The following is a 288,358-nucleotide window of genomic DNA, read 5'->3' on the forward strand; positions in this document are numbered from 1 at the left end:
GTCCCAAGAAGCCCAGGGGAGGGTCTCCCAGGGCTTCAGAACTCAGAGTCTGGGCATAAGATGAGTTCTTAAAGGTCTCAGGTTTCTTCCTGCTCAATGGGAAGGCCAAAGGTGCCGTGTAGCTTTTGGGTTCACAAGAGTGAGAGGATGGCCCTGCTACTTCCACAAAGTTGGTGGATCTGGAAACAAGCAGGTGTTGGATTGGCAAACAGAGGGGAGGCCATATGGTGTGACTGCTTTGAAGCCGTAAGTCCTGGGAGCCCCTGCTTTCCTGCAGCTGGCAGAATTCCTTGCAGGCCTTATTTGTGAATTTCAGTGAAATCTTTTTCTTTGCTGCAAAATATTTCTGTTTTGGCAAACTAACAGATTATGCCCACAAAAATCCTGTTTTTCTACAAATGTTTTGTCCAGCTTTAAAGTACTGCAGAAATAATAGTCCAGTTGGATTTGGTTTTATATTCTGGATTAAGTTTGCAAATACTGGTTCCATATCTGATGCCTGACAAGGGACTCAGGCTTCTGCAGGTATTGAGATATGGACCCAGAGTATGCCAGTCCACTGGGAAATTAATGTGGATTTTAGGATGCTGACAAATAATGCATATCTATTAATCAGGTCTGAACACCAAATCCCATATGCATATCTGAGGCACTATAGTTCTGTATTCCTGTGTGGGTGAAGGTCCATTCCTTTTTACCCTAACTTACTCTATTAATAGAAAAGCCCTATTTCAAGCATAAATTCCACTGCTTAATATGTATGATCAAAACTGTTTGTGTTTCAGAACCATTCTAAATTTTCCATAATCACGTCAATGGTGACAGCCTCATGTATGGCCAGTTTTCAACCCACTATAGTATGTGGTGATAAATCCTGAAGTTTGACCGTGTGAATGAGGATATTTTGTCAATGGTGAATAACAGCACAGGAGACCAGACTGACATTGGAACCTTCTTAAAAACATCACTTGTCACTAACTTTTGTACTGGGAGCCAAATCTTTCAACACACAAAAGCCCTCAAATCTTGGAGCTGATGCTGCTCCAAGCAGCTTACTGGAGGCAAGTACAAAGCTACAGAATCAAACCCCTTGTTTTTGGAGAATGATCCTCTCACAGCAGCAACTGCTTAGCTGTATTCTTTAATCTATTCCACTGTATATCATTCAAAATATTCAAAAAAAGTCTGTCTTATGTCTTCTGTGAATGCCAGTAGCAATGTCAGATTGTATCTGTGCATTGCTATTAGTTAAAATGCAAAAAAGCATCTCTCTTTTCTCTAACTTCCATTTGGCACTTTACTGTCACCTTTTTAGATGTGCTGTGGTTTATATTCAATGGGTACAGTTCCCTGTGAAGCATTTTAGTATCTATCTCTCTGGTATAAGAAAGACCTGGGTTTTTTCCATATCATTTACAGACTGGGTTTCCTGTTAAAAGAACTGTGCATTGATGTAAAAAAGCAAAGTATAACACTAACCAATTGAATTTATTTATTATAATCCAGTGAAATTAAATCAGCTACGGAAACTAAGCAGCGCTTCTTCTCATTACAATGAAAATTCCACATATTAGATATTTTGATAAAGTTGAAAGTAGAAGTCCTGAGGTTTAGACTCTGATCTGATAATCAGAAAATCAAGTTGCACTTCTCTGCCGTTAAACCTTTTCATCGTATTACAATGGACAAAACAACCTTTTTTGGTCTCTAAAACGAAGACAATGCTTTCCCCCTCCCTCCCCCCAAATGCTAGTTATCTGGTTTGCAAAAGTTATAAACTTTTTGGGTCTGTTAATGAGTGCTTGACTATTTGTATAGAGCTTGGGACAGTGATCTGATTGAGACTTCAGGAAGTCACCAGAGTTCAAACAACAGCAGCAACATTATTGCATGAGTCAACTGCTGTAAAAAATGCTCCTGTAATGGACTAGGTAGTTAAAGATCTGCCATTATTGTGACTTTGTTCCATCATAACAACTGTTTAGTGCCTGCATCATGTGTTACACATAGCACACACTTATTAAATTAAATGTACTTTGCTCAAACAATTACAATTTTTGATACATGTTTGTTCCATTTTATCTGTTCTCAGAGCAGTTTCCCACTGATGTTTTTCTACTTCAAATCATAGTGAGGTAATTGTTGAGCTAAAATGGAAGGATTGGACACAAGAAGATAAAGAATTACTCTCTGTTCTAAAGTTGCACATGATTAAGAGCTCTTTTCAATATAATATCCTTCTATCTGTCATGCCTTTCACAGGTGTTTGACATAAAAAAAAAGAAAAAGCTAAAAGAAATAAAGATTAAGCCAGGGATCGTTTATATTTCAAAATAAATTAAAGAATCCAAATTATTATTAGTAATATACAGTGAGATGAACTTAGACTAGTTTGCTTTTAAATCTTTAAATTTTTACGTTCTCTGTGGTGACCAGTGACAGGACTTGAGGGAATGGCCTGAAGTTGTGTCAGGGGAGGTTTAGGTTGGATATTAGAAAGATGTTCTTCACCCAGAGGGTGGCTGGGCACTGGAACAGGCTGCCCAGGGAAGTGATCACAGCACCAAGCCTGACAGAGTTCAAGAAGTGTTTGGACAATACTCTTGGGCACACAGTGTGACTTTTGGGGATGGTCCTGTATAGGGCTAAGGGTTGGACTCAGTGATGGGGGGAACTTGTGGGTCCCTTCCAGCTTGGTGTATTCTGTGATTCTGTGATTCTTTAGCCAGTACATATGAAGCTATGATTAACTTCCACTATTTTCCAAAACATGACTAAAACTGCTTAAGGAATCTATATAAATAAATAACATTTAAAAAAAATAACCAAATGTTTTGATATGTTACCTTGGATTTGAGAGCAGTAACTTCCTTTGCCCATATCCTGTTGTGACTACAGAAGGACGTTTTCAAAAGACACCAAAAAAAAAAAAAAAAAAAAAAGAAGAAAAAATCTGACCTTTTGATGATTTTATTAACTTAAGGACCCATGACAATTAGAAATATGAGCACAGAAGAAAAGCAATAAAGTTTACTCAGCTCCCATTTATTTCATAGTGTTTTTATTTTGAGTCTAAGGTGGCAGAATCTGATAAAAAAAAAAAAAATCACTGCTCATAATCATTCCAGATTCTGTTTTCTCAGAACATTGTTATAATGCTCTCTGTTACCTGCATCCTTTATCTTTATGAAGTCTCTCCCAGACAGGTGATTTTGCCAAAACCTAAGCTCCCAGTGGTGAGGCCTGAATTTCAGAATGAGTTGGAAGTGCACTCTGAAAAAACAGCCTCTTTTTCAAGTGTCACCAAATAAAGATCCAAAACCTGTAATCAGTTCTAAAGTCTATGCTCTCAGGTTTTGGTTATAGGTATAAACACGTGGTTTGTGAACTTGCAGCAGTGCCTTTGAAACCAAAAGTTATTCTGAAATACATGTATGAGAACAAAAGTAAAGATTTCATTGTCTGAGAGCCAGACACTCCTGGTTTCTCCCCCAGATTACAACATTGCCTTGAAACCAAAGGAAGAATTGTATTGATTTTTCTAGTTCTGATGGCACTCGGTATGTCCTTTGACATTCAGGATCATCTCTTAGGAGATATTTCCTTCACAACTGTCAAATCTAATCGGGCAAATCTAAGTTCACAATCAAGCAACTTCTGCTGCCAGACAACCCTTTGGAGTATAAAGCTCCTGAACTTTAGGTTCCTGTATGCCAGTTGACTTATCTGTTTAAGCAGCATGGACTTCCAAGTGTGGGGTTTAAAGTGGTAAGATTTATCTGGTGAAGATTACGTACACACATTACAGTGGTGACTAGCTGGCTTCATATTAACCAGCATTAGGTTTAAGATGAATCAAAATAAGTTTTTAAACTGATGAAAGTTTATTTAAATTACAGTTCAAATTATTGCTGGCACTTTTGCATATAGGCGAATCATTTCACTAAGTTAAAAGTAAGTTAAAAATGAGGACTGACATTTACTCTCCATGATCAGACTTGCAAATTAAGGTACCACCTTATTCTTGATTTTAGTGGGAGTTAGGAACATGATTGTGTAGAAAACCATACCATTGGATTGGTAGGGACTGAAATCTTCATTCCTATGAATCTGTGTCTGTTTGAATCCTGTGAACCCCTGTGGCTTTGGAAATCGAGACTAGGGTCTTTCAGCTGTTAAATTTTACCTGTTGGCTGTAAAATTTACCCTGTTACTCATGTGAGATGAATTCATCTATTAGCAGTGGGACATATCTTCGTAAAATTGGTGGAATTCTGTGTATGGGAATTTGTCTTCTTGCAACTTGCCCTTAATTTGAAATGAGAGAGGGCTTGTTTGCTTTCTTTGTTGTGTTGAGTCTGGCTTTTCTAGGTTTGGCTACTATTATGTGACCCTATCCTATTTTGTAGGGTATCTTTAGAAAATATTCAATATTGTGCTTTTTTTCCCCACTGCTTCCCTTGGGTATGAGCAGCACAGTAACATACTGAGCCACTCCTTCTTTTGCCTTGAAGATTTATGTTTAGCAGAGATGATCTTTCAGATTGCAAAATATGTGACCTTTGCACAATGCCATGGCTCATTTTTGTGGCCTGTAGAAAATTGCCCTGTTAATGCTGTCGTAGTAGAGTATTTTCTCTCAAAATATCTGGTCAAAAGGGTCCCACTAATTGGTAGGGATTAAAACAAACAGAAGTGATCTGGCAGGGAAAGTAAACTCAAAAGTGCCAGCCTGTTCATACCTGTATGAGTTGTAGTGTGGCATTCTGGCCAGGGGGTGACTGTTCTGTAATCCCCATAGTACCGTGCTATTATTGATACATAACAAATACATTTTCCTTCCCTACCAGGGGTCCCAGATAGCCATGGTGCCTACCTACTCCTTGATGGGACCTTTCAGAGGACACATGAGTCTCAAAAGTAGCCGTAAGTATTCAAATTATTACTTGAAAGGTGCCTAAGTGCTCCAATTTTGAACTAACAGCTTGACTATAAAGAGATTATTAAAAATATGTATTTTATTATTGAAACAGTATAAAGTAGATAAGTCTTTCTAATACCTGCTATTACAAAAATCTTAGCTCTCTAGTTTAGCCAAGCAGCTTTACTGGTCAGGATCTTTGTCAAGCACCCGTAGAAGAACTGCTAGAAAGCTGTTCTGCCTGAAACTTCCCTTTTCAGAAATGCTGTTCCACTATACCTTCTTCAGGTCCAGTATAGTTTCAGTCCTTAATTAAATGCTGGCAAACACACCACCACTACTACCTGGTACCACCGCCCACCATTTTTGTCCTTGTTGGCCGCCTTCTCTCCCTTGATGAAGCCCAGCTGCAATCAGAAGCATTTCACTCTCTTCAAATAGGCACCTCTGCATTTCAGAGCCTAGAGGGTATTGTCCTACCATCCTTCTCTTCCCACCTTTTCAATAGAACCCCAAAGGACCATGAGGAGGACACCTACTGCATCCTCACCTCAGCAGCCTGTCATTTTGGTTTCCTCTAGAAGTGATATATGTGTATTTTCCGAAGGGAACAGAAGCAGAGAAACCTCTGTTCGATGCTTAAAGCATAAGCCAGAGCTCAATGCCTGCCAGTTCTTCCTGTAGCTGAAAATAGGCAGAAATTCTTAGCCAGGAGGGGAGCAGCTTGAGATGACTATGCAACTGAACCGAAGAAAGAGGAGTTGCAAAACATTTGTCAGCCAGTCACTGGGTCACTTTGCTTTGAGACTTTCGCAGTGGTTACTCTGTTACCTGCATGATGGGCAGGTGTTCTACCTTGTTAAGCATGAGACAAACACTGAGCAAAGAGATGGCCCCTCTCCCCTCCAAATTTAGGGTCTAAATACAAGATGAGGAAGTAGCCAGACACAACAGATTGCAGGACCATAACTGTGAACTACTGCTAATGATAATTGCTAATGTCTTAGCTGTTAGCTAATTGCTAATATCTCAGTAATATACAAGATAGCTCTTTCCTTGCAGTGCCAGTTTACTACAGGCAAAGCCAAGGATGTTGCAGAGATGGTTCCCACTTCCAATACTGTGAAGGGTAGATAAGAATTGGATATTTCCATGCTTTTGAGGCTTCAGTATCCCTGAAGAGTTTTTTTATTTGGTTATAAGTCCATATTTTATTTGGTTATAAGTACATATGGCTTTGTCTCCATGTTGTAACACTTCCACTTGTAGGAATTAGCAATTTGGAATGTTATAAACTATTTACAGTATAACAGCACTGCAGTTACACTTGTCTTTAAAAGAGTAAAATAATTGGCATGTTAGTGAGAACAGGCTTTTACTCCTGTAAGGCAAAAAGTAGCGGCTTTGAATCAGCAGTCTGATGAGGAGCAAAGTCACCTCTTGTGTTTTTCAAAAGCATATTTTGTTTTTCAGGAAAAGATGTGTTTTATCACTGTCATTGTGTATCAGTAAAACTTTAATACTGCTACAACTAGATTTATGATATGATGTTGTACCTCTAGACATGATATATTTTCGGGACATGATTTGCAGAAGTAATCTCTTGCAATTCAATCAGTGGAAACTAGGTAAATTAGTCACCATACAACTACACATTCAGGACCATAATAAATTGCTAAGAAAGTAATTTCAAAGTAGGAAATAAAAAAGAGTCACTACTGAGAGAGTTGTCACTCTTCTTTATTGCTCACTCTTGGGTCTTGGTTTCCTGGAGATCTTTCCTCATACGTAGAAGCAAGATGTAAATATCTTGAATGGACAATAGTTGTCAGAGTTTGGAAAGATTTTCAGAAACAGGCAACTTTCTGTATGTAGAACTGTGCTTGTATATAGAAAATGCTGAAACTCTGAAATGTTGAAAGCTTAGATCAAGCATTTTGCTGAATGTTGCAGGTAAATGAGATCTTTGTAAGGCAGCAGAAAATACAAAACTTGGATTCTGTGCAAACATGGGCTTAAGAATATTACCTGTCATAACAGCACACAAAGGGCTGTTTCAATTCGACGTGATGTGTGTTTGCACCATCAACAGTGCCTTATAACAGGGCTACTTAAAATTCCCAGAAAATTTCTATTTCCCATTTCCCTCAATTTGAAGTTACTCAAAGAAAACATAAGAAAAATTTGTCTAAAAATATTACATTTCCAGCGAGTTCAAATAAGATCACCCTCTCTAACAGTCGGAGATACTTAATTGGGCACCCCTTAAGTTTCACCATTTCATTTTTTTTATCCTTAAAGCCTTTTCTTTTAGAAAGGGATGTATTTTTTCAGGTTCTCTTTTCAGAGAGATTAAGACATGAGAACACAAAATGACTTACTAAAGTTCAACAGAAAGTCTCTGGCAAAGAAAATAATTTGTTTTTTTTTTTTTTTTCCCTTACATAGGAATAACCACAATGCTGCTTATTGCACAATGTTAGTAATTTTCTGGACACAGGATAGAGTTAGATTTTATGAGAGACAAAAATTAGATTAAACTACTAGTGCCTTGTATATCTTTAGCATTTCAAATTTGGGGCGGTTATTCATTTTGAGAAGAATGTTCTTTTTATAAATGGATTTTCCATCCCTTTTTAATCTTTGGATATTGTTTAGATTATCACTTCGTTCTTCTGTCATGCTGTCTTTTTCACTGCATATATTTAAATCAGCTTGTCACTGCCAATCAGGGAAGGATTTGGGGCATTTACCAAAATCTGTTTTCTTTCCCTTAGTGACAAGAGCCTCTAGCTGCTGTGATTTAGGGCACTGCCATTCCTTGAAGTCAGGAGGGCTGCCCCACTTTCCACCAGCTAGGAATGGTGCTGTATATTAGTGAAGAGCTTGTTCCAGTTGCTTTTGCCAGCAGGAGGCTACAGAACAATTGGCAAAATTAATGAAAAAAAATTAAGTTTTAGAAGTTTTGGAGTGAACAACTACTGGTCTCAAGCACAAAAAACCTTTGAAACAGAATAGTACTGATTTTAACTATTTTATTTCTATAGCATAGTATGGACACCCACGAGTGGTTTCCCTGAATGAAATTGGACGTATGGTAAATGCTCATGATTAGAAAGTCTGTGAGCTTTGTATTTGTCTGCTTCAAGTATTGGATTCCATTGTGGCACCTGTACTACTCATGTTCAATTTAATTGAGACAAAAGGTAAATGCAGTTTGGTCATAATATTGCACCAAGTTCTCCATTGCTTTATAGCGAACGTAGAATCGTCATTTCTGTTGATGTCTCTGCACCTCCTTACATCACAATGTGAACGCTCTGGCTGTGCCAACATGTGTGATGAACAATCAAAGGGGTGGTCCTGGAGCTGAAGTAACAGTACCTTTCTGCAGCTGGTCATGTTGGGATGTCCTGCTGCTCCTGGACAAACTGCTGAAATCAAGTCTTTATGTCAGTGCCCTTCTGGCAGGCTTTGAGTTACTTGTAGGAGCATATGAAGAAGTAATACTAAATGAAGCAACAAACCTAGCATCAGGTGTTCTGTCCTGCTCTTTCTTAAAGTTCAGAAGATAACACAATAAATTGAATGCAGTCAAACTCCTTGGCAGTGAAAAACAGTTTGTAGCAATGGCTCACTTAGTAGGCAAGAGATTTAGGTAAGAGAAAGCAACACAGCAAGTATGCAGCCAAACTGAGATTAGAAGGATTGATTTCCAGACTCTCAACCCAAGGTCTCCTATTTTTTCAAAACACTTTAAAAACTATGAAACTAAGTTATTAACTGAAATGGTACATTGGGGACATGAACAATGAAACAAACAATTACTTTTTTGGTTCAGAGAACCAAATCTGAATAGGTTGGATGACCTGATTATCTCAAGTGTAAGGGTCATTCTGGGTCCATGGATGGAAAGCCAAAGGCACATTAGGTTTCTGATCTCCTGTATTCTGTTGATTTTTTAATATTATGTGCTAGCAACTTTCCATCTACAAATCCTATCTGTTTAGGAATTGAGAGGATTTGAGAAAGAAATAATATTTTTGTTTGGAAACAGATTGAAAGAAAATTCTCTATCTCAGCCACACTGCCACATTAAAATTTAAAACAAGTAAATGTTTATCTACTTCTTGACTTTTTTTCCTGGGTTAATGAACTTAGGTCAGACACAGAGACAAATTCTTCTGAGTCTGAGAAGTCTTGCGATTTAGAGATTCAGAGGAGTGTTATGGTCAGTCTGTGTGTAACACATTTCAGCTCCATGTTCTGGTTCCTTTTCTAGCCCAAATTCTGTATCTGTCTGTATCCAGTCCATTTGCCTAACTGTAGAGTGCCAGAGTTAGGTCTGGTATGACCAAGAGGTGAGACATTAATGTGCAGTTTTTTGCAGTACTTTGTAATATCCTCTAATATTACTATCTAGCATTAATAATAGCGTTAATGCTCTCCACTATTATTTAAGACTCTCTGGTATTAAATCTTTCAAAAAGAAAATGATTTATTATTTTTATTTATTTATATTTATATTTATTATATCAGATATTAAAATGTGAGATCCTCTGTTATTCTCTTGAGTTCAAAAATATCAAAGGCTCATACACTACTTATTGCAAACCATAATTCTCAGGTATTCAAAAACATGAACACTGAGAATAATTTACCATTTTTTCATGTTACATTCTGTGTTATTCTTACTTTTTGAAATATAAGAATGCATATTGACTTGATTTTATTGCAAGCAGGAGAGGATAAATATTATAATATTTTCAGATCCATTATTACCTGAAACATTGCTTGCCCCACTGAGTAAACTCAGTTTTTTCTGGCTCACAGCTTTTTCTCCTGGACCTTCCTGCAAACTCTCCAACCAGTACCTCATTCAAGATCACATGGCTGCTCATTTCAAGAAACTGATGTCTGCCAAAGGTGCGTCAAGTCTTTAATTACCACAGTATCTTTGTAAGTAAAAGATAAAATCACAGTCAAAGATATGTTAGTTGTCCCTATTTTTGGCTGGCTTCTGAATTTCTTCCCCTTTCTTTCCTCCCTCTCTCTGTTGCTAACTCAACAGGCATAGGAAAATTTAAAAGTGAGGTATAACATGATGTGCCTTAAGAGATATGTAGAACACTCAATTGAAATGTAACTTTGTCTGGGGACAAGCATCCCTAAATGTTTATAGATGTAAAGTTTATAGAGTCAAAATGACAGGTTTGTGTTAGGAAGGGAAATATTGCTTAATTTCCCCGTGTTATTTTATTCATAATTTCTGTTTAGATGTATATGGCCGATGACTAAAAGGAAAGGTAAAATGAGAACAGTAGGGCAGGTATTTGTTTAATTGGAAGAAACCATTGAAGAGTAACAGTGAGGTTACATCTTTTGATGTTTAGAAAATTATGGTATTAGTCCTAAGTAACCTAGATGGAAGTTCCATTAACCACATGTAGTTATGTTCTTGAGGCCTCTTCAAATAGCTGCAAATAGCTGCAAACCACTAGAAACAGAATTTGGATTTTAAAAAAAAATGTCCTTTGTCAGTTGTCTGGAGCTGTGTAAACTTCCTGGTGTTTCAGGTGCAGATGAAACAACTGGAATTGAATGGTCATAGCTGTAATTAGGTTACTGCAAGACTTCCAGCCCTTGGGCTCACAAGGCTTTCTAACCAAACAATTCACTGATCACACACAGTGAGCTTTATAATAACACATAGGTGTTGAACAATAAATGAGGTTGGTGCTGTGGGTTTTTTGCCAGAAGATCAATCCTTTTCATCAATTTGCAGTGCCAAATGCATCATCTTAAAATGACCTGACTCAAATATATCACATCTTTTTATCATGGTATCAGAACCACTCTTTGAAAGATTGATGACCTCAACCATGCTAAGGTTCATGACCATTCCACTCATACTGGGAGCTGGAGGCTGGATTGCTGCTCTGTACTTTTGTACTTAAGTGATTTTGCTTTTGCATGGCCAATATCACAGAAACAGAGAACTCCAGGGACTGCAGAATTCATCTTCTAGTGTATCGCTTATAAATATACAGAACCACCAGGACTAATTAAGAGCAGCAAAGACTGTCATATAGAATTGAAATTTATTTTATTCTCAACAGGTGATGTCTAAATGAGGGAGCAAAGATAAAAAATAAAATTAACAGAGATGTTTTGCAGTCTTTATGTCTATTACATTCCTAAAGCTCAGAAGAAGATACACACAAAAGATTCTTAGGATAAAAGGAGCCAAATGCTTTGTTCCAAAACAGGTTTCAATTTTCTTTTTCTCAAATGTCAGTCCTGCTTCTCTGCAGCAGAATTCAGTCAATCTGGAAGGAGTTTCTCACAGTAGGTGCTAATCAAAGTTTTCAGTGGCTAAAATTTCTAATTCTTAGGTGTTTCACAATCTGAACTTACAGTTCTCGGAAGTCAGATTTGGAGTGTATTACAGCAGGAACCTTTAATCTTAAAACACTTATTTTACTTATTATAGTGTCCATCATTCACACAGGTTTTCCTTGTAGAGCTAACTCCTGCATACATATAAAAAACTGCAATATTGCAAGAATGTCAAGGTTCTCTTCTGTACTTACCTGAGGCTCTGAAACGCTGATTTGCCACATGTTCTGTACATCTTTACAGGAGATTATAGAATTTCTTTCCTCTGAAAAATCTGGTCAGGGTTGTCTAAAGGCCTTCTCCAGTATCCTTCTAAATATTCTCCAATTTTTGGAATACAGCTGCTTTTTAAAATACAACCTATTTGGTCTCACTCTAGATGGTGGGGAGCCCTGCATGTTTGAAACTTTGGAGCACTTGTACAAACTCTGGTTTGCTGTGACATTTGACAGAAATCACAAAAGTGAAAGATGGAAATTCAGTCAGTGTCCTTCAAATGCAACTGGAATATTGAGCTTCTAGGTGATTGCTTTTCCCTCCAGAGTCAAAAATAGTATTTCCTCATGTACCTGAGTTATATACAGGGATATGCAATCTGACATAGAGTTCCATTAACATCCTTATCATCTTCTGTATGGACACATGACTTAATGAAGACTGTGCAGCAGTAGTGACAGGGCTTGATTCCTTGAAGCTTACTTCATTTAATCTTTTACAATGAAAACCAAATCACCAAATAACAGAAAACTTGGTGTTCAAAACTGCCTATGTAATTGTGTATTCAAATAACTCCTTTTGATAGAAAGATGATGACAAACTGATGACTTTGAGCCTCAGGACAATTTGAATCACACTCAGAGCATCAGTTGGCAGTTTCCCCTGCCTGATAGCAGCTGTACTACTCAATACCAACTTTCTGGGAAGCAGTAGGTGCCATTATGAAAAGCTTTTCTTAAATTGTAAATTAAAATTAAGTTTAATAAATGCAGCTGTACTGGGTCTAATTTCTATACCTAAGTAGAGATGGTCAAAAGCCACAAAATCCAGACCCAGATTTGATACTGAACCAGTAACAGCGCTGCTGAGGCACTTACCTTTTGCTTTTACACAGATCAAGACAAGGGGTCAATTCCTCATCTACTATCATTGCAACTATACTTGTAGTTGGTATAACTCAACTAACCTGACAACATTTAAGCTATGCTAGCTTTTGAGACCTGACCATTGGCAAAGATAATAGAAGAAAATAGGAAGAAAATGGTATACATCAAGAGGGAAACAATAGGATTTGGTCGTCTGTAGATGTATACTATTAATAATGCTAATATTATGCAGTTTAGTATCATATTCCCACAGGGAATTCAACACCTTAGGGATGATCAGTTTCACCTCTACACATTTTGATATAATTATTTATCATGCTAGTGTTTCATTGGACTTAACCTACTTTTTGTTAATACAGCTGCTGTTGATTCATCTGCACCAAAGAGTTTGCATACCAGTGTCAAATGTGAGTAGCTTCATTTTGTTTTGTTTTGAAAATAGGTCTGACTCCACCTGTTTGGTTTGGAAACACTTGTCTTCTTTTATGATGGTGTTCTGAAAAGGCATATACGTGCCAAAAATATGCATCATCGTGGTTAAGACAGTAGTACCTAGTATCTAATCTAACATCTAACTTAATAGCTGTATCTAGCACTTGGTTCCTGTTTGCACAGACACATTCTGACCTGCAGAGTTATCAGCTAACTCGCTGATATGCAAGGTTGTTGAAGGCATAAATCGCTTTAGTTTTCCAGTCTAAACTCAGACTGCTGGCCCTTTGAATTCCTTGATATTCCATACCGTATTTTTCATTTCCTTAGCTGATTCGTGTATCTCTGGGCATCAGGCATACTGCTGCTCAGACGGGTTTTGAGGAATAAATGGGGTTTTGGTAAGAGAACTGCGCCTTAACGCCACCTCTTGGCTGGAGCTTGCAGGACCCAATGTGTAGGCAGGGTCTCTCCTGCCCTTCCTTTCTTGAAAGGAAGAAAGGTTGATTAAAAGGAACCCGTTCAACACTTTCCCTGGAAACATAGCATTAACTTTGGAATGTATTTAGTTTTCTTCGTTCACCAGGTTGTGAGGCATATGCTACTTTTCTGTTTGATAGTTACATGCAAGGCAGCACACTTGCTGCACAGAAACCCCCATTTTAAAATGAAATTTAAAAAGGTAGAAAAATGAAAGCTTGTTTTGCCACAGTGTATGCATAGTGGGAACCACGTATCAGAGACCTGCAGTAGGCTATTGCTCTGAGCAGGGTGCAATGTACTTGGAAACAAAGATAGCTCAAAGGCAATGGTGAGATGCAGTTGCTCCAGCAAAATACACCCAAGTCAAGAAGGCAAACGTAACCCTTGCCCACAAAGATTTAGAAAAATGTATCACATGAGATCTTCATTAGACAAGAGCAAGAGAACAAGTTCAAGATCATAACACATTACAATCAAAACTCCCTTACCTTTGTCTTTTGACTCCTCATGCTCAACTGTTTTTCTTTTTTCAGTGCTCTTTTATACAATAATTTCAAAATCAGTATTTTGTATTAGTCACTTTATTAAAACAGTGCTCTAATAACAGAAAGAAAGGCCATGGGAAGTTTTCTAAGAACATTAATTTGACAGAGAGATGATACTGGTACAAATGTGCGTGAGGAGTAGAATCTCACCTCCTTGAAAATATCAAGAGGACATAGAATTAATTCAGCTGAGTTAGCCACAATAACAAGTTCCTAGACAATATATCAGAGGGAAACATTATCTGTGTTTCTAAAATGCTTTCTTAGGAAGGTATTTATCTTACAGAACTAAGCAGGACTGTATTGTTTTGTGCAGCTTCTGTTAATTTAGAAGCCCACGCTGAGTATGAGGTGCCTGGAGGTCATAGAAGTCATAACAGTCAGTTAGAAAGTGAGAGTCACTTTCTAACTCTCAGTCAGAGAAAATGAGGACCCAATACAATTTTTGTCAGTAGCCCACCAGGGAAATGCAAATCACCTTTGTCATTTAATGTTTATCTTCACTAAAAGGTTCTGTGTATGATCTAAGTCTTTTTTCTGACAGGTTAGCTCCAGAAATGTCTGTCTTGGCAAAAGAAGTTTTATCCCTTGAAGAAAAAAACTCAAAATTTAAATGCACAATGAAAATGTGCATCAGAACTTACGTCTTCTGAAGCATTAAGTAGGGCAGTAGCACAATGGAGGTACAATTGCTGCTGTTGGGGTTGATGTGCAAATTCATTTGAGCAGTATAATATGCCTACAAAAATAGGCCTCTGGTTATCATTTGCATAAACAAAATAAATTAAGGCTTTTTGCCAGCCTACGAGAATAATGGGAGGACAAATCTAATTTTCTGTCTAGTACAAGACCACAGTGTTTTCTTCTTTTCGTGTACAATTTTCTCCCACAACCATCTCCCACTATTGCTATTGCTAGTTACTAAATGTGGTGTTCTTTTAGAACCTTGACATTTATCAGAACTTTGACAGATACACATTCTGATGCCATATATTTTCTTACCTCTTCTCAATCCATACACTTAGAGAGGTGTAACTTTGTTTTCCAAATGTGTGATCTGTGTTGGATTTTTCCAAATGTGTGATCCGTGTTGGATACCACACGTTTCAGTGGTAGGCTAAAAAGAAAATTCAGGTCACTCGGTAGTGATGGAGATATTCAAAAATCTATAAAATTAAAGAGAAAAACTCAAATAGCTACAAGGATTAGTTCTGAAAAGGCAGAAGAAAATACAATGTGCAATGCTTTGTTTCATTTTAAGAATAAATGTACTGCAGATAAAACACTGTAAATAATTTGCTGTTATTTCCTATAAATTAAGTGCACCATTTCACAAGTATCTGTAGTGTTGCACTGCAGGTTAAGAACTGTAGAGACAAAGTGCAGATTAGGCAGAGATGTTTCAAGATCAGGCATATGGGTGATATAGTTCATCATCCTAAGTGTTCTTGTGGAGATAAAATTTAAGCAGAGATGCTTTAACAGTCATGGGAACTGCATGATTTATGAAACTACTGTGAAAACAAGGATTCCTTGGCTATCCCAAGTGTCTGCCTAGGAGGATGTTTACATTTCTTACTCTCAGCAGAAGCCACATTTCCTAGAAAGATCATCTAATGAGTCTGGAAAGAGCATAAGGTATGCTGCTGAACGTGCCAGTGACTAGGTTTCAGAAGAGTGTCCCAGCAATCAAAAAGAATTCCTGTTGCAATGGAAATGTGAAAGTTCTGGAGAAAAAAAAAATGTTACAAGCCATTGTTTCTATTTGAACAAAGGAGAAAAGTCAGTTTGTTTGAATTCAGGTATTTTATTAATACAGCATTGAGCTTGACACTTAAACTTAACCGTGGCATCCAGGAGTCCTCCAAATGTCTTAGTTATTAGGAATTAATAATTAACAAGTAATATTAAGCAGTTAAATTACATTTTTGGACCTTGGAAGCATAAGTCTCTTCTAACCATTATTCCCATGGTACTATGATACTCTGCCCCAGATTCACTGAGCCCGAGCTTGAGTCAGATCTCCTGAGGCTGATCAGCTCAGTAAGGGGAGCAGAAACCCAGGCTGATGCGTGTATGAAGCTGTCCCAAACGAGCTGGCAGAAAACGAGGAGAAAACACTCGTGAAACTACTAACAATGGCAAGATGAGCTATTCAGACCCCTGTATGTTTTACACAATTCCCTTGCACTTTTAGGAGTACAGGGTATACATTTACCCAAAAGGAATTACAAGTAATATTATACATGAGTACATGAGGCCATGTGACTGTTTCTCCTTCACCTTTTGAGGAGTGTTGATCATATAATTGCTTCATGTGCTGTGACTCATTTTTATAAATATGAAACCCAGACATGCAAACAAGTGTGTGCAGAAACACTTGCTTTAGTAATTGGAAAAAGGAATAGTAGCTTTCTTTAAGAGGAATTTCATTTTTCCATGTACCAGCAGAGTCCTTAAGTAGTTAGATATGGCACAAAGTGGACTTTTTATAACCTGTGTTTTTCTCTTTCTAATTCTCTGCATGAGACAGACATCAGTCAAAGCAATAATTTCCATTCAGATTTTAGCCAGTTTAAAATGAAGTTGCACTGTGATTTTCAAGACCGTAACACCTGTGAAAAAGAACAAGCTGTTTCTCCAAAGAGTTCAAAGACATAAAAAATTGCAGCATTTTCTCTACAGTTTCTGTGAATAATCTATACAGTCAATTATATAAACATAATTTTATCCTTACAAATGTAGAACCTTAGTTGTCACGAATCTTAGGCAATTGAATGGATCATTTAGCAATCAAGTGAAAATTAATATGTTTCTATAGGCCAACATCAATTTCCTATCATTGCAGGTTTATGGAGCATTAATGGGCTGGTTTTTAACAATAAGTTTTGCAGTCTGTAAAAAATATATGCTTATATCACTGTTAGAAGGGAGCTGCAGTGAAGGGAATATCGAATGCATGACTACACTGCGTCATTCAGCTATCGATGGTTAAACCACTGATCTAGTTCATAAATTCTTCTTCTCACACTTCAAATCCTACGCTGTGTGGGCAGCTTCATTTGGGATCTGAGTTCCTTCATAGTAGCCACTGCACATTTCAAGATATCTTCGGGGAGTATCTGTTCAAAATTATGCACCAGCTTGCCATCATCCCCTTTTACAGGGAGGAAATTAAGACACCAGAGATTAATTAACATACCTGTGATCACACTGGAACCTGTTGTAGAGCTCCGAATTAAATGATAGTTTTCCAAGTCCTACCACAGCGTTTTAATCACCAAACCATCCTTCCCATCCATTTTAGAATCAGTGCTGTTTAAGAGTATTTGTAAAAAGGGGGGAAGAGGGTAGTGGGAGCTACTGAAGGATGTAGAGAAAAGGAGTGTTGTCATAACCATTGTGCACTGACTGTTTTAACTTTGCATTCTGCTGTCAAAGGAAAAGTAGCATACATCAGCAATCAGTCAGTACTTTAAACAGGGGTGAAGCATCTTGACATTTCTTTTGTACACCAGCTTCTAGCATTCCTTACTTATATTCACTAAAACCTTAAGAAAAGCAGGCTATCTCCCTTACATAAGCAAAACAAATGTCAAATCTTGTCTTTGCTCAAATAAAAGAGAATGTGTCCTCTCCTTATTTTGGTGTGGTCTACAAAGAATTGTGTCAAGTGCTGTCAGCACCATTGACAACCATGAATTTGTTGGAAGGGCAGAACCAGTCAGAGCAGATGTAGGTTATGGCCAAAGGCTTCAAGCATTTAAAAAATGCTGGAATGGGTGGTCAGCTATGGAGAACTGATTACATCTTGCCTTCCTCCTGGGGAAATTCCTGTTAATGTCAGCATGAGCACTCACAGTTTCAAAGTGTGCAGAATTTGGCATGTGATTAGAAAACAACATGGCAAAGAACAACAGGCAGTGTCACTTAGTAATGTTTTCTGGCTTTATTTGGTGTTTCAGAGACTTTTCTTCCATTTTAAAATTGTTGTTATACACTCACTTCATAGCACTGCAGCATTAATATATTGATGAAAACAAATAATGCTGAATCAGAGCTTGAGGCTTAAAAAGCACCATGTGCTGTAGTTTAATGTGCCAACATAGGCTTTTCATAAGGACAGATAGCATGGTAAAGAGCATCTGAAATAAAATCTAAGGACTTGAGCCTCACTTACCACTGGTTTCTGATGAAATAATGGTCTTGTTTGCCCTGAAATGCCAAAATAAGCACTCCTCCCACCAGATAAACTATTACCAGTGCAGACTGCAGCCTGTGGCCCATAGATGTGAACATCACAAGTAACTGTCTTTGTATCCTTTGTATTGCATTGGCCAAAAAATCTGAAATTGTATCAGTTAACAATAGCAGCAAAAATTGAGAAAAAATAAAGTTTCAGAGAAGTTCATAGGTGATCTCTGATGACTGACATGTATCTCTGAGTTTCGTAGACACAGAAAGAATAAATTGCTGTGGTTATATAGCCTGTTTTTTCCTTAAGTCTTCTCTCCATTCATTGCTGTTTTAGAAAGTTGAGGGGGAAGGGTTCAGAACTATGTCCAAACCTTATTTAGTTACATCACAGTTTTCATTAGTGTTCCAAATGCTAACTTACCTTACCCAGAGGAACTAATATCTCTCCTTTAGGATGCATTTATTTTCTGTTTAATTTCTGTCCTGTCTTTAGGTGCTCATAAGCTGGAATAAAGTTACTTTTTAACCATCCTTTTGCAGAACTAAATACATTCACCTCCTTAAATCTGACTCTATGAAGAGTGTTTTCCAGAGTTCATCATTCTTATGGATCCTCTCTGCATCCTTCCCAATTTGTAAATGCTTCTTGAGCAGTAAAGTTTTAGAGCAGGATGTATAATTCTGGCAACAACCATCCACCTGTCAAAGGAAACAGCAGTAAAGGCTCCCTGTACTTACACTTGAGATTTCCAGCCTTGATAGGCAATGATACCACGCTAGTTTTGTCTCCACTGTCACTGTAGGAAAATACAGGCAGCTATATGTCTAGAAGAAGGTATGGATGTCTTTCAGCAACACTTATTCCCAAATAAGACTTGCCTTCTGTAAGTAAGGGCCTGCATTTTCACAACAGAGATGTTCCATTATCCCTGCTGAAAAATATATGCTTCCCTACATCTCCGTCATTAAGCAATGCACATCACTTTGTCAGAGTAAACCACCACTTTATTATTCATGAGTTCCCCAACTGTAGTTGTTTAAGCTTTATGAGAAATGATTATATGTTTTCTTTCAGATAACTGAAAGAAATAATTTAATATTATAATATCAAAAATTATTCTTGCATTAGAAACACCTGCCTTACTGCTAATTAGATTCACAGATCTGCCAGTTAGCCATTTTGTAAACAAGTGTAATTTTCTAGTGTTCTAATTTCTTAGTCAAAATGCCATGCAGAACAAAGCCAGGGAGTTTACAGAAGTTTTTTAAACCAACATATTTATCTCATTCAACCACAGTCAAAATCTCTCTTTTTTCTTACCAACTTAGCATGGTTATGTTTTTAACCTTTTTGAATGGTGTTTCTGACATTATTTACCTCAAATGAGTCTTGTTAACAGCCTTTCGGTTGTTATGCTCAGGGCTGATATCAGTCTGGAGTTCACCACTTTTGCTCTTCTTTTTTCCCCCCAGTCCTTCAAAAGTTCCCTGTTGTTTCAAAAGTCATCAGGAGTTAAACATCAGCCAACTTTTAAAACACTTGGTAGGAATTAAACCAGAACTCCCACTCTGAGCCAAAAATGAAGGCAAGAGCCAAGGTGTGGATTCTATTTCTAACTATAATCACTGAGTTTTGTAACATCTGGTAAACAACTTTGGGAAAGCCTGTTCCAGCTTTATATCCCATGTTCATACTTGGGCCATAATGTTCTGTCTTAGACCTGAAAATAGCCTTCTGTTTTAGGAGGCAGCTGTGGAAGCAGACTAAGGTGTTTGCTGATTGTTCTTCCTACTTAAGATAAAGACATGTTGAACTGAAAGGCACTAGAAAAAAAAAAAAAGTTTTTTAGTTTTTTGTTTGGGGTGGCCAATATAATCTGCTAAACTGCTTCTACGACGTCGAGTAAGTTTGTGTTTGCTCATTTTGTACACAAGACTTTGACACAGCAGCACAGGACAGACAAGATGTTTTATCAAATGTCAAGCAACAAGAACTGCCAGGAAAACAGAGTGAGGGCTATTGTATCTGATCTTCCTGTGTTTTACAGGGACCAGATTACAACGAAATCCCTTTTATTTTCTGTACTTCTGTCACATTGACAACTATCTGATACCAGTACAAGTACCAGTGAAATTGTACTATAGCACTGATAAATTAATTCCTGCCACAGTAGACAGGACGATAAATTAGCAAATAAACGAGTTTAACAGAAAGGCTCTTGAACACATTTGCCTACATAATTGCTGCACTGGCCACACCACATGATTCTATTCCCTGGGAAGCATCAAAAAGGTAGTCAAGAGATACTGGCTGCTGCAGGAATAAAAATAATCATGTCCTGAGAGGATTCAATTGACACTCTGAATCATTATATGCTTTTATAGGTCAAACCTTGCCACTTCCCCCCCCCCCCCAGGTAATTATTCCCAGCTATGGTTTTAACCGTAAACTACATCCAGTTTTAAACACTTCAGCTAAGACATGAGATTTAAAGGTAAGGGAGGGCTAGTTTTTGCTTTTCTAAAAGAAAAAGAAAAAAGCTCAGACAGCTATCATGCAAAGTTTGCATTTTATTTTCTATTTTGTCCCTTGGTCATTTCTGGTTGTTATTAAAAAGCGTTTGGACAATGACAGAATGGTCAGGTGATTTTTTCCTCCTTGTGTAGCTCTTGACAATGAGCAGTCCATGTGGCTGGGCCAGGTTGCTCTCTGTGGTGTGGTCACAGCTGCCCGTCAAACAGAACTGCAAGGAGTACGTGTGAGAGCCATGAATGTGACCTGAAAATTCAGGAATGACTTCCACTCTTAGCCCCTTCATTCATGCATGGGGAGCATGACAGGTGATTCTTGGGCAAGGCCACGTTAGGGAAAGAAGTGCAGGAGAGGAGAGGCCTTGGAAAGGAAGCAGCCAGAAGCACTACATGCTGTGAGTATTGGGAGCAGGTGAGAGTCAGGAGCCCTGGAATCATGAGAATGGGTATAGGAATAGGTACAATTTCAGAAAAATTTGTAATGGAAACTTAGGAACCCGGTTTTCTCTAGGAAGGCTTTCTGCCTAAGTGGTAACTCTTTCTTAAAGACAGTTTCAATGCTTTCCCCACCCCGCATGGCAAGAGAAGTTCTCAGCCTCTCCCTCTGATATGTGAGAGAGGGAGTCCTAACAGACACACACAGAGGTCTTGGGAAGACAGGAGAGAAACAGAGAGGATAAAGGGGCCCTGAGGGAGTGGGGCCTCACCTTTTGCCCCTGAAGTCCCAATGTGCTGTGCCACATCATAAAAAAGTGATCCTTGCATCTGAAATAAACCTTTTCTTTAATCCTTCCACTGCCTTGGCACGCTCGGGAAGAATACCTACCTATGTTTTATCTTACAAGGGGCATAGAGGAAAACATGAATGAGAAAAACAGTAGTGAGAAAAGAGAAACTGGAGAGAGCAGGGCTAGAAGATGGTGAGATAAATAAATCCCTTAGCAGACATGTCAGCAAACCAAGATGTGCTGCAAGCCCCTTCAGACAGTCTCACCTGGCTGTGGCACAGCAAAACCCAACAGTCAGTGAAACCAGGTATCTGTTAGGTAAGGGGAAGGAGAGTTGGTATGAGACATTCGACCCAGGAGCTTTTGCTAACTACTCAAAACATGAAACTATAATGGAGTGGAATAGTACTTATTTGAATAGGCTTACTGCCATGTGGCATGTTTATAACCCATATTTATAGTAAAAATATCAGTGAAATACTAGACAAAGGCTGTTTAAAACCTGTGGCTCTTTGACCTGGAACATTTTATTTTCTTGTCCTTGGCAAGGCTTGCTGAAGGCTCTGCCATGCCTTGGATAGACAGTTGTTGTCCTGCCTCACCTGTGCACAGAGAGAAGGGCAGAGAGGCATGGTTGTCACTTTTCCTCAGGGCTTCCCAAGTCACTGGCACTGTCATGAAAGAAGCCTGGTATCCTGACTTGGTGGCATTGTTGCACAGACACCGCATCAAGCTGCCTTGTCTGTTATTTTTCATATGACTGCAAAATGCAAAGTCTTTAATCAGAATGGGGGAGTACTTGGATTGGGCACCATGCAAACCTAGATAAATGGGGAAGGTATTAATCTCTGTATGAACACGATTGAGCAAGTACATTTTGTTATTTGTTCCAGTGAGTTGTATAATCCTGCTTCCCAGTCATCCAAATAGGATTTAGCATTGTCAACATGTTTTTCTTAATAGGATGATGCTATGAACTCATGTCTATGCAAGACTGGAAAGCCAGATTACATGCCTCAGGAGACTATATACTGGTTTTAGCTGTTAGTGAAATATGGTTTTTTCAATGAATAGGACACAGACTTGAGGCCACCTTAGAGGGGAATTATCAAGATGCAGCGTGCCCCATGCAAGACCCCTCGCAAACTTCAGAGACAACCATTAAGTACAGCAAATAAGCACCTTGGTTTCTTTAAAAAAAAAGTTTCAGCTGTTTCTTTTCCAAAAGAAATAGTATTTTAAGACTATCGAAAACTCTGTAACTCTCCTGTTAATTCAGAAATGTGCAATACTAAATACAGCTTAATGCATCTCCCCCTTCAAAAAAACCCCATCATTAGTAAATGCTGTTTTGCCAGGTTTCAAGCATTATTCTGAGATGTTACTAGTGTGACACCCTGCAACTACACCACTTCAGAGGAGGAGCTGTTGCTTCTTATTAGCAAAAAATTTGCAGCACATTGTAAATTCTAGTCTTATTCCAATAGCAGTGTAAGGGGGCCCTGGGCTAATCATGAACCAGTTGTGCATTTTGTCAGGAATAAGTCAGTATTAATCAAAGTATCAACACACTACCGGAAGTCATATTTTAACAGCCCTCCTGAAGCCTTTCCAGCCCTCTAGAATTACATATTTGAGGAGTCTCTGCAGCTGTACCAGCAGGGGAAGGAGGAGAGCACAGCTCTCTGCTGGCCTGCCTGGCAGTATTGACACGTGCTACCACATGTCAGACTTCCATAGGGCAAGGAAATTATGACAGAGCTGCATTTTCAACTCAAAAGAGCCATATGCAGTTGGCGGGACCTCAGTGGACCCCACTTTATGATATTTTGTGTGTGAGTCCTTAGTTTCAGCTAGAACTGCAGGGGCTATTATTTTTTAAACACTATCTACAAAGAGAAATGTGTTGTTGCACATAAAAATTCATATCCTTTTTCTCAGAGCTGTGTATGGAAGGAACGTGGCAGGTAAAAGAGTTGAAAATTTTGATCATGCATCATTCCTATTTGCATTGCTAAAAGTAAGGTTCTGTCAAAAGCTGGCAAATAATGAAATGCTTTGCATCATACATGAATATACCCCTGTGGGCTTCTGTGGTCTTGGGTAACTCATTTCCCCTTCTTATCTCCGTGTTTTCTTTTTATTATTTTACAATACGTAATATATAATATATTCCATATTAAATTATGTAATATCCTATATAGCAATAATGCTTAAAAGAATAGGCGTTCTTATTTCTTCTTTCACTTGCATATTTTCAGGAAGATCAGAAGATCATAGAATCACAAATGGGTTAGATTGGAGGAGACCTTAAAGATCATCTAGTTCCAACCCCCCTGTCATGGGCAGGGACACTTTCCAATAGACCAAGTTGCTCAGAGTCTCATCCAACTTGGCCTTGAACACTTTGGGGATGGGTCATCCACCACTTCTTTTGTCCCAGTCCCAAAAGACTAAGCCTGTTCTGTTCTTTTAGTGTGTGAGGGGCTAGCAGAAGTGTCACCCTACTCTTCTCAGCCTGAGTTTAACCAATACAGAAAGTAGACTTCCTTGACATTGCAGTCTGCACAGAACACAGTGGCAGCCTGACTTTGGTCATCCAAGTCTTTATATGTAGACTTGAATTCTCACTCGACTGCCTCAGCTCTTCTGTTTTACTTGCCTCAGCTTCTTTCTAGGATAAGGGAAAGAATGTGCAAGGGGCGGAAACAGAGCATTGCCGTGCTCTTTTATCCCTCCAATAGCTCATTACTTACTGTGTGAGTGATGGAATGGAGTCCTGGCTCACACTGATTTCAAATTCAGATGTGTGCTGAGCATGGAATCAGCAAGAGCCAAACGTAAAAAGTAGTATGATTGCATTCTCTGTCTGCTACTTGGTATTAAGAGGAGGAGACAGAATAGTTTTTACTGGTGAAAAGAAGAATGAAGAGTGATACTCTGTGACTTGATCATTGATTAAACTGGAAAGGGTTGTTTTTTTCATGTTTGCATGTACAGACAAGGATCAACAGAAAAGAGACAGACTAATTCAAACCCTTGAAAAATATAAGAGGGATCTTGTACGCAGTCTTCCTGCCACACCATTCAACTCCAGAAGTGTTTCTCCAAGCCAGCAGAAGGTATGTGATATTCTAACAGGTAGTGCTGAGTCACGTGAATAAGACCATTTTCCCCTTAATTAGCTGTACTCTGTGGTGCTGGGGAGTGCCTGTAACACAAGTTTCATGCAGGTTTATTCAATGTGGCTTTTTATAGTCTAGTGAAGCATAGATAATATTTGACTCTCGGTCTTGCCAAGTGGCAGCTGTCCTCCCATGGCACTGTTGCAATCCCTTCATGGCCTACAATGACAGATACTCATGCTATGACTGTGTACATGACTAAAATGTGTCCCTGCTCTGAAAGTGTCATGTGCGCATGACACTCACAAGGCCAGAGTATTATGTGGGAGCCCGGGAAAAAACCTACATTGAGTGAATTTACTGAAATGATTTGCTGTTTTGTGTGACAACATTCTTATTAGGATGATTTCTGTACACAATATTTTCAAAAGAATGAAATCCCAATAATTTTTTTTTCCTACTGAATGCAATGCAATAATTATACATTGTTTTACAGTATCCTCTGAATTTCAGAATGTTATTTACTGATAAAAGCAAGACCCTGAAGTAGTTATTCCTAATTCTATGTATTCTGCTAGATACCACAAACTGTACAACCTTATACTAGTGAGAGCAGACCTTTCTTCACCAAATTCTATCAGTGGACCTCATCTCACTATACAAATTCTTGCAAAACATTTCATTCTGCCGTAGTCCAGAGTCTCTCTGGGACAAAAATTCCTCAGCAGACTATATTTAGACTGGTTTACCACTGGATTACAAATTATACTGTTAATAAACAACGTCATCCAATTCAAATATGCATTATTTTGATTTGTAAAATCTTGCTCCCGGTGAAATAAGTAGCAAAATAGTAGGCCACAATTTCACCTAAGGTATTTGTGAGGAAAACAGTGGCTCTGTTTGACTTCAAACTCATGAGATGGAGCCATGCTCGCACCTGCACAGGCACACAGAGAGAGAGAATAGAAGGTACCATTGAAGAAGGACCGTGAGACTGACATTGAGTCATGAATTTCATAGATGGGAACACACAATGTGCAAGGCAGAAAAAAGTGTCCTATTCTCCCTCCGTGAGCCCTGGCAATCAAAACAGGATTTCTGTAATTTCATAAGACTATTTGTCATTAGAAATCTCAACCTTGTAAAGAGGAGGAAAGAAAAAGAAAAACTAGGAAGAGGACTGGTTAACTAGCTCAAGCACAGTGGCAGGTTTGCTTTACTCCTAACTGCAGTTTCCAAAACAAAATAAATCATTTAGACCAACTGACTCAGTTTGAAAACAGTTTCTTAAAATTCCTCCTGTGTGAATTAATTTGTAGGAGACACTGTCTTCAGTGAATTCTTTTGTGATTTTTTTCTGTCAGTTTTATTCTTTAACTTACAGATGAGGTGGTCACTGTTGGAAAATGGTCACCCATATTTGACATCTGGTTGGAACAACTCTTCCGGAACAAAGAGAGAGCAGCCCTCCTCTGTATCATTTCAGAAGTTCACTTCAAGGACTCTGATGCCAGCTCCTGCTGCAAGAAGGTCTATCCCAAATGGTGCTCCACGTGCTTTGTCTCAGACTCCTGTTCACAACTCCAGTACAGACAGATCATCTGCTTCACTGCTTCTGCGATCTCGCATGCATTTGGGCAGTCGCAACAAGAAGAAGGCATTTCAAAACTCTGTTCATAAAACATACTCTGGGGATCTCCTGGACAGACATTCAGCCTACTTTACAGAAAAGAAGCAATGTTTTAGCCCTCGGATCTTAAAGACATCACATCAATCTTTTCTTATGAAGTATAGGTATTATAATCCTCCTTCAAGAAAAAGGAGCTCCTCCCCTAGCAGACCACCATTTAAATCATCAGACATCAGTAATAAAAAGAAAAGCAAGTTGCACAGATACTTACATCAGTGCTTAAAGTTAAGTAATTCTGCTTTCAAACACCTCATTTGAATCATAACTGTTTCTCACCATGCTTTTAATCTTTCAGATTTTTAGAAGATTCACACGTGAGACCCCATTCTGTTCACTTCTCTCAACAACCAGTTGAGGTTGGTGTACTCAGTGTGTTACAAAGTAAAAAGAGTGAAGCATACTGTTCATACACAAAAGTGTCCTGGTTATGTGGAAATGAAATGGATAATGGATTCATTGGCTTTGCTGAATATATGTAAAGAGCAAAACCAAAAACTTAAATCATCTTATGAGAAGTGACTAAGATTGCAATTGAGAAACTTATCATGCAGGGCTAGATAGGGTCAACAGACACTGTAAATAAAATAGGAACAGCTAAAGTAACTGGTCTCTCTGAGAAACACAAATGAGGCATTATGCAATATGAAAAACACTGTATCCCAACACAAATCTTATATTCTGAAAGCAGAGCTCGTCCCTACTTGACTGACCTCTTACTTTTTGGCCCATACAAATAATAACTTGGAGCCCGTAAATGTCCAGATAAAGTGCTATTCTCTCAGTCTGTGGTCACTACTGTAGTATTTGTACAAGACTTTTTCTGGAAGTTGTACTCCATTAGTCATCTGGATTTTTGAGATGAATTGATTTCTTAGTGCTCTTAAAAATAAGGGCTGCTTAAGAGTAACTAAGGCAATAGCCGAAGATAGAGAAATTTTGTATGATTCCTTGGCCTGCACACCCCTTTACAGAATCCATGTTGAATTTCTACACAGCTCTGCCAAGGCACCACAGACATGATTTGTGATAGCCCTATGCTAGATAGTACCATTTGATTCCTTGCTCAAAACCACCAAAACCTTCATTTAACAATATTATCAAGAGAAGCTCCTATCCTCATTTGATGAGCCACAGCAAAAGATAATTTTGATATCAATCTGATTTTCTAAGTCCTCTTTCAAAGATACAAATGTATTTTGCATTTCCTTCTAACGAAAAAGTACGAAGTCCACAAAGATTTTCAATTTTGTCAGAATTTCTTATTTGCTTCATAGCATTTGTATCATTTCTCTAAGATTGTTCAAACTGGTTTCCATTTCTGGAAATGGACAAGTTCATTCTCACATGAATGAACCTAATAATAATACTTGTTCGTTATTTACGTGAGTGATTGACTCTCAAGACATTTATTTCACATGAGCTGCCATGTGATGTTGTTGTGATTTTGATATGTTGTGAAATCATATCATTTCCCAGGGTACTCTGAGTGGAAATACATAATGTTAATACAAAGATAATTAAACAAATTATTTACATTTACCTCCTTTTCCTTTTTGTGGCAGAACCGTGAATTGTGGATTCAAAATTCTGAAATGCCACTTTTTCCAGGATTACAATTTGAAGAAAAGTAAGATAAATATTTGTTAGTCACTTTTAACTGTTTCTAAGTTTCATATCAAAATATTAAAGTAGGAGTTTGGTGGAAAATTGAAAACAAGGCACAAGAGCCAATTACCAATAGCTGTATGCAGTGAGTAGAGGGACTCTGCTGGGAATGTGGGATTCAGTTACTTCCTTGGGAAATCAGAAAGTTGGAAGACCTTTTCTTAGTCATGCCACTCCTCTTACTGTAGGCAAAATAAATATGGTAAGGATAAATAATAAATAAATAATATTAATAGTAATTTATCTTCCAATACCTACACTTTGTTAATTGGAACTATTTTTAACTGTTTATTCACAAAAGGCATAGATATTCTTGTTTAATGAAATTAATGGATTAAAGTAACTGGGAGTTGACCAACAGAGCTGTCAAAATTTGTCATTTTAAAACTTATAAACCTGAATAGTAAAAAAATGCAGACTAGTTAAGAGATTCATCACTTTTGGATAGGTTGGCAAAACTCTTTATTTGAGCTAGTTTAATTACTCTAAAACTTCTGCTTCTTTGGATGGTATTGTAAACCTTACTTGCATTCAGTATATGTTAGAGAAAGATGCTGACAACTTCTGTATTTTTATAGAGAAGAAGAGTATCTTCGCTTTCTTCAAGATCTCACTAATGATATTTTGATTAGAAATTGTTATCACAGAGAGTAAGTGCTTTGCCTTTCATGTTTATTCCTTTGAGTAACAAAATTTTGACCAATTATTCAATCAGTGTAAAGAATTGGTGGTTTTAATGAGAGAAAAGTCTAAAGACTTAGGCCCCACCTTAAATACAGAGAACTACTACCCTGTGATGGAGAGCACCAATACTCTAACATTTTTATTAAATGTGGAAGAAGAAATTGGAATTATATACATGAAAGTCTGTCCCTAGCATAGTTCCTTCCAAACTGCATGCACTTGGAATGGCAATATCCAACAACCTTAAAATCCTTAATATTTTAGTTACTTACAAGTACAGTAGGGATAGGGAGGGGATGGAGCAAAAGTGAAAAGCTGGGATGCATTCTAAGTGATCTGAAAGACAGGCTGAGTAGTTATTTTCCATTTTAAAAGTTTACAGCCTTTGAACTGTTGGAGTTTTTGCACTGATGTTCCTCTTTTTTTTTCTTTTAAGGGCATTAGAAGATGTATTTCAAATGCACATTAAAAGTAAGAGGCATAACCTTGATGAGGTGAGCAAAAAATATCTAGTATTAAATCTTCTGTCACCTCCAGTAGAAATGTTGTATATCAATGCTGAGCAACAATTTATGGCAGATCGACTAGTGTGCAATTTAATAAAAGGCAAGAAGAAACTCCCTCTGCAAAAGCATCAGTAAGGTGGTTTTCCATGGAGCACTGGTAAAGAGAGATTTTTCTGTACATTTTTGTGTTTTACTCTAATAAGTTTTCTAAAAGACAGATAATGTAGTTAGCATGCAGAATGGCTTTCATTACACAAAACCTGTTCATGAAGAATGCTTGTTGCTGCATTTTTTTGCTATGATTGCCATTTTTTGGAGCAAGAAAGGCTTGTAGGCTGTGGCTAGATCAAGTAAGAAGACCTTGTATTTCAATAGCTTGTGTTTAGGAGTTTGGTCACCACTTAATACTCTAAGTCCAATATGAAGTCTCCCCATGTGGTGCCTGCTGAGAATTATACACCTCAAAATGCTTATCTGAACATCTCCCATGCTGAGAGGGAAGAGGCCTGTGAAGGGGCAATAGGAAATGCCAGGCACAAATATACAGCCACAGTCTGTCTCTCTCCTCTGCAAGTCTGGCATCTTATCTAGGATGAGTGGAAGCAACTTTGCCTGTTTTAATCCAGGGTTTAGAGCCCTCTCCTGAGAGCAGGGCTTATAACTGCTCTTTGAAAAATTGTAAGGAACACACTGTTTTCCTTTTAAAAGTCATTCACAGAGAAGGTGGCATTAGTGGTGTTGTCATTATCTTTATCTTTGCTGTTATCCCAGATTGGTTGAAGCATTTGGCCATGAAATGGGGTAGGCAGCTTCCAATGCCTTCCCCAGACTGAGGAAACCCAAATCCAACACTCTACCTCCTGAGCAGATAACTCAGCTGAGCTTTTGAACTAATTCCTCCAGGTTAGATAGCTGGAGCTAAGTGGGAGACACCAGCAGTGCAAACTGAGGTTGCAGCACTCATTTAAAAGGCACTGGGTTTTCCTCCTTCTCAATAACTGATAATATGAATTCCTTCTTCTTTAAAGTCTCTGTATTAAAGGAAAGAAAATGAAACAAAAACACTTTCCTAAGGGCCTGCAGCAGAACTGTGAGCTCCACAGAGAGTACGAGAGTTCAGTCACAGCCTTCCACTTGCATTGCCTGCCAGCTGCTTGTTGAGGGGTCCCTGCCCAGTGCACAGGGCTTGGGTCATGGGGCTCTTTCATCCAACGCTTCTCCTATCTCCCATAGGGAATAAGAGTGCTAATTCCAGCCTTGAGAGGGATTTGATGCTGCAGTCCTCCTCTAGATCTGACTTTAAAGGCCTCTATACAAAAAGGCATATCATCGAGTCTGATGACCCAAAGAATTCATGGTCAAGGGCTTGGACATGCACTCCAAAGCTCGTATAACTTCAGCAGATTCAGATGGGAACATTTCTGAGGGACTGGCATAGTGTGGCTTTTAAATGAGCTACCTTTGCCTATTTGTTCCTGCAAATTTGTAAGCATTTAATATTGTATTTTCTTTAACACTAGGTATGTGGGAGTTACACGCATGATTTGCACATTGAATAAATAACAATCAGAGGAATTATAAAATAATTAGAATGCAGAATGTTATTTTGTCTTTCGAAGTGCTACAATTAGGGGAGAGATGGTGTTTTGGTAACTGTTTAGTTGCTGGACTGAATGACAGTCAATAGGTGAAAAAGTGTTTGAGAAATGACCTGAGCTGCAATTTAAGTTGGTTTGTGGGGAAAAAAATCAGCAGCTGCACCTCAGTTTGAGAGGATATGTAGTTTACATCTGACTAGAGGATGCTGAGCAGATTTGTAAGGTCAACTGTTGCCTTAGAGATAGAGCTGAGAAACCTTTAATAGAAAATTGAAGGTATGTGGTTCCTTCCAGAAGGAGGAGTTTGTAAACAGTAGCAGATTTCTACTATGTCCTACTGGAAAATGTTTGATATCTAGGAATGCATTGTTCTGAACCTGAGTAGAGCTTAAGCCTGGTGTTTTCCCCTCTAAAAATACTGACTGAAGACTTTAAAGAAACTCAAAAAAGAGGAATAAAAGTAATTGGCCAATAATTGATTTAAAGATTTTTGCATGTTTAGCCATGCAATGAAGAAAGGAAAAAGAACCAAACTGCCTCTCTGTATTAGAACACAGCACACAGGAGAAAGAATTGTTTTTTGAAAAGATTAAATAAGAAGTGTAAACATAACTTACACAGGAGAAGCTTGTGAGCAGTGACATTTATTAGAACAGGCATAGTTCCCACAAGAGAAGTAATGGAAGCTGAATTGCTTTCAGGCTTTTAAAAGTGAATTGGCCAGTGGATGGAAATGAATTCCACAGAGAGTGGACTTTTGTCCTATAAAAATATTTTTTTGCCTTTTCATTTGTTGTCTTCAAACCAAACTCTTTTTGTTTACTATCACTGTTTTCTGGACCAGACAGACAAAATAACAAGATGGAAACATCTGTCAAGGTCTTTGCAGCGTCTTTTTTTACCCATCCTGGATACCTGCCAACTTGTTATTTGGGTACTTCCTTCTCTGGACTCTGCTCTTCTGTGTGCTTACTATCCAAAACCAACACACCCCTCTCCAAGTTCCTGCTGGCATTTGCTCCAGCACAGTGTCTGAGATCTGTTCCCTAAAACAACCTCCACTTTGGTCTACTGCCAGTTTGTACATCGTGAGGGTGCTTAAACCCATCCAAATGTATGGCTTGACCCACCATCCATGTTTGGCCCCACATCACAGCCGAGTAATCCTCACCACTTACCAGGGGATTCATGGCTTTAGTACCTGCAGCCTCTTCTCCAGCTTTTAGAAAGAGAATAGCACCATTGCTCTTCCAAGGAGAAGGTTACACACTCAATGGGATATTACATAGTGACTGAGGGAAAGAAGAATGCAATTAATTGCCTAATTCTGTTAGGGGAAAAAATAGATAACTGCATAGCGAAGAAGAAGAGAGTGAAGAAAGAATATAGGATGGAGGAAAGAAAGACAGTGCCTCAAAGATAAGAGCCTTTTTAAATGACTGGCATCTTCACCTTAGATCCTGTTCTCTACATACCTGCACGTTATAATTACTGGTGTAAAGTGGGGCACAGAGGGCAGTTCTATCACTGGACTCCAGCCTAAGGTAATTTTCAATCTGATTCATCAAGGTGTCAGAGGAGCAATTTTTAATTTTTTTTTTGCTTCAGAACATGCAACTTCAAATAGCATGTCCAGGAGAAAGCATGCGCCAGTCCTTCCACCAAGATTTATTTCTGCTGTTCACTCTGTTTCACTACCTCTCCAAGCTGCATTCAGTGGTCTACTTGGAAATCTTCAGCTTAGGCTTCTTTTCACCTGCCCAGCCCTGGATGTTCAAACATTCTTTTATGTTTTAGAACTACAATTAATTAGCACGCTAATTGAGGAACTGGAGAGTTTTTCTAACAAATTTTCACAGAGCAAAGAGGTTCCCCCCTTTTCTGTAGTACTGAAATGGTCTCCACTCAGGAAAGCTTGTGAAAGTTGGGGGATTTTTTTATCTAGCCACTTGCTCAAATCCAACATCAGGCCATTTTATACCTTAGAAGTGCAAGGAGGACATTTCTGCTACAGAAACTGATCCATACTCAGATACAGTTCGAGAAGTCATCAATTCAATGAAAAATATTTCCTTAAGAAGAAAAAAAAAATTGTTGGTTCTTACTAAGAGGTACAGGTAAAAGAGTAGCTCTTGTAATCCAGGAAAGTGGAAAAAGTGTCCCTCCTGGGCTTGAAATAGCCACTGAAATGGGTCTGTAAGTGAATAATTTCAGGAAATTGATGGGAAACTAAACAGTACTTGAAGGAATGAGGGATCCAGTGCCCATCAGTCTTCCAATGAGCAAACCGGTTCAACTAATTTATTTCCTGGAATTTTATCATGTAAAGCCAAAAGCTTCTGAAGACACAAAGTAGTATCTTACACTTGGTTTGTCTTTGTTTTAGGAGGATCATAAAGTGTTCATGCTTAAAACAGTACAGTGTAACGACACCAAAAGTTTTATCTAAGGTGAGGGGAAGATGGAAGACAGCTGATAAATGGCATCCAGCAGTGTTACCAAACATTTCAGGACAGGAACACAGAACACCACAGGCAGCTGAACACCATAGTGGTGTGGAAGCTGAAAGCCCATTTTATTTAACCAAACAAAATTATTTCCTTTGATTACTGTGTGAGTATAGCCTCAGCGATAAGACCTGGCAGGAAGTGTCATAGGGCCTTTCATAGCCCTTAGTCAAAAGGTCTATTTTAACATTTCTAAGGCCAAAAAGTCCTTTTTTGATGTGCCACACCCCAGCACTATCTTGAGTCACACTGAAGCAGACACAGGAGAAAGCAACCTCTGCTTAATCCCTGGCACTATCTTCTACATGTTCTTTGCCCTTCCCTTCTTCAAGCGCCATACCCTTTCTACTTAGCCCATCATATCTCGTGGGACTGCTTTAGGAGGAGACACATCAGAAACAAGTGTGGTTTGGGATGCTAATGCAATAATTAGTGGCTTAATCATCAAAGTGAATAAGCAACTTACCAACAGTCCCTTTCAGCTCTGTGCACTGCTACCATTTAAATACAGAATTTTGTAATGTACCATAATTAGATACTGCACATGGGAAAGTCTTAAAAGTAAACCAGTAAAAATGAAAATGACTGCTCTGAGATGAGCACAGGACCCAAGTTTATTCTTCTCACAACAGAAAAGGTCAGTGATCTGGTATGTGGAAACTTTCTTCCAAACCAATACTAACCCGTTGGCCCCATCACAGGCAGAAAGGGAAGTGTCCTGTGAAACAAGTTCTCTTCAGCATGGGACTTAAAGTAGGAATCTTCTGTTTTGGCAAAGCGACATGGCTAATATTTTTTAGAAATTCCAGCATGAATAGTTTAATTTCAGTTTCTTAAAATTCTTCTGATTTTCAATTGGATGTACTAATTTCACTGCCTGCTCTGGCCGTATATACTGTGTAGCTCTCCCCGTTTCATATGCACATTCAGAGGTGTGCTTGCAGTGGCAAATACTCATTTTTTCAAGTACACAGGTATCTGCCTATGGAAACCAGAGTTTCCATACATGGAGACAACCAGAAAATTGGATGAGTATCACATAAACATGGTCCATCTCAGTACCAGTGGACATGTGTACAGTAGACTCTTCACATCTGCATAGCTGACAGCTTTGATTACTTCAGCCGCTAAAACCAAGCCTAACCCCAAACTATGATTTAGTTATATGTCACCAAGCTTCAAAATGAGATCTAGAGGGGAAACTTTCATAGTTACAACACGGTTAACTGATAGTTACAACGCAGGATTGAATCTGCTGGCTCAGCACTGTGCAGGCCTGGCCACAAACTCTCACAGTCCTCACGGCCTTCCATAGCCTTGACTGCTGCACTAGATTTTTCTCTTTTGTTGAAGGTTCACTTTAGCAGTCAACTCAGCAAAACAGAACACAGAAGATAAAAAATTACCTTATAATATTTACAAAGAGTAGCCTTGAGAATAGATTTTAGTAACTTTTGTATTAGCCCAGAAATTATTGTAAGAATCCTTTTAGAGCCATAGAATAGGTTTTAAAGTTGCTCTTTTCATTATTCTTGGGTATTTCTTAATGTCTATCATGGCCATAAACTTCTCAAAATAATAAGATACTGAAGACTGCAAATCTTATCAGTCAGTTTGACACGTGTGTGTGGAGGAATCCATTGGATCCCTATCACAAGGAGTTCTTATTGCTCCGTATTTTCTGAACACCGATATGTTGAGCTACAAAAGTGATTTCTTTTGAAGCACTGGACATTATGTGTTTCCAGCTCATGGAGAGTGTACATTGTCTTTAATAAGTTTCAACAAGAGCAACTACTTTTCTGTTAAAGTGCTTAAGATTGAATGGCCATTGTAATGATCTTCAAATTGAACCAGAGTTTTAAAATTCTCCCAGTAAGTTCCTCAGAGTCTGCCCATCCTTTTTCCCTTTCTATATGACAGCTTCTAGACTCCATTCCATGTCATGAATACCCACAAGTCTTCTTCTACAGAACAAAAAGGCCGTCATGATTATCATCTCCTAATAAAGCAAAGTTGAGTGAGGATGCTCTAGCAATCCTAATTAAATAATCCATAATTCGTTTTCCATTTGATTCATTCTTACGGTAATATTAATAATTTTCTCAGTCTTGACTAAGTCAAGGCACTTGGTCAGGCACTCTCAGTGCATTCTGCAATCATCTGCCACTGAGAATCCAGTCATGTATTTTTCAAGATAGGTGAACTGTTTGCCTGCTTACTTAACTATCTGCAATCCCAACTATGGACTGCAAATTTCATCACCATTTTCCTTTCTCCCATTATGATTACACTGGATCACTCACGTATTTAGCTACAATTGTCTTGGCTCTTTTAAAGGCTGAAATACAAAAACACATAGGATCACAGAAGAACATGAAAAAAAGGCCTGTTTTGCTCCAATGAATTCTGGATGTTCAAGTTGGTGTCTTACCCCTGAGGAACCTGTGCACAAAGTAGGCATAACCTTGGACTACACGCAGTCCTAAGGTTTAATGTGGCAGCCTTCCACAATATTCTTACAAAGAGAAGGTAAATTTGCTGCTGCTTTATGTAGTGTGTTTTATGGAGCTCTGCTCCAGGGTAGTTTACTGGAGTCCACCTCTTCTGCAGTCTTGCCTCTGTGCTTCTTTCCAGAATGGGATTTTCCAGGAGGGTTTAGCTAAAAGAGAGGTAATCTGGACTGCAAAATTTCTTGCAAAGGAAAAAGAAAGTCTCTGAGACTACTTGAGTGAGTTAGAGGAAATAAATGAATGAGATAGTGGGGACAAAAGTGAAACACCTACTTAACTGAAACCTCATTTCAGTCGTTTTCTCCAGTTAATTAAGTATTGAGGAAAATGGATGCAGAAAGCACATTTTAAAGCAATCAAGTACTGCCAGAAATCAAACCAGCAATTTGAAAAGAGAACAACACTGCTCTCTGGCATCTGACAAAATAAGATATTTGACAGGGAACAATATGTGCAGTACTGGTTAATTGGGAGGCGAGGAGAAGAATAATCATAGCTGCATTACTGAATTTATAGAAGTATCTCCAGTGTACCACAGGGACAATGTGAATTTGTGGAATCCTCCTGCCTGCTACAGCAAGCCAGCAATCTCTTACATTCCCATCAACATTTTTTTCAATGTACCCTAGACAGCAATGCAGAAATAGCAACTGTGGTGGCTGAAACCAGAACTGCCTTTAAAATGACTGCAAAATCCCCCACTTTTCTCTGCTGATGAAGAGGTATGGGATAAGAAACAAGTGGGGAAAAAAATCTTCATTAATGCTTGCTCTCCTTTGCTAGCCTTCATCAGAGCAGGGAACAACCCTTTACCAGTTATCTGGCTATGGAATATGGCTATTCCAGCACCAGTCCTACAACAGGTTAGGTTGACTGTGTGTATCAGGATTAGAGCAAAGACAAGACTATTTTCCCCAGTTTTTAGTTCTAAGCTGTAGCCAAACACAACGTGAACTCAATCCGCCAACTAACCTACATTTTAGAAGCTCTGGCAGAGCATTTAAGGCTATATTGTCTTCCCTGCAGTTGGTTCACTGACCTTTCATTTTTTCCCATGTCATTTTAGCACATTAAAATGATGATTACAACACAAGCATGCTGCTTTGTCAAAGACGTTAGCAAAGGGGATTGAGACACCTGAACAAATAATTTAGTACCCTTCCTACACATACTGACAACACTGTGTAAGGGGATGTGCAGTTAATGGGACATTGTTATTTAGACTCTTTGATATAAACCAATACTTTCATGGGTAGCTGCCTGTCTCAGCAGTAGATTTGTTGATCTGAAGATAATATCAAAAGCCAGACAAAAAACATTCACATAAAAAGAGAGGTAGAAGAGCAGCTAACCAAGTTAAATAAGCAGTTGAGCAAGTAGAAGATTCAGGAATACAAAACAGATTCTTTCCCTCTGTAATTGCTCACAAGATATTGACAAGAAACAAAGAGGTCATCTCCTTTACTACTTTTAGCCTCTATGATTGGAATCCAAGTTAATTAAGTTAATCTAAAATTAATTTAATCCAAACTGTGCTCCCATCAGGAGAACTAAAATCTTCCATCCCTCAGTGCCAGACAGTGCCTAAAGCTATGCATATCTTTAAATACCAACAATAGTGCTGAAAACAGAGTGTTTTTCAACTTGGGGTCAAGAGAACACAGAACATTTCCCTTTCTCTATACTAAAAAAAAAAAAAAAAAAGGAAAGAAATTGAAGTCCCCAAGCATAATTAATAATTTCCCACTTCCCTGTTTTGCCTCTAAAACAGAAAAAATCAGTAGTCTGATGTGGGTACACAGTCTTGATGAAAAGTCAATCTTCTTTCACAAGATCAAGTGTATTTACACTGATTTTATGTGGTACTCAGCAGGCTGCCTAAATAAAGGAACCCTGAAACACTGCCTAGTACAGAGCAGACTCTCACTAAGCTTTCATCTGTCTAATTTATGAAGCACAGTAGCAGAAAAGCAAAATACAGAAAGCTGTTGATTTTTCTGTGTACCCATCTATCATCAGAGCTTTCACTGAAGTGTTTCAACAGCTGAATTGTCAATAGAGATCATGATTTTTCTGCTGTTAAAAAAGCTTCCAGGCAGACAAATAAAACCATGCAAAAAGCTAAGCAGATTTAGCTATTTTATAGCAATATCCTGTTTTTCTGAGTTCCATAGTTTCTGAACTCTACACTGAAATAAGTGCTTAGGTGTGCCTACAAGTGTGTCAAAGAACATGCACACGCACATATACATACAGAGATCATCTTCTGTCACAAGAAATATACACAGACCAGTCCATATATAAAGCAAATTCACATTGCTTTTGAGTACTGCTATTGCAGTCTGCTTTCACCATAGTCCACCTTGCATTCAGTTGTCAACATCGTTAAGAAGTTCAAACAGCTGTTTTCAATTGTTTTCTGCAAAAAATTACTGGCAGCCTTTTGTAATTTGTGGCTATTTAGGATAAGACAGCAAAAGCAGAGGGAGATGGAATCATTTTAAAGGTTAGACAGCTGAAATCTCAAATAGGAGGAACAAGGAAACTAGCTCTGGGACAAGTACGGAGTGTTCTCTGGCACCTGGGCCATGGAGTGGCACTGCTTTCCCTACTGTACAGTGTTCAGATTGTCCACCACTGTGGATTGTTCACCATATCAACTGTAGGGCACATCAACAAAATTAGTAAGTTGGATAGCCAGAGTGTGATTCTTCTTTCAGCTCCATCTCTCCCTCCCGCTGGCTGTTACTGGACTGTCAGACCCTTCTGAGTGGTCCTGCTGTGAGCCAGCAGACATTAGTGATGGCAGCACTGCACCCAAGGGTGGAACTGCAGTGCAGTGCAGAGCATCTGCTGGAAGCTGAGGCTTGAGAAAGTAGCACAGGACCATGTTCAATAAATGGCATTTGTCCTACAAATTTTTAAAAAATTTGTACAAACTCTACCCAAATGGTAGTTATTTAGATTGTGGCTATGCCACAGGAAGCACAGGGCTATCTGAGCCCTGCCACTGCTGTATTGTTTCTGCACTCAAGGTTTGGAGAACTCCTGATTATCCCTGAGCCAAGAGTCGGGGCAGGACATGACCTGGGAACATTTTGAATTCTGACACATGAGACAGCAGTTGGCCCTTAATAATAGTCATGGACAAGCAGCAGAAAAAACAAATCTCCTTTTGTGTTTTTTTTCATTACTAGGCAAAAATGACAAGAATAGTTCAAGGCCTGAAGAAAGAGCTGAACATCACAAACCAACCACACCTTTCCATCAGCTGTGAGGGCACGTGGCAAAAGGATGGCAACATTCCTGCGACGTGCTTTTAACTCACAATTTTGGGCATTTCAGAGAGCATTCAGAATCAGTTGGGACAGCGAACTAGTTTTTACACCAATTACAATGTAAACCTTGGGTAAACAGGAAAACGAAGAAGAGATCCACCTAATGCATCTGCCCATGATGTAACACAGTATCACTATGGCAACAACCAGGTTAGCATGCTGAGAACAATACCAGAGCACCAAAGACGTTTTTACAGGGGCTTTCACAATCAGAATAGAAAGCCAGATACAAGTGTCCTTTCATTCATTACAGATAGTTGACAATCCTATGAGAAATCCTGATAAAGCACTTGGATTTTTTTCCTCTGCATGCTTGATATAGAGATAGGTTGGAAATTAAGTTTTCAATACAGCTTCCCTATGTGAATTGCAACCTGGAATCTCATCAGTTTGCAAGAGGATGTAGAATATTAAGTCCCGCTTTCAAGAGATTTAGGCAATAATCTAAGATCTCTTTAAAATCTTAACCTATATTAGCTTATATGTGAAAAAGCTAAGACTAGCTAGTACCACAATACATACTAGTTACTGAAAAAAACCCAGGCATTACAATCTTTCAAAATGCAAACATTTCACACTTAATGAAATCTAAACACTTATAAAACACAAGTGCAGCCAAGTAGGAAAATATGTAGTGACTAAAGCCTCAATCCTTTCTTTTACTGATGATAGTCGCTTCTTTCATTATAACATAGTTGTTTAAATTTGTCTGGTTAAGATTAGACAGCTTTCTAAAGATAGATGTTTTTTCCACACTCTTCTCCAAGTGGGACACTTTTCAAGGCATCAGATTAAAATAGAAAAACAATGATTGGGATAAATAAAACATACTAGTTTTGTTTGGGTTTATTCTGCTGTCAGCTACCAGTGCCTTTTCACATACCGGCTTCTACCTTGAGACTTAATTTTTTTAAAAATTGCTAATTCCACAGATGATCCCTAAAGAAGTTCATCACATAAAACCTGTCTGAAATAATTTAATTTTTACAAGCAGCTTTGTCAGTATCCTGACAGAAGATGAGGCAATAAAATGCATCCTTTAAGATGGGCCCCTTTCAGTCTCTCTGGAAGATGCCTCTAGGCATAGTGCCACAAGGATTGTTTTAATTACCTAATACTTAAGTTAAAAACAATTTGAGATGTTTAAGAAAAAGCCACAAGGTTTACTGATCCTACACCAACCACAGATAACCTTAGTTAGTAAAGGATAGCTCATATAAGATTTTGTTCTTTTGAACCATACAAAGTATTTTTGTTTGTCTGACTTGTTACTCATTTGATACAAATGCTCAATTTCTTTAAAGTTTTTTTCAGTTAGACTGATGAGTAGATTATTTGTTCTCATAAACTGACTGTATTCTAACAGACAATGCTGCAAACAAAGCAGAATAATGGTGTGTATGTGTATGTAAAAAGAGAAAAACACTGCTTTGAGCATAAAATTAACTCACCTCAAGTAGAAGGTCTCATCACAGAAGCAATTGTTACACTTTGAAAGTTCAACTTAAAACAAAGGTATTATCTTTTATTTAAAGTTAAAGAATCCTTTTCAAGGAGTAGAAAACATTATTACCCACTTCTGTTGAAAGGAGAAATGTCTTTCTGACAGAATAACAACATGAAAATGCCTCTCTGCTGTGCATCTTGGAGTCTTAGGGCACTACTGCTCATGTAGAGGAGCTTGATTTTCCTAATACCTGGCCAGGGTAGGTGAGCATAAGAAACATGAATTATCAGAAAGTAATTTCTTGTTCAGTTGGATAATGACTGATGTAGTTGATGTCACTCTTTTCTATAGCATAAAATTGCTCTGTGCTACTGAGCAAGCCCAGTTAAACCTTTGAAATCCACAAGTAGAAGTTTGCTGGGGTGAGCATATTTGTAATGAATCATCCTAAATTCAAGTGCACTTTCATGAACTAGATGGAGTTATTTAAATGCTATTTCCAGGTAAGTTACTGTCTTTTGGTATCTCAAATATGATTTTTCTTAAATGTAAAGGAGCTAACTTAGGGCATTCTATGCAGATAGTTCGTGACAACTGACCATTTTTCCAACACATCCACTCTCATTAGATCAGGTACAAGCCTCCAGTGATTTTCATATAAAGTGACAGACTTGATGTTAAGCATTGTCAGGGTGACCTGCAGAGAAGGAGACAGCCGATGTTCATGGAACAAGCACAAATGTGTTGTTACAGTGTCCTTTCTGGCCAAGAACAAAGTACTCCCCCCCAGTTTGCAGAGGATTGCTGGCTGGCCAAGGGCCATTTTGCAGAAGTGAAGATTAATGTTGTAAGAACTTCAGCTACGGTCAAAGCCAGTACATACTGGGAAGTACAAAGAGATGGTTTGCCAGATGCTTGGTTTCAGGGAAAACAGACTTAGTTTCAAGGAATATTCTTTGGCTTTGTTTGGACCATGTCTCATCCCCCTTTGCATAATATTAATCCATCAGGAACAAGAGATACCAAGACACAGCACACTAGACCTGTGCACTGGATGCATCTTACATCTGTTTTTATATTTTGTCTTGCATTTAGAAATTATGTCACTGCTTCATTTTAAATCATCTAATGGTGTTTGTGTCATTTTTCCTGGAAGCTAATATTTTTAGAGATACTTAAATGAGTTTATTTTGCATTTGTAAATCAACCATTGGTACTCAGAAAGAATGACAACAATGGCAACATGTGGTCTGCTTTTTCCATGGTTTAATTTTTTAACAGATTTATAAAGAACTATTTACAGAAAATTCTACAATTATAATTCTACAATTATAGTTCATTACTATTTCACAAGTTTGATTGACTATTGGTATTAGTAAATATTCAAAAAAAAGCTTTACAGATCCCATATATCGTTAATCATTGGATAAGAGAAAATGGTGCCTTCCATATAGATCTGATATTTATTTTACAAACTGGTTTTTAATCATCAGTTATTCTCAGTTGTGATTAAGTCTACATAGATTTACTGCACCTTACAATTTTCTTTTTGCTCATCTTGCTCAGATAATCCTTGTTCATTTAGAGAATTTTTGGCTTTGTGCATCATATGACTCTCACTAGTATTATCAGAGAGAGGTTTTGTGGATTGTTTACACAGGCAAAGTGGTGACCTTGAAGTAGAATTCTTTGGTGGAAAAGCTGTTACTGCTTGGGACTGCTGCTCATCATTTTCCTGTAACACAAACAAAAATATCATTGTTTACTGCTAATGGAAAACCATATTAGCTTTCTGCAGTGGGTCAAAAGACTTGCTGCAAAAGCCCAAATATTGGGGATTTGGAAAAAAACACAGACATACTGAAAACAGAAAAAAACCCTTTAAGACATTTATCACTCTCAAGATACAATACAGTGAGACTTGTTAACAGTTGTTTTGGTGTGGTGCAAGGTGGAATATCTGTTACACAGCTAGAAAGCTATTTGCTAGAAGCAGAAAAAAAGCTACCCCAGGAACAGGCAGTACTTCTAATCTGTTTACTAAGGTACCTAGTATTTTGTACCAAGATCTATATTTCAATCTTCTGTACATACACTGCAAAAATAAAACATAGGCCTCACTTTTTTGCTGACATCTGGACAGAAACCACTGCTTTCACATTTTAACTGATGTGCAGTCAAACAGTCAATTCACAGAGAAAATTCACATAGAAAAGTGAATAAATTTGCGTATGAAAATGACAGGCACATTTTAAACACCTTGAGAAATTTGCAACAGTTTGAAACTGGATACTTAAAATGAGGTACATACAAGCACCTGTCAAAGAGAAGGAAACAAGGTTTATTTCACTTTTAAAATAAGAGACACCATTTACTGTATTAACATAAAGCATGAAACAGCATGTTTCAATAAATGAAATTATGAGCATTCCTCCAGAAATTCCCAGATGTACGTCATCTTGAAAGAAAATAAACACACGTGTCCAGCAACATCCAAGAGAGAAGGGCATAAATTCCTGGAACTGATGACTTTTTTGCATCCCTGACTTGAGGGAAATAAAAAACAACCCTGAAATCTTTATTTTTCCTATCTAGTTGAAGGTAAGGAGAAGTCTGTCCTTAGAGCTAGACAATACAAGCTTAGACAAAGAGGAGGACTGCCTGGGAAATTCCTCCCCCAGTTAAATTAGAAAAAAATTATTATGGATTGCTTGTTATTTGTTGTAACCTTGAATATGATCAGCAAGAGCCTAAAACAAGCTTACACCCTGCTGGCAGGTGATTACTACACAACTTTCTGTGACCAAGGCTTCCTTTCTTTTTGCACTACTGAGATTGTTTACAAGCAACATCATTTCTTTCTAACATTACAGGGAAACATACATAAATGAGTGTAAATAAAGGTTATTGGCATCACTTAATGAAACAGTAATAAAACACAGACCTCCAGGCAATGTCTGTAAGAAGTAGCAAATTTTGGCAAGTAGGGTAATTATCCCTTGAAACAACATACCCAAATTCGGTGGATTCACTCTCACTGCAAAATACAGATTTCATATGGCTATAGTTCCAAAAAAATTATGTCTCTGACCTGTCCTCCCAATGGTGCCTTCTGGCCTCAAAATCTATACATCCATCAAACTATGTGTTACTTGCCTTTAATTACTTTTGGTATCTTGCCAACACACTTTATGTGCTAATACAAAATAACTGCATTTAAAAAAAAAACCAAAACAAACAGGAATGAAAAAATCAAGAGAAAACCAAAAAGCTGTGCACCAGATTCCACTGATTGCCAAGAGAATGCTTTTGTGTAACCTGGCAAACTGGAAGAATTTTTATATACTGACATATTTCTGTGTAGCCCTCAGATAAAGAACTATCAATATCTAATAGCTATTCTCTTATTGCTCAGCTTGAGGCAGCATGCTTAAAAACTTTGGAGGAGATTTCGGACAACAAAAGTTTATTTCTGTCCTAAGGCTGGAACACTTTTCTATAATCTGCAAAGCGCTTGCATCAGCTTAGAAAGAATGCCTTATGTTCTATGAAACATTCAGCAGTGTGTCTGTTACTGAAAACACTTGAAAAGTTAATGTAAACTTTAGTTACTAACCTTTTTTTAATAAAAATCCGCTTTCAAAATCTGACTGTGTAGTATTTATCCATTTTGATAACATCAAAATCTGTAAGCATGAGCAAGCTGATCTAGTAGACTTCCCTGTCCATAGCAGGGAAGTTGGAACTACATGATCTTTAAGGTCCCTTCCAACGAAAAACATTCTATATGATAGTTTCTTTACTATCTAAATGTTCCCTATTTACATGTCTCAAATATCTGTAGTTATTTTACAGCACCTGTAACTTGGAATTCCAAGAAAACTGGTTTGCAGAAAACTTTAAACTCAAACTCCCAGAGGTTAATCCTTTTGGCATTTACTTTCTCTGAAACCTAAGAAACCACAGTATAAGGAATATCTGCTCTTTAGTATCCATTATAAGAAATTGAAAATATACCTGTATTGAATTTACATTTCTCAGTGGTTTCTCCCTTTGAGGTCACAAATAACACCACACAATCAATTTGCAGATTGCCAGCACGGACAAGACCTATGTCATGTTTTACTGATTCAGTATTTATGATCTTCACTGTATTGTTGAGAAACATAAAGAATGACGATAATATCCTCAAACTTACTTGGAAAGATGAATACATTTAGTGAATGCATTAAGTTTTCCCCACGACTTTCATAACCAGATAAAATTTTTCAAGTTACCTTTTGTGGTTTGCTGCCACCAGGTGTTGGAGAGGAGCGCTCACCAAGATGATCTGGTCTGCACCTCTGTAAGTCTTGTTTAGGCAAAGGCTGTTTCTCACCCGAAGTAAGATGGGGACTGGTTCTGAGGTGTAGCGTTGTTCTACGTAAGATGTAAGGGCTAGACTTGCCAGTGGGGATGTCAGCAAATCCTGAAAAATAAACAGCTTCTATTAAAACCAGCTAAATAAATTAAACTTTCTCAAACGGATTTCCTTTTTCACAACAGAGATGAAACCAGCTGATTAAAGTAAGTCATTTGTTCTACTGAAGAAAATGGATCAAAAAGATTGCTGAATAGATCTTGTGTATTCCAAAATTCATATGCAAAACTTGGAAACCATGGAATACAACCATAGAATTACAACAGAAAAAAATTTCAAGCAAGTGTTTGGTCTTTTTCTTTACAGGTACATTATTATGTGGAGAACAATTTCAGTCTGAAAACATGTACTTGTTAGTTCATGATACCATGACATGATACTCGTGGTTTTTAATATTTTTCTCTTGCAGAACTAGAGTGTTATAGATTGTCTGTTATCCCTCTGCCTAGCCTAAAAGTCAAACATTAACTCGTGCACATGTTCTCAGAACAGGTATATTGTAAGAAAAATAGTAATGCTGGTAAGAAAATGAAACACAATGTTTAGCCTTAGAAATCCTAACTTCTGAGAGTGATCACCAAAGCTGAGGTAATTCAGTATCCCTATGGCTTGTCCTTTAATGACTGCAATTACATTTATTATAAAGGGCTACTTACTAGGTAGTTGACTATACAATGTATTTTTCAAGCCCTGATTTGTACAATCTTCTCAACTACTTTCTGCTACAGTGAACCCTTATATGGCATATCAGTCTACCTAATTTCATTGCATTCAGAGCAGACTGAAAGTGAACTCTCATGAAGATGATAATATATTACTGCTGTGGGCAAGACGGTTTTGACTCAGGGAATTTTAATCGGTTTAATGTATTGCAAATTAACACAGAGTGAAACTAATTCAACAAACAAAGGAGAAAAGCACACCTGCTGTACTCAGAGAATGTTTGCCGTTATAAAACACTATAAATACCTTTTTGCACTACTTCTGGAAGCCCATCTAGCTTGCTGTCATTGTTCTCCTGATCCAGCAGATTTTGAGAGATGTCATACTTCCTTTTCTTTTTTGATGAAGTCTCTGGAGCAGGAGATCTTGGCTCTCTGTTGTCTTTCCTGTTGTCTTCGCACCTCTGCCTTTTATTTGAAAGCTTAGTAGTATCTTCATCTGACCTTATCTCTTTGACAGACTGATTGCTTACAGTTAATGAGTGATCAGAATTCAGCAAAGGAGTGCTGACAGCATCACTTGTTGGCTGTTTCAGCTGAGCACTCAGCAAATTCACTTGTGTTTTTAGCATCTCATTTTCTTCCTCTAGTTTATAATATTTAACAATTAGAGAGCAGTATTTCTCCAAGTTCTCATTTGCTTCTCTTGTCTTCACTTCTGTAGATTCCTGTAATTCTTCCAGTTTTAACTTAATTTCTTCTGCAACGGCATCATCAGCATCACCTTTCAAAGAAAACCATTATAATTCACATAACTAACAAAAAAAAGACGCATATGTAGGAATTTATGATGCAATGGTCACACATCTTTTAATTACACATGTTCTGTAACAGTGCGACTATAAAAAAATGATTGCATAACAAATTCAGTAATGATAGACATAATAATTTACCTGTTAAATAGAGAAAACATGCAAATTTTGAACAGAATCCTTGACCAGTGCATGGGCAAACATTTTCCCTGTCATTTTGTACCCTCTGAACACAAAAGTTTCTACCCCAAACTTTCTTTAAGTATCATTTACAATACAGTGCACCTCATGAGATGAGTCGGAATATAAAGAACAAAGCATGACAATCAGAGGGAAAAGCTCGCTGGAAAATGATGAAAGAACTCGCGTACAAACTTTAATTATTAAGAAAAGTACTCCTCACCTTCAGTAAATTACTTTTAACCACAAAACTGTAATACTTAGAATATTTATTGATAATCCAGATTTGTCTCTCTTACCTTAGAAAAAAAACATATTAACTAGATTTTGAAAATGTTTGACAAATTTGCAGTTGTACTTTTTTTATCCTACTTAAGAATCATGCTCTGTATTAGAGCTGCACATGCAAGTGGACCTTTTAGGGAACATGAAAGATTTACAAACAAATGCACTGCTAAGAAACACTAAGACCGAATCTAGATTCAGTTACCTTCTTTCTTATCCTTTGACATAGTAAAATTTTTCTTCTTCAGTAGTTCATCACGTTCAACTAGTTGTTTTTGCAACATTTCCTTTTCCTGTTCCATCTGCTTACAGGATTTCATCCACAGCTGCACTTCACTGTGGGCAGATTCATTTTCCTTCTTCAGTTGAACTAAGATGTTACTATTATCAGCCTAAAAAATAAGAAATTTAGTTATTTCACCAGAAACATAATTCTTCCATTTAAACATTACAATGTCAAATGGAATCATAGACTCATTAAGGTTGGAAAAGACCTCCAAGATCATAGAGTCCAACCTTTGACCACCCTATCAACTAACCATAGCACTATGTGCCTCGTCCAGTCATCTCCTGAACACCTCCGGGTATGGTGACTTCATCACATTCCTGGGCAGCTCATTCCAATGTCTGACAACCCTTTCAGTGAAGAAATTCTTTGCAATGTCAAACCCAAACCTCCCCTGGCACAGCTTGAGGCCATTTCCTCTTGTCCTGTTGCTATTTGCTTAGAAGAGGCTGACTCCCACCTTGCTACAACCTCCTTTCAGGTAGTTGTAGAGAGCAATAACTGATATCACCTCACTGACATGGTATAATAGAGGGCTGCTTTCCAGGTAACAGATTTCAAACCAATACTCCAAATATTAAAGTGCTCTCTCCTAAGTCCAAATCTCCTTCATTCTTCTTTTCATCCCAAATGCACCTTATTATCACAGAGGCAAGATAACTCAGACCTGCTTTGCACTTTACGTTCCAGCTCAAAAATACTATTCCCAGCAGCAGCAGATCGTTCATTTCCACTCTCTCCCACTCTCCTGGGCTGCTCCCAGCTTATCTGGTCTGGTACCAACCTGTGTGCAAACACCACACCTTGAGCACAGCTGGAAGCCTTCTATGCTACTTTTGCACAACCATGGGTACTGTTTTCTGTCACTGGCACACATCCTACAGTACTTTATCATTGCAAGGTTGTTATTAAACAAATTAACACCATAGTGGAGGGCCCTAAGAGTAAGGAACTGTTGAGCAAAATGAACGTATTGTAATATTGTAATTCAGTGTTTACTTGAAAGTAAATTGAATTGACTATGTTTCTTCAAGAGTGCCTTTAGAGAGATACTCATTCCTTAAGTGGGAGTACAGAACTGGAGCCAGATATCAATCACAGACTGAAGCACAACAAAAAAACCCCAACCCAGTAAATAAGAAAAATGCTGTATCAAAGTCAAGCCAAAGTTCTGCAGCACTCAAAAACCTATGTTTATTTTACTACACAGTAAAGTAATTTTACTACACAGCCTTGGATCTCATGTAATTGGCCATGCTTATGGATTTTTTCTTACCTTAATTTTTAGGAGTTCTCCTAAGGCTTGATTAGCTTCTTTAAGGGAATTATTTAGTTGCTCTTTATTTGACTTCAAATGTTCAATTTCCAGTTTTTGTGAGCTGATGAAGTGCTCCAGTGAACTAATCTTCTCGTGACAGGCCTCAATTTCTACTTCATTCTAGAGAAAAAAAACATGCTTAATTACTATGGTACTAGAAAGGACATTCAGTTGTATTTTAGAGATGCACCTAAGAGCATATCACAAACTCACAGGAATTCCACTGCAAATTTAATAGGTTTTGAGGAGTTTAAAACTGAAAAAGCAATTTATCTTAAGTATACATTTTGAATACTAGAATCTTGCCTCTAAGAACTCTGCCATTAAAATGTCCTTATATTTTACTGTAACTTGCTCTTACATCTACTTTATATTAACAAGTATGAAAATTATTAAGAAATAATTATAGTAAATTATTTTCCAGCGTCTTACTGGCCTCAAAGTTCATAGACATTTCTGCAGAAAAGTTGATGACTCTTTGCATATAGCATGGCTGAGAAATGCATTTCCAACAAATTTGCTCTTATATCCAGAAGTGGTCAAGCTTTCTTCCCATTCCTACCAAAACATTCTCAAGTTTATAGTCCCAGATAAATTTATATATAGACTAAATACTTGCTAAATTGTGATATAAATTCACCTTTCACTGCTTACTATATGGAAAAGAGTTATTTTAACACTTACTTAGTTCCAATATAAGCATATGTAGAGTTTGGAAATACTGTTACCAAAACAATTTCTTTTTAAATAGGATCAGCAAAATTTTGTAAAATACATAGAACTGAATCAAAATCTCACAGCATCCCACTTCCCATTTTCTGATTTACCTTTCGTTTTGCTTCTGTCAGACGATCTTGATGCTCTTTCTCTGCTTGAAGTAGTCTGTCTTTGTACTCTGATATTTCTCTTTTCATTTCACTTTCTTTTTCTTGCAGTTCATTCTGGACCATCTCCAAACTCTTAGTCAGCTCATTTTTTTCTGACATAGTTAGATGCAGCTGGATCTGTAAACATAACAGCACATTCCTTGGTATTTGGAATCATCTCAATGGAGAAACAGTTGACCCATTAAACTACGCGACTTTACATCTGAAGCGTTTTTCAATTGCCAAAAACAACTTGGTAAGAAAAAAGTATTTAACAGTGGCTAAACATAATGTAATCAAAGAATGGAACATCTGAACATAAAAGGTAGAACAGGAGGCAAAGGAAAGTTTTCTTAAAAGTAATCGAGTGCAAGTTCGCCAACGCTTAAATCAAGCAGCACTGCCTAAATTAGAGCTTAATCTCTCCAACCATTGTTCCCTCTAAAAGTGATTTGAGAGATTAAGGGTCACTTTCCTCACCCTCTTTAAGAAGACGAAACTTTCTAAGCATTTTCATTTTGATCCACTTTTATAACTGTACTTTTGGGACAGCTTGCTTGTATTTCCATATTGAATTTCCAGAATTTGCAGAAATCTCTTTTCTTTTCCCACTCAAAATCCTTAACACCACAACAGAAACAAGCCTCTGGTTATAAAATTTTGTAAAATAATGTTAGTAGGTGAGAAGACCACATAAACTGATTTAAAGAAATAATATTGTTCACAAATAAGACCTACAGTTGTCTAGATGATAAAACAGACTTCGAGAATTAAATATAAATTAATTAAAAATAAAGGCTCTAAAACTGTTTCTTTCTTGACTTTATCCTGAAAGTACTTTAGCCCTACTGAAACAGTGAAAGTAGTTTCGTGAAATGTTACATTTTTTTAATCTGACGTCCTCAGTCTGAGGATTGAATGGCTGTAGTAAAGATAATTTCTTGACATTGAAAAATTTCTAGATATTCACCTGTGGCCTTTACGCCAAGAAAACATGGTTTTCATAGAAGGAATAGGGGAAAAAACCTGTTAACTAACCATTCTATCTCAGAAGAGAACATTGGATTTTTTTAAATTTGGAAGCAAGAACCCCTAATACCATACATTATCAGAGCTTCCTTGGCCAGACTCCGCACAAATACTGTACTTGAGCATCTGGCCTCGAACACAGAAATACTAAAGACAGAGTAACTTACTTTGTTCTTTTCTGAATGTTGTTGAACACATCGTATTTCTTCAGCAAGCTTATTTCTTTCTTCCTGTAATTTGGAAATCATCTGTTCAGTATTACTTAGCTTGACTTGCAGCTCAGTATGACTTTCAGTCAGTTCATTTACCTGAAATTAAATTTTCCAGAATTATTTTTAATACATGCGTCATGACCTCCAAGGAATTTACTTATATGCAACAAGCAGTTTTAAAGATGGGTTATTTTATTCCCATGGTCAGTCCAGTTCCAAGCAAGAGTCACAACAAGGTAATGTTTTCACATGGCAAGTGTCCAATTGTTTTTTCGCTTTCTTTTGAGATCCCAAAATATTTATTCTTGATACAAAAACACAGTCACCCAATACCAATTTGTTTTAACTCTTTTGCTTCTACAGGAAAGAGGAAACTATCCTGCATTATTTCATTGCTTAAATTTGTACGCCTACTTTCAAGCCACCTTTTCATTCATCCCATGCAAAATAATGCTATGCTTTCCAGCTCTGTTAACTTCAATGAAAACCCATGATTGTATGGAAAATGTAATTTTAAAAATAGGATGTTTATTGTAAAAGTCTGAGGCTAAAATTATTTTAGGATGTAATTTATTGAGGAAATGGTAAACCCAGAGGACACTTTATCCTCACTCCTAAAAGGGGAACACTACCCTAATGGAAAGGGTATTACCTTTTCACATAAAGTGTTCTTTTCACAAAGTGTAGATTCCAGTTCCTTCTCAAGGTCCTTATAAGACATTTTTAGAACGTTCAGGATATCTGGAAAAGTTTTGTTATCAGAAAAATGTTGCTCCTTCAGCTTCAACTCAGCAATCAAATTCTGCAGCCCTTTTTTATTCTGGTGCCAACATTCAAGCTCATGGTGCATGTGTGTCAGCTGTAAAGACAGCTCTTCTGTTTCTTTCACCTGCTTTTGAAGAGCACCATTTTCCTGTACATTTTCATTGAGCTTTTGTTTACAGTCCATCAATTCTTGAACAAGTACTTCCTTCGTTTGATCCAATTTGATGTTTTCATCTTTTATTTCCTGACATTGCTGTAATAATATTGTTTTATCTTGCTCAAGACGAGCCACCTGCTTAACCAAGACTTGTTCTTTTGCTTTAGCATCTGCTTCCTCCTTGCATGAAAACTCTAATTTCTCAGTCATATCTTTGAGCTCAGATCTCAGCAATACCACAGTATTTTCAAACTCATCCTTGATTTGCATCTTTTCTTCCTCCTTTTCTTCTAACAGTTTTGCTGTAGTCAAATTCACAGACTCTAGTTCAAGGAATTTTTCTTGCATTTCTTTTAAATCTTTAGCCAGACATTGTTTCTGTGAGGTGAGGACATCAATTTGTAAGTTTGAACACTTCAGCTTTTCAGTTGTCTCTTCCATCTCCGTTGCTAATGTTTCTGCCTCTGCTTTAGCAGTCTCCACCTGAATAATTGCATCTTCTAGATTTTTCTCTGACATCTCCAATTCTCTTTCAAGCCTCTCTATTTTATCCAGAAGAGAGTCAGCTTTCTGTTCACTCTCTTTCAGCTTTTCAGCAATATGGTGTTTTTTCTTTTCATCAGATTCAATTTTTACTTTCAGCTTCTCAATTCCACATCGCAATTCATCTACTTCTTTCTGTGCTACACTGAATCTTGAAGCAAGTTCACCTTTTTCCCTTAACAAGCTTTCCAAAGATCTGGAAAGCTTTGAATTTTCTATTTCTGATGAACTTAATTTACTCTGCATCATTTCCAATTCTCTTGCCATCAGCTCTTTTTGCTTCTTCAAATCTGCTGCTTCATTTTGGAATTTTTCTTTTTCTAAGGCAAAAGACACAGCATCATTTTCTAAACTTTGCAGCTTCTGAAGAAGATGATATTTTTCATTTGATAATTGATTTACATCAGATTTTGCAGTCTCAAGCAGATTTGCTTGTGTTCCCACTTCACCCTCTAATCTTCTAATGAATTCAGTTGAATCCACCTTAGTTGACACTAGCCCTTTTAATTTCTTTTGGAGCTTTTGATACTTGTGATCCAGTTCCTTTTTATTTTCAGACAAAATACTCAGTTCTTGGCCAATATGGTTTCTTTCAGCTGTGACTGAAACAAGGTGCTCTTGAAAGCTAGAAATAGTTTTCAGATTAACCTCCCTCTCCCTTTCTAATTGCTGACATTTTGCCTGAAGCATTTCGATGTCATGCTCTATGAACAAGGCATGGCTCTCAGTATTAACTTGATCAGATTTTGGACTCCTACATTCGTTTTCAACTGCAAGAAATTGTTCATGACAATCTTTCTTTATCATTTCTACATCATCGAGCATGTCTGCTGCATTAGACAATCTAACTTTGTAGAGCTCCACCTCAGACTTTACATTCACAGGTTCTTTTTCTAACGAGACTACTTGAAGAGATAATTGCTGCTTATTGACAGAAACTGATTTGTGTTTTTCCTTTATGTCACAGTTTTCCTCCTTAACAACTGCAGTAGCTTCCTCCAGTTCTGCAAAAGCTGAGCTATTTGAAATTAATTGTGCATTCTGAAAGTTCAGCTCTGAGTTTAATTGCTCAACTTTTATTATTAAATCAACACGTTTGTGGCTTTCCTCTGTCTCATAGATCAGCTTCAAATTTTCTGCAGTCTGTTGGTTTGCCTCTTCCTGAAGCGTTTCAGTGGTTATTTGATTTTCGTAGAAATCCCCAGCACCCAAAAAACTACTGCTGGAAAATGACAATGCATTGCCATGGACTGAAGAGCTGTTTATTTTTCCTGACATATTTATACACTCTTGTTCTCCAGAAATTTTCTCAGTATAATCTTCCATTAATCTTACTTCAGTGGTCTTGGTTACATTTTCACACACAGAGGCATCTCCTGCAGCCATTTTCTCAATGGGTATTGTTTTAAGATTATTGCTTTTCAGAGATGAGTTTTCAACAGGCACTCTCAATCGATAAGAACTGTTGTTTTCTTGTTCTGCATTCTGCAAGGATTAAGAATCAATCCATTAAAACAAAAAAGGGAGGGAAAAAAGAATACATATAAGAAAAAAACAAGGTGACTTTAAAAAGTTTTCTTCAACTAGTAAAGCTCCTGCTCATGTGAAATAAATAGATAGCATTCTTCTCTACTTAACAATCTGTTTTCTTGTGGAAAGGATTTACACTTATTTACCACATGCATCTTTCACTAAAAGGCTTAAAGATACTGAGGGAGAAATTTCAGCCAAATTTACAAAAAGTTTAAGTGCAAAGGTACCACATATCTCTGTATTTTGGGACAATAGGTGTCTGCATGACAGTGTGAAAAACTGCTAGTGTCAATAAGGGGGGAAAATTTACTGCACACCTTCTACTGGACACCAGAGAATCTTCAAGGGACACAAATCCTCAAACAATACCTTTTCCAAATTACCACTGTCTGTCAGAGCTGGGTTTGTATTTGGCGCCACCTGATGCTCTCATTTGAAACAAAAACACGTAACTTCAAAACTTGGGGACTCCAGAAAAGAACTGTGTCTAAAGGCAGCATCTCAAAGATCTGAATTGCACACTCCATCTTTAGAAACTTCCAGCTATGGATGGTAAGGAAGAGTGTTTCTTCCTTCTAGTGTTTGTGTATCAGTGTGGGTGCTCCATGTGAATTGCAAGCAACACATATAATTAAAGATTTTCTTCTCTGCAAGGAACAGTTGCTCAGTTTTTCACAGTTGCCCAAAATGTAGAGATTCAAGATGTTCCATTTATATTTAAGGGGAATTAGTCTAATAACACTAGATTGCTTTATCACCATTCTGAATAAATTTTGATTCTGTCACTCCTTACAAGGAGCAGCAAAATCTAGCTCACTGGTTGCATGCCACCTACAGTACTAAAAAAAAAAAAAAAAAAAGACAGAGCTGACTCCCACATTTTTGTTCCCTTATGTGTTTTGAGGAAATTCAGGCTGAAATGAAATTAAACTGTTTTGCTACCAGCTCATTCTGTTCTACTGCTGACAACACTGAAAGAATTAGAGGTGTGGTTGCAGTCCTAGTCTGCTTGTTCCATGAAGGGACATGGGAAGTGTGTGTATCTTTAAATGACCATTAAAGTCATTTAAATGACTTTAAATGAAAAGTCTAAGTGTTTAAGCACAGTACAGGTACACACAGTACAGATACACACAGTGCATGACACCTACTAACACAGCCAGATCCATACTGACATAGACCTGAAGAAAAACCAAGAGAGTAATGCAAATTATTACACAACGTTAATACAATAAACTTGTTGGTTTTGTTGTAATTTTTTTTACCTCATGAGCCTGTGATGCATAAACAAGAACTCAAGGTATGGATTATTTTTGTTCTTTCTCTAAAGAATAGTACTGCTTCTGTGGGACACAACTTTAAACAGGTTTAACTGCAAAACTTAAATTCGGCTGACCATAAATCAAAAGACTTACATAAAACTGATTTGCATGACAGCAATTACTTACATTTTCAATATCTGCGCACAACAGTGAATGAGAACTTAAATCAAGAACTTGTAGTTGCATTCTTGCTGCTTCCAGCTCCAAAGACAGATTCTCAGTTTGTTTTCTTTCTGCTGCCAGTTTGCACTCCATCTCCATAGTCATATTATTCAGTTTCTGCTGCCATTCTTCCTTGTCAGATAGATTTTGCTGTTTGAGGTGATCTATCTCTTTCCTTTCAGAAAGTATGACTTCTTTCAGCTCTTGTATTTCCTCATTTTTCATGTTCTCTTGAACATGAAATTGATCTTCAAGCACCTTGATGGCCTTCTCGTATGTCTGACACAGCATCTTAAGTTCTTCAATTCTATTTTCAAGGTTAGATTTTCTAGGAGTAATACTCCTGAGCTCTGTAACAGAGTCCAATTTGTGATCATTATGACAATTTTCAACCAAAACTTTTGCTGTACCTTCTGAAATTACTTCTGCAGAACTCTCCAGCTGATTCATTTCCTCCGTCCATTTGCAGGCAGCACTGTTATGAGAATCAACAACCTTGGTGACTTCTATAAAATAGGGATTTACAGAAAGATCTGAGGAAGATGATGTGGACTTAGTTTCATCTAATTTAGACAGTGTATCATCTTGGCTAGAGGATAGTGACACTCTCACAGAATCTATATGAGCATTGCTCAGACTTGTCGACAATGCAGAATTTTCTGCCTTCAGTATTTCAATACAAGACTGTAGCTCGCATATCTTTGAGCTCATACTGCAGTGCTGTTCATATAATTTTATATGTTCATTCTGGAAAGTTGAGAGCCTCTCTCTTATTTCAGCAAAGCCTATCTTAACTGCTTTCCTGGACAACTTTAAATCTTTGTAGTCAGGAGTACTGCATTCTTTAAGTCTGAAGGATATTTCCTTATTATCAGAATACATTCTCAGATCACTCTGATCACTTTGATCCATAAGTTCATCAGGAAGAATAGCTTTCTCTGCTTTTAAATTTTTATCCATATTCATTATGTTCTCTTTCTCCTCTTCTACTTTATTAATACTTGTGATGCCATTGTTTTTTGTGTCTTTAAATCCAGAGGCTAAAGCAGTGGTCTCACTCTGCAACCTCTCACACATTTTCTCAAGCTCACTCAGATGGTTTATTGTTTCCTGCAAAGAGGATGCCAGCAAGACTGATGAATAACTTTCATCCATTCCTCTTTTGCCAGAATTCTGGGAAACATTATTATAATTATACCTCAATGAGTTGTCATCTTCCTCTAATACAGTAAGTGAAGAATCTGAAGGTTTCAGTTCTTTAACAGACAGTAGTTCTTGCTGCAGTCTCTCTTTCTCTCTCATGCTTTTCTCAAGTTCTACTTCCATGCCTTTTAAAGCAGTCTCCAGTTGCATCACTTCTAACCTGTAGTTCTCTAGGGAGAGTTCACTGTCCTCAAAATCCATTTGAAGAAGCTCAAGTTTAACTTGGTATTTATTCAGCTCAATGTCCTTTTCTTCCATGGACTTTCTCAACCGTTCTGAACAGAGTCTCTGTTCACAACTAACCTCACACATTAGAGGTTCATGTTTTGTTTGTAGTTCCTTCCCCAATTGCTCCTTGTCTTGAAATACAAGGCCACATTTCTCTTGCATTGTATTTTGTGTTGCCCTGGCATTTAACATTTCCTGACTTAAACAGTCAAGCTCCATAGAAGACACATGTTGGACATTGGAAAATTCTGACTGCAGTTGCTGAAGTTCTTGAACCAAATCCTTTTTTATTTCTTCTGAGGCTATTAGTTTACGTAAGATATCTTTATTCTCACTAAGTACCTCTTTCTCTTGTTCTAGTTTTGCTTTCTTTTGCTCAAATTCAGTTGCCTCCTCTCTCAGAACGCTCATAACATTTCGATTTTCTTCTTCTACCAATTTATACTTTGCCTGCAAAGCTTCAAGCTCTGTTTTGATTTCTTCAGTTCGTGATTCAATATGTTGCCTTTCCTTCTCGTGTTTTGCGGACATTTCAGAAATTATTTCTTCTCTTTCTTTTAAACTGTTATAAATATTTTTATTTGTCTCCAGCAAAGTTATTTGTTCTTGCTTTAAAGCACTGTTTAAATCCCTAAGGGTTGCATTTTCTTTAGTAAGTTCGTCAATTTTTTTGCTATATGAGTAAATCATTGAAGACATCTCCTTCTTCTCTGAATCCCATTTTCCAGACAAGAGCTCCAGCTGTCTTACTGAATCCTCAAGCAGTTTATTATTGATCTTTAAATCCTGAAGCTCAGCTTGTCTGTTTTCGAATCTTTCATTCAGAGTTTGCAGTTGCATGTCCTTTTCCTTAAGAATGTCTAAAGTTTTTTCAACTGATTTCTGACGTGCTGAAATATCCGCCTGCAAGTTACTGATGTGCTGTTCAGTGTCCATCACAAAGCTTCTGTGCATCTCTTCTACTGCAAGTAATCTTTGTTCTGTTTCACCCTTTATTTGCAGTAAGTCTTCATACTGCTGTTGCTGATTTGAATTCAGCTGCTTTTGAGCCACTAAGGAAATCTCAAGAGAAGAGATCTGCTCTCGTAAATTGGCCAGATCCTTAGCTTTTCCTGCTTCTAGAAGAGCTCCTGCACATCTGCGATCATCAGGGTTGGAGTTATTTGCTGCCAGTTGCGTATTGCCTGAAAGAGTCTTATCCTGACCACTTTGTAAATTAACTTGTCCATCTTCTGTCATCTCTGAAGTATCTTTTGCTTTTACAAGACAACAGATTTTTTCATATTCACCAAGCAGGTCATGATAACATTGCTCCCTTTGCAGTCCTTCACTTGCTGCTAACTGTAACTTCTCTTCTACTTCAGCAACTTGGTTGGTAAGTTGGAATATTTTACAGGACATATTTTCTATCTCTTTACAGTACTTTTTATCAGAACATTCTGCTTTCCACTCAAGTTCATTGAAAGCTTTTTTTTTTTCTTCTAATTCTGCACTTTTACATTCCAGCATATCCTTAAGTTCTTTAATCTCTGTGGTTTTCCTGTCACTTTCAGTTTGCATCATTCTGAATGCCTCACTATGCTCATGATTTTTGATTTGTTGACTTTGAAGGGAACTCTCCAAGTCATTAATTTGAGCCAGCATACCTTCCTTTTCAGACTTCAGTTTATTTAAAAGATGATCGGTTTCATTTTTCCACTGAGAAAAAGCAGCAGCCTCTTTTTGCAATTCGTCACATTCTCTCTGCTTGAACCCAATGATCCTCTGCAAAGCTTCTGCTTCTTCCTCCATTTTACGTATTTTACTGTCTTGTTCTTTAATATGATTATCTTTTTCCTTGAGTAGGTCCTGCATAGAATCACGTTGCTTTTCCATGTCAGCTAAAGCTATTTTCAGCTTCTCCAGTGAAAGGGAGCTCTCTTGCTTTTTAAATTTCTCTTCCAGTAACTTCAGCTCTGCTTCCTGAAAAGTGTTCTTATCTGTAAATGAAAACATCATCAAATCTTTGCCAGTCAATACTGGCAATTCTGCAGATAATTTTCTAGATTAAGTATTACTACTTACTTTAACTATTTTCAATTTTCATTCTACTGCAAAGCATTACTCTCAAGTTATATCACTAGATAAAGGATATTTATATCACCTTAGGCTATCAGACACTATGTACTCAGACATTGTTTCTGTGTCTCACTTTCAAATTTTTATAAAAAGTAGTACTCATTTTGTAGGTGGTTTTTGGTTTGTTTGTTTGTTTTGGTTTTTTTTAACAGGGCAGATCTCACTTCAATATGTGACATTCGTGTGGGTCTGCCTTATATTCCATTTATATTCCACTTCTGCCAAATAATGTCTAATTCTACCCAGAAAGAAAAGTTGGGTCAGTCATTAAGGGGAACAGAATCAAATACAAAAGCTTCATTTTGAAATCATACATGAAGTTTGACCAATGCACAGAAACAAGCAGGGAATCTATCCTCCTTTAAGTAGTTCCCTGGAACTACAAGGTGTATTTCAACAACTCCTGAAAAACTGTGTTCTCAACTAAAAATAAACACTGCAAGCAAGACTGAAAAATCAGTGGTTATGTAGCATTTCCCTAATTCTTTTCAACTCTGTGAAACACATAAAGGAATTACAAACCAGAATTTTTCTATTTTAAATAGATTTTATGAAATTCAAGCAGCTGATAAGTTCAGTACACTTTGATTATTTTCAAAATTTTGTATCTTCCGGAACTGTACATGTTGATAGACAATAAATTCCTTTCCATTTACAACAAACTCAATGTTCTTTAAAAACACTAATCATATCCCATAGCAGAAACTTTTCACTTAATTCACAATGTAACTTACACTATTGCAGGAAACATACAAAAAGAGTTCTGCAAATTTAAAATTGTAACTCACTTTTCATCTCTTCTGCAAAATTCTGGCTTTGCTTTAGAGACTGCTTGATTGTATTTAGTTCCTCTTCAAGCTGGTGGATCTCTTGCAATTTCTTTTCAAGTTGACAGTTAAGACGATTTTTCTCCTGCTTCACTTCCTAAACCAAAACCAAATAAGACCATATTTCATGTAAATTGCCAAGGAGATCAAAGAATTCAGTTCACTTAAATAAAGATATTCCATTAGATCCTAGTAAGTCTTTGGGCAGCTATGCCTGGGTTCTTAAGCATTGCTTGGGAACTTAAGCTGAACTTATTCTTAACTAATTGACAGCATCTAAGAGATGCTGCCAGTTGACATAGTCAGCATGCCCCTTGTTGGCATAGAACTAACAGGTGACCTGTCCCAAACAGATAGGTCAGGATAGATCCTACAAAATATGAGCTGATGAAGTTAGGCTACAGTCCTGAAGAAACTAAGTAAACAAATCCCTGCAACAGTATCAAAATTAGCACAAAATATTTTATTTAGAAGTGCTTACACTTTCAGATGGATGCTTTGCCATTAACAGCATTTTCTTTCAAATAACTTGATTTAAAAGAACCCAGCCAAACAATAACAAAATAACAAACAATAACAAAAAACTATGTAACTAAATTGTATCTAGGAAGCCAAATAAAAGTTCTTTTAAGGAAACTCATCCTTTTTCTCTAAGTTCATGTGCTCTGGACAACAGATGGGGTATGGAACTGGCATGGCCCAATTGGAAACATATCATCAATTATTCATCCATTTACTACTAGCAGATGGGCACCAATACAGAAAAACCAAGCTCAAGAAATGGAAAGATCTGGATGAAAAAATTTAAAAGCTTGGCAGGCTTGGTTTTGCAACAACATAAATAAATCACCCTCAGAACATGATTAAAATTGTCACTGTCACTAACAGTTACCTTCCCTTCTACTCATAGCCTTCCCTACTCACAGTTTAAAAAAGAAAAACCCAGTTACATATAAATGTTAATAATGTTTTCTACCAATTCTAATTTTTCAAAGAACTACAAGCATCCAAACTCCTTGTGTTCAAAGCACCATACACAGATGCAGTACGAGTGCATGAATTGAACAAGCCCATTCATCAGAAAATCTAGGGTGATCTATAGAAAGAAAAAAAAACAAGCTGAAGAAATTAAAATGGCTGAAATGTCCAATTATTTTGATTTGGTACAAACATTCCCAGTAATCATAGAATGGCTTGGATTGGAAAGGACCAGAAAGATCATCTAGTTCCAAACCCCCTGCCATGGGCAGGGACATGTCTCGCTAGACTAGATAAAGAATTTTTTCCTAATATCAAGTCTAAACCTACCCTCTTTCTGTTTGAAACCATTCCCCCTTATCCTGTCACTATATGCCCTTGCAAATAGTCCCTCTTTGTCTTGTTGTAGGCTCCCTTCAGGTACTAGAAGGCTGCAATTAAGTCACCCCACAGCTTTCTCTTCTCCAGGCAGAACAATCCCAGTTCTCCCAGTCTTTCCTCATAGCAGAGGTACACCATCCCTCTAATCAATTTGGTGGCCCTCCTCTGGATTCACTCCAACAAGTCAACGTCCTTCCTGTGCAGGGGACCCCAGAGCTGATATAGCATTCTAGATGGGGTCTCACCAATAAATAGCACTCAACATAACTTGGTGGACTAAGTATCTGAGAGCAACTAGCTGTTTACACTTTCCAAAGCTATTTCCAAAACAATTGATTTGCTTTCAATTCAGTTATCAATTCTACTTGTACATTGCATTTCTCAAGCTAGCCATTCTGCAATTGCCCCTTAAAAGGGCAAAACCCAAAGCAAATTCCAGAACCTATGCACAGGTAGTACTATTACTCTGGAGAAACTCTCCATGGAGCAGGCTTATGAGCAGTTCATGGACTGACTGACCAATTTTTCCGGGAATAGTTATGGGCTTGCTTGCACCATCAAAATGTAAACCATACACTGTGATGTCAGAAGGGATATCACCATTGCAAAGCTCAGTAGTCCTTAGACTGAGCATATCCTATATGCTCTCAAAAGAGTATCCTGTATATCTCTCACATGTACCTGCTTTGCAGCTCTTTTGGAACACCAGTCTTGTTATACAATAAGGACTAAACATGGCAGTGGATCAACCAGCAGAAAACAACGGTATTCTCCACTGGAGAGTTAGACAAGTAGTGTAAGACTGCAACAATTTCTCCTTTAATAAAGGGAAAAAGTACCAATCTCACTCTTGTTTTCTTCAGCTATAAAAAAGCCTACTCTCAACAAAACCTCCAAGACTTTGAAGCAATTCAATGTAATTTTTTGCAGTATACTTATTTATGAGAGTGAAGAAGACACATACTGTGCTTTTTCATGTGCAAATCTTAAGATAGAGAATGGTAGTGTTACTGATCTCTTAAATTATTACAATCTCCCCTGATTAAGCTTCTTTAGAAATTTATTGGTCATGTTCTAATACAACATCACTGTCACCAGCTGTTCAATTGTCTGACCAAGATAAACAAATACAAAGAAAAAAATGTAACTATAGTTACAGCCTAGTAAGATGGGTACAAGACTGGTAGATAAAATGAAGCACTCCTAAGAATTTGCAGCAAAGAAGATCTTTCCACAAATTAGATGCTCTCTGACAATAGGATCTCAAAGACCCACTATCAAATACAGAAAGGGTATAAGCCCACAATATTTGATATAAACTACCTTCTTTTTTTTTTGTTCATTTGTCTAAAAATATGAAAGATTATACTAAGAATGTACAGAAGCTTGACAAAGGCTTTCCTCCTCTGCACTGGAAGAACAAAATTGTCTTGATTAGCCTTACCACTGAAGGTACTGGTTAGATTTATTTACTAAATAGGTTTTAAGGACCTTTATCTGGCATCGAGGCCAAGTGGCATGGAACAGCCCATATCTGTACCATAAAGTCTTTTATCTCCCAAAACAGGTGGCTCTAATCAAACCACTTGCTGGGAAGATTCCCAAGCTCATGTGAACTCCTAAACTGTGCCTGGGAATTGTATGAAAGAGTGCTAGTGAACTGGGCCAAAGCCATGCAAAGTGCTGTTGTAACAATAGTCACATTCCAACAGCTGGGATTGCTCCCAGACATTGCAAACCACCAGCAAGAATGTACCTAAAATTTCACAGTATACTAAACCTCTACTAACATTTGTGATGATCTGAACAAATCCCACTATTTTACTTTATATTTTTGCAGAGAATTTTGACAGGTAAATTTTTGGCAGAAACTATGCCAGATTATATTGTATCTGCTGATGACAGCAGCCAACAAGAAAAATGAGAGTGTTTAAATAAAACAAACTGCGACATGGATTACGTAGGTATTGAGCTCTCTTTGCTATTTACTACTGATTCTCCAAATAAAGGATAAAATTTGCATTGAGAGGTCTCTAATGGCAAAACTGTAACAATTTCAAGTCTAGCTGCTCTAGCTGCCACCAAAACAAAACAATGTAACTGAGAAGAGAAAGACTTTAAAGTGAAAAAGTATCTGCATGTGTGAATATGAGCTGTGTGGCAGCATCCAGAAACCTGTCTGAATTTATCTTCATTTGCGGGAAAATTTTTTCCAGCACTATATATTTTTTAGACTGTTTCTCTTCTAAGAAAGATGCATTTTATTTTTTTTTTGAAGAGGATATAGTGAGTCTTTGTACAAAATCATCGAGTTTGGCAGTATGAATCAAAGCAGTACTCAATGATACTAGAATTTACTTTTAAAATCAAACAAGCATTGACAATTTTTTATTTAAGAACCAAAAGCAAGAATCTCTGGAAACACAACCTATACTTGGTAAAAGATAAGTCCAATGTAAATTAGAACCATATCAGCAGCATTACAGCAATGAATCCTAAGCATGCAGCCAATGCCAAAAACTGCACTGATTTCCACAAAGTTAGTGAAGGCCTCATTTTGTGTTACAATTAAGATACATTATTAAGATAATCCATAAAAGTGTTTAAAGATTGCTTATGGAAAAATATGCTATGAGAGTAAATGCTCAATAGTATTAAGTGTTTACAAATTGCCAATTCAATGCATTAATTCTGTCAAATACTCCTCTGCATTGGTTACCTCAAAGGTTTTTGTCAGATCAGTTTCCTTAGCCTGGGCTGCTAACAGAGCCTGCTCTGCTCTGCACAGCTTCTGGGTGAGATCACTGGTATCGTGTTCCAGGTGTTGTTTCACTGCCATTACCTGTAAGAATGTTGAAAATGGACACTGTATTCAGAGGCATATATAACTTTTTTCTTTAAACTCCCGTTCTTGAACTCCAACATTCTATTACAAAATGAAACTACATTTTATCCCAACATGAAACGAAGGTTGCTCTACTGTTGTTCAGAAAATAGTTGCTTATTGCCTTTCCACTCACTCCTTCGCCTCTGACCAAAAAAGGTGGTATGTCTCTAAAATACATGTATTTCTAAACTGTCTGAAATCAGATTAATACATCCAACTTGCAGCTACATCACCACATTGATATCTGCAGGATACAAATGAGAATGGCCTTTCTGATTCACACAGCATATTACAAAGTTAGGATCATAACTGCACTTATTGTTCCATTGACACAGATTTTATAAAAAATGAACAGGTTTTAGCTCTTTCAAAATAGTCCTATAATGCCCCAAATTAACAAGGTGGGAAATGCTGTTATTGGGTCAAAAAAGTAAAAAAAAAGTCTACTCTGAGGTCATTAGGTAATAAATTACCTTACTTGAAGAAAGAACTAGAAGGCACCTATTTTCCTCTCCATGAAATCATGCTTCCTTTGGTAAGCATATACAAAAGAATGTGCATATAAAGAAGCCTCCACTGAAAACATTTGACTGAATGTATTCCCATGGCTATATTTCTAAAATAAAACAAGCCTGCAAGAAAGCTGTAGGCAGTTTTGGAAATGCTGTTTCAGTTCAGGCTGTCTGTTAGTGGGGCTTCTCAATATAAATTTCAAGAACTTGTGGCCTCTTTTAGAAATTAATTTAGCTGTGCTGCTTGAGAGGTGCTCTTGAGTTTTTTGAAACACTCCTCTTTTCTGGTGACCCACTCTCATGGCTTGTGCTGCTTTCTAACTTCCTGCAATTTGTGAGTTTTTGACAACTAATGTGTTCTAATAGCTAGTTGCTGCCAAAGCTGTGGATGACCTCCTTCTTACTGACATTCCTCCTTACACAAGCCCTGACACTCCTCTAATTTTGTGGAGAACCAGTTCAAGTAGTTAAACTAATTGCAAACACTTGGGCTATCTATATGTATACACATGTGCTAATTTACATATAATATTTTCCTTGCTCTTTTATGTCTTCTATCAGCTCTCTGCAGGATCACATGAGGGGTGGCATTGCTAAAATAGAAGTACCAGGAGTGCATGGGCTGGAGTATATGAAAAGGGGTTGTTTTTCCAAAGGCAACAGACCTGTCGATCAGCAGCTCTATCATCAAGCTGCTCCTCTGCATGTTTTTTACATAAAGTTTGTCTTGTGATCAGCCTTAGCTGCTTCTCTCTCAAACAGATTTATTTTACCCGCACTGTCTGCATTCACATCTCCTTCCCTGTAAAAAGTGGACTAGACCCAAATTTTCAAAGCTATAATTCACATTTAATACATAATATTTCAGTGAGAAATGGTAAATACAAAACAGCTAATACAAACTGTAAAAACGTTAATACAGGACCGCACATTAATTACTTTTTCCTTTAGGTATAATTAAATGAAGGCAGTAGTGTTGAGACAACTAAATACCAACTCTAGTAGCAGATTTTAATATTAAAAAAAAAAATCCTACTTTGTCAAATTCTGCCTGCAGAATGTTGAAGTCATTTTTGGCTTGCTGTAGCTCCTGATTCAGTTTGCTTCTTATCTGGTTGCACTGCTGATCCAGTATTTGTAAGGAACGTTGCTGAGAAGAGAGTTCCTAGAAAACAGTGGTACAGTAGCAAAGAAATAAACACATGACCACAAAAAGTCTCTCTTTTTGTTACTGGAGCAATAACAACTGATTTTTATTAGGAGGTACTGCCTGCTCAGAGACACTTGTATTACGCAGCAAACAACAGTTAAAAGCAGCTGCAAATGTCACATAGGCAAGAATGGCCTTAACCCAACTTATGTCATCTGCTTAAGAACTTCATTATGCAACAGTCCTACCACAGAAAGGGAAAAAAAAAAACTAAAACCAGTGAAAGTAATAGCGTTAAAATTTTTCATATTAAAGATACATTTCTTATAAGAATTACATTACAATACATGTGGACAAGTTCATCTTCTGCTATTATGTACCATACTGGAAGGCTGATTTTTTTTTCTCATGAAAAGAAAATAGTCATATTACCTAGCATAGAACTGAGCAACAAGATAATCTTAGAAACAAGAAAATCTTACAAGGGCAGCCACAAAAGCTGCACAAAAATTAGCGTTCCCAAAACAGAATTTCTGAAATCTATAAAAGGATGATATAGTACATGTGGATCTTAAAACATGACAAGTAGACATCCATTAGGTTAAACAGCTGTACTTGCAATTTCTCATGAGGTCTGTTCCTATGCCTTTGGATCTTATAGTTTTGATGCTGCACAGATTTCAGAGGTTTATTAGGATGTAAAACAATAAGAGGTGTGAGGGTAATAAAAAGCAGTGAAGGAAAAATCCAAGCATATTTATCAGCAATAACAGCTATGCAAAATTTGCAATAGGCTCTACTAACAAATTCTAAGATCCTTGTGACAGGGAAGAGAGGCAACAAAGCTCTTGTACTTCTCTTTAATTAGAGTATAGCCACTTCATGCAGACAAGCTGCTTCACTAAAAGACACAATACCATACTGTTAGTAGTAAAAAAAATTAAAGAGGAAAACGAAAAAAAAAAAGGAAAAGAAACCTTCACAGTGAAGGAACTAGAACTGACATTTATTTGCAATGTGGCCCTGGGTCCCAGGTGCATGAACCCCCTGCACACAGGTCACTGTATTTTAGTCAGTCATATCTGTGAAATGATGCCAACACCCCTTACATTCTGCTCAAGAGCAAAAAACAGCACAAGAGGCACAAGCACTTCCTACACCAGTAAGACATCCAATGTTTATTAGGGAAAGTATGGATGAGTGTAGAACTATCATAAACAGAAAACAAAGAAAGATCAATGTCTAATATGTGTGTGTGTATATATATAAATATATATAAAATTTAGTATTTCTCAACCGAAAAGCAGATACACAAGATAAAACAAGTGATTTAGTCTCCTAGGGAAGTCAAAATTAAAAAGCTCTCCTTGCCTTACCTGTTGGTATTCCTTTTCCTTTGCCTTTATTTTCTGTTCTAAAGACTGACGAACACTCTCAGCATTTTGTCTTTGGCAGTTCAGTTCTTCTGACAATCTTTTCACCTTCTGCTCCATCATTTGGACCTATAATAATTTAGTTATCAGACAAAAGTGTTAAAGATGTAAGTTATGTTTCACTTAAATGTATAAGCACTCATATAAAAAAAGACTGCTTTCAGCTACTGAATGTTTTAGCATTCATATAACCAGCATAACTTTAGCTGGTACCATATTAATTCTTAGCAATCCAAAGTATTAAGCTCATATTTGCTTATGTTAGTGAGAAAAAAAAAATATATATATATATACAGATGGGATAATAAAAACACCTTCAGAAAAACACTGTCTTTGACAGTCTACGGAAATATACTGTATCTGGCACTAAAAATAGACTATATTTTCAGTATCTCAGTTTGCTGCCAAATAAAGAATGACTGCTAACTGCTAAGCAACTACATGTTTAGATGGAAAATAACTCGACATTCCACTGAATTTCAGAGTGATTCAGCATGTTGATTTGGATAGGGAAAAAAGAGGCAGCTATCTTAGTGTTCCACAACAACAAAAGAGTGTTTTTCAAAATTTAAACTTTAATTAAAAAAAATAAAAATCAGTAGCCTATCTTCTAGGCAACCTCCATGTTAAAAGTATGTCAGCTTCTTATCTAACTCACTTGATTATGTTAATATTATGTCACCCAACAGAGTGAAGCATTCCCCACCTAACTGCCTGAAAAGAAAAATTTATTTTTATTCCAAATTCAATCTGTTAAGGCAAAATATGTACTTTTTTCCCCCCAGAGAGTAAGAAAAATGGCAAAGGGTGAATGGGACTCTCTTTTTCCAGCCAGAAGAGCTGTTTAATGAGTTAGTGAAACAGCAGTCATAAGAAAATAAGAACCAGGTAGTAGTATTGGGATGTCAGGTTATTAGACACAGACTGCAGGGATCATGAGCTCCTGTAAGATAACATGGAAACTTGACTGCAGAAAGGCTGCAGACCTCAAAAGAAGTGAAAATACTTGATAACACAGAGGTGATGCTGTGGTCAAAGTCTGTGAACAGCACCAGTGTCAGACAAGTGCACAAGAGGCAAGCCAGTATTAAATTCAGGCTACAAGGCAGGAAACTAAAATCCAAAATCTCAGTGCAGTTCTACATCCAAAGTCCAGGGGATGCAGGCAGAGATCCAATTCCAATGCAAGAAAGAAGAAACAGAACAGTAAGGAGCCATCTTCAGATGGCAGGACCAAAGGAACCTTCTGGGGCAAGATGCTGCACTGCACCTTAGGGATGGACTGCATCTCAACTCAAATGGTGGCAATGCCACTCTTCCTTGTCCTTCTCCAGGCATGTTTGTAGCTCCATAACCCTGCCCCTTCCCTTTTGCTGGGTTTAATCTCCTTTGATTCCTTAGTAAAACAATTCAGCTCTCTTAAACCTGTAGAAAACGAACAAGGCAAAACTAAATACGTAATATCCTAATCCTTTAAGAAGTTGAATCAAGTCATCTGGGGAATTAAATAAATGAAAATAAAGACTTTTTCAGAGAAATTGAGATGTCAGATTGAGTCAGCTGTCTTCTCACAAGTTCACCATGATGACAGTGCCTTTATGAAGTCAATGGACTATGTCAGAACCCACTATCCACCCTGACCTTATCCTTCCCCCATGATCTCTTCCATGAGGATCAGCACGGACAAGTCAGATATGGCAACAGACATTCTGAGCCCTTTTTAATTAAGAATGGTGTGAAACAAGGCTGCGTTCTCGCTCCTACCCTATTCACCGTCTTCTTTAGCATGATGCTCCAAAGGGCCACAGTAGATCTTGAAGATCAGGACAGTATCTACATTCGATACTGTAACGATGGAAGTTTATTCAATCTAAGGCGACTGAAGGCCCACACCAAGACCTTAAACCATCTTGTCCAGGAGCTGCTTTATGCTGATGACGCCGCCCTTGTTGCCCACACAGAAGCAGCTCTGCAGCGTTTAACCTCCTGCTTTGCAGATGCTGCTGAGCTCTTTAGACTGCAAGTCAGCTTAAAGAAGATAGAGGTCCTCCATCAACCTGCACCTCAGGAAGTCCCCCATCATCCCCACATCACCATTGGCCAATCAGAGCTCAAATCAGTCCAACAGTTTAATTACCTAGGTAGCCTCATCTCCTCAGATGGTAAGATTGACGGAGAGATAAACAACAGGTTAGCAAAGGCATACAGTGCTTTTGGAAAACTCCACAAAAGAGTATGGCGTAATAAACACTTGAAGAAAAGCACCAAGATCAGGGTTTACAGAGCCATAGTGTTGTCGACTCTCTTATACGGTTCCGAATCATGGGTCATCTACCGCCACCAGCTGCGTCTCCTAGAACGCTTCCATCAACGCTGCCTCCGTACAATCCTAAACATCCACTGGTCAGACTATGTGACCAACACATCTGTTCTAGAGCAAGCAGCAGTCACAAGTATTGAGGCCATGTTGATGAGAACACAGCTGCGATGGGCAGGGCACGTCTCAAGGATGAAGGACCACCGCCTCCCTACCTGCTCTATGGTGAACTTGCCACTGGCTGCCGCATGAGAGAAGCCCCGAAGAAAAGATACAAGGACTCCCTGAAACAACATCTCAACCTTGGCCATATAGATCACCATAACTGGTCTACTCTGGCCTCCAATAGGGAGGCCTGGAGACACACCATCTATAATGCAGCTGTCTCCTTCGAGAACACACGCAGGATCACCCTCGAGGAAAAAAGGCAACGCAGAAAGAACCGTGTATTGCAGAACACACCATCTAAGGAGTCTTTCTGCTGTGCTTTTTGCAATCGGATATGTCTGTCACGTATTGGCCTCATAAGCCACCAGCGTGCCTGTAGCAAATGTGGATAGAGCCTTCCCAAATCTTCGTTCACGAAGCCTAGCCATGATGATGGACTATGTCAAGAGTATGATTTTATCTTACTCCCAGTCAAGACTTCCCATAAACCAGTTCCTCACAGAGCTAACAAATAGCCAAATGTTGATGTCTCTCTGAAAAGGCAGAGTGATCAAGGTTTACAAGGACCAATACAGGAGTTGTGTGAAGAAGAAGCTTACCAACATACTTTGGTAGCATGAAGAAACTTGCTGGCAAACATGGATAACAATTATTATACCCAGAGAAGATAGACACAGAAACATCTTTTTCCCTATCCTGTAGATGAACCAAACTAGTGGGAAAAAAAACCCAAAAAGATAGATGGAAATACGGAGATTCGGGGAATTATGACATCTGTGTACTAATTTCAGATTTGTCAAGTGCTGTGAAAGAGGACTTTAGGTAGGTAATGCAACTTGATTAATCAACAAAAAGAGAAAACTTCTTACTTGTTACCTTCTGCAGTTTGAATTAAATTATTTTAAGCACTGGCATTCTCCTCTTCTTTGCATGATTATGAGCAAAAACCTGAACCATATCAGATTTTTATACACAGATATCTTTTTATATATATATGCTCTGTAAATTTTTGACTTAGCAAATTGTACTATCCTATTGGTTTTTCACTATTAATCCAAACTGCTTAGAATTAAGTTGTGAAATTCCATTTAGAAACTGCATCTATTCTCAATCTTGCATTGCATTTTTACCTAGACTTTATTTAACACAAGCAATTTACAATACAAAGACTATGCCCCCACAACATCCTGTAGTAAAAGCAACAGATTCTGATTTTCACCGAAGTCGCATGACAGTTTCTTTCAGGCCAGAACTTGCCACCAGATGTCATTGTTGCTCTATGTAACTTGATCAGAAAATATTTTCAGAATTCAAGTCAGTCTTACCTGAGTATAAAAAATATTTCTTGAGGTCATGTAAGAACCTTCCAGAAAATGGGCGACTACTTACAAGTATTAATGTTTTTACAGGTAATTAATATCAAACGAGCATATATACTTCTCCAAACTTGATCCTCAGCAAATGCTCAAGAAACTTAAGTCTTGAGAACCTTGGTTCTTACTAAAATGGCTGAAAACTGACACACATGAATACTGGCAATGAATTGTAAGGACAATCAGATGTGTAATGCAGCATTTTACCTGTGTGGTAGCTTGATCCAGTTGTGTTCTCATTTGAGTCATTTTATCTCTGGTTTTGCTCAGAGCTTTATCCTTCTCTGTTAATTCTAACTTCATTCTGTCCAGCTCCAGTTCAGTCTCTTGATGTTTATTCACATGGGATCTGTTCACTTTTTCTTGAGCTTGCAGTTGTTGTTCAAGGTCTTTAATAGTGGAATTTAGCTCTGAATTTTAAAACAGTAAAAATTAAAGATACTTTCTGCTTTGGAAGGTATGTCTTCCACGTACTCAAATTTCCAAGCGTCTTACACCTTCTAAAATATTTAGTATATTTGATAAGTACCCAAGTTCCTGACACAAGCAGACGCCCTCTAAAATGTACAGCAAGTTAAAACAAAAGTTTAAACTGCCTTCTACTACTACATGGATGACTAAAACTATAAAGATTTAAAGACAGCTGACTCTAAATCAGTAATTCCCACTTTATGAGAACACAGTAACATGCAAGCTTAGGAACAACTGCTGCAAAGACAAAGACAATTTGTTCCTCTGCTGGTGTGGTTTTTTTTGGTTTTGTTCCTGGTTTTAAACATGCAGAAACATGTCATTTGACATAACTATTATATTTTTTATTATTTCTAAAAGGAAAGATATCCACTACAAACATTTGTTTGGGGCAACTGTGAGTCTTTGCTTCCAGAAAGCTTTTCAAATATCGGGCATCTGTAAATGCATCATTTCATATTTCAATCTTTTTCATGTCTCAAAGCTAAACCAAGTAGTCTTGTCACAATATATATCAGCAAGAGTTTATCTTATCTTCCAAAAGCCATAACATAATTTACAGTAGAAACCATAAGTCAGCTACATGGAGCGTTATACAGAATTATTTTCGTTTTTTTCATAATTAATTTTCCTTTGTTAAAAAAATTCCTGTCTTCCTGTTTCTGAGTTTATATAGCTTCCAAGTTGAAAATGTCACCTAAATTATTGTATGTGTAGGTATTTGAATGAACAGTTTGGAGAGTACAGAAACAGTTAGTGCAAAAGCTGTCCAAAGAGTCTAAATAGTAGGCTTAAGCAAATGTTCACCTAATCCACAAGAAAACAACTACTTTCTCTCTTACAACTATCAGATATCAGGAATGAGAATTCCTTCCTGTCTATATGTGCAATACAAGACCATATCTTGCTTTTTCGTTGTACTTTTTGCATCATACTTCATTTTGTGCTTCCAGTAGCATCCCTTATGAATCAACTCAGTTATGCATTAAGCATGTTCAAACACTGAATTTTTAATATAATTATTGCTTAGCCATAAATCTCAATAGTATACAAAATTAAGGAAGCAATGTGATAGAACTTAACAGCAAAATGTAATGATATTCTGAAAAGTGTTCTAAGTCTGTTTTAAGAGAATTGCTCCATGAGCGGTGGGATTAATGGAGAAGGATATTTTTCCTTTTAGATGATGTCCCCTACTAACCCCAAAAATACAAACTGCTCCCTTCTGGTTCTCACACCCCTTACGTAGAAGACACCACAGCTTGTAGATAAGCTCTGAGCACTGGCTGATCATTGACAATAAACACACCAGCAGCCAACAGGGCCAGCTGCCAAATGCAACAACAAGTATCTTTCTCTTTTCCTTGCTAAAGCACTCATTTCAATACCTCACTTCTATCCACACATCAGCTTTCATGAAACCATATGGGAGACTGCCACTGGGTCTTGAAGAAATAAATCAGATACCTTGGTTCTGTGCTTTTAGCTGAATCACGAGCGAAGAATTACAATTCTCAAAAAAGCTGTTGTCAAACTCATTCTTCTCTGATATTATACTAGAATTTGTTTCTTTTTCCCCCAGAAAAGAGGATGCTGCAGAACTTCCCCTTGCAGGTGTTTCTCGATTTCTAGATGGTGTCTTTTCTTGTTGCCATGAAAACACAGATGAGGAAGCCTGATGCCGAGCAATCTCTCTGTGACTCAGAGAGCTTTGAGAATGAGGCTGATTTATTTTCTGTGTCCAAAAAAGAAAAGGATGCACCTTTACATACATTTCTATATCTAACATATAACTAAATAACTAATTTATTATTAAGTAGCTAATAGGTCATCATCATTTCATGTTGTTGCACTGTCACATCATCCACCAATGCAAACTACTGATTCACATAATTATTTTTTATGCTATATAAATTAAATAACTTTAGCCCAAGTATCCAAGGATAGCTGATACTTGTAAACACAAACCAGGATCTCCAGAAAAGTAGTTTTAGCTGTATATCTTTATAAGTGAAGTACACAGATTTTTGTCTTTTTCAAGAGATATCCCATTGTTCACATCCTAAATTTTTCAAAATTGAAGCCTATGTTTTTGCAAGCAAGTACTGACACAAGTAAGATGCAAAAAAGTGAAGTCTGAACTAACATATCTGATATCTTACCCACATTTATTTCTTCTGGGCAAACACAGGTAAATTCAAAACAGAATCATTTATTTAAACTTATAAACACAGAGTACCCCAAAACTGCAAGAATAAAATATGCCAGGTACCAGCTTGCAACCTCTTCCCATAGAAAAATTAAACAGAGCCAAAATAGTAGGGTTTTTTCTCCTTCTTAAATGCAAAAAAAAAAAAAAAAGAACAAAAAAAAACACCAAACCAACAAAACCTCAAACAGTAAAGACCCTATTGAATTTTTACTGGATTTTCAAATGCCTCTCATTTGAATTACTTTTTTCTTAAACTAAATCCCTAAACCATGTAATACCCAGTGTGACTTCTCAGTGCAATGACAGAATATAGTGTTATCTAGGAAAAACTGTGCCAAGACCAGAAATCTTCATTATATTGTCCAGAATGCTGTGTCCAATCCTGTAAAGTAACTTATTAACAGATAAAGAGCATAAAAACCTAACCATGCATGCAGTAATCATTTCCCTTATATGCCATTTAAATTTATGGAGTTTCTGAGACAAAAGTTTGAATCCAGGAAATTAATGGGGAAATTGATACTCATTTTTACTGAAATACTTCATGTGTGCTTTCTTTTTTGGACCTATTTGTATTTTGGCCTTTTTACAATACTCTTTGACAAAGAGTTCTGCCATGTAACACAGTGTTATAAAATAGGATTTGTTCTGAGCATGCAGAGCAGGTACTTTATGCCTTATGAAAAGTAGGAAAATGACCATTCCCTGTTTCCTCTCTTGATCCTCACTCCTCTTTGTACCATCCATTTGTACCATGTGTTTGGAGATGAGAGGAACAAATTGGCAAGGAATATTCAAGATGTGAGGGCCATTTGGTTACATATGGACAAAGAATGTTTTCTCATTAGTTCTTAATGCTTTCCCTAAAAAAATTCTCTCTCACTATTGCTGAACACAATATTGAAGTATTCAGAGAACTGGCTACAATGACTACTGAAATGCTTCCGGGAATCATGTAGTTAGATTTGGAATCTGAATGTATCAAGTATTCATTTTTCAAATTATATTTTCCATATGCATTACTTTACTTTTTTTTTTAAGCCAAATTTTACTTGTCATCTTAATTATTGCAATTATTCAGTGTTGCAAAATACTGTGTGGTCTTTAACCATATTATTCGACTCTTTTTCAGAACGCTAATGAATATGTTGAGTAGCTCAGTTCTCTTTACCAAGCCTTTTCAGGCTCCTCTGTTGATCGTTCCACAGCTTTAAAAACTGACTATTTATTGCCACTGAGCTCAATCTTTAAATTTGCAAGATCTCCCCTTATCAAAATTTTTCTCTTTTATCAATGCTTTGTGGATATCCAACAATATTATACTGAATCACACTTAACTCATACATTCTCTGATTTATTCTTAAAAAAACTCAAAAGGCCTGAAAATATATGAGGCATGATTTCCCTTTACCAGTAAATGGTTGATCTTTCTCCATACACCACACCTACACAAGCACCAATAAACATATTGGTTCATATTTCTAACAATTTGTCCAGGACAAAATGTTGGCCTGACTAAACTACACTTCCAGGAATCAGCACTGTAAATTATTTTTGTTATTTTTTTCTAATATCATCATCCTTGCCGCCTTCCAGTGTGGAGAGAAGAATGAGATAACTTGCAAATCACAGGGATTCAGTAGTCCCACACTGCAGTGCCCTATCAATTAATGAGTAAATATTCCCTGTATCTGGTGATTTTTTTTAATTACTATTCATTTTATCAATCTAATTTAAAACTACTTCTGACTTTTCAATTTGAAGCTATGCCACAGATTTAACCCCAGTGAAGAAAGGCTCTGATACAGAAAAGTTTTTAAACCTTTACATAGTAAATGCCAAATAAAAAAATTATTTCCCATTTTCTGCAATGGCTTTTTTGTTGAGGGCTTTCACAACTTATTCATCTTGTTCTCGGAGATTAGCTAATACAGTTCCTCCTACCTATGTGTTTGAATGATTTATGTGTTTCTATTTTCTAGGTATGAATTATTTCTTTCAAGTTTTCAAGGCTATTTTATTACGCTATCGTATTTAACTTGGCATAAGTGACCCTGTTTTCTCTTGTCCTTGATTGCATGAGACTTCCAGTTTTTGAAGGATGAGTTCTCATTTTTAATGTCCTTCTTTACTATTCAAAGATGCTGGCTTTTCTGAATTCTCCAAGATTCCTTCCAAATGACAGTACACACAGATTAATTCTCTCTCTTTTTCTTTTTTTTTTTTTAATTATAGTTTAGGCCATATAGAATATATTTCACTAGTTTTCCACTTCATTTTCCAAGTTTACTCAGTAGTTACTTTCTTAGATATCACACATACCATTTGTAAGAGGTACTTACCTTAAGCTGGATGGTTCTCAGCTGTAATTCTAGCTCTTTATTTTCTTGTACTTTTTTCTTGTATTTTTCTTCTAGCTCTTCAAACTTAGCACCTACCAAGACATGATGTTTACTTCTCAAAAATCTGCTTTAGTACATAGGTAATCTTTTCTAGCCTACTGCTATCACAGGAATTATAAAAATGAACAGCTATCAGAAGTGTCAGATCATGAGGAAGAAATTAACTGTATATACATTACGTTCGGTAATTTAGGACCTCAAACTACACTGGTGGGATATCTGAAAGTTACTATTAGAATGAAAACACAACTGATAAAAGTAGGGGTCCAAGGTCAGAATTTCATTTTTTTTAATCCCTTTCTAAAAAATACAGACACACATTAAAAAAAAAGATTTATATAACAGAGGTGTTGTTATATATATAAACGCACATATAGATTTCTTCTTTTCTTCTGAAGTTTTCCTATCAGCAGCTCAAAAGCATCAATATTGCCAAGAAATTACAAGAAAATAAGGCTGTATCTTTTCCTTGAGATTCCAAATTGATTTCCTTGATTTTTCAAATATAAGGGGAATTGGACAAAGAATTTGTTTAGGACTGATCCTAAAAAGAGCTATAAGGTCACTCCCAAAGCCTCCTTTTCGCCAGGCTAAACACCCCCAGGTTCCTCAGCTGTTCCTTATCAGATTTGTGTTCCAGACCCTTCCCCAGCTCCATTGCCCTTCTCTGGACACACTCCAAAACCTCAATGTCTTGAAGTGAGAGGCCCAAAACTGAACATAGGATTTGAGGCGTGGCCTCACCAGTGGCCCCCAGTACCGGGGGACAATCCCTTCCCTAGTCCTGCTGGCCACAAGCCTTTGGTCTTCTTGGCCACCTGGGCACACTGCTGGCTCTGGTTCAGCTGTCAATCAGCACCACCAGGTCCTTTTCTGCCAGGCAGCTTTCCAGACACTCTTCCCTAGCCTGTAGTGCTGCCTGAGGTTGTTATGACCCAAGTTTAGGACCCGGCACTCGGTCTTGTTGAATTTTATCCAACTGGGCTCAGCCCATCGATCCAGCCTGTCCAGATCCCTCTGCAGGGCCTTCTTGCCCTCAAGCAGATCAGCACTCCTGTCCAACTCAGTGTCATCTGTAAACTTGCTGAGGGTGAATTCGATTCTCTCACCCAGGTCTTGATAAAGGTATTAAACAGAACTCACCTCAATACTGAACATTGGGGAACATCACTAGTGACCAGCTGGATTTAACTCCATTCACCTCTACTCTCTGGGCCTGGTCATCCAGCCAGTTTTTTAACCAATCCAGACAGGTTTTTTTACCCTTATGGGTCCCTTCCAACTTGAAATATTCTAGGATTCAATGGTCTTAATGAATTTAAAACTCCAGCTTTCAGAGGAAAAAAATCTCCCCAGGAATACAATTTTAAATACAATTATTTAAATAATTTTAATCTAATCCCCATTTCAAGAATGACATGCTTAGTGGAATACTTGACATTGCCACTAACTGCACTCCTTTTCAGGTATGTATAAAGAAAGTAAAAAGAGTAAGAATGGAGTCTTACTCCCCAATGGAGTAAGACCGAGATGCCAAACCCACAGAACGTTTGTTCACAGCCCAGAAAGAGGTAAACAGCATGTGCAATATTGAACACATCAAAGTTTCTCAGCATAGAAAGCATAAGGGTGTCTGGCTACAGAATACTTCTCCAGTTAAGGAAACTTCCTTTTGCTTTTCCAAGTATTCAAGTATTCATTCAAGTACTTTAAATCTACTTGATGTCACTAATTTTAAGATAGAGGTGATGCTTTGAAATGGATAGTGTATAAATTGTGCAGGTTATCATGCACAATAATAGCCTAAATAAAATATAAATTTACAAGGGAATAAGATATATGACTGTTGACTGCACTTTAGTTAAGTACTTGTGGTACATGAAGAAAGAAACTTGCTCCCCACTACATGAAGGGAAGAGCTGATGCTAGGAACAGGCATTCAAAAGATTGTTGCAGTCTATTGATGGATGTTCCTATTACTATTCCATGTCCATCAATGTAGCAGTGAAAAGATGTAATATTTGTGATGTGTTCAATCTTCACTAATAATTTTTAAAATTGAAACCTGTGGTGCTACAAATTAGACACTCTCATAATAACCTGTATAATAGAGCCTAGGCAACTCAGTACAAGTGTAATGTTCAAAATACTCCACCTTCCAAGAAAACTGACAGTTAACTATTTGTGCTAGATGAAGAAAGGAATCATTTACCATTATTACTTTGAACTGGTGTTAAAGGAGCAGTAAAACTTTGCTGTGGAGTGCCACCGAGTGATACATCTCCTGCAATCGATGTTTGCTGACTCCTCTCTAGCTCACATTTGTATCTGTTTAGGATAGAAGCAGAAGCACAAATTAATACTGGAAACTAAAAGGTCAATTGTCTTTTTTTTAAGAGCTTAAAATATACACTAATACATTATACAATTCTAAGAACTTAGTTTAAAGATCAAGTCAAAATACATCCACTGAAAATTTTTAGGTCGCGTAACACAGGAATATGAAGAATATATTTTATTTAGAGTTTCAACATATGTGATCAACTACATAGAAGTCAAAGCTAAAAAACAAAACCAAAGCCCAAGTAGATGAAAATCAGTTGGAATTGCTTCAGGTCTCACTGTATGAAGCTGCAGTCCAGCTAAACTAACCCTGACCCAAAGCACTGTAAACACTGAGAATATTAAAATGCTTACTCTTCAGTAAACATCTTTATGGTAGGAAACACACAACGTATATGCTTATATGCTATGTTCCAATACTAAGCACTGAGAAAACTATGCATACTCCATGAAAATGGAAGGCAATAACTCTCCACTTGACAGCACAGTTTTCATGTATTCCATTTACATCACCACCGTAAACACCACAGCAGACCATGCATTCGAGGGACTTTTGTGAGCATGAAGAGTTACAAGCCCACCCAGCGAAACCATATAACTATTTTAGAGGCTACATAGTAACTTTCGTCCTCCTCAGCGAGCAGAGGCCGATAAGACAATAGTTCTAGGCTGTAGCCCATTGCATTAGTGACTCCACAACTTGCCTTTCCATTTTCCCCTCTTTTACAGCACACCACCAAGAACTCCTCTCCCAGTAGACTGCCAGTCGGTATGAAGTGGTAAATTATCAGGTATCAGCCTAAAACAAATGCAGCCAAATACAAAACCAGAAACAACTGCCAATAACAAGCTACATGTAGTAACTGCTGATCTTTTGTAGTGGACAGCTCTGTAAAGTAATATAATAGGAAGGAGAGAACTCAGCAAACTGGACTTAATTTTGGGAATAGATAAGTGGAACCTGTATCTTTAACTCACAATCTCTTTGGCCCAACATTTGACAGGAGATACAGAAAACATTAGTGTGGTTCTAGCAACTCTGTTGAATCTCACTAGATTCTTCATTGATGGATCCAGCAACTCCTTGCACAAAGTTGGTGTTTCCATGTGACACAAATTATTTTGTTGTATTATTTCTCACAGCAGTCAAACGTTTCAACTATCCTTAGTTTTCCCAAAAAGGGGCAAAGAGAAAGAAGAAACCCAAACAGAAAGACCAACACAGTTTCCTCTTTATTTGCTTCTATTAGGACATGTATGAGGCATGCCATGCAAAAGTTAAAGGAAGCAGACATACTTCAGGCCCTGAAAAAAATGTAAACAAACCAGAAAACCAAAACCCACCAAACAGATATAAATACCCCAAGCCATCAAGAAAGCTGGTATCCCAGACTTATCCCTCTCTGTGGCAATAATTCTGCATTACTAGTACTAGGACAATGGTTTATTGCATAGGCAGGACACTCAGCCTTATGACACACACTGTTTAAGAAATCCTTTTATTCAAGAATGGAGGGTGCCTCCAGTATGAGAGCAAGTTTAACAGATGAGAGGACTCCCTTCACTGTGTGCAAGTGCAAGGGATGGTAGATGTGTCTGCATCACAGAAGAGTCTTTTGTTGTATGAATTGCATTCCACCTCTACAGACAGTACACAAGACACTACCTCAGCAATAGCAGTGTTTACAAGTTGAGGTGTTATAAATTAGGCACCACTTTACCAAAGCAACTGGATTCTGTGACTCAGGCACAGGCCCATTACTTTTGGCAGCTTCCTCTTAGACTCCAATAGATGTTCATGCCTCCTTCTTTCAGTGCTCATGTTTTATTGGTAGACTTCACCTTACAGAGTGAATTGTCCATGTACTTTCCTCACAACTCCAAGTTCTTTGCAGGTTATTTTTACCAAGTATCTCAGTTGTGCTAGCTTTTTTGTTTGTTAAAAAAAAAACCAAAAACAACAACAACAACAAAAAACCACAGAATGAATGGCTCTATTTTCACATGACACTGCAGAATTCTCTTGAATTAAACAGGAACTACAGGTACTAACTGCTTCAAGTGGTACAAAGGCTTGTGTAGAAGTCTGTATATGCATGTGTCTGTATAAAAAATATTTTGAGATTTCAGTCACAAAATCTGAATGAAGTATGATATAAAGGGAAATTAAAAGACCATGAAAGACATACTAAACAATCAAAACATGTCAAAATAACCACTGCACGTAGGTCCTCACCTTTTCAGTTCTTGTTCTAGCCTTTCAATGTCTTTCTTGCTGGAATTCAGCTGACCTGACTGAATGTTGACCTGAGATTCTTTTACTTGAAGATCATGTGAAATTTTCTGCTTTGCTTTCTCAAGATTATCACACAATTCCATCAAGCTCTGGTTTTCTCTTTTTAGTATTGCAGACTCATTTTTTTCATTTTCAACCTAGTTGGAATATAAAGACATCTTTGAGATTATAAAGTCCTCTCCATCCTTCTGTGCAATTACAATTAATTTAGTAACACAAAGTTTACATAGTGTTATTTTCTTCCTAACATTTCAAAATCCTGACAGTTCTAAAAACCTTCAGATACACACTTTGTTTAACTATTTTCAGGTATGAAAAAAAACCACATTTCCTAAAATTCAACTCAGTGACTTTAAAAATTTTTATTTATTGACTAGACACAAACTCATCAAAAAACCCATTAGTCTGTAAAAACTAATAATCATTGTACAGTCCTTGTATAGTGAGTCAAGAGTCACAGCTTTGAAGATGGAGCCTGGCAGTAAAGATGTCCTTCTCCTCTCTGGAGAAGCATGTGAGGGGCAGGCTTCATTTTTGGCACAATATTATTCTTTTGACTGAAAAATAGTGAGTATTAGGTGCTGCTTCTGAGAGTTTTAAAGCTTCTTTTTGTTTGGAGAACACAGCAGTTCCTTGGAATGGTTGAAGTAAGTACCTGGAAAGTCATGGGGAAGAAACTCAAAAGAAAACTACAATGTTTAAGACATTTGCTAGAAAGTTGTAGCAACCTAAACTAAATAAAAGGCAACCTTTCTAAATCGCCTCTGAGCTGTAGTCAAATATTACAAAACAAAAACTGAACCAAATGGGTCACACTTGTCTGAAGCATGGCAGAACCCTGACCAAGAGGGTCTCTGGTTTCCTGGTTAGAGGGCTGACAGAGTAGAGTCAGACGAGGTGTAAAATTATAGCCCTAAAAATGAAAAGTAACACCGAATTCCAAAACCCCAGTCTCTACAGGGAAAAAAACAGGGAATTACATAAACCAAGTAAAAGATTATAGGTGTCTGTGGTCAAGGTGAAACAGGAAGACACTGCCAACTCTGCAGGTCTGTTATCTAAAGCAGGCCAACTCATTATCAAGGTTTTTAATAGGCATAACAATAAAAAATTTATTTTCCCAGTCATAAAGAGCTGTAGGAAAACCTCAAAGTACACGTAAACACGTGGAGGTGGACAACCACGCCAGATAGGAAGAAGGAATTCTATTAACAATCAATGAGAACTAAGCAAAGGGGAGAATATAATGAGTATGAGGTAAAATGAAGATAAACAGTTAATATTTCTATGTTACCTTTCCCATCAGTCAGTGGGAAGAAACAAAACACTAACCCATCCCCTAACAACAACCAGCTAATAAATCTTTATAACTGCATTTGGCATGCAGAATAGCATTTTAGGTTACCTTTTGTTTCTGTTTTTGCAAAGCTGCCTCCAAAGTCTCTAACTGGTATTGTCTTTGCTGGCGCTCCTTTTTAAGTTTATCGACTTGACTTTCCAGCTCGTGGATCTTCTGAAGGACTCTGGGGGAGAGGCCTTCTTTCCATTCCTCCACAGCCCAGCTCATATTGACCAGATTCTTGTTTCCAAGAACTATGCCTGAAACACAAAGACAGCTACAACTAGACCTTCAAAAATATTAAATAAGCTTTGCTTTTAAATTAATTGAACTTTTAAGCTTAGCAGCGATTAGAATGCAGCATTCCATAATCGTGCAGGTTTCCTGATCTAAACTTTAAATATTAGTGCTTTAAATAAAGCACCAATTTATAAATATTAAGTCCTATTTTGACACACTTGTACGCAGGCGGGGGGGGATTTTGAAGCCTCGCTTTAATCAACCTCCAACCTGCAACAGCGGAGTTTATACCCTTATAGCTGCGTTCGACAGCTGTATTTCAGAGAGCTTCTCTCCACGTCTTATATCGATGCTGCAGAGCCAGCGCCGCTCACGCTGTACTTCGGTGGTATCTCAGCCTTGCGAAAACTCGCGGCTCTGTGAGAGGCGTCAGCGAAAGTTCTTTATTCCCAGAAGCCTTTCAAAGCAACGCAGATGAAACCGGGGCACCTCAGAGTAACTAAAACTAGAGACGACGACGGACAGGCGGACCGACCCCATCCAGGACCGGGGGGCTGCCTGTCACCCCCAGCCGTCCCCGAGCGCTCGCTCGCTCGCCCACTCACTCACTGTTAAATGCCGTCCGGAGCCTGGCGGCAGTGACCCAAGCTCCGGCGGCTCGTGTCGCCGTCCCTGTCGGTGTCGGTGTCCGTGTCCCTGTCGGTGTCCGTGTCCCTGTCAGCGTCCCCGGTCCCGGCTCCCGCCGCACCTCAAACCCGCCGCCACCGCCCCGCGGCCGTTTGTGCCCGCCCCCCCCACGCGGCCCGCAGAGCGCTGATTGGCCCGACTGCTACGCCGCTCGCCACGCCCCCTTCGCCATACCACCAATGAGAGCGCGCCGCTGGGCCGCTGCCCCTCACGACTGGCTGGTTCGGAAGCGTTCAAACTCCATTGGAGGCGGCGGCGCAGGGGCGGGGCGGCCCCGGAGGCTTTTTTGCCCGCAGTTGGGCGGGGCGGCCCCGAAGGGCGGTGCCCACAGTTGGGCGGAGCGAGCGGCGGGGCGGGAAGGATGGAGCGAGATTGGGATGGGGAGGAGGAAAGCGCAGCGGCTGTCGGGGTGTAACGGTAGCGTCAGGCCTTTATCCAAACCCACTTTCCCGATCCCACAGAGAACGAAACGTGTCCCTGTGCTGTCCCGGTTATCACCCGTTCACTGGGAAAGATCTGCGGAAGGATCCCGAAGTGTCTGCCCCAGCTGCTCCGGGGGATTGAGTTTGTTTTGGTTTTTAGTTTTTTGGGGCGGGGGAGGTAACTCAGCCCAATATTGCACATTTTCTACCCAGAAATATAAACATACAGAATTAGAACACTTTTTGTAAGTGTGTTCTAACACGGAGCATAGAATCGAAATGGCAACAGCGAAGGCTGAAGGATTCTAAGCCTCCTATGAACTTCCCTGGGTATCTGTGGCTTGTTTTCCAAAGCCTCTGGCATTCCTCTCCCTGCCCCCTGACCGCCTCTCAGGGGGGGCTCGAGAGGTCAGATTTTAAGCACGGTGATCCTTTCCATCAGAATCCGTGAATTGTGATTCTATGATCTGATTATCATTCCACCTAATTAAATGTCCTGCTTCTCGTAATTATTCTGAGACTATTTACTCAAGCACTGTTCTTTTAATCATATTTAGGAAACTGAGTTAAACAAATATTCCCTGATAAGTCAAACAGCTCACCAGTCGGCTGGTGAGAGCTCTGGTTATAAATAAATACGTTACAACAAACTCACTAGCACATTGTTATAAAATCTCCAAACTATCTCCAGAACAAAACAAGCCATCGGAATGATGGAACTGATCCATCATAAATACCTCTTCACAAACGACAATTAAAAAAAAAACCAAACCAAAACCAAACAAAAAAAAAGCCAAGCAAGCTAGAAAATTCCATGGTGAACTTTGTGCAGGCTGTTCACAGAACAGCAGTGGAGCAGGAACTAGTAGAAGAATGGAAATTCCTCACCAAGTACTGCCAAATTATTTGTGAAAGCTGAGGACCAGTCTGAACAGAAGGGGATCCCGCACTTGACAAACAGCAAATGTTCTGTAAGAATTAAATGCTCACATGTTATACTCAGTAAGTGTTTCTCATTTGACAGTAACAAATGTTACTTAATCAATTGTAGAAGCTGAAGAGTTTTCAGTTTCTACAGATGATATTGTACTGGGATCATTGACAGACAGGGAGCCCTAGCATTTAAACTAGTTCATCATGATTAATCTCTCAGAGGAGGCTTCAGTGAAACAGCTTCAACTTCCAAGATCAGTGTCATATTCTTCAGAAGGGGAAAAATTAGTAGAGACAGCCTTCAGAGTTCTTAAAAGGCATGAAAAATGGAAATCAGCTGGTGCATGCAGAGCTTTTTAAGATGCAGTCTGATTAATATCTAGATAACTGAGGCTAAAATAAAAGGAACCCGACCACTGTTGTAAACTTAAATATGAGAAAACATTTGTTCTAAAGATGATTTCTGAGAATTGTCAGGTTTGTAACAGGTTTCTGTAGGTAATGATTTACAAATTCATCCTTTCATATTTGGCAATTAACTATTGCAGCAATTAACTAATTATTATGAAAGATAAAAGAACTCATGAAGAATACAGAAACTTGTTTTTTCTTTTGCCATATCAACCTTATTTTGTACAATAGCTTCATAAGTATCAAGATGTAAATATAAGAATAAAAGTACTAGTAAATGTATGATTGAAGTATAAGATACAAAAATAAGGTCAAATATTCTGAAAAATTAATAGCAAGTTATAAAGGGTGCTAATAGCAACCTAATTTGCCTAACACTTGTAATTATTTTCATTGCTCTCTACTGGATAGAATCCTTGAGGTCTTTCCAAGAGGCTCTCACAACTCCCTGCTTTAGAGTTCCCCATGATTTTGAGCAGAGAAAACTACCTCAGTTTTGTGGTGGCTTTTCTCTGTCCTTGAAATTCCATTCAGTTTTTGACAAATGTTAAAAATCACCTGCGTTCCTTACTATAATTTTTGGTAAAGGGCCAGAACAGTAAGTAGAATACAAAAGCCACTAAAGGTTGAATTTGTATTACTACAGCTTATGGAACAAAACCAGAAGGGAAAGAAAGGAAAAGAATGTCCAATGAGAAAATCTCACCCTGCTTAGATACTACAAGAAGCAGAAACCAGATGGAGCTTTTCCCCCATATTCTTCCCTGCCAGACTCAGAATACATCAGGTAAAATCTATTTCATGTATGTGTATATATATAAATACGTATACACATGCACACACATCAAAGAGTTCCTAAGGAGCTGGAGCAATTCCTTTCACCCAGGGGAAAGATAAATAGGCCAGGCACTCTGTGTCTGATGGGGTTTTAGGTTCCCAGCTTCCCTGTCGAGGCACTAGAGACAGACACTCTGCCAGGCTGGGTGTGAAAGAGAAGAAAGATGGATCATTTTCCTTAGCCTCACCCAAACCCCACCCCGTACTAAGTGATGCCTCTTGCCTCTGGAATACAACATTCTCCACCTCTGCCAAGGTGGGTAGGTAACTAAGAAGATGGCAGTTTAGGTGTCAGTACTGGAGCTGCAAGGTTAAGTCTGCACAAATAAAGCCTAGTGAGCTACTGTTGTAAAACACTACATTTGATTGCTAATACACCCTTAGATTTCCTATTCTTCACGCAGTTTTTCACAGAACACATACCTTGTTTGGTGTACAAAATGAATGTAAAGGAGGGTGCCTTAGGGTGCATAGAGAACCTTACACCTTAGATTTCTTAACCGTCTTTTGCTGTTAAAAGAGGTTGAAGTTACCTCACAGTCTTTTTTTTTCATAGTTTATTAACCAAACCAGGGACCACAGCATATCACAAATTATAAACTATAACTTTGTTCCCAAAGGAAATGAGGTGTTGCTCTAGTCAGGATTACAGTATTTTGTACCTACTAATGGAAACTGCTACCGAAGTGCTAATGTTGACTCCAGCGCTACAGTCACCTGGACGAACATATTAGTGCATAAAATACCTACAGCTGCTCTATTGTTTGGGATTGCATTGGCTAGTCCAGCCTACAAACACCAGTGGGGAGGTGTCCTAGTATTGAGAAGGTGACTGAAGTTACCTGGCTTCTCTAAGGTGACACACCACATGCAGGTGCTGGACAGGAATGCACAGGTACAGTTCCTGGCAGTTTAAAACACCTCAAGGCAATTTTGCCACATTCCCAATTTCCCTCCTGTCTCCCACCTGTGTCCTGCCACTGCTCCCTTATGACAATTTTGGTGCTGATTTGAACTGCCAGGTGAGATGGTTAAACAGGCAAGGGGTATTATATCAAGCAATACCTTCCACGTAGCATCAGCAGGTATGCATATTTCATCTGCAAACTGCTGCATTGTGTGGTCAGATAAATGTCAGTCCCAGCTCAGCGGGTGGAAGGGGCATATGCAGGAGAGAGTGGAGGGGGCTGTGGCAGCACCAGCTTAGATGAATTAAAACATTATGCAACAAGACCCTAAATCCCTGAGCTCTAACCCCTAAAACCTATCTGTCATAAATGATGGTAAGAAACCTTCCCACAGTACATACATTCCTGTGTTTTATAACCAGTGTGTTTTACAAGTATAAAGCTATCTTACAGCGTCTGCTTTCCTTTACGCCTCTCACGTATTTAGGGCAATTACTCTGAATAATCCTCATCACAGGAAAACGTTCTCTGACTTTGCATACAGTGTAGCATTATTGTGATTATTTTAATAATCTACAAACTTCTGCAGAAGTGTTAACCTCTGAATTTAAAGCTCCTGAGCAGTTACACAGATAGACTCATTACAAGAAGTAATAGTAAAATTATTTAACAATATAGAGGACTGAAAACAAGGAGGCTTCTCAGGTGATGTTAGTAAATGTTGGTTTAAAATGTGAATGTTACTTGTTTAACACTTCTTAGTATATTGTAAAGGTGGAGGAAGAAAGCTTACATACAAAAAAAAATGTTTGTTATTTAAGTGCATGCATATTGTCTTGACCCAAAGAATGGTTTGCAGCTATAGCAACAGTTATAGTAATGAAAAAGTATTTATATTTTTCTTTCCTGTTCCTAAAGCTCTATTTTCAAACATTGTGAATACAGCCATTAGCATAATGCTTAAACAATTGATGTGCAGTGAAGAAAATAATAAATAATTATAGCAATTACATTATGATATGACACATCATGTCCATGTTGTCTAGGGCTTCAAATTACAAGTTACTGAACTGTAAATAAGATTGGAACATTTTCTTTTTTTTTTAATGGCAATTTCCCCCTCTTTATAGTTCTGCTGCCAACTAGAAATGGTGATACCAAGCAAATGTTTCACACTACATATGTTAGCACAAAAAAATACATTCATGATACTATCAAATATTGTTATATCTTGTGGGCAATGAGTTATCAGGTTTCAGGGGGCATTTGGTAACATGGGAACCTATTTCCTTTATGGCCCATTCCTCTCTGACTTTCATGAGTCCATAGCTTGCATCTCCTTTGGCCCCCATTTTTGCTAGGATTTGTACCCTTAACTACACACAAGTACATCTATTGTGACTATCAGTTTGTTCTAACTAGAGAGAAAAGCAGCTAACACACAAGTGTACTACATCTAAACTAAAAGGAATGTACCTTTTGTAGCCACCTCTGACTCTTTCCATCTTTACCGCCACTTTTTTAAAATGGGAAATGTAGAAAATGCCCACTGGTAAGTCAGGTTACCTCTATTTCTTGTCAGGGCTCTCTAGATTTGTTTTATTTTGGTTTACATTCAATGAATTTCTCCCTCTATCACCTTCAACTACTTTATTAACTACTTTTTTTTTTTTTAACTACTTTTCAATTTCTCTTTTCCTCACAGGACAACTCTCCCAGTGGTTCATTGCTGCCATCTGCATGATTGCCCTTCAGAAGTCTGAGTTTTGCTTCTTTGTTTGCCCCTCTATTCTAGGTTTTTGATCATTTATCATGGCTACTCTTGCTATGCCTATTCTGCAACTTGAACACCCCATTCCTTTGAACTACATATATTAAAGGTTTGAGATTGTACTTTGTTATGGTCTGGGATGCACATAAGAATGCAAGTTTGTTGTTTTCTAATCACTGGTCCCCGTTTCAGCTTTTTGCCATCGAAATTGATTTGCAATTTCCCTTCCAACCCAAACCATTCTGGGATTCCAAGTTTCCACAAGACTGTCTGATCCTTTGCTGTTGCTTCTGAACAAGTAACAAATAGTTTCAAAATTAAAATATTAAGGTACATAAAGACATATATTTGTATATTGAGATCCATGTGTATCCATATACATTTGTATATTGAGATCCAGGTGTATCCAGATATATTTGTATTTGAGATCCATGTGTATCCAGATATATTTGTATATTGAGATCCTTGTGTATCCATACATATTCGTATATTGAGCTCCTCGTGTATCCAGTATGAATTGGCTTTTCCCTTCTGTCAGCACTGACACAGTACAAGTTTAACTCATAATCCACATTCAAAGCTCATCAATGGGGCAGTTTTTCTCCTTTCACAGAATCACAGAATATCCTGAGCTGGAAGGGACCCACCAGGATCATCCAGTCCAAGCCCTGGCCCTGCACAGACACCCCGACAATCCCACCCTGTGCCTGAAATCGTTTTCCAAACATTCCTTGAGCTCTGGCAGTCCTGGGGCCATGACCATTCCCTGGGGAGCCTGTTCCAGGAGAACCGCCCACCAAGCACACCTTGCACTGCCATCCTGTCACGCAACAAAAATGGCCTTTCGTCTTGCATGCAGCAAGCTCCAGCAGAAACTCCGTGACATCCAGAACAAGTGGTGGATCGATCTAGCTGAAAAAACTCAATTATGTGCAGATACGGGTGATCACAAAGGATTCTATGAGGCCCTGAAAACAGCATACGGGCCTACATACCAAGTCCAAAGCCCCCTACTCAGCGCAGATGGTCAAACGCTTCTGACAGATAAAACCTCCATTCTGAATCGATGGGCTGAACACTTTCAGACTCTTTTCAGTACCAACCGTGTAGTCCAAGACTCAGCAATTCAGTCCATCACACAACAACCGGTGAAATATGAATTGGATACTGCCCCCACTTTAGGAGAAACCCTCAAGGCCATACAGCAGGTGAAAATCGGCAAGGCAGCTGGGGTTGATGGAATTCCACCAGAAGTCTGGAAACATGGGGGCCTTGCACTCCATGCTAAATTTCACGAGTTCATACTACGCTGTTGGGATCTAGGCGAACTACCATCAGACCTTCGTGATGCAGTCATCATCACTTTGTATAAGAAGAAAGGAATTAAATCAGATTGCTCAAATTACCGTGGTATCACTCTGCTCTCCATTGCTGGCAAAATCCTGGCAAGAATACTCTTGAACAGACTAATCCCCGCTATAGCAGAAGGAATTCTACCTGAAAGTCAGTGTGGTTTCAGAGCCAACAGGAGCACCACAGACATGGTATTTGTCCTCAGACAACTGCAAGAGAAGTGTAGGGAACAGAACAAAGGTCTCTATGTAACCTTTGTCAACCTCACCAAGGCTTTTGATACTGTGAGCAGAAAAGGTCTATGGCAGATTTTGGAACGTTTAGGTTGTCCCCCCAAGTTCCTTAAAATGATCATCTCACTTCATGAGGAACAGCACGGCCAAGTCAGATATGGCAATGCACTTTCTGAGCCCTTTCTAATAACTAATGGTGTTAAACAAGGCTGTGTTCTCACACCAACCCTATTCACAATCTTTTTCAGCATGATGCTCCAAAGGGCCACGGCAGACCTTGATGATCAGGATGGTATCTACATTTGATACCGTACTGACGGAAACCTATTCAACAAGGTGACTGAAGGCCCACACCAAGACCTTAAACCATCTTGTCCGGGAGCTGCTTTATGCTGATGACGCTGCCCTTGTTGCACACACAGAAGCAGCCCTGCAGCGTTTAACATCCTGCTTTGCAGATGCTGCTGAGCTCTTTGGGCTGGAAGTCAGTTTAAAGAAAACAGAAGTTCTCTATCAATCGGCACCTCAGGAAGTCTTCCTTCATCCCCATATCAGCATTGGCAAATCAGAGCTCAAATCAGTCCAGCAGTTTAATTACCTTGGTAGCCTCATCTCCTCGGATGGTAAGATTGACGGAGAGATAAACAACAGGTTAGCAAAGGCATATAGTGCTTTCGGAAAGCTTCATAAAAGAGTTTGGCGAAATAAACACCTGAAGAAAAGTACAAAGATCAGTGTTTACAGAGCCATAGTGCTGTCTACTCTCTTATACGGATCTGAATCATGGGTCATCTACCGCCACCAGCTGTGTCTCCTAGAACGCTTCCATCAACGCTGCCTCCATACAATCCTAAATATCTACTGGTAAGATTATGTGACTAATACCTCTGTTCGAGAACAAGCAGCAGTCACAAGTATTGAGGCCATGTTGCTGAGAACACAGCTGCGCTGGGCAGGGCACGTCTCCAGGATGAAGGACCATGGCCTCCCTAAGATCTTGCTTTATGGTGAACGTGCCACCGACTGCCGCAAGAGAGGAGCCCCAAAGAGAAGATACAAGGACTCCCTGAAACAACATCTCAGCCTTGGCCATACTGACCACCAGAACTGGTCTACTCTGGCCTCCAATCGGGAGGTCTGGAGACACACCATCTATAATGCTGCAGATGCTTTTGAGAAAGCACGTAGGATCACCCTTGAGGAGAAAAGACAACGCAGGAAGAATCGTGTCTTGCAGAATATACCACCTAAGGAGTCTTTCTGCTGTGCCTTTTGCAACCGGACATGCCTGTCTCATATTGGCCTTTTTAGCCACCAACGCGCTTGCAACAAACGTGGGTAGAGCCCTTCCCAAATCTTCGTTTGCGAAGCCTAGCCATGATGATTTGCAATTCTACTATTTTTTGAACATCCATATTGTCTAGGAAAGATACAAATCCATGCCCTTTGGAAACACCAGTTCTGTCAGTGATTGCTTTCACTTCTTTCACAGCACTGTATTGTTCAGAGAAACTCTGAATTTCTGTTTCATTCATCCTTCTATACATTTCACAAATGAAGACTGTGTTTGGCATGCTTTTTCCTTCTGGTAAAACATAACCTTGACTGAATGTTGACGAATGTGTACTACCTCCAAGGCACTTGCACACTAGGTCCCCATATTTGCAGGTATCATTCACAAAGCCCAAGTGTGTGGGCTGCACCCACACACTTAAAAATAAATAAGGCTTTTAAAACAAAATCAGTATGAACTTTTCTGAGAAAACAAACTGTGGACAATCGTTTGTGGGTTGGGAGGTTTTTTTGTTTGTATTGTTTTTTTGTTTCTTTGGTTTTTTTCCCCAGAGGTGGAGAAAGGCAGTTCCATTCAAACTTCCATCACATGGATTGTGTACACTGGACCTCATATGGATCTACAGGGGACTGTTCATTATTTGAATCCTTATAGATTACCTCCAGCACAGCTAATTCTCTCAGGTACCGGATACCTTTCCACATGGTGTTCCACCTGCTTGGGCACACTACTAGATCATCCTTGAGAGAATACCTTTCCCTCATGCTTGACAGGAGTCTCCAGACAAAACCAAAGGAGATGTTTGGCACTCTGAATTCTTTCATGTATCAGATAGCTTATCTGCAGGTATCTCCTGTTCAGCTTTCAATTCCATTCTCAGTGCAAGACTTAGACAAGCCTTTCCACTCATCATTGTTGCTGTTAAAAGGTTAAGTCTTTAGCCATATCAGCCCCTGATATACGACTGCTTGCCATCTGACTCAATGTGGCCACTTACATGGCTTTAAATACACAATGTGTCTGCAGCTGGCAACCCAGTGTTTAAGCTGACATATTGGTCTTCCAACAACTATGAATTCATTGGGAGGAAATTCCACTGTTATTTATTATACATGTATTTATTTATTATAGACATATATTTGTGATATGTACATATATTTATATGTGTATGTTACTTTTATGTAGGTATTATCTGAGAATCTATACTTGTTTTGTATTGTATTCACCTACTGGCCAATTTTTTATCAGTCAGTGAAACAATTAAGAATGTCCCCTATACTATTCATGACAAACTAAGCCAATCACTTATTAGCCTCTACCTATCTTTATGCTGTCTCAAAATCTTCCAGTGTTTCTCTGTGAAGTGTTTGACTAGATAAGACAAAAGTACACCTCCTTATCTTACACTCATCCTAACCACCTCAACATTACTTCTGTCATTTTTACAGGCAAGGTCTAGAGTGAGTTTTCAGTCACCCAACTAATTGTAGTGGGAAACCTGCCTCAAACAGCTATAGTTTATGAACAACTAACTGAAATGATCCAATAGACTAAATAAGTATAGAAGGAGAAAACAACTGCATTCTACATCTTAATGACTTTGGTTATCACTTGATCTCCTCACCTCTTCCAAGTTTAAATGCCAACAGTTTTATTGGTCTTTCCTATACAATTTTTTGTATTAATCCTTTTCAGGAAAAAGTTTGTATGTATTAAGTCTTTCCAGAGTATTTAGTGTATCATGTAAATGACAGTCAGAATAGAAAATAATATTTATATATATGCTCCTCAGCATTCCCGAATTGCTCTAACTAAGAGTAAGTTTCCCATTAATTTTGACCAAAAGTGAGAATGAGAATCAGAGCTCTTTTAGAAACGATATACAGATTCCAAAAAGCTGAGGTACATTTAGCTGAAGTTTTATTCTTTTACAGCAGATTTCACTATCAATTTCAGAAAACCTTGAAATCCAGAGTTTCAGAGTACTCTCATATCCAAGCATGGTCTTAGACCCATTTCACAGAGATAAGAAAACATTATCAATTCAAGTTACACAGGTTTGTGACAGTACCCAAAACACATTTTAGATTATGACATTAGCTCTTTGCTTTCTCAAGAAACCATTTATCTCTAAGTGGCAACAAAATATTTTCAACTGGGTGCCCGCAGTCGGACACGTAAATCTATGCTGAGATGCATAAAGATCATCAGAAGTAGGCAGCCACTAAAGCACCTACAAATCAGTGGTGTATACTGACTTCAAGGCATGCTGAACAATTAACTTATGCTAAAAGGTAGGGATTTGGTTCATTGGTCTCTCTTTTTTGTTTGTTTGTTTTGTTTTTTGTTTAGAAGACCGCTGTTTCCAGAAATCTGAAGACCTAATACCTAAATGGTACATTCAAAAGTATCCAAATTTGTAGTCCATGAAAACTGTAAAAATGTTATTCATTCTTTCATTGGACTACCCTAGCTTGGACAGCAGTAACACTTGCATAGTGAGCTACATTCCTCATCCAAAACCCATTCCGAGTACTTGGAACCATGGAATCAAAAGCTCACTACTTTACTCACAAATGCTAAAAAGTTTTTCATTTTAGAACCCTTACTGGAGAGCTGAAAAGAGACACAGGTATTAAATAAGTCCTCAGGCAGAATACAACTCTAAGCAAACTAGAATATTCAACACAGCGTAGTTTATTTGCACAGATAATCAACCAAGACTTTTTCTGGACTACAAAACTGGGTGCTGGCTTACTTGTGATAAGCCGTAGAGTACTATAACATGTTAGCTCATGCTGGTGGCAACAGGTTTGTTTTCCAAAATTGTGTAATCCAAATTCCTTTTCTAAGAGATGATTTTGAGAAGCACTATTAAACAGAATAATTAATGAGAGCACAGCATACTAGAGAAGTAAACTCTTTTTGTTTTTGGTAGTAAGCTTCAAACAATAAATGTATCTATTTGTAAAGAACTAATATGATTTTAGAAATGGGAATTTCTGCTAGTGCACTAAGTTTCTGCTTACATTACAATCAGGTCAGTGTATCCAGCTGTAGCACATGACAGAGATTTTAGGAACACAGTTAGGGTCACATTTACAATACAAATCGGGAATGTGTTGCAACTGCATTCTTTGATTTGATTGTAATGTAGATGACTGTAAGGCTAATTAAACATCATCTACTGTTCACAGGAGAAACCACCAGCTGTTGCTTAAGCACAGTTTAAAGACAGTTTTATACGAAACAGGTTATGACATGGTTTCACCAACCAACAAGGACTGAGATTTTTCCATGTTATAACAAGACTCTTAAGCACATTCAAAATATGTTTAATACAGGTTTTGCTAGCAAGGTGCCAGGACACTTTAAAATTCATTGCACAGCTTCATAATAAATGTCTTCTATATTTTGACACAGATAAAGTCAGTTTTCGTCTGCTGATAGTTAACCATTTGGTCAAGATGAATGGTGTTGGGCTTTATCTTCACAAGGGTTTGAGACAACATTCAGGCCTGTCAAACCCCCAGTTTGGGGAAAAAAAATTAAATAATGTCTCTCTCCCATACATTGCTTTCATCTGGAAATCAAACAGCACCTTCTTAAGATCACTATCATTATCTCAATTTTCAGTCAAGAAACTAAGACACAGAGATGTGCTGCTACATGCCCAAGATCAGAACAAGGACTGGTAGCTAAGGTAACTGAGGTACAATTCTATGTCAATAAGTTATTTCCCATTTGTACTTTAGATGTTTCTATTTTGTAGAGTACTAATTATAATAATTCTGGTGATGCTGTAGAAGGATCCAGTATAAAAATTAAATTATAACAGAGCAGAAGGAATATTACAGCAAGTCAATAAAGTCTCTAAATATAATTTAGAGGTGTCATCTTCTCAGAAAAAAAAATTGCTGTAAAGTGATTCCCTAGCAGCATAGAAAGACAATACATAATAATGCCTACATACAATTGACAAAGGATTAACCATCGAAGTTTTCTGGACAAATTAGAAACAGCGAAAGAGTTTGGAACCAAATCAATAACTTGTATCATTTTTACATCCAATCCTTGAAACAGTTTGAGTAACACCTAACCTAGTTTTAGTATTTTATTAAATCACTTCTCAAGTAGCAAGTATGTACTGTTAGTTTTAATCCTAAATTCATATACTCCTGACAGCTCTTGAGGAACAAAGATGTATGTAAAGATTGCAGGTTTCAATGGTCCTAGAAAGCTGCAGTAGTACCGACAAAACAGATTTGCTTATGGAAACCTCTTTGCAGGAACTGGCTATCTCTGGGAAGCTTGTTTTTTTAAAGCACCTACTGCTACAATCTCTGATAGTTTAATACAGACATTGAGCACTTCGTTAAGTAATCTCAAGAAAAGTAATGATCATTCCCAGTTTTGGGAGCTTCTCTTGTTTGGGTAAATTTGAAATGCATTTCATTTTGCAGAGTTTGTTGAGCCGACCTTGCTCTTGCTGGCAAGCAGTGTGATTTTATTTCTTCTAGTTCATTTTATTTCTTCTAGGAGACCCAATCCTGCAGGTAACCAATACACAAAATTTCCCCTCGAAATTTTCCCACCTGTCAGCATGTACACACTTCTTGCCACATTGCTTCCTTTGCAGTAAAGGTCCCTAAATAAAGTTACTTCAAATGCAGAGACTTAAGAAAGTGAAAGTAACCAGCTCCAAAGCAGGAATGTGACTAAAAGACTTTAGGTAGGGAGCACACCACCTTGAGGCACAGATGCAAAAGTCAGTATTTATTGTCTTAAAAAAATCATCCTTACACCTGGACTAACATGGGGAGAACAGGATAGAAATCAAATAATTTAAACCCTAGTTTTGATGTGTGCTACCCTCTTTTGCAACTTTCTACTCAGTACAGGTAATCTGTTTTCTGTTATCAAGTCAGAGCACAGTGGCTCTATGATGCATCTCATCATCTCATTCTGACACCTGATATTTCTTCCAGATTGTTACTCAAAGCTCTCTATCTACATGTGGTCAAGTACAATTCAAGTTTAAATCTTAAATCGTGTCACTTCTTAATGCCTCAGTGTAGCATATGTAAAATGCAGATAATTACTTCATTAAGGTGTGGTGTTTGTAAAATGTTTGAGAGTCTCAGATGAAAAGGATTGCTTCAAAATGTAATTATAATATTATGCCAGAGGTAAGGCATAGGCCTGTGATTCCATGTACAGTATTTAAATACAATTACTTATCTATCAAAATCAAGAATCTGTGCTATTTCTCCCTCTCTCAGCTCCTGATCCTTTTCCCATTAATAATCTGAATAATCCTGACTCCAATGGATCTGCTCACTTACTCCTTCAGTAAGGTGTACAAGTAACGAACAGTAACAGCAACACAAAAATTGTATCAATTCTCATTTAGCACTATTTTTCATAATTTTATGTGTTTATAAGAGTCCTTAAGTTCTGGTGTCACAGATGTTTTAGAGGGATACCTCCCTTTGGCATTTCTGTAGATGCCCACTGGTACCAGAGGTATTTGTATACACTTTCTGGAATGTGGATTATTTTTGGAATGTGGATAATTTTAAATAAATATAAATTAAGGCAAAAATAACTTTGCAAATTGCCCATCAGCTATGATGCACAAGAGCATAATTTCTAATATTCACATTTTTCTTAAATCTACTTGATTTGGTGTGTTATGTTCAACTGTCCTGACAGTACTCCTACAGCGTGGTGTGTTTCCTGCTCCTCTCTTTTACAGCAGACATTGGATGGGCTTTCTCACATCAGCCAAGCACCAAGTATCCCGGGTATTTCATGCAGTTATCAACTGCCACGTTTCAAGTCAACTTCAGGTCGGCACCACCATGGGTGTTTTTCCATCACGAGTGTTTTGCCCTCTGTGCAGCCAGAAGAGCAGGGATACCCACCCGTCTGGAAGCGAGGGTCACACAGTAAGAAGGACATCGAAAGGGGTGAAACGGGAAGAGGAGAAGCAAAGACAGGGAGGGATGGAGAAAAACGATGCTGTCGCGCAAGGCTGTAGGAGATGAAACAGGGGTTATGGAAGGGCAGAGGAGAGGCCACAGAGAAGCAGGGTGGCCCCGAGCCTTCATACAGGAGGTCTGGAAGGACGATCTCAGGAGATTCCAGGCCCACGCGTGCAGAGCCCGCCTCAGGTCCCTGCGTGTCCCTTCCCACCTCGGTCTGTCTGGGGGTGTTCCCGCTGCCGCTCGGGCCGGGACGACACGTGCCCAGAGCTCCACGGCGGGTCCCGGCAGGAGGGCGGGGAAGGGGCCGGGAAAGGGCTGGGAAAGGGGCCGGCTCCCCCCCGGCAGAGAGGCGGGAAGGGCCGGCACCCCGCACCTGGCAGCTCTGCCCTCCTCGGGAGGGCTGCCGCCGGCACCCGCTCGGATTGGCAGGAGCCTGCGCCCTCCTCTTCCTCCCTCCTTTTCCCTCCTCCGCGGGGTGGGTTTCAGCCCTCCTCCTTCCTTGGGGAGGGGGGAAGAGTTAAAAAAAAAGAAAGGGAAAAAAAAAATAAGAAGGAGAAAGAGAAAAGAAATCCCAAGTTGCGTCCCCGACGTCTCCGGGCCCCGCGGCCGCAGCGGCCGCCCCACATTCCTGGCATTCCTGGGCCGTGACTCCCCGCGCCGCCCCGGCCCCAGCCCGGCCCCGGCCCCGCCGCCTCCGGCTCGCCTGCCCGCCAGCCCCGCTCGCCCCCGCGGGACATCAGTCCCCTCCTCCTGCCCTGCCTCCCTCCTTCCCGCACCCCGCGGGCGGCAGCAGGAGCTCAGGGCGCCCCGGCCCTCCGCGCCGCCACCGGCGGCCGCACCTCCGGCCGCCCCGCACAAGTTCCCCGCGGTGGCCGGGCCGGGGCGGCGGGAGCCGGACTGGTCTCCCTTCCCAGCGCCCGCGTCGGGTCCCGCCGGCAGCCTCTGCCTTCCGGGCCGGGACAGCCGCCTCCCGCGGGAGGCACAAAGCCGGAGCCGCCGCTGCCCGGGCGGCCGCCAGCAGGTAAGGAGCCGCCGAGTTCGCTCCAGCTCGGGCGTCCCCGCGCCGACTTTAAAACAGCCCGAGCTGCGCCTTGTACTCGGCGTGTGCGATCGGCACGGCCGGCGTGGGGCTCGTTGAGCGCTGCAGGGAGCTATTGCAGCTCCGCCGAGTATGCACTGCTGTCCGCAAACTACGAAAATAGCTCAGCTTGGGTTGCGAGTACCAGCCGGTGACTTGAGATAAAGCGAGCCTCGGACTGTCCGTCCAGCCCGTGAATTTAATCTGTTAGACACCCAGATAATACGGCGTTTGTACACTCGAGAGATATTTGTAAATAGCGAGGAACGGGCAGGGCTCCGTGCTGGGCTGCCCGTATTTACATCGCGGCATGCCCGTGTTTGCCTTCCCCCTGCCCGGGGGTTTACCTTGCTCTTTGTTAGTTACAGTCAAGCCTAAACTGGCCGTTCGTCTTCAGCAAGTATGTAACTCTGACGAGTTCTGCAGAAAAGATCGCGGCGAGGCAGGGAAGAATGACATCTGCTCTCATTTCTGATGTGGCAAAGTGGATGGATTGTTAAGATCTCAAACTAGCTCACTTTATTGGGGTGTATTTGGGACAAGCGTTACGTAATGTATGTGTGGTATGTGGATATAATGCTTGCTGGAGCTTTCCTATCGAGAATGTTTTATCTCTGATTTACATAAAATAATCATATGTTTCCATTAGAAGCAACTCTTTGGCTGTTTGTAACTTTAAAAAGGTGGGACCAAACAGCGACCGGTAAAAGGCTCAGATAAAATATGCTTTTGCCCAAAAAAGTTTTCTGAGATCTTTGGCGTGTAGCCTGAAACCATAGCTGAAAGAAATGTTTTTACCAGAAGCCAGTTCTTTTTTCTTTAAACTTTATGCAGACAATTGCATTGGTTATTCTGAAAGCACTGTTACATGCTGCAGTTTCTCAGAGTTTGGAAAAATATAAAATGGCTCGCCCCAAATCACAAGTCACCACCTGCCAACCTCCATATTATGAGAGGAGATAGTCAGGTCTTTTGGGGGGAGAGATGTAAGGAGGGGCAGTCCCAGCAGGACTGCTCTGTGGTTATCCAGCTGAGAACGTCCTATCAAATATGAGTGACAAAATACAGATTAAGCAGCTTTTGGTCTTGCCCTCTGGGGAGTTAGTAGCTGACATCTAGTACTTGTTACATGGTGTAAAATAGAGCATGTGTTGATATTATAGTAATGTAAATAAGTTGTAGGCCCTGTTCTGTTATTGTCAGTACTTGAACTCTTTTTGGTGTCTTTAGAAGACTGTGCCAGAGTTGCTTACAGGCAGAGGGCACTTGTGTGTATCTCATGGGTCATGATACAAAAGTTGGGAGCTTTGCAAACTTGCTGTGTTGAAGCACAGTTCATCAGTGAAAAGGTAATCCCTACAATCTGTCACCGACCTTGTGGCCATCAATTCTGCAACTGCATTTGTGTGTGAGAAGCTTGAAAGCATGACTGTCTCAATGCATCCTCAGAGAATCTGGTGGTTCAGATCAAGGCCAGAGCAAGGGCTGCTAGACTCATCTCTGTATTGAGCAAACTGAGCTTTTATATGTATATACATGTTTTACACGTGCCTTTTAAATGTTTCTGGAAGAGCAGCAGAAGTAGCTTTGGTGCAGTGTTGTTCATGAGGGTTAATTAGCAACTAGTGTTAGCACTAGATTTTTCTCCTGGTCATTCTTGTCCAGCAGAAGCCTGTGAGTCAGTTATTGTGACTTAGGTATGTAATGGCTTTCTATGAAATACATATACTGTTGTGCACTTAGCAAATTGTTTTGGCTGCCAGGGCTCCTGCAATAATGGATAAAGTGTATATATATGTATATATATATATATATATATATACATATGCCTATATAGTTGTGTACATAGTGACTCTATATAGTTGTGTTCTAGTGACTCTATGGCTTCCTTTTTCTGTGTTTATTTGATACTGCTTCAGCCAAAGTACTGCTCTTCATTCTGTCTCTCTTCATATCCAGTGAGGCTGTGTTTGATTAAATGTCATTTAAGTAGCTCATTTTAATCGGGATTTAAATTTACTGTAGATATATGCAGTGTGAAAAGTGTACTTGAATTCCAGCTCCTCAGCTGGAAGCAAGTCCTTCTCTGTTGCAAGGGTTTGTCAGCTGAGGGGGGTTTATAAACTGCTGGTAGTATACAATAGGTAAAAAGTTTTCATCAGGCAGTGCTGCTCAGTACCATATAGGTCCTAGTCCTGCAAAGACACCCCCCCTACACGTGTTTAAACTCACATTCATGAATAGTGCTTTTGAAACCACGGCATTTCTTTTATATACATAATAATAAACATATATACAAGTCTTTGCAGGAACCAGGCTATGACACTTAGTATGCAATATATTTGTGCGTGTGTATCCAGCTCAATTACAGAAGATTTCAATAAAGGCTTAATTTTTATGCTGAGCAGATGCCATAAAAGTATTTTTTTATGTCTAAATCCACTGCAAAGTACAGCATGCCTTGGCCTATTATACTTTGTGGAGTTCCATTGGAACAGATCCTAATCTTTGAAAACAAACCATTACCGTGTAGATGTTCTTACTGTGAGGAGAGAGTATGCCTGTGCAGAAGATTCTCTGAAGTTTTATGTGAAAATGTCTGGTTCCATTTTTAAAATATATTGGTTTTCTATTCAGAGACTCTGTGAAACCTGGTACTTCCACCTATAAAACACTTAAAATATGTATATTAAAAAGTAATAATTAAAGATTAGTTCCTAAAGGAAATGAGGTAGACCTGAGCTGAAGCCCATCTTTGTGATAAAAGTATGATTTTGGTTCCACTGGCTAACCCCTATCTTTCTGTGCCTAGTACAGGGGACCTCAAGACTCAGTGGGCACACGGAGCTTCCTCTCCATGTCCAGAGCAAGTGTAGCCTGTCCCGTGAGGTGCCCATCTTCTGCTTAAAGCCTTTTGGTTTGCAGTGCGTGGGGAGCTGAGGAGGTGATCTATGAGAAGACATGTCACAAGCTCTGAAGCAATAGGGTTCCTCACAAATGTGGGGCAGTCCATGACTCTTCCCCTTTCCTCTGGGCTGTAGGAGGGAATGAGGAGAACTCTGGAGTGTGGAAGGAATTAAGGACACTAGACTACGGTACAGCACAAAGTATGTAAAAAGAACATGCATGTATGTTTTAAAATGTATTTACCAACCTATCATGTCTGCCCTAATAAGCAGTTGTAGCTGTTATAGTCAGCTATAGGTAAGCACCTTCTGAGAATACCTAAGGGACTATAAACTTAGCTCTAATTAGGCATGAATTTAGCCAACATTAAGAGGATTTTCTGACCAAAGGATTTTTCTGGAGGGTGTTGGGTGTATAACATGTTGGATGGGTGATGGCCTGGGAAGAAGAGAACACTGACCCCTCTGATGTCCTGCAGCTATTGTGACATTCTTATTTTCTGCTCATGTGAAGAGTTTAGGTACCGTGCTTTGCTCAACATCAAGCATGTCTTTTGGAAACTGAAACTCTCCTTTCTAATTCTCAATCAGTGTACCTGTCCTTATGACTAAGAATGCTTTTTTTTTGTCAGTAACAATGTAAACTTTAAATTACCATGTGATGTAGAAACAACTCTGAAAAGAGGGTGGTGAACATATATGTTGGTGATCTAATAAACTAGATGAATGATGGTGTGCCAAAACTTGCTAATGATGCAAAAGTATTTGGATTAGGCAAGATTGAAGAAGACTGAGAAATTGTAAAGGGAATCCAAGAAAGCTGGGTAAAAGGGAAGCGTAGCAGATGATGTTGATAAATTCAAGAATATGCATGTTAGAGGGAATAATCAAATTACTTGTTCATGTTACTGGATTGTAAATTACCTATATTTATTAAGGTGGGGAGGAAGATTTCAACAGTGTTTTATTTAAACTTGTGCACCTTCTTAATGCTTAGCGTTGAGCAGAAGAAAAATGCCACAGTTGTTTTGCAATGTGTTAATGACACAAAGGATATTATTAAACTGGTGCTCAAATTCACCTGGAATAATCAATTTGTGATCTCCTATCAAAGAAGAGAGATTGAAAAATATTCATATGAAGTAGAACTGAAAATTTTAGCATAGCTCTGTTTCAAGGCGGTCTGTTAGAGGAGGTAGGATGGACATGTGCAAAATAATGCTTGGCCATTACCCTTTTACACATACTTGTCACAAGGAGTAGTTTGAAAGACAATGTGTATAATACCCCTAAATCACCATTTTTGGTATATACCACCAAAGGCGATGATATAAATGAAGAGCCTGGCAGGATGAACAAGGTAAATGAACTGTTCTAGAGATGGGAGGAACAGTCACAGCTACAGCTGAAGGGATGCTAACTGTACTGCTCTAGGGCATAAATCAACCCTATCTGACAAGGATTAAGAAATTTCTCTTAGGATAGATTATGCTATAAGTGCCTGCTATGATATTTCGTGTGGTTTTTTACAGGGTAAGCTGGTGTTAGAAACAGGATGTTGGGCTGATTATTTGACCCACTACAGTAATTTAGTTCCTGTATTGAAATGTGAGTTATGCTGATTTTTTTAATATATTAATGCAGATGGAATTGAAAGATTTATTTCTTTAAATATGTTCAGGTTTCATGGAAAATACATGTTGGACTTTTAAGTCTTTAACATGTTAAAGTTTGATGTTTTAATTTATTGAGGCATGCTGCGCTGTGGCCTGGACTGGCATAGAGAAGAACAGAAATGATGGTTAGGCTTCATTTAAAAGGCAGATAGCACTGGTATCTGTTATTAATCAATTTGGTTATGATGATCAGTGATTTCTATTACGTGTTCTAATGGACAAAGTTTGTAGTTTGGGTAGTTAATATAAATATTTTTGATTTCTGTAACAAAATTATGATAGTTGTGTCTGAGAGAAGCACAAGGACCAGTTTCTAGAGGTAACTAGATCTTCTGCAGCCTAGTGAATCTTTCAAGGAAAATATTGTCAAAGTAATAGTGTACCAACACCATGAAATTCTTGTACATTTATAGGCTGCAAATGCCAGTCTGTTTCAAAAGAATAAGCATGGGAAAAAATTGATTTAGTAGCAGGCATCATGACTGATCTAATAATCAACACCTCATGTTAACAGACTACTGTATAAGATAGTTAAGAGTTGTCTGTAGAAGTTTCAGGAAACTATGCTATAGCTTAAAGAATAAAAAGCCAGGACTTGTGCAACATTTAGGTGGTCAAACCAGCCAGAATGGGCTGTCTTACAAGCTTCCTGGCAGCTATCTGCCAAATAAAATGTGGACTGATTTTCTGGCTTCTCTGTTGAAAAGGCTGAAGCTGTTGTGAAGGCAGCCTAGCACTGCTTTTTGAATTTAGAAAATAAGGTTTATGGAAAGGCCCTCCTTTGTAAAGATGCATAAAAGTGATGTCTTCTCTTACAACTCCTTTGAATTTTTGACTTGATTCGAAGCATATCTCTGGGAAGGACAGAAGGTAGAGCCTTAGCCCAGCAGAAGTTGGCAGTGTAGGAGAAGTGAGAGGTTACCAGTAGTTGTTTTAACTTGTGTTTGTGAAATTCTTTCTTGTTTTTACAACTGAGAAAATAGTTTGCATTCCTAAGGTTTTTGAGATTAGCTCTTATCATGGAACTCCCTCTTTTTAGAGGAGGCATTCACTACCTTGTAGATAAAATGCCTTTAGCTTTTTATTGATGATGACAATTAAGCTAGGTTTTTGGACAAGCCTGGGCAAAATCAAGGGACTTTGCCAATCAGAGACTGAACTAGTAGAAGCCAGATCCTATTTTTGATGTCTATTGCTAAATGCCATTTTGATTTTGACTCCTTCCTGCAGGACTTTCATTTGTTCTTTCAGTGCAAAATATATCGTGTTGGTAGTGGAAACTCTGCATTTTCTGGGAATGTGATATGCAGTGCTTATCTCAGGTGAGCAGACAATGTGTAAAGGAATTTCTACATAAAACTTTGTGCCTGTTGTTTACCAGGACAGAGCAAGAGGAGAGGGAAAAGCAATGTAGTCAGTGGCCTAATTAATCTTGTACTGAGGTAGAGTGAAACTTCTGATGCCTTCAGAGGGAGCAGGCCTTGAAAGTCCTACCTCAAAAATAGAAAAGAGGGGTCTTGGAGGAAATCTGACTTCTCCCTTAAGAGCTTTCCAAAATGTTCAATGTGAGCAAACCTGCCTCAGGAGGAAGAACCCTGATGAGCTTTTGAGGTGACAGGAATTTATTTAAAAGGCCCTGGAAAACAGGCATCTGGAATAATAGTAAATTTTTTTTGGTGGTGGTGGTATTTTTTTGTTGTTGTTGTTTTGTGTGTGTGTGTTTGGTTTTTTTTCCCTTGTTTGCCATACTTTAAGAGCTACTTGAGTAGGATTGATGTCTATTTACATTCTTCATAATGTTGTTAAGATTCAGTCTGTTTAGGAAGATGCTTTGGTCAGCTTACCAGCTAAAGAAGTTGGCTGCTAACTGAAGGGGATGGCTGATGCAGTCTGCTGTGGGTGGACAGAAATATTGACAGAGCTTCAGACAGAAATATTGCTAGAGCTTCAGAGCTCTAGCAGGTTCAGAATAGAGAGTGGACAGGGCAAGTTTCTGCTTGTGAATAAGACAACTCATGTAGATGTATTTGAGTAAAGGTCCTGTGATTCCATCCACCTTTGCCAAGACTGTGTTGTGGGAATCTCTGTGACAGCAGAGAAAGCTAAATCACAGTATTGATACTCATGTGCTGCTGCTTCCCACTTTGTTGTGGTTCTTTTTGAGAACAGAGAAAGGCAATGATGGGTCTTTTTTTGCAAGTTCTCTTCCATGTGTCCATGTTCCCCTTCATAGCTTGGTGCCTCAAAATGCATTTGCGCATAGTTGGAAATCTTGTTTATAAAACAAAACTAAAATATTGCAGGAGAGCATTATTGAGACGGGTTAGCATTTAGCATCCAAATGGTAAGTATGTTCAATGCTAGCTATTTCACTTCCATTTTTTAATTATCTTTATTTCTGACAAGCAAGAAATTAAAGCTGCCATTTAAAGATGAAATTTATTTTTAGTTTTTGCATATTCTAGGGCTTTTGGTATGCATTTGGGTGTTTCATACTACCTAATGTTATGTAGAGAGAAGTATTTCTATAAATACAATGGTGTATATGGATAGGTTTCAATTTATAAGTAATGTTTTTTAATTCCTTTCTGTGTTGTAGAATGTACTGGGAGCTTTACAAATAGCAAAAGACAAAATGTGTGTCTTGAGTTACAGTCTAAGGAAGAGGAGAAGAAATGGTTTGGTGTAATAGGCAAATGGTATGTTGGGGAGAGCTGACATGTATTCTAAGGATGTTCATTTATTTGGTCATAGCCTGCCCATCCTCTGTAGCTGGTTCATTTCTTGGAAGTTTTTTCTGGTTTCTCTATTTGATTGGTGAATTGTCATAAACATATGCATTTAAATATGCAAATCCAGAAATGCACATTTCCTACACATTTACGGTTCAGTAAAGAGACACTTGTTTCAGAAGAGAATTACTGATACCACCTGACTTTATGAAGTGATGAATGTTTCTCTGGAGCATTTCTATATAGAGAAGAACCTTTAAAGAGAGTACAGTGGCTTGGAGTATGACATCTTCTCTACTTGCTATGTTAGTTTTGCTCTGGCCACTGTTGTTCTTCGTTGTTGGTGTAATAACCTGAAACAGTTGGTCACAGAGCACCTCTGAGTTTTTGTAGTATACGTTTGCATATAACTTCACTGCGGAAAAGGTAAATTATTAAGTGGGCAGGATGAGCTTTCAAAAACCTTTAAGCCTTGTCTAACAATGTTAGGTGTTTCTTCTAATGTACAAATGGGTTTATTCAGAGAGACTGATGTAGTCTTACAGTTTTCCTAGAACCTGACTTAGGTATGAAGACTGTGACCCATGCAGTAATTAATTTGTCAAAACATCTCACAAGAGGTGGGTGCACTTTGGAGACAATTAGTCATTTTGTCCTATTAGTCAGTAATGTCAGCTTTGGTTGATGTTATATAAGGTTTCTTTCCTAGTTCTGTATTTTCATCTTGGGTTACAGGAGAAGTTTGTTAATATGTAGCTTAACTTTCATGTTCGCTCTGTGTTCGGTGTCCTTGACAAGTACCACTAGCTGTCTGCATAGAGCTGTAAAATTTTGCACTTCCTTTCCCCCCACCCAGCAATACAGTAAAATGGTCAGGACCAGCCAGACTGTGAGCTTGTGATAATGCAATAAGTGCCATCCATGTAAATCTGTCAATGAGAGGGCCATTCAGCTAACTTCAGATAATGCTGTCCACTGTTATGTGCTACTTAATTTTGCTTTCTCTGCTCTCTTTAGTAGAGTGGATTTATAAAGTAATTTATTTTTTCACTTGGGATGGAATCAAAGCAAATGCGTTTGTCAGTGTCTTCATGTTGCGTGTTTCAATCAAAGAGAGCGGCAGGACAATGACAGGGAAGGATATCCTCCGTTATTCCAATGTTTTCGGAGATGAAAAAGCAGACTTGTGCATGTTTATCTTAAAAAGGCTTCTTGCCACAACCTGAGAGCACTGTGGCCACAGTTTTGAAAGCAGAACATGTTAGTTATTTTGAGTGCCTTTTACAGCGGCTATGTTATGTGAAAGAAAATAAAATAACATTTAAAACTTACACGTTGAAAAAGACCCTTTGGTAATACAGTTAATAAAATAATTCTATAGGATTAAGGAAGACAATAGATTGTTTATTAGGAAAAACTTCCTAATAATAAGCTCTATGATTTATTGTATTAATCTCTCAGGAATAGCCCTGTTGTGAGAATCATATTAAAATAATACTAGACAGTCCCCTAGAGCATTCACTGAAGGGTCTAAGTCTCTGTCAGAAAAGTAGACAAAGTTCTGGTTTCGTAATCAGATAGGTCTCATTCTTTATTTTCTCTTGTTGTTCAGTTTTTGAAATTAAAAGCATGTGATATTAGCTCCAGTAATTGGTATTTTTCCACAGCTCTATTAAGGATGAAGATGAGCTGGGGTTACTGAACTTGGGAAAAAGTCAAGGATTTTTTGATTGTTTTGTGGTTGGTTTTTTTTGGCTTAGACATTTAAACCCATTTTTTTTTAGCAAAGGATCTGGTAAAACAGTAGTAGAAAACCAGTCCAGAGATCTTTAAGTACATAGTTTTGGCAGTATAGTGTTTTGGGACATTCATGAACAGTGATCTCCTTTTTAATATGTATTTTATACCTTCATACCTGTACTTTGGTACACACTTCATTTGCTTTATCCTGAGGCATTTGACAGGCCATATATTCATTCACCCATGTATGTTCCTGCCCCGCCTATGGCTGCCTTGAGGCGTATGCCCCACATCATTTCATGTTGGCCACGCTGGGTGCTTTGTATGTCAAGTTCCATCAGGCATCATTATCATGGAACTCCCTCTTTCTACAGCATGCTCTAAGCAAGGTGCTAAATGCATCCTATGGAGAAACAGTGTGGATAGGAGCCCTCTGGGTGATGACTTAAATGTAGATTTCCTCCACTGCTATCTCGGTGAAGTTATTTTACTGGCATGTGTGGTGATCTTTGTGTACAGGGGTCAAACATAAAAGAATTTGATAATTGTAACAAACTGGTAGTGCTAGGTATCAAGAGCTAACTGCAGTGGAAGGGACTGTGCACCAAACAGTACAGAATCTGTCCTGGATGAAGATGACAGGGACGGGTGTTTAATCAAGTCGTGCAGTAATTCCTCCTAACTGTTAGGAAAAGAGATTGAGGAGAGCTTGAAACTTTGTGGGGGTTTTGTAGCTTTTTGTTTTAAAACACAATGTATATCTCATCCCCATAATGGTAAAGAAATATAGGAAAGGTAAATGAAGTTTATAAAATATCAAAGGTATATGGCTTTTAAGAGTAGTTCTGTCAGCTGATGAAGACCGTTAATCCATAGTCTCCCAAATGTGATGTTCTTTATTACAGACTATGTACAATTGCATCGTGTGCTGTCTATCACCACAACTACTGTGGTATTGTGCATAGGATAAGTGATGTCTAGACATGGCTGTAACCTTTACCTCTGCAGTTTATATCTCTGAGGAATTAGAAACATCAGACAATGAAAGGTTCTGTTTGGTTTTATGAGACTTTGAAATACTGCAATCAATTACTTTATTTCTTTAAAGACTATGTATCAAATCTTTCATATTATATTTTCTGTAATTTGTATAGTTTCATATCTTCTTGACTTAAGAAATATGGCAATGAATGGTGGTTCTGATGATCTGGTGGAATTGTAAGCCGAAGATGTTTTTGAATATGTGGAAGCAGTTTGTGTGCTAAGTTTGTTCAAACAGAGATGCATTAGCTCGTGAACAGTGAGAACTTTACAAGGACAAACTGGAAGGTCAGAGGAAATTAAAAACAAAAGAACACTCGATTGCCATGTCTGCTGAGACTGAGCACTGATTACACTATCCTTGTCCTGCCGGGATCATGATGATGACAACTGTCTCATGTCCTTTGACCAGATAGAATCATAGAATATCCTGAGTTGGAAGAGACCCACAAGGATCACAGAGTCAAACTCCTAGCCCTGCACAGGATGACCCCCAAAATTGCACCGTCTCCCTGAGAATGTTGTTCAAACACTCCTTGAACTCTGTCAGTCACGGTGGATTACAAGGCAATGGTAATTGAGACTGCTAGGTTAAATTCAGCCCTCTTTCTGGAGATGGTTACAGAGCGGCATAATTAGACAAAGGGGGCTTAGAGTCCTTGTGCAAGAGAAGCCAGTGTAATGCACATGGATTCTAAGATATGAAAGGTTAAGTGCTGCAGTTGGGTACATACTGGCATTGTAACACACGTCGCGTCATTATGTGACATGCTAGGAGAGCGGAAAATTACAACTCAGTTATTCAAAGCAGTAGTAAATCTAGTTAATACCTCATAGTTCTGACACATCTGTCAATGTGGTATCCTAATTATTTGCCTTGGCACCGTAAGCTCCAAGCAGGAAGTCCAGCTCGTGAGCACTGCATCCCAAAGCCTGCGGCGAATGTTTAGCAGCCCCGCTGGCACCAGCATAACTGGCAGCCCTGCTTACCAAACCAGAGTGTTCATGTGAACAGAGGTTTGCAGGATCAGAACATCAGTTTGTAACAGGAAATTGCATTTCCAAAGGTGAGTGTGTGAAAGGGATCAGTAACTCTTGACATTTTGTTGCAAGTCAGGTGCTGTGATTTTATTTTAAAACAAAGCTGTAGTGGTAAGACCGATTGTGTTTAACCCAGGTTCCTTTAGCACACTTTTTAGCTGGGTCTGGGAATAAGTAAACATCTAAAGTAATCTCTGGTTTTGTCATCTATTTGGTAGTGTGCTTGCTTCCTGTATTACAAAAGTTATCATTAGATTAGCTGTGTTTAAGCTTCCTGTCTCACCAGGGTTTTTTCCATTATTTTTACAATCTCTTTCAGGAGGTACCGATATCATGTTTCTGTAATAAAGGTTTCACTTAAATTATGTGTTGGGATTTTTTCTTGTTGTGTTTTTTAATTTTTTCCTCTTCATTTCCCTTACTTTGTCTGAAATACCTTTTCAACTCTGATACTTTCCCAGATTTTTTTTTAATGGCATATGCTATTGTAATAACATATAGGCCAAGAAAGCATAATACTACTTCTGTCTGCAATTGGTGTGCTTTAATAAATTGTATAAAAAGGTCAACAACCTGCTTAGCTGTATCACTCCTTTTTCTTGCTATGTGAAGTACCCCAGGCTTTTAAATTAACTTCTAAGTGTGGTGTGTGTGCTGTAGGACCTCACTGTGCCAGAGACTGATGACTCCAGTTTGTATGAATCAAAAGAGGTCCTTAGTGTATGGCTCATGTTGTGAGTAGTTTAATTGCTTGCTTTCAGTTTGTGAGACGTCTGTTGTGTTAGGAAGAGGGGTAAACTCACCTGTGTGATAGCTCAGGTTGGACAATAAAAATGGTGTGAACTTTGTTGTTTGCCTGCTCAAACTAAGCATTACACTACTTGCCTTGGCCTCTTATGGGGAAAGTGCTGTTTGGTAGGTGGCCCTGCAACAGTGAACTCAGGCTGAGAAAATAAATAAGACGCACAGCGTCATGTTTGGTTCATCTAGGGTAGAAATTCAATACATAAGTCTGGAAATACCTAACTTTTAGTATATTCTCTTACCATTAAGCAGGGAAACTGTGAGCACTGAAAATAACTGACTTTCTAGATTTCACATGTGCTCAGTTACTTATCAAAGCAAGAGGTAAATCTAGACTTGAGGTTTTAAAATAAAAAGTGGAGCTGAATTTTCAGAACAGTGAGGTAGAACTTCTCCAGGACAATCCCACCTTAGTTAGACCATGGAAAAATGTTTTGCCCTTACTGCATACCCTGCTCTGTGTCCTGGGTTAAATCTCCTTTCCCACTAATAGATGTTGCTTGCTAGGGTATGTGTTTGCCTATAATGTTGGTGACATGGCACCTTTTAATGGAAGTGAAGACTAAATGTGAAGGGCTTTAGGCCTTTAGGTTTTACCCTTCTCATTAAACTTTTCTTGGTTTTGCAAATGCAGCTGCTGTCTTGCCAATTGATGTTTCTTTGTGGATTTCACATTAATTCTTGTGTTATTGCCATAGAATATACCTTAGCTCATTTTGTGTTCTTTTACCTTCAAAGGTAATACTGTATTTGGGAGTTATCAGGATAATATTCAGATTTGGGGTTTTTTATATTTTATTTTTGGGGATGCTAACTAGTTTCTTGATTCATTGCATGCTAATTGTTACCAAAAATGCTCCGTGACCGTTTTTTTCTGTGTTCATTGATTTATTTATTGTATCATCTAGGCTTTTTCTAAATATGCACCTGTGGTAGAGTTGAATGGGAGGGTTTTCCCCAGTTTGACGCCAGCATTCACGTTAATCCACTAACTCCAGTCTGTTTTTCTAAGCTTGGCAATGGTGCTGTGGTATGAAAATCTTGATCTTGCTTCATAATGGCACTTCTCCTTTGTAGTTACTATCTGCATTTAATTTATTTGCTTCTAAAAGCTATGTATTATTTTAGTAAGTGACATGTTTATATTTTGAATTTTTAACCTATGACCGCAGTAATGAGTAGTCCCTTCCTTTCCCTTAAAAGATGGTTTCAGGCTCATTCTAATTGATGGCTTTCACTCACTTGCTGATGTTGTGCTCTTCATTTGAGTGTCATTGTCTTGATGGTAATTAAACAAAAGTCCAATTAAGTCTCACGCTATACTGGGAAGCAGCTTGCCAGAATTTGACAGTAGAACAAAGGACATTTCATTGACCAATTTCTTCAGAGGAAAATGTCTCAGTGGAGGTCTGTAAAGCAACACATGTGATTTTAGACACTTACCAGCTATCATTTTAAAATTATTTTAAATCTGTGGCTGAGCCTTCTGCTCTGCTCCAAAGATGTGACTCAGAATGCAACTAGTGCTGGAGAGCTAATTTCCATCCACCACTAACATGAAAGCCCTCTTGAAAGATCATATTTACAAAGCAGGCAAAGTGAGAGCAAGTAATCTCAGCCCCTTGGAATATTTCAACACAGGGCTTATGATAAAAAGATTAAAAATTTTCTATTTTATTCAAAATATAAGCCTATAAGTCCACTTAACTGAAAGCGTTGTAGTTATTGCTCTTAATATTTTTGTTTCAAAAGCTGTAAATTGGAAGAGTAACTGTAGAACTGGAAAAAAGAAGAATGAATTAGAACAATGTTTTTTCCAAAGTGAGCCTTGCGTGGCTGTTGGCATTCATTCTGCTGAATAAAGTGGTTTGAGAAAGGAGAAGGAACACACAAGCTGAAGAGAAAAATGACCCAGAAGAGCCTGCTTCAGCAGAACACTTTAGGATAGTTACAGGACCACTGCCTTATTTCAGGAAAATTTGTAAAATGTATGGAAAGAGAATTTCAGTTGGGTCTCCAGCTTTCTCTCCCTTTTACCATTAACTTTTTTATTTGAATGCCACTGCTCTGTATATGAGGATCAAGACAATAATTGTCAACAGATCCAAGTACGTGTGTACATTATTATGTTTAATTTCCACCGAGCCATAAACACTCTTTGTCCTTTGCCTTTTACTAGCTATTGGCTTGGCTATTCCTTGTGGACAGGAAAGCTGTGTTTAATGCTTTGTAAAGTGGCCATCAGTTCCTTGCTTTTATCTCTATTCAGCATAAATTATTTTCTGCAAGGCCACAGAACTGTTCTGGCCAAGATTTGCAGGTGCCCCTTGTGGAGAGCTATTTCAGGATAAAGGCTTAATCTTACTGTTTCTTTCCTTTCCTTCCCTCTGTTTCTTCTTTCCTCGAAGAATACTAATCCTGGATGATAGAAGCTGATGGCTGGTGTGCTCCCTCCTCCATGGCTCTCTTCTGTTTTTGTTTTTTTGTCATTTTCAGAATTAACCCCTCAACCGGATAGACCGAAGCATATTCTTTTACCCGTAAGCTTGGAAACTTTGTGCGTGCTGCTGTTGCAATATTTCTAAGGGGAAATTCAGCCCCTAATTATCAAATTAGATGCACATTCTGGTTCTTTGGCATGACTTTACTTCTGCCCATCTGTTAGGTTGGCACTCTGCCCTCTCAGAAAGTAGCCGACCAGTTTCAGCTGAGCAGAGGAGCCAACCAAAGATGGGTTAAGAGAGGCAGCCCGCAAAACACTTTATGTTCGATTCCTCTTGCCAAAAGCTCTTCCTGTTTGCAAACAATGTCAGCTTAAGCCCATATGCTTCATTACATGGGATGACATCTGTGGAGACAGATGCAGAGATGGCAATACAAATGACATTTGATAAGGAAGGGCATATGTTATGAAACCAGACACCGCTATGAGTTTAAGATCCTGTCTGTGCTGCACGTGCATACACAGAAATATAGATTGCTTTTGTATTTTGGTGTGTGAGTGCATTCATCAGCCAGGGTTGAGCTTCTGAAGTGCATCGTTGTCCAGGATTTGTGCTAGGTGTGACTGCAGTCCTATGATTCCGTTGCTGCATGTTATTAGCCGGGGTCAATATTTCGCTTCAGTTCTCTTTGAATGGTAATGTGCGTTAAAGGTCCACTAGTTTGCACCGTGTAAGGAACCACATTTGGATAATGCTAGTGAAAGAGAAGCCTTTTGTCGCAGAGGATTCTGTTGTGAAGTGTCTTTCTGAAGGATTTCAGTATTACCTTCCAAAATGTCTTCTATGAAATCCATTTCAGCATTTAGAAATACATTACTTAGGTGCCAATTTTACGTGTCTGGGTAGAAGAGGTGTAAAAGCCTCTTCTTTTGGAGCGGTCTCTTTGCCCCTTTGCTAGGTTTTACTGCTTTTACACCAGAGGTCAGCTTTGTATCTAAAGCTACTCTTCCTCAAGAACCTCTGCTTTTAACACCCTTCTTGTGTTCTCAGAATTGCTAAGGCTGATGGAAAAAGTAGCAAGGTTTTGTTAAATAGACTTCACATATAATCCATTATAACAATTTGAAGAAAAGATTGACATTGAGTAAACTATTCTATTGGTTTAGAACACAGGCAAAAAAAAAAAAAAATCCAGTATTTGGAAATAGGCCTTTATAACCACATTTAAAGACTATATTTTTAGTGTTTGGTTGAATGGAAAACACACCTTTTAAAGAAGAGGAATGGATATTGAAAAAGGGAGGTTTTCCATTAAAAATAAAAATATCTCAACACAAGGGAATGTTTTTCATATCCCTCCAATGGAGTTAATATTTGTTGTTTACAAACCTGAGAATGTTTTTTTGATGATTTGTCTGGCTTTTTATTGAAAAACATTTATCCAAGTGACATAGTGTATTTATACATTTAGATATATAGGACTGTAATGAATAGCTATAGGTGACTTTTAATTTTTCATTCATCGGGATTTATTTTTGGAGCATTTCCTGGAATTATGACACACTTTCCTTGGTAGCTTAAGGGCAACGTAATATTTGCTAGCTAAAAGACCTCCTAAAGCATATATAGCTGTTAAAGACTTGGACTAAATGTGGTTTGTTGAATTTGCAGTGTAGTGGTGGGGAAAACAATTTGGAGGAAGAGGATTTCCTTAATCACAGTGATACAGTCACTTTCTCTGCACAGCTTTTTTTCTGCACTTCTAGAAGGGTAATTTCACTTCTAGTTTGGATTAGGAAATAGAATTCTCCAAAGAGTTGAGAAGTGTTGGTTTCTCTGATTGCTCGGGGTTATTAAGAAACTTTGAGCACCTCATTTTCACCTCTTATACTTCTTGGCTGTTTTATCTGTAATAAAGGGATAATAGTAATGATGATGATGATATCTGGTTTTTATTCTCCCCTTAGACTGAATCCTACAAAGTATCCTTTTCTGTATACTCTGAGGTATTACTCTGGTTACACTAATTAACTCTTTCCTTTAAGTGCCACCATCCAAAAGGTGCAAATAAACACTTCCCTGTTTCATTTCAAAACTAGCTTAGTAGCTGCAAAACATGATTTCTCATAGCTGTATGTACTAGATGAAGATTCAGTGCAAGTAAAGAGGATTAAATTGTAGAGATGGAAATGTGCACTGGCATTTCTTTTCTCAGTGTATTAAACTGCTAAAAATACACCTTTTTGTAGAAAGTGCATTTTTATATTAAATTGCCTGGATTTTGCAGAAATACAGTGTTTCTGGTGCATTTAACGTCAGTGTTTTTTTATACAGTTTGCAGAAAATTTGGTCTTATTTTCAAGGGGTTGAGGATACCCTTATAATTCTCTTGTAAATTTTTTTGGTACAAAAAGCCTGGCTTAAGTCTGCAGTGCTTTTTTACCAGTGAATCTCTCTGCATGTACATCTACGTGTACTTTTTACTACTGAAGGATCTGTTTCATTTGTTTGGTTACATGATGAATTGCATTAAGTTATTGCCTATGCAAAGTAGCCTGAGGAAATGGCCTCAAGCTGGACCAGGGGAGGTTCAGATTGGACATCAGGAAGAATTTCTGCACTGAAAGGGTGGTTAAGCATTGGAACGGGCAGCCCAGGGAAGTGATGGAGTCACTATCCCTGGAAGTGTTCGAAAAACAAGTGGACATGGCACTTAGTGATGTGGTTTAATTGACATGGTGGTGGTCAGTCACAGGTTGGACTTGATGATCGTGGAGGTCTTTTCCAACCTTAATGATTATAAGAGGCCTGCTAGGCACATGAGGCACTGCATAAGGTGCCTTTGTAACAAGAACCTTCTCTTCTTTCCTCTTTGTATTGCTCTTAAGTGTTTTTAGTGTGTTGATTTCTTTTCATGCAAGCTCTGGCATTCTGCCAACCATGGGATCAGGCTCTCCAAGCTAACCCTCTAGTCTATTTGTTGCAATTTTAGGATCAGCACTCTGAGAGTTCTGAGGAAATCCGTCGCCTGGTGCTACTAGCCCAGCAGCTGCATCAAACTTCAGAACTCTAGTGTAACATACTGGAGAAATAGTTTTGATTTACAAAAACTCTCCTGTCAGTGCTTATCGGAGAATTTAGATGTTATGAACTTCCTTAGATAGGCCATCTCCAGTAGTGATGCCTTGCTTTGAAAAGCCTGTTTGCTTGCCCCTCTGGAACAATAGTGGCAGCTATCTCTACAGGAGGAGTTGGACAATTCTGAGATACCATCTGGACCAAATTGGGGATCAAAACAATTCTCTTTTAGAATTTAGAATGCTGAAAGGAATTCCAAAACTTAAAGGCTGATACATTTTGCTAACAAGATACTCTGTGAGTGCTGAATATATTGACACCAGCCAGCCAGGAAAAAAACTATGAGCTATATGACTTGGTACTGTTTTGAAATGTGCTAAATTAAAATGCCAGGTCTACTTCAAATAGGTAGCACCATTGAATTTATATTAAAATTGAAAAAGAATAATGATAGTGCCTTCATTGTAGTGGCTGAAGAATTGAGTAGTTGAACACTATCAGAAAAAAGGGATTTTCAAATAATCTTGAAAATTCCATTCCCTTGATTACTTTCTTTACAGAGACAACTCTCAGCTTAGGTCATGGTTGTTACAAGATTCAGAGTGGTTATGGCATTGCATATCTCTCCTAGTGATTTTAATCCTAACCATGATAACTAATGATATTAATCCTCTGATGCAAATTTTCCACTACTATGATTATTTGTGCTTTGGAGACGGGAGAAAAAAATGTCAGCAGCTAGATGGTTACTTGAGGAACATGCAAGTTAAACACCTGACATCTGGTGAGTCACTCTCCAAGTATGTGTGATTGAATGATGGTTAACTGATTGCTGCAGTTGATTAAGACCAAATGTGTCTGAAATAAGAAACACTTTATTTGTGAAGGTAGTAAAAAGTGCACTGTAAACACCCATAGTTTACAGAACTTACTGCAGTATAACTGTCTCCAAAATCCGCCAGGTGTCTTTAGGAATAAGTTTGTGCATTAGTTGTTTGCTGTTGCCAAGCAAGTATTTCTAACATTTCTAATACACTTTGTAAATGTTGGTGTTAATTGTTTTCTGATGAGAATGATGCTCAAGGGGAATTGCTACACCTGGTTGTTTTCTGGTTGATTCTATGCTAATGAAGCAACCTGCCTGTTTAGAAGTTTCCACTCTATCTTGACTTAAAATTGTATCCAGGCTCTGATGGTACGAGCAAAATGCAGATGTTGAACCAACATTTTTTCACAGACCATATGTTCAGCAAGACAAAGAATGGTTCAGTCTTCTGATGCAGACACTAGGCAGGTAAGATATTAGCCCAAATCGTGGTGAGATACATTCTGTAATGTACAGGTGTTGGGAACACATTTCTTCAGGTAGGGCCTAAAGAACCTTTGACCCATCTGATGCAATAGCTAAAGGCAGAGGTTGTTGTTCATCACAAAGATTCATTTAGCTCTGTTGGCTTTTCAGGGAAAACAGAATATCACCTAGTAAGCCTCAAACAGCACTGTAAATAATGAATCATTTCAAAATGTGATTATGATTGTAATACTGCAGGATGTTGGTTGGGCCTGAGCATTGACAAACAGGCTTGTTGGAGAGGCAGAATGCCACCTTGCCTTCTGCAGTGGTGTTGTCACTGGCCATTAGTTGTACAAGCAGCTGGTAATTCAAGTGCTTAAATATAGATTGAGGAGCTTAATAGTAAATAATTATTTGAACTATTGGTGTTTCTAATACAATACTTAAGCCAAGATTTACTGTTGCAAAAGTTGTCTGAGCAAGCCATAATGATACTACGGATTAAAAAAAAATCAATGAAAATACAAATAATGAAATTTTGTGCTGGATTGACTAGCAGTAACTCGTTGCTGGAATGCAAAACAGTAGTCCAAAATTAGTTGAATGTTTATAGATGGATTATTGAAATGATGAAGCTATTTGGAATGTGGGGTTTTGAAACAACTAATCCAGGGCAGTGCTTATGTTTTGATAGTTTTGTAGATGCTTTTGTATCTTTGGAAGGAGTTATGACCATTGTTTCTGGTATTGTACATACTTAGTGCACAAGCTTTTAGTAAATTACCATTGTTAGACTTGCATCTTGTTAAACAAACATAGATTGAAACAGATTCCGTGCTGTAAAAACAACCGCATGCAAGCCAACTTCTTTGTGCATGTGGGTTATGTATCATTTCCCCTCAGGAATTAACAACATACCCTGAACTCCACTTTTTAATTTGATTGAAAGAGAGAGCCTTGCACACAGAAGAATTAAAAACTCTCGGACTCTAATCTCTTAATCTCCATAAAATGCTTGAATGTTTAGCTTTGATAATATATGAAACAGGTCTGGTGGTCCGTAACATTTCTGATGTGCATTCCCTTTTTTTGCAGCAAAAAAGAAATCAAAGCAGACATAAAACAGTGTATGACAGATGGGTTGGTGTTGGTGAGAGTTAGCCCTCAAGCATGAAGAAATTCCAAACCTCTAACTCTCCCTTCTAATGTGTTAGTAGAAAGTAATTTTGGTGGCCTAATGGTTCCTTTGCCGATGTTACATAGTTTTCTTGCCAGTGGGATCACCATGCAGTTTGTGGACTTCTGTATTAGGCTTTCTGGTGCTAAAGAAGAGACTATCTAGAAGTAATGTCAAAAAATGGAACTTTTTGCCTTACAACTTTTTGCGCTCAGAGGCAGGTCTTCTGAAAAACGTGGAGTCTTCCTCATGCTTGGGGTTAGGAGCTGGTTGAGATTCAAAATTGGATGACTGAAATGAGAAGGTGCACATAGCGGTCTCAGGTCTAACACAGTTAAACAGCTTTACAGAAATAGTCTATGCAAGGGAGAGGAAGTTTTCTCAATCCATTTGCTTATATATATTTTTTTTTTTTTAAAGGGTGATAGTTCTTGGAGTCCTGCAGGATCCAAAATGGAACTTACTTCCCTCCCACCTTCTTCCAGGGTAGCAGGAGAGAACTGAGCCCTGGTTTTGGCACATACTCATAGGTGAGGTTATCTACAAACATGTTGTAACTACTCTGCTATAATTAGTCCTAGTGCAAGGCAGTTCATCTTCTGGTTTTTAAGTCTCTAGGGTTGGAAGAAAGTTTTGGTGGTTTGTTTTTTTTTTTTTTTGATGGATGAAGTTTTTTCAGTAGGTGCAGTGGTTTCATCTTTCCATTGTGAATATCTCATGCAACTAGCATGTTTTAAATGCAGGTAAAATATACATGTTTTAGAGGGTTTTAGCTCTCAAAGTAGGTATCTGCTCTTTGTATTGAACAACTTGTCCCTTATATTTGTCCCATCTTTGGGATCTTACGCTGGGATTTAAAAAAATAAGAAAAAAAATAAAAACAATGGCTTCAGAGGAGGATTGCCTGCCTGAAAAGACTGCTCCAGAAATACTTGCAGAACCTAATCAGAATAAGAAACAAAGAAAATACTGGCATTACATGATGTGTGGATTAGATTGGCAGGAAACTGGACCATAGTTAACTTCACTCATGTGTACTGAAAACAAACCGAACCCCACACCCCCGCTGTTGGTCTTAGTCTTTAAAGTTTTGTTGGCAAAGCTCTCCCTTTTATGAGTGGGAAAACAAGTCATACCCACAGTAGACACAGTTATGCTGGCAAAAAACTCTGTGTAGTCTCTGCCAGTTGAATAAAATCCTTTGGCCTATGTATTTTATTCCATCCGAGGAAGAGCCTTGGCTACCGCTTCCCTGCCTCCCCCATCCCTTTTTCTCCAGCCCAGCAGAAGCTGCATGTCCACTAGTGGGAATTGCAGAGTTAACACTGCCTGGTGCAATCCCTTTTAAGTGTTAGTAAGCCATTAGAAGAAGCTGCTGTCATCTTGGATCGTAATTTGTTTCAGTAGATAAAGAGAAAAATGCTATCAGAGGAGATAGAGAGATCACTTGGGTGCAGAAATTGCATGAGAAGAGTAATGCAAGTCCTGTCAGGAGTGCCAAAACCTCTGATGAGATTCCTTGGGACTTGTCAGTCTTCGTGACCCGTCTTAACTTTCTCAGTGACATGGTTTTGCCTGGAGGCAGCAGCAAACCATCAAAATAGAACAATATCCTGGTATGACAAGGGGAAGATCTTGGGGATCTAGGTCTCCCAAGGCTGTCACTGATTGATGCAAGCTATCACCAAGTGGAAGCTAGAGTTTTGGAGTGATTTTCTAATTGTTTGTTTTCTTTTTCTAAGAAGAAAAAGTTGCATGGTTTTTGCACACCAACAACTGCTCATGGAAGATAAGAAATTGTAGCAGCCAAAGCTTTAGATTTATTGCTGTGGCCAATTTCCTGTTATTTTTAATAGGATAGGGCCCCTCCACTTCCAAACTAGTGAGCTGTATCAAAGAAACTGTATCATGTTTCAAACCATTCTGGCTGTTGGGTCCTGAACACATGCTCACAAACAGGGTCCTGGCTTCCTATGCAACATTTGATCTGGTTTAGCTTTTTTTTTTTTGTCTGTGTGTGCTTCCACGGACATGTTTCAGCTCCCCGTTTTGGGGATTTTTAGGAGCCTTTGTTTGGTTTGTTTTGAAGTCTTATGGTTTGAAAAAAAGAATTTGTGTCGAGGTTTGTTCAGTGCATACAGTGGAAAGCAAGGACTACCTGGTTGTCAGGGTGCCTCTGGCCCAGCACTTCAGCATGGGTCACTGCAAGGGTCAGAAATTAGGGAATTCTTGGCTGGCTGCTGGGAGAGAGATTCAGCCTCTGTCCAGTGCCTGAGTGGCTGGAGTAGGGGGAGGAAATCTGGCTGGTAAACTTTTAGCAGATAAAATTTGGGTTAAAAAGCAAGGTTTTAACTGAGGGAAATGAGTGTTGTGTATCACTGTTTTCTCTTGGTTAATTTTATTTGGATTATTTTGGCTATTTTAATTAAAAAACCATTTTGAACATTGTAAGTAGCCAAAATACCCCAGTGTTCTCATATGTGATAAAAATAAGGAAGCAGAAAATTGAGCCAGGCATTAACAAAGAACTGCAGAGAGAGTTAAAGTAGGAAGGTCAGCTGGTCTGTATTTAAAAAGGTTGTGGTAGGACTTTGAGATGGGGGTGTTACTGCCCTGCATGGGATCCAGCATAACTTGCTGGATTTATGCAATGCAATTGTAATTTGGCAAGCTAAATTTGTAACTGTAATTGTTCAGTGGTTATTTCTAGACTTTATAGTAAATTTCAAAACTGCCTTTTAAAAAATACTTTGTTAGTTTGTTTTTCAGGCCTTTTGTTTTTTGCTGGCCTTGGGTGGTGACTTTGTCCTCAGCCCATCTATGTAAATTTTAGTAGTATTAATGAACAATGAGGTTAATTTTAGTTATGTGTATTTTAATGTTTTTTTTAAACCAAGATAATTAACTGCAAATCTGATTAAATAGGAGGTGCACTTCTGAACAATATTTTATCGAACTTAAGGCCAGGGAGATATATCTCTTAGGATTTAATGTTATCAGCATCTCAGTTTGAATTTTTGGTGTCTCTCTGTAGAGAGTCACAAGCCCTGTCATACTTTTGACATAATCATGTTTCAATTATTTTTAATTTCTGTGTCCTTCTGGATAATATTCTTTTGCTTTCTGTTAATGATATTGTCAACAAACAAAAACAAGCATTTAGGATCATCCCAACATCACTAATTTGATTTCTGATTAAATTTGTGGTTGGTACAATACTGTAGGGAGTTTCAACAAGTAAGAGCTGGGGAAGGAAAATAAACATAATTTTCAAGCTCAGATGACCTGGAAAGTTAAAATACAATTCAGCATGCCTTGAGGACTGGTAAACTTTTGTCTGCTGACTCTGGACAAGAAATCAGAAATGAGAGGCAGGTTTCAATTCCGAAGGTAAGATAGCGGTTGTTTTAATGGATCCCAGTTAACAGGATATTTGAAGAATGAAAGTGTTTTATAAATTGCATAAAACAGCCTGAAAGTGTATCTGAATTACAAAGCTCGTTCATAATTGAAAGTAGCTGGCTAACTCAGTTGCTAATTAGACCGTTTGTAGTTCTGAGGAATCATATTCTGAGAAATAAATTTTTCTGGTAGTGGAGACTAGTGAGTTTTACTGAGCAGACTGCTGCCTTTAACAGCTGCTGAAGAGAAATATAAGGACCTTTTCATATCTTGGTTTTGGTGTCAATATTCCAGCACTGACACTCCATTTGTAAGGAAAGTCTGGCCTTTTGGTCCAGAAGCCATGACATACAGGGTTTTTATGCATTTTCTCTTTTTAGATCCTTCCCTTTGTTTATTGGGACCGCTTCACACAGACCCAATGTGTGCTCTAATGAACATAAATATCTTCCCTTAAAGGTTTCCATATGTTTATGATATTGCCTAAAATTAAAATTAAAGAAAATAAACCAAAATTGAAGCATGAATTATTTGTTTTTACAGTTAGAATGGGAAAAAGATTGTGCTTAGCATCCAAAATATTTTATACAGTGCATCTCCAAACATTTTCTGTGTCAATGGAATTGCATTCTCCACAGAAGTTTTTGTGTTACCCATTCATTTTTTCTAATTTTTAAACTACTATTTTATTTCAGAAAACTCTTAGTCGTGTCCTAAGCTTCCCTGTTAAATCACTTGCTCCAACAGGTCTGTTGGGTGCTTCCAGTGTTCCAGAAAATATACATTTATATTCAGGTATTTTTTTTGAGAACTGTGATTTTTCTTTTCTCTTAGGGGAAAAAACAAAACAAATTTCAACTCCCTCATGGATTTTTTTTAAAATGTATTTCCTTTGGGATGTTCATAGTGCATTTCACATGCTGGATTTTACTGTTTTTTGGTTGCAAGAAGTATAATATATGATGAATGTGTGCTTGCATGCAACAGAACTATCTAACTCTCTACTTCAGATTACAGACAGGAAAATCTCCCTTTTCAGTTTTTGAAGACTTCTGGACAAATTCTGTAAGCTAAAACCACAATGACTTGGGAGAAGAAGTGTATAAATTACATGCAGATGTTACAGTTCCTCTTTATAGAGTCATCATAATGCCAGTCTGAGTGCTTACCAACATGACATAGGGCTTGACAGTGGTTGTAAAGGCTCTAAAGGCGTTATCCTTCCCAAAGCTTTTCCATTTTAGAAAAATTAGCTTATCAAGTTGGCAGTAAGGTGTGATGGCTTTAACTGTAGCCTGTTGATTTCAGATGCAGAGCCCACAAAAGCCTTGTTTTCCTCATGGGCACCAACCCAACTCAGTCCTTACTACACTGCGCACGTCACGTACTGTCATAGTTCCTTTCTGTATGACTTGAAATAACTATTCGTTTCTTACCATCTTTTTTTCCTGCTGCTGGAGCAGGAGAACTGTTTGTCTTTCTAAAATTAGATATCCATGGATACATATAATATTTTTCTCTGTTTAAAGCTGGCAGTTTAAACTGCACATGGAAAAGAAAAGTGTTCCACTACAAGTCTGCATGCTGTATTCTTCATTTACAGGAGAATAAAATGTTACATGGAATATTTCACTCCTTGTTCTGTAGAAGGAAAACAATACTTATAGAAGCACGTTTATACTAACATCTATAGCCAAAATCTTCCTCTGTTTTCATTCTGCAGTATTCAGGGTACCACCCTATGAAGGGAAGCTAACTATATATGGGATACTCTAAGGCACATAATTTTAATACCACTTGAGAGCTTTTATATCATTCCTATGTTGTTTCTCCAGCTGAAAGAAGGTGTTGAAACCTCTTCAACTGTGTGGACCATTATTTAATGTAGGTCTTCTTGCCTGAACATCTCCTTTCATTTCTCAAGATCCCAGATAGTCTTGTCATGTTTGTAAATTCTTAAGACTCTACAGGTAGTGGAAATTATGTAGTACATTATTACTTTTCTTGTCTATAAAAGTAGTGATTTTTTTTTCCAGAACCCCTTAAGATGCATAAAGACTGTTCCAGGGTAAAGCAAGGTGAGAAACTGGGAGGCAATTTGATGTCTATGGTTGCAGGAAGGTTTGATTCTAGAATGTGGTGTTTCACTTTGCTTACTCTTTGGAACTACTGTAATATTTGTGTACAGATGACAAAAATATATCATTCTCACTTCTGTGAGGTACTAGATGATAGCAATATGCAAATGTGAACTTATTTTTATCGAACGATATAATTGCTCTCATCTGTTGTCTGAATAATAATTCACATAAAAGGATGAGCCTGACTCTTGAAAATTGGTAGTGAGTAGTTATGTTGGACCTCTCTACTGAAGGAGCTAAAACATAAATTAGGGCTGAGGTGGTTTCTAGATTTCTTTTTGATCAGTAGGATGAGACCCAGATTTTTGTGCTTTTTGCTTTGAACACAAGTTTGGTGAGTTAGAATTGCTTATTACTAGCTTTTTACAAAAAAAAAAAAAAAAAAAAAAGATGATGAATTTTGATTGCAGTGGAAAAAAATGCAGCCTGAATAGGCAAAGAAATTTTTTTACAAATTGGCCAACAGCTGGAAAATTTTTTCCTCCCCCCCCCCTTTCCTATCTGCATTAAAAAAATGTTTTCTCTGCTCTTTGCTTATCTTTGCCAATCTTTTGTCTTTTTCTCCCTACCTTCTCTCCACTTTATGCCAAAGTGATATTTTCTTCCTCCTCTGCAAATTAAATTCTTGCTCTAATTTAAAAAATAAAAAGTTTGTCCTTTTTTCCTAGTATCAGGCTGAATACTTTCATAGGTCATGATAATGAGGTGTTGCAGTTTGAGCCTTACTAACAGGCAGAACATTGTTTAGCCCAGTGACCTCAAGGAGGATCCTGCAATATGAACTTGGTCTTGTGGCTCTACTAATTTATTTTTTTAAATTTCCATTGTGAAAACATGATAGTAGATTTTGTGCTGTCCTTGTCAGAAGACATCCATACATCCTACTGCTAGTGAAGTGATTGGTTTTCTTGAATGTTTAGAGATAGTAACGAAGGGTTTTGAAATTTGTCCATCATGGGAAGGGGGTATCAGGATGCTACATCCTCAAGCTGGTTTACATTTCCTCCAGTAAAAACTGAAGATATCTGCCACTTTTAAGGGTTTAATTCACTCCATGTTATTTATGGCACAGCTGGATTGCTGATTTCAATAGCCATGAACAGCTAATGCTGCGTCCTGCGGGAGCAGGAGCTGGTGGGTCGGATAGGATAACATGGTTAGAAGGAGGAACAAATCCTTTCATAGCATGGTGCTTTATTAGGATATTAATGATGATTGATTTCCTCTACCAGAACACCTGGTGGAGTAGAAGGATCACAAGAAGAAACAGTCTTGGACTGTCTTTTAGATTTTTTTTTTTTTTTTTTTTTTTTTTTTTTTTTTTTTGGTGACTGTTTGGGATCTCATTAGCCTTTTTTCTGTGAGGGTTTCTTTTGGATTATGCTTTTTCCTTTTTCTCTCTTTTACCTATTAGCTTTTCTTCAAAACTCCTTACTCTTTCTTGATGCTAGGATGTTTTTCAGTATTAGTGTTCCAATTGAATTCTAGGCCTTGTGATTCTAATAGTTTCATATTACTTTTGACATAAACCATAGTATTAAGGGCCAGCTACTTTTTACTTTGACTTTATATATCAAAGCTTCGGAAAAAAGACTGAAAAAATGTAGCAGTTTGATGTTGGGGTATGTAATCAGTGATTGCCAATGAAGACTGGTATTATGAAATCCCATAAGGATATGACTGTATTCCATCACATCTTCTTGGTCTGTGACCAAAAAGAAACGTGAAGGTATTCGAGTCGTCATTAAGCACATTTTGTGTTTCTTGCTTCCAGAAACTTTATAAAAATAGCCAGGTATAATAACAGTAAATTCATTATTCTTACAAGGATATCCTGAATTTGACATGCCAGTATATGACTTTGAACTCTATTCTTACTGAAAAGTGGAGGATGTTTTCAAGACAGCCCTTCAGAAGGATTCTCCTATTTATGCTATGTGAATGCCCGCGTTATATTTAGGCACTGAAAATACTTTTGGACTGAGTGTCCTGTATTCTGCAATGGGGGAGTGGCTGGGGAAGATATGAGCTGCTCTTTTTTTTTTTCGTGAGGATACTTAAAACTCTTTTCTAGTGATCCTGTTCCCTCTTAGAGAGTCATGGCCTGAACTCTGCTGCCTCCAATCTCCCTCCCACAAGAGCAGGTTATAAAATCTCCTTGTGCCGAAGTGCATGACAGTGGTTTATCCTGCAACCATAGCTTTTATTTAGCTGAAAGAGAACACTTTAATTCTGTCCCAATTGAGCTGGTTACCTTCCAAACCAAAGCAAGGCAACATCACCTCTTCATGATGTCTACTGTGTAGGGGACTTGGTTTCTTCTTTTTTTTTTTTTTCCTTCTTAAGTAAACCCTGTATGAACTTGGAACTGGACAACTGAAGGTCTTGAGTCAAATTTTGTATTTTTTTTATAGTCTATCCAGTACCAAGAGGAAAGCAGAGCTGGTGCTATCTCTGAGCCGAATTGCACTTCACAGCCATAGACAATAAATTGTAGGAGTTTCTCATTCCGTACTCTGCACGTTGTTTATAATAGCTTTATCTGTCACTTCATCCCTGGCATCAGTTCTGTAAATAATTACCCTGTGACCCTTTGGTCTTTAGTAACTCTTTCAAAAGCACAGCTAATCATTTTATAAAAGAGGCAGACCAGTTAATTCTTGGCAAGTTTGTCCCGGAGCTTAGTATCTGGAAAAGGAAATGATGAACTTTAACAGTAATAAACAGCTTGGGTGGAACTGACGTGAGATGGCCACTTGGTGGGGAGTGCTTCCCTTTTCCCTTCCAGTGACACTGTTGCCTCATATGTGGTAGATGTTGCTGTAAGACAGCATCATGCATGGTTTGGTCTGCCCCATTTTTTTTCATCACATAAAACAATTTAGTATTCCATGATTACAGGAATTTGTATTATCACAGACTTGTCTTTGTGGTCAGTTGTTGAATAAGATGCACACTGGCATCACATTTTCGTCTGCAGTTTGATTTCTGTTCTACCTGTTGCCATTCTGCACTGGTTCTGGAAAGGCTGTAGCTGGGAACGTGCCGCACTCCCGCACTGCGTCGGTACGGGTTAACTGCTCTCACGGGAGTGGTGGCCACTCTTAACAGCACTTCAGAAGGCACGAGTGTCTTCACAACTGCCAAGGACGGATTTTAGTTTAAGGCAATCCCTACCTCCACATGGCACTGCCTACTTCTGCAGTAGAGCTGGGGACTATGAAATTTAATTTCCTCCTTCAAAGTGGATGTAAGTATAACGTTTCTGGCTATCCGTCTCACAGGCTTGCTGTGCTAAATCATTTAGCTCCTTTAAGACATGAGTGCAATCTGTAGTCCATGTCCACATTAAGCCACAGAGGAATGTGAATATCAGGCTTCAAGTTAAAGAAATGAAATGCTTCCAACTTGCTAACCAGAGACAGGATTACAGGGAGAGCTGTGCCACATGGGTTTTCTCCACTTATTTTTGTTGCTTGTTTCTTCTCTTACTTCCCTCTGTGTTGCAGTTAAGCTGAGTGTAAATGTTAGGGATACCTCATCACCTTAGAATTCAGTGAGCCCATTTATGTGATACCAAACAAGATAACATTATACATACTGAGAGATGGTTTAACTATTTTTTTTATCTTGCTTCGACTTCTTCTGTTCTGGTGTTTAGGTTTTGTACTTAGAAGAAATAAATTTACATAATCTATATATAATATTTTTTTGTTTGCCTGCATTCAATAGAACTTCAATGGCCACTACAGTGTATCCAGTGGATCAAAGGCCTATTTGTGCCACTTTGATACAAACATACAGTAAATACACCTACCTGTGGTTGTACAGAAGATGTTTTGATTTTGTGCAATTTGTGTCTAAAAAACCCTAGACCTAGGGTTTTTTAATAAATTGTGCAATTTAAGTTTGGAGTAACCTTACTGCTTTTCATTTGAGAACTAAAAGTCAACCTAACTCTTCTGTTTTAAAGCTAAATTGCTTGTAAAGAACAGCAGAACAAGAAAATTTTAATGTTTGATGTAATGTTCTTCTCTCTCTCCATTTTAATATACCAATTCCCCATTTTAATATACTAAGTCTATTATGTGAGCTACAGAGGGTCACAAGCTTACAAGTCACTTCTGGTCTTTGTTGCTCCAGTCATATGCTAAAATGTTAACATAAAAATGGATTAATCTGAGCAAGAAATAAAGATTATTTATTTTAAAGAACTTCTCAACTCATGATGAAGTAAAATTTTCTAGAAAACAATATTTTACTCTGAAGCATTACAAGGCAACTACCTTCTCTAACAGGGTTGGTTAACCTGTTAAGAATTAGGCTATAATCTCATTAAAAGTTAAGAACCTCAAGTATGATTCTGAATAAAGCTATCATCATACGTAAAGGGTGAGTATTTTGTCCAGACTCATGGGGAAAGGTAGTAAAGTGATTATTGAAGCACTGTTAGGAAAGGTGAACAAAGAATGGCATGCCACAGTTTTTAGAATTTATTACAGTGTGTTTGTATATAAAGCTGCAACATGTATTTTATACTCCAAAACTAATACAATTTTACTCATCTTCAGTGCACAGATGTTCTCTTAAGTAGAATTAATGACAAGTAATATGTTAGAGAAAATAAGCAGTCCATCTAAACAGATCTATTATAGCACTGCTACAACTAAAAACAATGAAAGACTGTGGGGTTATAGTTTGTGCAATTTCTTCCTCTGTCAATGTAATTAGCAACACTTATTGGAATCCTGTGGAAGTAATTTCATGATTTTTTTCTTTTCCTCCAAGCTCCTTTGAAAGCTTTTGAAAAACATACTAGTGCTGAAGGATTCATATTGATGGCTTGAGTAGTATTTGAGATGTGTGAGAGTTTTCCTGTTAAAAATGATTAGAAAATAAAAAGACATTGGTTGTTCATAATATTTCAGTTACTACTTGCTTTCCAACTGTGTGATACCCAGGTAATTGTTTTCAAATCTTGTTTATCAATATGATCTGCTACAGAGATGAAGGAAAAATGCAGAGGGCTGCTCACAGAGAGGGGTCCTTTTGTAGCCTAGTAATTCTGAGACACTGGTCAAAGAAGTCAGTCACTTCAAAGAAGGTTCCCCCCTAGCGCCCTCCTTTTTAGCCATAAATCTTACTTCTAAGTATTTTGACTGTTTCAGTCTAGTGTTTAAGCCCACACAGTGGGCACTGGAAAATAATCCTTTAATACAGAAAGAAAAGTACTATTAGCTCATTTCCGGCAGCTATTCTGTATTTCAGATGAGGTGTTTTGCTGTCGAAACAAATGCAGTTATTCACAGACTGTGGCTGTGTGATTTACATCAAGGCCTATATTCAGTAAAGATAACAGATTTGCTTTCTTCATGCATGTGCCCACAATATAATCCTCCTTTGATACAACTTGAAGGAATTTTCTCAGCATTTTGTAGCGTCGATGTTTAAACGCATTAAGTAGTGGAGAGGCTTTTTTCCATGCAAGTTCAAAAGTTCATGTTATGATCTTGTATGAAGTATCTACTTGTGTAACTAAATGTGCCCAGTTGTGTTTTGGGATTTACAATGTGCATGCATTTTTAATTGTATTTTTCTTCTCTCTCCCCCTCCATCTTATCCCTTTTTCCTCCACCCCATCACGCTTGGCTCTCATTGCTTATCTGCAGCCATTTTCCTCCATTGCATTATCCCAGTTCATTATCTAATACATGAATGGGCCTAATTGAGCCTCTCCAAGAGAATGGACCATTGCTCCAAACTTCAGAGAAACTGTACAAAGTTTTATTCTTACTGTAACCCTGGAAGTGTAGGTCTTGCTTCAGTTGGTGCTGGTCTTGTTACTGACATCAGTGGGAGCAGCACTGGATTTCGTTCCTGTAAGGAAAAGGACAGGTTTGCAGTTTAGAGTGGCCACCACTTTGTTTACACTTGATGTGTTGCCAGTTGAGTGCTTCTTGTTCATCTTTCCCCTCTCCCTGCAATTGTACCCTCAAAATTCTTTGGATTTTGCAAGACAGACTTTTAAAGAAAACAGTTTCTTTCCTGGTGATCCAAGGAATCCACATATATTGAGACCTGCTAATGTTAAACAGATACCTTTTTGACTTTTTCAAGAGTTAGAGGTAGTATGCTACATTTTGGAAATCTCTAGTTATAATCCAAATTTTCCCAGTTTCTGTTTATTTGAAAGACTTTATTTTATATATATATATATATATATATATATATGCATAGATATATATATTAAAGGAAGTGAAGAAGAATGGAGTGTACTTAAGCATGACCACTGTTTGAGTAGAAATTGTAAAAACTCAGTTGTATAAGCTGTATTAAAATCAGAAGAAGGGCAGCAGAAATATCACACCTTTATTAAGTGTACAGGACCATATTTTGCTTCTGTAACACACTTTCCTGGCAGGATCTCAGCTGAGAGCAGAATTGTGTGAATCCAGGTGTGAAGCTTCCAGTCTTCATCTGACACCAAAGCCATTTAATCTGCTCCAGGCAGATCTTTCAATCTTACAGGCATTGTGGCTATTTGCTTCCTAATCTCCAACTGCTCTCTTGTCATTGTTCCATTGCAGAATCCCAGTACAGAAGTGAAACTGCACCCAGCCCTTGAGAATAGATACTTTTTTCATTAAAGATGGATAGGTGATGTTTGAACTTTTGTGTCTTTTTAACCAACTTTTTATTGCATTATTTAAAATTACACATCAACGGGCACCAGTTTGTACTAGTGGATGTTTAGCTAATGTAAATGCTCTGGGGTATATAATTTTACTTTCTATCTGATACTTGCTCCTGTAGGAGCAATTGATCCTGCTGTTCATGTTATCTTGTGTTTAGAACTTTTTAGTTTGACTCACATCTTTGTAACATGAGAGAATAATGAAATATGCTGTAAGTTTTTCTGTGGTTTTTATTAAGCATATAATTCACTGTTTTTACAATGTTTTTGCATGCCTATCAATCACATTTAGCAAGAAATGTAACCCCTTAAAATCACTGTAGCTCTATCAAGTTTGGAGTTGAAAACCTTTCAGAAAGGTCACTTACTGGAAGGAAAGTAAATGGCACTGATACTATGTTGCTACAGGTTGTAGCCAGTAAGCATAAAATAGGGACAAAAAGTAAAGAATCCTGTCAAATCTTCTCACAAATTTTTAAGTCACTTGAATATAATGGATTTTAAATAGTTGACCCTTACAACAATGGTTAGGTTTTCCTAATCTTCGATTGCTAGGAAGTGTTTTGTGAAAATGTAGGCTGCAGGACCTCATGCTTTTTCTGAAGGGTGGCACTTGGAGATGAAGTGTAGTACCACGTTTAAAAGAAAGATGTGCCAAAATACCAGAATGCTGGTCTCGCTTCTCTTCTGAATGGTTTGTCCCATGAAAGAAACATAATGCATCCAGATGTTGCAACATTAACTCCTCTTATGGACATTCAGTTACAGAATGCTTTTTATTTTTGGGGGGGAAGGGGAGGGGAAGAGGGGAGGGAAAACAACCCCCCCAAAAAATTTGTGCAATTTGAATCAACTGGCTATTTCAGGGAAAGCAACTTTTATTCTGAAGTAGCTTTGCCATAGAGGAATAATGGGAGTATGTTCTGGGGAGTTCATTTGCCTGCTGAGACCAGGACCCTTCCCGGGTCTATGATTTCACAAGGTGCTCAACTGACCTGACCAACTGCTGTCAAGGCAGAATTGCTCTTATTCTGCCTTCTCTGAGCTGTGTGATTCCTCTCTTCCCTGTGCCGAGTGAGCTACTCATTCTAGGCCCCACTGTGAGCTATTTAAACTCACTAACCAAGCTGAAAAGGATCATATTCTTTTATTAAGTCAGGAAGGTGAAGTGCTGAAGCCAGGAGGAGGTCCCAGCAGATTTCCAGAGCTGACATAAGCTGTAGCAATGTGCTCTGGAATTAAGGGAGGGGGAAGAGAGCAGGACCTCCCTTCTATTCCCAGTAGTAGGTAGCTCTTAAATGAGATTGGCTCAGGTACAAAACTGCATCCTGGGACAGGAGCCATCTAGGCACTCTTGGCTGTGTCTTATTTGAGGTCTTGGAATACCATAGCCAAGGTGTGAGAGGGTTGTAAATGGTTAACTGCTGTACCCTGCAGACCTAAACCCTGCCATGACAGGGAGGTGGAGCTACTGCAGACACCTGGCATAAACAGGCAGCATTTCCTGTTTGGGAAGGAAAAGTACCGGAGTCTGGCATTTTGATTTTATTTTTTTTTCGCAACTTTGGAACACAAAGTTCTACAAAGTGAGTCGTAACTCTGCCTTCATTACTGATATTACGTGCATTAAAACTGATCACAATGGCAGTGCAAGCATCATGTAGATATGTTACTTTATGCAAATGCTACTCCTAACTTTAATGCTTAGACTATCTCAAAAAGAGTTCTTCATCAGTTGTTGCCTTAGAAAGACCTGTTGAATTGCTGAGGATATTCTGGAACAATGAGTAAGGGGGTAATAAATAAGGTGCTAATTTTTAGTTTGGGAAGTCCACATCTTTTCTGTGATAAAACTGTGTTGGACACACTAGGTGAGACCTATAAAAGTACTTGGTACTTGTGGACTTTGACACAGAAGAGTACTTAGGTGCTGCCTGATAGATTGGTATCCACAAAACTGCATAGTTCTGTGGATGCCCAAGAAAGGTGTTTTTACATAAAAAGTGTGGTGCTTTAGCAGGAGACATGAGGAGGGAATAACAACAGGTGCACATACAAAGCTCTATGTGCTTCAGAGTCAGTGACTATGTACTCTCATGGGTATTGCAACAAAGGAGAGGAAAGGGTAGAATTCTAACTGGTCCCAATTGAAGTTGTTTTGATTTTATTTAAACCTCTCTAGACATTTTATTTGGACTACTGAAAGCAGAATCTGACGCAAGTTGGATACAGTGAAAACACATGACATTTTAGATAAAAAAAGATCTTTTACAGCAAAGATGGATCGACTGGAGAACGGAAGTTTTCCTAGAAATGGAAGGCTGTGATTGAATTGGGAAAGTAGAAATGCTAACTGAGATGTTTTTTTGATCCTTGGCCACTGCATATTGTTGTCTGATGACTCACAGTAGTAGTAACAGTAGCAGTTGTCTTCCGAGTTCAGTGTCCTAGGGAAGCCATGGCATCTATTCATGCACACAGGTACGGGATCTCTAGATGCTTAGAGACTTTAAAAGTTTTGTGCAGGGTATTATAATGGTTATAAAAATGAAATAAAATTATAATTTGACTCCTTTTCCAGAATGTGGAGGTGGGAATGTTAAGTTTTGTTGCTATTTGTATTAGGGTAATATTCAAATTCCCTCCCACCCCTACAAGAATTTTTAAGGATTTAAATGCTTGAGGATGATGAGGTCTATGTCTTGCTAGGGACTGTATAAACAAGTAGTTGAAGTCAGTGGCCTTGCAGCAGAAGACTTGTATTATGTAATGGTTAAAGCCCCCCTTTCATCTGTCCAGAGATAAATTTGACTCCTGAGAGTTAATCAGGCTTTATGGGAATTCCACCCATAACTGAGTGGGATACAAAACTGGGTGGGATACAGACACCTTGTTGGGCCCAGAAATACTCCTTGCCATGCTCTACCTGCATGAAACTCTCCCATGACAGCAATCAAAGGAGAGAAAGCTGGGTTTGCAGGGAGAGATTTCCTCCTCTAGACAGAACTCAACTAGATGGAGATGGATTATGTCAGATGTCTTGTCTCCTATACACTGTTATTTTTATTCTTCCCTAAAACTGTAGGCCAGTGCACCACTTGCAGCCTACATCAAATGCTGTGGTCTCACACCCAGCCCAGGGTTACATACTTCTGTTAGGTGTGCTGCTGCTCCTGCAGTGCTAGGAATGCTGGAAGGGTGCCATGTGCTGTTGGTAAATACAGGCTGCAGTTTGACAGTAATTGCTTTCTTCCTGGAGTTTCAGAAATTAGGTACAAAAGCAAATGAAGTGAGAGGAAAGCATTCTGCTTTAAGTGCGTTTCATATCAGACTCTATTTTTATTTATTTATTTTATTTATTTATTTATGCTTCTTTGAATGTAGTACACTCTGTACCTGTTGTCTGTGATAGAGGAGCAAGTCACGTACTTGGAAATGTCCTGGGAGTTATTTTCGCCTCAATTATTTATAAGCCTTTCTTCTCTCCTGGCCTTCAAATAAATTTAAAGAAGCAGGAGAATGCCCAGTGACTGGAGCAGTGCCCTTTACCTCACGAAGCAGTTTCTGTTGTATGGCCTCTTCCTCATAAAACACCTAGTGGCTTCCCTTGCTCCCTTCAGTCTGTCTTGTTTTAAAACTACTAACAAACAAAAATCTGGCCAGCCCCAGCTGACTTTGGAAGAGCTAAGGAAGAATTTTGTGTATTTCTGGCTTCTTTTGGTTTTAGGTTTGGAAAATGTCTAAAATATTCATTCATTTGCTTTTTGTGTACTGGTGGTTTGACCTGATTTCACTGTAAGGTCTCATTAAAAAAAAAAAAAAAAGTTTTGGAAGAGCACAAATTTTTATCTGCATCAGGTAATTTAGATCCATAGGGAAAGTTTATATTCTGTGCAGAAACTAACAAAGTTTTCTTAAAAATCAGAAGCAATTCTGTGTTGCATATCACAGTGTGAATCTGACCTAGTTCTTCATGCAGGACTGGCCAGTAAAGGAGGCGGGTTGCTCATAGTAGGTAGCACTAACAGATTAGCCTTTTCCTCCCTAAACAATTACAGCTGTGTCATCTGCAGCCTGAAGGTGTTTGGTACCCAACATTGTGCTTGGGAGATATTCTTGGGAGATATTGGGTTGTATGAGGTGTGCGTTTTTTTCCTGCCTCTGGATATGGGAAGAACAGTATTCTGATGTTGAACAATGAAGGAGTGGTACTTTCTGAAACCCCTTCTGTACAGGGAAGGATATTTTGCAAGACTGATCAATGATTCCTCCTCTCCTACCTTGCAAGATACAGTAGTGTTATGGAGAAATCAAACACCATTGGAGGGATCCATACCTCCGTGTCTGCTGCCTTTACACAGACTATATGCTGGTAAGGCTTTCAAGCAAAGTAGAGAATGAGGTAGCTAAGAGTGTCCTGAGCTGAGACATACATGGTTTACATCAGGCCCATCTTTAAGCTGGTTTTTAGTGAAAGCTGTTAGGAGAACTTATACTGTGCTTGGCATGAGATCATGGATTAAAGGTTTTGTTTTATTCTGTGTCAAATTTTTTTCATTCTTTATTCTATTTTGCCACCTTTGGTCTTCCCTATTCTACAGCCTTTGACTTTATCCATATGGCTTTTTAAAGTAAATAACATTTTTTGGTATGATTCCAATGTCTATGATAGCAAAGGGGCTGGCTCGTTGTTCGTTGTTTCCTCGGTCTCCTGAAACAGAGGAATATTAAACTTTACCAAGGATCCACTAAGATATTGTATCTCTTTGTCTTCATACTGATGAAACTGCATTTAGGATAGATGCTTTCTCAAAAAGCTGTTTTGATTTTTACATTTTGTACACGATGTTTGTCATCAAACTGTTCCGGGAGAGATATTTTGCAAAATGGAGCCTCCATCTCAGATGAGCGTGCGCTGGAAGGAGTTAAAGATTTAAAATATAGTCAGAGTGTAGAGCTGGCCTGGTCCTGCACCTGTGAACGATGTTGCCTTTTCTGGCTCTCAGTGCACCTGTGTGCTTCAATGGCCCTGACCAGCCTCATCTGGGGCTTCCACCCCACTCTCTGCCCACAAGTCTGGGACGACCATTTCAGATCAGCCTCTTCCTAAGTTGTGCAGCAGATCATCCTCCAGCCCTGTCTCCTCATGCTGGAGCCCCCTGGACCTGGTTCAATGCAGGCCATGCCTGGGGCTACCAATGGACCTGTTTGCAGCACCCAGCTCTGCTTATCAGCTCATCCCCTATAAGGCTGTTCTGTGATGGGTGAGGACACTGTCCTGCCAGGGTCACCCTTGGCTCCAGCTCACCCCCCCCTTGCATGGCTGCCCTGTTCCTGCTGTTCCCCAACTGTGCCTCTACTTTTGTACAGCACTGGCATCAGCACACGCCTGTCTAAGCATTGCAAAAGTCTGTCTGTCAGACTACTACTTTCCAAGACACTGAGAGTGTTAGTGCCATGTTTTTGTTTTTCAGAGGGACCCTATTTCAACTTTTGAATTGAGGTTTCACTTTTGAATTGATATCCATATCAGATAATAGTGATGGCTTGCTTATAGATGGTTAGATGGGCAGATAACTTGTATGTGGTTCTCCAAAGCATTTTTTCTTTTTTTCTTTTTTTGTAGCTGTTTTCTGAGAAATGGTTGAGGGACTTAAGCTTTCTTGTGTATTTTATATGCCTGCAAAGTATGTACTTAAAAAAAAAGGAATTTCCACTTAGCACAGTGTTTAAATTCCAAAGCTTATGCTCTAGCTAAGAACTTTGTTTAATTCGGCACACTTCTTAGAATGAACTTAATTCGCAAAGAGCAATTGATACTCAAAGCTGAAGGATGGCTGTGGGAGGTAAAAAAAGAATCCACAATAATGAAAACACTGAACAAAAAGAAAAAAAGTAAACAAAATTTTTAAAGAGCCCAGTCTAATTTCTCTTCAGAAAAATGAATCCTTAATAGAAAATGACAATTTGAAACTTGTCACGTCTGCCTCTTTCACAACTGAAACACTCTTAATAGAAGTCCTTTGTTAAAATTAGGACAGGTTCATGGTTATCTGATAAGCTTTTTATAGGCTTGCCTTAGTTTCACTGGTTTTGTTTTGCTTAAAGTGGAAGTGTGAGTCTGAGAAAAGGAGTGTTGTGAACACCTGCACAGTTGGGTTAACTTGGTTAGGGACATTGCTCCTCCTTGGCAACCTTTAAATTGGGAAAGGAGATCCTCTAATGGAATCTTTCATTTGGAAGACCAAAACACTTCTGTCTTTCAACATCATCTTTTTTTTGATCATCTACAAAATAACTATGAGTAAAAATGAATGCTTATGATGCCTTTAAGATGATACAAACATTAAAGAACATTGTTTACTTTAGGAGCCTGTGACCAAGGCCTTTGATATCTTATGTAGTAATCTTACAAGTAAACCTAATGAAAAGTTGGTCAGACATCCAGAATGTGTGTAAACTGAAAACTTAGACACCTACATTGAATTGAGAATTAATAGTTGTCACAGGCTGGGCCAATCTGAGTTGGTTTAAGTGTTCCTAGTCTTGCCATTCCAATTCATACTTTAACTGGAAACTAATTTAAGTGTGACATTTTTTGTGAGAGAGATGTCATTGGGCGTTCACATACGTTTAAGTGAAATGAAACAATAACCCGATCTATATTACACAAAGTGCATCCGTTAACCCATTTGTACATCTGCAGTTTTAGGAAATGCTGGTGGCCGATCACCCTCAGCAGCATTAAGGGAAAACTCAAGTTACTTCTCTGCCTTTGAAAAGTGGGGAAAATACTGGCCTTGTTTACCTAAGAGTATGGTACAATTTAGAGCAACATATTTGCAATCCATATCAACATTTCTGTTATACGGGAACTGGGCAGTTTGCACACGTGCCTTCTGAGGTGGCTTGTCTGGCAATAGCTGTAGTGTTCGATGTGCCTGGACAGCAAGGCCAGTCACTTGGGTTTTTTTAACTATCATTGGTTTCATCTTTAGGCTACTACTAACTGTAACTACAATTACTGTAAAGAAAATGGCTTATGCTCTGCAAGGATATGTGTGCAACTTACAGTAATGAAAGATAAGGGTTTTTTTGAACTGAATCGGCCAGCTAAAACTCTCCATATGTCCAACTTAAAATAGTCTGCAAAGACAGAGCCTGAAAAAAAATTCTGTTCCTGATAAGATGTAGTCCTCCACACCCTTCCCTCTCTGTAATTTCCTTCCATTCTTCCCTCTTTACAAATCTATGCTGTAGTTTCAGATAGGTTGGTCAGCATGGTGATTGGCAAGTAGTTGGCAGGGGTTAAAGCTGTAACCTGGCCTGCATGTTTTAGTAGATAGATCTGAAGCCATTCTCTTAAGCCATGTTGAACAAGCTGGTGAATGTTTGTTTCAATTCCTTTTCTGTGAGTCATGAGTAACACATCCCTGCCTCATCAAATTGTTGTGAGGATGTATTTATGTGTCTTTGATGGCTTCTGATGTTACAGCAATGCAAGGTATAACAGCTATCTCATGCAATTGTGTGAAAATAATACATTATGTCTGTACCCATGAAAGTTAAAAATGGGAGATTAAACCACAGCTGCTAATTTGATAGGTTTGTTTGCACTTCAGTCAAGTGCCCCTTCTCAAAGTCTCTAGGCTTTTCTCTGGTGTATATAGTAGACTACCAGGGTAGTCACATACCTTACCAGTGAAAAGTTTTGTGGTTTTCTCTTTGTTTGTTTTTTGTTTTGTTTTGTTTTTTCCTTTTTGCTTGTGTTACTTTAACCCCCTAATAAATGCCAAGTTATAGTGACTTTGGAAAATACGTTTTATGAAATATGTGATAATTATTTTTCGAGTGTAATGATAACCACTGTAGTCAAATGGGCAGCTTTTAAAAATCTCCATAACAACGACATTCAGTAAAAAGTGAAAACAACTGATCTGTGCAGTTCCGTGCCAAAGGATACATGTGGGCAATGTACTATCTCTTTGAAATGTCATCTTCAGCTAAATGATGCATACTCTGCTGGCAATACCTTCCCTTGCTTCTCTTAAGTAGCAAGGAAATGGGATCTAATTTTTCATTTGCAGTACTATTTGTTAAGAGAAACGGACTTTTAAATGCCAGTATGTAGTGTTCCTCTATTTCTTTCTCCATAATGTTCATATAAAACCAGGAAGGCTTGGTAGCAAGTAATTTCCTTTTTATTTCATTCCTCTCAGCACATGGAAAGCCGGTTGTGTCAGTGCAAATGCTTTCTTTTAGTTTACCTTGAACCTGCTCTTAACTAAACTTTTTGCTTTGTTTTGTTTTAAAAGAAGTGGATCTCACTTTGTTATTATTTCTGTATCTCTAGTTCTTCTGTCTAGTTGGTGTTTTGGCTCAACAATTGCATATGTCCCTGACAAATTCTAGGAGCATTAGTTAGAAACAATATCTAGAATATGTGTTCTCTTGCTCCCACTCGGTGTTATCCTGGTCTCTGACAGCTGTGTTCCTGCAGTTACTCATTCCACCTGAAAGTGTGAAATGCAGAATTGCTTTGGAGCTGGAAGTGAGCAAGATGCCAGGGATTGCCTCAGAGGAGGCTTCTCTGAAATGGCTGAGATGCTTCTTGCTTTTCACATGCATATTTTAGGTTTGATTTTTTTCAGAGGTGCTGAGTGCCTGCATTTCCTGCTGACTGATGACATCCTTTCTTCTTTCAAAATCACACCTCTTTTCAATGCCTCTGTTCCTTAGCTTTTTTAGGTTTTCAAAGCTGGCCCGAGGGCACCAAAACTTAAAGATTATGTTATAGACCCCTGTGGTGGGGGTAATAGTGGGAGAGTTAGCACCTCTGGATGTGTGCCCTATAGAGTTACTTTTTGTACTGAGTTTCTCAAAGAACAGCTTTGTAATTAAATCTGTGCTTTAAATTCAGCGCCAAAGTAGTATTTTGAAAGGTGTGTTGTATAAGGTGTTCATTTGGGAGATGTAGTAAGTGTCTGGCAATCCTGTGTGTGGAGGTGTTTATTTTATGGTTTTAAATGTGACTCTAAAGCTTTTTCTCTTTCCCACTGAACTTTGGGAACACCTTATTTCACACTTAAGTCTACTTATTTGTACGTATTTTGCAGGAATCCCTTGAAGCTTGCCCCGGGAATGGACAGCTATCTCCATTTCTGGAGGAGAGTGGTACCAATTGAAGAAGCCTTTGAGGCAAGTCGACAAGTGTGCTGATAACTCTCAGAAGAGTACAGGGAAGGGGTGACCTTCCAGGCCAACAACCATGCCTTTCGGGCTGAAACTGCGACGACGGACCAGATGCTACAACGTCTTGAGCAAGAACTGCTTTGTGACAAGGATCCGTCTGCTGGACAGCAATGTGATCGAGTGCACCCTCTCTGTGGAGAGCACTGGGCAGGAGTGCTTGGAAGCTGTTGCTCAGAGGCTGGAATTACGTGAGGTAAGAGTAACCCAGGAAAGACCATCTGTCACTGTATAATTTGACACATTTTTAGCTCAGGCAGTCTGTTCATTTGAATTGTGTTATTCTCAGAGCTGGCCAGATATGATCAACAGCTGGAGCTTGGACAAACATAGTCTGATTGCATGAAAACTGAAGGCAGAACGGCACTCGAGGTTTTGGGCTGTTGCTCATCCATCATAGCTTTGAGAGCTCTTTGTAATACGAACATGAGGTTTCTTTTCTTAGAAAGCCATGGGTGTTAGTTTCTGAACTGGGATGCCAAGGGACATTAACCTTTTCTGAACGTAAGCCTGGTTTCACCAGCACTTATGGCTGAATTATGCCATTGGGAAGGAGACTCCCCTGGCTTTAAATATCCACCTTCATATAAATATACTCTTGTTACTATAAAACTGAAATAGGCAACAGTTATGTGCAACTGGTAACAGTTTGAGCATGGTGGTTTTTTCTTCCCTTTTGTTTAACTGAAATATTTTACATCTGAAACTCTGAAAGGCTTCTTTTACATTCCCAGTGCTTCTGGAAAGGCTGAAGAAACCAGTCTTACCTTAATAAGGATTGAAATCCTTATTTATCTACTTCTTGCTGTAGAGTTTAGTGTTCATTTTAAGTGTTGAATCCTTTTTAGAAGTAGCTTTCCAGCGTGCATGGGACAAATGAACTGACTGACTTTTACCTTCTGTGGATTCCTTGCATGTATCCTACATGCTTCTTGACTTTTTCAAATCACAGGTTGAAAACCACTGCCTGGAATTTGCTGCATTGTCATCTGACTGTCCTGGCTGGTGCTTTCTGTGATCACAACTGGTGGTGGTGTTTTACAGCCCCTTGCAGTGTCTTATGCAGTTGGTCCATAGACCTTTGTAGTAGTGGCAACTAGAAAGTAGCATGCAAATAATTATCGCAGATGAAAACTAAACAAAAATTCCTTTCATACATTCATAATGATAAAGAATGAGAGAAGAATCTCACTCTGTTATGTGCAGAATAGGCAGGAGAACGTGCAGGCAGGAACAGGGCAGAGACAATATTGTGTAGTGATTTTTCATACTTAGTCGAAAACTAAGCTTGTTTTTTTAATATGGATTTTAGTAGAATCATCTCTCCCCTATACTTCTTGAGATGAAGATTTGTCAGTAATTTGGTTTTTTCCCTTCTTTTTTCTTTCTGTTGGCGATGCTTTAGGGTGTCCTTAGAGAGAAGTTGTGTCCTTCCCTTTCCTTCCAATGCAGAAAGCAGTGAAATGAATGAAGTGATTCTCTTTATATTCCTTGTGGGCTTATCTAGTTGGTGTAGCAGAAGTCTGAGGCCTAATGATCCTCTCTGGAGGTCCACCTGCATTTGCAAACAATAACTCTGTCAGCGGGTTAGTGTTCTTTTCTACAAAGCATTTTGTGATTTCAGAGTGTTTTTTTCCACTTTGTTCCAAAGCCTGAAGTTTCAAAATTTTCCAGAGAAAAGAGACTGGACAGTAGAGTAGCAAAGGAAGCTGTTTTGGTCAGTGTTCAGTTTCAAGGGGGTTTTCTATTGCTTTGGGTTTTTTTCATTTTCAAAATTATTTCTGTCATGCAAAAAGAAATATGTCAGCACAAAAAGTTTGTGTTTCAAGATAAAAAAATATTTTAACAACACAGAAGAGAATGCTTTGATGTTGTTGGAACGCTTTCCCCTTCTTTCATCACCTTCCCTGCTTTTTTTTCTAAACAAAGTTTTGGCAACATTGAACTAGTTTTGTAAAGTTCAGATTTCAACAATACAGCACTTTTTGACAGAAGTGGGTTTTTTCTTTTTTTTTTTGTTTGTTTGTTTGTTTGTTTGGGGTTTTTTAGGAGAGAATTATTGACTTTCAACTCTGAGAGGGTCTCCCTGTATCTTCTTCTGCTCCTTGCATGAGGAATAGTTGGAGCTAGCAACCTTGGAGGTGCTGGATGCTGTCCTTTCTCTGACCCAAAATTCAATTCTTCTTCTACACCTCTGGTCTTCCTGCCATGGTTTGTAAGGAAACAAGGCTGATGAAGTAATTTGGTGACTGTCTCCTTCCTTCCCTAGGCTTACCATGAACTTGCTGTCCAGTCAAATTCTACAGAAGGTTCAAGAATACTGTGACAAACTTCAAATTTCTGCAAGATTTGTGCAACTGCATAGCTAAGTAGAGAAATCCATTAAGTGTACTGAGGCAAAAATTCTTGCAAGCATCCATATTGGAGAAAAACTTTTTAAATTCCCTAAGTGGAGCAAAAATTTCAGCTGGAATATGCCTTTTTGTAGAAATCAGCAAACTGTAATGTACAATTAAGGATAAGCCAAGCTTCATTACATCCCATGCTAACAAAATAATACTAAAATACCATTTATCTCTTCCATGCAGTCACAGTTAACACTTCGGTTAGGTCTTACGTTTAAATAAATCGCAGATATACCACAACTTCTAGCTTCATGTTAGGAATACATCCTTGTCTCACTCAAGCCAATTTCTTAGAAATAAATAAAAAAATTGTCCAAACCCTTCCTGCTAAAAGGCAAAACTGTTTGAGATATGCATTGTTGTGAAGGACTGTCCATCATACCACACATGACTGAAAAACAGTATCTAATGGATTATGCATATTTCTATTTGATCTCTGGGGAATGCAACTCCCTGCCCGACTGAGTCAGGGTTCAGGAATAGGTCAGTAGAAAGTGGAGCCATGTAACTACTGTAAAATCTGTTTTTTTCCTTTTCAGCAAGGCTCTTGACAAAGCATCAGGTCTTCTAGTTGGACAGTTACCACTTCCAATTAAATGAGCTTTTGTGCCAACATTATGTAAAAAGTAAAGATGAGAAGAGGGGAGGAAGGGAAAGGATGGAAAGACAAGGTCAGAAATGTCATTTTATAATCTTGTCTGTATGTGCACAGATTATAAGAGTTTTTTTCCAACATAATCGCATTTTTCCTTTCAAGTGAGACTAGGTGAACCTGCTTGAAATAGCAGGGTAATCTGTACAAATCTGTTGTGAGTTTTCATGTCTCCTTCTTTTTGTTATCCTTAAAATGTTTAAAGATGTTATGTTTGTCATACTGTAAATGAGGGAGAGGGCAAGAAGGTCCTTTCTAACCAACATTATTTTTTTGACCTAAATTTCACAGTGTTGTCTCCAGCACTATGATCCAAAGCAGGAGGAGGATGAGCTCAGCGTTGCAGGCAGATGCTGACCACTGTGCAGGGGTGCCCTTTTGCTGGGATTCTGACCTTTATTTTCTTGTGCCCTAGAAGGTGCCCTTTTCTTGTAGGTCATGACTGAAAATCTGGGTTTGGCAGCCAGGTTGCTTTTGCCAACAAAGCTGGGATGGGGCTCAGGTCAGGCGGTGCTAGGACAAAAGACCTTCTATGAATAATTGACTGCTGTAAATGGTACCTTCCTCTCTGTGCAAGTGCCCTGGGATAGCAGGGCTTAATGCTTTTTGCCCAGAGGAGATGGAACTCTGTCTCTTTCTCAAGGATAAATATTTAGCTGGCCACTTAACTAGATGCTTTAATAAACACCAGGCAGTCTTGATGAATTTTTTTTAATAACATTTGCTGGTTTAGTAATTGTCTATCATCTCTGGTTGTTGACAATTCTACTTGTTTTGCCCAGTATAAAGGCAGGGGTAGTTGTGGACTTGGGAATATAGCTAAGTCCAAGTTCAAAATGAATATGTTGTCTCTTGAGTGGCAGCTACAATATAATTTATTTTAAGACTTCTCAGCACAGTTTTTTGTGTATCCAGTTTTCTGACTCACTGTATTTCCAGGATCACCTTTTCACATAGTGTCATTGGGGTTTAGAAGTGCTCTGGTTCTTGTCTGCTGCTTTAAAAGAGGACCACAGCTCCTAGAGGAGCGTAAACCAGCTTCCCTGTACTACGTATGAGGTAATATGTGGTAGGTGAGACAAATTTTAAAACCTTGAGAGCAGTCTGTGTTACTTTAGAGCCTGCCAGCTGTAGGTATAGATATTTATTCCATGAAAAGTGGAGTGAAGTCAGTGATTCCCTTTTTTACAGATGGACAAACAGACTAGCTTTTGGAATCAACCTAGTTTTAAATCAGCCACCTATAGATTAAAGATCCCATTTTTATATCCCCTCCACTGATTTGTGAGGTGTCTGTACAACAAAAATGCTTTGTGGACTGAAGAGCATGGCAACAGATGACTCACACTCTGTGAGGCCTTCTGGACAGCCATATGCCTGGTCCTGGCATATTGAATTTGATGGTCCAGCTGTTTCCAGTCCCACAATCCTCCATTTCTGTTTGGGGATTATAAATGTTCCTACCAGAGAGAGTATCTTCAGGCATTCAAAGCAGTGGCTGCAAAAGTTCTTCTCCACCGTGTGTTCTTAAAAAATACTAATGTTTTCAAGAAGTAAAGTTCCTGTGACAGGGAGCTGTTGTTCAGATAACTGTGTGGGTTGTCTCTCCAAAGTGGATGCATTTGTGACTTTAGCTGTGCTCTGTATTCAGTTCCTGTGCTTAATCTGCAATTGCTTGATCTTCTCCAGGCTGCTTTCCAGGAAAACAGTTGTCTTTTAATTGTGCAAAATACATGCTGCCATGTTTGGTCCATGATATCTGCTGTAGTCTAGAAGCTTCAACACTGCATTTCCTTTACTTCTTTTTCCTTGGGATTGATTCAGGATTCTGGATTTGGTACTTGAAGAACCTTTTTACTGTAGCAAATCTAAACTTCTGTTGTCCCCCAGCCCCCACTCAAAGGGGAGAGACTGTGCTCATTTGATTTGTTTAATTGCAATGCCCTTGAATAACTCTTAGACTTCAGATTCCAAACCTTCTTAGTTGCTAGATCTTTTACCAGTACTTGGCACTGCAAATTTGGGTCCTAGGTGATGTGGATGTTTACTTTTTAAAGCTCTGTTTTCCCAGCTCTGCACTGTTTCTTGCTGAGAGTGAGCTGCCCTACAGTGATTTTCGAGTATTTCTGTGTTAAAGGGTTTCCCTTATGAGATGGTAAAATCACTGCTTTTTTCTGTTTTCACATTAATCTCTTTTGTTTGATGCCTCCACTGTTCCTCCCACTTTCATTTTAATCTAATTACTATCATGGTGATCTTGTCAGAAAAAAGTTTTTATCCACTGATGATTACAAAGGGAGAGTAGACATGTATGAGTGAACTGGTTAGTTTTGTTTTAAGTTAATCCTATGAAAGATGCTGACTTCTTGATTTATTTGTGCCCTGGTAGATAGATCGATTTATTGAAGATACCTTTAATTTCTAGAAGGAAATACTACAAAGAAACAAGCTTGCTTCATTGTACCAGACTGAGCAGTGCTCAAGCTGTTTGTCAGGCTTAATTGAGGAATCAAGTTGAATTAGTTATCACCTTAGTTAAATGCTAGTCTGGACGTTCTCCAAAGTGAAAAATACGTATGTAATGAGACCCTAATGTAAATACACCTGTGCTGCCATTCAGAGATTTGCATGATTGTCTCTTACGTGCCTTCAGCTATAAAGTGGTTGAAGCAGGGTTTCCCCTGCTGTTTTGTTGTCACTTGTAAGCATTTAAAATTTTTGGTATTGCATTAGTTGTCCTTATGTTGTGTGCTAAGTCATGGTGCGCGTGATGGTTTTTATAGAAGCTTCCTTAGCAAAGTGAAACAGGTTGTTGATGGTGGATTTTGTAAAGTCTTAACATCTGCAATTTGCCTGCTACTTTTGAAGACTTTTTATTTACAACTGTGAACATTTGGGAGGTTCAGTCAATGAAATATTTATAGTTGATTTATATAGGCCAAATGTTTTGAATGTATTAAATATAATTTCAAATGAAAACTCTATGAAACAGCAAATAAGGAATCTTTGTCTCAAGTATCTTTATTTAAAATGTGGTGCTGTGTTTAAAGGATTGTGACTGCCTCTGGTAGGATTGTTGTCCAGGTAAATTAAGCTATAACAATAAAATGTTCTATTTGTTTTAGGATTAATCTGATCTAATGGAAACTACTTGAAAGTTTTCATTGAACAGGGAGTCAGTTGGATTAAACACCAAGAAAAAGGTTTATTGAAATAAAATGAGAAATATACAGAAATAGTAATGATCCCACTTTCAGACCCTAAATCCGCTTGGTGTCCCCAAAAGTCCCTCTCACAGTTTGCTTCGTTGATTCCGGTGGTAGCATGAAGTGATCTTTTATATTGAAGATGCTGCTAGAAATCTCCAGATGATCTCAGATGAAAAACTGAAGAAAAAGGTGTTGATGCAAACTTTACAGTTAGGTTTACAGACATATTTCCAAGCATGGAAAATATGCATGATGGATTAATTTCTTTGCTAAATATGAACAAATTTTTTCACCTTTTCTTCAGATCTGTAGTCATAGTACTTGATGTTTTTAAGGGCTTTTCAATAAAATCCCTTGTGATGGATTGGCTATTCCTTCTGCTGCTTATTACCAATTTATAGTATTTGAAGCTCTAGTTCCAGTGAACGCTGTTCCAGTGAACCTTCAACTGTGCAATAGGTAATTACCCTTCACCAGCAGCAGTCCCATGGAGCTTATAGAGTAGGTACTATAGCCATTGAGATTTACACTGGATAGGAAACAGGTGAGGTTTTTCTGGTGTTTCTGTAAAGCCTAGAGCAAACAACTTGTGTGATATGCACATTTTAAGCATATATTTGTCCATCATAAAATCTTGTGAGTGTATTAAAAAAAAGGAGCAAACATGTTCTGCATTGGGTAAATGGTTCTGGTATTGGTAGATATATTTTGACTTATGCATGTGGGTTTGCATTCTTTTCTTTTTATAGTTGGAAGAGTCCTTGTCCTTCGTGTGCAGTGGGCCTCGTCCAAAGTCATGTGAAGCCTTTTTGCTTTAATTCAGACGTAGTGTTTGCTGTCTGTTTGCAAGGCACTGGTGTCTTTTAAGAAAAGAAAGACTCAGACACTTTCTGTAAATCATTTATGTCACCTGTGCCTTAATGTAAGGTAGAGCTCTTCAGTGTGCCCTGGAAGAGATTGTCTTCTAAACTGTCCTACAAAAAAGGGCAGTAAGAAAGAAATTACTCTGGTTTTGCATATGGAAAAAGGTACACAATGCCATCTGTTCTTATTTGCATTTGTGTCATTGTGCCTGTGCATGTCATCTAGCTGGAAAAGGTAAACTGACACTATTTTGTTTGTTTATCTAGACTCACTACTTTGGCCTTTGGTTTCTCAGCAAGAACCAGCAAGATCGCTGGGTTGAACTGGAAAAGCCTCTGAAGAAGCAGCTGGACAAATTTGCCAATGAGCCCTTGCTTTTCTTTGGGGTAATGTTCTATGTGCCCAGTGTCTCCCGGCTGCAGCAGGAGGTAACAAGGTATGTGGTTTCCCTCAGTTCACACTACCATGATAGAGCTGTGAGGGAATGGACAGTTGCTTTGTTTCTGGCATTCAGTATTTGCTCAGGTATCATCCCGTTATTTCCTCTCCTGCTGATTGCCCAACTGGGGAAAATAATGAGAGAAATCACCACTTAGTTATGCCTGCTTGAGGGGAAAAAAAAGCACTGTATTGGTGAATGATTATGCATGACCAACTGCAGGAAAAAAAAAGGGAGTAATAGTTATGTTTAAAATGTTTAAAAACCTCATAAATTTTAAAAGGGACCATGGTGACCATACTTTTTTTTTTTTCCTTAACCCTCTACTGATGAAAAGGAAGCCATAGGCAAAGGACCTCTATAGGTCCTATAGAGTTTTAGTTTAGTATTCTTAAGTCTACCTGTGTTTGCTGAAAGTGAACTTTAGCATCTTTTTGTGGGTTTTGCCCATTCCACTCCTCATTTTTCCCCTTATGCTTCACAAAAAGACTAAAACTGGTGGAGGGTATTAGTCTTTAATTATGATCAGGGCATACTTTTTGCAAACAACTTCAGTGGGAATTACTGTTTTATTGAAAGCCCTGTGCTGCAGTTGTAACATTACAACTGTTTTGAGGGGCTATTTTTGTAAACCACATCACTGTGTGGTTTTTGCACATCTGTGCTATATTTAAATTAATTCAAAGAAAAAAAAAAGAGAGCAAGGAAACAAAAGCCCACCTCAACCCAAAAGGGGTGGGCTTGTTTTCTTTTAACCAAAATTATTTCATTTATCTGGTCTAGAGGAAAGTTGCATCTGCAAAACTAGAGGTAAAACCTGGAATAAGTGGGTGAAGGCTACAGGGTGGCAGAAGCCTCCCCACTGAAAAAAATGTTCTGTTGGTGCAAACCTGAAATTCACCACGTGGTCATAAGGTCTAAACTGGAAAATTGACTTTGGTAAAATTTGTTTCTTAAAATGGCAGCTGTCAAGCCATCCCTTGAGTAATGTATATGTTGATTTCTTGCCAAACAGTGGGATAAAAGCATATAAAGCTTAAATTTCTCTGATAATAGACCAAACATTAATGCTTGTCTGTATCTGTATCTTCTTGTTGTGTATGCATTGGGAGAGGGGAGCCTCATATTCTTTTCCTTCAGAATTATTTAATGTGCAGACAGAATGCCTGAAATGTTCTGTTGCTCATATTGTCAGCCCAATCCTAGCCTAGTTGTGTGTAAGGAAGCATTGTAGCTACTTGGATGCTATTATCTCTTCAAGCTGCAGCCTGCAGTGCTGATTGCTCATTCATAGCTCACCTGCGGGGGTATATTTGCTCATTCTGCCCGGGTTGGTAATAACAAAACATTTCAGTGACAATTGAACTTCGCAGTGCTCTCAACTGGAGTGGCTGCTGAATTGTTTTTCTTTCTGAAGTGATTGATAACATAAGCTGCAGAGTCTTATAAGTGGCTCTTGTGTTTCTTCAAATGTCTGTAGCAAAGCCCGCAGTTTACTAGTGGATTTCAGATACAGAACAGCCTGCTAAGGTCTGTTTGTTTATTCCGTGAAGTGGAATTGCTGCACTGTAGATGGTGTGATGGCAGAGAACCTTCAGCTGTGCAATAGGTAGATTCGTATTTGAAGCAACGAAAGGTGAGGACACAGAGGACTCTTCTGAAACAAATGGCAGAGAAAGGCTTAGCCTACAGCATGATGAGGTGGACAGATGGATGGGGGCTCGTAGGGCTTTTTTTGGCTTTGTTTGCTCTTGGTAAACTGATTAAACATTTGTTTTTAATTTGATACTGGCTGCTTTTAGGATTAGGCTTGATCATGATATGATTACACGTAATGTTGAGGTAGGCACTGGACTCACCCACTCAGTGCCTATGTATTTGACTTATGTTTAGGTACAAACGACAAATCTGTCTTAAATGCAAAACTTGTGATGAGACACTTCATCTCCTTCTGGGAAGCTACAGAACCATCGCAAAACAAACTCAACCCCAAAACAAAACCGTCACCAAAGGCTGAAGCTGCAAAGCTGGTGACAGTACTGCTACTAGTGAACCTTTGTAACCTTCTCTAGTGGAAACATCTCCAGCCTTGAGCTTGCCTGGCCATGTTTGGAGCTTGAAGTGAAACCAAATCTCTCAGCCAAAGCTTTTAGTTAATTGTAGACTCCAGAATTTCTGGGGTTGATTAATATTCCTTGAACATGATGAAAAGTCTTCTGAGAATGCTTATGCATTATGTCAGTGTTCATGGAAACATTCAGAAACCTGGGACTTGGTTTCCTGAGCTGGTTTACTCTGCCTCTGATCTAGATTGAGACTGACAGCTGGTTTTGATGGATTTGTTGCTGAATTGAATATTCCTTCCTGTTTCCAGTGACTGCAACCTCCTGTTCCTTATGTACTGTCATCGCAAAAAGGGAAAATGATCCGAGGCTTTTGGGTTTTGATGATTGAGAGAAGTGTTACTTAGGGTATCAGTCAGTGGCTCTGAGGTAGTGTTCCTTAATCATTTCTATTTGAAAGACCATCTGCCTCTTCAAGACTATTTGTGGACCATTTTATGTTCTGCTACTGTTTGGTGATTGGGACCAACAGGAAGAATCCCAGTACAAATAAGACAATATTTAGAGAAGCATAACTCCTTTACATTTTATCATTACCACTGGAAGTATAAAATGCTAATTATACCTGCAGGCCACTGGACTTTAGCTGCCTGCAGGTGATGGTAGTGGTCAGGAGCTCCTCATGGTTTTGCTGGTAACTTCCTATATTGCACAAGCAAAGTCTGGATGCAGAAATAAGAGTGAGTAACACTGCTCCAAGCATTATGTCCCCCAGTGCGGAACAGACTCTATGGAAACCTGTCTGCACGTGACATGCTGGGAGAGGAGTGGAATAGTAATGCAGAAAGAAGTCAGTGCTGTCCCTCACAGGAGTGGGAGTGTCTGTTGACTTGCTGAAGCAAAACATGAGTAGCTGTTGCAGAATGGCTGAGATTAGAAGGTGCCTCTGGAGACTGTCTGCTCAGAGGAAGGTCAGCTAGAGGAGAATGCACTAGGACTCTGTCCCATTGGATATTGAATGTATTTATGGAGGGCAAGACTCCACACCCTCTCCAGAAAATCTGTTCCATTGTTCAGTCACCCTTGCAATAAAGGAGGGGGTTTATGCTTAGGAAGTATTTCTTGTATTTCAGTTTGTGCCCAAATGACCTCATAATTTCAAATTGTGGATGAGTGCTGAGTGACTGAGTAAGTGAATGGGTTGCCTGGACTGGCCATGTAACTGGTTACTGAGGACTTGTAGAGCAGTAGGCTCTTATAAACACAAGTACTTATAAACACAAGTACTGCCGTGTCTTAACGTGAGGTGCCTGTAGTTAGTTTGTAATAGGTATTTTTGATAATATAAGAAAGAAGGGCCTGTAGGATCCTTGGGAAAGAAAATGAAAAGACTTAAGAGCAGTTTATTCAGCTCTTAAGCTCTTTGAAGCCAATCTCTGAGGCCTACAAGAAAAAAAAGAGGCAAAGAGTACTCTGGGGGACATGTTACTGATTTTAGTAGATCAGATCTGACTCTAGCTTACAGTTCTTCCCTTCTTTTTTTGTAAAACTGACACTTGCTTAACGATGCAAACATTAGCTATGTGGGTGTTTTTTTCCTGTTTGGGCAAAGTGAATCATTGGGTCTGGGTAAGAAGCACCAGCAGGACACTGTCAGTCTTGTTCTGTTCGTGGTTCTGAGTAGGACTGGCAGGCTTCTCAGGGGAGCCATGTTTCTTGACCTGTCCTGGGGAAACTTACAGAAAGCTGACACCAGTTATACAGTACCTGTCTTTTCTTTCTGGTAATGACCATGACATAAATAATATTTCTATGCCTTATTTTCAATGTAATAGCATTAGGCATTAGGCCTTCTCCTAGGAAAGCAAATTCCTACCCTCTAGACCTGTTACTTCCCTACTCTTTCTACCCTGTTTCTTTTCTCTTGAGTTGAGGCTCCCATCTGCATATATTCTCTGTCTCCTCCAAGATCTAAGTGATTCCAGCATCTCCTTGACTGCTGGTCATGGCATTTTACTGGCGCCCAGTCCCACAGATGTTTTCAATTTCCACAGATTATTTAAAACCCCATGATAATTTCTTCAGGTGTCAGTAGGAGTTTCACTATATTGTTATTGCTATAATTTGAAAATTTCTAGAACAATTTGTGATAAACCAAATTAAAACCCAAAACAAACAAAAACCAAAAAACCCCCCTCTTCAGACTCAATGGCAGCTACATCAGGAGTAATTTGGGTGGGAGTATGGGGATTGGCACATTAGCAAAAGGCATTTTTCATGAAAGGCTACTTAGACAACCTCTTTTTAGTCATCCAGCTGTTCTCAGTGAGCAGCCATCACAGGTGGAGATGCTGTGCAGGTTTTTGGCATATTTAAAGCACCTGGGATCTGCGTACTGTCTGATATAAAGCAGTCTTTGTGATGCCCTGTAGAGTAGATATTTGCATAGATTAGACATATAAATCTGCCTTTTATTTTCTGCTAACTCCTCAGAGAGGAGGCATCCTTTCAACCATTTATTTTAAAAAAAAGCCTTTGTACAGTGTCTAAAGTAAACAAGCTTGCTTTCACTGTGCTCTTGTTCCAAAAACAGAGAACCCACACACTCTTGTGGCTTTCTGAAAATGTGGGTGCGATGCTGCTTTCTGCACAACTATCAGACAATCCATGGCCTTTTTCTTTCCCTCCACTCCTTTACCACAGTTCTAAGGAAAAACTGAAGTCACATTTTGCTCTCCACAGTACCTGTGTCTTAGCACGTTATACTGCTGTGCCTCCTGTGAAGGAATGAAGGTGTGCTTTCATTCGTTTTTCTTTTCTCTTTCCTGGAAGAAGTTTTCAGTATCTTACTATGTGCTTTGCGGTTAGTAATGTCCAGTGGTGTTTGTGCTGTTGCAGACTGGGACATAATCCTGTGGAATCAGAGCAACTCCTAGTGTGGGTGGCCACCCTGGGGCTGGGTCCCCGTGGTGCTGTGCAGGGTAGGTCTGGTATGCACAGTTCTGTAGGGAGGGACATATTCCAGCATCTGCACTGTGCTGCATTGGTCTTTTGCCTCAAGTTCAGCTGTCAGCTCTGCATTTTCCCAGAAGAACGTGCTTTACAGCTTTCCTGTGAAAGGAAGCAGTGTTTGGAATGGGATGGCTGCACCTGCAAAGTGTGGGAATGAATGTGTTTGCAGGTGGAAAATTAGAGCATGTGGCTCCCAAGCCTCTTTTCTGGAGGATCTGTGAAAAATCAACCTCAAGCTTATCCTTCTGTAACTAAGCGAGCATTTATTTTCTCTGATATTTTATTTCCATACTCTTCTCTTCACCATTTCTTGTAGCTATTGTTTTTCTGTCTGTCTTTTAAGGAAATATTTCTCCTTTACAATTCCCTGCCTTTCGCTTTCTTTATTTTTCTGCAAGTGTTAAGTGAAAACATTCTTCTAAAGTGTACAGAGCTACAGACTCTTAGGACTGTATGAATTTTTAAATCATATGAGGATAATGTAGAGGGGAAAAAATTAGTGTTTGACTGCTTCATATTTATAGGGAAAAATGTTTTGGCAAATCTATTTTAACAAATCCTGGATTTTTGCTTCCCCTCAAAAAAGTACAATCAGCTGCAGTTTTCTACCAGTCACTGCTGTCTTTTCCACTAGTCACTGCACCTTACACTGTGCTTTAATTCCTATGTTAAGGCTGAATATGATATATCTATCCTTCTGTGACAGCCTGGTTTTGTGGCAAGCTTAGTGATGTGGAACTCTTTTGGCTGTTAAGGTTGTAAAGGTACATAAAGCTGCTTTGGTTTTTATGGTTGGTCACACCTGCAGCTTGTGGCTGTCTGAGAAGTCTCTATTTGTACCTTTGAGTTCATGGTGGTTGATTTGGCTTCATTGTCCAAAATAATTATTTTGTATATCACAGTGCATTGGAAAAAACAGCACAGTGCGTACCATCAGATTTGTTCCAGACATCCTTGACTGTGCTTGCCTGGAGTGAAGGACTCTGACTGGTTGTGTGGCTGTCTTGTTACTACACAACTGATAGACCCATAGGATTTTTTTTTTTTTTTATGCCAGTGGTTCTCAAAAAGAACTCTACGGCTCAAATTTTATAAATCAATGTGAGGCAAAGAAATTTCTGCTGGAACAGAATTCTATTTTAGTTACAGATGGCAGTTGCCAGCTGGCCTGACCCTACAGGTCCCAGTCTTATTTGTGGTCTCAGTGCTGATCATCTCATGACTGGAACTGCACCGTATCTCCCAAGGCTGGGAGGAAGGCAAGCTATGGGATTCATTGCTAAGTGGAGGCAGCTGTGAACCCCCAGGGAGTCCTGAGTCCCCAGGGATCCCAGCGCCCTTCTGTTGGACAAGATTGTGAATGGATCCTGGAGTAACTTGATAATGTCAGCCTTTTTAATATTTTTTCTTTTTTTCTTCCCCCTTGCCTTCTAGCTGCAGGAATTTGGGCTCATGTAGCCCAGGCAAGGGAGCAGCTCTGGAACTGCATGCAAGCTGGATGAGTCCTACGAGCCTTGGGTGGCCACCCAGGCTTAGACAGTCTGGGATGTTTGCATTTTGGTGCTCCTTTGATGGTTTTATTGTTTTGATTTAATTATTAGACTTTTTTAATATTAGTGGCTACTACAGCATAAAACACACACATTAGGCTTGTACCTGCCTTGTAAACAAGCTGATACTTAATTAGCTTTCATGTGTTTTTTTTAGAGGACAGCAACAACAAATAATGTGCAGTGTTTGCTTGGGTTTTCTTGTGTTCATATTATTGCAATGTATGTGTTGTTTTGCTTTTCAGTAATATTCTTGAGTTGGTTCTTTTTCCATGTGTATTTTAGTGGATGTTTAAACTTTGACTTAAAAGTAAGAACTCCTTCAAGGCAGACCTAAGATTCAACATTAATTCCCTGTTTATAAAATATTTGCTGAGGAGGGCAAACCCTTCTCCCAGCTGACTTTCTTCAGTGAATGGGGAGCTTGTTCTCTGTGTGTTGGTAATTGAAAGCTGAGCTCTTTGTGTCAGATATTTTAAGAAACTGTTGATGCTTAGATCTAATCTATTACATTATACTGTGCTTTTAGACCAGAAAGTGAATGTGTTTTCATGTGTGTGGTTGGGCAGTACATATGTAGCAACTCTAAAAAATAGTATTGCATAACTATAAATACAGTGTAGGATACTTCAGCCTGCATTCTTGCTTTAGTGTGTTTTGAAGGCAGTGGCTGTGATGGTTAGAAATGTTGTAACAGGAATGTCTTGGCATTAAGCAGATTCACATTTATATCTGATGGTAAGGAAATAATACTAATTTTGTGTTCAGGGGCTAAGTCACGTGTTCTAACATATTGCTTTCCTGATGGGACCCATTTCTATATTCAATTTTAGTAGAACAGATACTTTTGGAGTGCTCTAAATTTTTTTGTTGTGCCCTTTTAAATGGCAGCAAAGGCTACATTTTGAGATTCTGTTCTTCTCATATAGTAATGTTACACCATTTACACATAGTGGGGGAGTTTCCTCTCTGGTCTTAGGTAGTCTGGGTTGAATCCTTCCATGCCAATCGTGCTACTGGAGGCATTTGCACTTGGGAAAAGGCACTTAGTATCTATCATTCTTGTCCACGTGATCATGTGTGCTTTGGAGACACTTGCTGAATCTGTAGGTGGATTGGGTGGCCTGAGCTTGCATTGAATGCTGAGCAGTTCTTGCTGACTGCTGCTGTGTAAGTACTTCTCCTACAGCAACTTCATCCCATTTCCTCATGTCCTCTTCCTGGTCACCAGAGGAAGTGACTGTTTATGATTAGGACACGGCTGCAAACCACTGTGTTAAAAATGTATCTTGATTACAGAGGTGGTCACGATTGAACCTTAATTCCAGAAAGAAGAGCTGAAGGTCCACAGGACTGAAGCTAATACTTGAGACATTTAGTGATCCTTAAAGAGAAGGAAATACATTAAGCATTTTGAAACTTGTTTTGAAGGTCTTACAAACTTCTGTTGCAGGAGGAGTCTTCTGCCTTCCTGCAAGGAACCAAAACCTATTTAAGTGGCCTCTATATTTATTTTGTGATATCTGACAGTTGAAATGGTGATGAGGCTAGAATTATGGACTTCTGCTTGGAGAGCTTGGTTTATGTATGAAGATGCATGTTAGGATGAGTCACACCTACTGTTTCTTTTTCTCAGAGCGTGAGGAAGCTGTCCTCACCACTGCTTGGTGACAAGCACTTGTGTCAGGTGGAGCACTGTGGCAAACTAGAGCATCAGTTCTCTTCTGTTTAAATCTTGTTTCTTCTTAGTCCTTGGCTTTCTCCTGTCAGATTTCCCAGTGCCACACACACATATGATTGCATAGTCCTAGCTGTGTTGTTAGGAGTACCCATTTTGTGTGCATGTGCATTTATGGAAAATCTGTTGAAAGTTTGCTTGTATGATCTGAATGTGTCCCCTTTTCTTGTTTTGTGCTAGTAGCCAGTTATCTTAAGTAGTGCTGAAAAGTGATTTTAAATCTTGCTGTAATTGGCAGTAGAACAACCTAATGAAAACTGCAATTTACCTACTTTTTGGAATGAAGTGGAAAATTGTGTCTTGCTTTCTTTCAACTGGAGAATATCTTAAGGCAAGAGCACAAGTGTAGGGATAGTAAGCTTCTGCTTACACAGCTGGAGTTCTATTTAACAACACAACCTTGCTAGATCTACTTATACTTTTAAACTCTACAAGAAACCTAGTCTAGGTATTTACTCTCAACAACTGTGTCAGGCAGAATTGCTCCTTTCGTTTATACTTCATGGCACTCTGCATTGCATGAAGAGAAAAGATAATTTGGACTAAATTAATTGTGAATAATTTTGGAGGTGAAGTACGTTTTTATTTCCTGGTGTGCATATACCAAGAAAAAACTTGAAAGCTTTTTAAAAATCTAGTCTCCTTTTCACTACTGACATCAGAGAGAGCACTGAGAAGAGATTACAGTAGCTGAGGTTGTCTTGTACCTTAAAAATCTGAAACAGCAGCAGAGGCAGGAGAAATGTGGTTCCTTGGCTTTGCTATGCAGCAGTTACAATGCTTTAAAAATTTGTAAGGACAGTATTGGTTTCAAATGGGAATGCTACTATGTGCTGGAAAAATGGCAGCGTTTCAGAGCATCGGTGACATTGCCTTTTCAGTGTTTCCAGTGGTCTCAAACTACATCAAAGGCCTTGATTTTGAGCAGATAGGTGGTGTTAGTAGCACCTCCCATTGGGATTGGCCAAAGGTAAGAATATTTAGGGTCTGGAAGTGCTTGGTAAGTGGATGCAGTTCAGTTTTATGGTTGTATTGTTACATTGCATCAGTATATATTTTATATGCAGTCATCCCTCTGAACTGATAGGTTGAACAGAGCAGAGGACTTGGTTTTTAGCAGCATGGAAGAGATGAGAGAAGTAATTTGCTAGCCTAAAAATAGCCCCTATTTTAATGCGCTTTTATGAAAATAAACAAGACCATGGAATTCTAGTATCATGCTGGTACTAGACCGGCTTCCTTTTGCTTCTTAACTGAGGAGAAACAAGAGAATCAGAAAGTAAACTCTTGTTACCCATTAAATAGAAAGAATGTTTGCATAAATGAGACAGTTTCAAAGTAAAGGCCAAATGGTGCTTGTTTTCTTATGAGAGAGGAGCAACCTATCGTCCTCTTCACTTGAAATTGCCCTGCCCAACTTTTGAAAGCTTGTTTCTGACCTGTTTATATTAGGGTCTTATTAAGCAAATCTTTATTTGGGAGAAGGCATTGTGCATGTTTATCCATCTACCAACAGATGCATAAAAACAGATATCTCTTTCTGATTTCTCACTTGTGGCTAACAGTAAGAAGATTGGAAGTTAATCTGAAATGTACTGAATACACAACGTCTGTTCTTCTCTTCTGTGAGATTTTAGTATAACAGCTACAGAAATAGTTACTGTGATGGACTGATTTTGCTTTCCCTAAGAAAAAAATATGCGTTCTCTTCAATTTTTTTGGTTTATGGGAGAAAGGAAGAGAACAGTGGAAGAAGGGAAGACACTTGTCATCCCTAGCTGCTTGAATCTCACAAAAAGGCTAATGGGCGCTTCTATCTCCTCAAATGAAGATGAAAAGGATAATTCCTCCTGTAGTCTATTAACTGAGCCACTCACTGCCTTTGTCATTTAGACTGTTGCAAACCACCTGACTGCCTATTTTTCCCTTAAGATGTAGTAGCCATGTATGTCACTGCAGAATGAGGTTGCCCATTCATTAGGGAGCACTGTGCACACGGTCAGCATTAGGGTGTACCTCACAGATCGGTATGCTGCTGCTGACTTGTCTCCCAGTGCAGTTTAAGGCACTGTTTTTGACAGATGAGTATGTTACCTAGATTGGGGCTAGTATTCTGTTTGTCTTCCCATGTGATGCAGTAGCAGTGACTGGCAGTTTCTCCTTAGGGAAATACAGACTGCTAGGGAATATATTACTTAAAGTCTTCATGACACAGATCGGTCCTGTCTCAGTCATGTAGTTTCTCTTGATGGAGCCTTAAAGAGTGAAGGTTGCTCTAGACTTCCTGTGTAATCAGTGAGAAGAAATGGGCATTTCCTCAGCATGATTCAGGATTCTTCTCTTGTGCATCACTTTTGCAGGTGATTCATTCTCTCTTTTCTACTGTGTGTTTTGAAAAGGGGAACTGTGGCTCATTGGTCTACTATTTAGAAGTCCCAGATAGATGTCTGAAATTTGCCTACAGCATCAGAAGAAGGGTCAAGCCAGTAGCAGCAGCATGTGAGCAAACAGATCTGTGGTTTTTGATTGGGATTTCTAACTGCTTCTTAAAGTTTGAGAATTCAGCAGACAGTGGAAGTCTTGGTTATAGTAGCGCTGCCAGTCTTCAATAAAATTTTTTGAATTTTGAGGTTTATACTGCAGGCTGGAGCAAACTTTTCCCCCTCCCTTGTAGCTGAGACATAAACCTTGAAAACTAGTTCTAAAATTACTCTTTTTCAGGCAGCCGAATACTTTTAATATTTCTTCTGCCTTGCTGGCAAGGTATAATGCTAAAGGAGCTGCCATTGGATGTCCGTACAATCCTGAAGTCTCCAAATGTGTTTAAAAGAAGCATTTGTGTGGAGGCCCTTATGCAGCTGAAAATCTCAACAAGAATTTGGCAGAAATCTCAATGTCGGAAGATGTCAGATTCCTGTGCAGTGAGATGTTTACTGGTTCACTGTTTTATCTTTGGCAGCTGCTTTTGCACTTGATATCTTCAGCTGTTTTTGAAGCTTTTACAAAGAATAATTATTCATTTCATGAAATGGATCTCTTTTACCCAACCAACAGGGCACTGATTGACATATTTCTCTGGCAACCTCCTGTTGTTATCAGAGCTGTGTTCACTTTTGCAGGGTTGCATTCACTGGGTCGCTACAACTTCCTGGGCTGTGGTTTTATTGCATGATTTGCTGATGTGTGGGGTGACTGTTTTCAGTTATTCCTGTGGAAACACTAGGGTCACCAAGCTCTCTGGCAGATGGAAGCAACCTGAGTTTTCCTGTTTTCTGCTGGCAGTGAGCACTAATGTAGGTGTTTCAACAATCTTTTCACAGGAATACAAGCTGTTGTACTGATGACCTATAGATAGGCAGCAACTTCATTGTGTCACATTTCAAGCAGTGTTTTCTTTATTGCTGGGGCAGATTACTGTAAAAGGCAGTAGCCAATGGACTGGGTTTTTACCTCCCTACAAGGCAAAATTCCACTAAATCAATGGAGCTTTCTCAGATATTGATTATGTGAGGTTGGGATACTGCCTAAAGGTTTCACTGATAGGATTTTGTAAATGAGCTCTATAAATTCATGAACAAGGTTTCACTGCAGGCTACCAGAGCATTTATTATTTTTTAAAAGTTCAGGTCAAGCACACATTCTTTTGTAAGTTTGAACATGTTCACTTGCTCTTTGAATAAAGTAACACCTGAATACACTTACATGCTGCTCTGCACCCACAAACCAATTATTTTGTGATGTGCTTCTGGATGCTTACATATGCATACAGGTTGTTCACTGGTTCAGCTTTTGCATCAGTGCACAGCAGTACATTTAGCCAGAAAAATCTGGTGGACTTGGGTCATTCCAGAGTTTAGAGCTGAATGGGAGGAAAATATTTAAAATATATATGTTAAAAAGTGAAATGGGGCATATGTGTTGTATACATTTTATTTTATTGTTCCAATTGGCACAATAAGGAGGAGAGAATAGGGAAATGAGAAGTGTTCATGTTTGTTTTGGATCCAAAGAATAGTTATACATGTACTTAATCCCAATTTAAAATATAAGTTATCCATTTATTTTCAGTGTTGCAGAGTATACATATGTTCTAGTTAACTCACAACATTTTTTTAGCATAATATTCTAACCTGCTTGACCATTAACCTGGCTGGCTACCAGGAGAATTTTCAAACTGTTGACTCATATTGCTTCCATATGTAACTTAAACCACCTTTTCCCACACTAGATGAAGCTTGAAGGTTAGCTGCCTTGTTTTTCAGGGCAGGGAACAGCATATTTTGAACTGAGTCAGCACATATGAATAAAGGAAGTAAATCTTGGCTATTATTAACTTTTTGGGATCTGATGTAATTTTTGCAGAAATCTAGTTCCAAATCAGGAAAGTACAACAGGTTTTGCTGTGCTCCTCTTCCCCATGAGATTTAGAAGTCTTCAGCATACATAGCCATGGCTCATCTTTTCATTTTTGTATCTTTGTGAGGACGGATCTTCACAGCTGCCATTTATGGACTTTTTTTGTTTTGTACCATCTAAAGATTTGGGCGCATGAGTTGCTCTGTGTGTGTGGGACCTGCTGTTCTGAGGATGTGAGTAATCAAGTGGGAAGTGACACATAGGCTGCATGCCACGTCGTATGAGTGAGCACCCATATATAGGTGAAGCCTATATGTGGTTGGAGCTCCTATTTGTAGTTGGAGCCCATGTTTTGTGTCATGCAGCAAAGGACAGGTGATGGCTTGTAGAACTGTTTTACTATCCAGAGTCCTACACCAGTGTGATAGCTGCCTCTGCCACACACAGCTCACGGGCAAGGAGGAAGAGCCTTCTCCTATGTGGGAATGGGGGAGAATATGTTAGTAGAAAGGGGACAGTGGAGGCAGCAGTTGTGTGAGACCTTATGGGTTTACACCAAAAAAACCCCAACCTTGTTGAGGTCTGTGTGTGAAAAGCAGTATGTGGCATTGCTGCAATTCACCTACTCAACTCAGTTCTACCTTTTTTTTTTTTTTTTGTAATCAAAAAAGAAAGTAAAACTAAAAAGAAAAAATAGTCTCCTGTACTGTAACTTTTGGATCTCTGTAGCCAAACGCGAGTGTTTTGCTCAGTTCAGGAGATATGAGCACATAGTTGAGCGTGTTTTTAAGCCTAACGATGTGAGTAGTGTGAAGTCAGTAGGACAACCATGTCCTACACTTTTAGCACATGCTTCAACCCAAACCAAATGGATACACTGCTTTTTTCAAAGATGTACAGATAATAAACTTTTCACTCCAAATTTTTTATTCTAGTTTTTGTGTGTAATGTTTATGCTTGCATTGAATGGAGTTCTTTTCAGCTGAAAATGCTGAAGTACAAATTTCTTCACATTATATAATTTTGGTTGTTTTGCTTTGCTTTACTTTTGCAATCCCACTCCAGATGAATTCTGTCGTGGTGTTATCAGGCTTTGCTGGACTCCAGTTTGCAGAGACCAAACATAGCCTTTGCTGAGAGAGGGCTCAGAAGAAAACAGAATATGGCTTCCCCTGGTTTTTTTACTCTAAAAGGCATGTTGGAGTTTTGTGCTGTATAATTCTTTAGGTATTTGGATTAACTCTGATAAAATTATAGGTGGTTGTAAGGGAGTTTATTGTGCTTATAAATGGTAGTGGGGCTCCCTGTAATTTGTTATAATTAATTCAAGAGTTCAAGGGCAGAAAATCAAGATCAGGTTGTGGCATGCCTTCCTTTCTTGCTAAAGCATGCCATTACTGGCCTTTTTATTTAAAGTTTCACTTTGTATTTGTGGGTTTATTTGAACTTGGAGTATGAAAAAAGTATAATGCACTCTTAACAAAAAGTACCAGTACAGAGGATGGACCTGTTGTGGTTGGGGGGTTTCTTTTAAATAGAGAGAAATTGGTGGATACTGTAAAGCTGCATCTGCTGGCTAAGCCTCTTATGGAAGGAGTGCGTGTTTTGGAAGGCTTGTGTCATGTCTGCGGGCTGCAACAAGGCCTGGGTTACATGTCTGTGCTTGTGTCCCATCAGAAATGGCAGGAAAAGAAAAACACTGGAAGAGCACTTCTGTACAGTCCAAGTTCCGTCTTTTGTTGCCAATAAGGATGCTGAGTGTGATGATACCTCCTGTCTAACTGCTGAGGGTTTCACTAGCCATCCGTTTAACACTGGACACCAAAGACCTACAAGACTTTGATACCAGGTTATACTGGAAACTGCTTATATGTGGGAGGTTATAAAGTCCTCCTGAACAGTCAGATTTCCATTTGTAATACACATATTCTTTTCTTTAACTGCTCAGTTTTGCTGCAGAAATTTGCCTTTTTTTTTTTTTCTGGCATGAATCAGTCAATAACCTTATTGCTCTGAAAATACTTTGCATTTACTTTTGAAATCTTCCAGCTGTGTAATGAATTGGAGGAGGTGGAGATCTGAAATTTTAGTAGACTGTCTTTTGGGGAATGCATGCAAATGAACAACCTTTCAGTAATAAACTGCTGAAATAGAGATGGTAAACAACAACTAAGCAGTGCAAAGGTTTCATCAGACCGTTTTTAGGTGTGCAAAGGATTTCCTGCTCTAGCTAGAAGTTGACTGTGTAGCTGGCCATTAACCTTTGGGAGGCATTGGCCTTTGGTAGGAACTTCACTGGTCAAATGAGGTAGCTGTCCCTTCACTGTGTTCCTCATTGCAGCTCACTGAGCAAGCCAGGCATCCAGGCTGTGCATTATTTGTCCTTATCTCACAGGTTGCATATCAAAACAAATGGAAAATGGCCATCATTGGGAAGTTAGCCTGTTTTAGCCAAGTTGCCTCTTCTCCCCTTCAGCTATAAGCTGGTGCTTTTAAAGAGATTGAATGATATGTGTTTTAATCTGTGCTCCTCTTCCAGTCCTGCATGTGAATATGATGCTGTGCCAGCATTGTTCTGTCTCATTAGGAAAGAGGAAAGGAATGACACAAATTTTCCCATGTACTTAATTTATTTTGCTTTTAGTTTCAGTCATGTTTTCCATCCAGCTGGTAAAGAAAACCAGGATGGAGGCAGTTGGATGCTGCTTTTGAACAACTTCATTTCTCAGTTTCCTGAAGCTAACCTTGACCTACCCTGTAAGGTTGTTATGATCAAAGAGTCCTTACCCTACAAAATGTTATGACTATGTTTTTACTGTTGGCATTGACAGTTTGAGCTTCTGAAGGAATTTCCTCCTGCATGTGTGACAAAGACTCTTTCTTCTCCTTCTCTCTTTTTTTTTTATGGCAAGTCTGCTGATCTTCCTGAAGATCTGTAGTAGGGTGTGGTAGACTTGTTCTCAATAATACCCTTCCAAAAATATTACCCTTATGTTAGTGGAAGCACTGCCATTGTTTTTTATATTCTAACACAAACCCCAGAAAAATGGCTATTGTCTGGTACTGTGAAAAATCAGACTTGTGCTGGGAGAGAAGTTGATGAAATTCCAGAGAAGTGAACTAGAGATGTTCCGTTTATCAACACCATCTAAATTTTTAAAGTGGCAAAGATGAGGCATTAGCACTGTGTTACTGACAATGACATCATCAATCTATGTACCTCTTTTTTTTAAAAGTGTCTTTAGATTAATATGTGCTGATTGAATCCTTGCATCTAAAATGCTCAAGCCCAGAAATCATAACACCATCTTTGCCAATATACTGAATGTTGTATCTGAAAAGACCAGTCTTGTCTGCCTGCCTGCCTTTCTTGCCATATAAAATCCAGTCCAAGTTTGCAGTCAGATTTGTTGCAGGATATTAAGTGACCCACTGAAATAAGCAGCATCCAGTAAGTAGTGCTCTGGATTGAGACTTGGAAATAAAACCTGCATCTCTCAAATCTGCCATGGATTCCTGCCCAAGTTTACACGAGTAGCTTTACCAACTGTGTGCCTCAGATACTCTATAAAATTGGGCTAAGGGTCGCTAATACATCTAAAGCACATTTTTCTTAGAAAGCAGTAAAGAATTAAGTAGTAATATGATTGTCTCAAATATATAATAGATAAATAGAAATCACTTTTTGGTCATTATCAGTTAGTTCCTTTGGTTACCCATTGAAGAGCTGAGTTCATCTAACTCAAAGGCTGAGAAAATATGAAAGACCCTGTCCTTAAAATAAAAAACGAGCTTCTGTTTCAAATGTAGCAAATGGGTGTCTGTGGAATCCTGTTGCTAAGTAGTATCACAGCCAAAATCATGGCAGATTTTAAGGTGTGAAGTGTAAAATAGACACATCAATATCAAAGCTAATGCTTAAAATAATTTTAGTAAATGATAAAAGACCTCTGTTCTGGAGAAACTGCTTCCCCTATGGGCACGCTATTGCACAAGTGTACATTGCAGCATCTCTCCTCAGAAGTGTATTACCATACTAAGATAAACCTAAATGAGCTGACTTGGACTGTTGTTGTAACTCAATGAGACTTTTATTGTGTTCCTAATTTTAGAAGATCATATTGTACTCTAATTGCAATTGTTTTTTGAAGTTGAAAAAAGAGCTAAAATTCTTGAGCTGAACCACTTGTGGACCAATCTGTTTCTTCTTTGAGTCTTAAAGGCTTCTTATTTTGGATATAGGAAATGGTAAAGCAGTTCTCTTTTCCTTCAGAGAAGAAGTTAAGCTACATAGCTGTGCAGTTATCCAATAGATAGGCTTGATGCCAAAATGGTACCTAATGAGTTATAAAAAAGTTAGTCATGCCAGTAATTGCATCATTAGAGATTATTTTAAAGGAGTTGTACCTCTTGAGTAACTAATACGTGTTTTGTAGTGCTTTGTTTATTTTCAGATACACTAAAGGTAAATATTTATTGATACTGAAACTGTAAAGTATTTATACCAGCTTGAAACTTCCAGATAAAACACACTGATCAAAGAAAAAGCTTTTTAAGTTGTTTCTGCTGCACTAGAGATAACGTGTATATTCCAAACCCCCTCCTGTCCCTGATGTACAGAGAAGGAAAGTAAAACCAGGGGAAAAATAACAAAAATGCAGACAGATCACATCACAGTATTCAAACAGTATTAATCCTTATTAACTTGATCGTTTCACCATTTTGTATAAAATATACAGTTAGATTGTAAATCCCTTTGGCAAAAAGCATTTTTTTTCTTCTGTTTTTGTGCACTTCCTAGCAGATTTGGATGCTGCTTAATTACCAAGGCTGGTATATCTGACAATAGTGAGTAATTATTAAGGTAAGGAAGTATTTGCTGTGTGGTTCTTTGTGGAAATCACTAGTAAGAAAATCCTGAAGACTCAGTGTAATTACTCTGCAAACCTAACCCATATTCTTACTTTTGTAAACAAGCCTTTAATTTCTCTACAAAGGTCTCGCTTCCCATATTGATCAGGCCAGATTCTCTGTGATTTTTGGTATCTGAAACATTGATTGTTGAAAAGAATGGAAACTGGTGAAATTAATGAAGCTATTCTCTGCATGTATAAAATAGCAACAGCGGTTTTACATCAGATAAATAGTGGTGATGGAAGGGTACAATGAATTCAGTGACACTATACAAACACTCACGTTCCTTTTTGAAGTGACAGGAGAACAAACGTGAACCCTGATCTTGGGAGGTCTATGCAGAATTGTATGGGCAAATGGAGTTTCCCTACATTTACACAGCTGTAGCAGAATCTGAATCTGAGTATTACAATTAAATTTTAAACCAGTACCCTTATCTCCTGCTTACTAATACTATTGGGGTTTTGTGGGGTTTTTTGTTGGTTTTTTTTCCTGTCATGTAGTGTGGATTGCTAAAATACAGATGTTTATTTTGGATTTGAGATGTTGTCTTATAGTTGTCTAGTTGCAGCTTCTTTATTCTATAAAAAGTGTGCTTTTTGATGCAATACATGCAAATATACTTTTAATGTTTTGTATGTTGGCTAAATAGAGTGTGGGAAATGATATCGTTATAATGATGGCTTTGCTTAGACTTGTTGTCCACTCCCATTCCCCTTGGAATTAGCTACAGGCTGGCAAACTGCAGTAGCCTTTTTTATTATATTGAATACACAATGGCTCTGCTAAAAATGTTTAACCCAAAGTGGACAATGAAGGCGGGAGATTTCAGCTCTCAGCCCACTTGGCTATGGCGGTGTCTTTTCTGCCCTGCACTCCCCTAATATGCCAAAATGGCTCTGTGACTGAAGCTTTGTAAGTCTTAATTTTGAATTTTTTGTCTTTTATTATTTGGAGGTGCAGATTGCAAACTTATCTTTTGTTCACTTTCCATTTGCTTTCCCAACTAAACCACCTCATAGAAGGCTTATGAAATGCATGTTTTGTCTGCTGTCCTGGAACAGCTTTCCTCAGTGAATCTATAGTTGAAGCATTTTTAAAATGTTTGATTTCCCTCAAATTATAAATCTACTTTTGCAATCCAAGCGAACAAAGAGCAGTCTCAGCTAGCATATTGACATAATAACAGCATTTAACATAATTTCAGATGGAGGAGCCTCAAATCCCTGACAGAATATGGGCCAATTGCTTCTCTCCATTGACTGGGCAGGGAGTCTGACCACAGTTTTGCAGCATGGCTGAGCCATGAATCTGTGGCTGGTGGAGTTATTAGAGCCTTGTAGTGGAGCTTCCTCCAGGGTATGCTCCTTCTCTGCCTTGACAGTGGAATTAGCCACCCTAGTTCATGCCTTGGGAAAGGACATGTCCCATTTCGTGCTTTATTTAGCTACCTAAAGAGATACTGGGGACTGCTTAGGTGGTTGTCACTTGTCACTGTTGTTCAGGGGCAAAGATGAAGCAGGTGTAGTCCATGGGTTTCTGCCTCAATCTTCTTCAGTTTGTTTTGGCACTTCCATTGAAACAGGTGTCAGCCATAGCGGGTGATTGCATTTCAGAGCGTTAGCCTGTGAAAGCTGACAACTTTCTCCATGACGTTTTTCGTCATGGATACACGTGTTAGTTAATGTCAGAGCACTAATTATATATGTCCTTTAAACTCTTACTGTATATCAATCTGCAATACATAATAAATTCTGAACTTATTAGATGATCTTTAAGATTCCTTCCAACCCAACCCATTCTGTGATTCTGTAATATTGTAGAATATTCGTATTAAGATTTTTAAATACAACCTGTTTCTGATGATTGAGTGAGATTGCCTGTAAATGGGTGTCTTTCTCAGATTGTGGGTGTTGTTCGCCGTCTTAATTTTCCTAAAGTATTGGCAACTAAAATGGCAACTAACCCCCCCCATCATGTTTCTTTTGAAAGTCTAGGTCGTAATATTTGATACTACAGTAACTACATTGACATTATATTTTTTGTGATATGCTTACTTAAGTAATTCTTTCTGTGGTTTATAGTTATGTGGACACTGTGGTTGAAATCACGTTGTCATGGAAGCTGGTGACATTCTTGACTTCTGTAGATCTAGGATGTCACTGTAAGAGTTTACTTTGATTTGACTTTCATGCAGTCTCTTAACTTCGTGTTTAGCAATAGCTCTAACTTTATGGCAGATGTGGATTTTACTGTTCTTGTTAGACTAGGATATGTAACTCACATGTATATTTAGCATAGGCACCAATAGCTGCTTTTGGGATTACAAGTTTGGAAGACCAAATTCAGCGAGCACTTGCTCACCTGCATACTTCATAAAGTGGCTTATGTCAAGCTTTTATGAAAGCATGTGTATTTTCAGAATTGGGATTTAGTCATTGCAAAGAAGTGGAAACAAGCTCGTTTGTCTCTTAGACCAAGCAAGTGTGAAACTTGTGGCTGAAGCACAGGGCTCAAGCTGAGAAGCCATATGCTTTTTACATTGCCTCTCTCAATCAAATTTCAAAGTCCCCTGGAGTTTTAATCTTTATTAGGCTTTGTGAAAGCTGAATCTGAGCATTTTAAATGAGATTATATTTTTCTAATGCCTCAACACAGAATTAAATGGTAACATTTGCAAGTATAGTTAAGGCAGTGAAGTCTCTGTAACAGGGGTGATGTTGTAGTGGTTCTCCTTTACGGTTGGGGCTGGGAAGGTAACTTACACTCTAAAATAAGAGCAGAACAGTTTCTTTGCTAAAAGGTTCAAAGGTAAGCTCAGATGTGCTGTGCTGGTTCCAGTTGGGCCCAGTTAGGAGTTTACTGCACACAGACTTTTAACTGCTCTTTGCTGTCTTCCTCACAGAGGTTGCAGTCTCTGGGACTGGCTGGTATGCTTGTGTATCATTTCTTTCTACCCCATTTTATCTCAAGCAATTATTTTTTAAAATCATGCCATCTTAAGTGGATGCCCTCCATTTTAGGGAGCAAGCATGCATGCAGCTGAAGAATGCAGTAACCTCTTAACCTGATTCAGCTGCAGCCAGGCTGGCATGGCTGGTCACAGCCTGAAAAAGCCTCCTTTGTTGGTTTTTGGGGTTCATAACTTGGGCCACCCAGATGCATCTAGGGGTTGGGAGAATGAGGCTGAGTGCACACGTGGACTGTGGCTACACTGGTACAGTACCTTGACCTTTGGTCTCAGACCTGATGAGGAGTTGCGTGTCAGCGGGGAAGGAGTTGTGTTTCATCTCAGATGTGACCAGTTACATATGTCTGCACCAAAAGTTTAAGTTATTTAGCATGAGATCAGTATATTGCTGTAACTCAACTGTATAACGAAGCTGTCTCCATGAGGCTATAACTTGATATGCCAAAGGGACTGCTACCATACCCATGCAGCTTTGACCAACTTATGGATCTGGTCCAGTTCAGTGGAGAAGGGGATGCATGGATGGGGACAGTGACTCATTAAGGGTTTTGTGGAAAGCTTCCTATTTGCCTTAATCTACTCTATTACAAATGTGTGAGTTCTGTTAGTGTGGTTAGCTATTACAGTTTGTCTTGTGATTAGCTACTGCAGATCAGAAAGTGCATTATATTAGAAGGTGGGTTTGCTTGATTTGTGTGTCTAAGTCATTCTTACACATGAAAGATGCTAATTAAAAAGACCTTTATATGGGCCACAGTTAAAATTACATCTGCAGACCAATGTATATTGCTAAAACTGTTTTTCTTCAGTCAAAATGGTGACACTGGAGCAAAAGAGCAGAAGAAATATGAAACAGTCCCTTTTTTTGCATTGGTGATTGCATTGTGTTCAGTAACCTCTATAAATGAAAGCACTAATCCCAGCAGATATGTTTCTTCTATGTGGTCTAGGGAACACAAATTAGAACTTCTTATTTTCCTTTTCATCCACCTGGAAGCATTGTACGTGTAGAAATTGTATTAATTTGTTTTGGTAATGTGGAGCTTCTGATGCCAGGTGCAGACTGCTGCTTAAGAGCCTGACCTGTTTGGGGTGAATTTTTCTTCCTTTCAGCAGTCTTTTTTTCTGTAGGAAATGTGCAAACATATGGGTGTTATAATTCATGCTCTTTTTTTGTTTGTAGATACCAGTATTACCTACAAGTGAAAAAGGATGTCCTTGATGGCCGATTAATTTCTTCATTTGAGCAGGGAATTCGACTGGCTGGCTTGGCAGTGCAGGGTAAGATGACATGACCTGACAGCCTTTTTCCAACAGTGGCTCTTTTGGTTTGTTCTGTATGTTGACTGGGCACTAACTAAGGCCTTCTATGACTCCTACTCACAACAGCTGGGTTTTCTATTGATTTAAAAGTACATGGGTGGACTGCTGTTGATGAAACACACCCTAAGGGAGGGAATGATGGACCACATCACAGTGTTCAACTTTCCTATTTGTAAAGTTCATGTAAGTGAATCTGAACAAAACTCCGATTCTTCCAACCCTGACCACGGAGTACTTTGAAATAATGAATTTGCTTCACGTTCTCTAGTTTTAAATGCAAATTACATCAAAGAGCACAGCAACAGCTTTAATTTTGCCTTTAATTAAAAACTCATTTTGCTGTATAGTGCTATGTGAAGTATGAAAAAACACATAGCTGTAATTGTTATGTGAGTTATAAATTAATAATAAACTACTTCTTACAACATGATTTTTACTCTGAGCCTACTAAGGACATCAATAAAAGTGGGATCATATAATGTATATGGGCAGAGGAAGAAGTCCTGTATTTGAATAAAGTATGTTTGTCTTTCCACAACTGACTATGAGAACCTAAGGTAGAGTTTCAATAATCGAGCTCTGTGGATGCTCTCTGAGTGTGGAGGGGGAAGTGTATACATAAATAGCAAACATGAAGATCTGATTCTGTAAATTAAAGATTCAGTCAAGAATAAGGCTAATATGGTCTTTTCTAGAGCAATAGAAATACCATTTTAGTATCTTATCTTGGTTAAAAATTTAAGGAAAAAATGTTTATTGTCAAATCTTGAAATGTTTGATTAATAAAGGAAAATTTATGTAAAAGATTCCATAATGAATCTTTCAGTTTAGGTAAATGAAGATTTTCCTCTGTGTAAGTTAGGTCTGAATAGATACTTAATATGTTTCATTGTTTCTGTGTTTTTGGAGCTTTTTTCTAATTTTGAGAGCAAGTCAATCTTATTATTCCTGACATTGTATTACTTCATTTGTCCTTTGCATATGATGCAACCAAAGGTATTTGAAATACTTATTTCTTTTAAACCTACATGCCCATTTTGATTTCTTTCTGTTTATGTTAAAACATAACTCTGAGGTAGAAACAAAATGAAACTGCATTTTTGGCATCCTGTGATATGCGAAATTGTCTAGAAGCTTTGAAAGAAGGTTTAGATAATATGATTTATGTTGGGGATTTCCATCTTATATAATATGAGAATCTTGTAGATGGCCTTTGATGCAGTTCAATTAATATAAAATAAAAACCTCCTGGCAAGATATTCTTTTGATATAAGCTGTTGTGTATTTAACAGATAGATAAATACAGGCATTGTTTTGAGTTTTTAATGTAGCTTAGCCTTTAAGGAAGCATTTTCAAAACTCCATGATTTCAAGGACATTTAGACAAGAATCCTTAGCCTGACATACAAGTGAATGTGAGCATGGAGATGAATACCTGTTCAAGAGATGTAGGAGAAGTAGAAGAGCGAGTAGAAAAGTGTGTGCCATTCAGTTAAGCTGACACAGTGCCTGTACTGTTACATTGGCTGCAGAAGGATAAACCTGTCCCCATGTTGGTTGTTGACAATTTTTAATAAAATTGACTACTGGATTTTAACCTTATAGGCTGTAAAATTAAGCTTCTTTTGTACAACTGTATAGAATTGTGGTAGAGATAAGTTAAATTTTGTTTACTTATTTTTGCCTGTTTAAGGCTGGAAACGTTGGAGAAGAAAAAAGGGTGCACCATTTTTAAAGAGGCTGAGCAATCTCAGCCTTTTTTAATGGGGTTGAGTTCAAGAAGGCTACTGAAAAAGAAACTCTTGTGCTCCTGATGGTTAAGCATTGCAAATGGTCATTATATTAGGGATCAAAAGAAAGAAATTACTTGTTGGCTGTTATTTGATCTATGGTAACAACACTATTATTTTCAGACCTCCATGTTAAAAGCTGAAGCACAAGCAGAAATCTTTGTGCTGGGTTGTGGCTTCAGAGAGAATTCACCCACTTGAAATTGAGCATCTATGCAAGGTTGAGTGTGGTCTTAACATGTGTGGAAAGTTCCCAAATGAGTAACTGTGTTTGTTTTTCTTTCCAGCGGATTTTGGAGACTATAATCAGTTTGAATCTCATGACTTCCTCCGAGAATATGTGTTGTTTCCTATGGTGAGTTCCTTATCCCTCTCTTTTATGGTCTTTTATGAATAATTTCTCCATGCCTCAGAGATGGCTTTGTTGATAACAGAGTAAAAGCACCGGCGCTGAACTAATAGTAGTGGAAATAATTTTTGCTCCCCAAAACCTGCAGTGTACTTGATTGCAGCTGAATGATCCTATGCTATGGAAGGTCAACCCAATTTCAGTTCCTGTCGAGCTTCCACTAGGATCAGGCATCAACAAAAGAAACACGTCTTCAAATCAAAAAAGAATTTGCAGCTATTTAAAAAGATGTATATTAGCAGTACCGTGGTATTAGTAATGTGGCATATCAAGGGGAGATAAGGGCTGCTGGTGTAGTAAATGTTGTGTCACAGGGCAAACCATGCAGCCTTTCTTCAAGAGAATGTGCATTTACATCAGCTGACTATCGGACTGAAGTGAAGCGTGAATCAGGTCTTCTCAAAATGTTCTCCAGGGACTGTGCTGTAAATTTGGTTTAAATTTACATTGGAAACTAGCGAATAACTTCAGTGCTTAGGGAAGGAGTTTAGATCACTAGTGATGTTGGAAATTCTGTGGCAAACATCAAGCACTTGCAGTCCATGACATAGAGCCTCTGTGGGAGGATGAATTAGAGAAGAAAAAAAAATGCTGCTGAAGTTAAGACTGACTTTATCTTAGGTGAATAAGACCATCAGCATAAGTTTTTAGTGTAAGCTTCATAAAATATAAAAGATCACGGAATTCTTTCTAACTGGAAAAAATATTTGGAAGCAGGGTGGGGTGCCCTGAGTTTAGCTGCCTGGAAGTTAAGGCATCTGGTTTCCCTCTGCAATTAGTGGAGCGGTAGAGGGAGAATGATTCATCTGACTGTAATCTGAAGGCCTGAGAAAGGCACTTGCAGAAGCATTTCATCCCACTTACCAATGCTCTTTGTACAGGAACTGCAGTGGACAGTCCATTCTTAAGTCCAAAAAGGTGACATCTGCACAGTGTCCTGAAGTGAAAGTGCAGTTTTGAGCCAGTAGACAGTTTGATATCACCTGAAAAAGTCAGCAGGAAGAAGGGCAATTAATGAATGTACAGAGATATGAATATGCCTTGTATAGAATACACATATAGAATGTGGCTTCAGTATTGACCTTTCACTAATAAACTTCTGTTACCCTGACTAGTGGAGCAGGATTTCTCTGGTAAGCCACCTTATCTATTGATAAGTAGTTGATGATCTTGTGCATAGTTGATGACTTACCAAGTTGTGTATGAGAGCCTTAATGGGAAAGAAGATGGCTGCAAATATATACAGAGAAATGTGTTGTCAGGGTATCACTTTGTAAATTATTGAGTTCTTTCAATATAGAATGAATCACAGAATGGTTTGAGTTGGAAGGGACCTTAAAGACCGTCTAGTTCCAACTCCCCTGCCATGGGCAGAGACACTTCACACTAGACCAGGTTTCTCAATGCACTATCCAGCCTGGCCTTGAACACTGACAGGGATATAATGATACTATTTTTCTGTTCTGAAAAAAAACAGGGGAGGCTTTAGGTCTCTAGATGATCTTTCAGGTGGTTAATTTCTCTGTGATTCAGCATTTTATTCTCTGGGCCCATCTCTTAGAACCTCTGATTTTGAGTCAGGTGCCTCCCTGCTGGTGTGATCAGCTCTCTTCTGTTTTGCATGTGCTCACTTTGTGATATCTTGCATTTCATCCATGCTACTGTTACTGAATTTAAGAACATGGGCAAAGTGTCTGCTTCCTACAGCCTTTAGAAGCCTACTCTTAGATCAGCTGTTTCTCTAGATATTTCTTTAGCTACTTGTCTTTGCTCTTCTAGGGAGGAGTAGAGAATAGAATAGTAAATATTTCACTACAGGTTCAGTAACAGTTGCTAAGTGCTGCAGATACAAACTAGTCCCTAAGCAAGTGGGAGGATTTGAGTGAATCCTGGGCATAGAACGAGAGCGTTGCTATAAATTCATTAGTGAAGTGAGCTTGTGGATGAGGGAGGGGCAGCTATGTTTGTGCTGTTTGATCTTGTGAGGCTACAATGTGTGTCAAATGGCATTTCTTCAGCAGTGAAAAGAACAAAGTTATGTACACAGTACACCCCACAGGTGTGTAGCTGTGCATAGGCATGCACCATGCCATTTTTCATTAGCACGCTACCACTTTCACATTTTTTTGTGGCAGAAGCAAATATCAGAGGGGAGGGCCCCATTGAGCAAGAAGCAGTGTATTTAAGTACATTACAGGCAGCCTTAAGGCTTTTTTAAATAAATGTAAAAACTTTGAGGTTTTGCAAGAAAGTTTTCCAGCTTCCTTTTTTTGACCTTGAATTTATGAGCTGACTTCCTTTATTAACTTACTCCCAATTATTTCAGAATTGTTTCTACTGCACTTTATTAAATTTGCAGAATATAAAAGTTTCTGCTCAGAAATGTCTTGCAAGCATAAAGTATGTTTTATTGCATATTTGAAGAGGTAGCAAAACTTTCAATCCCTTTAACATGAGGAAGGGACAAAAAATACTCAGGAATTCATTATCTGTGTTCTGTGTATCATTTTGGACTGTTTTAAAAGCTATATATTAATCTGTAGATTTCCAAGTGTTTCTAAAGACTTCTTTGGCTCTTATCCAGGAAAAGATTCTTTATCTGTGCTCCATACTCTGTTTTCTATTTTGGAATAATAAACACCTTATCCCTATTTTTAACAGTATCATTTTACTCTCCCAAAAAAAGTTATAAAAAAATCAGAACTCTTGTCTTCTCCTTGCACATTTTCATTATCCCATGCTCTGAATTTTAAATTTGATTGGTGATAGATTCTCTTTCTGTAACTACCTAGAAAAGCATGAACTGTAAACAATCTCAAAATAGCTGCTGTCATAATTTCTGTGTACTGTTTTGTCCCCTTTCTCTTTGGTTGAGTAGTTTTTGATGCAACTTCATATTTTTACAGGATTGGAACCAGGATGAAGCTGTCTTGGAAGAGCTGACTCAAAAGGTTGCTCAGGAGCACCGGACTCACAGGTGAGCTTGATGTGTTACAAGTTCAGATTTTTTTTTAATCATCCCTGTAGTACTTCCCTGCCTCCCCCATGCATTCCTGGCAGTGTGTAACTAGCCTATATTCATGTTACTATTATGCTTTGTCTCACTGGATTTTTAATTAAATCTACCACAAAAGGGCACCTGCCTCTTGTAAATGCAAAATGGTTGAGAAACTTAATGCCAAATAAACAAGCATTTGCACCCTCGGGTTTAATGAGCGTGTGTAACACTACTTGTGCTATGTTGTAGACTCCTTTCTCTTTTTGATTTCATTTAAATCCTGATGGTGAAAGACCCCGTGACTTGATCAGGGGTGATCCGAAGGTCTCTTTCAAGAGAGGTGGGGATGCACGTGCTCCTAGTGTAATGGAAATGAAAATAACAGGAATTGGGTTTTAAGTCTCATGGAGAAGAGACTAGTGTTACTAGTTAATGCGCTAGGAGTGCGTGCATTAGTCCTTCAGTAAAAAAACTTTCTTTGTGAGCAGGCTTCTTTCATGTTGTCCAGGTGTTTCAGTGGTGGATGTATCCAAACCTCTAGAGTGCTGTTCTGGGAAAAATGGCAGTGCCCGTATGCCATATGCAACAGGAATGTTATCTGAAGGATGCAACATTGCCCATTACATGACAAAGTGGGTGTTAAAAGATGAATACCAATCTCTGAGTCTTAGGCCATTCTCAGTCTGAGCTTCAATGCAAGCCTTGACCTTTGATGCAACCAAAGGGAGAGCTTCCAAGCTGGCCATGAGCAGGCCTGGTTCTATTCTCTTTCTGCCATGGGCTGCTTGTGTGATCTGGGTTAACTCACAGACTTGAAAGGAAGGTTTTCCCACCCGCTGTGCTCTTTAGTGCTATTTCTGCAATACAAAGAAATACTTCCCCTCACTTCATCAGGTAGATCATATTCCACCTCCTTTCTCTCAGGTATTTATCTGGGCCCTATATTTCTGTTTGTAAGCTGTGGTAAGGAGTAGCAAAGAGGAGAAAAATTAATAGTGGCCTTCTTTTGGAGCAAGGTCTTTAAACCTGCAATCTATTCTGACCTGCTTTTGAGAATTGAAATCTCTGAATTCCTGAGCTGTGACAGGAGCATGTGTAGACATGTGTGTAAAACTTTTCAGCTGGTTTGTTCTCTCCTACAAAAGAGAATCTGTTTAACTTTTGGATTTAGTGCCTGTGTTTTTGGACAGCCAACTTGAAAATGTGTATCTTTCCTTTTAAGTCATTTTAAGAAACTTCAGTGGCCTTATATACTCTTCAGGCAAATTAGGGCGCCTGTGGCTCAAATCAGCCATCCAAAACTATCCACAACCTGATGCAATGGCCTGATAAAGCCTGGAAAAGATTTGATGCATACAGAAGTTGAATAATGTGGTCAGTTCAGTTTGTTCCTCCTGTAATTTGAACTGTGCTTTGTACCTTATCTTAGTGACATTTAGTAAAATTTCCCCCCTTGCTGATTATGATCCTAGTGCTGAAAGTTGGTTTTGTGTTGTGCATTTCTACACAGCATCTCCAAAGTGTCTTCTCAGGTGGTTTGTGAAACTCCCGTTTTTTCACTAGTATTTCTTTATGTGTGTGTGATATTGACCTATTTGCTCCCTTTTGTTAATCTAATTGCAGTGGCATTACAGCAGCAGAGGCTGAGTTAATGTACATCAATGAAGTGGAACGTCTGGATGGGTTTGGACAGGAAATTTTCCCTGTGAAGGTATGTTAGTGTATATTATAAAGGAACCTTTGAATCAAATGATGCAGAACTCTGCAGCAACCTTTGTAATGTTGTCCAAAAGAGACAGGACTTGTTTCACTCTTCTGGAGGGTGAAATGACTGCTAGTAGTTTGAATGGAGATTGCAGCAGTCTGTAGTGTTACTTCTCTTTCATGAAAATCCTTGTCACAGAAGAGGTTGCTATGTGCTTGGGCCTTCTCACTTGGAAAATAGAGGTGCTCCTTGCTTTTATTTTGAGTGTTGTCTGTTGGAGAGCGGCAAATGAACCTCAGCTCTGGTCTTTAACAGGATAGGAAAATGAGACCACCTCATATCTTTCTAAGTCACTATTTACCAAGCATTAACATCACCTTTCCTCAGTGTCTTAGATGTGCACACAGGTCCTCCACACATGTATAATTAAGGGGGAATTTCAAGGATTATTTTACATTTGCAGTTCACTTTCGCTTCACTGGAAACCCCTTTCTGCCATGGATAGTCTGACTGCCTGGCCTTATGGAGAACATGGTGCCATGATAAAGTTGTGCTGAGAAACTGAAAACTGCTGTTCCCAACATGACCCATTTCTCTTTGTGAACCAACCCAGCCACTGTGTGGTGAACTCTGAGTGGTTTTTCTGCTAGTTAAAGATAACTAGGAATTTAAAAATAAGCACAGCCACACACCAAACAAAACAAGTTTTCTGCTTAAGTCAAAATTGGTCCTTTAGCACCAGTCTAAGAATTGGCCTGAAAGGGGGGAGCTGAAACGCAAAAAACCTTCAACCCAACAACAAAAGATTTGGAATGTTTATTATCAATGAATGAAATCAATGTTTTCCTCAGATTAATTTGGAATAATGCCACACACTACTACAAAAGACATTTCTGTGTTGGAAATGTCATTAGATATTACTGCATGTCAGTAAGGTAAGTATGAACAGTATACTGGGCGCTCTGCAAAGTTGTGGGAAGATGTTAGCCTTGTATCAAAGAGCAGTGTGCTGGCCTTGGAGAAAAATAAAACTGCTTTCAAAGGGAAAAATGAAAGATTTCTCTCTTTTCCCTGGTAGAAAATGCTATTAGAAATACATTTCTCTTTTTTTCTATATAGATATTTGTGTATACACACATACACACACACACACACATATGTATGTGTATTTATATATGTATAAATACATACATTTTCCCCAACATCTTCTGAATCTTTTTGCCTTCTAAAGCTGCTTCTGGCAAGAAGGCAGAAGAATATATTGCCCTCTAATCAGACTAAACTGAAGACTCTCTGCAGTCTTCTGGAAGAAGCTAGCATATTCAGCATGGAGAGTCAGTGCACAGGCTGGGGCTTCAAAATTGGCATCCATTCTTTGTTTGTAGAAGGCCTAATGCTTAGTAGTTACAAACAGGTGCAGATACTTTATCATTGCCTTCTGAGGATCAAGTACAGCAAGGCCAGGAGAACAGCTGTAGTCTGATCTATTAAAATGCAGGTTTCTGCAGCACGTGCATGCATAGTGCATGAACTTCTCTCATATTCTTTCTTCTAGCAGTTCTTTAACCACACTCTTTGTGTTAGCATGATTTCTGTTTACCACTTTAAAGTATGAATCAATTACTATAAGTGCAGCTGAGGGTGAGTTTTTGTTGATAAATGTACAAAATGTAGAAAAACCTCTTTGTCAACAGTAATAAGCTGCTTTAAGAAAACTGATTGCAAAATGGAACAGGAACACATGGTTCTCAAACAGGAGCCCACAAGGAGACAGGTGGGAATAGGAGAGAAATAGGACTTCTCAAAGTCCACTGTTCTTGTGTTGTTTTTATGTGGTGTATGCAGTTGAATATTTAACCCAACAATTGAAAGTCAATTGAGGATGTATCTGTATAGATATACAAGTACTTTTTATGGTGACATGCTGTGAACAACATCTACACAGAATACTTAAAGGAGGAAGCATGAAAGGTAGAGCTTTTGAGAGGGATTCCATCTCCAGGTGTGGTGTTCTGAAATCTCTACATGTTTTAACAGATGACTGGAGAAATACTATGAATGTGAAAGGACTGTTGCTTTTGGTATTCACAGGGGCTCTAGACAGCTATAATCACAATGGTAGGGGATGTTGGGTATTATACAATGAATGCCAGTTTGTGGTCTGCCTGGTGTTTGATAAGGAGAACCTTGAGCTCATTTAGCCTTCTTCTGTTTTCATTAATCAACAGAATGAATCCACTGAAGTGTTAACTGCTTTGAAATAATAAAAATCAGTCCAATCAAACAGCAAAATATATGTTAGTCAAGGGTTAGTCTTGCATTTATACTGAAGAAGGGCTTCTCTTTGGTAGTTCAGCATGCATTCCTATACATATATTGATGTGTCTCTTTATTAAACTAAATATATTATCCTTTCTCTGCAGGATAATCATGGAAATGACATACACCTTGGTATTTTCTTCATGGGAATCTTCATAAAAAACAGAACTGGCAGGACAACTGTGATTTATAGGTAAAAACTAGGGTCTTCTGTCTTAAAACAGTTTCTTTCCAGAGGTCCATGTGTGGGACTTTTCCCTGACTTACATATGTGACTTTAGTAGTGCCAATCCTCTAACTAAGGAGTAGTCACCTCGCTTCTTTCAGGATCGGTCTCTTGGCCATAAGAGATGAGATAAAGAACAATTCCTGATGTCTGTGAATGGGTTTAATGGCAAGAAAGTTGTAGTTGCCTGTCGTGTATCTTGTTCTATTTTACAAGGCTTTGATTCCTTTTCTTTTCTTGTCTTTATGTCTGCTTCTTTGATGCTTCTGAATGCAAATCTGTTAAACCTCACAGCTGGCAGCCCAGGAGCTCAACGTTTTTGGAAATCTGGTTGCCATATTTAGGTGCTCCACTGAAAAGAAGTTGAACTTTCTCATTCTGTAATTTTGAAAGTCCTGGCTGTGTCACACTTCTTCTGCAGTTTATTTTGGTTATTAAGAATCGCTTAAGTCTTTCCATTAACTTTCTTGTGTGGGTTTGTTCTGTATGAAAATGTTACTAGAAATCTCCATGATAGTTTCGTTCTTCTTTGCTACTGTTCCAGTGGGTATTTTCATTACTGTTGCTATTTGCTTGAAGTGGATTTTTACTAGTCCCTGTTACTAGAGTATGAATTTTGTGCAACCAAAAAATTTGTGTTTTTTGAGGTGCACTGATTTTCAGTCAGTAGCTAAGGCTTGTATCAGACTTAAGCTGGAATGTCAGGTTTGGGTTTTTTTGCCTTAAAAGGGCTTTCAGTAGTCAGCTTAAAAAATGTTAGGGCTCCCTTTTCCACATAGCTGATGCTTTGCATATTTAATTTTTAGAAGAAATTAGATAATCCTTTAACTGGGCCAGGTGACAAAAGCAAAAAGTTTCTTTACATGTAAAAATTATAGTTGGTGCTGGGATTCTTACTGTTTGGAAATATGCACTTCAAGCATCCTGCCATGACATGAAGAGGAATGCGTGCTGCAAACAGAACAAACAAGTCCTTTCCATCCGCATGGATTGCATGCAATGTACGCAAATGTCTGTCAGCTATTTGTAAGAAGATTATAACTCTGATCTTGGGCAACCTGACAATTACTTGGGAAAAAAAAGAAAAGATTGCAAACATAAAACCAGAGTATTAGCATGGTATGCATAGCCTACATAGCCATGTTGTCAACTTAACCTTCTTTAGCAAGAATTGGCACCTAATGAAACTTGGAAACAGCATTTGGAGAGGAATGGCACTTAAAAAAATAATTCTATTACACGTGGCTAAAATCAATCAGTTAAGAAATGCCACAGTTCAGTAAAATGTTTATTATTAATGTATTTTTGATCTGTCTTCTATTGTGAGTCTTCTTTTGACTTTCCTGCTTTGGGTTAAGAGCTGAATATCCTTTCATTTTAATCAGAACATGACTTCCTTATTTTCCTGACCATGTTTCTTCACCAAAGAGCTACTGAAAAGCTTTCCCATAAAATGAGATTGATGTTGACTAAGGGATTCTTAATGTGTTTGTGAAATGTTTGAATGTATGTGTTGGCAAACTACTGCATTTTTTTTACTCTACAGGTGGAATGACATTGGGAATATATCACATAACAAGTCTTCGATTGTTCTAGAGTTGATCAACAAAGAAGAGAATGTGCTCTTTCACACAGTAAGAAAAAGACCTGATCAGTGTCATCAAGAAAGCTACTTATGTAAAAATAAACTTTTAAAATTCCACTTTCCTAGAGAGGCTCACTTGCATAACACCACCCCCCTTACAGTTCACATTTTACTTTATGCAGAGTGTGAAATTAACTTCATTTAGGTAACAATATGAGTATTCTATTCCAAGCATCCTGAAATATAGTGTGCTGGGAAGTCTGCAAAAAACTGAAGTGCTTTTTGAATGGCATAAGTACAGCAGCATAAGCAGTTGTAGAAACTGGGCATAAGCCACCATGTGTGCACATACTGGGACTCAGAGGGCTGTGCTGCTGTTCTGTGCTATTTAAAATCACTCCACATCTCCCTGAACCAAGGCCAGTGTAGAAACTGGACCAGCAAGCTTGAGCCATTTTTTTGTTGTTGTCCCTCCTACTGTGACTTAGCCACGAAGTGGCAGCATGTAAAGGCACGCCACTGTATTTCAGTAATCTAATGCCTTGAATGCTCTTGAGGGCACTAGACATGTTCTTGGCAGACACATTCTGTACATGGTGGATCTTACCAAGCATTCCTGCAATTGGATTTTTTAAACTCTTCTTTGTCACTTTTTGGTAAGAGTAACAAAATAAATTTTTTTTCCCCCTATTTTCTTCTTGTCTTTAAAGGACGATCTTGAAAATGCCAAATATATTTCACGCCTGTTTGCATCAAGACACAAGTTTTACAAACAGAACAAAATCTGCACAGAGTGAGTATTCTTTCTTCAGAGTTGTTTCCTGACACCCTGCTTTGGAATTGATCTGAGTTTTGGCATGTCTGGTTTTGTTTGGTTTTGTTGGTTTTTGGTTTTTTTTTTCCTAGTCACTTATATCAGGTATTCTTTTCCCCTTTCCCTTTTTTTCTTGTTTTGTTTTAACCAACAGCAAGAACAAACAATTGGAAATGAAATTTCATTCTGAGCCTTGTGAGGCTTTGATGCTCCCCAAGCAGCCAAATCCTACAGAGAATCTTGAGTTGAAGGCCTTGGTCTCTGCTGTTTATAACTCAGAGTATTAGTATAAACTGGAGTGAAAGGTGACATATGTTATCATGTCAAAATGTGAGTTGCAGTAGTAGATGCACTGCTTATCTAGCAGCTAAGGGCAGTGGAAAGGTTGTCATCTTCTAATTTGGGCAGTATAATTTATCTGCCTCTTATGTGTCCCAAGAAAGGGAGGACACCTGGGCACGTTAATCTGCGTAGCTGTGCTAGCACAGCGCAGCAGAGATTGTAAGTCTAAACCTGAAGTCTCCCTTAGGCTCTACTTTGAGCACTTTCTTAGGAACTGTCTTTGAGCTAGTCATCTCACATGGGTGGACTCTGAAGGAGGATTCATTAGGCTTTAGCTTTAAGTCAATGTCTGTTTGTTAGCTGTTTCATTTACACCAGCACACATTTTTTTATGTTGAGATAAATTTAGCTTTCAAAATATTAGAGTTTTGAGAAGTTTTCATGATGTGCTGGGTGTGTATGGCACAGAACATTAAATTCTTGCAAAACTTATCATCTTAGTTAGCTGGAAAGATATGAAGAAGTCTCATCTCTATCAACAACTCTAGTTAGACCTGGACTTCCCATCTGTTCGACTGGGTAATGCCATCTGTTGGAAAATAAAGCCAAAATGATGAAGAGAAGATTGGAAGGTCTAGCTTTCTAATATTAAGTGTGCACACATTATATTAACATATGGGGAGTTAAAGCATAGGAGAGTCCAATGAGGCGAATTGTTTTGAGTGATCTTTTCAGTTACAGAAAAGAGATGTTGATTAGATTTCACATGGTGCTTACAGTTCCTGGGAGGTGAGTGGAAGACCAGAAAAGATATTTCTTAGCAGCATATAATGGATTTCAGTAGTCCAATACTAAATTCAATTTTAATGGTCCCAAAGAGATTGAATAAAAAGGAAGATCCTGATTGTCTCCCCCGTGACAGTCAAGAAAGAAAACAAAATACCATAATCTGTCATCTTGGGATATTTCCCCTTTGACACTGTATATTGGGATAAACAGGGAGAACTATTTTTTTACCAGTCATAATACAGACTGCAGAAGCAATAGCTTTTGAACATGTTTCTTTCTAATCCCTAAGCCCTAAGCATATGGGTACCACGAACTGGGTGTATGTAGCAGCTTCATATGCAACTCACAAACTAATGAAGATAAGGAATGTCATGAGGTCACTGAGTGAAATAACTAGAATTTAAATGTGTTTTTGTCATTAGAACTGCTCTCCTTACCACAGTCTCATGTGATATAAGCTTCGGTGTTAGAGCCACAGATATTGATGACAGCATATTCCAGTGTGTGTTTTCTAGCCAAATAATTTTCCTGCTCTCTGTGTTAAAATGAGTTGTTTGTTTTCCTGTGTGCCTTTCCTCTAATCGCACATAACATCATTCACCAGATCAGAAACTGTAAGAGGACAAATTCCACCTTTCCTCTCTTCACGTAAGCACTATATTTCTACCTCCTTCAATTTGTTTCTTTCCCTTTCTCATATTTTTTATCTCCTACACTCCTTGTTCCTTCCACTGCACCTGGCTACTCTAACATTGTATGTGGCTCTGCTAGTATTGTCTAAAAGTTGCTTTTTCTGTTTCTTCCTGATCTATGTGCATTGCTCTTGAGTGATTGCTATCAATTTCATAAAATTGTCACTGTTTTAAATGTTTACCTTAAGTCATCTGAGACTGCCTGTGTGCCATGTTCAGTTTTTATTGCTTAAGAGACTTGTTTGTTAAATTCTGGTCTAAAAAATGAATCATTCTTTCTCTTGTTTCCAAGTAAGCCAAACGGGATAATGAACAGAAGGCATGTATAGTTTGGAACTGGAATACTACCCATATTTAGAGAAGAACCTGAATTATTTTCATTTATTCGTGTATCTAAAAATCTCATTAATAAGCAATACTTACAGATTGTTCATGTCTTGTTTTACCTGTTTATTCTTGACTCAGAATTGAAGTGTTGTAGTTTCTATTATTTCTCTTTTTCTTCTGCAGACAATCAAGTTCTCCTCCCCCTATCCGACGACGGCCCACCTGGAGTAGGTCATCTTTGGTATGTGCCACAGTGAGACCTTTCAGAATGTCTATATAATTTCTGATGGGATGAGGCATTGTGTAGGATGAAGTACTTTCTAAATTTCAAATAAGCACGTTAGCTCACTTCTTTTAGGCAATATGATTGGAATGAGTTTCAAGGGTGTGGCTGCCCAGGTTGATTAGTTTAACTGGATAATATCACCACTGAGTATTTAAAATTACAGTCTTCAAGGCGTTATATTTTCATTTGCCCTGCAGAAACTGAACATCTTTTCTACTGGATTGAGGTTATTTCAATATGTAGATATCCTCTAGAAAGAATTTGAAGTGTCCTGTGCTGTATGCATCAAAACCTAGCCCTTACATAATGTTACATTTCACGTTTTTTCAATTCCTCATGTTTTTGTGTAAAGACTACTTACAATTTACCAGCTTCTTGGGTTAGGAGCCTATTTTCTCTGTGAAGTTACTGTTAATTTAAGTTAAGCTAATATACTCAGTAAGGATTGGAATTCAGAGCTTTTCTTAAATCGTACTTATTTCCATTTAACTAATCTCCAGAAAAACTAGAAATCTGACAAAACTGGGTAACTTTTTCATGAAATCTTTACCAAAAAAATCACATGGGAGTCTCTCTTTCCCCCCCTGCCACAATCAGTTCTAAAAATGCTCTTTTTTTTTATTAAATTCTAGCATCTAGTGTGTCAGTATTTCTTGCTCTTATTTAACAGATTGTGAGTTTCTGTACCAGTGGCACTGCTGGTTCCTTAGACAGAGGGCAATATTATCTCTATGCAGGTTGCCACTTTTTATGTCTCATATAGGTTATACCTGCTTTGTAGACCTTTCCAGAATGAAAACTCTGTTAGCCTATTTCTGCATGGCAGAAAGCTCATGTGGGCAGAAGTGTTTTCTTGATATATCCTCACAGCATGGTTATGGCTTGTGAAAAGTTTCCAAAATTAAGCTTAAGCGGGTACTGATATTAGGGTAGTTTTATCATTGCGGACTGCAACAGAGGTCATCTGCTTGTGTGAATATATATACAGGCCAATAGATCTAAAAGGTGCATTCTGTGTTTCCTAGCCACTGGCAGGAAAGCTGTGGTAGCTGTTTCCAGATTTCTTTGTCCTTCCATTCTTAGCGTGCTTCTAAGGTGTCATGATGTGATACACGGGCTATATATTGTGTTCTTGGAGGCATAGTCACAGTATTCTCGGTATCTACTAGCTTGGTCCCTGAAAATAACTAGGAAAAGCTGAAGGAAATGTGCTTTGCATTCTTATGCTGTGGCCTCAGATATATCACAAGGGGAAAAAGTGAGCTGCTTTCTATATTTATATATGAAAAATGGAAATCTGCTTCAAATCCTGCTGCCACTTCGTTTTGAACATAAGCATGCAACAAGTTTAAAAACCCTGAAATCTCAGGAAGATCAAAAGGAGGAATGTGGGCTCATCAATTGAAAAATGAACTGGGCTGCTGCCTGCTCACGATGAACTTTCAACCGCCTTTTTCATAATTGTTCTGTTAACTTGTTGGAACAGTTCTCTTTAGAAGAGGAAAAAAAAAGGCCTCCTGACTGTTGTCTGCACTGTACATACCTTCATACACCTACCTATTCATTTGTCTTGTATGGCAATAAATCAATAGGCAGAAATGGGAAATGAAGTGGAATCTTTGAGGTGAGGCACTGCCACTTCACTAGGGATCATGTTCATTACTTTCAGATTAAGGCCCTTTAAATGGTTTTGGCATCATGCTGAACCTGTATTTTTTTAACTACTACTTTAGAATCATTTTATGGTGTCTCTTTTTTCCTGTCAGGCTACCCAGTGGTGCTGGTTTTCCAGCAAAACCCCCCCTCTGTGTAGGAGATCTTAATATGATGGTATGTTTAATTACCTGATTTAAAAAAAAATCCAAGTGATCCTTAATTTGGATATTGACATTCTGCAGACCTTAGGGTTCTTCTCTTTTATCAGAAGAGGCAGATGGGCCTTCAAAAAAAAATTCCCCAATTTCTTGCAGATACCTTTCATAACATCTATCACAAAGAAAACTGTCTGCTTTGGATGTATACATCTGAAGTCACTTCTCTTTCCTTGCACTTTTCCTTTGCCCTCCATTTGTTAGGTTTTCCAACATCTTGCTTAGTTCCAGACTCAGCTCCTCTACTAAGGTTGTCAACAGCAGGCTCCTTGGCCCATATTGTTCAGCAAGAGTACAATCAGAAGTGATTGTTGTAGCAGAAATATTGTCGTTTTCCAGTTCTGGCTTAACACAGCGCTTTTTTTATGCAAGGATTCATATGTGAGCTCAGTATCTTTGATTCTCATTCCTTCTCACCAGTTACACAGAAAATGTGAATTTAACCCCTTCCCCACCCCTCTTCACTAGCAAACTTACATTATGCTCATTTATTATTTGTTGAGGTTTTTTGCCTTGGGCATTCACGGTATTCCTTAATAGCTTGAACTACTTGAATCAGCCTGGATAAAAAGCCCTTATTCTGCTGTTAAGGAAGATACATTCATGAGACAGCAGTGCCTTCCTTCTCCTTCTGCTTACTCCATAAATTGAAATATGTTTTTGTAAACTTTGCTCAGTGACATCAGGCAGGACATAGCAGTGCAGGTTGCAAAATGCGATTGCCAAACACATTGATTTACCAATGGACAAAGCTGGTCAATATGGCATCAGCTCTGATTTATTTTTCTGCAAATAATCCTGTTGGTTTAATGCTGAATCGCACCCTCTGAGACTTAAAAAACTTGTTACAGTGCAGATTATTGGCGGAACACTCTAATTCATTAGCTAGGGGATCCGATGTTCGTGTAATTTGCAGTTATTTTAAGTCCATCTGTGGTCTATCACTTGTATAACAGTGTTCTAAGTCCTTGAATTTGTTCTGTCTCCTGCTTTTGTCCCGATTAGATGTCTGTCTTGTTTGGGTTTAATTCTTCAAGGGCAAGGGCTTTTAATAAAAGTTTGAAAAACTTTAAAAGAGCTGAAAGTGTGGCTGCTGTTTTTTGAAGTGATTGAGCTTAAAGGAGTCGGGTCAGCTTTGGGCTCTATAACAAAATTTAGCAAGCAATTTACAAGAAGTTATTTTCTGTTCTATAAAGAACTGCCAAGCCATGTGCCTTTGGCTGGGTAAGAAAGAGCAGTATTCAGTGGAAAAGGCATAGGACCATTTTTCCTGTTTCCATTGCAGAAATGGTAGCGAATGAAGTTCTAATACTTCTTTTTTTTTTTCTTTGTGCTTTTATTTCAGCCAAGACAACATCCCTTTATACTGCCTCCTATGCATGTCCAGTGTGGAGAACACTACACTGAAACACATAATTCACAAGGTACTTGGAGCGTAAATTTTTCCTTTAATGGACTTCAATTTTATGCATATGCAAAGAAGCTCCTAACCCTTATGTCTAGATTTACAATGCCATCATGGTCAAATGGGAGCTGCTGCTGCAAGAGAACAAGCAGTTTTATAGTTAATGATGCAGTAAGTCTTCTGTTTAAAGTCCAATTTCAGTTTTCAAATTTCTCTAAAATATCTGTGCATGATTATATGGACCTTAAACTTGGTATTCCAGCTCAGTGAGCTGAAAAAAATAATTTCTAAAGAGGGAGTATGATGGCTGTACTCAAAGGCAGTGCCAGCTGGGGCCAGGGAGAGAAACCAAGTGAGGGAAAAGAATAAAGCAAATATCTTACTGTAGGAGAAATCATAGCATCCTGTCCATGAAACGATATCGTTAGATAATCTTTTCTGCTAGTTTTTCACCAACATCTGCCTGCATTGTTAGCCTTACAAACGTAAGGAGGGTTAACTATTTTTATGCCCCTGTGTGACAAATAAATTCTTTAAGAGATTGTACCAGGTTACTTTGATCAAGTCTGGAAATGGAGCCTAGCCCCTAAACAACTTCAGTCTGACACCCTTAACCTACCCCAGCTTCTGGAATATACGTAGCCAGGTCTGTTAGGTTAATGTTCTTTGCAGTTCATGAGAGGTACAGTTGAAGTGCTCTCACCAGCAGAGAAAGTCTCTGTCATACCTGATAGTGTTTTGGAGTTGTGGTGGTCTGACTAATTTTAAGGTAGAATTTGATAAGTTTTAAGGGGAGACATTCACTATAGTTCCTTGCATACAGTAGACTTGATTTAGCAGCTACTACTGTTTACTTTGAAGGTGAGGCTCTGAAGGATATTCTCAATTTTAGAAGAATTGTCAAGTTCCCTTAGTTTTACCACAGACTTTGCTATATTGTCAGAGAACTATCTGATTTCAGAGTATGGGGAGCTGTTACAAGATTTTCAACATGGATAGTCTTGAAGTAAAGTTGTGATCCAGGATATGGTCTTTACTACTAGATTTCCTCACAAATATGCTTTGCTGAATTATTAATATTCTATAGCACCTCTGTAGGGTGGTTTGCTGTTTGGTTTGGGTTTGGGGGGGTTTTTTGTTGGTTTTTTTGTTTGTTTGTTTGTTTTGTTTTTTGTTTTTTTCCCCTGAGCTTTGATTACCCAAGTGATATCATACTTCAGATCCTCAAAACTGTTGATTAGTCAGAAGTAGGATTTCTAATTCCCCAGTCCTCTGCTACTTTGAATCACAGACAGCAGCGTATCAACAGAAAAGATAAGAGAACTTTTTAGGTTAACCATATGCTAGCAGCACTGGATTTTTAAGGTGTCAGCAGCAGTGAACCCTTCCAGGATGCTGAGAGAGGAGATGCCCCTTTATTATTCCTTGCCACCTCAGGCAAAAACGCTTCCTCTCTTTCCCCTTTCATGTCTCCCACAAGGATCTGAACTACCATATTTTGCTGTTGTGAGGTTTACCTTAGTAGCTTTGTTTTAGTTATATTTCAATGACTCAAGACCACATGCTCCCTGCACTTGTACACTAAGCTGTCTCTGTATTCACTAGTGCAGGCTGCATTTGAGGTTTTGTTAAGATTGAATGAGTCCTTGTATGTTAAAATTGTCAACATTTATGTCTCTGCTCTACACAGATAGCATTTTTCATGGAAATGAAGAAACCTTCTACTGTAGGTCTCAGACCAGTTTGGATAGGTGTCCAATGGACTTCAGCTACTTGAATGGTAATGGACCCAATGGGAGCGTATGCAGTGCCCACAGCATGAACTCCCTCAATCGCTCACAGAACTTCATCCAGGCGTCTCCAATGTCCTCAAATCTGAGCATCCCTGGAAGTGACATCATGAGAGCAGACTATATCCCCAGCCACAGACATAGTGCAATCATAGTACCATCTTACCGACCAACTCCAGACTATGAAACCGTCATGAGGCAAATGAAGAGGGGGGTGATCCAGATGGATAGCCAAAGTCAGTCTTTGCGGAATCTCAATATTGGAAACACGCATGCTTATAACCAGCCAGAAGACCTAGTTTACAGTCAGCCTGAGATTCGAGAGAGACATCCTTACACAATTACATATGGGCCCCAGGGTGGTGGCTATAACAAGCCTGTTGCCCCCTCTGAACAAATGAACCCTAATAATGCTGCTCAAAATAAAGCAGCAGCCAGTGCCATATCCCACACTGTCAGCACCCCAGAACTGGCCAACATGCAGCTGCAGAGCAGCCAGAGTTACAACACCACTCACATGTTAAAGAACTATCTCTTCAGACCCCCACCTCCGTACCCGCGCCCACGTCCTGCTACGAGCACACCGGACCTGGCAAGCCACCGGCACAAGTATGTCAGCGGGAGCAGCCCTGACCTGGTCACTCGTAAAGTCCAGCTCTCAGTAAAAACCTTCCAAGAGGACAGCTCGCCGGTTGTCCGCCAGTCGCTGCAGGAGGTCAGCGAGCCCCTCATGGCGGTGAAGCACCATGCAGCGGTGAACAAGCGCCACAGTTTGGAGGTCATCAGCAACATGGTGCGTGGTATAGAAGCCATGGCGCTAAAAACTTTAAACGCCCCTCTGCCACGCAGGAACACTTTGCGGGAGCAGGTGCAGCCAGAAGAATCGGTTCAGATGGGGCACGAAGTTCAGCAAGTTCCTCATTATCATCACAAAAAGACATTTTCTGATGCCACGATGCTGATACACAGCAGTGAAAGTGAAGACGAAGAAGAAACCCAAGAATCTGTGTCACAGATAACAGCCCTTCATGAGAACATGGAGTACAGTGCTCAGCTGCAAGCTGCCTTGGCTAGAATACCAAATAAACCTCCTCCGGAGTATCCTGGGCCTCGTAAAAGTGTCAGCAATGGAGCCCTGAGGCAGGACCACGTTAGCATTTCGGTGGCTGTAGCCAGGGCCAAGGCCATGAGGCCGGGGCCTTCCAAAGCCATCAGTGTGTCTCGAACTGATCAAGTGGCAATAAATGGGTCGTCACTTGGGCCCTCTATCTCAGAGCCGGACCTCACCAGTGTGAAGGAGCGGGTCAAGAAAGAACCAGTCAAGGAAAGGCCTGTGTCTGAAATGTTTTCTATTGAGGACAGCATTATAGAAAGAGAAATCATGATGAGGGTAAGTGCCTTCCTCTGTTGCGGTGGCTTCTTGGAAATTAGTAATCACACAGGTCAATTTCCATACCAGAAAACTGTTGGGTAGGTAAACTGTGGGGAACGTGTGGGTGGAAAGTTGTGGATTTGCTTATAGTTGGGAAATGTGATATTAAGCACAAGGTACAATTTGTTTTTGTGGGTCTGTATGGCCACCAAAGGGGCTGATCCCATGCACTGCTGTTGGGCTTGTCTGTTTCTTCAGCTGTGGCTCTTTGGCTGCTGGCCAGGTGTGTGTCTGACCCAGCTGAGGATGCCACCGCCCTGTCAGCTGTGCCAGCTTGAGGTGGGTGGCAGGGCATGGAGCCGGTGGTGAGGGGGCTGACAGCAAAGCCCCCCTTGATGCCTGCTGCCCCTCTGCCTGCACGCCTCTCCAGCCCCCATGGATCTGAGGGCAGGGAGAGTCTGAACTGTGTTTGCCGAGATGGGTGGGAGGTTTGGTTTCAGCACTAGCATTTTATTCCTTCTTTGCAAGGATGTCGAGTTAAGTATCACATAACATAGTGGGAACTCTTGATTTTCTTTGAATGATCTTTAATTCCTTTCCTGCCACTTTATGTAACATAGTTATCTAAATAAAACCCTGGTAGCTCTAGGACATGGATTGTTGGTTTTGCCAGTAACCGAGGAACCAGATATCTAAATACAGAAGCAGCAGATGTAGAGGCTGTGTAGTTGAGCATCTGGACTGTTTATTTTTTTAAAAATGCATTCAAGTATGAGAAATAGGGTTCTGTTAAAACTGCAATGAATTTAAAATAAAAAATATTTAAAGTTTTCGGTGCCCCTGTGAGCAATGACAGAAATATGAGGGGTGCTTATCACTTAGTGACTTACACGTACTTGACGCAGTGCTGTGGAGGAGTACAACTGCAGTCACAGAAGGAAAAGTGTATGCTGTAGTTCTTGTTTTCAGAATTGAGGTCTGAAACTAATGAAATATCTAAATGGTCTAGAGCAGAAAAGAGTTTGTAATGTACTAGATCAATAAGTAGTTAGATTTAAAATACTACTGTATATTCAAAGAAGTTTTCTAAACATATTCGTTGTTCTTGTTTGTTGGGGATCCTTACGCTGATGTAATTGTTAGGAATCAAACCTGAGCTACTAAGTTGCAACGTGGAGACTGAATTTACTCCTTGCCAACTCCTAAACTCTAAATCTGAAATAGATACTTGACTATAAACCATGACTTTTTGTGAATTAATAGACGTTGGTATAACAATGAATATATATATATATATATATGCGCTTTTTTGATCTTCTGAAGAAAGAAAAAATGTTGAAATTCAGGAACCTACATGATTTTAGGATGGAAATGAAGGTGAGAAGAGAGCTTGGATGTTTGAATATTCTTCTTCTGCAATAACCATTCAGATGCTTTGGTCAAAAGGTGCTTTTTTGTTTTTGTTTTGAAAGTAAAGGGGTAGTCTTAGCATTAGGCTTTTAAGGTAGTTTCAGCCTCGATGAGGAATCTTAACATGTGCAGACCTTCCTTTTGTCATGAGAATCAAGTGTTGTATTAATGGAAATTTGATGACCTTGATCTGTTAAATGCAGACTTTTTTTCTGTTTTACCTTTGAAGTAGTAAAAATAATAAAATCCCCAAACAAAGAAAAAATTCATGCATTTTCCTGCTTTCTGAAAGTATGAAAAGAAAGCAGAGTGGGTTTGGATTTTTGTTCTGCTTATTTGTTTGTATTTTGCTTAGTGCTCTGGAGGAACCCAGTGGTGAATAAAAAGCTCACAAGCTTTTGAAAAATCAAACCATTTACATATGTCTGAGGGCATTCAGGTCCAATAGTATGTTTCTGGGAGCTGAGCTTGGCTTGTCTGGTGACCACAGCTTCCATATGTGTACCCCAAACCAGGCATCTCGTGTACTTATCTCTCCTTCCAAATCCAGCAGAAAGAACTGTTAAGGAAATAGAATAAAATGTTCCTGATTTGGGTACTTCTGCAGATGTTCTGTCTCTTTTGATGCTTCAACTCCCAGTGGCATAAGGAGGGGGCAGCAGGATGAATTTAAAATTCATGCTCTGGTTCTCTATGTCATAGCATAATATGATGCATGAATATGATAAACAATATCCCTCCCTGGCTGCTGTTATATTCAGTTTCTGGGACATGTGATCTCAGTTTTTAGTGCAAAATATATCATGGGTGCTGTGTGAATCACCATAACAGCTGACTGCATCAGAAGACTTCTCATTTTAAGTATTACCATCACAGAAGAGAAACAATGGCCTGTGTTTTACTGTTTGATATAATAGATTGAAATTATTGCTCTTAAGAGATGCTCCAAGCATCTTGGCTTTGGTAGTGCTACTTTACCATAACAGAGTGATGCTTTGTGTGTCCTGCATTCAGAATAATGTCTGCAGGAAAATGCTCGAGATTGTATTTGTATGTCTTTTGATGGCATGTAAACTGCATTACATGCTGGGATTGCTTCTTTGAAATTAAAATTCTGTGCTCATGTAGGAGCAGGCCTTTGAGGAATAAGAGGAAGAATAGAGGTTGTATTTGAATTTACGATGCTAATGGTGATCATCTGCATTCCTTGGCCAGAGAGTTGCAGATTTTGGAGATTAAAAAAACATTCCAGCATTTTACTGGCATTATAAATAATCACACAGAGATGAAAACGTGCCTTTTCTTGCCAAAAGAATCTAGAAAAGCAGAAGATGGCAGGCCTGGAGGCCCAGAAGAGGCCCTTGATGTTGGCAGCACTGAACGGTCTCTCAGTTGCTAGGGTTCCAGTGCCGGAGGACAGCCAGGATGAAGTCGCCAAGGTGCCAATGGATGAGAGGGTAAGATGGAGGCTCATGAAATGTTGCTCATTCTTTTTGTTCCCAAGAGCATGAAGTTTCTATAATACAAAAATTTGATCTAAAATGTGAAAAAAAGTTTCTCTTAAAAGTTTTCAAAGCCACTAATGCAAAAGGTCTGTGGTTAAAACCGGCGTGTCTTTGGATGCAGGCAAAGCATTCAATGTCTTGAACACTTACTGAAGGCAGTGAGAATGGAGGCTGTTCCCTGTTTCACCTGACTGTACAATGTGTACATGATCAAACTGTAAATCTAACACTTTGCACATTTTTCACATGATCAGGTGAAGTTCTACAGTCCTCTAGATACTGTCTTCCATTTTCTGATATAACTAAGGAGTTCAATTAATTTCTCTAATGGGATTAAATTTCAAGGGAAAAAAAAGGTTGTTTGCCTCCTGATGTTTGCACATACAGATGTTCCATGAGTATGGAATTTTGGAAATTAAAAACAGTTGCTGCTGTTAAGATTTGAGAAACGTATTTGCAAAGAATCTTCCTGGTTTTCTGCATAGAAATTTGCAGCCTTCTGTTGTCTGGTACACAGACAGCAGCACTTAACCTCTGTGTGTACATATTTGGGGTTGTGTTCAACCACAGACATTGCATGCTTGCAAGTTAGGGAGTATTTTGAAAATGTGAGCCACATCACACTTCTCACAGTATGATCTTCTCCCTGAAAAAATATTTTTAAAATATTTTTACAAGTATCTATTATGTTGAAATCACATATTCATACTGAAATTCTTACTGAACCAAGACTGTATTTGGCACAGGCTTGCTTTTTATGATATCCATGTTCAAAATTGTGGAGGTGGAATGTAAAACTGTAAAATTGGCTTGTGGTTTCATTCAGTAGAAATAAGTTTGTCATATTTCCTCAGATAACTGCAAAAAGAAGCGAATGAGAGAATGCTATGGCTGTATATTGGAATTCAAAGAACGGATGGATGGGTCTAGTGGTTAATCAATCTTCCCAGAAGAACGAATGTATTGATGTTCCTTTCTGTTAAATCTTAGTGCAAAATCTTGAGAAGGAAGTTGGAAGAGGGCATGGTGTTTACAGAATATGAGCAGATTCCAAAGAAGAAGGCAGATGGGATCTTCACCACTGCTGCCTTGCCTGAAAACACTGAGCGCAATCGCATCAGGGAGGTCGTTCCTTACGAGGAGAACCGAGTAGAGCTGGTGCCGACCAAAGAAAATAATACAGGCTACATCAATGCTTCACACATAAAGGTAAAAGCTTTCTCGAATTTTGCTTTGCAAATGGAGGTATGCTAAAGCTTTGTTTGAATTTCTGGATGCACAGCAGCATTTTCTGTAACTCTGGAGCTTCTGAAAAGGTAACCTGGTCAGAATGTGTCCTTGTACCTGTGTGTCAGCATGGGCGTCTCTAAGGTCCCCTCTCAACTAACATCATGCATAAGTTGGTTTAACTGCTGAGGACTCGGGTGTCATTTTAGAGAGCCATTCTTGCTTTTTTTATGCCCACCTCTGCCAGCTGGTTGGGGAATATCTCTTGGTTAATGTAGAAAGAGATGCCATGTTGCTTAAGCCTCATGAAAATGTATTAGATCAGCCCCAATACCTGCAGTGTAATATGATTGTCATGGCCCTGCACCAGAAAAAATGAGAAGTCAGTATGTGTTCTGAATTATCAGTCCCAAAAGTCTTGCAGGCCACTGGGGGATTACAACAACCCATGCAGAAGGAGTCCCTGCAGCTGACTGGTGCACCCCGGAAAGAATACTGCACAAGCTTTGATTGAATCTTTTTAAATTTACTAGCATACAGGACGTGATTTTTAAAAATCAGAACTATAGCTCCATGTATGCAGTTCCATGCCCAAAGGAAAGGCATATCATTATGAGTAATGCATATTCATATAGATACTGAAATTATATATACAAGAAACTTATTCATTCCTTTTATGCTGAGAGTTGACTAATTTTAAAAGAAATTTTTTCAAGTATGCATTGACCTTACTAATAAGTTCCCTGTATCTCTGACCGGAAACTGCATTGAACTTCCATGTTTCAAATTATGTTTTTAACCAGAAATTTCAGATTTCATGTTAATTCAATGTAGAAATACTTTAAGGTATGATCTGACTGTTACTTGCAAACATGGCCAGTTTTAACAGTGAGCTATGCTGCAGTGACTGCAGATTCTTGTTTTCTCTTAAGCTTCCAGCACTATTTGCAAAGTCCTCTGCTGGCTTTTACTGCACCATGAGAGAAGTAGCAGCAGTCCTCTGCCTCACATGAAAGATTCTCATGTTGTTAAAGAGGGTTGTCTGCTTTTTCTCATTGTCAAAATTCAAATTAAAAAGAAATAATTCAAAAATAATGAATAAAACATCCTGTTAAATTAATATTTTCCTTGAGTAAAAGCCTTTTAAAAGTTCCAAGAGACTTGCTGGCCTTGGTTGTGATTTACAGTATTAAATCCTGGTGATACAAAACAATTTCTGAACCAGGATCCTAGCAGTTTATCACTTTTCTGCATAGCCTGGTAGGTAGCAGATACTGAGTTTTTGCATAATCAGATGTTGCTATGATGGTGGATTTCCGAGCCCAAAATTTTTCACCTACTTTATAGGAGGCCAAAAAAAAAAAAAAAGGTTTCCTTCATTATGCCCATGAAGCAGTACTAGCCAGAAAAGAGTTTTCCCTGGCTAGTTTTGAGTCCACATTTTACTTGATGTGTTGGACACACACATATCTCGCATCCATAGAGCACCCAGAAACAGGCAGTGATGTTCTGATCCCTGACAGAGGGCCTTGGCAGTATTTCCCTCTTGCACTTGTAGTGGCGCAAGCAGAAGCCAAGCAGATGTGCTTTTGCTTAGAAGGTGAAATCACATCTGTGAAATTTACCTCAGTAGCACAGTGTGTGTCTGCGTTTTCAGCCCAATATTTAATTTTTAATTTCCTGCAGTTAGGACATTAGAATGCAGTAAACATTCCAGGCATCCCATTCCCTTCAGACTATTTATGGTCCTTTCATACCATGTGCCAGGAGGCTGGATATTTGGACCAGAAGTCAGTAGACAAAGCAAATTCCTCTATCATCCTGATAAGATCCATGCCTGGAGGATTCCAGCTCCCACTACCTCAGTCTGTGAGCCCCACAGTTTTACAATAATTCTGTGCTTATTTACCATTGATCATTGCTGCTAAAATATGAAGATCAACATCTACACCAAAGAGAAAAAATGCAATTAAATTTGTGGATTAAGCAAAAAAATTCTTAAGAGCACTTCATCTGACTGTTTGGTCATGCCAGTATTAACTTAAAAAGCTCAGTAATGCTATGCCAGCACTCATGACTGCAGATGAGCAAGCACAAGGCCATGAGTCCAAGTGCAAGATGCTGCTTAGTGCTGGGCAGTTTATAGTACAAGAACTTGAGGAGTCTACCTGCATTGGTCTTGCAGCTTTTAACCATCATTCAAAAAAAACCCCAAAAAACAAACCTGCACAGTACGAAATAAGAAAAGGAGCTGATGTAGAGAGTCAAACAGTTTTCAATGAAGTGAAAAACTTATCATACAGAAACTGTTAGTTACCGGTGTAAAACCCCAAGCATCTCAACTTAATGAACAGTTGTTTCACTAACAAATAAACTGATTCTATTTCTGAAAATGTATTCAAAGACTTGTACCTCAAACACATTATATGGTTCAACCTGTCAGAGTTATTGATTGTTCCTTGTAGCACTGTCTGCCAGTACCTTGATATTTATGGACATGTCAGCATTTCAGTTGTAAATCTTCTCTGGGATTTATAACTTTGCAAGAAGTGGCTCTGGGCTAATACACAGAAGTAAGAGGCCTTATCCTGAGAAGGAAAAATATTTCAACTTTCCAAAACAATTAGTTCATCTGGTTTTGCTGCTAAGCATTTTTTTTAAATGATATGTAGTAGCTCTGAAAGCATTTTGACTTTTTACCTAAAATGTTAAAAAAATTTTTATAAACCTTTCCTGGTGTATAGCAAACTATGTCATAAAATTATAATATTTTATACACAAATGACTTTTTTTTTTAACTGCGCAAGTATAACTTTCTGCCTCCATCAATTAAATGAAGTGGTGTTTTACACTGGCTAACTCCAAGGTAATGCTATGTCTGTTTAGGGCACTATATGATTTATAGTGTGTAAATCTGTGTATTAGTGCTCTAAAAAGAATTTCATTACTCACCATCATGCAATACACAAATATTTCTGTCAGATGCGGTTGGTAAACCAGTTATGTATTGGGAAATAGATTTGCATGACTACAGCTTTAGATAATTTTAAATTTCTCATGGTATTTGAAAGCCATTTAATGCACTGGGTTTACTGTATGGTCATTTGCAGCTTCTGAACAGAAAAACCCAAGATAAATGAGGAAGAGTAACTTGAAATGGAGCCTGTCTTGATCTCATCTGTGGCTGGCAACAGGCCTGTTGAGCTCTGTTATGTACAAAGTGTGGGCATAGCTGCATCCTCTAGGAATGGCTTGGCCGCATCTTCAACAGTGATCAGTGTAGTAAGAGTCTGTTTAATAAATTACTTTTTATCTGAGTGGAAAATAATCGAGGGAGGTCCTAAACAACAGAGGCCTTTAGCTGGTCATGCACAATGTCATTTACATTCTGCACTACCATGTGTTAATTTGCAAGCAGTGCGATGCCTTTTTAATGCACATATGCGCTTCCTCTGGTCCTCAGCTTTTCTTTCATCTTGGGTCTGTCACCAAGGCCAGGGATGTGAGTCAGTTGCTTGTTTGTACTTAAGACATATCAGAAACAGGGTCTCAAAAAAAAAATTTTTTTCGCTGGTTTGTTTGTTTGGGGTTTTTTTGTGTGTATGATCCAGATAGAATGGCAAGAAAGATAGATGGCATTTAGGTCAAAGCTTTATGTTTATGGGCATCAAGACAGGATGTGGAAGCACTGAAAATTATGTTTTGTCAGATTTGATCTAATCAAAAGGATGATTTTTGTTGAAAATTTTGAACAAAAGCAGAACAAAGAAGTAAAGATTTCATTATAGTCTCTTTTGTTTAAAAGGTGGTTCTGGCACAGGTGATGCTGAGAATTTGGGCACTGACTGGTTCGGCTTTTTTCCTTTCTTCCAGGTTACTGTAGGTGGAGAGGAATGGCACTACATTGCTACCCAAGGACCTCTGCCACACACATGCCATGACTTCTGGCAGATGGTGTGGGAACAGGGAGTGAATGTTATAGCCATGGTCACAGCTGAAGAGGTACGTGAAATCACAGCATACAGTTCTTCCTGATGTGAGCAAATCTCCTGTTATCATTGCTTCCCACTCCAGTAACCTGTTTTTTCTATCAACATCCCTTTTTCCTATAACTCTGTTTGAACATATGCCTGTACTTCTTTCATACTATACTTTGTAGCATTCTGATACTCAGTTTGGCAAGTGTTAAAGCAAACAAGCAGAAGCCCCCCTTGCCCCTGCTTTGGCCAAGCCAAACAAAGATGTTTCCACTGGAATGTGAGAGCACTGAACTGCTCTTGGTTAAAATGACACAGAGTTCCACACCATCCAAGGCCAGTTCTGCATACTGTCACTCTTATCAGCTGAAAAGAGACCAGAAGCTGTTGTTTCCATAGAAGTGTCCATGTAAAAAAAACCCAAAACCAAACAACAAAAAACAAACAAAAAAAATCCCCCACAACTTTTTTATTCTAATGCCAAGCAAAACAGTTATTTCTACTGTAATCCAAGAACTATGTGATATGTTATAAAAACTGACACGCATTGTTAACTAACACAGCTTTCAGCTTTTTGCCTGGTTGTTTTCAGCAAACACAGGGAGTAGCAGAGCACATCAAGTCACTGTCCAGTTCCCAAGGCTGATCAAGAGCAGATACCTAGAAGCTGCTGGAGAGAATCTCCCTTCATTTAAAGGAGAGGCTTCCCCAGGGGGAAAATATTTACCAAGGTGTTGCAGGCAGTAGCTATCTTTTGCCACAAGACAAGAGGTTGTTCTTCAAAGCAGTTTTACGCTTTCAAATATTACATGGCTGAGAGGTTTAAGTGTTAATGGATATTTTTCTTTACTTTGTGGGATGCTCCTTGCTCTTCCAGTAATTTGAAATAAGAATATTTGGCTTATCTTCGGTTTTATGTCCTCTGTTTACAAAGAATTATAATTGCAGGAACTAATGGCTTTTTGTTTTGTTTTGTTTTTAAGGAGGGAGGAAGAAGTAAGAGCCATCGTTATTGGCCTAAACTGGGCTCTAAGCACAGCTCAGCCACTTATGGGAAGTTCAAGGTGACAACAAAGTTCCGCACAGACTCTGGCTGCTTTGCAACTACTGGTCTGAAGGTCAAGCATCTTCTCTCTGGACAAGAGAGGACAGTGTGGCATTTGCAGTATACTGACTGGCCAGACCATGGGTGTCCAGAAGAAGTCCAAGGCTTTTTATGTAAGATTTCTTTATCTTGCATGATAAAATACATCAAGGAGAAGGTTGCTCACACTGAATTCAATTCACTGAACCCAGTTACACCTGGGATTGATATTAAATGGTTATTGCTGTGGCATATAAAGGCCTCAACTAGATTGTACTTTGCTGCAATTTGGAGAAAAAAAGTGGGATTCAAGAGGTAGCAGCTAAGGTGATTAACAAGAGGAATAATTCAAGGCAGCGGCAATGCCAAAGACTCAGGAAATTTTAAATAATAGGATACCTCTGCTGGCTGATCTGTCAGTGTAAGTTATCACCACTTCCCAGACACCTAATGAGTGTAGGAGGTACTAGGCTGCACACAAATGTGATTAGAGAGGTCTAGGTGAGAGAGGATCAGGTTTTAGTGAAATATGGTGCAGTTCCTCCAGTTTTTCTTGTTGCAAAATAGCAGAGGCTTCTGACACACATGCATTAAGTTTGAACTTGATACCACTTTTCTAACCACATGTGATGCTCAAGGGCCTTCCCAATAACTTATGGTCCTAGTTCATGCATTTCTGAAAATACAGCCATTATATTCATCTGTAATGTGTGAATAACACTCCCCACTTCTTAATAAGTAATGTATATTTCCATATTAAGTAATAGGAATTCAACCATTATTTAACTAAAGTGACATTTCTGGCACTATGGCAGAGAATCTATAAATTAAATTAATACAGATTTCTTTAAATTAACATTGAAGGAGCCTGTACATGGTGTACTGACATGTTGACGATGCCTGCCTTCTTAATTCCTGAAAGTTTTGCAGTTGCAGTGTAGCTCTGTGGCAGCTAAGTCCCCTCTCAGGAAGGTCCTTTAGTTCTACTTCAGTCTTGACACAGCTACAGTCCTTTAGTGGTCTATTCTCCTTTGCATGGTACAAGCTTGATGTAAATAGCGTGTCCTTCTTTTCCCAGTTCTGTCACCAGGGCAAAAAAAATAAAAAATGACATTTCGGCTTCAGCAGAGGGGTGCCAAGGGATCTGTCTTTAAGGAAAAGCTATTGCCCAATTCCTAGTTTGTTCTGTACTTTGTTTCTCTTACCAACTTTTGTAGCTGTGGTTGGGCATGGCAGTAATTGGAACCTGATTGTCCCCATTTCCTCTCTCCCATTACTTGCCACCACTTACGGTCCCATTTCACTGTGCATTAAAATTTCAGCTTTTCTGATGTTGGTAGGCCTCCAGCTGCATCCTGCCAGTGGTGAAAGGACAGCGTAGGCTGTAGTGCCATGACATCAAGAGTCAGTGCAGGAGAGTTCACCTCAGGTCTCACTTCCCACTCTGACTGCTGAGAAGCTAAGTAAGCTTCCAGTACTTAAGGTTCTCGGTGCAGTTTGACAGTAGAATGTGTTGTGTTGAACAAGGCTAGGACAGCCACACAGTGTAACTGTTCTAGAAATGGCTTCAGGGAAAACTAAGGCAGTGATCTTCCAGAAAAGCTCATAATAACTATTGAGAAACAAACCCTGAGCAGGTGGGTGAGATTCCATCTCAGTCTAGAAAGGAGAAGGAAGGGAGGAAACAGGGCAGATGGATGCTTGTTTCCCATCTGATGCTGGCTTTGACAGGCAGCAGTTTCAGTAGGACTTAGCGGTTGTTTTGATCCCAGCCTGTTAATAGCAGGAATTGCTGTAAGTAATGTCTAGAATCATCTGCTTAGGGGACCTGGAGATTTGCAAGGGGGAAAAGAGAATTTAATTTTTTAAAAGAACTATTTAATTTAAAGGAGCAGACTCCCAAGTAATAATTGACACCCAGCTGGTACTTGCTGGATGCAGTGCTGTTCCATGGCCAAAATAATTAGTATGTTGTAAAAAATGTAAATTATTGCCACTTAGGTAAAGAACGACTTTTCCACATTCTTTCACCCTTTCCCCCTGTCGAATTTTACGTTTAGACATATAGATGTTGCAACATTGCCTGCATTTTACCTTGCAGCTTACTTGGAGGAGATCCAGTCGGTGCGTCGCCACACCAACAGCGTACTGGACAGCAGCAACACCTGCAACCCTCCCATTGTGGTTCACTGCAGCGCAGGGGTAGGAAGGACTGGAGTGGTTATCCTAACAGAACTGATGATTGGGTGCTTGGAGCATAATGAAGTAAGTCAGCTTCTTTTGCAGGACAAACCCCTGACCCGAGCTCGTTCCTTGACTAACTAGCTACATTTCTGAGGTTAAAATTAAAAGGCATTGAAGTGCTTTCTTTCTCTGCTACCTTTGTGAGCAATGTGAGAGCCTTAAATGTAACAGGCAGAGATTACCCATGCAAGGTTACCTGTTGTAGTTTTCTGTTTAGTTGATATTATGCATTTTTTATTAGGATTATTCTAATGCATTCAAAATTAGGGTTTTCTTCTCTCTTTTAAGAATTTAGTCTAATTTATACCTGTATTTAATTAAAAGTCTAGAGACAGCATGTTTAGAAGGAGTACCTGAAAGAGGCTAGAGAATAATGTCCTTGCTCTTTTAACTAAACTTTTCTGCTCTCTAAATTTGCTCTTTAGACTTCTTCCTCTTTCTCATATGGCCCTTAATCTCACCTGGAATGAAACTTAACTGTGTTTTAAGAATAAGGTGTGTGTATGTATTTCAGTGGGGAATAGGGCTTTAAGATTTGCAGACAATATGACGAGTAATACAGTCTGGAGTTAAGAATAAGATCACCAGTAGAGTAACCGTGTGTAGCAATTTGCTTTTCATTTGTGTCACTGAGAAACTGTCTAGGAAGAACATCGCATCTTAACTAACAACGTGACACACAGTTTTCATGACAGCTATGGAAACCAGAGATTTCTCTTGCCAAAGAAAATACTCTATGAGAGAGCATTTGTAGAGATAGGAATGCAGCGAGAGTAACAAATAGACATATATCATCTGCCTCTCCCAGTAATCAGCCACTGAATGAGTTCAGGGAAGACTGAAGACTCCAGCAGCTCATCACTCTGTAGTTACAAGACGGTTAGAGATCTTGGGCTCAGGTCAGCTGACAGACAAGCCTCCTCCAACTCTGCTTGGGCGTCACTAGAGGTGACACTGTTCTGTAGATCGATGTCACAACTGACACTTTTTTTCCTTTGCTTTTTATTTGCGGGGGAGGTAGGAGGGTGAGGAAGGAAAAGAAGGAGGTGGCCTGGACAAGAAAGGTCCACAGGTGTGCATTTTGAGAACCCAGCAGCCTTCATATGCTGACTGCTGCTCAGAAGCTGCTCCTGTGTGGGATGACGGCTCCGACTCTTGAGCCTGCTTGACCTTCCTTATGCACTGGCACCTGGAAGTGACTGCTTCTGTTGTGTACACAGTAGCCATGAAATTTCTGCATGCCAGAGGAAAGCTGGAGAGTTTGAAGAGCTGTCCCTGAATTGCTTGTGACCATCAGTGTAGCTGTGTCTACTTTGTAGCAACCTCTGTATATGCACGGAAACAAACATTAAGGGTTGTGTAACACTGTTTGCCACCTCCGTTTGTCTCTGGTTTACAGAAGTCACCCATTTGGGAAAGAGTAGCTGAGTAGCAAGTGAAGATAAAGGCAGTACCTCAGCATCTAAGCATGGGGGTGAGCCTTGACATCATTCATAAGAATTTTCATTAACTTCTCTAGGACCTGATGGTAGTGCTCAATAAGGATTTCTCTGATGTCCCTTAATTAAAGGATTCTTTTGTCTTGATTAATAATGAAAATCATCATTAATATTAAATAAAATTTTCCTTAAGGGCTTTGTTGTTCTAGATTGTACTAAGTTAATGTTTTTGGTTTGTTAAAACCTAATTGAAAAAAAAAAGATTAAAAATCAAAACAGTATGCTTTTGGTTTGTCACAGATACTCCATTCTGCACAGAGATGGTTCCTTTTCACTTGTTTATTTTGTAGTAGTATTAATTGGGGGTTTTCTCCTGAAATAAAATTACTTACCACTTAAAATGTTTTAGTCTTAGGAATTGGTTGATTTCCTCAGAAGTGTCCTAGTAAGTAGAAGTATCAACATTTTTGCAATGAAGGAAAATGAGGAAGGAATCTAGCAATCTTCATACAGACCATCTTGGAAAGTCTGCAGTAGTGCTGGAACAAAAACCAGAACCCTTGAGTCTGAGGTTTCAGGTTTGGGCAAAAAGCCATGTCTAATCAAAATCTATACAGCTTCAGTCACTGTGGCTTCTGGGCAATGGCTGGTTGAGTCTAAAGCTGTGTATCTCATTGCAGGGATAGCATTTCAGTCACTGCTGCATAGCAAGTAAATGTCACATCATTACATCCTTGCTGCTGTAGACATGTAGTAGAGGAAAGTAATTGAGATCCTGCTCTATCAACTTTTAGTTCAGACTTGGCACTGGGACATTAACTCATGATTGCAACTGCAGCATGTTTCCAAAGGGGAGATCTTTTAGTTTGGGAGTTTTAGAAATGAGTGGCATTTTCGTTTGTTCTGTTTACAAGTGCCAGCTTAGCAAAGCATTATGTGCCCTTTTTTTTTTTTTTGGACATGTACATCATAATGAAGGTGAGTTTAAGGGACTCCTTACCTGGAGTCAAATGCTAAGTTGGCTATAAATAGTGAGGTTTAATAGACAGGATGGAGTTTTCTTTCATTTCTGAGAAGGTGAAGTCATCTCCATTTTGAGGAGGTGCACGGATCACTGTGTGTCCACTAAAAATCAGTGAGCTGTCATGCACCAGACTGCCAAGAGAGAAATATGGTGTGCAGGTCGAAGCTGGCCTGCATTTTTGTTGCAGTTTTTCAGGTGAGATCAAGTTCTACATGACTCTGCTCAGCAAGGACCATGTGGCTTTTGCAAGCATCTGAGTCCACAGGGAGACTTTCTCCAAGTTGGCCAAGTTAACTGGAAAGAGCTTACATTTTTCTTTGAACCTGTTTGATAATAATATGGCATTACTCATCACAAATTTTTATACTTGTTGACTCTCTAGAGGTGTCCTTTTATAACAACTTGTTGGGGTATGTGGCAGAATATTTGGCCTTGTTTTCAGAAAGTGATAGCCTATGAGTTAAGACTTGTTTACATGGAATGGACATTCTGGGTTTTATATATATGGACAGAAATGGATATGCAGCGTGACTTTTATTTTAAACTTTCCAGGAAACTTCCCATGTGTCTGGAAGCAGATTCCATGCTCAGCTGGGCCTCCAAGGGTTAGCAGCAATCTTACTCAAATTTTCTAAGTTCCTTTTTGTGTTTCTGTAATGGCAAACTGGCATTACAAAGTGGAGCTTATGTCGTCTGATGCGGTAGCTGTTCTTCAGTTTTGTATCTTGAACTGCTTAAGAGCTTCCTCAAAAACAGCATGAATTTTAGTGCTTACATTTACTGCTGCCATAGAAAATTTGTATCCCTCATCTTGGGTCATATTACACGCTGTTTGAATTTGAGCCTGGCAGGCTGAGCTTCATGGCTCAATGAATTCTGAATAGCAGCTTGTGTACCTGTTGTAACAGATAAAACACAATAGCATCACAGGTTTTTTGTTCCTTAAATGCCAGAGATCCAATGATAGCACCTAATGAAATTTGCAGTGATTTTTAATGCTTTACCTCATGGGCCTCTGTTTCACACAACTCATTTGGTTTTGAGTTCAGATCATTATAGGGTGCCTGTGCCCCAGTGTGCTCCATGGGGTTAGGGATGTACTTTCATAGTGAATCTCCTTATCCGTGCCTAATTACTGTACTTTAGTTCCTGCTGCAGAGCATTTTTCAGGGCAGACGAGTGAATTTTGTTTGGATGAAACCAAACTGGAAGACACCTTCTTGGAGAACACCTAACATGTCCCAGCTGCTAGTGGATGTTCAGTAGATGGCAAGAAACTGCTGCTGGCCTAAAGTCTGCAAAACACGTATTGCAGATAATGGGTCCTTGTTTCACTTTACAGAGTTATTTCTCCTGGAGTATTATTTGCTAACATAGACTTGCCTGTGGAAGGTCAGATGTTGGAGTTTTTGGATCTTTTGGTGACAATGAGTTCCCTTCTCTCTTAGTGAAAGGATCAGTATATTTGCGTGCACTTTTAGTTTTGTCCAAGGAACCTTTGTTCTTGTGACCCTGATGCCTCTTTGCCATTTGAAAAATCTCAATAATTGTTTGATTTAATGAACTTACGTCCTTATTCTTTTTTTTCCCCTTTGCTTTACAGAAAATGGACGTTCCTGTGATGCTGAGACACCTGCGGGAGCAGAGAGTGTTTATGATCCAGACCATAGCCCAGTACAAATTTGTTTATCAAGTGCTCATACAATTCCTGCAAAACTCTAGACTTATTTAATCTTTTCAAACATCCCAGACCCAGCTTTGTGGATCTGACTGAACCTTACTGATGTGCAAGGAGAACTGCCTTGACAACACTGTGTGCATATATTGCACTTTTTAAAGTTGTCTTGAAAGTAAGGAATTATTGTTCTTTACTAGTCTCCCGTGGATTATTTTATACAAGATATAATTTATTTTTCTTGGAATAACTTTTGAATTACTTTAATAACTCTTAAATCTTATAGTGACCTTCAAAGTGAACCACATTTGACATGACTGGTCTGCACTGTAACGTGCCCATAAAGGAGAGCAATCCTTTGTAAAGGTAGTTTACTAGCTTTAATTTTGCTACACAGCTTCTGAAATGAACAGTTATTTGGCAGTGGGCTTTTTTCTCACGTGAGGACGTTCTGGACGGAGGTACGTGGCTTCCGTGGTAAAAACAAGACCTGCTGGATGTCACCTACAGCTCTGTGTGAGTGGAAGCTGAGGGTACACAGCACTGAGACCTGAACTTCTGCACGTGCAGGCGGGCACATTACAGAGGGCTCAAACACAGGACATTGTGAGGACAGAGAATTTTGTGTGCTAAACTGTTCAAATTCCACAAGAATTACAGTTTGAAAAATTCAATATTGGATCTTTTAAACGAGGCCTTTGCTGCTGTGTGCAGCCCTTGAAGGGATTCATAAGAAGCAGTGTAGGGTGAAGTGCAGTGACCCACAACAGGCTGAAGTCAGTGAGTGAGTTTTTTCAGTAATTGTGGTGGACTGAGTTGAACAGCATAGGATTTTCAACCAAATGCATCTGAAAAAAATCAAATCAAGCACCTTCTCATGGATTACACTGAAATTATTATTGCCTTGAGGCTCACCTCCTGTAGAAAAGGAATCTCATTTAAATTAGGCATCTCTGGTTGCCTTAGTTTTCATGTGTGAACTATCATCTGATGGCTAGAGAAGGGATGAGGCTGGAGAGGAGCCTGGGATGTCTCTGGTCCCAGCCCTGTTCACCTTACTGCTAACTTTAAACTTGGATAGGCTTGCCCAGGGTCATGTCTAGTTTCAGAATTTTCAAGGGTGAAGATTTCATAGCCTCTCAGGGCACGTGATGCAATGCAGTTACTCTGTCATGGTGAAATTACCTTTCTTGGTATCCCTTTCCCAGATAATTTTAAATATTTTAGTCCTATTGTTGCTTTTCTGTTACATCCCCTCCTCCAAACCCTGGTCAGTGTACAAGATCTAAGCCTACAAGCACTCTGAATTTCAACACTAAAGGGACTAAAATCAGTGGGAGCTTAAGCTCAGGTTCTGTACTAGAATGTTTCTTAAATTGCTTAAAACTGCACTGTGTTGGTTTGGATCTCTGCAATACAAGCCTAACAAGGTGACAAAGATTCCAGTGAAGATTTCTAGCTACCAATAAATGGAGATGAGTTATTTTTCTCTAATACCTTGACCATGTTCTTTTTAGGGATCAGTTGAGTTTTCAGTCAACTTCAGTTTTCCTCTAATTTCTTCTGCCACTGCCAACATATCTCGTTAAATTAGCAGCAACCATTTAAAGTCTTTTCAGCAGCATCTGCATGATAATTGCACAGAGATGCTTTATATCTGGGAAAAAAGCCAAGGAATAAACCTTGAAGCAAAGTGTATTAAATTAGTTATCTCGTTATAACTTTTTGAATAATTTCCTAATGATGAATTAAGTTTGAACTCAGAGCTGTCAAGTCCCATTGCTCCACTTGGACATGAGAAGTAGAAAATCAGGAGGGAAAAGAATCTGCTCCTATGTCTTATTATTCAGCTGCTCTTGGCTGAAATGTGTACTTCTGCTTCTACAGTGAGCACAGGAAAGTTACTGCATAAGAGAGTACGAAGAGCTGTGTTTGAAGGGAAGAAAATTAAGTAAATGTTTTTAATGCAAAGATGCATAATAGTTGTCTTAGAAAAATATTAATTAGAAAAAGGCACCAAAAATCCTTTCCAAATTAATTCAGTGCCTATTAATGAGCCAAATAAATGGCCATGTAGTATACAGTCATTTCTAATTAATTCGTAATGTGGCTGGTACGGTAGATAGAAGCCAATGTGACTCAATTTTTCCCTTTCATTGTCAAAGAATGGTAATTTTAAACTTTTCCTTTCATCTGACTTCAATGTATTTTTCCCTGCTAGATTTTATCTTGACTAGATCTGCTAATATCATAAGTGAATTGGGCTGGTGCATGTCTTCAGAGGTTCCTTTCCACCCCAGCTTGCAACTGACCCTCAGCATGCCGATGTTTTATGGTTGAAATGTGACACAGTTCCTTAAGGGAAAAACTGAACCTTCTGACTTTGAACCTGCTGTAGTTTTATCAGGCCGAAATTGCTTGGGCAGTATTTCCTAACCTTTAGGGAGTGACAGGAAAATGCATTTTGCATCCAATTTTGTTAGTCACAGCAGGAATGAACACATGAGACTTAAAGCAACAGTGCTATTTAGTTTCTGTCCCACAGACTTTTAACAGCACAGTCCTTAAGGAGAAAAGGACAGTTTGGAGTTGCTGTATGTTGTGTTGCTTGTTTTTTTAACATCAAAGCATGACAGTGTTTGAAACCAGTTTCATCCATGGAGTAAAGTCTGGACTAAAAATCTCACAAAGATGCTTCAATGAATGGAACTGCACCTAACAAGTTTAACATAAGCTGTCTTCTCCCAGGGCACCCACATTGCAGTGTGGCATGTTTAGCCTATGTTCCCTCATGCTTTCTGAGACAGAACTTGCAGTGGATAAGTCTGGCTTGGGAATCCATTGTGTCTGTTTTCCTTTTTTATGCACTCTTCATGTGTATTTAACATGCTTTGCTTTTTTTCTTTAAATTGTTACCAATGATAGTATTGAGGTGCTGGCATCAATTTTTTGGTTAAGGTCCAAGATTTCATGCCTACCATTGTTCAATCAGGGATGGGAGAGATGACAGCTGAGTTTGGACACTGCTCAGTGCTGTGGGTGTCCTGGATGGTGGACATTAACTGCTGAGGTCCTACTTGTTCCAGATCCTACTAAGGCCTGTTTTGGCACCTCTTGTCCTTGACTACCTGAGAAAAGATGAAGCTTGTTCCCACAAAAATTTTTCTTTATAGTTATACAGAAACCCTAAATGCTCAGCCTCCTCAGAAATACCTTTTCCCTAAATGAATTTCATCTGGCAGGAGACACATCTGTGAGAACTTATTCAACCTGTTGCTAACAGTCCTTGAAATATATTGAAGGACATTTCTGTTCCACTTATGGAAATCAGCTGCCTCAGCTACAAATATTATTAAATATTTGCATGATTTCAAAAGTTGTTTTTTTTCTTTTTAAATTACTTCCATGTAAACAAACAGAAATGCAAATGGCAAAACACAGACTTACTCGTTCTCTTCCAACTTAAGTGCTTCAATACTTATGCTCATTGTAAGGCAAAACATTATTTTTTTGATCCAACATCTGCTTTGTCTGTGTAGTCCACAAGCAGCTCTGAATTAAATGCTGATGGAAATCTTGTACTTGGATATAGCAAAAATCTATAGGAAAAATTCAGCAGCTACTGATGATGCTGCATTCTCAACAGCTGACTTCTCACCGGTCTCCTGGGAGGAGATGATGACTGAATTAGCTGTTGTCAGCCTTGCTAGCAGTTTGTGATCTGCAGCTCTCATGCATCACTGAGGGAGGTCTGAGTCAAATCTTGTTGCTTGTCTTTGTGGGAAAAAAAACGCTAGGGCAGCACCTACTGCAGGAAATAAAGGCTGCATCATATTGCAGGAGCAAATACCTGAACTGACTGTGAAAGGAGGAACTGCATGAAAACAGCATTTGACCACTCTTCTTCAAAAATGAATATAAATCTGCTGATACATACTTAAAGTCACAAGGAGTTTGGGGATGGGGTTTTATGCCAGTAAGAGAGAGGTTTGCTTGTAGAATCTGGCGCTATGGGAACTACAGATGCCATATGAGTCTTTAGAGAGGAGGACACTATACATGCAGCTGTTTGCAGGGATTGTGATTTGAGGAAGGGAACAACTGGCTGCTTGGGCTGTGGGGCAAATAACAGAAGATGGAGGTATTAAACGTAAATAAACTATTGTTAGATTGTGAAACAAAACATTGCATAGGTCAAAAATAGCAGTGTTTATATAAATATTTAAAGTAAATAGATTTTTGTCAGTGTTTTTAGAGTATCTTAGATTACAGTTCTATTGGTTCCTCTGAGCTATTTTTGGTTGGCATTTCTTTGAAGTTTTGTTGCCTCTGCTTTATGTGCACCCTCACTGAGAGTTTCCCACATGTACACCAGGACTTTGCCTTTGGAGAGTGAACTGGAAATCATGATAAATAGTAGCTTCCACTGGAGAATCCCAGAACTATTTAACAGCAAGGGAAGGACTAATACTGCAACTGATCCCTGAAATGACTAGAGTGCTTAACAGTTTTACTCTTCCAAATCACCTGAGTAAGGACTCAGTGGTTGGACACTCAGCTCCAGGCATTTCAGGGGTAGTGTTCCCTGATTATGCAGGCAGCATAAAAGAGGAAAGCTTTCCACAAACTATATCCATGTCAGGTTCGAAGGCACACCCTGACTTAGACAGGGGCTGCTAGTAGACACTTAAAAAGAAATATGAACATGTCTAGAAAAGGGTGCTCAGCCCCTCTAGTGCACCTGGCAGCCAGTCCTTGAGGGGCTTCCTGAGGCCAAAGTTGTATTCCATTTACTGTATTTAGTAAATCTACTGATAGATCCATCTTCAATAAATCACATTACCTTTTCTTTAGAAGCCATTTATTCCTCTGGCTTTCACAATGTCCCGTGTTGGTGAGTTCCATAGCTTAATTATAGATTTAATATATAAGAACTTCTTTTTTTGTATGTTAAATAAAAGTATTTTCTTGCTTCTACTTGGTCTTTAAAAGAAGGCAAATCTTTAGTGCCAGAAACACCGTCAATAGGATGTTTATCCTGTTGCAATTGCTCCATATGGAAAACACATTTTCCTCACTAGTAAAGTACCCTTCTTTGATTATTTTACAAAGGAAAAAAGTTTACACATGCAGATGACTGTAATATTCCCATATGTAATTGTGTGGAACATGTTACATGAAATAACATGTTTAAGTTTTATGTCACTGGATTTTCCTGTCCTGTTTTACTTCAGTATTTTGATGCTTCCTGTTTCATTTGTTCTGTAATTCTGTTCATGACAGTTTAGCACAAAACAGTGATCTGGATCTCACCACCTCATTGTACGTACACATTTTGTAGAGAAATGAGACATCAGTTATATGCCCTCCCTGCCCCCTGCTCCCTCCTGTTAGGGCTGAATGGCAGAGCTATTCTACGCTATTGAAAGCCTTAAAAAAAATCTATGCATGCTATTTTTTAATATTCTAATGTATTATTCATATCAGTACATAAGCTTATGCTTGTCAGTTTTATCTTCTGTATAGAACTGATTACTTTTGACAGTATTTTTGCACTGTTTCTTTTCTTTCTCTTTTTATAATAAAAAGTTCTATTCAGCATTAATTGACTGCAATAATTTTTTACCCCTTTCACTGCCTTTGTGTAAATAGTTTCTTATATGTTTTTCCAAATATGAGAATGTCTTCAGTCACTGAGGTTTTTTGGTAAGGCTGTTCTTCATATTCACAGTAAACAATAAACCATTTTTTTCAAGGAAAACTATGCTTGTGTTCTTTTTCTGTACCAGCTTAGGGTTTTGTATTTGCACCTACCGTACTTGAGTTGGTTTCCCATGTTAAACTGATAGGCACAGCCAGAGCCACAGTGAGCTTTGAATAACCTTCTGTAAACAGTAATCCAAGTTTCACAGGGGCAAGGCTCCCACTGGTGCTCATGCTCAGCTAATCGGATTCTTTGGTGTTGAAGCATAGTCTGGGCTCTGGATAGACTTTCCGAAGTAAAGGTGCTATTTCCCTGGACAAGGGTTTACTTGGCAAGATAAAGTTAGGATAAAAATCGTCAGCTAGTGCCCTCTTCCTAGGTTTGGCTGTAGTTAAATGGTCTTGGCTTTCTTGAATTTTAAGATCTGGTGCAGTTTTATGTACTCCAGCAACAACTGCTGGCTGGAGAGCAATGAAAACCTTCAGCAAAACCCTTGTTCTAGCAGTTTTATTTTCAGAGCAGTGCTTACAAGAAAGAAAATACAGTAAAGTTCTCAAGGGTGATGTGTTCTCTTTCTCATCATACTTTATAAGCCGTGAAAGCAGCAAGGAATGGGCAGGTACTTTTACTGGGCACCATATTTAAATGTTGGTGCTGCAAGTGCACAGCCACGCTCTTTTTTTTTCCCCCTCCATCCTTAAAAGCAATCTCCTACAACTGATCTAAATAGAGGAAAAATAACCCAACACCCTCATGTTTTATATATGGGTAGAGAAAGCTAAGTCCTGGACTTTTTCCTCAGAAAATGTTCTTGCTCCTCTTTTAAAAGTAATTGCTAACATATTAACAGAATAGTTGTAATACACTGGAGGTGAAGGTATGGCTGTAAGGAAATATGAGCAATAAATTCACTTCAACTTGTGAAGGGGACTAAAAAGCCAGAAATTGCATAGTTCATGTCTTGTGCAAGCCTTTGAGCTCCAAGATAGGTGCCAGCATTCTCTCTACAAGATGTGCTGAGCTCTAGGTCCTTACTGTGATGAATCCCCATCTGTAGAATAACTGGCTGAGGTAACAGTGGTGGCTTTCCTGTAAAATGCACAGAATTCATCACCCACTTCCCCTTTCTCTCAGCTAAGCCACTGCAAACAAAAATGATTCATGAAAAAAGGAAATGGATGCCAAACCACAACAGAAAAAAGTACAGCTTTTGCTAATTTGTCAGATTAAACAAAACTATTTAGGCAAAAGTAGATGTCACAAAACTATTGCACCCATTTAAGTGTATAAGTGGAATCAAGAGGGGTCAAGACCACTTTATTGACTTTACACAAATAAGATCCACATTGAAATCCCTAAAGAAAAAAATGGCCACTTTTGCACATGAACTGTCAGAAGGCATAACCTTCAAGAAACCATGGATGCTTCCTTAAAAGAAAAAAAAAAAAAGGCAATTGTAGATGGGTGGAAGCTAGGAAGCTAGGCCTAAGTGTGTTTGTCATTCCAATTATAGGACAGAACTGTGTTCACTCTACCGCTTTTCAAAGCACTCCTGAAGGTTTCCATAACAAGGCTTTTTAAATAAAGGTTTGAAGGATTGCATAGATTCAAAGGCTCAGTGGTCCTCTAATTCCTTTTTGATCTCTGAAATGTATGGATGATCTTTCCCATGTGCTACTTCCATGATAGCAATTGCCTATGAAAAGAAAAAAAAAATATTCACACAATTGATTCATATATAACACCAGGCTATAAATACTCTCTTTAGAGGTTTGAAGCAGTCTGACACCTCTAGCTACTTTTTGTCCCCTTGTACTCATAAACCCAGTAGGAAATAAAATGAAATTCAAAACTAAGTAATAAAGGTTTTACATTCAGAGAATACATCTTTGATCTTAAAGGAGCCCAAAGCAACTTTCAAAATGATATTCCTGACAAAACTACTTTGAATGCAACCAGCTCCAGGACAGAAAACTGCAAGTGCGGTGGGTAATATTCTGGCAGAGGACTTAGCCAGTCCTCAGAGTGAGCTATGTTCCTACCAATTTATCCTTCAGCTGTCACACGTGCAGGCCTGCTGCAGAAGTTACGTTAAGGCACTTCAGACTTGATTTTGTAAACCCTCCATTGGTTCCAGGGGCTACTAACACTTTAGGAAGGAAGCAATGTCTTAGGCAAAAAGTGAAATCCTGTCAGGTTCAGACAGACACTGCTCGACTCCCTGCCGTTTCACCTACAGCCTGCTCCAGTCCTAAGAGTGAACACTGCAGGCAGCCAAACCCCCTGACTTGCACTTTTCCTGCCATTACCCATATTCATGGCAGTGTGTGTGCAGGGGCAAGGTTTCCACTTGAGAAAAGGACAGCAGCACCCCCAAGCAGATGTGATAAAAGGCAGCAGTAGACAGAACTAGAAGCAAGTTCAGTGTAAGTCTGAAAATACTTAAAGACAGAACAAGGAATAGCCCTCTGAGCATTTAGTCATTTTCTCCTTGGGAAACTTTTATGCAATTATGCTCTTGTATTTGTTAAGTCAATACAGCAAAGGCTTTTGGTTCCACCTCAGCAGCAGCAAGAAATAACTCCACTCCTCCTCCTGCCTGAAAGAAGAAAGGAGGGCCTTCTGGATGAGCTGCTCACAAACTGACAGAGAACAATGGGTTTGTTTTTCCACTAAATCCCAAACATAAGGGGCTGGGATAACTTTGGGCAGTTCCTGTAGACAGCTTTTGGAAGTGAGTCATTAGAAAATGTTTGTGTTAGGAAACTAACTCTGCCAACAAATCTACCTAACAGTTCCCTACCCCCCATCCCGTGCTCTTACTGGCACAGTTCCCATTTCTATTCAAAGGTTTAACACTACAGGGAAGGAAAACCTATGTTAATTTCAAACCAGGTAACAGTTAAATTTTAGAGCATATATTCTTGTAGCATCTTGCCACCATGGCTGGATGCCTCTGTTATTGCTGGCTAAAAACTTGCCAGCATCTAAAAAGATGAAAAAATAAATACATTGTGACATTCCATGAGCCATTATATGCTACAGTAGTCACTGATGCTTAAGAAACTAAAATAAACTTCTGTCCAACAACAAGAGGGGGGAAAACGTCAAGAAACATAGTACAGACTAATAAAAAAATAAAAGAATAAAAAGCTAAGGAATAAGGAACAGACTAATAAAAAGGGGTGAAGAAAAATGTAAAACCAAATGCTGTATTTGCCAATTTCAGCATTACCAGATGCATTGAATTCCCTTCAGCTATGCAAAAATCAATTGGTTCCAGAACAAATAACCACCAAAAGCATGCCTAGTTTAAGTTGGATATAGAAATCACAGACTTCAATGAAACACTATGTGCCTTTTATAAGAGCCAAGCATTTTTTCTGTCCTTACCCAGCAAATGAGGAGAAGCTATAGTTCTGCTTCATTTACACGAGTGCAGCTCTAGCTCAGTGAACAACTTGGAGCAAATATTTAAGCATAATTCTCACTCCAGCTGCTGCAGTATCAGCCCACTGCGAAAAGGTAAAACTCCCTGTCTGCTAGAGCAGACCTATACTACATCTCTAGAAAAATCAAATCCGAGCCAAAAATCCAGTAACCAAATATATTAACAAATGGTGCATTTCCCACCAAGCCAGGCTTACTGACAGAGAAGCACAGAGTGTTTCAATGACCCCATGTCTGAACTGGTATTAATGAAAAAACCAGGAAATAAATACCCTCTTCAGGGCTTTAACTCCAGCCGTTCTGTTATTCAACGCCATATACAGTCTCCCTAATTTCAGCCACATGGAGGCAACGTTCAGCGAGTAGGAGGGATAATGTTTACTGCAGGAGAGAAAGAAAACCAGCTTTATCAAACTTGGCAGTTTCATTGCATTTTCCCAGCCCGTCTCCCTCTCAGGGGGCAAGAAGCTGCCTCTCGTTGCCCCTGCCCATTCACTGCTCATCCCCTCTGCCATGACTGCCAAGAGTCAGTGCCAATTGTGTCTAGGATGGGGACGCCTGTCAATTGGGAATTGAACTGAAACTACCATATGCCTCTGAACAGCTGTCAGATGGCAATGACTTTCTGCCACTAGTTTTAATCTAGCCAGCTACAGAAAGAGACTGCATTGTTATGAGTTTTTGGAGCCACCCTGCACTCGCAGAAGTAGCTCTGTGAACTGTACAATAGTTGGTGGAATGGAAAGCGAGGGGCCCTCCGCAGTGTGTACGGCACACATGCCACTCTGTACTCGCACACACTGAGCTAGCAGAGTCCAGTTCAGCAGAGCTGACCTGGAATGCCAGGCTCAGAGCCAGAGGAGTTGGGCAAGTCCCAGGGAAGATAAATAGTACTGAGCCCCCAGACGGAGAATGTTGGCTCCTTCTTTGTATCACTGCTCTCTGCCAAGTGATCTGTGACTTTACGTTGGCATCTGCTCCAAAGGGAGAGCTTTTCTTGTGCTCCCCCCAGCTGGCAAGAAAGTCATGTCTCAAGACGAGAATCTGTTTGGGAGATTCATGGCAGGATCAGACACAGCGCATAACTGGCTGGCTCTAATGAAAGAGATCACTACAGTAAAAACACAGACAATTTTATCAGAAAGAGTATTAATTTTTTCTGCAGAGGCTGTGTGTGCTGCCTTGCCCCACACAGGGTTTCAGCCTGTGCATTCTCCCACGCCCCCAGCTCTAGGGCAGCGGAGATCAGGGACATTGGGCACTCTCCGCCCCCGAGCGCAGGAGCTGAGCTCGGCTTCAGCTCCCTCTGCCGCTCGGCCCCAGCCCTGGGACAGGGCTCTGCTCTCCTGTAGCCGTGCTCACTGTGCTACAGCGGAGAGAAAGGACTGGGACACTGCGGGAGGCTGACGACAACACAGGCTTTGCCTCCATGACCTTATAGAAAATATTGACTGCAGATGCAATTTGAAGCTCTGCTTTAGTAAAAGATTAGGATATTTAAGAAAATCAGGATTTTTCTAGCTAAGCAGAACTACCACAGCACCCAAGGTGGCACAAAATTACTTTAAGAACTCAAAGCAAGGATTTCAAAGTCAGTCCTTCTACACTGAAGACCACATTTTGATAGTAACTAAAGACTGTCCTAGCATTTTAATGTTCCTTTTTGAGTAGTGATATCATAGGTAGCATGTTTATACAACACATACTGAGAGAAGTGATCTCTGCCCAAACTTGTCTTAATTCTTCAGACTACTGAATTAAAGCACTAAAAAAACCCAAAACTCTCTCATATTTACCTGTATGGTCTGATAATTTTTTGCCCATAACGCAGTGCACCTTCCCAGTCCTGCACGTAGAGACAGACACCCATGGCCTGGTACATCATATGTAACATATAAACATTACTGTCTTCAAACACTGCACCCATCTTGTCCAGGCTGAGCTCACAGATCTCCAGTAATTCACCAGGGGGTAGGAAGAAGTCAAGGAACCCAATAAATAGATGGCCTCTCATTATATAACTACCTGGTAATGCCTTCAGACACAAAGAGGACAGAGGTAAGCTTAATTTCTACTGGTCAGTGTATTTCTCCTGCAAGTACTTCTGAAGTCCAGCAGGTGAGATTTTTATGTCACATACCAAGCCAGAGGAGTCAGGGTGAGACAAAGGATATATTTGTAGTGTTTGGCTCGCCTGAATTCCTCAATCACGTTCCTGGCATATTTGATCATGTCTTGTACCGCCTCTGCCGATGGAGGATCATTCAGCTTGCAGATTTCCAGTTTCTCTTTATCCTGAAGGAAACACAATGAACCTTACAAAGGCAAGTTCCAAGCCCTAAAAATAAAGGTGCACCTGCTACACAAAATTACTCTAATAAAAAGACACAGATGGGAACTTAAGCCCTTCAAAGAATATAAAAACAAAAGTAGAATGTGCACCTGCAATTTTTCTCTAAAGCCTTGGCTAGGAATCCTAGAATCCTCTGGCCTTCCAGTTCATCTGCCGTTCTCTACTTCCCTGAAGTCCCTTTCTTTTGAAAGATCGAAGAGCTTTTTGATTTTGTGATGAAAGCAGGTTTACATAAGAAATTTCACTGCTTCTGAGAGATTAGGGATTAAAACAAATTAAATTTTAAGGCTATAAAAGCTCAAATACCTTAGATTTACCATCTAGTTCTGTAGAAAATGACATGATCTTAAATGCAGAAAAGGATCCTTCATATCTGCAGAAAAAAACGACATTTCCACATATTTTGTTATTTCTGCTGGACAGCTCCACTTACTCTTATCTTTCTATCTACCTTACTGCTTCATGAAGAATCAGCTGCAATCTAGAGACAATCTTTCGCTTAAGCTTCACACTGTTGCTCGATTTCCTTTTCTTTTATTATTTCATCTGCCAGCCAAGAGGGCTACAGGGGACTCTTTCCAGAGCTGAAGGAGACTGAGTGACAGGTGACTCGAAGAGTAGCACATTGTTGAAAATCACAGATGAAATCTTGGCTTCATTAAACTCAGTGGCAAAACTATCAAGGTAACTCTGGGGAAAAACACAACTAACATGGTATCAACAGAATGGCCTGAAGCAACAACATTAGGTACTATTTTGGAAAAAAAATTACAAAGGATGACACCATTTAGGAGAAGGAGATGGTTGTCTGGTCAGCTTGGGAACCAGCTCTTATAAGGACACCTTGTGAAAATGGGAGGTAAAATGATGTAGAACTAAAGGATCAGATTCTGCCAGCCACACTAATCTTGTCTGGAATGACAGATGATCCACACAAAGCTCTGATCTTGTAGGGCCTCCAAGGAAGGAGGTCCAAATGGTTGCAGAGGCCTCTTCTTCCCAAGTGCTTTTCTTCAAAATACCTAAAACCTTGTTTTAAGGAACACTGTCTGGATGTCTGCCTTTGTCCTTTGAGGGGCACAAGCTTATGTCTCATGAACATAATTCTGCCCTGCGTATTCACAAGGGACTGTGACCCAGGACCACCCTGTCCGTGAGCAGACTGATATGATGGCATTCCAGGAAAGGCCATTTCTCAGATTCTGCTGGGTCTCTAAACCATCCAGTGATGTCATACAGTGTTCACCTGGAATTGACTGAAATGCCCCAGCCAGGAACTGCAGCAGTATTCTACCCCAGAACAGGACCCCAGAAGCTCCCCAAGCAAGATTTACTTGCAGAGAGTTGGTAGAAAACAAGTACTTAAAAAAAAAAAAAAAAAAGAGTTCTGAGCTAAATTCTTTTGGTCGGGTGACCTAGACACAGTGTAATTATCTACTTTTAACAATACTTTCATCTTTGCTTTGTAGTTCAACTTTAGATAGGCCTCTACCAGGAAACTTCCTGATGTGTCATGATGACAGTGGAAAGAGTGAGTATCAGAAAGCCTTCTAGAGAGAAAAACAAACCCATCACCCCCATCCCCCTATTATTCCACTTTCCAAAATGTAATTAAACCAGATAGGAAATTACATCTAAGGACACGGGTAGGTGCCTTGACAGTTAAAAGCATATTTCACACCAATTGTATTACCTTTTCTTTTGTAATGCACTCCCTGCAATCACAATTAAAGAAATATGAGTCTCTTAACCGGTCATTTCTGTCTTCTGTGGGATATAGCAGGTCAATATAGCTGCTAAAAATCTACACAGTAAAAAACAAAGCAGTTAGTGAGAAGTAGTGTCACTAAACATATTTATCACTACTAGTTCTGGTGTATGTAGTATGACTGCTACATATTCATGCAACTTGTGGACCCCTGCAGCCGCATCACCTGCTTGCTCCCTCACATTCCAAGCCTCTTGGCAGCATTGGGAGTTGTCATTTGTGAATGCAGTCTGACAGAGAAGTGTTCCTTTCCTGTTAGTTATGGAATTTCCCTCAAATATTACCCTGGCTTATACCCAGGACAGCAAGATTCAGGTGTGGATAAGGAAACTATCACAGCATAAATCTCAGGCTCCTGTCAGACTACAAAGATACATCTACTTTTCAGAAGTAAAATAATGATTTCAGGTATCCAGCCTAGGATAAATTACAGTGGCCTGGTTTTTTGGAGGCTGGAATCTCAATTTTTTCTTTCTGAAAATCTACAAAAATTGGGGCAACAGCAGTCACTAGTAGCTTTAGAAACTTAGGACAAGACCTTTAGATCTCTGAAAAGAAGAGAGGCCCAGTGCTCCAGTTCAAGGAGAATGAATATCAGATTTACTTCAGCAGCAATATTTTAAAGCAAAGAAAACCTGCTTTTGAACATTTTAAAGGCCCTTCATATACACTATTCTTAAGTTTTCCTCTATTTCAATGGTCTTCAGAAAAGAACCCCTGTAACTAGCTTTAATGCTCTGCCTTTAAAACGAGATCTCCCCCAAGAAACACATCCTATGCACAGTGCAGTTGATCATTCTGCAGACAAGGAACAGCTTTAGCTCCATTTCCTCATTTATAGTATTTGAAATGCTTTGTTCAGTCTTTATGCTTAAGGTTTCTTTAAAAATCAAATTACATGTAATTTCATATAGTACACCTTCTTCTTAAGTGAAAGTGTGAGTGTGTCATCTCACACTTTCTCCCACATTCCTATCCTCCCTTCCATATTTTCAAAGCATGTCAAATGCAGGAACCGCATTTACAGAAAAAAAACTTTAAAATGTTGCACTGCAATGGCTACACGGCGCCTGAAGATGGAGACACAGGCTGTGAGACTGCACAGCACCCATGCACAACCACGAGCTCACGTTTGGAAAATTCTGAAGTGTCAGAAAAGCGAATGTGCAAAAGCCATGAGGTCCTGGAGAGCTGATGCAGCTTCTAAGACAGAACTCAACCCGAAGAAGACGCCAAGAAAAGAGAATACTCCACATCTCTACCTCTCACCATACGCCCTCCCCGGATACGCTCTGTGCATCCACGGTAAAATTCTTAAACCAGAATCAGTTCTTGTCCATTACCACAATGCATTTGCATGGCTGCCAACATCACAGACAAATAATTGTTAGTAAATGGCATCAAAAGAAGTTGCTCACCTGAGTAATTTCACCCTTGGCCACAGCAACTAAACTCACTTTGTTCACAATGGTGAACAGCTATAATCCAAAAAAATAACCTCCCTCCCCTTCTTATAGGCTGTTACCACACAGTTCAGAAATTAGAAGTTTTCAAAAATCAAATCTGAGGTTATTTTGACCAGCATTAACTTTGTCCACTAAATTAACATTTACAAATGAGCCACTGAAACTCTATGCGAACTCCATTCCCAGAGAAAATGTTCTGTATCTTCATTCCCTCAAGGTATTTGAACATCCTCCTTGACTCTGTTTAACATCTTTTTTTCTTTTTCTTAAAGCAAAATGCTGCTCTGCTGCTTTAGACTCCCTGCCAAGTTCATTATTTGACTGAAAAAGTTTCAAGGTACACCCAGAGCCTTACTCCATTTCACAGAATTTTAACCATCGCTGTTCAGTTTCACTCTGCCTAAAAACACACTTTTGTGTCTGTGACTTCCCAGCAAATGCCACTGAGGTGATATGACCAAATCCCATGTTTTGTGGATGCTCTGTCCAAACAGAAGTCAGAGGACTTATCTGTACCCATTTACCTTGTTTATTCTGGCTTCAATTTCAATACATTACTATTATACTGGGAACTATTATAGCAGTAATAATTTGCTTTGATCTTGGAATTTCAAAGCACCAGCCAAACATCAGTAAACTCAGCCTCATTTTACAGATGGGTAAACTGAGAGAGAGGCTGGCAGATACACAGTGACTGCTGCAGGTGCCCTTCCCTTGTTTTAGCACAAAATTGGATACTGCCTCCAACAATGACTACAGTCCTCCAGAGCCACCCTAACTTTTCCAAAGCACCATCTTACACTCCTCTGAGAAACAAGGAGATCCTTACTCCCTATTATTAAATTGTCATCTAATTGAAATGAACCCTGAAAAACAGAATGGATTCTACTTTTAGAATGCATGAGTACAGAGTACATTCAAACACTGTGCATTTACCTCCTCTCCAGGCTCAATCTCTTTAACAGCTCTGACTTCAGCCAAGGTTCCCTTGTAAGTCACAATCACATTTGGGCAACAGCTATGGTTCATCAATGCAACACTGCAAAAGCAGAAAAGTAAATGTTTTCCCCAACCACCACCACAAGTAAAAGGTAAAAAGTCAAGCACCACTTCACAAAACAAGTAAGTCTGAAAGAGTCAGTCTCTGTAAGCTGTTTTTATTCTGAGGCTTAATATGAAGGTAACCTTGGGAAAATATATTGTACTGTTATTTATTCTAACAATATGGAGAATGGCTGTGCTAATGAAACATTACAATTTTTAAATCCTATTCTTGCAGTACTAGGCAAGTTATTCTTTTCCCATTCTTACATCGCTATAGGACAGATGACAGAGATGTTCACATAGCTTTACCACCAGCATGACACACAGACTGTTTTCCTCAGAGGAGAAAGAAAAAGAAACACATTTAACCTAAAAGGAAACAAGCAAATATAGGAAAACAAAAGTTTTTGCTGCATCATGACTTAAGATGGGTCTTAAAATTTTAACTGGCTTCTATGCAAATGTAAACATCTTTCATGTTTGAAGTGGGAGGGAAGAGATCTCGACCTGTTATACAAGCATATGACTTAGACAAAAACCTGGACAGCAGAGAATCCACTTTATGACCAAGCTTGGAGAAAGTGCAGGCTGCTGCTTATTTCAGATGAAATGTGTAATTTTAGTTCTTTCTCTTCCAATCTAGCAAAATAACAATTGCCTCTTCAGTCTTTTTAGCTCACAGGCATAACTGTTACATATGAAATATCTGACTCTTGTATACTGAGCATTTACAAAGGATGGTGTTGGACATGTTTCAAGAACACCCTGGTTTAATACTCTGCTCTCCCCACAATGACTTTGATTCTGGGAATTTCAAGGCATTAATTTCCAATCTGTAGATCAGGATACGAACTTCAGACAGGCTTGCTTAGAGAAGGAGAATCTGTGAAGCAAGGACTAGCTACTACTCCCTGTGTGCAGCACTTGGCAAAATCACATCCTGCTTTAACTGGGCATCTGTAGGTTTCAGGTTACTTTGACATAGATAAGCTACGAGTAATCTAAGTCGCACCAGGAAGCCAAAGTAAGCATACAGTGCTAATACCTTCATACAGGCTGTGCAAAGATCAGGAGCAGAAAATACCCTCCTTTGCTACAACATTAAGTAGGAAGGACAGACTTAAAAATGGAAGAAATGTTCCTTGGCCTTAAAGACAGCTCCCCTGTCCACAAACCGCAGCTAATACTTAACACCTGCAGTATATTTGTAAAGCTAAGAAGCTCGTACATTTTTTTTGAACTGTCGTAGCAAGGAGGCTCAAAGAAGTTATGAAAGGGATTTACTGTTTGTGAGGGAACAAAGGTAGAAGGGATATTATTCAGAAAGCATCAGGTGAAGGATTTATACCCAGCCAAAACAGAAAGCTGGGAATACAGCAAGTCACCTGCAATCCTTTTCATTTGGCTTTGATGTCCCTGTCCAGAACCTGCTAGCCAAGTAAGTCAGTTTTCTATCAGCCTGAATACAGTTCACAATCTAAGTTACAAAACAAATGACAAGTCAATTTTACCAAAATTACCACATTTTTAAGAAAAACTGCTGCAAATAATTTGCCACATTTTATTGGCCAAATAAAGAAATTTAAAACAAGACAAATTGAGTGGTTAATTAATTTCTTTTGGTAGGCATCTACTTCCATTATTTGTTTTTAAATTAGTTAATTTTATTTTTTAAAATATTAAATCAACCTACTCAGGAAATATGGCTGATCCCAAATGAGAGAGTTCTTCATCTTCAATTGTGAAGCCATTACAGTTAACCTAAGCAAAAAGAGAAAGATGCTGGATCAGCTTCTGGTCAGCTGAGTGCTCCATGCTCCCCACTCACATGTCACACTCTCACACGTCAAACACGATTGCAGCAATTTGCTTACAATTTTCTATCCACCTTCCCAGTACTCACAGGGAGCTACCTGAAGTGAAAACAAAATCCCTATCCAAAAGAATGCACAGGATATTAAAAAACTGACAGTCCAACACTCACACCTGCTCAGGACACAGCATCTAGTGGATTGCTCCTTGGAAGGCCAACCAAGAGAAGCGGGGCTTGAAAAGAGCACTAAAAAGCGTCAGACAAATCAAGACCATTGCAAACATGAAACAAAGCCTCACCCCGACACAGGGCAAAGAGACTTCATCTGGCCTTGACAAGTAAAGGGCCAAAGCAGAACTATACATGCCAGGAGCAGTGTGGGAATAAACGGTGGCAAACTCAGCCGGGCTGGAGCAGTACAGAGCTTTGGTGGAACATTTTGCAGGGACCTGCCACAATGACATCTTTCATCAAAGACTGCACATATCAGCTACAGCTAAAGCACATACTAAAACAACAAAAGCAGTGAGAAAGACTTAAACCTAACAAAGACACAGAATAGGAGGGGACAGAAAAAGGACAGAGTATGAGAGGAAGTACATTCCTAATTTAAACAGACACAGGATCAAAAGAGCTTGTTCACAAAACTCTCTTATAGAAGAGATTCAAGCAGGTTTTAAAATCTTCTTACTTTTATTCTCACACAACTCAAAGGAATCTTACAGGACTTCAGCTTTGTTTCATGTGGTTTGTATCACTTTAAGTGGTTAAAATGCACCTCAGTCAAGTACTTTTTTCCACTTCCACTTCAAGTCACATACATACCAACATGAAGAAAACCTTCTCCACATTCACCATCATCTGCCTACAAACATCAAAATTTTTATGAAAGCACCAGTAAAACACTAAAACAACTGCTATCACATGGCCAAGTTCAGCTGAAGCTACAATGGACATAGGAACAGTCAACCAAGTACAGTGCAAGTATTTGTTCTGGAAGGGTTGATAATCACAATAATCACAGAACCATAGAATGGTTTAGCTCAGAAGGGACCTTACAGAGCATCAAGTCCCAATCCCATCTCTTTCCCCTAATCCCCAGAGGCAGAGACACCTTCCACTAGACCAGGTTGCTCACCATGCAAAGTGATATGTCCCACAAGCTGAAATGTATCTTGGATTGGATTTTAGAAATACACAAATACTTCCCAAAGCCACTCCTCAGGTATGAACTGTTCAGGATGAGTTCACCCTGTTTCTCTGATTCACTCACCAGTATCTTTGCTATCTATGCTTGATCTTTATCCTGCTATTTTTAGCAATATAGCATCCAAAGGTTCCCTGTCTCTCAAGACCAGCATGCTACTGCACTAGCCAAAACCAAAATGTAATTGCTCAATACAAAAACAATACAAAGGAAAGATAATATCAACAGCAAGTAAGAACATAAGGCTACAAAGGCTGACATGCTGAACAACTTGATGGTTCTGAATCACATGGAAATATTTAAAAATATGCAGTGAGTTATCAACTTCCCTCCACTAAGCCAGAGACAACACACTTCATGAAGGCATCATAACAGAAATGACACAAGAGGAGGGATTAGAAGGGATGAGATATCACTGGTTTCACCAGATCAATGCATGACTAAAAAAGGCAAAGCAAAGGGAATAAAGAGACATCAGCAAAATATTGGAGCTCAATGCTGTTCCCAATAGTGGAAAAGTGAACACACAAAGGGAGGCATGAAATGCAAGATCTTCAAGGAAAGGATGAGATGCTGGAACTTGAGACAAGAGAGAAACTGCTTGAAGAGTATGGCAAGATGAGACTGAGGAGGAAGAGCTATGTTCCACAGGGGCAAAAGAGAGCAGAATGATGCCAACACCTGTGGAAGAGAGCAGTGAAACGCAAGGATTTCGGACAAAAAAAACTTTACTGCACTCAAAAGGACCAATTACACTTTAGCTGTGTAAGGAAGAACATCAGGCAAAGCCAATTAAAAGCAATGAGCAAGGAGTTATTCAAGTCCCAAAAGATTGCCTTGAGCCACAGGGACAAACATTGCCAAATGCATGAGGCAAAGAAGACCACATGAGGCCAGAGTAAGTGTTGAAGCTAAACAAAGGAGCAGCAACATAGTCATACTACTGGTTTTAGGTCAAGTTAACTAATTATTAGAAAACTTATTTGTACCTACCAAGTACAAACATGCCTCCCTTTGTTCCAGAAAGATTTATGCCTCAAAAGGTTTTATCCTTTTAAAACACTTCTGAGAAACATCCAGATAACTTCTGGAGACTTTAGTTCAAAAAATTTTAATGTTCACAGTGGTAGATAGTTACCTGATGATCAGGATGAGCTTAGGGTTACACCTAAGGTTGACATACATCTATAGAGAAGACTGGATGGAATATCAGATCTAGGAGTCAGCAGTTCAGAGAAGTCAGTTTAAGTACCATGACCTGGTAAAGCTAGTCCAGGACATGAAGCAAAAATAATGTTATCTTTGAGGATTCTGGCTACATTCTAACAGAAATATTCAGAAGCACCACAAGGAACTGGTTGTACTGATGTCTTTAAAGTATCCCTCTCACAAACAAATTGTAGTCTTCAGAAGAGAAAAAAACCTTGCCATTTAAAGGAAATTAAAAACAACATAATGGATGATAAGCAGACACTAAACATATTAAAGAACCACTACCCTACAGAATAAGAGTACCTCTGTTTTAAGGAAATAGTAACTGTGCCTCCTTGTTGGCAGATGCCCAGCCCAGCTCTACCAACCAGGGTATTGCCATCTCAGCTTTCATCACAATAGTCAGCATTTGCCCCCACCTCAAAATATTAAACTTTTTACTCAGACACAAGTTTAAAACTAGCAGTGAAGAAGGAAAAAGAAGAAAACTGATCTTTCAGTATTCCACTGGTGTATTATTCCATGCACTACAATACATTCAATTTAGATGCATATGAAAAGTAGGCAAGAAAAAAAGAAGTGACATATCAGAAGTTACCTGACAAGATATCCTGTCTTTCCTTCATGTCTCCAGATGGGCAAACCACCTGACTACATTTAAAAGCCACACGCCAGATAAAAGTTGTAGGCTGCTCTTTCTACTTCTCTGAAGTTTACTCCCTGTGAAGGTCAAACACAATGATGACCTGACCATCAAGGATTTCCACAAATCTGAAGCCTGAATGAAGCATTTGCCTCTGCAGGGTCTCAGGCCAGCAGCCTTCCATGTTAGTTCAACAACAGCTTGGCTGTTGATAGGGTTTATCAAAGCCTAACTTTGATAGGGTTTAATAAAGGCTGTTTCTCCTTTTCTTTAGTGTTTGAAAAGCATCTCATAGAAAGTCTGCAGACAAGAGTCTCTCCCCTCGCTATGGAAATGGGGCACATCCAGCCACTTTTGCTCAACGAAGCTGATCTTCTCCACCAAGCACACTAAGATAACTAAAGAGCTACCATTTCTGTTGCCATTAACATTCCCCCTTTCACAAAAGCTAAACTCCTACAGCACCATCCACCTAAGCAGGCTATGCTCTAGCCGACTTACTTGTGCAAAGAGAACTACAAGGGCAGCATTGTCAGGGTACTCCAAGTGCTTTGAGTAAAAGTGATGAAGAGCAGCAATGTCGTTCTGAATCAGCTCTCTCTTTTCATTGTCTAGTTTGTCAATGTCTGTGGACAAAGAACACATTCCATTTCAGTAACAGAAAAACTCCCCCATGCACTGCAGCTAGACTTAGGTTAGAACAGGCCCAGACTTAAACAACCCCCACTCCCCCCCAAGGACAGGCTACTTGGAATTACTGCGAAGCGCCTGTTCTTCCGTAAATGCTACACTGCTTCTGCCAAAGCCACATGTGCACTACAAGAACATGAAGGATTAAAAAGCATTTTCTAACATCTCTAAATTAGCAGGCAATTGGACATAAATTTCCCTTTCTTGGCAGAAGGGTTATAGTCTTCAAAGTGCATTTGTTAACTCTAGCAAACAGCCCAGCCAGCCCTGGCCCTCTAGAAGCCTATCAACTGTGGGTAGCTATCCCCAGCTGCCTAAAACAACCTTATGAGCTATGTGGAGCCATCTATGATGGTATCAAGTCATACTTAAGGTCACTTGTCTTAAAGCACACTTACAAAGCAAAACTTTCTCATACAGACCTATTCTTATCAGCACCAACGAGCCCAAACTCCTGCTAAGACCATGTGCTTTTAAAAGACATGGTCTTTCCTAGCACAGACGGCCCAACTATTCGTGGCCACATGTGACAGGGATCTAGCAACAACACTGGGGCTAGTCACAGGGGTTCTCTTTGCAGCAAGAGGAGGATAACACAAGGGTGCCCAGGAATGCAATCTACCTGACCTGTTGCAGGCACCTGCTTTAGGAGGCAACAAACAGTGACTGAGAATACCCATATCTCCATGGGCTGGGGGTTGACCATCAAGGAAGGTGTGTTTAACCTGCAGATATCTAAGGCTAATAGGAGACAGCAGGAATATCAGTGGAAATGTCCTTGCACACCTTCCAACTGTATTCCATTATAGGTTTCTTTAGAGATTTACCCTCATCCCAAAGTTGTGGCCACTGAATCTTTTCCTGCCTGGTCCATACAGAGCAAGCTAAATGATCAGGTATACTCCCTGTCCCCTCTCTCTCCCCTCAAGAGCAAAGTGTTGGGAAGTTTGTTCCTAATCCTCTCTCTCGCAGTGACAGTGTTATGAGCTCTCTCCTGCTCTGAGAGCCAGCAACTCAACCATTTCCTCTCTCCAACTCAAAATAATAGTGGAGAGCAAAATATGTAGGAAAAGTGAAGGATTCACAAGAGTGGAAGAACGAGAAAATTATTTGTAAAGCAGATGTGAATGATAGGTGAGTCACGAAAAACACGGAGGAAAATGAAATGGGACGATTTGATGAGAATAAGAACAAATCAGAAATAAGAAATTTTGAGCTTCCAGCTGACAGCCAGATGCATTTTCCTCTCCTTTGTAGGGTGTTGCAAAGTGTAAGGCAGTTGCTGACCATGGTAAAGGTGTGCTAAGAGATGAGATGAGTCAAAAAGGCAGAAGGAACAGGGATGCTTATTAACAAAACAAAGGCTTCTAGAGGACAATTGGGACACTGCAACAGAAAAAAAACATTTCAGCCTTTTAGCACCCAAATAATAAGTTACTGAAGACAAGCTGCAATGCAGAAGCATATACTAACCCATATTCTCCTCAGCCTCAATCCTATCAACTCACCTGTAAAAATTATCTTTGCCTTAGACAAAGTTAAATGTTGGCATTTTCCCCCCTTGTTCCCCAATTGTCCCAAAGGCAGTGACAGGAGCTTTTGTTTAGGAAGCAAGACTATAATCTTGCTGCGCTTGGTTACTCTGCTACCTTGAGTGCTAGCAATGACTACATTTATTCAGCATTTTGTAAAAGGCTTTGGAAGCCATCAGCGTGAGAAATGTGAATATACAACCTATTGTCTCTGTGTACCAAGCACCAAGAAAGAGAAACAATAGACCAGTGAAAACTGTGCCCAGGATGGTCACTGGGCCCCTAGTTGGTCAACTCGTAACTCTGCCTCACCAGACATAAACAGCAGTTTTCCAATTAAAAGCAAGCCGTTGCCTCATCTCCTTCCTTGGATTATTTTAGAGCATTTAGGACATGGAATTTCAACACAATCATATATAACATGTCAGATTTGACTGGCAGTGACAGATACTGAAGCACAGTCCAGAGGGTTCTGCAATTAGCCCCTTAGTCACTGTCACCATCAAGCAACTGTGCTGTCTCTGATTTTATGCCTCCTGGTAACAAATACCAGCTATTTTAATTTTACAACATTACAATTCTCAAAAGACACTAGAGTACCATGCTACATAATTAATTCTGTCTAGGTTTTCACCTTTGTTTCACAGCCCCCACAAGCAACCAAGAAAAAAAAAAAGAAATAAGAGTACTGCACTTTCAAAAAAATGAGGAACCACAATTCTCTTTGTTTGCTCCTTTCCTACAAAAGGGGTGGGATGCTCTGAAAGGTTTCCATGGAGTGGGGCCAGGGGAAACAAATCATTAATACAGTTAAGTCTAAGCTTACCTGCAAGCCTTTTTTACTTACGTGATTCAAACTCTTTTACAGCAAGCAGCTTCTCTGAGTGTGTTCTTTCAGGGTGAGTTTTCTAACAATAAGGGGGGGGAAAAAAACAGTAAGAAAATGTTTTAATTTGGCAGTTTTGTGTACTCACTCATTCATAAGTTGGGAACTCCTAAGTGTAAGACAAACCCAAACCCACACTGCATGGAATTTATAAAAGTTGACGAACAGCAATGAGTTAAATTGACTGCTCTCAGTAAAGGTATAGAAATATTCTCTCCACACCAAATTAGGCAGCCAAAGATTAACTCCTATCAAATTTATATACATAAACTGAACAGTATTTTAAATATGTCATTTGCTTTGTTCTAGACACCCAGAAAGCTGCTAACAATAGCAAGCAGGCAGAAGACAGGCTTTGCTTTGAGGAAAGTGAATAAACTGACTGTTGACAGAGTTCAAAAGCAACGCTCCACTGTTGGCCTAAGGCCACTGCTTTGTAATCTTGTCCATTAAATATGGCTTTGCAGGTGGCCCAGCAGCTGAGGTTCAGGGACTGTGGTTTGCATATTTAGCTTTTATATGACATGTAGGGTTCTCCCCCCCCCGTAAGCGATAAAAGCACAAATTTACTCCAATGACTTTTTGTCATTAACGTTCGATTTTGTTTGTGGATCATCACTAAACTATGCTTTAATTAAGTCACACACACGTATATTTACACACACATATACACACACAGCAAGTATGCAGGTACCTTCCCAGCAGGCCACCAAAATCCTCCCTATGTACAGTATCCAGATTGCCCTTGTCACATAAGCAGACCTCAATCACACAAATATGCTCCAAAGAGGATTTGTTTTTGCAGAGAGTTTAGACCTCTACAAAGATACACAGCATAACCTTGAAACTCATGAATCCCATCCCCTCCCTGTAAGCACTTGTGTTATCCTCATAGTCAGGGAACACTGAAATGGAGTGTTCCCAATGCAATCTTCTTTTGTTACTCATAATATTCTTTTTCTTCAAAGACCAAGGGTCTGAGATTTCTCACCTAAACTCTGGCTTTCACCAGTCAACTCAATCATAAATGTTTATACCTGAATACCTCAGAGGTGTTATTGACTCACAAATGTACTGGGAGTTGTATGCTACATAAAACTATGCAACTATAGCTGAAAAATACTACAACAGGCAACTGCTTCATAAACATGTCAGTGCCTGCAGCCAGATAACACTAGAAGCATTCCTCCGAATTTAGGCATATATACCAAGTCTCACTATTCCTTCTCATCATCCATGTGGCCTTGGTGCCAGCCCACAAATGTAACCTGGAGCTCAAATCTATTGGAACAGAGGCTGAAACACTATCAGTAAACAAGTCCAGACTCTGTTCAACAGTACCTTAAGACATAAGTTATAGCTACACACCTTAAGACCTCACTAGCCTTTTGTTAGCTTCCCTCAAAAGTCTCCAGCTGGGCTACGGTGGTCCTGACGCTGCTGCAGTGCTCTGATGGTCAGTTTGTTCAGCTGCTCATGCTCTGTACACAGGAAACTTGAACGTATGTGCTTTGCAGGGACAGTTACTGTCGGTCAATTTTCATTTTCCTGCCTTGTCTGGCACCCAGAGTAGGAGCATACCTCCCAAGTCAAGCCTCTTGCTCACCTGTTTGGCAAGGATCCTCGCCGTCAGTCTCACGGTCTCTGAGGGATTCCAGTTCTGCCCGAAAGTGCACATGGAAGCACACTCGAGCTTGTGCATTGGCCAGTCTTCCTTCTGAAAACATAGAAAAATACAACTAAAAAGAAAAAAAGCCATGGAGATAAAGTGATGAAAAAGGGAATGAAGCAAGTCCTGCCAGATCCTAGAGGTCAAGTCAAATGTGTTTCCTTTAAAAAAAAAAAAAGATGACGCTCACTAAATCTGAACAAAAGCTTAAGTCATATTTAAGGGGTACAGCTATCCTGCTTTTTTCAAACAAATTCACATGGGATGAGCCAAGGTCAGAACATCTTCATTTACTCAATGGAAAAAAAAGAATTAAATGACAAAGAAGCAAACAGACAACAGGATTTATAAATCACCAGTTCTTATTGTTCAGATCAAGCACGTGAGGACAGAGTAGGTCTGAGCTTGATGGCTTTATTGGGTTCATTTCCATTTAATACCTTGGCCCCTCATTCTGAGACAACCCTGGTGTAATCAGGAGTAATGCCTCTGAAGTCAATGGATTCACAGTCACTGCAAGAATCGGTGTATGTAGGGTCAAACCCAAATCTTCTGAACAAAATTATCAGATTTTTTCCTTAATGTTGAAGAATAAGAGTACAGCTCGACAATGAAGACACACCAATATGGGCAAACACATTTTAGTTAAGAATGTATAGCATAGTCCTAGCTGAACATACACACTTGGACTGATGGTACAAAGCACCGGCTTTTGGCACTCTACAAGTTTCATCCAAAGCCACAGAATCTTTCAAAGGATAGCACACAATCACATATTAAGAATCTGCACTGGCACAGGCCGTCCTCAGACTGCATCAAATTTCATTTTATTTATTCACTTGAATAGTCAAGCAAAGCACAATTATTAATTGCTATATCTCATCCCAAACACACATTTATAGCACTGTGTTAGAACAGACCTATAGTGTTCTGTCTGCACAGAGAGCACCATGTTTTGTTTTCATACCAGACTCAAGTGAAAACTTGAAAACCTTTTTGCAGCTTCCAAAATGCTCTTGAGTTCCCTTACTGTGATTCACCCAGTATCACACACCTTGTGTTGGCCCACTCCCCCAAAATTTTTAAAAATAATTAAAAAAACCCGAATAATATGCCCCATCACAGTGACTGAGTGGCAGGAAAAGGAGGAACACAGTTTCCCCCAGCTGCCTAACCACTAAAGGCAAGAGGCATTTGAGACACTGGAGAGACACATTTGAGGCTATCTAAAACATCTACACGGGATGTACTGTATTCTACATAGAACAACCCAAGGCTCTTAAACAGTCAGCAGAATCAGAACTCTCAGTGTCTTCTGCCTTGGTTGGTCAACTTATCACAGGTTTTGCAGATCAAAACGAAAGCTGAGAGCACTAATTTCAGAGTTACTACACCAAAAATTCTTCCACTGAAATCAGCTATTTTAACTGCCCTGGGCATGGACAGCTTTAGGAATTTATTTTATTAGGAAAAGAAAGGTAAGCATCTGCCCCAGCTTTGTGTAGGATTCGAAGCAGTGCAACACTGCAAAGGTATTCAACCCCTCACAGTGTCAACTCCATTGTCCTTGACATCTCAGTAAGGTGCTTCCAAAAAAACCTACATACAGGCTGCTTGAAATAAGAAGCATAAGGATGTGGCAATACAGACCAGAACCAAAATAGTATATTACACTCTAATCGTGTCATGTGAAATTACACTCTCAACTCTCCTACAGCTGTCACATTATAAAACGTATCCCCAGAGAGACCCATTTCCTATGTATGCCCAAAGACTTTTTTCTGGAAAATTCCTGGTAGCCTTTGCTTAGGAATCCACAGGCTAAAGATTAAGAAGAGACAGAGGGAAATCTCATCTCTCACCTCTTCTTTGCACACACATGATACCAACTAACTTTAGGATGATAGTTGGGTGTTCAAAAAGTGAAGGCACAGAACCTGAAGTTTTGCAGGATTCAAATCCATGCACGTTGGTTAAATAAACAGGAGAAATTACAAACCAAAAATCAAAATGCAAAATCATGTGCCTGTCTTGAAGCAGTGTTTTTAAAAATCCTTTTGTCCCTTTATTCTTTACACATCGTTAATTAAAATCTTTCCCCAGGCAGAATCACACTGAGTTATATGAACTAGTAGGGAGGTTAAAGGGACAAGATGCGGCCGAATTGTGTGAAATGAGATAAAAGCCTGAAACACCACAAAAAGAGAAAGTACTGATGACTGAGTAATACCTGGGATGGAAACACTATGACAGCAGCTTTCCTTGCAATCACAGCAGGACTGTATTTTGCATTCTTTTCCACATTTTCCTCCACGTAGTTTGAATTATAACAAGTAGCATTGTTCTAGCTGAATCCCTAATGCTATATTAATGGTATTTTCTTCCTATTTTCATTACCTCCACGGTATTTCTCCTTTCATTTAGGAGTGACAACATTTTTGGAAGGGAAGTTCTTTAAAGCTTATGCTTTTCACATCAAAGCATGGAAACATTCTTCTTCACCAAGTTCTTCAAAAAGATTCCACAGTCCAGGACTACTGGATTAATTGCCAGAACACTGTCTTTTATAGCTCAACACAGGAAAAAAACAACAAAAACCAAAATGTAATACTCAAAAAAAAAAAAAAAAAAAAAAAAAAAAGACTCAAGTCCAAACAAATGTCCTTGCACCTCCTTTCTCACATAGACTTTTCAATACAATATAAAAACTCTGTTGTATTTCACTCAATCGAAAAGAAACAGACACAAATACCAGACAGAAATTATAGGCAAGCCAGTGCAGGGGTTAAGCCCACTTCTTCAAAATCTTAAGCCCCAATGGTGATCAAAGGGTATCCAACTCTTTAACTGAATTTCAGTGAGGCAACTTTGGTAAAGTTCTCTGATACAGCCCTTCAACAAGCAGTAAAGGTAGAAGTTTCACCCATCTTCACAGCCATACTTTCCTACCACCATTTATCAAATGCTGGGCCATACAGAGTATTTGACTTCCATGGGTTAATGTTCAGCAGGTCACAGGAGACATTTATCAAACAAAAATACATGGAGAAAGTTTTTGGATTAGGGGGACAGACACTTCCCTAAGGCAATCTTAAGCAGGGTCTTGCAGTGTCAGAAAACTTTTTTGCAGAATCATTACAGCAAAAATTTCTTATTTTTTTCTACAGCTCACCAAAGAGGAACATGCAATTTCTATAAGGTCCCATTTAAAAAACACCTGCTAAATGGTATTCCCAGGTCTCCACCTACATTTTGAGGCTTTCTAGCTGGTTAAAAATACCTATTTCCCTTAATCCAGAAATACCAACTACAGCAGCCTTTAACATGACACAGTAAGAAAAAGCCATAAACATTTTGTTCAAAATATATTTCAAATATTGAAAGTCATGACAAAAACATCTCTTTCTGCACTCTGGCTAGCTGATCTCCATTCTGTCTGGAATAAATAATAGCTATGTGTAATAAAAGCAAGAGGAGTTCCAGTAGCTGGTTCAAGTTCACCAGTTCCACAATTGCAACCACATAACCCTCTTAAAACATTTCTCTTCAGAGTGTTTGAGCAGCTAATTTATGAGGAGAAAAAATGAACACAGGTCTCCTGCTGTTTGCCTAAAATTATTATAATTTAAGAAGTCAAGACCTGAACAGCTGCAGATGGGGGCTGAAAGCCACTATTATAATAACAGGCCTGTGCTCCAAGGAGGCTATAGTGGAGAGCAGAATGGTATGAATCAGCTGGAAATCACAATCCCTTTTAAAAGAACTGGATTAGGGGTTGGGAAAAGAAAGATGGAGAAAACCCAGGACAGATCCAGCCCACAAAACACTGAAGGCAGCAAGAACAGTTAGTGAAGGCAAATTCCATTCTCACGTGTCCTGTATCAGAGACTGAATCCACACCTATGCAAGCATCCAGCTCAAAACAGGTCAAACCTGCAGTTATCTATCTTAAAAACAAAACAGAGCAAAACAGGCAAAAGATACACGTTAGGGAGCTGTGCCAAGCCAGTGTGCATGCAAATGGGTGTGTATAGACAGAGCCTTACACAAATCAGTCACTACATCACTGCAAGACTTAGTCTCCTGGGTTCAGTCTCTCACAAAGCATGACACCACCTTTCCTGGCGACCAGGGCAAATGGATTATATTGCAAAGCAGAACCAGGTCAATCCATCAAACACCTGGCCATACAACAGGAGATGGACTTTTACGACTTGGGGGATCTTCAGCAAGGCAATTTCTCTTTGCATACCTATACCCACCTCATTTTCAAAATCAGAAATGCCACAGAGGCTGCTGTGAGGCTTCATTCATTAAATACTAGAAAAGTATTTTAAGAACCTCAAAACAAGGATACAATATTGCTCAAAAGAGCAGGAAATACATGTAGTGTCAGTAACTTTATTTTCAATGACCTTGGTATTCCGAAAGAAATAAAACTCACTGAACAGAAACATTCTAGATGCCTGCAATTATAAAATCTGTAAGTCAGAAAAAGACATAAAAAAAAATTTGCTTCCTGCTGCACATTTTGGCACCTTTCTCCTTCTGATCCACCTCTCCCCACAATGAACAAAAATTCCTATGAATTGTGGTATAGGAGGTATTTAAGTAAGAAAAAAGTAAGCCCAAAAGCTTTGGGGTTTTATCCCAGACAGCGTACTTCATGCAGTAAACAGCTGTCAAACTGAATTATATTGAGTAACAAGGTATTAACCAACATAGGAGGTCATACCATGTCTTTGTTGGGTATGTCTAATTTTTACCAGAACCAAGCAAAGAAAACATGAATTTAGAGAGGAAACTTAACTTCAAACAAATAAAATTTAAATGAACGATGCCATCACAATTCTCAAGTAAAGCCCTGCCCTTTTATCACTGTTGCATGAAGTCTCACATCCATGGAAGCAAAAGGGACACATTTGCTGTACATTCCAGTGTTACAAGTTCAGTATCAAGGCACAGATAAGCCTTTTTGGCTTTGACAAAGAATTGCTGAACTGCTGAAAAATGCCTTTGAACAAGACAGGGATGAAGATGCAGTGTAGATTGTCTGTGTAGCACGTACAGTCAGTAGAGACCAGCTTTTAGAGAATATTATGCTTGAAGGTAACTTTGAAAGAATGTCAAGGAATTCAATCTTAGCAACATTCATAAATTTCATCAGACTGACTCAGAATGGCCCAAAAGACAGAAGATAGTGTTATATCAACTAGGGAGTCAACAGCCACATGTATATCACAAGTAAGAATGAAGTGCTAGTACCTGGGTTTGTCATACTATTGTCTAGGCACCAACAAAATCTAAAAAAGGCCTTTATATTTTAAGAATCATACCACACACCAACAGGTAGAGAAGATTTTAATTCAACAACTTATCAGACAGATAGGCTTTTACTGAGCATCATCTTCAACAGATTAAGGACACTCAATTTGAGCAGTTCAGGTTTTTATTCTAGGAACATGTACCTTTAGAGAGGGAGAATTCTGAACACCCAAAAATAAAAAATAATAGTAAAAAATTCAATCTAAAAAAAGGCAATATATGTACAAGACTTTACCCAGGGGAAAAAAGAGAAAATCCCTTCTTGTTTGTAAATATAAAAGTATAAACTTTGTCAAGGCTAGAAGTCAGGACATTGAGGGAGGAACACTTGGAGGTAAAAGCAAAGGACTGTGTATGAGAAGGAATAAGTTCTTCTACTTCCACCATATCTACTTGTTATTTTTCCCAGCACAAATTACTGAGATTTCCTACTTCAGAAAATCTTGCTTACCTGCTTCCTAAACCATGGTGAATTTTATGCGGCAAGAGAAGAAACTCACAGTCAGATAAAAACTGCTAAATAGCCAATAGTATTTCCTTCCCTTGTCTAGTTAAAAGCTTCCTAAAAAATAATGTCCTGTGGAAACATTTCTTAGAAATAAGTATTTTTCATGAATGAATCATGGGTTTTTAGGGGTTTTCTATATCGTCTTTAAAACTCATCCAAATTCCTCTCAAGACACTTAAGGATGCTCATACAGTAATCTTCCACTCTGAATATCATATAAACTACTGCAAATTTTGTAAAAAACTTATTTCCATTAAGCATTTTGAGTCCTACTGGTGCCTCAAACCCAACAGGCTATTTGATTTGCCCACAATTCGCTAAGATTCTATGGGAAAGCAGAAATCTGGGGAGGTAATAGAAGGAAAACTAAGGAGAGGCCAGGCTCACTTTAAAACTTGTGCAACAAGAGAATCTCTGAAATAACAGTGGCCACGTCCAAAGCACCTGCAAACAGAACAGCACAAACCACAACATCTCAGTCCAGATAATGACAACAAAGAATTCTTTGCATGTACCCACACATGCAACAGCACGCTACCATGTAGGAGAAGGTTTCAATTATTTATAGCTAACACGTCATTGCATGCCAAACCTTTGGTGACTCAAATCCTTCATGAGCATTGTTCCATACACTCTGTGCCCAGCGCCACAGACCTTACATAGCTTACTTGATTCAACTAGCAATCCATTTGAGTTATGCACACGTAAACTGGATAATTCTTCCATACCAAGCTGACAGTCCACAGAGGCTATAAACTAGTTCTGGCACAAGTTTTTTGGTTTTTTTGAAAGGTGCTTATTGTAATTTGAAGTAAAAATGGAGTTAAAACTGCATGCAAATGTTCTGGACATCTTCATATCACTTTACTTTAGTGTACGCTTATATTTAAAAAGCGAAGTATACAAAAAGAATAAAAGTTGCCAGAATGAGTAAATTAGGGAGAAAGCATGGTAGGTTTCAAATGGTTATGACTATGATCAGCTGTGGCAGTCCCAGTACTCAAAATATTTGCAAGGATTCTAAAAGAAAAAACCTTAACAAAACTCCCTTAAGATGGCTATTTAGTGATTTGATTTTTCCATTAGACACAGGCTCTTACCAGTTTAGTGAGCTAATGTTAAATTATCTGGTTTGTCCTTAAAGGAAGAAGTAATACAGACATAATTAGTGGGCTGACAGGCAGGTCTAATCAAAGTCTCAGTGGTACCAAGCCCTGAAGCTACTGATCTTGAAAGACTCATGCAGACCGTATCCAAATCCTGTAACTGTGCAATGCACAACTCCATGGTCAGCATCTGTAGGATGCTGAAAACGACTGGACTGCTATTAACCATAACTACAATTAGAGACTGTAAATGCCACACAAACAAAAATTGGGAGTTAGCAACCCCTGCCCTCCTTCCCCCCCGCACCCTCACAAATTGCATTACCGTACCTGGCATTCCACATTGCAGTAAAAGGCCTGTTTACATCTTCCACACTTGGACAATCCTTCTTTCCTTAAAAAGAAAACAGAAGTATTCTGTTCTGAAATAAAATTGTATGCTGGATCACTTTTTGCACATTGTTTTGCATTTCACAATGAATACTCTATCTTCTTCAGGGCACTACAACTACAGATTGAACTACATCTTTGAACAGCAGACACTATTTTTATTTGTTTAGAGTTCCAAAAGCAAGTTTTTCCTAACAACTGTTATTACGCAAAAGCAGCACTCTGCTCTCCTGATAAATTGCTGGGTTTGTAAACATGTTATTCTATGCTATTTGACAGACAGCATCATTTTTTTGCCACTATAAGATGCATAATGAGCTAATTTTTCTTCTTTTCCAAACTTTCCAACTCCTCTGTATACTTGCTCACCAATTTTAGCCCTTTGCTTTTGCTTTGCCCATTTTATTGCTTCTCTGCCTGGTTACAGAAACCTTTGTTTCATAACTGTCTCCCAACACCAAGAAAACATATTGCATTATTAAATACATTGTTTGAGCTCCTGTCACCTCATAGCCCCTTACTGTCCCACTAAAGTCTTCTCTGGTATCTGTGTATTCTGAGCCGACCTAAGGCTCACACCTTCCTTTTTTTATATTTGTATGTATCCCAACAGAGGGAACTGCTGAAAAGAAGGTCCTTTTCTGCTTCAAGGTTCATGTGCTGTAGCAGATGCCACCAAAAATAGAACGTGTTACCCAACGAATGACATTTTGGTGTGACAGCATTAAGGATCTCTCAGCAGTATTGAATACTTTAAAACGTCTGTACGCCCTCCCTGGTGTAAGTGGCAAAAAGAAATTGTCTTAAACTGAGTTCATTGGACTAAAACAAGGGTGAGTGTTCTTGTATGACATGATAATGTACAACATTTCAGTGGTCACTAGCATCCAGAGCCCATAAAGCACGGCAAGTCTGGCATCCCCTGATTGTTCCTGCAAAGCAGAAGGTGCAACATGAGTGAGCCAGGCTAACATCATGACTCCTCTTGCTGACAGCATGTACCTCAAGCACAACCGTGTATTTAAAGCAACAAACACTATCTCATGCAAATACAATGTTACAAACTCATTTTGCCATGTTACTACAACGGTTTTATTACCAAATATCAAAGTTTCTCTGCCCAAGGCTAGCGCTGAGCCCACAACCTTCCTCCTAACATCCTTTGCAATTTCAACAGAGTTCAGAATCTAGTACATGCTAGTTCAGTGCTAATGCAACAGTCACAGACAAAAAACACGTCTCAGCACTGGCAGATCACATTACATCACCGAGGCATCATTCCTCTTTATGGCACCTCATCACCCTGGTGTGAAATAAGTTTCAGATTACCCCACTAACTGCTGTGCTACCGCCTTCAACATATTCCTTGATCACTGTGCTCCTCCAGAGCTCCAAAGGAAAAGCTAGCAAGGATAACAAGCAGTTTATGTAGGATGATCCTGGAGATGATCTTTAAAATCTATTCCACGAGATAACTCTTATCTTTACAGCATTATTGCACATCAAGGGAGCATGGAAAGTATTCCTTGGTCCTTTGGTAGACAAATCTTCTGAATGCAATAAACAAAACCAGCAGTTAGCCACAAGAGTAAGAAAAAAAAAAAAAAAGAAAACCCAACAACACCTCCACCCAAAACTTAGGGGCTGGGAAAAGCCACAGGTGTGAAGGAGGAGAAGAAAACCACTTCAATTGTACCCTTCAACAAATTAAGGAACTTCACTAGGAACTACATTAGGTGCTCATATGCAAATAGAGGGGTGAATAAAGTGAGTAAGTCATATATGTAGACAATGTAATGAGGAAAGAAAAAGGACATATTGATAAAAATGGCAAAATTACAAAAGTTGCTTTCCTTTACTGACGCAAACACTAACATATGCTCTGAGTTATAACCAGGCAAGCACTGCGATTCTTCAGTGAGCTGCCAGAAGCCATGAAAGTACTACAACTTCTAAAAATGTGGCGCAGTGTGACATGTGACGTGTCACAGTGTCATGTGCACGCCTGATTTTCTACCGGTAACCCTAATTTGCTTTTTTTGTTGTTGTTGTCTTCCTGCAGCAGCTGGCATTGAGAGGCTTGTAGCAAACGCTGGAATACCTGCCGCAGCTCAAACGGCCTCTCCACACAGGCGAGGAGAGCAGCTGCAGAGGCCCCAGAAAGCTCGAAAACTCGAGCACCCCGCAGCCCGCCAGCGCCGGGAATCACGAAGCACGCAGCAGCCGGCAGCGCTCCAGCCCGAATGCTCCCAGTCATGAGACAACGAACCTCTTGTGCTGTCTGCGCCTTGCCCCAGCAAAAGCAGTTTGCCAGAAGACTAAGGGTTTGGACAGAGAAAATATACAGATACTGCTGTATATGTCATTACAGTTATACATTCCGTTCGCACTGTGGAAATGCAAAGCTTGAATAAGGCGATTGCAGAGCCCTCCTCTCTTATCAAAAACTCCATTAAGGCCATTGAACATTAAGTTATTACTAAACCAGACGGATCGATGAAACTTCCTGTGAGAGGATGGTTACGCACGTGCCTACGTAACCGCCAGCGCACGGGAAAAGCACAACTTTTTTTTCCTTTCTTCCTTTTTCCCTGAGCTGCTGAGCAGGGAAAACCAGCTATGAAGCTAAAAGTTTCATCCTGCCACAAGGACCACGAGCCGAGGAGGAGGGAATTTCTTCCACCGAACCGCCAGCAGCTGTGCCGGCCCCGCCACCGCCCGCCGAGCGCTGCCCGGCGCCCCGGCCCTACCTGGCGAAGCAGCCGTCGCAGTGGCCGCCGCGCTCGCTGACGGTCAGCACGGCGGCGTAGGCCGGGCAGCTGAACAGCAGCTCCCCCACGGCGAAGCGCCGCCGCGCCCGCAGCCCCCGGCCCTTGCCGGGGCTGGCGAACCGCTCCAGGCCGCCCGCCTGCGGCGCCGCCTCCGGGCGCATCCCGGCGGCGAGGAGGGGAAGGGAAGGGGCAGAGGGCGCCGGGGCTCCGAGCGCTGCCCTCCCGCACCGCGTCCGCCGGCACACGGCGGCCCGGGGAGGCCGGCGCGGCGCTGCCGCCGCCCGCGCCCGCCGCGGGAGCGCCTCCTGCGGGCGGCGGGGGACTCGCCGGCGGCTGCGCACCCGGGGAGCCGCGGGGCCGCGCTGGAGCGGGCCGGGGCCGCTTCGGCCCGCTGGGTACCGAAATCCTGCCGGCCCTGCGGCCCCTCGGCCCGCCCGCCGCCCACCGGCATCGGGGAGCGGGCTGCCTGAGCACACCCGCCCTCACCGGCGCGGCGGGAGCATCCCCGAGACCCGGATCTCGAGCAGCGGGCGCTCTCCCGCTGACCTCGCAGCCCTCTCTTTGCATACGAGCACCGAATATAGTTCCTAGTAAAGCGAGTCCCATTAATTTGGAGAAGGGTACAGCTGAGATGATTCTCCTATCCTCCTTCACACCAGTGGCTTTTCTTAGCCACTAAGTTTTGGGTTGAGTTGTTGGGGTTTCTTTTAGCTCTTGTGCCTAACCACAAATTTTCTTGTGCCAAAGAAACTGGGTGGTTTGTTTATCACACTCGGAAGATTTGTCTGCCAAAGAACCAAGGAATACTTCCCATGCTCCCGTGTTGTGCAGTAATGCTGTAAAGATAAGAGTTATCTCGTGGAGTAGATTTTAAAGATCATCTTCAGGATCATCCCACTTAAACACTGCATGTTATCTGTGCAAACTCCTCCTTTGGAGCTCTGGAGGAGCACAGTGATCAAGGAATATACTGAATGCAGTAGCATAGCAGTTGGTAGGGAAATATGAAACTTACTTCACGCTAGGGTGATGGAGTGCCACTAAGGGGAACAGCAAGGCCCCCCAGGGCAAAGCACCTCAGTTCTGAGCAGGTTTGCTGCTCAGGTCACAGAATGTTCATGTGTCAGAGCCTGCTGGATAACCAGGGCAGGACTTGGCTCATGCAGGTGTGGTGCCATTCAGGTTTTCCTACCACCTGCCCTGGTTTACAGCCCCTGCCGTAATGGGGTGACAGCAGAAGGACCCTGTGTGACCTGGCTCTGCAGTGGAGCAAGGAAGCAAGGCCACTGGAGATGGTGGGGTGGACAGGAGATCACAAAGCAGGAAGAGAAGGGGCCTCTGGAGGTGGCAAGCCCAGTCTGCCCCTGCTGCACTTTGGCCAGCTTGAGAGTCAGTGGGCCAATGTTCTTGGCCAGCCAAGCACTGCCCTGCATGGCTTGTAGATGGTTACAGCTACAGAGGTTACAGCTCAGAGGCCGGAAAACCAACTATCCTGTCCTAGTATTTTAGGATAATATGCTGTAGTCTGAGCCAAAAAAACCCCAAATACATGGAATTAATAAAAAATTGTCATAAGGAATGGACTTCTCTTTTATAACAAATCAGTCAACGAGCAAAAAAACCCCAAAGATCAAGAAGTCTGAATATGCAACAACTATGTTGTAAATACAACAAAACCTCCAAGAGCAAGAACATACTGAATTTACACAAAGTAAGAGTTTCTATCTTAGATTTTTTAAGAATAAATCTATTACTGAAATCCAAATAGAACAAGGGAAATCAGTAAAGCTGTCTATATTAAGAAAAGTGCTACAGTTTTGTGCCCAAGTATTTTGTATATAATTATCAGTCGTACAATACCCTGATACAGCACTAAAAGAATATTCTTTTTGGAAATGCAAGTGAAGCACTAAAGCAAATGAAAACATTTCTGATGTCACTTGTAGTTCATAAGCGGTGTAGATTGATGTAAACATCCAAAGGTTGTAATCTGTGCTGTTAGTATTTGTGTATTTAGTTTTGTGTTAAATTATTTGTACACTAAATCATTGGTAAGCTCCTTTTTGATTAAACATGTCATTTGAAACTTGAGGCTCAATATTTCCACAAGGAAGTAAATCAGTAAAGCGGAAAGAAAATAACTGTGTTGAAGAATCAACCTTGAAATAAGAAATTAGCTTGCAAAAATGCTTTGAGAATGTTGCTAAAACAAAATGAAATAAAAATTGGTCCAGTAGAACCAAGATAAAAATAACTAGATTTTAATCTTATTAACAGTTCAGTATGTGGCAGATATTCATTATGCTAAAGCTATTCTTGTGTTGCTCAGCTGAGAATCTAGTCCTAAATTAAAACAGAATCAGTAGTGTGTAGCTGTTCAATATCAATATTCCATCCCAGTCTGTTTCTCTGGATAATGCCAACAAAGTAGAAGTAGAAAGACTAAAACAAGAGTAGAGAAAACAAGCATGCAAAATTCAATTTGCAAAATCGTGTAACTCATCCTGTACTGCCTCGTTGCAGACATGATAAAAGCAGCATCTAATCTACTAACCAAGTACTGCATCTTGTGCGTCAGGACTGCCATTTACATCCCAGTTCAGTGTAGACTGTGGATGTCAAGCTCAAAGGTCTGGGTTCCTAATTGTAGGCATCTCTATAACTAAGTGTATTTTAAAATAGTTATTGATAATGTATTCACTTTATGAATGAATTAACATTAATTGGGAAACTGTCCTTATGGTCAATCCAGTTTGATTAATTGATAGGTCCATTATAGATAGACAATATAGGTATATATGTATATAGAGAGAGACACAGCACCTAAGCCAATCTACTCTGACTTCTTACACTGCACAAGCTATTGCATTCCTCAAACTAATTCCTGCTCAAAATAGAGCAAAACTTTTAGGAAATAACCAGTCTTGGTTTTAAAATGTTCTTAATAAGTGGTTTAATGGAAAAAAATCTAGTAAACATATATGCTTTATTTCTACCTTTAAAATGCCCAGTTGGCTTTTCAGCTGCTGGATCTTATTATAACATTATATACTATTTTGAAACATTCTCAGCTTTTTTTTCTCTCTACTTTAGTACATTGGTAAAATGAAATGCTTCAGCATTTGCTTCTGAAATCTGAAAACAACATGATATACTCCAGTAGTGAAATCCTGGTGACACTGAAGTAAATGACCAATTCCTATATTCTTTAATGAAATCAGCATTTAATTTGTGTTTCAAATAATGTGTCCAAATAAAAGAAGTCTAACAACTCAATGGTCTTAGAGATCTTTTCTAACTTAATGATTCTATGATACGCGTTATCAGATCAATTCTAAACAATCATACAGAATCACAGAATAGTCTGAGTTGGAAGGCACTCACAAGGATCATGAGGTCCAGCTCTTAGGTGAATGGCCCATATGAGGATCAAACCCACAACCTTGGCATTATTAGCATCATGCTCCAACCAACTGAGCTAAGGAGTGTTTTAGTACAATACTTTGTGCTGCATCATAGGCTTCTCTAAGATCTTGTGGGTTCAGCAACGAGAAGCTTGTGGGGACGTGTCTTTTGGGGGGAACCAGCTGGGATGATGGCAAATGTTATCACACTCCTGTTCCATATTATCATCCTTGTTAAACAGCTGACAATTTGATTATGCCTCAGGTAATGAGGAAAAATTTGAATTTCAGTAGGTCTCTTTTTTAATAAGCAGTCATTTAGTTTTAAAAACAATAATAATAATTTACTAAATAGGTTTTATTCCACCCTGAAAAACACTGCTTTCCAAGAGATAATGCATGGATTTATTCACAAGAGTGAAATTCAGCACCGGCTAGCAGTCCCATTCAAACCCTGCAGGAGAAATTCAACCAGCTGCCTGCATAGGTTTTAGCTTACTTTGGATGTTTTCAAGAAATAAAACTGGTTTCTCAAGTTATTAATGAAAACACTTTGGTAACCACTTTGTTAGAGTATTTATCCCGTCCCCATTTCATGTATTTGTACAAAACCTGTAAATAAAACATACTCTTTTGGATCTCCCTATTTCATCTGTGTTTTCATACCATGTTCATCAGATAATCTGAATTTGGGTTTTTATGAATCACTTCGAATACCTAAATAAATAATGGTTTATTGCAAAACATAGACTTGTTAATCAATTTATGAAGATTCTCAAGGCTTTAGCCATATGAATATGCATGCAATGACTGAATGAATAGCCAACACCAGGGAGTTTCAAACAACCAGAAAAAGACTGGAGTGCTCTCACTGTTCACAAGATCAGTGGAGGAGTCTGTACCCTATAGAATGTGTTGGGGACCTGGCAGGATTGGGTGATAAAACGATACTTCTCTAAATTATACCTTACATCTGCAGAGACTTGTACTTCTCATCTCTTCTGCCTTTTTTTAACTTCCGTTATGTCTGTTTTAAATATGAAAGATGATGGCTCATGAAAGGATGTGAAGTAGGGTATAGGTTTAAGAAAGTCACAGAACAAAGTGTCGTGCCTGCTCTTTGAATTTCTTAAAATTAAGGAGTCTTTAGAAGCAGAGCTGTTCACCTTCACTCACAACCTTGGAGCTGCTCTATGGAAAACCATGTGTGTTTGACAGGAAAAGATCCATCTCTGTTAGTCACTTTTAGTTAGGCTTAATCACTTAATCTTCCATAAACGGTACCGCCGAACCGCAGCCTGTACTCTCCAGGAGCGGCTGCATGCCCTGTGCCCAAAGCTGTCTTTTTGTGTTATGTGTCACCGCAGACTTTAGCCAGAAAGGTTCTGAACTTGGAAAGGGAGAGGGGAGTCACTCACTAAGACACAGGGCCCCGAGCAAACTGGAGGGTGAGCTAGGAATAAACAATAAAATCAGCTACAGGGTAGGTACAAGGAGCAATCATAGGCCAGCAGCCTATGGGGAAAGAAAGGACAAAGGAAACGGTATATAACCTTCTCTATATTTAATGCAATTATTTCCAGAGAGATCTGGTTTACTAACCTTGTCTTTTTGATCCTTTTTTTCTGTTTTTATTTTCTGAAACTATTGGTACCACCAGCCGCTTTCAGCTAACCATTGCAGGTACTGACAAGATACATGCTTACACTGTAGTGTAAGTAACAAAAAACTCAGCATAAGCTGGTTTAATAGGCTTTGTGGGCAGATTTCAAGGTTTATCCTAAACTCTGTCTTGCTGTAGCTAAGCAGCTGCTTCTGGTATCTTTGCAATTTATGGGTAGTTTGGGTTCAGATTTGCACCTTTTCAGCAGATGAGTGCAAGTCTATATCACTTTGTTAACCAGAGATTAAGTGTGAAGGTAAAAACTCAGCAGGAGCTGGGAAATGCTGCCTTTCAAAGAGCAAAAGTGCAGTTAATCACTTTTAGGAGATAACCTGTGAGGTGGCAGTTCAGGGATGACAGCAAGTTCAGAATTCAGTAGGGGCTGCAAGCATGGTGTGTCACCGGTGCATCTCTTAGGCGGGTGCACTCCCAGATCCAGCCCTGGAGGGGCCTGGGCTTGACATTCAAAATCTGTCCTCATGTTATCTTCTACATCTGTGCCACTGATTGTTGACATGTTGACAGTATTGACATTGCCCAGTACTGAAACAGAGACAAAAATACTCTAGGAGATGCCACGACTCTGTTGCTAGGCTGCTCCCAACCAAAAAGGACTGGTGGAAATGGAGAAGCTGGGTGACCCTATAGAACTGTCTGACTCTTCTCTTTAGAGACATTGTGATAGTGAAAGATCCAGAGATCTAGAAAGAGGTTCCTAATTCTTTTTTTTTTTTCCTGAAAGGAACAAACTCTTCAATGCCCTCCCCCATCAGGTACCTCCTACAACTTTATCAATACTAACATCCCTACTGCAAGTTTTACAGGGGAGAGTGCAGACTTAGAAGAAGTAGTCTCAAGTTTCCACCTAATAAATAGAAGTGATTTGCCTGGGTTAAACATATTTTAATCCACTCATTTGAAGTTTACAAGCATTTTTAGCATGTCATTACAGAAAGCCTGTACACAAATTTCCAAAGACAAAAAGTGACAGCAGCACAAATGTGGTTTCAGAAACATATCATGATGACAGAACTGGATGACTGTGGGGAACAGGCAAGGGCAGCTGTTAGGTGTGAATGTGACACTCAACACTCAGATGCTTGCAGTTCACAATTTGCTTTTATCAGAATCAGCAACCTCAAAACTGCCATTCTGTGTTAACTCCAGCCTGCCCCTGGCAGACCTGCATTAACCTTTGCTTATGGAGCCACGGCAGGACTCAAGCAAATAAAAAAATATTATATGTCAGATTCTCCACTGGTGTAAATCAGCATCTCTCCTTTGAAGGAATGGCACCTGCTCACTCAAGCTGAGGATCTTACCCAGTGCTACTGTAGCATCATTAAGTTGTCACATTCTTCCCCTGCCTCTCCTTTTGTCCTGTAGCTGCAACTTTTCTGCGTTGAAGACTAGAGAAGGGTCTTTGATCCTCTGATAACTCCTTGAGGCTCCCTAAGATAATTGGCCAGGACATTTCCTGAGTTATCCAGGGTCATTTTATCTGCCCTTTTACTTGGAGAGGGATTACAGGCAAGAGAAAAGTCTTGGAGCCTTCACAGATGCAGATGACCTACATGAATGTTGCTGTGTGTAGTAGGTCAGGCACCCCTCCTGACATGAGGGACACCCCATTGCCACCAGGCTGTGTTTAACCTATCCTGCTACTGATGTGGAAACAGAAACCCTTCAGGGTGACCTGGGCCCTAAGACTGCCTACTTCTTTTGTCCGAGCACACTGGGGGTGCTGGAAAAGGAAGTGGGTGAGCTGCTTTTCTGCTGATGGAAATATTTACACGCTCTAATCTAGCAATCTCTTCATAGTCTCCAAAGTTCTCATGGTGAGGCATTTTCTTGAGTTCTAACAATAATTTTTGCAGCTGTTTTTCAAACATCTGATTTTTTTTCAGCTTCATGAAACATATGATTGCTGAAACTGTGGCATTTCAGTAGCCACACCAGTGCTGTATAAAGATGTAACATCACATCTACATACATATTGGTTACATTTCTATTTGCATTTGCAAAGATTGCATTAACAGTACAATCAACAGTAATTTATATATAACTCAGCAACAAAAATGCTCAAGTGCCATGCTTAACACTGACCCTCTTCCAGCTTTGCTAAAAATATCTGTATTCAGTGATGACTTGCCAGTGATAACTCATTTTTGAGATTTGTTGCTTAGTAAGAGCACTGTTCTGCTAGGGGGTATTTCAATGAGGCTGTACAATATTTTTTTTAAATCAGAATGCTTTTCAAAATTAAATCAAATGCCATATGAATGTCTCAGTATATCACACTGAAGCAGTTACCTTTTCAGCCAAATTTGTAATCTAATCAGGTTTGTCTGACAAGACCTATTTTCCATAAAACCATGCTGACTGGCATTAATTACTTCCTGTCCTTTCATTCTTTATCAGTCGAATCCCATATTCTATTATTTTGCTCCCCCCTCACCTCCTCTCCAGCTTGATGTTAGGTTAGCTGGCTTATATTTACCAAGGTCATCGTGTTTGTCCTTGGTTAATACTGGCAAAACATCAGTCTTCCAGTCTTCTGGAATTTCTATGGTATTTCAAGATCCATTAAAAATTAACATGTGGAAGGAAGAATCTCCTCCACCAACTGTTTTAGACTCCTCAGGTGCAAGTTATCTGGGCCTGATGAATTACAGGTTTTTATCACAAGTAGATGTTTAACATCCTATTTGGTTACTAATGGACTGAAAAAGGCTTTGGCTGCCTGATATGATACTGCTGTCATCCTACTTTTTCCAAATTGAGGAGAGATGTATTTATTGAGTATGGCTTTCTTCATTATTAATGCTTTTACTGCTTTCATCTGATTCCTGGCAAATTCCATTGCTGGGATTTCTTCTGTGTATAATGCACTTCACATAGTCCTGTATTTATTTTTCCCCCCTTGCTGGATATACAGATATCTTAAGTTTCAATTTCCTCTTTGTTGTAATTTCCTCTTTTCTTCCTTTTACCACAGATAATTACTCCTCCTTCTAATATCTGCCTCCTACAAAATGCAGTAGTAGCAGGAAGGAGAGAGAATTATAAATAATATTATTCTTACCTTCTTCCCTTACTGTCCCAGTTTAACTTCATGAATGATTTGGCTGCACCCAGTACTCTAAAAAGCATTGAGTGGGTGGATTCTGGAAACCAAAGAGTCTTCTTTAAGTATACCAGCTTCCACTTACAGGGTGTGATTCCCTATTGACCAAGGAGCTCACCTTTCAGCAGACTAATTCATGTCCACATGGTTGGTGGTTTCTCTGTCAACCACCTTTTCCTTCTGTGACTGCTTTTTCACATGGACAGAAGCAGAGAATACACAGACTTTTGCTGAGAGAAGAGCCACCATCCATTATGAGATGACAGGACCTTCTACTTCTTGAAAGATGAATTCTGGTTCATCAGAGTACAAAATATTTGTAAGAGACCCCACACTGAGAAGCATCACACCAGCAGCAGCTGGAAGGCCTCCAGATATGTTTATACAGAAATGTAGTGCTGTGCCATCTTTGCATTAAGTGCCGGAGTGCATTTGAAAATTCAGCCAAATATAGACTATTTTTATTGCAAACAATAACTTTGGGAATTCTCATTACTTGCAAGAATTTTTTTGGTAGTAATTTTGCTTGTTTGGGATCTTTCTTGCTTAGCAGATGGGAACAAAAAAAAAAGTAATCAAAGCCTGGGAGTTTTGTTTTGAATGAAAGTAGGTTTGTGCCTCTTTTAGGTTGATAGAAAGATAGCTTTCAGGCCAGGTACTACTGTGTTACATTTACAGTTCGCAAAGTAGTTGTTTAAAAAGAAGTTGCACCTCAGCCACATGCCTGGGAGCTAAACTGTGTTTTGAAGCTGTGCCCTTAGCTGCTGGCTGAGTCTACACTGCTACTAGGAGAGGAGCTGAGGTGCAGCCTGGCCCCAGGGCTAAGGGACTCAGTCCACCTCCCATCCATGCTGCCAGTAGCTAAGGTTCTGTGCAGTAGCCTGCCTGTGTCCCCTTGGCCATCATTTCATGTGGGCTCACCTTTGGGCTTGTAAGCCTTTGGCCCATGGACAGCATTCTATTTGTGGTTTGTTCAATGCATCTGAAATACCATGGCCCCTAAGCTGCAGGCCTTCTGGTGCTTGTTCCACTGAACAGAGTTCTCTGAGATCAGGGATATGAACAAGGGAATGCTTGAAGGGCTGAATGTTGTCACAGAGATAGGGAAGGGAGATAACACAATTCAGTCTTGTCCATATTGCCTTTGGGAATGCTTTCTCGAGGAAACCATCTGTCATACTGCCAGGGCACTGTTTTGGGGGTGCGCTTGGCATGGTCCAGAAAAGAGCCAGAGAATAAGCTATTAGCATGAACTGATCCAGAATTTCAGGTATTCAGCAATGGAGATTTGCACTGTGAAAGTATTTTAAATGCAGACAACTACAGTTCAGATAAATATTCACTTCTTCCTGCCCATTATCAGTGCTTCCTAGCTTTCAGAGGTAAGAGAATGGTAATGGCAATAATAGTAGTGATAAAACTAAGGGAACTTTTGTCTCCCAAGTGTGATTATCTTTCAGGTTTATATCACTGAGAAGTCTCTCAATGGAATGAGAAAAGAAGCTGCATGGGACTGGTAGTTGTCAGACTCCATACATGCAGTTGTGGCACCTGGACTACAGAGGGTAGGTGAACTTCAGAGCCCAAGCATGTAGAGAGGCTAGTATAGTAGATATGATTGACCAGATAGAAAAGCAAATGATCTTTAAGACAACAATTTGGAAAGTCTCAATATAGAAGAGAAAAAACAAGGCCGTTCAGTGACAGATCTGGATAATACAGCTGGGTTTCGACCTACCCAATGATTTGTGTAAATATTAAATAAAAGTAAAAAAATATTGTTTTGATTTCGTAGAATCATAGAATTGTTTGGGTTGGAAGAGACCTTAATGATCATCTAGTTCCAAACCTCTGCCATTGGCAGGGACACCTTTCACTAGAATGGGTTGGTCAGAGCCCCATCCAACCCAGCCTTGAACACTTATGGGGATGGTACATCAATAACTTCTCTGGACGATGTGTTCCAGTGCCTCACCACCCTCACAGTGAAGAATTTCTTTCTAATATCTAATCTAAACCTGCCCTCTTTCATTGTAAAGCCATTCCCTCTTGTCCGATCTCCACCTGCCCTTGTATTAAGTCCCTCTCCTTCTGTCTTGTAGGTCCTTTTAGGTATTGTAAGGGTTCTGTAAGATCTCCTTGGAGCCTTCTGTTCTCCAGGATGAACAACACTAACTCTCTCAGCCTGTCTTCATAACAGAGGTGCTCCAGCCCTCTGATCACTGGATTCTCCCTTCACTGGACTCATTACTACTGGTCTGTGTCCTTCCTCTGTTGGGGGCCCCATAGCTGGATGCATTGCTCCAGGTGGGAGCAGAGAGCAGAGTAGAGCGAGACAATCACCTTCCTCGAACTGCTGGCCACACTGCTTTTGATGCAGCCCAATATACAGTTGTCTTTCTTGGCTAAAAGTGTGCGTTTTCAATGTTGAGCTTCTCACCCACCAAAATCCCTAAGTCCTTCTCCACAGAGCTGCTCTCAATCCTTTCATCCCTGAGCCTGTATTTGTGCTTGGGATTGCACTTACCCATGTGCAAGACCTTGCTCTTGGCCTCATTGAACTTCAGTGTATTTACATGTTATTGAAATAATAAAAATAAACCCAGGAATTCATGGACAAGTCTATCAATCTTAAGTTGTCCCAGATAATGACTGCATTAACAGAAAGTCAGGATTTCTTCAGACACTGAAAACTAGGAACAGAAATCAGCTTTTCCAAAGATTATTATGGCATTTTTCCTACAGTTTTAGAAGAGGGGTAGGGCTTGTCTATACTTCAAGAAATATTTCAAAGTATCAATGGAGAGACAGAGAACAGGAGGTGCATCAGGATTACAGTATTAACAGTTGAAAACTGTGTTCAGCTGGACCAATAGTGCCAACTTCAGCACAGTCACAATGTGAATGAGACTCTGCTGCTCCATCAATCTGGCAAGCAGTGTTGAAATCACAGCTCATCAATTCCAAACATTTTCAGAGAAAATCCACAGAGACAAAACTTTCTTAAGGAGAGAAAAGAAGGAAAATGAGCCAATGCAAAGCTACTTCTCAAGGGACTTACATAAAAAATGAAATGTATGCAGAAAGTAGATGAATTGAAACAATCATGAAAGCAGTAAGACATAATATTGTAGTCTCAGGAATGAAATAAAGATTTGATAATAAAAAAATAAGTGGATACACAATCCATATAAACACTTTGGGAGTTTGAACTTATTCCTTTTTCAGACATCTGATGATGCTTTGAATGGTATTGCATTGTGATTCATATATTCAGAGATCTTTTTACACCATCAAAGGCACCCTTATGAACAAAATAAGCTCTTGATGAGTCAAAACCAACACAAAATAGTTGCTTAATAAATCAAGTTAGTTATCTCAAGGAGGATTGAGGTAACTTGTGTTTTTTCTGTGAGTCATTTTTAAAGATGTTTTCACTTTACCAAACCTTTCTGGGTCCCCTTCTCTTCAAGCTATAAAAGCTGGCATGGGTAATCCTTTTTTCAAGAACCATAGATTAAAAATATTTTTCTCAAATTGATAAGATAAAGCCTGCCACTTTGCTTTATGCTTCCACCTCCTGCCTCTTTAAGATTAAAACATGTTTGGTCTATGAAATTCATAGACGAGAGAAAAATAATAGACCACGTGACCTGCACTGGTTCAATTACTTTATCTTTTAGTCTTCTATACATTTCTCATTATACCCAGCATTTGCCTTCATAGATGTGGAATTACTAATTTTGATAACTAATTCTGTAAACTCCAAAAAGTCAGTAAGGAAAGCTATTTCTTAGCATCTCTTTAGTCACTGTAATTTGTATTGCTCATCATAAGGTCGTATGGAAATTCCTGTGTTCTTCTTCCCTCTGAACAACATATATGAAGACAATTTTGTGTTTGGAGCCATGGCCATGACAAACAGGCACTAGGGAATCCTGTGTTGTTATAATATGGTTAACTAGGTGACCTTTAAAAGTGAAAAATTCCATTTACATTACTGTCATTTCTCCAGTCCTTTTTGAAATAATTTGGCCTCTTATTACTAGCTCAAACAATAGTCAACTATCTCTCCATAGCGGATTACCACCTTCAGGTTATAAAAGTATCAGATCATATTAATTTTCTGTTTCAGCTCTCTCCATCAAGCCCTAGGATGAGGAAGTGACAGATGAAGGGTTGTGCAGAATTCTGCTCTGTGAGCTTCTGTTGGGTTAAATTAGATGTTCCTTTTTAACCTAGCTTGCTCTGAGTTTGGGTCAGCTTCGATCAGGCTGTCACAGCTACCTGCCTGACAGCACCACCAACCTACTGGCACTACCACTGGGTCTTGGCAGAGTATAGGCAGCTTGTTCATGTCTCCAGTGTTAAATTCCCACCACAATCTGCCCCTCTCTAGGTGGATCCAGAATCTGTTGGGGAGATTGTAGGGTGGGAACACAGAATCAGTATCTCTAATGGAGCTTGCTGGGTGCAGTCATAAGAGGATAAGAGGGTGGGTAAGAGCAAATCATGAAAATTTTGAATGATAGGAGAGGAGAAAAGGAAATACAATCAAAGTACCTTAAAAGACTTTACTAGTCATCCTTGAAGTACCTGCTGTCTTTGTGTCCACTGACAAATATTAAAGAGCCCATTTCATGAAACTGCTCAAATCAACACCTAAGACAACAGCCACTGTATTCCAGAAGTACAGATAAGTAAGAATTACATCATGATTGTAGGACTATGATGTCCCAAACACTTTCTGAGGACTTTTTCATTCATCTGAGGAGCTAAATTAACCCTGGCACAACTTACTTCAATCTTCACAACTTACTACAACCCTTGCCACATAAAGCCCCAAGAGGACATTCACAAATAAAGGTTTCTGTAAGTGTTCATAATTTGGGCTTTCCTTCAAAATTGTAGAAAAAAGTATGGAAAGCTCATTTTTTCCCCCTCTTCCACACTAGTGTTGCTTCATTGGCCTAATCAAGATGAGAATGTAGTTGTAAATTAAATTTGTCCGTTTTGACAATTTGCTTACTACTTCACTTATCTTCCTAGCCAAAAGACAGATAATGCTTTTGCCACATGTGGAAGTGTAGTACACCTAAAATCATGGAGTTGTAAGAAGTATACTTTGCAATATATGTCTCTATACACATTTTGTTAAAACTGAAAGAGGGAAAGGGCCTCTTATAAGATAGGTCTTTTATGAAAAATTCTAGATAACATTGGAATAGAAACAAGGGGGTCCAATTCTAATTGGAATAGAAACAAGGGGGTCCTATAGAAATGAAACAGAACATTATAAAATTACTCTAAAACCTATGGAGCATTACATCTTTTATACGAACTTTTTTGAGCCATTGTAAAGAATTTAATAGAAGAGGTATCTGAGCTATAGGATGGTACAAAAAAAAAAAAGCAAGCTGTAAAAAGCATACGGTTTTGTGTTAAATTCCACAGGAGTTTTCCATAAGGGCTGGGCTGTTTCTGAGGTGTATCCTGTGTGTGTTTCTTCCTTCTCTATTCCTGTGGCGAGCTGAACTTTGGTTTTAGTCGGCAGCACATTCTGAATGTGCGAGTAGCCTTTTGTGGGGAAAAAAAAAGACAGTTCTCTGTCTCATTAATCTGCAGATTCATGTGGAAGTCTATGCTGTCTTAAACTTCATTGGCAGGTCACCATCCAGCTGCATGAGCCATTGTGTTTGAGTTCTAAATGGGGATGTACAATAGGCACTGTACCTTCTGGTGTAAAACGTACACAGGAAATCACATACCTCTACCATCCGCAACTGAGGTTTTGTATTATTTCAATGGACTGGGCCCTTTTTTAGTGCACCAGGGAGCTAAGAAAGTGTACATAAAGGACTGCATAACAGCATCCTTTCCTGACTTGGTAGAAATGACAGAAACTACTCTTTTTTTTCTTTTTTTTTTTCTGTTGATCATATCCGAGACAGATAGATTATATGTGAACCACAAACACAAGACTAGCTGCATGTTAAAAATACTACTTTTAGAAAGCCAGATAGTTCAGATATTGAGAATTCTCAATTATTCCTACCACAAAATCAAAAATCGAGTTTGGGAAGATTGCTGCTGAAGCCAATAGATCAGGAATTATAAATTACAAAAGGGTCTAAGTTCCTCCAAATTTAGGAAGGAGAAAAAAGTGTCAAAACAGTAATAAACCACAACCAGGTCAACAGGTCCATCCATATGAGAAAACCAACATTTGACATAAAGGCCTCTGAAACTTCTGAAGAACAGAAGATTGGTAGGAAAGCATTTTTATGAGAAATAAAATGTGCCTTCCTGTCAGGGAGGAAGGATGTTGCAGGGTGCTTGAGAAATGGAAAAAAAAAAATGCCATTAAACCCCAATATGAATAAAGATCAGGTGAGAGAGGATGTCACCCTGTGGCCTTTGGAACTGTATTTCTGCTGCCTCCTGAAATTATGTTTTCCTGAAACAAAGGAACAGTGTTATGGAAAAGTGGGTGCCAGATACTTTAGGAAAATGAGACACAGTGAAGCGGATAAAAGAGACAAAGACAATAGCAATCATATGCAATAAAGTGAAGGCAGCTGAGGTCTGAGACAAAGGTGAATATTCTGAGCCAGCAAGATGACTGAAGCAAGGGAAGGAAGGAGGGAAAGGTGATTCACAATAACATTTGAAAGACATTGGCTCGAATATTTATCAATGTCACAGCAAACTTAGCTTGGCAGACTTGGTGGCTGACTTTGTTCTTTCAGTGATTTCCCACCCTTAAGATGACAAACAGGAATGTAACTCAAAGTACAGCTCTTAATGTGAGTCAAACACAACAGTGCTTAGGCCCACATACCAATTACATAGACAATGCAATGCAGTTTTATAGCTTATTTATAGACATAGCTGAGGTATTTACTTGTATCAATAGCCAACAGTGTGGATTCAGTCTAGGCAGCATGGACTGTTGCATGTTATGGAGGTGTGAAGGCAACAGGACATACAGTCAATTCATCAAGTACCTCACTTGCTACAAATCTATTCAAATTACAGTGTAGGTCCTATGCTCTTGTCAATGACTCTGCTGCATCTTTGTTGTAGAAATAACTAAAATAACTCTGAAGTGATTAATCCAGCTGATTGATGATGGATACAGAAGTACTCAAATAATTAATTTTTTTGGCTGATAGCAAAGATCTAATTTACAGTGCTTTTGCAAGAGTTACTTCTGCACATACAAGAGGAATTCTGAAGTGACAGGTTACTGAAGGGTAAGATGCAAGTACTATTAAGTATCTTAGAGAATTGCCAAATCAATACATTTTGGAACTATACTCAGTGCCATATCCTAACTTTTTCAAAGTTAAAATTGCAGCCTAACTCTTATCTATAGGTAAGGACAGAAAAAATGTCACACTACAAAAAGACAGAAGAAGGACCATGTCTGCTCTTGGTGGCATTGTTAAAAGTGGGGTTAAGTCCAGATGTCATATGGCTGTAACCAAGAGCAGAATTTGGCTATTTGTTTTGAATCAGTGCTATCAATAGAAGACTGCCAAAAATAACCAACTGGTAAATATTAATTTAAACAGAAAAACTGGAAATCGGTTGCACACTGAGTTGTAACATGGGGCCATTCCATGCTGGCAGTAAGAGGATAATGACATGAACTGCCAAAAATTACCTGGAAAGCATTACTTCTCTGTGACATCCAATAAAGATGATGCGCACACCCCTACATTTTTCAGCAATTAAATATTTGAAAATGAAAGTGCTCTCTTTCCCCAATTCCCCAACTGCAGTGGCCAAACTACAGCCCAGCAATGCTGTAATAGAAGTTTTTCAGGGTGGCCCCTCTGCAGAACAGCTGTTTTGCAGCCTGATAGTAGCGTCTCCAACCAGCTGCTTCAGTTTGCTCCTGGCTGTCACTGCTATAGGTTAATGGGAACAGAGGCAAGAGAAGGGCCTAGGCCAGCATAAAGCAGAAATAACAAAATTTTCTGCCAAAAGGGAGTGTGGGATAAGAACTTTAATGGGCAAACAAACAAAGAATCAGACTGAAGCCTGAGGCGCTTCAGTGTGTTGGCAATAGACAAGCAGTCCTGGAACAAGTGCAGCTCAGAGTCTCAATTTCAAATGACTGTGTGGCCTCTGTGCCAGAAAAGTTTGGCTCTGTGTATACATGTGTGCATGTATATCTATATCCCCACACCAAATATGTAGTTGTGATAATCATGTAGTAAATTACAGAGCCATATGATGAACTGCATGTGCCTTTGACCACCTCACCTGCCCCCTGCCAGCTAATCCATCTCTATTTGGATTTACTCTGTCATTCCAAACGGAGCCTTTAATCCTGCAAACACTTACGTGTACGCTTAACTTTAAGCACTTGAACAGTCCAGTTGAAAACAAGTTTGGCTGGGTGTTATTTCCAGCCTCAGCTCTAGGTGCAACATAGTCCTGCCTTCTACATTCAGTGGAAGCAGTTTGGGCTTGTGATTTCTTTTAGCTGGTAGGACAACACCTCTAGCACTTACTGCTGTTTTGGTGTATGCTGTGGATAAATCCATATTATTCCACTGTCTTCAGTAGTGTTACACCAATTTACACCAACTGAGAATCTGCCCTGTTGAGAAAGAAAAGTCATAAGGATTACTAGACCTAACTACAAACCTACACTAGGTAAGTGTCAGTCCAAGTGTAAAATGAGTGCAGGGTGCAAGTACCAAATTTCTTATTCACCCAAGATGGGGTGCAGGCTGATGAGGTTGCTCTACTGTGAGATCTATGCACCCACCCTTCGTTTCGTGAATGTAAGGGAGGTCTTGCAGAGCTTCTGTCACCTGTTCTCTCATGGCTTCAGCTCCACATTTTTCTCTCTGTCCCCTTCCATAAACTGTGCAGAAGATAAAGAGAAAGGCAGCAGAAGAGGAGTGTAATTTTACACTGCAAAATAGCATTCATAAGTCACACAAACACTAAACCCTACGAATAATGAATCTGTCCTTTAGGGACAGTCCTTTCCGTGTCATTGTCTGGTACTTATGTTGTTGTTCATCTAGCTAATTACTGCTTTGAAAGGTATAGTCCTGCTGTCATGGCTAGATTAGCAGCAAGTGTTTGGCCAGCTACTTTCTTGTCACAGTTGATAATTATTTAATGAGTTCTGTTCTTCCCTAGGAAAGCAAGATTGGGATAGAATTGGACTTATTTTATCACAGTAGCATTGCTGCTCCTGTTGGCAGGTTTGACAGCAACAGCACTGGATTTCAGTAAGACAGTAGAAGAAGAATTTCCATAAGTAGTTCCTGAATCAGTTGGAAGCAATGGGGAAATTAATAGTAATGAGCAAATCTCAATAGATACTGACTCATTACTATGTTAGCTGCCAGTCTTTTCCTGCAGCTGTAACCATGCTGGAAATTGGGTGATGCTCTTAGCTAAAAGAAAAAACATCATAAGTTAGTACAATATGTTGCTAAAATGGAAAACCTAACTTTAGAGCTCCAAATTTCTCCATCTGCAGGGGGCCATTGAAGTCACATAATTTTTTTTTCAGTATATATCTATTGATAAACAAGAGCATCATCAACAGGACCACATGGACCCTTCCTTCAGATTACCTGTCTAAAAGAACATTTGGAACAACAAAGGCAGGTAAAGAAACTTTGTGCTGAGATCGGGTTAGAAGAGCATTAGCAAAGCCTTACCAGTAGCTAGTAGCTACCTGCTGAAGTGGGGTATATTTTAAAAATTCTGTGATACCTTTATTTTCCCTACCTGTCCAGAAATTTTGAGAAATAAACAGAAAACTTTATATGGAAAATGTTAACTCCTTGAAATCTGATTACAAAAAAAAAAAGCTACATTTTTATTTTAATTTCAAAATATATTTTAATTCAAATGTTCTGAAATTTTCAAAGTCAAAGCAAAGCATTTGAGCAAATCTTAAATACTTTTTCTCTGTTAGCACTTTACTTCATGGAAAAATTGGGAAAAAATTTAATTCTGTTTCAGAATAGGGAAAATGTTTTCAAAAATGTAGAATTGCCCACAAAATGGAAACTGTAGTTTCTGCTTACCTATACTGTTTCCCCTCACACTGAGTTGTATTTTCCTTCCCAAAGCTGTACAAACTTTCTAATTCCTCAAGGCCATAAAGCATTGGAATCTTTTTCTTTAAGGTTACAGATTCATTTTAAGCTCGAGTGCAGTCCATTCCCTTATCCCTGACTCTGTGTCCAAAACATGATTCATCTGGGTATGTATATGATACAAAGGTGGGTTTTTCTGTCACTTGATTTTCCTAGAAATGGCACTGAGTCATCAACTAACCACCAACAGACAATGCCATGATGTCCTACATTGAAGTGCCTTCTATAGGGCCACATCACTCTGGACAGCAGCAGTAGCCAGAGGGGGAAAGGTTGGTCTGTCTGAAATAAATGACCTGAGGACTGCTGGTCTCAGCAAACTGCTCCTATAAACAGCAGGAGCAAGTGAACTCTGAAAACATAAGAATTTCTTGTTAAGCAAGCATCCCCAGTAATGACAATAAGTAATAATAACTTATTCAAAGCATTCAAAATGGATGCCTGCCTTTAAAAAAATCTAATATTTTTAATACTATTAAATCCAATATTTTTCTAAGCAAGATGGTTTCTTAGCTGTCAAATTTTCAGAATTTTCCCAGTTTTCCACTGTCTTTTTTAAACACAGAGCTTGTGTTTAAAATGGTCTAATTCTAAACTCACCAAACCAGTGAGGAATTCCTATATTGACTCCAGTGGCTTTTGCATCAGGTCAGAGGTATGGAAGGCACTTGCTTTCTCCTCACAGTCTTCATATTAAGTTTTGTAAAATGTATCATGAGATGGTAAAAAAAAAATTTCTCCAAGAAAGCAAAGCAAATGTATTAAGTGATAAATGCATATAGGCTGAAAGGGGCATTCAAATGTTTACTTAAGTTACCTGTGGGAGAAATCAGTCTTGGTTTAAATCATACTCCTGTTTGGATATGTGGATTTCTTACCAAGAACTGGATGATGTTCTGACTGTGGCACACTGGATCATTCTCTTAAGAACAACGACGAGAGAGCAGAACACATTCGTGGCTACAAACAACACCACTGCTGCAGTTCAGTAATTGGTGCTTTGACTTCTTTTCACAACAACATATCAACTAGTAGTGTAGAAGTAATGATTTATCAACAGTTCTATTACTACGTTTATCTCAAGTATAAGATGTATATGTATTTTTTTTGGTCACGTTACTGGAGATGACACTGATATAGGCATTGTTATCTGTTAGCAAGCACATATACCAACGTCTTTGGCGGTGTTTTCACTATGCTAGTAGAATAAGTAGAATAAGTAAGTTACGTTCTGTGCTTATTTATTTGTAAGAGAACATACAAAGTTGCCGAGAAAAGATTCCATGTCAATGAGGTTGTTGCTTTTGCAGTTGGAAACTGAAATTTGTCTTTTTGTATACACACATTAGTATACAAAGCTGTGGTTTCTTTCTGGATGCCATTTTCATTGCAGATAACCAGTTACTGAGTCACTCCTGAAATGTGAAGAAGTTTCAAGGTGTGCAATTCTTGTTTTACCTCCATAACTTGATATATTCTGTATTAAAATCACTATAATCCCAAATGAGGATTATGCAATGACAGAAAGAGGTTTAGCTGGTTAGCTTGATGTGTCCTAATGTTATAGCAAGGATTTGGATAACCTGTACTTGCTGAAGTAAGGAAGAAATGGTATCCCTATCTCTGATATATCCTTTACCCTTCCTTCCTGCCTTACTGGCTGAGCTATGGCATAACAGTTGCAGAAGGGATATAGCCCCAGAAAGGAGCCATTCATGCAAGATAAGGCACTGAAAAAAGTCTAAATCCAAATATCCCCTAGTCTGGAGAGAGTTTAGGGGCCAGGTTTGCATCTGATCTCTATTGCTATTTTCAAATGTATGCATATTTTCACTATAAGCTATTTTTGCCTACTTCTCCTACCAGAAACGTATATATCTGTCTGCCTGCTAAAAGGAATAACAGAACTAGTGTTATAAATGGCTATTAATAATCTATATGTCGAACATACTAGTTTCTGATCTATCTCTACCCAACTCCCTGTATACATATATCCAGAGTGTTCTGGTGATGTTCAAAGTGGCATAAGAGCTTTGGGCTTTTTTTAACCCAGAGGCTGGTCTGGACCTGGACTCTTGCAAAGATGTCTTCTATGCTCTGGTTCTCCACAGACTTTGTGCAATCAGGTTGAAACAGGATTTACTTCTCACTATCAAGATGTACAACTCCACCTCAATGGGGAAGGACATCCCACAGCTGCTTAGTCACAAGCATATCCCATTATGTGAGTGCCCTTGTGTCCAGATGGTGTTAATGCAAGTCCCTATTGCCTCCTCCAGTAAATCTATCCTCTTGTTACCTTCTCACACTTTTGGCATCGTGAAGGAAGACATTAAGCCTGTTAGGCAGGTCTTGTCAGGCAAAGCCTGAAGGAACTTTACCCACTGTACATATCATAAAGTTAAGTGGTAACTGCAGTTTTACAGGGGCAGGGAAAACAAGAATTGTAAGTGGTTAGAATGAAATCCTTGTCTGCCCCACATCAGTGCTGTATGACTCCTAAGAGTATGTTTTCCCTGTGTAAAAATCAAAAGTTTGAGTTCTGTCTGCAGAAGAAATACATGAGAAAAGGAAGAAACAACTAATTGCTCTGTGAATAAACTATTTAGCAGTGCAAAATGCAAGTGGCAATAATGCCCTTCCATTCAACCGAGCGTGCATCTGGCGAGGTTTTAAAGCACTGCACATTTACTCATTTGACAGGGGTGAATGACACAGAAGTCAGCATCTTGTGATCAACAGGAAAGGAAAAGAAAAGAAGAACACGCGCTATTCTGATGTCATCTCCCATTGTTATTGTTGTTGTTCCTCCAAATAATGGAATTCTGGAAGCAAGACCATAAATCTCAAAGCTCAGCATTGTCTCACTTGGAGATCAAGGTCCTTGTTGCTGATTGATTCATGCATTTTTCATTTGGCTAGCTAATATCCTTTAAATGGAACAGACACTTAGGCAGTGAAACTGGAGCTATTCTCCCCTCCCCTCAGAGGATTTAATCTGTAAGTTAAGCAATTTCTCAGATGACTTTGGTAGAAATTTGTGGAAAAAAATGAACATTATTCACCTCAAAAGTCTAACATTAATTTTCTTGGCAATGAGCCTGGTGCTATTGTGCATTAAGAACACTCAGCTTTTAAGGTTACATTGTGATACCTTTTTCAGGTTGAATAATACTTAATTCTTTGAGTTATCCCATTGGAATGAAGACATCACCTGACATAGGTAAGAGTATCACAACCTAACCCTTAATGAAATTTGTAGAAGCTGAGAGTGTCTTCTACAAGAATAAGTCCGTAATCTATGTTTTTATGGGTATGTTCTACCTTCATTTGTAATCTTTAGACAGATGTGTGGTCATGGCCTCATGTAGTTGCTTATATTTCACTACACCTTTGATAATTTTAAAGCTGTCTGAGATTGTACAAACAATATAATCATGGCAAAGTTGTATTTTCTTCTAAATTTTAAAGGTTTATATTTTATAAAACCATGAAGAAGAACTTATTTTTTTTAAAATGCAGGTAAAATAGCTGTTCAGGGATCACAGAACTCACTGTGTTAGACATGGGATGAAGAGAGAGTACAGATAGCTTTGCTCTAAGAGTTACTTGTTTTTTCTTCAGACCTTTAGGTAAATTCCAGTTTATACCAGGCTCAATGTCTCAGTGAATGTTGATGTCTTTCCTCTTTGATCCTACTTCAGTCTGGCCACATTGCCAGTTCTTTCGAAAACTCACCTTCCTGTTAAGCATCAGGATTCCTCAAGCATTCCTTTGCAATGGGATCCCAAACATCACAAGTTTTTCTTACTACTTCAGATTCAAAAGTATATGTTGAACCTGTACTACCTCCTCAAACATAACCCAAAAGATATTTGGATTGCTGCTTAATGCCGGCAAAACCTAAGAGGAATGTGAAGTATCAGGATTGAAATAGCAACTGCAATATCTCCATCCATTCAGTGGCAACATATAGTGCCTGATGGAAGATATGACTGCATCCAAGGTAGCCCCTTGCCATTCATGGTTCTGTTGGATTCCCTCTAAAAGTTGCTTTCAATCATAAAATTTCATGCCTTTTGGCACATTGAGTTACTTGCCCTCAGCACACAAACAGTTCATTGGGATTCCTGAAGGACCTGTGCTCGCCCTTCCTGTACTGGGGTTTGTGCTCAGGATGACTCCAGAGTCGTCAGAGGCAGATGAGGACAGAAGTGATAATGGGCTTCTGACAATCCTTGGAAAAATTTGAAGAAACCCATGGGTTACTCCCTTTCCATGGGTGAAGGGACACTGACTAAATGCCTGCTTTCCTGGACATGGCGGGCTGCTGGGAACTGTGCATCAGCAGCTAAGTATACCCTTGCTTTGTCTGGAAAAAAAAATAAAGCAGCAGTGAGAAAAACAGCTGAAAGAACTTTCCATTAGAGTTAATTGAGTCATCAAGAGAGAAATCTGACAACACAAAGAAAGGAACAGTGAGAGGCCTGAATAGCGTGGATAGGGAATAGTAAGTCAGAACTGTGTGAAGTGCTAAAGTGGTGCCTTTGGAGAACCACGTGGCTCTTCCTCCTGGTGTCAAACATCCCACTAAAAACATTAAAATATCTGGACTAGAGAAATAACTCATAGTTTAGTGTTATATCTGTCATTAAAGGAGGAAGAACACGACATTTAAGACAAGAATTAAACATACAGAAAGAATATATTGAACATTCTGCATTACCATTCTGTTGGGCTATGAGCTTTTTTAGTTGAGACAGGTCCATCTCCACACGCCGAGAGAAGAACAGCCATGGGACAAGGAAAATTTTCACACCTGAGCAGTGTTTTCTGAGCAGAAAGAGGGACAAGAGAATCTGACCTTTTTCCTGCTGGTCTGCAAAGGTTGTTTCCTGCACTGTCAGAACATCGCATCTGACATTGCATCTGTGCTGGTGTTTTGAGAAAGATTGTTATTCTGGTGGATACTGGAAAATATATTAAGTTCTTCTGGAAACTGTGGACATTTTCTGTAAAAATGAAGTGCTAGAGAAGAGGAGAGTTTGTTTTTCTTTCTTTCTTTTTTTTTTTTTTTTTTTTAAACTTTCCTTCTCTCTAAATTTCCTTTCAGGGAGGGGAAGGTAATTCTCTGAACTCCATGACTAACTTCTCATGTCATTTGTTGATTCTTTCTTCACTCTGAGGAGAAATTGGGGCAGGTTCCAGTTCCACAAATCATTTAAGTACACATTTAAATGCTTCTCTGTTTAGCCACACAACTGAAACACCTGCTTTAATCCTGAAAGTACATATTTAAGTTTACACCAAATAAGCTGGATGGGTGAATAAGGACCTAAGGACTGGGTCTGAACCCTGTGGAAACCGTATGGAAAAACTCACACTGGCACCAGTAAGCCCCTCAGATTACAGCTCCCCTTGCTAAGTTTTGCAATAAATAGTCCAACATCACATAGGTACTTTCTTAAGAAGGTAAGGGGCGGGGGGATAAGGGGATGGGATGACGGGGGACTGTGTTGTGGGTGTCAAGCCCTGCCCTCTTCCAGCACCTGTATTCACTCCTCTGTGCTGCAGCCCTCGGGAGAAACCCTGCAATAACGAATACAGCTGCACCTGTGCAAACATCCTTGGTTTCATGTTTTCTTGGGGTTACTGTAGCAATAACAATGTAGCATAAATAGAAAATACCAAGTCAAGTAACAGTCTCCATGGGAACCTGCTCTGCCTTGTTTCAGTGAGGTAAATATTAATGTTAGTGATACTTTTTGGCTTTGGGTGACTCTTTATTAGCACACCATGGGCATCTGGGAACGTGAAGAATTAGCTACTGCAATTAATAATAAGATGTAAAATACCAAAAGTTGGTCTTTTAACCTAATTTTCTTGATTTCCAACTTTAATTTTAGAAATCTTATACAGCAATGTTCTTATGTCCTTTACTCCTGAAATTATAGATCCTTCTGATGTTTCTCTAATCTGTGTCTTAGATTTTCTTGTCCATTCAAATGGACTCAAAATCAGTGCAACAGATACTGCTAGATGATCTCCAGCCCGTTCGGTCACATTGCACATTTTCCCTGTATTCCTTCCATACATGGGTTTCCAGTAGGGAATTTCCTATGACTTCCTGACATCATGTAGAATTTACAGTGATGAATTTCAATATTTTTTTTCTCATCCACCTTCACCTTCTTCATTGGTTTAAGTATAGATGAAGTGCTCCCTAACTGGACAATTATCTGAGAGGACAAGGGCAGAAGGGTTTGGTCTTCCTTTACTTTAGCAGCCCATAACTATCAAGGTGCAATTCCTTTGGGGATAGTATTTTCTGTGCTTGGTGACAATTCAGACAGCTGGGGCAGAACTGGCAAAGCCTTTGGCATACTCGTATTTTTCTGCATAAGTTCCAATCCATTTTCAGGCTCAGATAATTCCAAACCACCCGAAATGAGTTTCAAACCAGGGCCAAAAGATGTAAATTATCCAGCTCAGACAAACAGGTTCAGTGAAATCTGAGGACTGAACTATGTGGGAAAGATTTCTTTGTGGGTAGTTGAGACTTGAAAAGAAAGAACAACATAAAGAAAAAATTTAAGCAAAAAGTGCAAGGCGAGACCCTTAGATGATGCTAATTGAATGCCTTTAATTTCTATTAAAAAATTTCCTTAATTACTTTTTTATCAAATGCTTCTGTAATCTGTTTGCTTTAATCAGATGCCTTCCAGTCCTTCTGTAAAGGCTGGAAATCTGAGAAACAACTTGATGGGTGGCTGCAAGTGAGAAAAGTGTGTATTTTTTCAAAGAGTGACAAAGAAGGCTTGGACCCACCACTGTCTCTTGGTGTGTGCTGACCTGCCTGCCTCCAGGTTTCAGTGGTTCACTTGGATCTTCAGCTGCAGGATTTTATTCCACTTTCCTGAAGGCCTGTGGAGCTCAGTGCAAACAGAGATTACTCCAAGCTTAGTTATGATGTTTTACTTCAAAATCCTAGCAAATGGACAACAGTTTTCCACACGCCTTTTCAATGCTCACATAGTTTCAGTTTCCTTGATGAGGGGATGAGTTGTTCATCCAGAAGTACAAAAAGAATAAGAATTTGCTGCTTCACCCTTATTTCTGAGGGTGAGTGAGACCAGGACTGAATTAGTAGTCAGCAAATAACTTGAAGGATGTTGGTCTGGGATCCTGCTCTCATTTACTCCCTGGAACACTAAAACCACAGTAAGAACTAAACTACTCTTATACCCAACAGCTGATAATAAAGTCCTGATATGAAACTTGGGGCTCACATTTAGTAGTGTTTCTGAAAAGTGTCAGCAGATATATTCGATGTTATTAAGAAGTTCAATATATCATTCACTTGAATGCATTCTCATTTCCACTTATGCCTGTGACTATATTGAAATCTAAACCTATAAAAGCATGCTACTGTGATATAAGCACTGCTATATGGGAATTACTGTGATGCTATTTTGCCACTTGAGGTGATTCCTAAATCTGTGCAGTAAGAGTTTTGGGATAAAGCCTTACAATTTGGGCAGTTTGGGGCTTTTTTTTTTTTTCTCTGTTCTTCTCAGTGGTGGTTTGTCAGCAGGTCCAGAGAAATACTGGCTATTTGTATACTGCAAAACAAGTGGTGCCAGTGAACGCTCCCCAGCACTGGTGCTTCGGACACATTTCATTTATTAGTGGAGGAGTACCAGTCATGCTGTCTTCGCCTGGCCCTGTTCACCTGATGCTTCCGTGTCCTGTTGGACAGTACCCCCTTCCTCAGGTGGCCCCGTTACTCAGCATCACAGCAACTCCCCTCGTTCCAGTCCGGTTTTAGGAGGGGATCAAGACAACAGAAAGCAGCTGGAAGGTGGCTCCAGGCAAACACGGCTCCTGCTCTTCCTGGCGATGCCACGGGTCATGGGATGCCTCGGATGCCCCGAGGCAGCAGCGCAGGCTGGGTGTAGGCAACCCCAAAATCACGCTCTGCTGCAAGGCTCGGAACTGCATTTTATTATCGCTTGCTGACATCTGCTGGCAGCGGCACGAACTATTTCGGAGGGACAGGAGTGTGTCATTTGGAGCGAACTCCTTGTTCCGAAGGGTCGTAAGCAGCTTCTCATACTGCCTTGGGAGAGCTGGGAAAACAGGGCATTGAAGGCAGATTGTGGGACTCGCCTAGCCATGCTAGGTCCACTTAACGCTATTGCTTTCCTATGTTTGCAGAGGGGAAACTGTAATGGGCTGTCCATTGGAAGGAATCTGTGCTCTCACAATGTGCCTGTGGCCAATGCATCCGTCGGCAGCCTCTTGCCTCCGAGCATCTCACTGAGATACAAGGAATATAAATAGTATGCTCAAGGCCAAAGGATAAGTTAATGACAGAATAAAATTCCAGTTCTTCTTCCGCCGTGTGCTTTTAAGGGCATCCATAAGCACCAGTAAACCAAGGCTAGGGTGATCCCTGGCTGTTGCAGCAGTTGCTATAGCTGTCCCCATTGTCTTGATGGGTCGAAAGAATGAAGAATTGCAAGTCATAGAATCATAGAAGGGCTCAAATTGGAAGAGACTTTAAAGATCCTCTAGTTCCAATTCCCCTGCCATGGACAGGGACTCCTTGCAAGAGACCAGGTTGCTCAGGGCCCCATCCATCCTGGCCTTGAACACTCCCAGGGATGGGGTATCTACAATTGACTCTAAGCCACATTAGGAGAAAGTGCCAGGTGTAGGATTTCTACAGAGGTGTTCAGGTTATTTTTGAGCAGATCCCTGTTGTTTCAAATAGTGCTGCCTCCAAGTATTTACCTGGAAATGTTTCAAGCAGTTATTTGTCCTTAACATGCCAATTAGAAATAAAGCTGATTATGGTCTAAGGGAATAGAAATAAGTAGGCATTACTTTTAATGTGCACCTTGTAGCCAAGTCCTCAGAGCACTACATAGCACTGTATGCTTTCACTATGCCCTAGAAATCACATGGACACTGCTGGCAGAGTTTTGTGACCCTCCACTACCTTGGCATAAATGCTGTTTTGGTGGCTCATGCTGTAAGGTGGTCTGGAATTAAGAGCTGCATTTAAAAAAAATTAATCAACCCCAAAATTGTCTCAAGGGAAAAAAAAAAATTGATGCAGAAGAAAATACTCATTGGAAATCCAGTGCCCTGTTTACCTTACCATTTTCTTTTTCACTGAGTTGGAAGAAAATAAAATTAATCACCTTCATGTACACTAATACACAGATAGTAATTGTGTCTTTTACTGTATCTTAAATGCTGGAACTGATTAGCTTTTATCAATCCTCTCAGCACTTTAAGAGGACAAGACATCTAGTAAACAAAGACTAAGTATTCTTCTCTAATAGAAGTGATGAAAGGAAAAACTATTTAAAATAATTAGGAGGGTATTTTTTGCTTTACAGTGCAAAATGAACAGTGAGCTTGCTGGCCATGAAAGCCTGTAAAAGCAACTTGAGTTTACTAGCTATCTCAAATCCTGTCTCCTCCCATACATTAGGTTGTGTATGGGTACTGGAAATTATTTCTTTGTTTTTAATGTCTTGATGTACAGCTAAAAATACCTCTGTCTTATTCAGAGTTTATTCATTGCCAAGAAAATAGAAGTCAGCATTGCAAATCACCAAAGCAAAAATCCAAAGGTCTGCACCAAAGAGAGGTGTGGCCAAAATACTCCCTGAATAGCAGATGATGTGGATTTTTATATAAGCACTTCTGGCCATTCCTATCAGAAATGATGCACTGTGTGGGATTCACTGATCCAAGCCAAATGACAAACACAAAGAAGTCATATGAGTTGTGCAAAGGAAGCTTTCAGTGTTCTCAGAGCTCAGGGAGTCATCTTTTCGGCAGGCATATCTGAATTGTGTTCCCAGAAAGAATACACTAAAGCAGTAGCTCTCAACAGCTTCTGATTTGTAACCCGTGAAAACATTTCTATTGAATGTTTAGATGCTTGCAAAAGAAAATATAACTCTTTTCAATATACTTGCTTTTCTTAGGCATTCCACAGAAATAGCTCACAGATCTCCTAGAGTTTATAGCTCATGTGTTAGAAACCCTTGTACTGAAGGCCAAGTATCAGTAAAAAGAATTAAAATTTTTCTTATGTGTAGAGCATACAGATGATACAGGCCTGAAATTCCTGTTTTCATGAAGAATGTTGTAGGAATGTGTTCAAAACACTATCTTAAATACTTAAATAGGTATGAAATCAAGGAGAACAGGTGATTCATAATTAAGGGAAGGAATACGCTTCCTTTTGACACTTAATTCAGAGATGGCACACGTGTTTTGGACGAGGTAGATCTGTCGACAGCACATGTACATGGCAGGGAGAAGCCATAACACTGTATGCCACAGCTGGGGTCTCCCTGAAAGATAGTAATCCTAGAAATCCTTTGGGCCTGGGGTCATTGTGCCAAGTGGGCAGACTTAGAGCTGCCCTTGCATGCCAAATTTCAAGGATTGTTTCCCAACTGATAGAGAATTGAGACGAGCAAGACATTGTGGCTAGCACCAGCTAGCAGACCTTTTGGCAGTGATGGTGAAGAGATGCATGTTTCTTGGTTTCTGCTAAAATTCTAGTTATTCAGACTTCTGCTAGCGCAAGCTATGAAAGGGTGAAATGCCAAGTACTAATCCAGAATTTTAAGACATAATTCAGGGATTTCTGTATCAAATGGTCACTGCATAATGAGAATTGCAGTTTTATTTTGTTCTAAAACAATTGCACAATTGTGTGTTTTATTTTCCACATCAGATAACTACAGTGTTTGCAAAACCCTGGCTACAATGCAAAATGGGGACTTCACTTTCACTATAATAATCCAGAAATACACGACTGAAACTCCCAAAATAACTTTACCCTGCCATGTTACAGCTATATACCTGCTGCTAGACTTGCAAATGACCCATTTCCAGCAGGATAGAACACAGAGTGGAGATGATGCAGATTCTAACATCTGCAATGTTTTGTATTAGAATCAGCAATGCTGATGTTGGGTTATGTTTCCCCATTCACTTCTGTTTCTCAGTAGAATCTGCTTTGAAATTCAAAGTTCAGTGAAAAGTAAAAATAAATGGTGGAGAGACTGCTGAGGGAAGTTGACTCATTGTCTCTGTTAGAGAAATGATTTGTCATGGGTTTTTTGGCCTTGGTTAGTCTTTCTTTTCAGGCAACTAACTGTCTGGATAACACAGGAAAAAGCCTCTGTTGAAAGAACTGACATTGTTGCACGTTTCTTTAAATGCAGAGAACACATGCAGAAAGCCCACTTCTAGACCTGCTATCCCTTATCAATTCTTCTAGTACCGTTACATGCTCTCAATATCTTTCTTAGTCACTTCCCGTACTTTAGACTCGAATGCTTTCCAGGAGTATTTCTCACAGCCTGGTGTCACAGTAACCCTCTCTCAGGCAGTGTTTTGACTGTGACGAGGAAGAGGAACCCTACAGGCAAGTCGAGAGTTAATGCCCCCCCTCAGACCAGCCAGGGGCCCTACAGCTGCTCTGAGCTGCCAAGCAATTAGGCTTGTCAACATCCCTCAAATAAACTCCGGCAGTATTATCAAACCCCATTGTTACCTGATCCCCCAGAGGCTGGGGAGGCTGTTATATCAGGACTGCAAACTGCAAAGAGCCATGTGTGTCTTCTCTTTTTTAATTCAGAATGACCCATCCTTTACTTCACTGGTTGGAACTGAGTCTCAAGAAAGATGTATCTTTTGGGAAAGGATTAAATCTTTACTGTGATACCAGTCTGGTGGGGAATCATGGTGTATTTTACCCAGGAACCACATATAGAGATGGCTTCCTTGTGGGTTTGCCTCAAAGCAATAGCCTGCTTCAGTGGACTACCTTAAAAATAATGGGATGCAAGCTGCCATCTTAAGGAGAAAAATGTTGCCAGAAAAGAGTATTTATTGTTCCATCTAGGGTTGCTACCTTGGAAATACAAAACCCAAGTCACTTCAGACAAAGGGCTGCTATGCAGGCACAGATCAGTCTACGTGTGGGCCAAACTGGGCAGTGTGATTAGAAAGCAGGCAGATAACAACCCTACCTGAAGCCAAGGATGTGTTTGGAGGACTGAGTTCCAGGTTCAGTAGTGGCACAATAAGCTCATGTATTTACAGAGACATGCAAAGATGGCAAACCTACAGTTTTTCATTGAATACATTATTTTTAGCTTTCATTTTTGTACAGAGACACTGAAAATTTGGTCTGAATTAAGCAACACAATTTTTTCCATCTAAGTCTACAACCCACCTAAAACAATTGCCCTAAATTAACTTTATGATTATCCCAGTTATTTTGCATTTTGCAGCCTGTTGCTCTGGGGACAACAGCAACTGGAACCAGGGGGACAGGGAGGTGGGACTACCATGCCAACACAGTTTTGTCAGAATGGATGAAGAGCAGTGATGTAGCACGGACTTAGGAAAAGGCACGGCAGTACCAGACATCCCTGAGAGAGAGACAGTACCCAGGGACAAACACTAGCAAACCCTGCGGCTGGATGAGTGCCAGGTATCTCTTCCAGGAAGAGGCTTCGATTAGGAGCATTTATGGGGAAATATTTTTGGCTTTTAGTAAAGCATAGTATGTTTTGCTTAAAATGTTTTGTGTTTGGTGTCATTTTTTAGGAGCAAGTAACAATAAATTCTTTCTAGAGGGCGGAACAATTGCATGCAAATACGCACAAGCTGCCACCCACATGAAAAAGGCTTTCAGCTTCTGGAGTTTCTTTTCGTTCAAAATCCAGAATTGCTATGTAAATCTTCATTTGACTTCAAAAGCATAAGATTTTTACTGGCTGCAGGCAAAATATAAAGTGAGATGAAAAACGCCTGATACAAAGGAGAGACGATCTTGCAAGATGGAAAATACTCAGGACACAAAACTATTCTCTTTCAATACACATATATATGCATTCAGGTGGATAAGACTTACATTAACATGAACACTGCTAGCATTTTTACACGGGTATGGAGAGGCTGACCCTTTAATACAGAAGCCATGATTTATTCACTGTTATTGTACCAGGATGACTCTCAGTGTTCAAATATGCTTTTTTCCACATATGAGAAATTATATTGTATCAAGGCCAAAGCTGAACTGCAAACTGATTTCCCTTCCTTACCCAAACCAGTTTGTGTTATTTGTAAATCTAACAATAACAAAGATTCAAAGGTCTATTACTCAGCGTCTCTTGATTTCCCTGTTTTATTTTGTGCCCCTTATCGATACTCTTCAGAGCTCAGAGCTGAAGCAACATAATGGGAGCCTGGAGACATTGTCTGCATCTCAACTAGGGTCTTGGCATTTGGTAACAACACCAGGTTGTCTTTTTTTTTCTTTTCAGAGCAAAACAGCTGGTGAGTATTTGAGTGTGCACTGGTGGCAGAGAACTTGTAGTAGAACTGGCCGTGATTCCTGCAGCAGAAGCAGTTATAACACACCAACACCGAGCAGAGAGGCATGACAGACAAATAAGAAAAATGTAAAATATGCTTCTTTTCTGTTGGTCAGAAGTTACAGATTTTTCAAAAGGCTCGGGGTCTTTTCAGGTGCTTTCTTACACATTATATACATGTCTTGTATGACTGAACAAAGTCTTCCCCTTAACCTGCAGGCTTCTTTCATTTAAGTTTTCTGAAACACCTTGCTAATACAGTGATAGAAGTGAGAAATTATTTAATGATGAATTCACTGACATGGCAATAATGTTTATCTGATTACTTTGGATGGTGAAGAGGGACTATAAGAGCTTGAGGGAAAAGCCCTGTTTGTTTCTAATGCCTCAAGAGGCATCATTTCTGAAAGAAGGAGTCTCTGTAGAAGAGATTTTTTTTTACTGGGCCTGGCAGATACATATTCGTAAATGTGAACATCAAATGCACATTAATACATTATTCACTCAGTCATTCAGATGAACTGACACATTTATTTAATCCTAAAAGACATTATAGTCCAGATCGACAGTACTAATATTAATGGGAGACTGATAAAATTGAATATTTGCTTTTCTTACTGTACTTTATACTTGCCTCTAAAGTATTAACTCTTGGCTTTGTTATTCACAAATCTTATTCATGCATTACATAACAAATTGCCCATGCTGCAGCAATAGGTATATCAGATAAATGCAGATTCTGACTTTAAAAAGGTAAAATATAGGCAGAACTCTCAAGCCTGTAACTTTGATTATGAAGTCCATGCACATGCACATCCACATGCAAACCCTAAATATTTAAGTTTCTAAATATGCCACCATTAAGTTTTATAAATAGCATGGGAAGTCCAGCTTAAAAGATTTCAATTCCTGTCTTTATGATAAAAAGGAATAATAATTTAAAAGGACTCTAGAGTTCAAAAAAAATTGATTTGAATTATACCCAATGACAGTTTTCACTGTTTGCTATTAATAGGTTTTTTGTTGTTTTTTTTTTTTTAATTATACATTTTGTCCATAGCTACACTGGGATAATCTATAAAAGCTCAGCAAAAGAGTGCAGCAGCTCCAGGTGAATCCCAATGTTACCGACTGTCCAGTCAGGCCTCAACAGCTCCCCAGCACTGATCATTCCAAGGCAATTCTGGGATGCATAAATTTCTTTGTAACAGACAACATATTCCAAAGCATGTGCAAAACTACCTGCCCACACACACATTCATCAAAGTGCATGGTGAACTTTCATAAATCTCTTGTTACTTTTCCTCAGCTCTTTTTTTCTTGGCTGGTAAGAGTCACGGAGGATTTTTTTTTTCCTTTTAACATTTCAGTATTTGATATTACACCAAGGCAGGGTGCTGCCCACATATTGGGTTAGTTTATGCAATACACTATAAAGTACAAAAATGCCATGACAGAAAAGAAAAAAAAGAGTTTTCTAATGTCTGACCTGAAAAAGGAAATGTGAGTAGCAAATACCCGACCACAATTTTTATTAGGCAATTAGCTGATTGCTTTTGTGAAGTAGCGACAAACTTGAGATACCTGCAGTCAGTTGGTGAGCATAGGGATTTGGATGCCCACCTATCTCAAGTGCAATAGATTCATATGCCTCAGCTTTGATATTTCCCATGGTTCAGCTTAAAAAAAACCCACACAGGATAAACAACTGTTCTGTCTCAATCATTTATTCCTCAAACACCATTGTCAAGGGGTAGCAAAGCATCGCTGAGGAAAGGTCTATGTAAGAATATTGCCAGATGGATCTGTGCAGAAATGGATAATTAGGTAATGACCAATTAAAATACAATCTGTAAATCTAGTAACAGGAAAAATAAATTGTTAAGATAGGTGTTAATTAGTTTTGCATTTGAAATTGTTCACTCCTAATGAAAAACTAGTATATTTTAATCTCAAATCTCAGTTTACTCTTTATCTTTTCATCTCTGTTAAAAGCCATATGTCAATTGACATGCATTCATATATACATTCACATAACTACTTATTGAATAACACTGCAAAAAAAATGTGATTTCATTTCTGCACAAAAACCTACAGGAATTTGTGCTTTTCAAAAAGGTAAATCTGCAACAGAGAGATACTACTAATATAGAATAAAATGAGACACAAACTATCCTCAGCAAACATCACTGGTAAAGGTTCATTAGTATGTATTTTCACATAATTCAATTAGCCAAAATACATACAAATGCTGGCAGTGCTGTTCCCTGCTCAGGGAGCATCAGTGAAGCTTTAAACAGATCTGAAACAAAATTGCATAAATGGCATGTAAAGCCCTGTGCATACAAAGATACCTTCAGGGTTCTAATAAATTCATGAAACTTTTTAAAGTATGATTTCCTAGCAGGCAATCACTTTTAATTAACAGGATCACCTACAGCAACACATGTCCTTCAAAAACTTACATTATTTTTTCTTTTTGAATTTCAAAGTTTCTGTAGTAAAAGTTGAATAGCTGAGTAGCTTAACCTCAAAAGGATTGCAGGCTTTTATGACAGTTATAAACCACTGTGGTGCCTTCTTTATAAGAAGAAAAGATTCTTAACACAACAGAGAAAGAAGGAAATCTCTTTTTAGTCATAGCTAGAAGCAAGTATTTCCTCCAAAGGTCAGAAAACTTTTCCTCAGTTAAAGAATATTTTTAAGGACATTGCAGGCTACTTGTACAAGTAATCTCTGGTAATTTACTGTATGAATTAAAGGTATAATTTCCAATATTCATTATTTTATATATTTTGGCATTCTCTTTTATTTCTCTGAGCTCTCAGTACACAGTTTTGGTAAACACAGGGTTGAACTGGTGAAACTGGCCTCTATAATGAGCTTTACACAACAGAGAGCAATGGGAAGCTCATCTCTTTATCAAAAAAAATCGTACTAGTTTACTGAGCACATCTTTTAGGGCTGCATGTTTGAGGTAGTGCTTTCCACTTGCTTAGAAACACATTTCCGTGTTCCAAATCTGGCTGATCTTCTTCCCTGCAGATTTGAAGTGACAAAATATCTCATATTTTGAGTTCGAAAGAAAATAACAGGAAAAACATGGTAAAAATGTTGACAGATTTTAAAGGGCCAATACCCTCTCCAGTCCTCATTTACATGAATCAAGCCGTTGATATTGGTACCCGAGAAACTTGAGCAGGATTTGTATAAACTAATTTAGGAAGAAGGACAATAAGGGTATGTTATGCCTGGTTTGGTCCAGGAGGCTTTACAGGTTGTAATGGCTTGGATAGTATGTGTCCTTTAACAGTGACCAGTGACAAATTTATTTTCTTTCCTTGATTTTGCAGCTTTCTTCCAGGTGACCATCCATTTAGAACACAGGGAAAGCGGTAGAGGTTGAGTTTCTGTGTCTTGGCATAACAGTCAGCCTCATGTCAATGATATGGATGATATCTTGTATGAAAACCTTGGCACATTTTTCTCAGATGCATTTTCTGACTTGGAGAAGAACAGATATGGTAAAACTCTGGGAGTGGAGAGGGGAACAAGCACCCTTGGAGAATTTGAAAGTCTTACTCAAGAATTAGTTCTAAAGCACAGATGGACTTCTAAGAGGACCAAAAGAGTAAAAAGCCTGTTTATGGATCAAACAGCCTTTCTGGCTAAAAGGAGCAAGGCACTTTCACTGCACCTGTATTTGAAATGAATATATAAGGACAAATTCATGTGCCACACAGTACTGTTCGTGCTGTAAATGATTGTGCCGTGCACATACCAAGATGCTCATAATGCTAAGCCTCATTCGGGTGAATGTGCACCCTGTGCTTACACACAGGGGTATCTCTGCCATGGGTGTGAGCTCCCTTTCATGGTACACCAGCCAAGGGCAGGTTCAGCACATCCTCCTGACTTGGCACACTGCCTTCCACAATCTGCAGTGGAGTGTTTCAGCTCTTTATTGCTCCTCTTCAAATTCTCTCTCTTCAAGCAGCCCCTCTCAGCACTGATTATTCCTAAGGCTGCCTTCCCACCGGTGGCTGTCCCATTTCTTGTCTGGGGTTAGGCTCATCCTTCTTTCAAGCAGAAGCTTACAGGAGATGCAATGCCCCTGGGGTTTTGGGCAAGTCCTCTCTGTTTGCTTTCTACTTGTTGTCATCTCTTCTGTACATTAGACTGCCATCGGAGCAGTGGTTTGTTCTTCTTCCATCTGTACAGCACTCAATAAAGTGTGCTTTTGTCTTGGTGAAGGCCTCTAGTTTTTACAGAAGACCAAATACAAGAGATTTACTGTGAAGAATAAAGTAACATTTTTCTGTGTGGGGAATGTTAATGCTTTGTTGTTTGGAAATGCACATAAAACTTTACTCTGCAGTAATTACACACAAACAGTTAACTCTACTCACAATATTTCTGATCAGTTCCATTTTGCTTTATTTCTGTTGAAATTAATGAGGCCTTGTGTGCATCTATGCTGTCTGTCTTTCTGTACCACAAAAATTGTAACCCATGTCTGGTATACAGTGTGTGTATGTAGTTTGTATGTAGCGTTGACATGGATTACCGTATATTTTACTGTAGCCAGCAGCTGGATGATAAAGGACAACCACTGGACAATTAAAAAGCATTCAGAAGGACACAGCCACAGCAGAATCATCCATATATGCCAAAATAAATTAGCATCATGCAAAGTTAGGCAATGTTTAATTCATAGATTGTGCCTATATTTAACCATCTTATTATTTGTAATATAATCCACTCATTTATTGAAGGTTAATGCCAAGCTTTTCTTTAGTAGATGTGTCACAGGGCAGTGTAGTCCTTTTGATTTCCATCCACTAGTTGGACTGAATTTGCTATAAAATGCATATGCTTGTTGGTGAGTGCGCACATTCAAACCTACCTGTTGTAAGCAAAGTCAATAAAAACAGGGAGAATTCCCTAACCATTGTTGAGACACCTTCTGTCATCCCATTTTTCCTGGGAGAGACCATAGACACAGAAGAAATACTAATATTGGTTTATGAAAGAACAGTTTCACTGCCTTCACAAAGAGAACGTTGTTGATTTTGCAAAGGTACACGTAAGGGATAATGACTGAAGAGAAGGCAAATCACCAGTCACTTTGGGGGCACTCCACTAGATGGTGGAGGAAAGCCTCACAGGGCATCATAGAAAGAAATCCTTTGAAAATTATATGAAATGTGGGAAGATGATTGGGGAACAGAAAGAAAAGAATCAAAACAGCAGTTTTTGAGTGGAGACATGAAAAGGTGAATGTCCTGAGACTATATCTGGGAAATGATGCTTTTTCTGGTGCTGACATGATCAAAAATAGAGCTGACCTAATTGAATGGAGAATATGAATAGCTTAACCAGGTTGAACAGGGTAAATTAAACTGTTCTTCTGCAGAGAAGCTGCATTGGATTATGTAGAAATTTAATATATTTTTGACAGTGTTTTGAAGGACTGTGATTTGGAATTAGCGACAAGATTTTGAAGGAGAAGTGCTATCATATAGATCACTGTCTGGGGACATGGCTGGTGCCAATCATTTTGATACCTAAGCACAAGAGAGCCTGATTTTGAAAGGTGCTGTGTACATGCACACAGATCTTGTTCACTTCATGGGGAATTATTTTTTTCATGATCCTTGACACTTGAGAATCAGGCCCTTGGTTTCTGACCATTAAGGAACTACAATGTTACTGCAAATGGGGAAGGACAAATCATAAAATCTTACATATGGAGAAAAACACAAAGTATTTTTGGAAAAAACAGATGAGATGTTTTATTCTGAAGATAAAGCTCAACATTGTGGAGTTATCTTGGTAGCTGCACAGCTTACAAATGCAGAAGAGGAAAGGTACATCCGTAAAGCTGGCAAGTCAGTGTTGGTCTGACCAGTAACCTGTGTTTCTACATAGTCTGCCAGCATTAGGGAAGGTCTCAGAAGGAAAGGCTTCACTGGCATGTCAGACTTTTGACTCAGGGAAAGTCTGCACCCACCTCCTTTGTACGTTTGATTTCTGCCTCTCCCTCCTCTTTGTTGGCCATGTCTTCTAGCCTGTCTAATCTTACTGGGGCAAGTCAGATTCCCGGCTCCTAGGTTGTTCTTTGTGACTTTTCCTTAAGATGTCAGAGAGCAGTGCGTAGTAGGTGACATTACTGACAGAGTCAATGAATCTTGCAGATGATGGTCACAGTAGCAAAGGAGATCTCCTGCACACAGTGACTCTTCTCTGTGGTCACTCCATTTCCCTGATGATAACCTTCTGCAAGACAAAGTTTCTTCAACGGACAGAAGTGTGCAGAGCCAAGTGGGAGAGAGGATAGCTTTGGAAGAAGAGTATCTATTTCTAGATCAGGCTAGGAAATCAAGTGTGGGTTCTGGTACATGAAAGTTCCTTCTGGTCTGGAGCAAAAGTGTCAGAAAGGTAAGGAAAGGCTGGGAACAATCTTTCTGAGTTGGACTTAACTACGCTGGTCAGCTGGGCAATTTTAGAGAAAAAAGTGACTGGTACTTCCAGAAGAGGTAAAGCAGTTATTTGGTTTCCTTGGACAGAAAGAAAAGTGGGAGTGCTGGGAGACAGGTAGTTACTGAAACTGGGCCAGCGAGGACTGGATATCACCCTAACATCAGTCAACACCTACCCAGTGAATCTGTGATTGTCACTATCCCCTGGAGCTACAAGTGCTTCCCCCCTGCTTCTCAAAAGTACTTGTTAATACATACATGTCATTTGTATGGCATTTGTTTGTTCACTCTTAGTCTTGCAGTCAGCATGACTTCAGCTCTTCCATGAGGTTTTAATAACTGGAGACATCCATGTCTGTTGCAAGGTGAATGGAGTTAAGTTCTTCTTTCCTGTCAGTCTGAGAAGGCTGAGGTGTTGCAGCTCTGGTTGGCTTCTCCACTGTTAGGAGGGAAAAGGATGAGAAGACTTTCATGGAATCTCTCACTCTCAGATCATATTTCATTCTTATTTTCTTTTTGAGTAAAAAAAACAACACCAAAAAAGTCCTTCCTCCACAAACTGCCTGTGGTTGTCCCAGAGATTATCAACTATAGGTGCTATATTGTCGTGTGGAAAAAGGTTGTTGCATAGGTTTTAGGAGAAAGGTCAAACTCCACGTGTACTTATATTCCTATACAAACAACCACATAAATGTGCAAAATGGGTATAATAACCATATATATATATAAATGAGCTGAAACTTGCTTGCAGCTGTTTAAACTTGAAAACTATTGTGACAACACTGTGAAAGTACAGACCAGGGACTTTTTTTTTTCCCGAAAGACCAAGTGAAAGCATCCAGTCAAGGGTAACAAATACTGGGGATCTGCCTGGAAACACTGAGGGATGTCTATGATCTCTTCTAGTGGATACTTGGAGAAGATATGAGTAGAGCTATATTCCACCCAGCTCTGCTGTGTAACCTTGTTAATTCACTTCGCCTCTATGCTTCTCTTTCCAATGCCACTTTCTGCATATATTTTTTATTTTTATTGCTAGTCCTTTGAATGAGAGACCATCTATTACCTTGAGTTGCTACAGTAGCTAGAAAAACTGGGACATAACCCCACTTGCAGCTTCCTGTGTTGCTAGAAACTTTCATGTCAACAAATTTCTGAAGGCTGGAAAAAAACCAGCTTTTCTGACTGCAAGTGGAACTACCCTTAAAACTCAGAACAGCAAAACAAGTTTTGGGTACTTTTCTGCCCATATTTTTAAATAAACTTAAATTTAGATAAAAATAGGCTTTTTTTACTCCTGCTGATTTTTGTGAAGCTGGAACACAGTGGGTCATGTTTTTGCCAATTATATGGGTGCAATCCACATCCATTTAATCTCCATTGATTTTACTTGTTATGACTTTATGTCTGTAGGTTGCAAATCATTTATCCTTGAGCTTGGTACTTAGACATAGACAAAGCTGCAATTCCCTTTCCCTTGGGAATTAGCTGGTAAGAAGTAAGTTAGTGTCCATCCACCATGAGACAGAGCCTGACCCAGTGTGTTTAAAGTGAATAGATGAAGCAAGTAGTTCTGGGCCACAACATGGAACATATTTATTGCTTTCTGTTGACTAATGACTTGACCTGCTGTCACAGGTTATGTTGTTTTGAAGTAGATGCTGAGTTTTGGTTGGCCCCAGATAGAGAACCTGAAAAAAAGTGTCTCTTTAAGGGAAAAACAATTTTCTTAGATTTTACTTTATCCTGATTTAAGATGGATTGCATGTTACCTACCTCAGAGCAGGGATACTGTAATTAGGAAAATAGATTTCAGTCTGACAGTTGATGCAGGTGGAGGAAAGTAATAGTGGAATGAAGGTGGGAACAAAGTTCCCTTTTACAAATTCTGACACAAAGAAAAAAAAGATACCAATAGCTTTAGGGCAGGATACATTTCTAATCAGGATTTAAATCCTGAATGAGTGAATGCTAATGAATTATTACTCCTTTCCTATACTAATTAATAGAGTGTTTCACAACACCCTCTAAAGAGCCCAGCTAGAACACTGTTGTGCCGAACATGGTTTGTATGGTTTTCTGCTATCTTGGTTATCTCACTGTTTTGTAAGGACAACAGCTTTTTGATACTTGGACATCAAAGTGCTTGGAAACAGCTGAAATTTGTTGTTACCTCGGCAGACCAGCTGGTTCTGAGGAGAATGGTGCTCAGTCTTAACTTATAGTCATCTTATTTTTCTGGTTCATCTGAAAGTTACTTTAATGTTTAACTTACTTGATTTAATGCTCACAAGAAACAGAAATGGAAAAAATCTGGTAGAAGAGAACTAAGGAATTGAGGACAGGAATGATTCAGGAATGTTTTTAAGTAACAGGAGGCTGCCTCTTCTCTAAAGATGCCTCACTGTAGCAAGGAAAAATACTGTGAATTGTATTTTAATTTCTACTTGGTTTTGCATGGCTGAGAGCCTGGGTATTTAAACTGATGTAGGGAAAAAAGGCTGTGGCATGCATGCAAGTATCAACCACAATGTAGCTGAGCAGCAGTAAAGCTAGTGCATGAATTAAAGAACATATAAAAGGAAATAAAAGGATCTGCCTAGAGATCAAATGTGGCATTTCTACAGAACCTTATTCAAAATGGATACAAATGCATCAGTTCCTCAGAATTATAGGTGAATCAAAGGAAAATTACATCCAGAAAGATAAAGCAATCAACCAGCAGCCTTACCATGTGAGAGGCAGAGATGCAACTTTGAAGCTTCCCGTATGGCTTGCCAAAGAGCCAGATGTTGCAGGTGGAACAATGTCCTTTCTGGCTTAGCATCTGGTTCCTGTCGTTCTGATCCATAGAAAAAGGAGATGCGGAAGGATGTGGTAAAAATCGTTTTATAACTTCATTTAAGAAAAGAGTGTTTGCTATTGCTTTTGTGACAAAATCATGTCTGAAATGAGCATTTTCCTTCAGAAGTGGAGGCTATTACAGACAAATTAATATGGGATCTTCACCTTTCAATGCAATGTGCTTAATTTTTTTGGATCTTGAACAATTAATTTTTTGGCCAATAAGAGGTTATGTAGCCCCAAAGGGTAACATAACCCAGAGAAATCATCCTGTTTCACATTTGAGGAGAAGTGTTAACTATTTGTCAGAGCAAGGATTTGGGATTTATATACCCTTGGTTCCATCCTTGACCCTGTCACTCTCACAGGCATTTTGCAGCCTGCATGTACTCTAGGTTATCCTCACCTCTTTAAACATATAATGGCGATCATCTCTCCTAGACATGTGGATAAAATAATACCAATCTATAAAAGATCTTGAGATTTTTTTTTTTCAGGTGTGAAATAAGTTCAGATTTTGGCCTTCCACAATCTTGGTAATTCCTGCTTAGTCTTTACTGGTATTTCAGTTTTCCTTGAACAAGATGTGTCACCCAGATATATCAAAATAGAAAGCCAACCACATCAGTTGTTCTTCCTTCCTTCCTCTCTCATCCTCTGTTTTCCTCTCTGTGCATAGTCTATCTCCAACAGGAAGAAAGATGCAGTTGCTACTGTACTAGGGTACTATAAAACATAACTTGAAGAATTGATTACAATGATTCTCCTTCAATTTACTTCCTTTATAATGAAGCCTCATTGGTATTAATTAGGGTACTTTGGTTGTGTGCTAATTTATATTGATTGGTTAATCTGTGTTTTTCTCTTACTTGAATACAGTCCACCACCAATGCTGAGTTTGCAGCATGTGAGAATGGTAATGCTGCTACTGCTGTTTCAAAAAAAAAAGCCTGTAGATTTAGGATGTAATGTCAGGTTAAACAAGAGGACATTGCTAAGCAGATCACAAGGCAAATGACAGGAAATATGAGTACAAATGAGTTGATCACTCTGTCAGAATCCAATTTTATGTTGTTGCTGGATCCTTGTGATAGTTTACCATGAAGGACAGAAGGCACATTTCTTAGTGGCTTGGGTTTTTTTTCATGATGCACCATACATCAGGCCAACAGCAAAGTTTGCAGCAAAGTTTGAGGTCAGTTTTACTATTTTAAATCTAAAAATGTTTTGTATTACTCCAGAAGTCGTAAAAAATAATATTGCTCCAAACATCCCCTATGACCACTGGAAAGGGGCTCATGAAACTCCATATATGCAGCCCTGTAGGCAGTGTCACATAAGATATGATATGACATGGTAACATAACAGACACTGACAGGTTATCCAACTGCTTCCAGCAAGAAGGCAAGTATCTTAGTACTGCTGGCACATCATTATAGAAATTACCAGTGAGCTATTGTCTACTGCAGGTTTCAGAAGGTGCCTTTGGGGAGAGGAATGGGGTTTCTGAGAGGAGTCAGTTTGTGAGAGCAGATCCCACTGTAACTGGGCCACCAAACAGAGATTAGCAATCAATTAACGTGTAACAGTGAGAAAGCTGGTGGCTAGGAGAATCCACAGTGATGCTTGTGCAAAACCTTGAAAGGATTTCCTCTTATTATTTTCACATCATGATCACCAAAATCAGACTGATATTCTACAAGAGGACTCTTTAATGTTTGTTATAATTTCTGAAAGCAATTATTGCAGTTTACATCTGACCTTCTGGCCTTCACAGCTAAAAACAGGTGATGTCCAAGGCTTCTGTCAGTCTGGGTGCTTTGATTATGTTAATGCAATCAACTTCCTTGCTTTCTCCTGTGTCTCCAAGGCCAGAGCTTTCTGCTTCCCTTTTTCCACCAAATAAAAATGTTTGTGACTCTATTCCTCTGTGTTTGTACCCTATAGTTATAAAAAAATTTTCCTGGACTTGGCCTCAGGTCATGAGATGAGCCTGCCCAAAAATTTCACATCCAAATTTTTCCTCCCAATTGGAGTAAGTATTTGTCTCTAATGTGTAATCTGTTTTTCAGGGAGTGAAAACTTAAGTCAAAGGCAATGTACACATTCCTCCATTTCAAAATCATACAGCACTGTATTTGACATCAGTATTACTCATGAATTTCAACACTCTGAGAAATTATTTGTACATATCATTTATAAAAACGTTTGCTCCAATTAACAATCTCATTATAGATGAGTTCTTGTGTGTTTGTGTGTGTGGTTTGTGTTTTTTTTTCCCTGAAAGCAGTTTGTTGATATCATCTTGCCCGATTTTTCAATGTGGCATGTAAAGATTAAATTAAAACTTGGTGCAGAATTCTTTCTGGGTCATATGCCAGTCTGGCTTAGTAAAGCTTATTATTTATCAAGAAACTTCTACAACTGCTAAGATAGAGAAGTGGTGGGAAACTGCAGCTGTGTATTAGTATTTTATAGAAAAAAGAAAAGGGCAGTTATGCTTTTCTGTTGAGGAATTCATTCTATTTTAGTGTTAAGAGAGCTGCATATTTTGCTGCCTTCTGGCTCTGCATACTTTCCTTTTCCCACGTGCCAGACACTCACTCACTTTGTGTTTCTTTAACCCCTTTCCATCCTGCAACTTGCCTCACATCTCCCACCGTGCCAGAGCTTCTGCATGTACCCCATTCCTCAGCTTCCCCAGTCTGCAGCACTCCCTTCTTATTATACCAGGAGCTTATAGTAGTGAATAAAACAGGGCTGGATACGGGTGCGACCACTCGTACATGACTATCTGTATTGTTCAACTGTCAACAGGCTTCTTGGTGCATTTTTCGCTGACATCCACTAGCACTCTCCCAGACAGTGCCATAGTTCCCTGGCATTAGCCAGGGATTATTCCCAGAAGGCAACTTGAATGCAGCCACCCTGTTTGGGGGAAAGCAAATTGATGTATGCGGGTACCAGCCATTTCGTTCCACTTGACCTCTGAACAGAGAAACATCCAGGGCCTGTTTTATTTGGTCACACTGATACAGCATGTGTGACCATTCGTCCTCCCTCCATTCCCAGACCTGCTATGCTATTTTGAAGGCCTCATGTGCCTCTCCACTATGCTATTTAGTGCTGTATTTTCACAAATATCTGTTTTAGGCTGCATTATTAATACTTCTGAGTGCTCAAAAATCATAAGATGCTGCAGCACAGAGAATCATGTCATTGGCTTAAATATTGGAAGATTAAAAATAATACCTTTTAGACTCCTTTTATTACCTCTGAGGGATTTTTTGGCAGGAGAGGAAAGGTTTTAGGACATATTCTGGTCATGCTTCCAAGCTTTCCTCTGCATCATTGATGGAAATTACCTTTTTATTATTAAATGAGAGTAGAGATTCTCAGCAAATCATATGATCCCAGGAGTAGGGGCTTTAACACTGATACAGTTGGCAGCAATAATTCAGAATAGGGGGATATCATTAGCGTTATCTCTGATCTTCCAGTTGTCAGAGCTAGGTGGAGGGGATCTTGGCCCTGAAGTTAACTTTACCCAGAACTCCCAGGAATGTACCACCATAAACACAAGTTTAGGCTGTGTTTTCATGGCACAGTCCAACACTATGTAGAGAAACTGCATTTTGTCAATTAGAGCGAGTTTGAGTATCTTCATATGGCACTATATTTGTTCACTGTAGATATACTCATTACCTTCTTTCAGCCTCTGCCAGAGTTTTCGTTGTGTGTGATAATGAAGGGGTCCCTTTGTTCCATGTTTGCTGCTGCTGCAGAGGGTAATGGACCGTGTTCAGGCAAGTCTGCTGCACTGACCTCCAGTGCAACTCCTAACATACTTAAAAAATTAATGGCCAAATCCATTTAAACATCAAAGCATTGATTTGGGACCTTAAACTTTATGCTCCTGTTTGAAAATTTAAAACTTTTGTGCAGGAGTTAAGAAACAATATGGTTGCATTTGTGCTTTTATTAATGGACACTGAAATATTTTTCCCATTTGTTTATCATCAGAGAGAATCCACATAATTGATTTCAAAGCTCAGAAGCACAGTTTCTCACCCATGTGAATGGTCCAACCATAAAACTTGATATTGAAAACAGAAAAGAATTACTGGATGTTGATCTTATCAAATACACTCTAGAAAACAAAGAAAACTGTTCAGTTAGACATATGAAGTTTGACACCTGTTATCTGGAAAACACCACACATAAACACATTTATAGACACAAATAAAAGGAAATCAGCAGTAAGCAGAGAGTAACACCTTTCTCTCTTCAGATAAATGGTTCCATCTGAGCTATAGCAGCTTACTGAACCATGAAGTTAGTGAAGCAGTGCACATAATTCATGTTTCAGGCCATTAGAATGAATTGAGTCTCCACAACTTTATAGAAACATCATCTCTTTAGCTCCATTTAAGCTATTTGCTCAACCTCAGTGAATGTAAACAAGAACTCCAGTAAACAGCATTTTCTTAAAAGCAATAAATACTCTCACAGTCTTAATTTTAGTGATGGTTTCTTAAATGATATTTTTGGGTCTTGGGAGAATGTAAATGTCATGAAATGCAGAAAGGACAACTGCAAAAATCAACACAGCAAGTAATGACAAACAATGGCATCCTCTTACAGGGAGTGGGCTAAATCATCAGACTTTCAGAAAAAGTGGACCTTGCACTCCCACCAGGAATTTCTACCTCTTCTTCAGAAACAGAAGCATAACTTTATCATAGGAGAGTTCAGGCTCTTATCTGGACTCTTAAAAAAATGTATAAACCTCCTAGCTCATTTTGGTGGATGAGAGGTCATCCCCATCAGTGAGCTCGTTTAGATGCTGGGCTTCTTCATCCTGACTCCAGGATTATTTCTTACTTAGACTACAGTGCTGGTCACTTTTGTATATTTACAGACTGTAGCCACAGCTCTTCCTGTTGCACTATAAATGATAATTAGGCTTTCATTTTGCCACATTTTTCACAAGGGCTTCCAAATCTTGTGCCAAGATTTTCCTTAAGGCTATCCCTGGTGAGAAATTTGGTGAAGAACAGTAATATCAAGATTGGTTTGGGTTTTTTTAAAATATTCTCATGGCTGTGCAGTATACAGGTGGCACTGACGAGTGTGCAGAGCTCTCATGGTGTTTGTAGGGTCATGTTAGAGGGGGTAGCCAACACTGTCATAGCACGGGCTAGCGGCAAGAGCAGCAGAGTAAGACTTTTTAAGGGTTTCATTCTGTTTTCTCAAGGATTTGCTGATGTAGGCAAAAATACTTGTCCCCTGAGTGTCGGTTTGCCTGTATGCAAAAGACTTGTCTCATGAGGTGTCAAAAATTAAACCTGTTTACAGACACTTGCAGGAGCCTGAGAAGGAAGATGCTAGAGAAGTGTGAGTATTCATTACACTGTGCTAGCTGGCTGTGTTCTATAGAAGTGGCATCACCCTCTAAGAATAGATCGTTCAAAGTTACCTTGGAATTACCAAACAGCAGGAGATATTTACCGCACAATTTCATTAAGAACTGCGAGTGTGAGTCTGGCATGTGGGATGATGTAGTGAAAGCCTGCATGGTCCCCCACGGCATGAGAAATAAATGCCTTAGCCTAAAATTGTGACTTCAGATTAAAGTGTCACATGCAGTTATTTGGTTTCAAAAGTTACTCAGAATGAAAACACATTTATTAGAGTAAGTGCAATCTATATCTGATAAATGGGAACACATCTGGTCCATATCCCTGATACAAACCCCTCAGTATTAATTATATTGATGGTTAAAGCTGAGGAGTGAGTTGAACATTATTTATAGTGATCTTTGCTAAGTAAATAATTTTAAAAATGGCTTTCTAAATGTAACGTTTCCCTTTTAAGAAGCCCTACAGAATTAAAGAGGCTTTACAATGGAACATGAAACATATTGCAGAGGGAGAGACAGAAGCTTGCTTGATTAATGCGCACGATTATCAGCAATGCAAATCACTTTCACTTATTAAGTCTTGTTTAATATCCTAATGAAGGCTTCCTGAGCAGATTTGATAATTCCAGAGAAAGTGACTGTGAACTAATGCCCTTTCAACATGTTGAGAATGAGCAGTGCTATAAAGAAAACCTCATTTAATATAATTCCCACCAAATGTGGTATCCTTTTCTAGACTCCTACCTCACAGCAGGAGACAATTAACCTTTTCAGTGCCAGAAGTGATTCCAACATGTTCCAGCTGTGAAGGCCAGCAGGTCAGGCATGAATGAAGTTTACCTTCCACTTTTGGTCTGAAAAACCACAATTATGCAAACATATCAAGAAAGCCCTGAGCAGCTCTGGGCTTTCACATGGATTCAGTCAGCACGTGGAAATGTGTTTCTTACCTTAGAGAGGGGACTGCATCACTGTGCCTCTTGCAGGGAATCCTGTGGATTGCTCAAAATAATTTAAAACAGGTCTTTCTGAATACACTGCAATGACTCAGAAGATTCCCTTGCTAAATATCCAGGTAATTAAACTCTTGTTGTTCTTAAGCCTGTAACAGTCAAATTGTTGGAATCATGATGGTCTAATGATAGGGGAGAGTCAAGGTGTGTTGTGGGAGGTAATGCCTTTTTCCATACACAGCCTCACCTCTAAATTTGGAAGTTGTGGGAAGCGATGGAAAATGGAACATTTTCCCTTTTCCTCCTTTGACCCTGTCCACACAACATATGACTTAACATTACAGGATTTTTCCAGAGCTGGGATGGTCATACCTGTGCGCAGAGAAACAAGCCATCAATGCAGTGGGTTGGAAAACCCTTTCTTTACCTATGATGGG

At 39.1% G+C, this 288,358-nt stretch overlaps 5 protein-coding genes across 8 annotated transcripts; 3 read left to right on the top strand and 2 right to left on the bottom strand.

Annotated features, from left to right (window-relative positions):
• The first annotated feature begins 4,860 nt into the window (after window positions 1-4,860).
• Window positions 4,861-44,064, top strand: LOC135410619 (spermatogenesis-associated protein 7-like). Its single transcript, XM_064647357.1, has 10 exons — window positions 4,861-4,926; window positions 9,755-9,847; window positions 12,783-12,830; window positions 24,341-24,462; window positions 25,853-26,382; window positions 26,454-26,514; window positions 27,721-27,785; window positions 28,402-28,473; window positions 28,944-29,001; window positions 38,829-44,064. The coding sequence occupies exons 1-10, from the start codon at window positions 4,866-4,868 to the stop codon at window positions 38,952-38,954; spliced, it is 1,236 nt and encodes a 411-aa protein (XP_064503427.1). The 5' UTR covers window positions 4,861-4,865; the 3' UTR covers window positions 38,955-44,064.
• On the bottom strand, window positions 41,857-82,584 carry CENPF (centromere protein F). 2 transcript variants are annotated; one of them, XM_064648242.1, is made up of 20 exons: window positions 82,452-82,584; window positions 81,673-81,866; window positions 80,208-80,404; window positions 77,841-77,956; window positions 75,569-75,660; window positions 72,482-72,749; window positions 70,751-70,953; window positions 66,629-66,754; window positions 65,139-65,267; window positions 63,423-63,545; window positions 59,306-59,441; window positions 54,933-58,378; window positions 51,139-53,436; window positions 50,442-50,582; window positions 49,207-49,383; window positions 48,338-48,499; window positions 46,981-47,167; window positions 45,806-46,282; window positions 44,694-44,884; window positions 41,857-42,151 (listed from the first exon to the last, which is right to left on the bottom strand). In XM_064648242.1, the coding sequence occupies exons 2-20, from the start codon at window positions 81,832-81,834 to the stop codon at window positions 41,942-41,944; spliced, it is 8,841 nt and encodes a 2,946-aa protein (XP_064504312.1). In that variant the 5' UTR covers window positions 81,835-81,866; window positions 82,452-82,584; the 3' UTR covers window positions 41,857-41,941. The 2 variants fall into 2 exon arrangements, with proteins under 2 accessions (XP_064504312.1, XP_064504313.1); XM_064648243.1 differs by having other exon boundaries at window positions 82,456-82,567.
• LOC135410621 (uncharacterized) lies at window positions 82,196-87,937 on the top strand. The gene is made up of 5 exons (XM_064647358.1): window positions 82,196-82,234; window positions 82,356-82,950; window positions 83,788-83,926; window positions 84,946-85,086; window positions 87,750-87,937. The coding sequence occupies exons 1-3, from the start codon at window positions 82,196-82,198 to the stop codon at window positions 83,865-83,867; spliced, it is 714 nt and encodes a 237-aa protein (XP_064503428.1). The 3' UTR covers window positions 83,868-83,926; window positions 84,946-85,086; window positions 87,750-87,937.
• A 9,636-nt stretch (window positions 87,938-97,573) lies between these two features.
• Window positions 97,574-210,528, top strand: PTPN14 (protein tyrosine phosphatase non-receptor type 14). The gene is made up of 19 exons (XM_064648244.1): window positions 97,574-97,706; window positions 139,050-139,378; window positions 146,579-146,748; window positions 168,539-168,636; window positions 170,756-170,823; window positions 173,784-173,854; window positions 175,499-175,586; window positions 178,004-178,092; window positions 179,672-179,759; window positions 180,421-180,503; window positions 182,798-182,855; window positions 186,117-186,195; window positions 187,867-189,356; window positions 192,062-192,205; window positions 193,244-193,462; window positions 197,354-197,482; window positions 198,441-198,675; window positions 200,643-200,806; window positions 204,852-210,528. Exons 2-19 carry the CDS (start codon window positions 139,202-139,204, stop codon window positions 204,978-204,980), a joined length of 3,579 nt encoding a protein of 1,192 aa, XP_064504314.1. The 5' UTR covers window positions 97,574-97,706; window positions 139,050-139,201; the 3' UTR covers window positions 204,981-210,528.
• Window positions 210,529-211,914: 1,386 nt separating this feature from the next.
• SMYD2 (SET and MYND domain containing 2) lies at window positions 211,915-240,713 on the bottom strand. 3 transcript variants are annotated; one of them, XM_064648245.1, is made up of 12 exons: window positions 240,440-240,713; window positions 237,630-237,693; window positions 230,298-230,408; window positions 228,653-228,713; window positions 226,085-226,209; window positions 222,402-222,469; window positions 220,601-220,703; window positions 218,124-218,234; window positions 216,252-216,372; window positions 215,874-216,048; window positions 214,350-214,458; window positions 211,915-212,323 (listed from the first exon to the last, which is right to left on the bottom strand). In XM_064648245.1, the coding sequence occupies exons 1-12, from the start codon at window positions 240,619-240,621 to the stop codon at window positions 212,243-212,245; spliced, it is 1,311 nt and encodes a 436-aa protein (XP_064504315.1). In that variant the 5' UTR covers window positions 240,622-240,713; the 3' UTR covers window positions 211,915-212,242. The 3 variants fall into 3 exon arrangements, with proteins under 3 accessions (XP_064504315.1, XP_064504316.1, XP_064504317.1); XM_064648246.1 differs by lacking the exon at window positions 240,440-240,713 and adding an exon at window positions 239,791-240,007; XM_064648247.1 differs by lacking the exon at window positions 237,630-237,693 and having other exon boundaries at window positions 240,440-240,456.
• Window positions 240,714-288,358: the final 47,645 nt, after the last annotated feature.

The sequence above is a fragment of the Pseudopipra pipra genome, chromosome 3, assembly GCF_036250125.1.
Source record: "Pseudopipra pipra isolate bDixPip1 chromosome 3, bDixPip1.hap1, whole genome shotgun sequence".
NCBI classification, from domain to species: Eukaryota; Metazoa; Chordata; class Aves; order Passeriformes; family Pipridae; genus Pseudopipra; species Pseudopipra pipra.

Excerpts from the sequence above, each read along its gene's own strand:
- CENPF (XM_064648242.1), bottom strand. The coding sequence starts at position 81,834 with ATGAGCTGGGCTGTGGAGGAATGGAAAGAAGGCCTCTCCCCCAGAGTC. Across the intron at positions 66,755-70,750 it reads TGGATCAAGCTACCACACAG|GTCCAAATGATGGAGCAGAA; the intron begins GTAAAATGCTGC and ends AAATTATTATAG. Across the intron at positions 44,885-45,805 it reads TCCAGAAGTAGTGCAAAAAG|GATTTGCTGACATCCCCACT; the intron begins GTATTTATAGTG and ends TTTATTTTTCAG.
- SMYD2 (XM_064648245.1), bottom strand. The coding sequence starts at position 240,621 with ATGCGCCCGGAGGCGGCGCCGCAGGCGGGCGGCCTGGAGCGGTTCGCC. Across the intron at positions 222,470-226,084 it reads TTGTAGTTCTCTTTGCACAA|GTTAACTGTAATGGCTTCAC; the intron begins GTAAGTCGGCTA and ends CTTTTTGCTTAG. Across the intron at positions 216,373-218,123 it reads AGTGCATTACAAAAGAAAAG|GATAAAGAGAAACTGGAAAT; the intron begins GTAATACAATTG and ends TGTTTCCTTCAG.
- PTPN14 (XM_064648244.1), top strand. The coding sequence starts at position 139,202 with ATGCCTTTCGGGCTGAAACTGCGACGACGGACCAGATGCTACAACGTC. Across the intron at positions 178,093-179,671 it reads AGGACAACTGTGATTTATAG|GTGGAATGACATTGGGAATA; the intron begins GTAAAAACTAGG and ends TTTACTCTACAG. Across the intron at positions 179,760-180,420 it reads AGAATGTGCTCTTTCACACA|GACGATCTTGAAAATGCCAA; the intron begins GTAAGAAAAAGA and ends TTGTCTTTAAAG.
- LOC135410621 (XM_064647358.1), top strand. The coding sequence starts at position 82,196 with ATGCTGCAGAGCCAGCGCCGCTCACGCTGTACTTCGGTG. Across the intron at positions 82,235-82,355 it reads GCTCACGCTGTACTTCGGTG|AGACGACGACGGACAGGCGG; the intron begins GTATCTCAGCCT and ends AACTAAAACTAG. Across the intron at positions 82,951-83,787 it reads GCGGCTGTCGGGGTGTAACG|GCTGTTCACAGAACAGCAGT; the intron begins GTAGCGTCAGGC and ends AACTTTGTGCAG.
- LOC135410619 (XM_064647357.1), top strand. The coding sequence starts at position 4,866 with ATGGTGCCTACCTACTCCTTGATGGGACCTTTCAGAGGACACATGAGT. Across the intron at positions 24,463-25,852 it reads TTTCTCCAAGCCAGCAGAAG|ATGAGGTGGTCACTGTTGGA; the intron begins GTATGTGATATT and ends TTTAACTTACAG. Across the intron at positions 26,383-26,453 it reads TACTTACATCAGTGCTTAAA|ATTTTTAGAAGATTCACACG; the intron begins GTTAAGTAATTC and ends TTAATCTTTCAG.